This window comes from Chiloscyllium punctatum, chromosome 10, assembly GCF_047496795.1.
Source record: "Chiloscyllium punctatum isolate Juve2018m chromosome 10, sChiPun1.3, whole genome shotgun sequence".
NCBI classification, from domain to species: domain Eukaryota; kingdom Metazoa; phylum Chordata; class Chondrichthyes; order Orectolobiformes; family Hemiscylliidae; genus Chiloscyllium; species Chiloscyllium punctatum.
The window spans coordinates 49,802,721-50,091,078 of NC_092748.1; the positions used below are offsets into that span (position 1 = coordinate 49,802,721).

General features: G+C 40.5%; 1 protein-coding gene across 1 annotated transcript; it reads right to left on the reverse strand.

Moving 5' to 3' along the window:
* Positions 1-310: 310 nt before the first annotated feature.
* itga4 (integrin alpha 4) lies at positions 311-170,780 on the reverse strand. The gene is made up of 28 exons (XM_072579090.1): positions 170,468-170,780; positions 170,032-170,150; positions 132,391-132,497; positions 131,971-132,097; positions 120,584-120,648; positions 120,374-120,503; positions 118,377-118,462; positions 115,575-115,637; positions 115,361-115,498; positions 115,168-115,276; positions 114,384-114,478; positions 113,339-113,429; positions 111,340-111,385; positions 93,515-93,669; positions 86,041-86,195; positions 74,684-74,836; positions 73,962-74,038; positions 55,490-55,640; positions 48,929-49,024; positions 47,690-47,769; positions 47,289-47,378; positions 33,124-33,235; positions 29,981-30,088; positions 28,412-28,528; positions 21,828-21,947; positions 19,440-19,535; positions 6,410-6,529; positions 311-1,225 (listed from the first exon to the last, which is right to left on the reverse strand). Exons 1-28 carry the CDS (start codon positions 170,653-170,655, stop codon positions 1,070-1,072), a joined length of 3,150 nt encoding a protein of 1,049 aa, XP_072435191.1. The 5' UTR covers positions 170,656-170,780; the 3' UTR covers positions 311-1,069.
* Between the last annotated feature and the right edge of the window lie 117,578 nt (positions 170,781-288,358).

Genomic DNA, 288,358 nt, shown 5'->3' on the forward strand with positions numbered 1-288,358 from the left:
TTTGTACTCCATGCCATTGTTTATGAAGCTTAATATCTTACATATTAACTGCTTTGATACCGTTTTACCATTTTTAACACACAAACACCCCCAAATATTTCTGCTCTTTCATACCCTTTAAAGATACCATTCAGCACCTTCTTTATTCATTTTTCTTTGTTAAACAGACCACTTCACATTTTACTGCATTGTATTTCAACTTCCATTTGTCCATTCTAACACTGTCAATGTTCTCTTGAAGACTTCTACTGTCTTCCTCACTATTTATTACCTGAAGCAAGGTTTGTACAGAATAAATCAGGAACATTGGTAACCGTAGAAAACAGATTTATAGCACTTTTTAAAAGAATCACAGAGCTGAGGGATTATCTTCTTAAAAAGCAAGCAGTTATGATACAGACCTTTAAGTGCCATGGAAGCAGAATTGACAAAAACTTTTCAAAATTAACTAGGAATGTGCTTAAATAACCAAGTTTGCAGAACCCAGATAAAATAAAAGACCAGTAACTGGATAACTTTCAAAGAGCCAGCATTTCAAGTCTCATTCTGCACTGCATAATAAAGAAAAACATTTCAAGAACACCATCTCTCAGTTTGTTTCTTCATATATTAAAAACTAGTTCCATATTCAGAGTGAGGAGAAAATCTTCGTAGATGCAGCAATCTCAAATAATGAACATAATAATTTGTTCATTTTTATCAGTGGGAAGATGTAAAATTCTGCCTACTAGGAAATTTCACTTTTTTTGGTTTTTAGTTGGGACAACGTAGTTATCGATAAACTAGAGTTGTTTGTTTTAAATTCAAGGTTAGATTGAAATACACCTCATAGAAGTAATACTGTCTTGATCAATACAGTGGAAAATATCTGTTCAAAGAGAAGCAACTTAAAATTGTTGCATGCACAAAGTAGCACATGTTTAGACTCTACAAGTTATAATATAGAATACATCTTCATGAATTCCTGCACAATCATCAATGGTACAATTTTCAGATGTCTTCACTGAAATATACATAAGTACCCATTTCCAGTTTTTAAGTAATGTCTATGCTGTTTCATTTGCATTCCTCATGTTTTTCTTAATCTTGATTTACATGCAAGTGTTTCATCTATTAAATTGTCATCATTTTCCTCTTGACTTATTGGCATCCAAATTTCTTCCAGATTTGTTTTTCTCATTTCATTATTTAGTTTGGTTTTCAAAGATCTTTTAAAGAATCCACACTAAAGGGGGTGGGGAAGAGAAGGGAAAAAAATTACAAAACTATAAATGAAAGTCTTTCCTCTTGATATTTGTAACAGTGGTCACAAATTTCGCACATAACAATATGATCATTTATTGTCATTTGTACTCTGCAACAACACAGTCAAATGCAGTGAAATGAAATTGACACTGGCTGAAAAAGCAGTCGTGATCAAAGTAGAAAACGAAAAGCATTGTTATTAACCACAGAATTTTCTGGGCACAAATTGACCTTAGTAGTCATCTATGTAGCCACAGGACCACATAAGCACCCAGATGATCTTCATTTTAGATTCTTATATGGGACTTTGGCATCACTTGCAAAGCTAGCACTTTATCTCCATCCCTAATTGCACTGGAACCGATTGGGTCCCTTGGCCATTTCAAATGACTGCTATGAGCGAATCACATTGCTGAGAGTCTGGGGTCATGTGTAGGCCAGGCCAGTTAAGGACAGCTGCTTTCCTCACCTAAGGTGAGCCAAGTGGGTTTTTATGATCAGAATCTTTTTGAGTTAAAATTTCAATATCTGCCATGGTATGATTCAAACTCATCTCTAGAATGGATTCAAATCCAAAGAATGGATCTCTGGATTATGAGTGCAGTGACATTACCACTCTGCCATCATCTCTTCAAAGAATGAGCAGACAAGCAAGAATGGCATTGGCAAGACTAGTTTATACTAAAAATTAGTGACACTGGACAAAACATGATTTAGGTCTCCTACACCTCATGGATAAAGTAAAATAATTAAAACTATTTATGAAGTAATAACATAAAAAAAACCATATGCATGAATGTAAGTGCACGTATAAATACTGATTTGTTTTTCTGGAGTGGAGATCCACCTTTACCCAACTCAAATAAACAGGACAACTGAACAAGTGAAATCCACCGACTGACAAACCTATTCCAAATCCTGCTGTTCAGAAACTTTTTGAATTGGCATTCTGATCAGGCAGATTATTCACCATCCAAAAGCTGATGATGTCTTTTTGTAAATATTGAATGCAATTTGGCATCTGGTACCATCATCATTGGGTCCAGACTGCAGTTTTAACTGTGCCATAAGTGTAGAAATCTCTGTCTGGTTATGGCCCATCAGAGAATGACTGACACCAAAAGAGGTCATTGACAATAATTTTACAGAATAGGAATAAAACAGAAATTCAGAAAGAACAGATACCCAATGAACACAGTCCGCAGATTTCTCAGCATCAAACCCAGACAAGCAGACAAAACACGTCCAGAAACCCTAGCCACTCTCCCCTACATCAAAGGCATCTCGGAAATGACTGCCAGACTACTCAGATCCCTCGGTATCATGGTAGCCCACAAACTCACCAACACACTAAAACAGCAGCTAATGAACTTGAAAGACCCTATGCAGACAACAAGCAAAATTAATGTTATATACTACATATCATGCAAGGACTGTAACAGAAACTACAATGGACAAACAGGCAGAAAACTAGCCACTAGTATACATGAACATCAACTAGGCTCAAAACGAGATGAACCTCTTTCACTAGTATCCTTTCATAGAAATGAGGAAGGACACCAATATAGAGTCACAGAGATGTACAGCATGGAAACAGATCCTTTGGACCAACCCTTCCATCCCGACCCAATCAAGTCCCACCTGCCCGCACCCGGACCATTTCCCTCCAAACCCTTCCTATTCATATACCCATCCAAGTGCCTCTTAAATGTTGCCCCACCAGCCTCCACCACTTCCTCTGGCAGCTCATTCCATACACGCACCACCCTCTGCGTGAAAAAGTTGCCCCTAGGTCTCTTTTTTATATGTTTCCCCTTTCACCCTAAACCTATGCCCTCTAGTTCTGGACTCCCCAACCCTAGGGAAAAGACTTTGCCTATTTATCCTATCTATGCCCCTCATAATATTGTAGACCTCAATAAGGTCACCCCTCAGCCTCCGATGCTCCAGGGAAAACAGCCCCAGCCTGTTCAGCTTCTCTCGATAGCTCAAATCCTCCAACCCTGGCAACATCCTTGTAAATCTGTTCTGAACCCTTTCAAGTTTCACAGCATCTTTCCAATAGGAAAGAGACCAGAATTGCATGCAATATTCCAACAGTGGTCTAACCAATGTCCTGTACAGCCACAACACGACCTCCCATCTCCTGTACTCAGTACACTGACCAATAAAGGAAAGCATACCAAACGCCCTCTTCACTGTCCTATCTACCTGCAACTCCACTTTCAAGGAGCTATGAACCTGCACTCTAAGGTCTCTTTGTTCAGCAACGCTCCCTAGAGCCTTACCATTAAGTGTATAAGTCCTGCTAAAATGCACCACCTCACATTTATCTGAATTAAACTTCATTTGCCACTTCTCAGCCCATTGGCCCATCTGGTCAAGATCCTTTGCTGTCCACTACACCTCCAATTTTGGTGTCATCTGCAAATGTACTAACTGTAGTAGTGGACCTAGCACCGATCCTTGTGGCACTCCACTGGTCACAGGCCTCCAGTCTGAAAAACAACCCTCCACCACCACCCTCTGTCTTCTGCCTTTGAGACAGTTCTGTATCCAAATGGCTAGTTCTCCCTGTATTCCGTGAGATCTAACCTTGCCAATCAGTCTCCCACGGGGAACCTTGTTGAATGCCTTACTGTGAAGTCCATATAGATCACATCCACCGCTCTGCCCTCACCAATCCTTTTTGTTACTTCTTCAAAAAACTCAATCAAATTTGTGAAACATGATTTCCCACGCACAAAGCCATGTTGACTATCCCTAATCAGTCCTTGCCTTTCCAAATACATATACATTCTGTCCCTCAGGATTCCCTCCAACAACTTGCCCACCACCGACGTCAGGCTCACTGGTCTATAGTTCCCTGGCTTGTCCTTACCACCCTTCTTAAACAGTGACACTATGTTAGCCAACCTCCAGTCTTCCGGCACCTCAGCTGTGACTATCGATGATACAAATATCTCAGCAAGAGGCCCAGCAATTACTTCTCTAGCTTCCATAGAGTTCTAGGGTAAATCTGATCAGGTCCTGGGGATTTATCCACCTTTACCCGTTTCAAGACATCCAGCAATTCCTCCTCTGTAATCTAGACATTTTGCAAGATGTCACCATCTATTTCCCTATAGTCTATATCTTCCATATCTTTGTCCACAGTAAATATTGATGCAAAGTACTCATTTAGTATCTCCCCCATTTTCTGCAGCTCCACACAAAGGCCGCCTTGCTGATCTTTGAGGGGCCCTATTCTCTCCCTAGTTACCCTTTTGTCCTTAGTGTATTTGTAAAAACTCTTTGGATTCTCCTTAATTCTATTTGCCAAAGCTATCTCATGTCCCCTTTTTGCCCTCCTGATTTCCCTCTTAAGTATACTTCTACTTCCTTTATACTCTTGTAAGGATTCACTGGATCTATCCTGTCTATAACTTACATATGCTTCCTTCTTTTTCTTAACCAAACCCTCAATATCTTTAGTCATCCAGCATTCCCTATACCTACCAGCCTTTCCTTTCACCCTGACAGGAATATACTTTCTCTGGATTCTCGTTATCTCATGTCTGAAGACTCCCCATTTTCCAGCCGTCCTTTTACCTGCGAACATCTGCCCCAATCAGCTTTCGAAAATTTTTGCCTAATACTGTCAAAATTGGCCTTTCTCCAATTTAGAACTTCAACTTTTAGATCTGGTCTATCCTTTTCCATCATTATTTTAAAACGAATAGAATTATGGTTGCTGGCCCCAAAGTGCTCCCCCACTGACACCTCAGTCACCTCCCCTGCCTTATTTCCCAAGAGTAGGTTAAGTTTTGCACTTTCTCTAGTAGGAACATCAACTTACTGAATCAGAAAATTGCTTTGTACACACTTAACAAATTCCTCTCCATCTAAACCTTTAACACTATGGCAGTCCCAGTCTATGTTTGGAAAGTTAAAATCCCCTACCATAACCACCCTATTATTCTTACAGATAGCTGAGATCTCCTTACAAGTTTGTTTCTCAATTTTCCTCTGACTATTAGGGGGTCTATAATACAATCCTAATAAGGTGATCATCCCTTTCTTATTTTTCAGTTCCCATCCAAATAACTTCCCTGGACATATTTACAGGAATATCCTCCCCCAGCAGAGCTGTAATGCTATCATTTGATTGGGACAACACATCCATCCTAGGGTAAGCCAAATAGAGACACGCATGAGAATTCCTAGAAGCATGGCATTCTAACCGGAATTCTATCAATAAACACATCGAGTTAGACCCCATCTACCACCCCTGAGAGAAAGAATAGGAAATGACATCACTACAGGAAATGATATCACCACAGGAAATTATGTCAGAAACCCAAACGTCTCAATAGAAAGCAGGAATTATCACCAACAGTGCTTCGTCCACAGGCCGACTGAAGATGTCACCTAGTAGGGTGACGAAAAGTCTGGAAATGAACCTTCCAGCTCAGTGAGCAAAACCTCCATCCAGACATGCAAATTATTGATATTCTTTGTTTCATAATTTGACAAATTGACAATATGAAGGAATCAAAATATACAACTGCATTTCACCAATATTCCTTAAACAATATATTTCTACTGCTTAGTGTGTACTTTGACATGGGAAATACCTGTGCATTTCATATCAGAAAAATAGGATATGCAGTTTTAAATCTTTAAACAGAAAGTTTCAGCATTTCAGGCAGCATCCATGAAGAGATAAACAGTTAATGTTTCAGGTCACTGACGTTTTATGAGAAATTGGTATAAATAGAGCAGGTTTTAAGCAAATATAGAAGCTGGGAAAGGTGGAAGGAGAATTTAAAAGGTCTGTGATCCCTTCCATTATGAACAGAAGGTAGGAGAGGTTAAATGACAGAACAGATGATGATGCAAGGCAAAAGAAGGATAAGTAATAAGGCATGTGAGGAAATAAAAGAGGAGAATAGGAAGAGCAGAGTAATTACAACAGCTGATGTTCGAATAGAATGTGAGGAGTGGTTATTAACTGAAGTTGGTGAACTCGATAGAGTCCAAAATATTATGAATTACATAAATTAGATGTAAATTATTTTTCCTTGAGTTTGCATTCTAGAATGTTGGAAAAGTGGAGGCAGCCAAAGACAAAGAATACAATCAATTGTATTTGATTGGAGAACTGAATTAATATAAGTCTTACCTTACAAAACATAAAAATACATGTAGCCAATATCAAAATCCCCAATAACAAACTCAGTCCAAAAGTCAATACTGCTACTTTAAATTTTGGTTTAGTATTATAAATTGCTTCCATTATAACCTAGAAAAAAGATGAGAGGTGAGTTAGTGAGTAGAAAGAGAGTCATTAAAGCTGCAAAATTAACCAGAAAGTGGAAATAGAATAATAAATCACAAGTACTTGTATTTATGTAGACACTTTAAAATAGTAAAACATTTCAAGGTATTTCCCAGGAACAGGCTCACAAGACATTCTTATTTGTATTTTATCTTTATTGAACTCCTGTAAGATGCATGCCTGCAATGAGTGCTCAGTGGAAGAGGTCACATGAGTACAGTTTTTTGCACCGATAATGTATTTTCCGGTATTCTATAATCTCACTACTAGTCACTGAAGTCAGCTGATCCACCATCCTGCACACTTGGACTGTTACAGCATTTCAAATATTGCGATGAGTGACAGTTCATGAATCAAGAATTCAGCAATTTAATAAAAGATTGTGAAATTCAGCACTACACATCACCATTACATTTTTCCCTAGTAAAATGGAAAGGCGGATGTAGCCATGAAAATTGCCAACGGAATCATGAAAAAAATGTGCAAATCCTAAATAGACTTGCACAAGGCAATCTGTATTATCAAGACAATCAGTTCCTGTGGAGAGTGAAGAGGTCTTCTCCCAGTTTCTTCCATCTTTGATACTGTGTGTCATCAGTGCCTCTCTAATTTGCTTAACTTGGTATTCATTACAGGTACAGCATTGGTTGATGCGGTCCTTGATTTCTTTCCTAATGTTTGGCCACTAGAGTATTGCTCATCTTCAGACTTGACTCAATTTATTAGTGGCCCATCTTTTCTCACAATTGCTTAAGGATAATGACTCTTTCTTCTCTACAACATGCCATCTTGGACCATCAATCCAACTCTGTACCCAATATGCTTGTGACATCACATGAACTTCCTTGATACTTTCAGGTCATTTTTTCATCAGAAATTCTTGCAACACTTGGTTGCATCTTGCTGGATAGATCACTTGTAGGCACTTGTCTGTTAGATTCAATCTTTCTACTTGTTGATGACTTCCAGATATTGAACTGTTGCTTCTTTTTAGTTCTGGAAGATTCCTCACGGTCATAGTATCCTCTTCTTTCATCACAGAGAGTCTTGTTCTCAACAGGATGTTGGTGACATACATCTGTTTCATGTGCTTACATGCCATATCCAGATGGTAAATCTTTGTAACCAAAGATAAGATTTATTTCAAGCACTTTGGAACAGATAGTAATGCATGTGAAAAATGTTTTGAAATTGCTTATAGTCACATCTGACTGCCATTTTGACCTTTTCAAGTAAGTACTTTTGAAAATGTTTATAAGCAAATTCAAAGGCGAGACATTCTTTCTTCATCTGAGTATGGTGTCATTTCTGTTTGCATCAACACACTAGAAATAATTACAACTGGTCTTCTTGCTGCAGTTGGTTTGTTACTCAATGCAGGACGACTGAAATCATTATATTTCAACACTAATGTTGTCATCATAAGTTGATCAATTTTAGCAGAACTGCTTCTTGTTCTGTGCTCCAATACCACTGGGACGACCTCAGCAGTAGCTCAACATAATGGTTCACACTCTGGCAAGAAACTGAGCAAGAATATTGCTAAATAGTTGATGCATCCAACAAACTGTAACACTGCAATGGATAGCTGTATCATTGCTACAACTCACGCTTTTTGAGGTCCAAGCAAAGACGATTTGTTGTCAGCATGTGACATATGTACTTGAATTCAGTCATCTTTTATGCCGATTTTTTAATTCGGTCTTAGGTTCACTGGCAATCGCTCTCTAGCAATCACACTAGGTTCTGATCATAGTCTGTTATGGCTTCTTCCCTGTGTCTCCAAATCCAAACAGCTTTTTGAACCATCTGTATCTCCCAAATAACATCCAAAATGTAGTTTAAAAGCTTCTGCTTTCATCATGTTCACTTGCCAGTAACCATCTTTCAAATTTTGTGCAGTCAAATCTCTGCAGAGAGTTATCTTGACTTTTTGGGTCTATGCAGACGCTCAGCTTTGTAGGTTGCTACACTGTTACCATGCTATTATGAAGATGTGGGTGTACCTTTAAAAAAGTTAAAACCTACTAGACATAGCACCAAGTGTTCTCGATAAAGCAACAATGTATGTAATACTGGGTCGAACAACTTGATTAGTTCATTGCCTGGAGACAAAAACAAATTCGAATTCAGCCAATCCATTTAAATTATACCATGAAAAATTACCAATTTCCAAATAAGTTTGAATTGTGTATATTGACAATCTTAAAAGCCAATGACACAATACGATGCTCTGGGATATAAGACCAAGGGGAAAATCGAGCAGTTGAGAGGAGAACTGCCAAGTCCTTGCATGTAGCAGACTGCTTAAAAAAAAATCTCTCTTAAAATTACCTTTTTGATCAGTAACCTGTAATGCAGAAATTCCTAACAAGGAGAAAAGACGACACAGGAAGATCCGAAGATGAGAACCTAAAGCTGCCTAGTTTTGACAAGTGTTGTTTTGTAAATCTTAACTGGGAGTTTTTTCAGACTAATATTTTGAAGGGAAGGTAAAACACAGGTTAGAGAAAAAAATTATAAATAGTGGTAAGTTAATTATTCTCGGTTATACTTTTTTTTTTTACTTTACATAGTTCTTGGCCATTCGAATTTTTACAGATTACTGCACGGGACAAATCTTTTCGGGTGTGTTGCTGGCTTTAAATTAAGCCGTAGAGTTTACCCCGTGTCGTAATGGTGCTGCTAATCCATTCTGCAGGTGTTGTCACTTTGCAATTTACCCACTTCTTTTCTAGCTCTTCCATCTTGTCTTTCAGGCTAGCCTTGAGGCCAGCTGGAATTTCCCTCAGCAGTTGATCAACTGTTCTTACGCTTTCACCTACATTGAGATGATTTTCTCTAGGAAGACATCCTAAACCTGAAAACACTATAGGATCTGTTCTGCAGTCAATGGCATTGAGTGTTGTGACACATTGCCCACTGCAACTGTTAGCCTTGTTCCAGCTGAGATAAGTGACTTTCTCTTGCTTTCCTCTTAACACAATATTGTGCTGTCATTTAGCCCTAACCTTACTTTCCAGAGCTCCATTTTTGAATCATTATGCCACATCAAGCCACATGCACAGGTCTGTGAAGTCCTGATGTACCAGTCTCTATCTGAAACTTAATATTGACTTGATGTTCTCCTTCTGAAGTCATTAGTCCACGGTCACAAACCAGTTATCACCTATCAACCTGACCGAGTTAAATTGATCTACGGTGTAGAGTGATTCACCAGACTCTTTAATTTTTGACAGAATCTTAGAATCACACAGTGGGCATAAGTAACTTCTCAGAAATGTTAGGGAAACAAGTGTCTAGTGAGAGGGAGCAATTGAAGGAAATCACTATTAGTAATAAAATTATGCTGAGGAAATGAATGGGGTTAAAGGTTAACAAATGAAGAGGCACCGATAATCTATGTCCCAGAGTGCTAAAGAAAGTGATCCTGAAAATATTGGAGATTTAAGTGGACTGCTTCTAAAATTCTGCGGAATTGTAAGCAGTACTTACAGATTGGAGGATGGCAACTGAAACCCCACGATTTAAAAAGGAAGGGATTGGAAAAAGCACAGAATTACAGACAAAATCTAACATCAGTAGTGGGGAAAAGCTAGACTCTAATCCCCACAAGGTGTGATAACAGATATCTGAAAAGCATTAACAGCACTGGACTAAATCTGCAAGGGTTTATGAAGGGATTCTGGGTAATCCAAGATGGAGGACAGGAAAAATTTCTGGCTGTAACAGCTGCTCCATTTTTGAGGTATTGTAAGTGTTGGAGGTGATTTCCTCAAATCCCAAGTGCAACAATTGCTGTTTTATATGCTGTTGCATTGTTTTGGAACACTGAAGAGAAAAAAGTCAAAATAACAGCAATTTTAAAAGGGAGAGGTACAGACAAAGGAAGCACATGGTGAGGTCATGCTGGAGAAGGGGAGATAGAGAGAGAAAGAAAGAAATTGACACCACAATGAACCTGCACAGTTACTGCCTTTGCTGTTTGAATTCATGTATTACTGGACATCGGAGAGTGTCTGGGAAAATTAGCAAACAGTGAAATTTAGAACTAATTGTGGAGGAACCTGTTTGGGCGAGGTCACAGCAGAGAAGCAGATAAGTAAATAGTTTTAAGTGTGGCCTACAGAAAGTCTGCAGTAGTGAATAGAGTGGGTTCTTCCTTGATTTTTTTTTTGAGATATGTCTCTTGATTAAACTTAAAAAATAAGCTATAACTATTAACTTAACCTGGAGCAGTGTTTTGTAGAGGAATAAGACGGTGTTATTTTCTGGGTCTGTAGATTGTGAAGGAGCAAAAATGGCCTTCAGTAGAGTGATATGCTCTTCTTGTCGGATGTAGGAGTTTAAGGAGAGTTTATGGATTACTGCGGATTATATCTGCAATAAATGCCATTGGATGTGAATCCTACCAGATTGAATGGATCAATTGGAGAAACAGTTAGAGGCAATGAGGAATTTGCAACAGTAAGGGGATGTGATGGATGGCAGTTATAGGAAGGGGGAAAAAATCACAGATACAGTCACATAGATGGGTTAACTCCAGGAAAGGTAAGAGAGGTAGGCAGGTAGTGCAGGAGTCTTCTGTGGCTATCCCTATTTCAAACAAGTATGCTGTTTTGGAAAATGTAGGGGGTGATGGATTCTCAGGGGAATGTAGCACGAACAGCCAAGTTTCTGGTATTGACATTGGCTCTAATGCAATGAGGGGTACATCGGGTTCCAAAAGATCGATTGTGTTAGGGGACTCTCCAGTCTGAGGTACAGACAGACACTTCTGTGGCCAGCAGCGAAAAATCAGAATGCTGTGTTGCTTCCCTGGCGCCAGGATCAAGGATGTCTCAGAGAGGGTGCAGAATGTTCTCAAGGGGGAGAGGGGCCAGCAAGAGGTCATTGACCATATTGGAACCAATGACATAGGAAGGGAAAAGGTTGAGATTCTGAAGGGAGATTACAGAGAGTTAGGCAGAAATTTAAAAAGGACGCTCTCGAGAGTAGTGATATCTGGATTACTCCCAGTGCTACAAGCTAGTGAGGGCAGGAATAGGAGGAAAGATCAGATGAATGCATGGCTGAGCAGCTGGTGTTTGAAAGAAGAGTTCACGTTTTTGTGTCATTTGGGGTAGAAGTGACATGTACAAGAAGAATAGATTGTATCTAAATTGGAAGGGGATTCATATACTAGCAGGGAGATTTGCTCAGGAGGATTTAAATTATTAAGGGGGGGGCATGGGACCCAGTGAGCTATTGAGGAAAGAGATCAATCTGAGACTGGTACAGTTGAGAAAAGAAGATAGTCAAACAGTCAACAGCAGGAACAAGGCAGTCAACTGGTAAATTAAACTGCATTTATTTCAATGCAAGAGGACTAACAGGGAGGGCAGATGAACTCAGGGCACGGTTAGGAACATGGGACTGGGATATCATAGCAATTACAGAAACATGGCTCAGGGATGGGCAGGACTGGCAGCTTAATGTTCCAGGATACAAATGCTACAGGAAAGATAGAAAGGGAGGCAAGAGAGGAGGGGGAGTGGCATTTTTGACAAGGGACAGCATTATCTCTGTACCGAGGGAGGATATTCCTGGAAATACATCCAGGGAAGGTATTTGGATAGAACTGAGAAATAAGAAAGGGATGATCGTCTTACTGGGATTGTATTATCGACCCCCTAATAGTCAGAGGGAAATTGAGAAACAAATTTATAAGGAGATTTCAGCTATCTGTAAGAATAATAGGGTGGTTATGGTAGGGGATTTTAACTTTCCAAACATAGGCTGGGACTGCCGTAGTGTTAAGGGTTTAAATGGAGAGGAATTTGTTAAGTATGTACGAGAAAATTGTCTGATTCAGTAGTGGATGTACCAACTAGAGAAGGTGCAAAACTTGACCTACTCTTGGGAAATAAGGCAGAGCAGGTGACTGAGGTATCAGTGGGGGAGCACTTTGGGGCCATAATTCTATTAGATTTAAAATAGTGATCGAAAAGGATAAACCAGATCTAAATGTTGAAGTTCTAAATTGGAGAAAGGCCAATTTTGACAGTATTAGTCAAGAACTTTCAAAAGCTGATTGGGGCAGATGTTCGCAGGTAAAGGGACAACTAGAAAATGAGAACCCTTCAGAAATGAGATAACGAGAATCCAGAGAAAGTATATTCCTGTTAGGGTGAAAGGAAAGGCTGGGAGGTGTAAGGAATGCTGGATGACGAAAGAAATTGAGGGTTTGGTTAAGAAAAAGAAGGAAGCATATGTCAGGTATAGACAGGATAGGTTGAGTGAATCCTTAGAAGAGTATAAAGGAAGTAGGAGTACACTTAAGAGGGAAATCAGGAGGGCAAAAACAGGACATGAGATAGCTTTGGCAAATAGAATTAAGGAGAATCCAAAGGGTTTTTACAAATATTTAAAGACAAAAGGGTAACTATTGAGAAAATAGGGCCCCTCAAAGATCAGCAAGGCGGCCTTTGTGTGGAGCTACAGAAAATGGGGGAGATACTAAACGAGTATTTTGTATCAGCATTTACTGTAGAAAAGGACATGGAAGATATAGAATGTAGGGAAATAGATGGTGACATCTTGAAAAATGTCCATATATCAGAGGAGGAAGTGTTGGATATCTTGGAACACAGGATCTGATCAAGTGTACCTTAGAACGCTGTGGGAAGATAGAGAAGTGATTGCTGGGTCTCTTGCTGAGATACTTGTATCATCGATAGTCACAGGTGAGATGCTGGAAGACTGGAGGTTGCCTAACATGGTGCCACAGTTGAAGAAAGATGGTAAGGACAAGCCAGGGAACTATAGACCAATGAGCCTGACTTCGGTGGTGAGCAAGTTGTAGGACGGAATCCTGAGGGACAGGATGTACATGTATTTGCAAAGGCAAGGACTGATTAGGAAGAGTCAACATGGTTTTATACGTGGGAAAGCATGTCTTACAAACTTGATTGAATTTTTTGAAGAAGTAACAAAGAGGATTGATGAGGGCAGAGCGGTAGATGTGATCTATATGGACTTCAGTAAGGCATTTGACAAGGTTCCCCATGGGAGACTAATTAGCAAGGTTAGATCTCACGGAATACAGGGAGAACTAGCCATTTGGATACAGAACTGGCTCAAAGGTAGAAGATAGAGGGTGGTAGTGGAGGGTTGTTTTTCAGTCTGGCGGCCTGTGACCAGTGGAGTGCCACAAGGATCGGTGCTGGGTCCACTACTTTTCATCATTTTTATAAATGATTTGGATGCGAGCATAAGAGGTATACTTAGTAATTTGCAGATGACACCAAAATTGGAGGTGTAGTGGACAGCAAAGAAGGTTACCTCAGATTATAACAGGACCTTGACCAGATGGGTCAATGGGCTGAGACATGGCAGATGGAATTTAATTCAGATAAATGCGAGGTGCTGCTTTTTGGGAAAGCAACCATCAGCAGCACTTATATACTTAATGCTAAAGTCCTAAGGATTGTTGCTAAACAAAGAGACCTTGGGGTGTAGGTTCATAGGTCCTTGAAAGTGGAGTTGCAAGTCGATAGGATAGGGAAGGTTGCATTTGGTATGCTTTCCTTTATCAGTCAGAGTATTGAGTACAGGATTTGGGGGGTCATGTTGCGGCTGTAAAGGACATTGGTTAGGCCACTGTTGCAATTCTGGTCTCCTTCCTATTGGAAAGATGTTGTGAAACTATGGAAGCAACTAAGCACTGAGGGAGTAGAAGCTCTTCCTGTTGATGTATCTCATTAGTTGCTCACCTACTACTACAACAGAGCCATGGGTGCAAGCAATGATGCTCGACACTTGTGGGAATCCAATGATGGAGATGAATCCCACAGTCCTTTGAGCTGGTGAGGCTTTAGCTATATCAAATTGAAGGAATGGAGTAAACCTCACAAACAGCACATCAGTGATGTTTGAATGTAATGACGCACTGCTGCTTGTGGGGCACACAGAGACACAATGCTAATCCCTGGAATGAGCCAGAGATTAAGTAACAGCGAATATTACAGTTACATGCAGGGCATGGTGCACAGTGCTGAGAGGGATGAGATCTTCTGCTATGACAGCAAAAAACACCTGCCTAGATAGATGCAGTATCCTGCAATTCTCCAATATATCCAGGTATCAGTATCACTAGCATAAAGGCAATGCCATAGGTGTATCCTCTAGTGCTTTCTTACCCTTCATTCCTTTCTTTGCCCTCTGCATGCAAATATCTGCCTCTGCTGCTTAGGATGTTGATCAAGTTCGCCACTTGACCCAAGATTTTATAACAATAGTTCCATTACCACCTATCTCTATACATCTGAAGACTGATGTGTGGCAATGGCTGAGTGCCCTTCTTAAACAAAATTTCTTTTATGGGTCCATTTAACTTCTTGATGCAGCCATGACTGTCATCCACTGTATTGTCAGCTCCTTGACCCTGGACAGTACCACATCCAGCGTGTAACCAGTGCCACTGCTGAAATTCCAAACTGGCTCTTAATAAACAAATTAACTCATTAATAGGATTCATCAGAATAATTTTCAAACCTGGAAGACTTCAAGGTGCCACCCTCCACAGCTGTCAGCAAATTTGTCAGAGACAGAAATGGGAAAACAAAACTCCCCACCTAAGCCCAACCCATCAGGATCTAAAAATTCTGCCCACAATCACTGTTTTAATATAGGCATTCATACGGGCCAGTTTGCATCCAGTAAAAGGCAAAATATTTTGTGCAACTCAAGGCTTTTAAGCAAGAAGCTCTGAAATGATTTAAGGTAACCTTTCCAGTTATGTGGCCCAAAAGAAATAGCTGTCAAAAATTAGTGGGCAAACAGAAAAGTGTAGTGCAATAACTAGCAAGTAACAAACCAGTAAGGTGCATAAAACCATCTACCTCATTTAGACAATGAATATGTTGCTGTGTGAAGTGGGTACAATATTGTCTGTTTTCTATTCTAGAATATCCTCCTTAGAGGACACTTGTATAGCATATTTGACAGTAACTACTATCCAGGGCTAATACTACATCTGTGGCATCTAAGAAGAGAGACAGATTAAATTGAAGACCTGCAGAAAGCTGACAATATACAGCTACAGAAGAATTCCACCAATAGGTAAACAGCTCACATATACATTCCAAAACAGTTCTTCATCAACATGCTACATTTTTACTACTGGTCTTTGCAGAGTCATAGAGTCACAGAGATGTACAGCATGGAAACAGATCCTTCGGTCCAACGCATCCATGCCGACCAGATATCCCAACCCAATCTAGTCCCACCTGCCAGCACCTGGCCCATATTCCTCCAAACCCTTCCTATTCATATACCCATCCAAATGCCTCTTAAATGTTGCAATTGTACCAGCCTCCACCACTTCCTCTGGCAGCTCATTCCATACATGTACCACCCTCTGCGTGAAAAAGTTGCTCCTTAGGTCTCTTTTATATCTTTCCCCTCTCACCCTAAACCTATGCCCTCTAGTTCTGGAAAAGACTTTATCTATTTATCCTATCCATGGCCCCTCATAATTTTGTAAACCTCTATAAGGTCACCCCTCAGCCTCCGACGCTCCAGGGAAAACAGCCCCAGCCTGTTCAGCCTCTCCCTGTAGCTCAGATCCTCCAACCCTGGCAACATCCTTGTAAATCTTTTCTGAATCCTTTCAAGTTTCATTGCATGTACTCATATCTGGATGAAAACATCAGTTTACAGCATACAGCTGAACATTTGAAACAGAAAGGCTTGAAACAGAAAATCATATTTAATGATATGTTCAGTCACTGCCTGCAGTATGAGCTGAAATAGAAGTACACTGCTATTGCTCCTTAAACAAATGTCTCAAAATGATAAAACCGTAAGATGTAGGAGCAGAAATAGGCCATTGAGCCCATCAGGGTCTGCTCCATCATTCAATGAGATCACAGCTGATCAGATAGCCCTCATGTCCTGTCTTGCTTTTTCCGCCATAACCCCTGATTCACTTACTGATTACAAAGCTACCACAGCCTAAATAGAGACCCTGCGTCTACAGCAGTCTGCTGTACAGATGCATTGGACAGGGTTGCAGGAGAGGGAGAGAAGAAATTCCTCATCTCTCACTGAAAGGAATGACCCATCATTCGGACATTACATCCTCAGGGCCCGGACTCTCCCAAATGGGAAACAAATCTTTCCACATCTGTGCTGTCATGTTGCCCCAAGAATCTGGTGACCTTATTGAAATGTGCATCTCATTCTGCTATATTTCAACGAATACAGATTCAATCTACTCAACCTCTCCTCAAAGCTGATAATCACCTTAGTGAACCTTCTCTGAATGTCCTCCAATGCCAATATATCTTTCCTTAAATAAGAGGTCCAAAATGGTTCACAGTATTTCAGGTGTGGCCTGACTAGTGCCTTCTATAGTTTCAGAAAAATTTTCCTACTTTTATATTTCATTTCCTTTGAAATAAAGGCCAACATTCCTTTTGCCTTTCCTATTGCCTACTGAATTTGGATACTGGCTTTTTGTGATTCATGGACAAGGACTCCTAAGTCTCTCTGTTCTGTAGCTTTCTGCAGTTGTTCTCCTTTTAAATAAAATTCAGCTCCTGCCAAATTGCATTATCTCACAATATATTACATTATAATCCATCTGTCAATTTTTTTTGCTTATTTGGTTGACCTGGAGAAAATGAGGACTGCAGATTATGGAGAGTCAGAGTCAAAAGAGATAGAGTCAGAGGCACTGGAAAAAGCACAGCAGGTCAGCAGCATCTGAGGAGCAGGAGAGTTGACATTTCAGGCATAAGCCCTTCATCAGGAATGTGGACGGGGAAGGGGGCTGGGAGATAAATAGGAGGGTGAGGCTGGGGCTTTTGGGGGGTGGGTGGGGTGGGTGGGCGGGGGGGGGGACAAGAAAGCTGATAAGTATTTCAAGGTAGGAGGTAATTGTGATAGGTCGGTGGAGATAGATGGGGACGAACATGGACAGGTACGACAGGTCAAGAGGATAGTGCCGAGTCAGAGGGTTGGATCTGGGATGAGGTGGGGGGTGGTGAGGTTTGGAAACTGGTGAAGTCAACATTGATGCCACGTGGTTGTAGGGTCCCGAGGCAGAAGATGAGGTATTCTTCCTCCAGTCGGAGAGTGGCTTTGATTTGGCGGTGGAGGCGGCCCAGGATTTGCATATCCTTGGCTGGGGTGTTAAAGAGGTTGGCTACAGGGTGGGGTTGTCTGGTGTGTGGGGTTCTGGGATGTTAACCTGCATATCTCCCTCTCCACTTTGTCTCATCCTCATCACTTGCCTTCCCACCTATTTTTGCATCATCCACAAACTTGGCAATAGTACATTCATTTTCCTCATCCAAGTCATTAATTTATGTTAATTCCTGTGGCATATCACAATGCTTTGTGTGTATATTAATATGGCATTTAACAGAAGGGAACAATGTATATCAACTCAGGATATTGACATCAACTCGGAGCAGGCATGAAACAAGACTTTTATGGCACTCAAAAACACTTGCTTAAGGGATGTGTACACTATTAGCAAGTCAGCATTTGTCATCTATTTCTAACTGCCTTGGACTGCAGTACCCCTTATGGTATCGGCACAGTGCTGTTATGGATGAAATGCCAGGATTCTGACCCAGTGACAGTTAAGTAGCTGCAAGTCAGGACGATATATGTTTTAGGAAAACCTGCAGTTTGTGTTCCCATGGTCTGCTGTTTATTTCTCTAGGTAGTAGATGTTGCAGGTTTGAATGTAATTTGTGAATTATACACATTGCACCACTGTGTGCTGGCAGTGGAGAGGGTACCACTAAGGGCTGGGGTGGCAGTCATGTGGGCTGCTTTTCCTGGACGATGTCAAGTTACTTGAGTGTTATTGGAACTGTATCCATCTCAGCAAATGGAGATTATTCTCAAACCCTTCAAATTTGTGCCTATAAATGATAGGCAGTCTTTGGGGAATAGGTTGTTGAGTTACCCACCAGAGAGCTCCCACCTCTGACTTGCTCTTGAAACCACAGAATGTGTGTTGCTGGTCCTGTTAGGTTTTCAGGGTGCCAATGGTGGGGGATCCAGCAATGGTAATGCCATTGAATATCAATGGAAAATGATTAGACTTTCCATTGTTGTAAATGGTCGTTGCCTAGCTCTTGTGTGGTGTGACTGTTCTCTGTTTATTAACCCAGATCTGTGAGAAGGAAAAAAATCAACTTGTTCGAACCTGTTTTGACACAGCTCTGTTGCAGACAGGATTAGACCCATACCTTCTGACACTACAACTGTGCCACAAGATCTCAAAAATAATTTTTTGACACTTTTCCAGGACAGATGAGACTTGAACCTGGAGTGTCTGGCCCAGGCATTGGGACACTACAAATCCAAAACACCACCCTTCAGCTGAAGCATGGGTGTTATCCAGTTTTGGTGCACAATTTACCACAGACTAATTCAGGAGAATGTTTTTACATTCTTAATATCAGTTATATATTTATTTCCAACTTTCAGACCCTCACCAAAATAAATTGATTCTACTCTTTCGTTACATTTCCAGAAACAGACTAATTTTATGTAGACGGTGATAATTGATGGATCTGATTGATCTGTCCTCAGACACAGTCTTTCCTGGTCCCAGTGAGTTAATGCATTAATTACACAGTTGAAAAAAATCAACCAATCTGCCGGTTCTTGATTGCCACACACTATCTGGGATAGATGGGATCAGCTGTGATAATCTTACATAGTTAAATACTATTCAAAGTCTGGACTTAAATATGCAAAATGGCCAGTTGGACATTATTCTGCAAAGTTGCTTTCATCTCTCATCACATTGTATTCAGGAAAGATGAGGCAAAGTCAAATTGTTTGGATTAAATAACTTAATACTTACAGTTATACTTGTGCCTCCTCCTTTTTCAATAACTTTGGGATTCTGCCCTGATGATGCCACAGCTTCTGTAGTAAAAATTGTTGAAGCAGCAGAATCCTGTTGAAATAAAAAGTGAAGGTTTGCCTTGTTTTAAATACAAAAATATTAAGTCAGCATGCTCTGATATACTTTGTGGTATAAAACAGCTTTCAAATGTAGAAATAACAAATCCACACATACCTGTAAATGATATGGATTTATGTATATTCATTGAAATTATAATTTTGTTCCTTATTCCATTCCCTTTTCACATGCACCCCTCTTCAACTAGGAACTTGGGGCAATTTCAACAGCAAACTTCAACATGGATAATATTTCCTTATTATCTGATGAGTGTTACGATTTAGAAAATGTGGGCTTGTTAATTTTATTGCAGAACTGTCAGATAATCTGACAAAAAGTGGTTAAAGTTAGGCAGGAAATTGCAGGGCCCCTAGCAGAAATATTTGTGTCATCTGTAAACACGAGTGAAGTACCAAAGGACTGGAGGTTGGTTAATTTTGTGCTATTGTTTGAGAAAGGCTGTAAAGAGAAGCCTGGAAACTATAGACTTGAGAATCTGACATCAGTGGTAGGTACGTTGTTGGAGGGGATTCTGAAAGATACGATTTACAATCATTTGGAGAGGCAAGGAATCAGTGGGGATAATCAGCATGGTTTTATGTGAGGAAAATAGTGTCTTACAAATCTGATTGCGCTTTTTAATGAAGTAACTAAAAGGATTGATGAGGGCAAAGCTGTGATGTTGTTTACTTGGACTTTTGTAAAGTTTTTAACAAGTTCTGCATAGTGGACTAATTAGTAAAGTTAGATCACATGGGATTCAAGGTGAGTTTGTCAATTGGATGCATAATTGGATTTATGGTAGAAGACAGAGGGTGATGGTGGTGGTGGGTTGTGTTTCAGACTAGCCGCTTGTGCAGCAGTGTTCCGGAAGGATTGGTACTGGGTCCACTTTTGTTTGTCACTTATATAAATGATTTGGATGAGAATATAGAAGGCATGGTTGGTAAGTTTTTAGATGACACCAAAATTGTGGTCTAGTGAACAGTGATGAGTTATCTAAGATTACAAAGAGATCTTAATCAATTGAGTCAATGGACTGAGGAGTGGCAGATGGAGTTTAATTTGGATAAATGCAAGGTATTGCATTTTGCTAATTCAACAAGGGCAGGACTTAATTAATGGTAGGGGCCTGGGTAGTGTTGTGGAACAGATAAAATTATGTACCTGAACCCCTAATTCTTTGAAATTTGAGACACAGGTAGATAGGGTGGTTGAGAAGGCATTTAGCATGGTTGCCTTCATTGCTGAGACTTTAGAGTATAGGAGTTGGGATGTCACATTGAGGTTGTATAGGATGTTGGTGAGGCCTCTTATGGAGTACTGTGTGCAGTTCTGGTTGCTCTGTTATAGGAAGGATATTATTAAGCTGGAGAGGGTTCAGAAAAGATTTATCAGGATGTTGCCAGGAATATAGGGTTTGAGATATAAAAGCAGACCTGAAAGACTGGGACTTTTTTCAATGAAGCATAGGAGGCTAAGAGGTAACTGTATAGGGGTTTATAATATCATGAGGGGGACAGATAAGGTGAGTGACAAGGGTCTTTTCCCTAGAGTGGGAGTGTTAAAAACTAGGGGACATAATTTTTAGGAAAGAAGAGAAAGGTTTAAAGGACACACAAGGCAACTTTTTTAAAAAACACAGTGGTTTGTGTGTGGAATTACCTGCCAGTGGAAGTGGTGGATGCAGGTATAGTTACAATGTTTAAAAAACATTTGGATGAGTTCATGAATAGGAAGGGTTTGGAGGGATATGGGCCAAGTGCAGGCAGAATAGGGCTAGTTTAGTCTGAGAATAGGTTCGGCATAGACTGGTTGGATCGAGGCTCTGTTTCCATGCTGTATGATTCTATGGCTGTAGACATATTTGAGAGAAACATCAGACCAGAGATTTTGTTTTAGATAAGGAATCACATTCAAGATGCTCTGGTAGTTTTGCTTACATTTCACAAGGGAAAAGAAAGCAAAGGCAAATGTCAACTCAAGCCCCATCAAGAACATCACCACATTGTGTTGCCAAAACACAGGTACATCCAACAGCAATTGGGAAAAATTGAGGATTACAAACACAAGATAAATATCCTAATCCAGTTTTCTTGAAATATTAAAAACAGAAAAATGGTGTTTGTTCTCCTCTCCCATAATCTTCAGAATTTGTTTGCACATTAGCTGAATAGATTATTAAAAGTAGCATAGAAATTTGGTATTCAGTTATTTTTTTAAACTAAAGACAATGCTTAGACAATCTCAGAAATCATACACGCAAATGAACAAAATAAAACTTACCGATGCCAAAAATGCATAATTGAGTCTCATTGCAACATGGATGGATACAGCTCTTCCATGTTCAATATCTCCTAACTGGCATGTGATACTTAAACAGGAAATTCCATGTCTGAAACAGGACTGTAAAAAAAAAAATCAAATAGAACACAGAACAGTACAGCACAGGAATGGGCCCTTCAGCCAATCATGTTGTGCTGAATGTGACACCAAGTTAAACTGATCCCTCCTGCCTGGTCTTGGTCAATATTCCTCCATTCCATACATATTCAGATGCTTATTTAAAAGTCCCTTAAAATGCCCCTATCCTACCTGCCTCCACCATTGCCCTGACAGCGTATTCAGCACTCCTACCACTCTATAAAAATCTTGCCCCCTCGCACTTTACATGCATGCCCCCTAGTTTTAGATATTTCAATTCTGGGAAAAAAAGATTCTGACCAGCAACTCTATCTGTGCATCTCATAATTTTATAGGCTTCTATCAAGTCTCCCCTCAGCTTCCGCCACTCCAGAGAAAACAACCTGAGTTTTTCTAGCCTCTCCTTATAGCTCACGCCCTCTAATCCAGTAAACAACCTGGTTAACCTCTTTTGCATCCTCTCCAAAGTCTCTATATCCTTCCTGGAATGTGGCAACCAGAACAGAATGCAATACTCTAAGTATGGCCTAACAAAATTTTTATAAAGCTGCATCATGACATCTTGGCTCTTGTATTCAGTTACCTGACCAATAAAGGTAAGTATGCCATCCACCTTCTTTACTACCCTATACACTTGCATGGCCACTTTCAGGGAGCTATGGACTTCAACCACATGGTCCTTCGGTACATCAATGCTGTTCAGGATCCTGCCATTAATTGTATACTTTTCCTTAACATTTCAGTCCCAAAGTACAGCACCTCACACTTACACAGATTAAACTCCATCTGCCATTTCTCTGCCCACATCTGCAGTTGATGTATATCCTGCTGTATCCTTTGACAATCTTCTACACTCCACAACTCCACCGATCTTTGTATTGTCTGCAAACTTACTAACTCACCTAACTACATTTTCATCCAAGTCATTTGCATATATCACAAATAATAGAAGTCCCAGTACAATCCCTGTGGAACATCACTAGTCATAGACCTCCAGACTGAAAAACAAATCTTCCACTACTACCCTCTGCCTTCGATGGGCAAGCCAACTCTGAATCCACATAGCCAAGCCACTGTAGATCCCATGCATCTTAATTTTTCAGATGAACCTACCATGAGGGACCTATTTGAAAGCCTTACAAAAAGGAGAAACCTCATCATTTATCATATCAGTACATCAACAGTCTGATGAGAGAAGGGGCCATATTGGACCTGATGTTGGGGAATGAGCCTGGTCAGGTGGTAGAAGTTGCGGTGGGGGATTTCTTTGGGAACAGTGACCACAATTCTGTAAGTTTTAGAATACTCGTAGACAAAGATGAGAGTGGTCCTGTGGAAAGAGTACGAGAGTGGGCCAAGGCCAATTATAACAAAATTAGGTTAGAGCTGGGAATGTGGATTGGACTCAGCTATTTGAAGGGAAGTCCATATTTGATATGTGGGAGGCTTTTAAAGATAGGTTAAAGATAGTGCAGGATAGGTTTGTCCCGTTGAAAGCAAAGGATAGGAAAAGCAAGATTCATGAACCGTGGGTAACAGGAGAAATCATACGTCTAGCCTAGAGGAAAAGGGAAGCATACATAAGGTCCAGACAGCGAAGAATAACAGAATGGGCCTGGAGGATTATCAAGAGAGTAGGACCAGTCTTAATCGAGGAATCAAGCGGGCTAAAAGGGATCATGAAATAGAGCAGAATTAAGGAGAATCCCAAAGCCTTTTATTCTTATATAAGAAGCAAAAGAGTAACTAGAAAAAGGGTTGGTCCACTAAAGGGTAAGGAAGGAAGGCTGTGTGTCGAACCTGAGAAAATGGGTGAGATTCTGAATGATTATTTTGCATCAGTGTTCACTGAGGAGAGGGACATGATGAATGTTGAGATTAGAGATAGGAGTTTGATTACTCTGGATCACGTTGGCATAAGTAGGCAAGATGTGTTCGGTAGGCTAGAGGTTACTAAGATGGACAAATCCCCAAGACTGGATGGGATCTATCCAGGGGTGCTGAAGGAGGCGAGAGAGGAGGTAGCTGGGGCCCTGACAGATATCGTTGTCGCATCCTTAAACACAGGTGGGGTGCCTGGAGGACTGGAGGGTTGCTTATGTTGATCCCCTGTAAAAGAAGGGTAGTAGGGATATTCTGGGTAACTACAGATCAGTGAGCCTGACGTCAATGGTGGGTAAGTTGCTGGAGAAGGAACTGAGGGATAAAATCTATTTATATTTGGAAAAGAATGGGCTTATCAGTGATAGGCAACGTGGTTTTGTGTGAGGGAGATTGTACCTTACCAACTTAATAGAGTTCTTTGAGGAAGTGACCAAGTTGGTAGATGAAGGAAGGGCTGTAGATGTCATATACATGGACTTTAGTAATGCACTTGATAAGGTTCCCCATGGTAGACCAGTGGAGAAAGTGAAGTCACATGGTGTGCAGGATTTTCTAGCTAGGTGGATTAAGAACTGGTTGAGCCACAGGAGACAGAGTAGTAGTAGTTGAAGGGAGCTTCTCAAAATGGAGAAAGGTGACCAGTGGTGTTCCATAGGAGTCAGTGTTGGAGCCACTGTTGTTTGTGATATACATAAATGATCTGGAAGAGGGCATTGTTGGTATGATCAGCAAGTTTGCAGATGACTCAAAGATTGGTGGAGTAGCAGAAAGCGTAGGGGACTGTCAGAGAATACAGGAGAATATAGATAGACTAGAGAGTTGGGTGAAGAATTGGCAGATGGAGTTCAATCCAGGCAAATGTGAGATGATGCATTTTGGGAAGTCTAATTCTAGAGCGAATTATAAATTAAATGGAAGAGCCTTGGAAAAAGTTGATGGTCAGAGAGATCAGGGCGTTCAAGTCCATTGTACCCTGAAGGTTGCTGCACAGGTGGATAGAGCGGTCAAGAAGACACATGGTATGCTTGCCTTCATTGGACGGGGTATTGGTTATAAGAGCTGGCAGGTAATGTTAAAATTGTACAAGACATTGGTTTGGCCGCATTTAGAATACCGTGTACAGTTCTGGTCGCCACATTACCAAAAGGATGTGGACACTTTCGGAGAGGATGCAGAGAAGATTTATGAGAATGTTGCCTGGTATGGAAGGTGCTAACTATGAAGGGAGGTTGAGTAGGTTAGGATTAGTTTCATTAGAAAAAAGGAGATTGAGCGAGGACCTAATTGAGGTCTACAAAATCATGAAGGATATAGACAGGGTAGATAGACATAAGCTTTTTCCCAGGGTGAAGGATTCACTAACGAGAGGTCACACTTTCCAGGTGAGAGGTGAAAATTTTAAGGGGGATACACATGGAAAGTACTTTACACAGAGGGTGGTAAGTGCCTGGAATGCATGGCCAGCAGAGGTAGTAGAGGCAGGCATGGTAGATTTATTTAAGATGCATCTGGACAGATGCATGAGTAGGTGGGGAGCAGAGGGATACAGATGTTTAGGAAGTGGGCAACAGGTTTAGACAGTGGATTTGGATCACCTCAGGCTCGGAGGGCCAAAGGGCCTGTTCCTGGGCTGTAAATTTTCTTTGTTCTTTGTTCTTGTCATGGAGTGTAGGACACACTCATTCAAAATACTAAGCTTATTATTAACCTCACCAACTGAAAAGTGCTTCCTTCTGATTGTTAAAGGTGAATAAAAGGGGATTGATGCTGTATGCTTCTGACTAGTTAGTTACAGGTATTTGCATAATTCTGAAAATACTGAAAAGTTACAGATTTTGTTATAACCACCACAAAATCAAAGGAAATCAAACATACTGTCAGCCTTGTTAAGTTAACAAATAAATAATTCAGAATTTTATGGCAAGTACATTCCACAGAGTGGTTCTAAGTAGTAATCTTAAAGAGCAAATTAATCAATACTTCTTCATTTAGCATATATCTTCACATCGTTAATTCCATGAAAGCAAATGATTTTACACCCTGGGTGAATACAACATTCTAACTCTACTTATTTACTAGGCACTAAACAGAAATGACCCAAATGGCCTCCTTCTGCACCATAACAATTCTGCGGCAGCTCTTGAAGCAACAGGGCTTTACATTCTTCAGATTTCTTTCGCAATTATTTGACAGGAAGGAGCCATTTAAAAGTCCAAATGAAAGGAGCTGATGAATTTTAACAGACTAAAAATGTCATGGATTATGACAAAAATGTGAAATAAGCAAACTGAATTTCTGAACAATTGTATACATGTTAAAATAATGTTACAGGTGTGGTTTTCAGAATTGCCACTTCTTTGCAGCTCCGAGGGGACAGTGGTGCAGTAAGCCTGGCAAGGACTCATGGCCAAGATCAATGAGTGTGCAGTATTCACTACAATTGAAAACAAACATTGATGATGGCTGTACAGTTAGCAAGTTAACTTCTCATTACTACCAGTAAGTTTTATTTCCCTTGATTTTGTTTCCATTAGAATGATAAAGCTATCAAAGCAAAGCTACCTAATGGCACCGTAGTGTGCGTAAATAACCCAAATATCGATGCTACTTAACTATTGATTATTAATCTGTTACACATCTACTGTGAACTACACGAAGTCATCAAGTAACTACCTGACAACTCAAATGACATAGAGACAACAAAAACAGACTGCAACACACATAACATTTCACACACAAATGTCTTTAAAAGATTTCAAATAGAAAATAATGATAGCCTAGATGCAACATTAACTACCAATGTACAGGTAGTCGACATGCTGAACACATGCCTGTTAATATATCGGTTTATCAAATTCAGAACATCTCAAACTCTGTCCTTGTTTGCTGGATAAAGTGGCAACAAGAAAAGGGTGTAGTGGACATTTTTGCTTGAAAAGCATCAAAGAAGTAGAGGGAAATGAAGTCTGAAGTCAGGCTCAAAGCTAGGGCCACTAGTTCTAGACAAGAAAGGCTCCCCTCCCCCCAACACAAAATAAGGACAAAGATAAGCACAAATCATCATTGTGCAAAGTCTATTTGAAGATATTGAAGACTTCAAATAGTCAATCATCTCTGGATATTGCAAAGCTCAACTAATGTTAGTCAAAGCAAATGTTGCATTCATAAAGGAAAAGAAAGTTTAAGAGCATGAACTGAGGTCAGGGCATAATGAAGCTAATGGGCAGCCTTTCCACAACCTACATCTACCACAAATATACTTTTGACGTGGATGGCCCACTTAAATGCCTCATTCCAACATCAGTGACTTTTCCTGACTCTCTTTCTCTTTCAAAACTTAGAACCCATCTCTCTGCCCTATTATTTCCTTATGTGACTCAATGAGCGAGTGGGCAAATGTATGATGTATGAAGTATAATGTTAATAAATGTGAACTTATTCATTTTAGTAGCAAAAACAGGAAGGCAGGTTATTATCTGAATTGCAGTAAATTGGGAAAGTGGGAGTTCCAACGAGATTTGAGTGTTCTTCTGCACCGTTCACAAACTAAGCATGCAGGAGCAGAAGGTGATGGAGAAGGTAAATGGCATAATAAATTAAAACAAAGAACTTGAGATTCTGGAGATCTGAAACAAAAACAGAAATTTCTAGAGAAACTCAGCAGGTTTGGCAGCTTCTGTGACAAGAAAACAGCTAATGTTTCAAGTATGGTGATTCTTCATCAGAACTAGCAAATTGTATGTTGGCCTACATTGTGAAAGGGTATGAGTGCAGGAGAAGGGACGTCACGCTACAGTTGTACAGGGCCTCGATGAGACCACACCTGGAGTTTGGCATGCAGTTTTGGTCTCATGTGAGAAAGGATGTCTTGGCTATGAAGCGAGTGCAACAAAGCCGTACGAGACTAATTTGTGGGATAGCAGGGCTTATAGAAGACAACAGACTGGATCAGTTAAAACTATATTCATTGCCGTTTAGTAGAATTTGAGGACCTCATAGAAACCTATAGAATTCCATAAGAACTACACAGGATAAGTGCAGAATGGATGTTCCCAATCAGAAGGGAGTCCAGAACTGGGGTCATAGTTTAAGGATACAGGGTAAGCCATTCAAAATGAAGCCAAGGAGAAATTTCTTCACCCAAGGTGTGGACAGCCTGCAGAATTCTCTGGCAGAGGAAGTGGTTAAAGCTACATTATTGAACCTTTTCAAAAAGATATTAGACATAGTTCTTAGGACTAAAGAGGGTCAAAGGGTATGCGGTGAAAGCAGGAACAGGGTACGGAGTTGGATGAACATGGATAAATGGGAAAGCAGGCTTGAAGGGCTGAATGGCCTACTCCTGCTCCTACTTTCTAACAGTGATATTTCTGATAACGTTCCTATAGTGTCTGAAGACCCAAGGCACTTTAAACTGCAAACTTTACTGCTGTGATTTTTACCTTCTGTCGAGATAAATGATGCCTTGCTGTACTACTTATATCTTTAATTGGAGTAACCGCTTACAAGTATTTATTATTCACTTTCTCATCATTTAGAACTTATTTTATGTTGCTTCTTACCAATACTTTTCTTCCAAGCTTCTTGAAAAAATTAAACGCTTGATGAAATATTGTTACATTTTGCATTTCAGCACAGTTTTCCACATAATGTTCAAATTGACATTCTCCTTGATCAGTCTGTAAAAATAATGCATTTTACTAAAAAAGTGGAACAGTGTAATAAACTTCAGAACTGTTATCTCCATATATCAGCCAAATTTCATGATAAAACAGTATTTAATGAATCTTTAAATTCAGGATGTGAGGCAGAAGCAACCAGTCATAGTTCTAGTGGGGACCAGAGCAACTGAAATCCAGATATAATGAAAAGCAGAGATTTGTACTTTTGAGCTGTACCATGATTTTACTTCAAAGCTTACATTACTCAAAGTGTTGTTTGAGACAGATGTTGAAATATTAAGCTAGGATCATACTTGCCTATGCTACAAAGATATGAAAAATGCTGTAGAATTGTGTGTCAAGTCTTGACACAGGATTTTGCCTCCAGGAGTGGGAAATAGATGTCAAAGCTGTTTTCGGGTCATTGACCCACCCCAAAGGGATACTGTCACTCACCGATGTTCACAGAGCAACAACTGCATTGCTCCATAGATGAGCGCTCAGTGCAATGAAGTGTAATAGGTGGGCTCTCAAAACTGGAGACCACATCGGAGACCTTCCAGCAAGGTTAGGAACAGCAGGCTGTGAGGGAAGCCAGATCAAGCCACCTTCATCATGGAGGTACCCGCTCTCCAACTCTGTTCAGTCCACAGGTGTAAAATAAAGCTCTGTTTGTTTATCATGTTAATTTTCCCTTCTACCCCCCACTCTGACCCCTGTCCTTGGCTTACTGCACTGTTCCAATGAAGTTCAATGGAAGCTAAAGTAACAGAAGCTCACCTTTCGATTTTGTACTTCAGAGCTTGTAGGACTCTGTATCAACAGTCTCAGTTTCAGATCATAACTTACAACAATCATGATAACTGTTCTGATTAGTGGCCTACGAAGACTGGGGGACTTCATGAGTGGGGTGGACAGAGTTCCCCTGGCTGAGGGATGGAGAGGTCAGAGGTCTCAATTAGGGGGAAACTGGAGACCAGGTTGCAAATCCAAGTCAGAGGTCTAGGAGACATTTGGTGGTGGGGGAAGGTATCTTAGTGCATGATTGCAGGAATCCATCAGGTAGGCACGTAGGATCCAAAGGCACTCACCTTCTGGATCTGCCAAGCCCTTGTCTATATGTAACCACTGAGTTTCTCCATGCTTGAGAAACCCAAATCACCAGAGTTAAAGCTGCCTGGTAACAAGGCTCACAATCTCATCATCCAAGATCCTTCTTGGAGCAGATTGGCTACCTGACCACATTTCCAAAGGGAATACTGGGTTTTGTGAGAAAGCCAATATTTTGGATTTGAACATTTTGCCATCCCCCTCCCCTCAACTCACTACTGCACACAACCTAAATACTCTAAGTTAAAAATTTCCCTTATTTGCTGTATTTCTTTATCTGCAGAAGGAGCTCTCAAAAGGTTAGACAATGTAATGTTATATATGTTAGTTGCAATACAAGCAGCATAACAATTATCCTACCTTTACATCAAGAATTTCAAATAACTTGAAGTCATTTGTTCGCAGTGTGTTGGGCTGTGTAATTTGTAGTTCAAGACCAGGAACAATGCTGTTCCCCATATTAGTAACCTTGAAAAAAGTTAATTGTGAATAGATAAATACAAATATTATATTAATGCCATAATATTTTATGCAACATTCACCCACAACTACGAGAAATGTTGGTCAACAGATTATAATAAATAGTAATCTGTGCTATCTTAGTCTTAAGAGTCATAGAGCATGGAAACAAATCCTTTGGTCCAACCAGTGCACGCCATGTTCCCAAACTAAACTAGTCCAACCTACCTGCATTTAGCTCATATCCCTTCAAACCTTTCCTATTCATGTACTTATCCAAATGTCTTTTAAAAGTTATAACTGTACCTGAATCCATCACTTCCTCTGGCAGTTCATTCTACACACGAACCACTCTTGGTGTAAAAAGGTTGCCCCTCATATCTTTTTTTAAATTTCTCCCCTCACCTTAAAAAAATGCCCCCTGGTTTGAATACTCCTCACCCTAGGGAGAAAAAAATCCTTGCTATTCACATTATCTATGCATCTCATGATTTTATAAACTTTTTTAAGGTAACCCCTCGACTTCCTATGCTTCAGTGAAAACCATCCTCGCCTATCCATCCTATCTTTATTCTTCAAACCTTCCATTCCTAGCAACATCCGAGTAAATATTTTCTGAACCCTCTCCAATTTAATAATATCCTTCTTATAGCAGAATGACTAGAACTGCACACAGTACTCCAGAAAAGGCCTCACCAAGGTCCTGTACAACCTCAACATGATACCCAACTCCTATACTCTAAGGTCTGAGCATTGAAGGCAAATGTGCTAAACGCCTTCTCAACCTCCCTGTCTACGTGACTCAAATTTCAAAGAATTCTCTACCTGAACCCCCAGCTCTCTCAGTAATACAACACTCTCCAGGGCCCTAACATTAATTGTATAAGCCCGCCCTTGTTCATTTTACCAAAATGCAATACCTCATATTTATCTTGGTACCTTTCATATTTACCTCTACTTTCTGAATTGCTAATCATTTTCTGAGAACAGTACTAATAAGGGTAATTGTTGATCTTTTAGAAACAGAGTGTAGAGTAGCACAACGAGAGCCAAGTCTGTGCTGAAACACCTATAATACTGTCTCTACAGCATGGACAAAGTTGGCATAAGAGGTTGCCTAGGTACTTTGGTGTCTGCCCAAAACAGACGTCAGGACCCCTGCATGATATTCGTGAGCAATGGGAGAGCAGCCTTTAGGTTTACTCTGCTCAAAATGTTTTCGTGGACACAGTAAGCAGCTATTATGTAAAATAGTCAATTTAAATTAATGTCCACCATACCATAATTAGTTATTCCATTTTCTATCATAACCACAATTTCTCTTTTATAGAAAGTTGCTTAAGAGCAGTCCCAGCATATATATATTATCAGCCAAGCACCCTCCAAGCCTAGCCCAATGGACAAACTGTTCTGTGCATTTAGATCATGTATTATGACATCTCCACGCACACTTCATGCTACTTCCACATCAACTCTAAACCCTCATCTCACCTCAACTGCCACTGAACCAGCATCTCATCATGGGCTGATCTTATTAGCCATATGCAGACAGAAGAAATTAAACAACCAACACCCTAAGAAACCTCTTACTCATATATGCTGGACAATAAAATATCATGATATCCATTAAATCTCGAGTGATCAATCTGTTATAGAAACAAATGTAATAAAAAGGATTGATGAGGGCAGAATGGTGTATGTGATCCACATGGACTTCAGTAAGGCTTTTGGCAAATTTCCACGTGGTGGACTTGTTAGCAAGGTTAGATCACACAGAATACAGGGAGAATGAGCTATTTGGATACAGAATGGTTCAAAAGGTAGAAGACAGAGGGTGGTGGTGGAGGGTTGCTTTTCAGACTGGAGACCAGTGATCAGCCATGTGCCACAAGGATCAGTGCTGAGTCCACTGCTTTTTGTCATTTATATAAATGATTTAGATGTGAACATAGGAAGTATGATTAGTAAGTTTGCAGATGACACCAAAATTAGAGATATAGTGGACAGTGAAGAAGGTCACCTCAGGGTATAATGGGATCTTGAACATTTGCGTCAATGGGCTGAGGAGTGGCAGATGAAGTTTAATTTAGATAAACGTGAGGAAAGGGAAAGGGAAATCAGGGCAGGATTTATACACTTAATGGTAAGGTCCTAGGGATTGTTGCTAAACAAAGAGACCTTGGAGTATAGGTTCATTGTTCCTTGAAAGTGGAGTCCCAGGTAGACAGGATAGTGAAGACGATGTTTAGTTTGCTTGCCTTTATTGGTCAGTGCATGGAGGATAGGATCAACTAGGTAAAAACAAGGACAGCAGATGCTGGAAACCAGAGTCAAGATGAGAGTGGTGCTGGAAAAGCACAACAGGTCAGGCAGCATCCTGCTCCTCGGATGCTGCCTGACCTGCTGTGCTTTTCCAGCACCACTCTAATCTAGGCATGCAGGTTAGGAGTTGGGAGGTCATGTTGCAGCTGTGCAGGATATGGGTTAGGCCGTTTCTGGAATGTTGCATGCAATTCTGGTCTCCCTGCTATAGGAGGGATGTTATGAAACTTGAAAAGGCTCAGAAAAGATTTGCACGGATGTTGCCAGGATTGGAGGGGTTAAGCTATTGGAAGTGGCTGAATAGTTCGAGGCTATTTTCCCTAGAGCTATGAAGGCTGAGAGGTGACCTTATAGAGGTTTATAAAATCATGAGGGGCATGGTTAGTGTAAATACACAAGGTCTTTTCCCCAGGGATAGGGGAGTCCAGAACTAGAGGGCATAGGCCTTGATGAAATCTATATAAACTACATTAACTGTCCTACCCTCATCCAAACATTTGGTTACCTCCTGACAAAATTGCAACTGATTTTTTTAGGCATCACCTCCTTCTGACTATCCCCAGTCAAACCTTACCCACCCCCTAAATAGAGATTAATTTTATCCACCACTATTTTCTCCAATACTTTCCCTACCACTGATGTTAGATTCACTGTCTATCATTCCCTGGCCTCTCTCTAATGCATACAAGCATCTATAATCTGAAAAAAAAATGATAATTTACCTGGAATGAATAACTGACATTCTGATATGTGCAAGGTGGATCATTGAAAGTAAATGTCATTGTGTCATCATCTGTTACCCCTTCATACAGGAATGAGGGAGGATATACGGATCTGTTTCAAGAAGAGTGCAATAACATTTTTAAAAGGTTGAGGAAAGTGTTGCTTAATATCAGTTTTATGCAGCCCTAACATAAAATGTTAATGCAATGTAAAATAATTGCTTGTAATAATATTCACTGTTTTTGTAAGATAAAGAATAGCCAGTTCACAAATAGCTGTGCCTTAAATTTCCCATTCAGCAAAAAACAAAATTGAAAATAACATGAAGATGCGTCCAGAAGATTTAAAGTGTCTTAAAGCTAAGACAGTAATTTTATGTATACATCATTCAATCTAACATGCTCTGTTCACCATCAACAAAACTGTCTTCTCTACAGTTGGAGGCTAAAAAAACAGTATAGGTGATTATTTTGTTAAACATCACCAGTGAATCTAAGTGTGATTCTGAACTTTTAGTCAGTTGTCATTTTAATTTTTCACTCCAGACTAACCACTCAATCTCTGCTTTCCACACTATTTCAATGGGGCTTTGAGAGATGACACCTTTACCTATCCCTTCTTTAAATACTTTCAGTTCTAGCTTCCACAACTCCCTGGGGTACAGAATTTCAGACATTCACTATCCTCAGAGAAAAAATTTCTTTGCATCTCATTTTTAAATGTTTGCCCATTTATTCTCTAATGATGCCTCCTAGTTCAAAATATCCCACTAGTGAATACATCGTCTTAACATGTATTCTGTCAAAGCCCCTCGGAATTTTGTGTTTCAAGAACATCCCTGGTTCTTCTCAACACTAATGAATAAAGACCTAACCTATTTAGCCATTCTCAAACAATCTCTTCAGCCCAAAAATTAGCCTCCAAAGCCAAAGTTTCCTTTCTTAAATACAGGGATCAAACTGTACACAGTACACCAGCTGTGACTACACTAACACTCCTCACAATTGTAACTAGACATTCCTGTTTTTCAACTGCAACACCCTAGCAATAAAAATTCCCATATTTAAAAAAGATTAAACAGGTTAGGCTTTTGTTCATTAGTATTTGGAAGGATGAGGGATTATCTTATTAAAACATTTAATATTCTGAGGGGGCTTGACAGAGTAAAAGTTATTTCCATAAGTGTGGGAGTCTTGATCTAAAGGAAACAGGAATGAAGGGACACTAATTTAAAGTCGAGATGCAAAGGAATTTCTTCACAGCGTAGTGAATATATGATTCAACGTTTTAATTCCTCATCACTGTCCCCATTTCTTTCAGTCAGCAATAACTGGTATTGTTACTACACTTGCCATCTTTGTTCTTGTCCATTTTCCTTCTTTCCCTGTAAATGTATTTAAGACCTATTACATCTCTCACTCTTTCCAGCTCTCTTTGAAGATCACCGAACTGGTTCTTTCACCACAGAAGCCACCTAACATGCTGAGTATTTCAGGTTTTCAACATCTGCACTATTTATCATTGTAATTACCATTTTTATTACTGGAAGAGAAATTAAAACAAAAATAAGTAGGTCTTCATTTTTGTTTCAGTATTATTTATGTTTTTTGATGATCGTTTCCATAAAAGGAAGAACAAATTGCATATTAGAATTATCGTAGCTGATATCCTCCATATTAAATTACGCTTACTATATTTCAAATGGTTGTGATGTGTGTGCACATTGGTTTCCATATTAAAAACAATACCTTCTCTTATTCAACTGGAGTATTTTATGCATTTGCATTAGTTCACTGTGAAGATATTAAAGAAGCTTCCACAGCAATCAACAACTTGTACACGGAATGTTAATATTTAATTAATGTTTAAATAAGTATATAAGGTCAAGTATAAGTGTTATGGTCATGTAGCAAAGATGTGTCCATGGGGATCCACACAGAATGCAAGTGCAGGTAGTGTGCAAGAGACCAGCAATTTATAACCATGAGCTCCATTATGGCCTTGCTATGTCATGGTGTGCCAGAGGCATGGGTACAATAGATGCTGATTAGGAGTTTTTTCCTTCATTTCAGGAATGTATATGGCCCTTTCTACAAGCTCAAAAGTGAGATGCAGGAATTTAAAAGTGCAAGAGATAATATGGGCAATATTTTTCAGGCAATAGATTGTCTTATTGCCAATGAATGGAGCATGTGACACCAATGGAATAGTTTGTTTTTGTGATCTTGATCAAGAGATAAATATGGCAAATATGGTCAGGATAAAAAGGATAACTTCACTGCTCATCTTTGAAGTAGCACCATAGGATCTTTTATATTCACTTAAGCAGACAGGCAAGCGTTTGGTTTGACATTTCATCTGAAAAGCTGCATCTTTGACAGCAAATACTCCATATGGACTGGAATGTCAGTCTTGATTTTTAATTCAGTTTTACAACCTTTCATCATAATTATAAATGGAGGTGCAACAGGTTTAAAGCAAACACATAAGTTGGGAAAGAACAAAAAGGTACGTCTTGATAGGGAAGAAGATGAAGAGATTAATGACCAAATGGATGCAAGGAAAGCTGTGGGATGGTAATGGAACAAATAAATAAACAATAGGTGGTATAGAGGTGTAAATGGCAACAGCCGAGTCAATACAAACAGTTGATGTCTGTAAAAACTGAAGTGATTATAATCTGAAATTGTCCAATTAAATATTGAGTCCAGAAGGCTATCCCACTGTCTAATTGAAATATGTGGCATTCCTTAAAGTTTCATTGGGTATTAGAACAGATAAAACATAGAAACAGCAGAGTCCAATAAAATGGAATTTTTTGGAGAAAATGGGCAGGTCTGGCAGCATCTGTGATGAACCCATTTCTGAAGAAATGTCACTGGATTCAAACCATTAACTCGGTTTCTTTCTCCACAGATGCTTCCAGACCTGATTAATTTCTCCAGTAATTTCTGTCTTTGTTTCAAATCTTCAGCATCTGCAGTTGTTTATTTTATTTGAAATATCAGGGTGGGGTTGGGATGCAGAATTAAAATAGCAAGCAACAAGAAGCTTTAGTTTATGTTTAATGACTGAACAGAAATGTTCAGCAGATGATTACCAAATCTGCCTATGATGGTAAGGAGGTGGCATTGAGAGCAGCAAATGCAATATACTGAATTCAAGTACAAGTAAATCACTGACTCTCTTGGAAGTAATGTTGGGGAGGTAAAAATCTAGTATATACTTGATGTTTTACGTATAGTACAGGTTTCTAAATTTTCACATAATACCTGTTAACTTCACCAATCAGCTATATGATTTGGGATATTACTTCTATTGCTTGGTTAAAGGAAGGTGCTAACAAGGGGCTATTGGTAACTTGAAAGTCATCAGTCCCTATCCTGTAAGAGCAATAAATAATCAAAGTCAGCATTACAGCTTTGTATGGTGATTTTTGCAATTAATACATGGTCACTAAATTGCTCCTTCATCTCTGTCACAAATGTTTCAAAACATACAAGAATCAGTGTTGTCCCAAAGTTCCAGAGGGTGAATAGAGTATAAACTGTCCTTCTGCTAAACAGAGCAGGGCAGAATCTAAACTGGATTCCAGCTTCACTAGGATTCAGCCCTATTTGAAGTAAAATATTGAATTTGGACTCTGGGTCTTTGAAGAGGGGACAGAATATCTTTTTCTCATTGAAATGCTTAGAATCAAAGCTAAAGAGGTTTTTAAAAAATAAATTTCTTTTGCCTCGGTTTGGTCTTTGGGCATTCTGTTCTGCCTGAGAAGCGCAGATCAGTTTGAGCCAAGACAAACAGCACTGATGTTCCCCTCCAGGATGTGCAGCTGACTGTGGCATTGACCACTCCTAAGAAAATGGAACAGGGTTTTTGGTCTTGGATAGGTGCATGGGAGCTTCACTCCATTGCATATCTTACGTACATTAAGTAACTTGCATATCTTTCATTTGCAATCTCAGGTGTGCCTCCCTAGTGTTTTGCAGTCAGTTAAGTCCTTTTAAAATGTAGACTCTGTTGTGGCGCAGGAAACAATCTATTTCGCACACAGCAATGTCTCAAACAGCAATTAATTTTTTTTTTGTAATTCTGCTTTGAGAATAATAACTGGCAAAGACGTTGGAGATAATTCCCATGCTACCTTTCTAATAGTCCCACAAGATCTTTAATGCTCATCTGCAAGATCATGTAGGGTACTAGTGTAGCTTTTCATTTGATGTACAGAATCTCCAAAAACGTGGTATTCTCTCAGTTCTGCACTGAGTTTGAGGTGTAAGTTTGGGAAAATGTGTCTCTGAAGTGGAACTTAAAGCACAATCCCTGATTCAAGGTCAAAACTTCTGTCAAAGGCTCAAGACTCACACTGAATGAAAATGAAGTGGGAGTTTAGACACATATGTTCCCTTATAAGCTTAGAATTTAAATGTCTTAGTAATGGAAATACATAAAATGCATATGTAGTTCAGTATTTATAATTAACAGTTTAAGATGATAAAATGTTAGAAAACTGCATGATCAAATATTAGCAGCAGAGGGCAAATTCTGTGGGAGACCCTAAAGAGCTTTCCAGGCTTGGGACAGTTTCTTCAGAATGGTTTTTAAATGTATGTTGGAAACACCATGAAAGGCACAGCAGAGTGTCCACAAGCTTCAAGTCACTGGAGAATTTGGAGAGTTCTGGGTCCAAGACAGGTATCAGATTCACTCTCAGAAAATCCAAAAGTCGTTTTAAAAATGCTCAAACTGTAAGTGTCCAGATGAAAAACAAGGCCTATGGCCCCAAGTGGGACCAGAAATTCCTGAAAAATCTCTGACAAAGTCAGATCTCCAACACAAATAGATTAATAACTATAACTTGAACTCTTTAAATCTGACTTTGAGGTGGAAATGCCAGCATTAAAGGAAAAGGATTTGGAAGAAGGAAATTATAAGTTAACAAAACAAGGCAGCATATTAGGGCAGCTATTTGAATAACGATACCCACAATGGGACAGGAAGGGACCAAGTGAACAAATACAGACAAACAGCAGTAACCTGGGAATAAAGTGGGAAAATGATGATATAAAGGCAAAATTAATGGCTCTTTACTTGAATACATGTAGTATTTGGAATCAAATAAATTAACTGATGGCAAAAATGGAGGTCAATTTGTATGATCTCAAACATTTCCAAGATATGGTTACAAGGAGATCAAATCTGGGAACTAAATATTCAGGCAATGTGAATTTTAAAAAGGACAGGCAGGAAGAAAAGGGTGGTGGGATAGCTGTTAGTACAGGATGGAGTAAGATCGACAGCAAGAAATGATCTTGAATCATATGATGCAGAACCCATATGAGTGGAGATAAAAAAAGGGGAAAATGATATTGAAAGTAATTGTCGACAGGCCCCTAATAGGAGCTATACAGTAGAACGGAGAATAAATCAGAAACTAATGAGGGTATGTCAAAAAAGCAGTATACTAGTGATGGCTGACTGTAAGCTTCATGTAGATTGGTAAAGTCAGATTGGCAGAGGAAGGCACGAGAAAGAATTCAAAGAGTGTATTTGGTACACTTTCCTAGAAGAGTGGGCTGTGGTTCCAACAAGGGATTAGGCTATTTTGGATCTGTTGATATGTAATTAGGCAGGTTTAATAAATGGTGTCAAAATATGGGCGGCACGGTGGCATATGGGCGGGCACAGTGGCACAGTGGTTAGCATGCTGCCTCACAGTGCCAGAGACCTGGGTTCAATTCCCGCCTCAGACGACTGACTGTGTGGAGTTTGCACATTCTCCCTGTATCTGCGTGGGTTTTCTCCAGGTGCTCCGGTTTCCTCCCACAGTCCAAAGATGTGCAGGTTAGGTGAATTGGCCATGCTAAATTGCCCGTAGTGTTAGGTGAAGGGGTAAATGGGTCTGGATGGGTTGCGCTTCGGCGGGTCAGTGTGGACTTGTTGGGCCAAAGGGCCTGTTTCCACACTGTATGTAATCTAAACAAAAAGTCCCCAGGGAAATAGTGACCTAAATTTAGTATTCAGTTTGAGCGAGAGAGAGAGAAAAACTTCAGTTGAAAACAACTGGGCTGAACTTAAATAAGGGTAATTACAAAGGAATGAGGGCAGAGCTGGCTAGAGTATACTAAAGTTATAAGATTTAAGCAATAGAAATGCACAGTGGCTCAGTGGTTAGCACTGCTGCCTCACAGCGCCAGAGACCTGGGTTCAATTCCTGCCTTGGGCAACTGTCTGTGTGGAGTTTGCACATTCTCCCAGTGTCTGCATGGGTTTCCTCTGGGTGTTCCAGTTTCCTCCCACAGTCCAAAGATGTGCAGGTTAGGTGAATTGGCCATGCTAAATTGTCCGTAGTGTTTGGGTAAATGTAGGGGAATGGGTCTGGGTGGGTTGCACTTTGGAGGGTCGATGTGGACTTGATGGGCCGAAGGTCCTGTTTCCACACTGTAAGTAATCTAATCTAGGGAAGGAGTTTGGCAGCAAAGACAGTTGAGGAGCAATGGCCAGCATTTATGAAAACAGTTCATACCTCACAATAAATGTATATTCTGGTGAGAAAGAAAGATTCTAAGAAGGAAATAAACTAACAATAGTTCCACAGAAAGTTAAGAATGGCAGCTATTTGAAAGGAAAAACATAAAATATGGCAAAGTTTAGTAGTAAACCAAAAGATTGAGAAAGATTTAAAAACCAACAAATGACAATCCATAAAAATTTTAAAGAGGGAGAAAATAAACTTTGATTTTAAATGAGAAAGTACTGTCAAGACAGAATGCAAGAGATTCTTTAAATATGTAAAAATATTACTTAAATATATAAAAAGGAAGAGAGTGGCCACCGTGAATTTGGATTGCTTACAAAATGCAATCTGAGAATAATAATGGAACCAGGAAATGGTAAAGGTGTTAAATTAATAATTTGCATTAATTTTCACAGAAGACAAATTTAATAGCATTCCAAAAATACTAAATAATCAAGGGGCAAAAAGAGAAGAGATAAATACAATAATTACCATTAGAGGAAAAGCGTTAATGAAATTAATAGTGCGTGAAGACTGAGAAGCCCTCTGAATCTAATGGCATGCATCCAAGGATATTAAAGGAAGTATCTACAGAGATAGTGGATACACTGGTATAACCCTTCTAGGAGTCCTTAGATTCTAGAAAAGTCCCAGAGGATTAGAAAACTGTAAATGTAACACCCTTATTTAAAATGGAAGGAGGCAAAAATCAGGTAACTATTGATCAGTTAGCTTAATGTATGGCATTGCGAAATTGTTAAAGTCTCTTATAAAAGATGTAGCAGAACATTTAGAAATACATAATACAATAAAACAGAGTCAATACCTTCATGAAAAAGAAATTATGTCTGACAGATTTATTACAATTATTTGAGGAGGTCACCAGCAGGATAGATAAAGGAGAAGTAGAAGATGTAATATATCTGGATTTTCAAGAAGGTGTTTGATAACTTACCAAGTGAGGTTACTTAGATAAGAGTCCATGTGTGCAGGTATATTAACATGGATACAGGATTCACAAAGTAATGGAAGACAGAGTTGGGATAAAGGGAGCATTTTTCAGCATGGTAAAGTCTAAAAATTGGAGTGCTACTGGACCATTGCTCAGGTCACAATTATTTACAATATATATTTAGGAGGCAATGACATAGTGATATTATTGCTGGACTTTTAACCCCAAACCCCAAGTAAACAAATGGGGGAATGTGAATTAAATTCAGATCTAGAATTAAGAGTCTAATAATGACCATGAAACCATTATTGATTGTGAGGAAAAACCCATCTGGTTTAATAATGTCCTTCAGGAAAGGAAACAGCCATTCTTATCTGGCTTGGACAACATTTGACTCCAGATTCTCAATGTGGTTGACTCTTAACTACCCTCTGGGATGGGCAATAAATACTGGCCTATCCAGCAATGCCCTCATCCCGTTAGTTGCAGAGGATAACTATTTGCAGAGGATAATTAAAAAGGAAATACGCAAAGAAAAAATAAGGTACGAAGGTAAACTGGCTAAAAGTATAAAGGAAGATGGTAAAGGCTTTTTTTAGGTATGTGAAAAGAAAAAAAATGGTTAAGACTAAAATTGGGCTCTTGAAGACAGAATTGGGTGAATTTATTACCGGGAACAAAGAAATGGCAGAAGAGCTGAATTGGTACTTTAGATCTGTCTTCACTGGGGAAGACACGAGCAATCTCCCAGATGTAATAGTGGCTGAAGGACCTGAATGAAGGAAATTTATATTAGGCAGGAAATTGTGTTGGAGAGACTGTTAGGTCTGAAGGTTGATAAGTCCCCAGGATCTGATGGTCTGCATCCCAGGGTACTGAAGGAGGTGGCTCTAGAAATCGTGGATGCATTGGTGATCATTTTCCAATGTTCAATAGATTCAGGATCAGTTCCTGTGGATTGGAGAGTGGCTAATGTTGTCCCACTTTTTAAGAAAGGAGAGAGAGAGAAAACAGAGAATTATCGACCAGTTAGTCTGACCTCAGTGGTGGGAAAAATGCTGAGTCAATTATAAAAGATGAAATTATGACACATCTGGATAGCAGTAACAGGATAGGTCAGAGTCAGCATGGATTTATGAAGAGGAAATCATGCTTGACTAATCTTTTGAGGATGTAACTCTGAAGATGGACAAGGGAGATCCAGTGGATGTAGTATACCTGGACTTTGAGAAAGCCTTTGATAAAGTCCCACATAGGAAGTTAGTGAACAAAATTAGGGCACATGGTATTAGGGGCAAAATACTGACAAGGTTTGAAAATTGGTTGGCTGACAGGAAACAAAGTAGTGATAAACGGCTCCCTTTCGGAATGGCAGGCGGTGACCAGTGGTGTGCCACAGGGATCAGTGCTGGGACCGCAGCTTTTTACAATGTACATTAATGATACAGATGAAGGTATTAAAAGTAATATTAGCAAATTTGCAGATGACACAAAACTGGGTGGTAGGGTGAAATGTGAGGAGGATGTTAGGAGAATACAGGGTGACCTGGACAGGCTAGGTGAGTAGACAGATGCATGGCAGATGTAGTTTACTGTGGGTACAAGTGTGGTTATCCACTTTGGTGGCAAGAACAGGAAGGCAGATTACTACCTAAGTGGAGTCAAGTTAGGTAAAGGGGCAGTACAATGAGATCTAGGTGTTCTTGTACAGCAGTCAATGAAAGCAAGCATGCAGGTACAGCAGGCAGTAGATAAAGCTAATAGCATGCTGGTCTTCATAACAAGAGCAATTGAGTATAGAAGCAGAGAGGTCCTTCTGCAGCTGTACAGGGCCCTGGTGAGAATGCACCTGGAATATTGTGTGCAGTTTTAGTCTCCAAATTTGAGGAAAGACATTCTGGCTATTGAGGGAGTGCAGCGTAGGTTCACGAGGTCAATTCCCGGAATGGCGGGACGATTTTACGCAGAAAAATTGGAGCGACTGGGCTTGCCTACGCTTGAGTTTAGAAGACTGAGAGAGGATCTGATTGAGACGTATAAGATTATTAAAGGATTGGACACTCTGGAAGCAGGAAACATGTTTCCGCTGATGGGTGAGTCCCGAACCAGAGGACAAGTTTAAAAATAAGGGGTAGGCCACTTAGAACAGAGTTCAGGAGAAACTTCTTCACCCAGAGAGTGGTGGGTGTATGAAATGCTCTGCCCCAGAAGGCTGTGGAGACCAAGTCTCTGGATACTTTCAAGAAAGAGTTGGATAGAGCTCTTAAGGATAGTGGAATCAAGGGTTATGGGGATAAGGCAGGAACAGGATACTGATTGAGGATGATCAGCCATGATCATAATAAATGGTGGTGCTGGCTTGAAGGGCAGAATGGCCTACTCTGCACCTATTGTCTATTGTCCATTGAATGAATGAATGAAAAAATGACTTGGATGAGGAAAGTAAATATATTTTAGCCAAGTTTGTGGATGATACAAAAATAGGTGGGAAGGCAAGTAGACATGGTTACACAGAGGGATATAGATAAGAGTAGCCAAGAAAATGGCATATGGAATATATTGTGGGAAAATTGTGGGATTATGCACTTTGGCAGTAAGACTAGTCAAGTTGGGTAAAGACTAGAGAAGATGAATATTGTTTGGGAGGCAAGTGCTTTTATCTCAAAGGGACTACAGCACAAAAATAGGAAAGTCTTCCTCAATCAACGAGGTACTGGTTAGGCTATAGCTGGAATATTGTGAATACTGTGAATAGTTTTGAATCCCTCCTGTAGAGAGAAGATAAAACAAAAGAACTGTGGATGCCGGAGATCTGAAAAAAAAAACAATAGAAATATCTGGAGAAACCCAGCAATTCTGGCAGTACCTGTGGTAAGGAAACAAGAGTTAACGTTATAAGTTCTTACTGAATAAGGGTTACTGGATTCCAAGTATCAATCAGTTTTCTCTCCACAGATATTGCAAAACATCTTTCCAGCAATTTCTCTTTTTGTTTGTTTCTAAAGGAAAGATATACTAGCAATGGAAGTAGTCTGTTCCATGGAAAGCAGAGTACGTAGCTTTTTTTAGAAATGTAAACAAAAAAAAATTGGTAGATAGAGTCAGGCTCACACAGACCCAGGGTTTTAGTTTTTGCTTTCCATTGGTGAAATTGGGGTTTTTGCGATTTGAAGCTGCTAGATATAACTCTTACTCTCTGCTGCTGCAAAAGGTTTGGACTCTCTCTCTGCTGCTAGGTTAATTCTGTCAGTGTTCCTTCTCCTGGACTAGGGGAGATAGCATGTGAGGAAAATCTGTTTTGCTGAATTTGCCTTTGCCAAGGGTGTGTTTATGGGATGTTACTATATTGCAACAATTGATGAGTAGTAATTCAGTAATATTTTAAGTATTTTGATGGAGTTACAGTCATGCCAGTTTTTTTGTTTGTATTTTAACTATGTCATACAGTCATAGAGTCATAGAGATGTACAGCACGGAAAAAGATCCTTCGGTCCAACCCATCCATGCCGACCAGATATCCCAACCCAATCTAATCCCACCTGCCAGCATCCGGCCCAGCCATCCAGATGCCTTTTAAATGTTGCAATTGTACTAGCCTCCACCATTTCCTCTGGCAGCTCATTCCATACACGTACCATCCTCCGAGTGAAACAAATTACCCCTTAGGTCTCTTTTATATCTTACCCCTCTCACCCTAAACCTGTGCCCTCTAGTGCTGGTCTTTCCACCCCAGGGAAAAGACTTTGTCTATTTATCCTATCCATGCCCCTCATGATTTTACAAATCTCTATAAGGTCACCCCTCAGCCTCCAACACTCCAGGGAAAACAGCCCTAGCCTATTCAACCTCTCCCTATAGCTCAAATCCTCCAACCCTGGCAACATCCTTGTAAGTCTTTTCTGAACCCTTTCAAGTTTCACAACATCTTTCCGATAGGAAGGAGACCAGAATTGCATGCAATATTCCAACAGTGGCCTAACCAATGTTCTGTGCAGCCAGAACATGACCTCCTAACTCCTGTACTCAATACTCTGACCAATAAAGGAAAGCATACCAAACGCCGCCTTCACTATCCTATCTAGCTGCGATTCCACTTTCAAGGACCTATGAACCTGCACTCCAAGGTCTCTTTGTTCAGCAACACTCCCTAGGACCTGAAGTGTGTTTTACTTAAAGCCCAGTAGTTAGACCAACTGAATTGCATCTGGAATGCAGCACCTCACACTTGCCTTTAAACAAGATAAAAGTTAGGGTCCAGGCTATCTCCTTGAGGTGTTTTGAAGGGGTTTGGTCTAGTCCATAACTCTGTAGTCTTAGAATTTGGAAGGAAGAAAGGAAACCACATTAAAGTATAAAAGATTCTTCGGGGACTTGACAGAATAGAGGTGGAAAAGTTGCTTTCTCTTGTGAAAGAATCTAGGTCCAAACAGCATAATCTCAGAGTAAGAAGTTGCTCATTTTAGAGATGAGAAGGAATTTCTTCTCGAGGATAATGAATCTGTGGAATTTGTGATTGCAGTGGACTATAGGAGGTTTGGTTATCAAGTATGTTCAAAGTTAAGGTACACAATTGTTTAATCATTAAAGAAATCAAGAATTATGGGGAAAGGTAAGAAAATGGAGTTCAGTGTCATCAAATCAGCAATAAGATTATTAGATGGCATGGTGAGCTCAATGGACTATATGGTTTATTTCTGCTACAACATTTTGTGGTCTAGGTTTTCACTGGCATTGCACCATCCAAAATAAAGGTTTGAGGATTGTTATTAGAATAATTTGTTTTGTTTTGTTAACTCATTTGATTTTTATAATTCAATTCACAAACCAGAGCTCTCTGAAAGAGTTAAGATGGCTCATGACCATGTCCAGAGTTTAATATTTAGATAAAAATAAGGTAGATATTATTTACAATAAGAAAATATAAGAATTTTTGAATATAGGAAATAAAGTAACCGTTTAAATTCAAAATAGCTAAAAGCAGTTTCACAAATGAGTTCACTTTTTTTTGTTATATGTTCCAAATATGTTTAATTTTAAGAAGTATTATGACAAAGATTATACTTCAACAACACTTATTTCTATAGCAGCTTTATTATATTGAAATGTGCAAAGGCATTTCACAAGAGGTCTATAAAACAATATATGACACTGAGCCACTCAAGATGATAATAGGTCATGTGACAGAAGCTTGGTTAAAGAGGTAAGTTTTAAAGAACGTCTTCAAGAAGGAATACAAGGTAGAGAGACAGCAAGTTATCATGAGGGAATTCAAGAGCTTGGGGCAGAAACAACTCAAGGAATGGCCACCAATTTGAGAGGAATTACACTCAAGAATGCACAAGACGGTGAATTAGAAGAGTGCATAAATCATAGAATCCTTACAGTTTGGAAGCAGGCTATTTGGTCCATTGAGTTTGCACTGACCCTCCAGAAAGCATCCCACACAGACCCATTCCCCTACCCTATCCCTGTAACCCTGCATTTCCTACAGCTAACCCACATAAATTGCATATCTGGGAGTAAACTGAAGCACCCAGAGGAAACCCTTGCAGACCCAGGGTGAACATGCAAATTCCTCACAGACAGTCAACTGGTCCCTGGCACTGTAAGGCAGCAGTGCTAACCATTGAGCCACCATGCTGCCCTATCTCAAGGTTTTAAAGCCTGGAAGAGATTATGGAAACAGGAAGGGTCTAGTCTGTGAATGGTTTTAAAACTATGGTTTTAAAGATAACATATCACTTGACTGGGGCCAATGTAGGGTGACAGTGGAATGGGAAATGCTGTGAGGTAAAACAAGGGCACATGAGGTTAAGATTACCTCAAGTTCATGAAGGATTGAATTGAGAAACAGGCTAGTCATGCATTAGAATGGTCAAGTTGAAAGTTAACAAAAGGTGGGAATCAGTAGTGATGGTGTAGATATCTGTGTTCAGCAGCTCAAGGTTACAAACTCCACCTCAAACTGTTCCCTATTGCCAGAGGGGTGGACACAGTAGCTAGTGAACATAGTTTGGAGATGGAACTGAAAACAATGCCTCCAGAATTTCTACTAAACGAAATTGGTGATTGTCCAGTACTGAATCTCAGATAAACAGCAGTTTATAATTCAATAACGATGGTGGAATCTAGGGAGACGAGGATGAGGTGCAGCCTCATGTGAACATGTGAAAACTAATAATACACCCTTAGCTCATGTCACGGAGGGGTAGCCTGTGGTTCAGAAATTAGATGGAGCCAAGTGTATTCTTGGGATCACCAAATGTAACAGTTCAGAAGCAGTAAGATAAGCCATTGCAAGTGGTTCTCTATGATTAGAAAGATAAGAGAAATATATGAGAGAAGTCTCACTTGGCTGGACAACAGTGAACAGACAAAGGAGGATGGCAGTATGGTTAACTATGTCCAAGGCTACCAACAGGTTGAGAAGAACAAGGAAGAAAAATCTGCTCCTGTCAAAGTGGCATTGTTGAAAATGGAACTTTTGGTAGGCTACTGGGGGGGTGGGCAAAGCCCTGATTGCAGAACGCCGGGAAGGATGGGAACAGATTTAGGAAGTGGTGGCACATGCAAAAACTTTGTGAAGGAAAGGAAGGCTGAAAGAACAATGCCATTTTGTGAGCTTCATGTAAAGCATATAAACCAATAACAGTTATGTCTATATTATTAACATTTGTATGGTATACACTGCTTACCCATGGAGAGCAACATTAACCTCATATTTTAAGGGCATGTTCAGAGTAATAAAGTTATCTTCAAGTAACTCCAGACTCTCTTCATTTTCACTGTAGGAGAAAGTACATAACTTCAGATGTAGGAATTTTATCTAGAAAGCAAGTAATAATTATCTTAAGACTCTAGGACTGATTAAAATAACATTCATATATAACATACAAGCAGTTAATAAAAATCAATCCTTGCACAAATTCATTGTCATGACTTCAACTGTTACCCTTTCATACAATTCCTCAATAAAGTATCCCTTCTCTGCACTGTTTATTATAAATGTGCACTCTTGAAAGGAAACAAAAGAATTCTTCGCTCTTAACGTTTCACTGAGCAATATGTCCATTTTCAAACTTTATAAAATGCCTACCAAGTCGCATTAACAGTGATGACGATGTCTTCCTCTGCTCTGGTGAAGCTACTGGCATCTAGAAAAAAATTTAATTCCACCTGAGTGATAAAAAGCAGAAAAATGCATGTTAATATGAACTACACAATTACAGCTGAATTAAAAAGTAAAAAGACCAAATTTCACCTTATACAATAAATAGTATAAAACATTGTAAATAGTTGTAAATAAACAATATAAGGATGTTCTTTTCAACATCAATTAATTCATATTATACAATGTGTTTCGTGACATTCTACAACAAAAGCTATAAACAAAGATTTTTATACATTTGTACACAACAGAAACCATTTAAAATCTATTCATACAGCAAGCAAGGTTAAATCCATATTAGTTATCATTATTTGCAGTCATTAAAATGCTGCTATAAAACTCATTGTGCATTGTTTTTACAGTGCATTGTTATGCAGAGATATTTGAATGTTTATTTCCTCTATTTCATTCTTTTTAACGTGAGGTGCTCATCACTTTGTTTTTGTCATCGATTTTAAGCATCAAATAATCTCAGGTCAGGGTGCTGAGGCAGAATGAAGCCTCTCTTTCTCCTCTCTTTAACGATGGAGCTGAAACCTAATCACAGTACGACATGTTTGCATCTTTGAGGATATTTTGTTTTCACTAATATTATTTGAATTTTCTGAATTAGCTTAGATTAGATTAGATTACTTGCAGTGTGGAAACAGGCCCTTCGGCCCAACAAGTCCACACCACCCCGCCGAAGCGCAACCCACCCATACCCCTACATCTACCCCTTACCTAACACTACGGGCAATTTAGCATGGCCAATTCACCTGATCTGTACATCTTTGGACTGTGGGAGGAAACCGGAGCACCCGGAGGAAACCCACGCAGACACGGGGAGAAGGTGCAAACTCCACACAGTCAGTCGCCTGAGGCGGGAATTGAACCCGGATCTCTGGCGCTGTGAGGCAGCAGTGCTAACCATTGTGCCACCGTGCCGCCCAAAACCAGCAACATTAAACTGTACACAATTTTGTATCACAATCCCTGTGAAATCACTTAAAACCTGTCAAACTTACTTCGTACAGTATAACAGATTAGACAAAAGTGATAGAAAAATGTTCAATCCCTTTCTTTGGCTTGAATTAGATTAAGGTACATGTGAAAGGGCACTAACCCACTGATCTAGATTGTTGTTATTTATGTTTCTCTTTAAATGATCAGATATTATTTCTGTACCTTTGATAAAAAATCGAGATACAAATGTCCGATGCTGCATTCCAGACTTGTTGAATGTTCATCACTGACAATATTACACATTACATGCTTTTCCACCTGGAACCAAAAAGCACCAATCCTCATTAAGCATCAAACTGTCAGATTATTTTCAAATGCTACCAATTAGTTCTTCTTACTCATACACGTCTGAGATCTTTAAAACAACTATTTTATGTAGATGGTCAGTAAAATGTTTTGATAATGAAGCCCAAGTGTCAGTAAAGCTCAATAACTTTACAGATTTTTAGCTTACTTTCAAAGTAGGGAATAGATAAAACTTATATCAAATCTTCCCAATAATATATTGGCCCAGAATTGCCAAGAGTAGTAGTGATAACCTCCAAAAGCGAGGGTTTAATCAGGGTGGTTAGTGGCACCTTCCTACTGGTAACTCAATTAAGTCCAGGAGGGAAAAAAACAGATGGACAGCATTCCCAGCCCATTGCAAACTGAAGTATTTTGCAGACAATTATTGTCCACCTAAGGGCCTACTCCTCCCACTACCATGCATAGCAAGCAGACTCTGAAACATTGGTTGCAAGCTCCTTGGGAAGTCTATTGTTCAACACAATGACATGTCCAGGGATTCAGCATCACTTCTGAAGAGTTAGCTGAGAGCCACCATTCCCTCCCACCCCAAATCCTGCCTTTACAGCAAACTCCTCAACATCTCTCTCTTTTGTAGTGCGCACTCTACAATCATTGTCTGCCACCATTCGTGTGTCTGGGTCTTGGGAAAGTCCCTTCACAGGAGCTGCAACCAGCTGATCACCAGTTCTCTGATTGTTTGGGAACACAGTGGGCGGGACCTCTGGCCCAGAGTCCTGGGCCTGGGACAGGCATACGGGTGGCCTGTCAGCTGCCTGATTGGCATATGCTAGCAGCTGGCAACCCCTGTTTCTTGTGCAAGACCCCACTTGACAACTTATCCTGTTCCTGTCACAACTCTGGCTATACCTCACGATTTGTAGCTTCATGAAAAAGAGCAATATTAAAGTATCGTATGGCCTCTACTGTAAGGCTAACCTTATTATGTTGAAGTGCTGCAAGTGCTGTATTTTCCAAGGAATTTTACATAAGGAATTCTTTTTAAAAACTTTTCAGGTTAATGCAATGCAATGCATTTCCCTGGCAGAAAATCCAGCATTTTGCTAATGGCATACATTAGTAAAGATGGAGATTTATTACAAGAAGCTAGCCCTTTTTCTGGGTTTGAATTATGCTTCAAGTTAACTTAATAGAAACTAATAGGAAAGCTTTGAACTGCAATTCGCTTCAAAATGAAATCATTGAAATCTGAAGTGAAAACAAATGTTTGTTCAAACTAATTTCAAGTTAGTAGGGAGAGTTCTTTTTAAACTCAAATTCTCTTTTTTTTAAAAATTTACAGAAAAAGTAGCATAAAAAGGCTTAAAGATTCCTTGTAGCAGAAGAGGCTTATAGAATATTCGATTGATGTGTACAAGACTGTGTGGAGGCGGGGGGCCTGGATATAGAGGATGGGAAAGACCTTAGCAGTAGGGTCAGTAACATGGAAACACAGATTTTAAAGTGATTGGCAAAAGGATTAGAAGAGATAAGAAAAAAAACTCTTTCATGCAGAATACTCACCAAACTCTCGATGAAAAGTATTTAAGATAGTATTGGCCATTCACAGCAATTCCTCTTGCCTAAACATGTCTACATGATTTTCCACGGGAAAATATTGTGATAAAAATTCATTATAGAATGGTGCCCTCTATAGGAGAACTGGAGCCTGTATTCCTTCAGGGGTCAGGAAATGGATGTCAGAATACTTGACCACAATATAATCAGTCCATAAATCCAACCAACTGATTATATTGTAAACAGGTGTGGCACTTTGCAAGTTGTAATTTACCAACTTTAAATGACCCAATTATTCTAAATCTCAGTTTTCTGTTAGCCAATTCTCTAGCTATGCTAATATATCATCCCCAAGACCACAAGTTCTTATTGTGCAACCTTTAGTAACTTTTCCTGTGGAATTGAGAAAAATCCCTTTTCTTGGGAAATCAATATACCTTATATCTACTGGCTCTCCATTTTCCATCCTGCTTGTTTCATCCTCTAAGGACTCCACTTGTTAAAGCCATGTTGACTCTGCCTCATCGTATTAAGATTATAAAAGGGACAACACCCCATCTTCCCCAGTTCTACTCCACTATATGTCTGGCTATCAGATTATTCTCATATTCTTCTTTTTGCTCTACCATTTTGTTTCAAACCCTACACGCATTCAGTTACATGGAAGACATTTTTGCAATATTTGACCTTAGCTGATTTGTAATCTCGAGCCTATGATTTATTATTTCCCATCATTCCTGATAACATCTTTCTCACTTGCCTTGTCTCTATTCTTTGATTGACCACATCTTCTCAAATTTATCCCTGGTTCCCAATATTTAATTTTGATTCCCTGTTTATGCAATTCACTAGGACACTGGCTGTAACATGATTCAGATGCAGACCTTTCCAACAGTACAGTCGCTGATACTACTGCCAATGTCCCACAGACCAAAATGTAATTCTCCCACACGACCATTTGAGCTACCATTTATTTCTGTAATCTGATACGATCCGTAACTGTTTGCACATAGTTCAGATAATAATTCAGAGACCATTACCTTTGAACTTCTGCTTCTCAATTATTATCTAACTATAGTGACAATGTAGAAGCTCTTTCCTACCTTTGTCATTAATCTGCAAAATTGACAATGACCAGATCCACCACCTCCCACTGTAAGTTCCTCTTCAACCCTGAGGAGATGTCATGAATCCTGGCATGGAACAGTTTTCACAGCTTCTGATGCTTGGTCTTTAGTACTGATAACAGGGTCAATCCCCATCCCTATGCTCTCCTATATTATGCCACATTCCTTTTCAGTCTCCAATATGAATAGCTTCCAGTCTCTTAGTGTCACAGTCAGTCGGCCCATTCACTCTGCTCTCCCCACTCTCATGAACAATCCCGTTTGGCAACTGCAAAGTCTGAGACCCCTGCATACTATTTTTTCTTACTTTCCCCACTCAGAGTGACACCTCAGTTTTGGATTTCCAAAGGTGTTCGATAAGGTACTACACGTTAGGCTATTAAATAAAAGCCCATTATGTTGGGTGTAGTGCATTAGCACTGATAGATGATTCACTAAGGACAGAAGGGCAACCTGTAACTGGTGTCACAGGGATCAGTGTTGAGGCCACAATTGCTTACAATATATATTAATGATTCAGGTGATAGGAGTGAGTGTACTATAGTCAAGTTTGTGGACCTCACAAAAATAGGTGGAAAGGCAAGTAATGAAGATTTCACAAAGTCTGCAGAGGGATATAAACAGGTTCAGAAAGTGACAAAAAGAAAACTTGGCAGGTGTAATAGAATGTGGGAAAATGTGAGATTATGCCCTTTAGTAGAAAGTTAGAAGATCTGAATATTGTTTAAAAGAGGAAAGATTGCAGAAAGTTACAGACAGAAGAATTTTGCAGTCTTTGTGTATGAATCATAAAGAAAGCTTGCATCCATGTTCAGCGGGTACTAGGGAATGCAAATGGAATTTTATCTCTTATTTCAAAGTGAATAGAGTATGAAAATAGGGAAGCTTTGCTAAACCTGTATAAGACACTAGTCAAACCACACCTGGAATACTGTGAATAGTTTTGGTTCCCAAGGATCAAAAAAGAAGGAAAGATAAAGATTTTGTTAGAGAGAAGGTTGAGAGGTGACTTAATTGAGACACATAAGATAATCAGAGATTTAGATAGGCTGGACAGTGAGAGCCTTTTTCCTCAGATGGTGGTGGCCAGCATGAGGGGACATAGCTTTAAATTGAGTAGTGATAGATATAGGACAGATGTCAGAGGTAGTTTCTTTACTCAGACAGTAGTAGTAAGGGCATGGAACACACTGCCTGCAACAGTAGAAGACTCACCAACCTTAAGGGTATTTAAATGGTTATTGAAACATATGGATGAAAATGGAATAGTGTAGGATAGATGGGCTTTGGATTGGTTTCACAGGTCGGTGCAACATTGAGGGTTGAACACTGCGCTGTAATGTTCTATGTTCTATATACTGGCATTGGAGGCAGTCCAAAGAAGATTCACTAGGTTAGTTCCAAGTATGGAGGGATTTGCTTATGAGGAGAGGTTGTCTCGGTTGGGCTCATGCTCACTGGAATTGAAAAGAATGAAATGAGATCCTGTTGAAACTGGTTAGTTTATTAGGGGCTTGACAGGGTGGAAGCAAAAAGGTTGTTACTCCTTGTGGAAGAGTCTAGGACCACAGCTCATAATCTCCGAATAAGGGATGACCTACTTAATACAGAGATGAGGAAGAATGACTTCTCTGAGAGTAGCTGGTTTGTGGAATTCTTTACCGAAGAGGGCTGTTCAGGTTGGCACAGTGTATATCCAAGGCTGAGGTAAGATAGATTTTTAATCATTCAGGGGATTGAGTATTATGGGGATATTGCAGCAAATTGAAGTTGAGAATTGTCAGATTTCAATTAATGGTGGCATGGACTTGATGGGCTGAATGGCTTACTTAGATTATAAATCCATAAGATTTAGGAGCCTAACTGCAGAATCAGGTTAATCATTGGACAATATGTTGAGAGTTTTGCAAGTGCAGACTGATTGATCCAATCAGGATTTGCTTGTTGCAAACAGCTGTTTGATATGATTCACCAGTCTTTGGCCCATATAATGCACATAAATAGGCATCACACTGGTGCTGAAATTCATCATATTACAGACCTCTTGTGTGATAGGCTATGAATTTATGACTGGTGTTTGATCAATGTACAAGAAGAATACCATATAAACTGGTTTCGCTGGCAGCTGCCAGGACAGGAATACCCAAGAAACATGGTTCTGGGGTGGAGTGCAAGTCCCCAGGTTTTGTGGACCTGGTTAAAACTTTGATTCAAACTATTTTTTTTAAAATATAAGCATCATCCTCATCTCACTATTTTAAAATCACATTGAGACCTCTGACTGCCAAGTAACCACACAGCTGAAACATTAGTTTCTCATTTTCTGCCCTCCAGTGAGAAGGCCCATTCTGGAATGTTTATGCATTATGTCTAACATTGGAGTAGAAAGGTGAGTGGAGATTAAATAATTTGTCCTTTTACATGCACTGATTTAAGTAGCTAGACTATATATTGCAATATGGATTCATTCTTAAATTAATTTTTAAATGTATTATCACATTATTGAACAGATTGTGGTCAAAATTTCCCAGTAATCATATTTCTTCTATTTAATATATTGCTTTTTGCACAATATTTGATGATAAAGCCAAGATTAATTCTGGAATTAAATGAGTAAAGCGACAACAACTGTATAGAAACATTTTGAAAAAAACAGGAGATTGGTAGGCCATTTCACCCTTCAAGCCTGCTCCACCATTCAATATGATCATGGCTGATCATCCAACATAGTGTCCTGTTCCTGCTTTCTCCCCAAACCCTTTGATCCCTTTAGCTCAAAGAGCTCAAGCTGTTTCTTGAAAACCTTCAATGTTTTGGCCTCAATTGCTTTCCGTGGCACAGAATTCCACAGCTTAACCGCTGCCTGGCTGAAGAAATTTCTCTTCATCTCAGCCCTAGATGGCTCACTGCAGACTGAGATCCCTGGTTCTGGTATATGGATCATGATAGTGACTTTCTGGGCTAGATTTTCATTTTGTGACAAAGCTCACTAGTGATCTTGAAGGAAGCTAGCAACGTTTGTAGTGTACATTCCCCTTTCCTGACATCAGTTTTAATCTGACACCATGTCAAGGGATCTGCACCACTGTAGCAGCAGTAATGCCAGAAAGTTGGATGTCAGATTGCAGCAATCATATTGGATTAGTCTCACAGACTGCAAATAAGCTTGAATATAAAAAAAACATTTTTTCCCCCAGAGAGTAAACCCAATTATTGTGCTTTGATTTACATAGAAACTAAAATGTTCATATAAACAAATTAATTTTTTTCATTGTTCAGAGAAAATTGGCAATCCACAATATAAAATATATAAATTTAACTTTTCAGGGCCAGTAAGGCTGATTAATAGGAATTTTGAAGTTGAAAACCGTTTAAAACATATTTATACCTGATTCAACATGGTGTCGACTTTTAAAATGTTTTTACTGTGAAGGTAATAGCATAAGAATGGAGCTTTTTATCACTTTAGAGATTTCCCACTGAATGTATTCAGGGTGATCTAAACCACGCATCCTCATGGAATGATGACAGTGAATGCCACCAGTTTCACCATCCTTATCACAGAAAAATCCAGATCACATTGTTAATTCCAAATTGTCTAACTGAAACAACAGTATAAAAATAGTGAAATCTCCAATGAGGTATGTAATATTTTGTTATACATTACTTGGACAATATTAGACATCCTTTGGTCAAAATAGAACATGTTAACTCTGATGCCCAGAGGCCAAGCTGGATTTGTTAAATGTCGTTTGCAAATTTACATTTTGACAACACACATTATACTTACCACTTCAAGTATTTTTATGAAATGTAAGTCTTTGGGAAATTTAACAATGAGAGTTGTTGAGTATGCATCATCCCCTGCATTGAATAGCAATACATTCAAAATAACCTTCTTTGCCTCTTGAACTGCCAGATAGGATTTGTTTACTTGGGACCTAGGAAACAATATTATCAAACCCAACTTACTATATAAACATCACAAAGATTTTCTTATCATTACAATATACATTGTTACCAAGTTCTTTGCTAAGTATATAAAATGTAAAAAAAAGATTTTTTTTCATTAATCATTATTACTGTAGGAGGTAAGTGATATAATAACAAAGTTTTGCAATAATTATTATCCCTATCACGTCTATCTTTCTGTGTGCAATCCCAAAAGTCTCTACAATAATCCAGATGCAGATCAACAAAAAGATTGCTGAATTTGAAAATGATCAAACAAAGATGATGTTTTAATATTCCTGTTTTCATTACAATGATTCTTATCTGGCATTTGCTATAAAAGTAAAATTAAGGATTTGAATATAGACACAAAGATTGTGATATTGTGGATGTTTTCCTGCCAGAAAAACAAGACGTTTGTAAGATATTCTGGCTTTTACCCAGCATATTAGTCACTGAACACCTTTGGGAAGAAATCTGGCAAGTAGACAAATAGTAAAAGGTGAAAAAATTGTGCATAACTTGGTTTCAGGGTGATTACAAATAATAAACACTATAAACGAGCAAAGTATATTCTTAACCAAAATGAGAAGATACATTTTCACTATCTGCAACATTTTTGCGTTCCTTTTCTTTTGGCAAGGAATAACATTTCAACTATTTCCCAGAGAGTGTATTATCTGGCTCCTGATGATGTTTCCATGGTACTGCCACTGAGATGCCCATCAGTCTGGTGCCAAGCATACAGCAAAGCACCAGGTGTGCATCTGGGAGCGTGACAAGGGTACGCTAAAGACTTCCACTGATGAATAATCTTTCTTCTGCCCTACACAAAAATTATTTGGCATAGCACAAAGTCAGACACTCATGCAAAATACTGGCACTGAAAATAATAAAAGTAAATGTGTTTTAATAATTTACTAAATTCAAAACTACATGGAACAGCAAAATCATTTAAAGCGCTATGATCATAGAGTTATTATTACATTATATATATCTTGTACATTTTTTAAACTATGACAACCAGCACTGTTTTCATCTATCTCAGCACTACCTGCTTGTCACTTCCTAAAAAAATCTAAATTCAAAGCATTAACTAGGCCTCTTTGTAACGTCTTCATGGATTAGGAATGTCCGACATAATGAGAGAGAAGAAAATATCAAATTCACATGCGTATGAAGCTAAGAAATAAATCAGAGCCTAAATTCTATGGGACATATTTCCCATTTATGAAGTAAATGTAGTGTAACCTGAACATGCCTGTTAAAAGACTGGGTGTCGAGTCATTCTGTACATTCCACATCAACTTGATCATACTGGGCGAATGACACTTTTGCTGAAGAATGAAGCTGGTGATATGGTTGGAATTTTCAGTCAGCAGTGACACGAGGTCCTCACTGCTGAAATTACAGAAAGCTGCCGACAAAAGATCCAGTGACCCCTACAGTGTGGATTCCTGTGTTTCTGACATTAATCTAATTCTGGCACCAACAAAATGGCATCTCTAGCACATGGTAAAGGTGATGCCATCAAGCAGGTTTTAAAAAAACCTGCTTGATGGATACATACAGTCAGCAAATCAGGCAATAAAATCCACTGATCATTTTTCACATTTAATCATTCCACAGAGAGTGAAATAAAGATTAGCACATGCACTCAGGTAGCTAAAGCATTTAATATTTTCAAAGTTGGAAAATTTTTTATCTTGAGGGAAATATTTATATTCTATAAGTATAAAATTCTTTTTCAAAGCTAGAGACTCTGTTCAACAATACTACTTAGAGTCATAGAGCAATGCAGCATAGAAACAGACCCTTTGTGTCCAACTCATCCATGCCAACCCTTATCCTAAATTAATCTAGTCCCATTTGTCAGCATTTGGCCCAAATCTCTCTAAACTCTTCCTATTCACATACCCATCCAGATGCTTTTTAAATGTTATAATTGTACCAGCCTCCACCACTTCCTCTGGCAGCTCATTCCATACACGCACCAGCTTTTTTTGAAAAAGTTGCCCCTTAGGTCTCTTTTAAATGTTTCCCCTCTCAGCCTAAACCTATGCCCACTAGTTCTGGACTTCCCCCACCCCAGAGAAAAGACCTTGCCTATTTACCGTATCCAGGCCCCTCATGATTATATAAACCTCTATAAGATACCCCTCAGCCTCTAATGCTCCAGGGAAAACAGTCCCAGCCTATTCAGCTTCCCCAACCCTCAAACTCTCCAACCCTGGCAAGATCCTTGTAAATCTTTTCTGAAACCTTTCAAGTTTCACAACATCCTTCCTATAGCAGGGAGACCAGAATTGCAGGCAGTATTCCAAAAATGGACTAACCAATGTCCTGTACAGCTGCAACATGACTTCTCAACTCCTATACTCAATGCGCTGTCCAATGAAGTATACCAAATGTCTTCTTCACCATCCTGTCTACCTGTGACTCTACTTTCAAGGAATTATGAACCTGTACTCTAAGGTCTCTTTACTCAGCAACACTCCCAAGGACCTTACCAATAAGCTCATCCCTGATTTGCCTTTCCAAAATGCAGCCCCTCATATTTATCCAAATTAAACTCCATCTGCCACTCCTCGACCATTGGCCCATCTGATCAAGATCCTGTACAACTCTAAGGTAACCTTCTTCACTGTCTACTACAGCTCTAACGTTGGTGTCATCTGCAAACTTCCGAACCATACCTCCTATGTTCACATCCAAATCATTTATATAAATGACAAAAAGCAGTGAACCCAGCATGATCTTTGTAGTACACCACTGGTCAGAGGCCTCCAGTCTGAAAAGCAACCCTCCTCCACCACCACCCTCTGTCTTCTACCCTCTTTAGTATGCCACTAAAAACTCAACAGACTCACTTAACAAGGTTCAACTTGTGTGATTTTTGTTTTAAAACTGATTGAAAATCTCATAGGCGCAAGTTAAGTTCAATTCAGCAATACCTAAAGATTCCCATCTGTGGGGATGTTCACAGCAAATAACAGCAAATCTCAGATGGAACCTCATTGATTTCTATGTTTAATGTGCATGTGTGAACACCAGAGATTGCTGTCAGTTTCATAGCTCTAATGATGAGCACCAACAGTTTTGCCCCACAACCTTAATATATGGCTATTTAGTAAGGTGTGAGTGATGGAAAGATACATTAACTCAGATAAGCAGAACAGAAAAGGAGCAATATTTAAACATTTTCTTAAATTTAAGGTGGTATAACTGCAGTAATTTTCCAGGTTGCTTGTGCAACATATAGGTTTGATACCCGTCCTCTTTATGTAATTAACCTGTCCCTAGGAAACAGATGAGATTAAGGTATACGTAAGAGGTGATCAGCAGTCCAGCCCTGTGGAGCTTCGATATTCTGCAAAATATTTTACATCCCATTGTTTTACTTAAGATATCTATTTATTGGCATATTTAAAAGACTGTAAATCACAAAAAAAACAAATGCATTATTGGTTTTGTAGGTCATATCCAACTGGAATTTGCCAAATTAATGACAAATGGAAACGAAAGGGAAACCAATGTTTTTTGATTTTCTTCCTATGTAAAATGTTTCAAGCGTTTTTCTTTACAAAAGCACTTTATGTATGTTAAGCTTCAAAACATCCATAGCTTATTTACAGCAAAATATAATGTGGCAGGCATGTAAAAATAATAGTTAGACTTAGAATTATTTTTCAGTTTTACTCAGTTTGATCGATAAACAGCTGTAAAATTTGAAAATATGTCAAATCACTTGTATTGTAGCTTCAGAAAATATTTTAAATTATCCTTTTAAAATATACTTTACTATGTTAATTTTTCATGGAATATACAGCACGGAATCAGGCTGTTCAGTCCAACTGATCTGCATTGGTATTTATGCTTTACACAAGTCTCCTTCCATGCAATACACTTTACTTTGCCCTTTGAATATATTGTTTTCTGGCCTAGTTCCTCTCGTGTACTCTCTAGTTTTATGCTGAAAGCATGCAAGATTGGGAACTCAACATTTTAGCCTCTCTCTGAATATTGAAGTGTAGGTATTTTCTGAAATAACCCATAGGCTGGTTTTCTGCCCCAATGCACCCTTTACTTACACATGCATAGTAATTGACACAGGTCTGACTTGCTCAGAACCAGCTATCAGAGTGAACAGAACTTCTGACACTTCTGTCAGCCAGGGCTCCCTGATTGGACCAGATTAACAGTCCCAATCAGGGATCTCATATTCTATGAGGGCCATCTGGCTGACCTCGTTATAATCACAATATCCCTCTCCCTCTGAGTCCCATGGGTCCAGTTCCTCCCATTCAGCCTCGGATATGGGCAACATGTACCAGACCGTAGCCTACCTCTTGTGTCCTCTTCTTCAGGTGGTAAAGATGTCAAGGCTGTGACATCCGCTGTCCATCTCAGACTTTGAGGTTTCTTTGATGCTAGATGGGAGGGGGAGAACCCACAGGTTTTAAAGCCTTTCCAGCTGTTCTGGCAGGCTAGGTATGTTTTACTCCTGCCTTAATTGTGAGTTTGCAACTTTCAAGTGATGCTTGTGCTTGTTCAGGACTGATTCTCCTACTCGAACTGTGTACATCACAGGACCTCACCTCACATCGACCATGCCTCTTACCCAAGCAGGGCCATTTCTGTGGTTTCAGCACCAAACTTCATCCCCTGAAGTAGACTGTCTCTCTCACTTACAGTAGTCTGTGTCTGGCATTGGAGTTCCTGATGGAAAAATCAGATTTAACCTGGTGCAGAGTCTTCTCTCCATTAGCAACTCTGCTGCAGCTTTCTCTGTAGTTGTATTAAAGTTGGACCAATAATCAAATGGGAACTGGGACAGTTTGGTATCAAGGTACTAGGCTGTTTCTTTAAAACTGCCTTCAAAGTTTGGACTGTTCTTTCCACCAGACCATTGGATGATGGTCGGTTTGGACTTGTCCTTATCTGCCAAATGCCATTCAACTTTCTGAAATCGTCAAACTCCCTGTCAGTACATGATGGTCCATTGTCTGTGACCAACACTTCTGGGAACCTATGCATTGCAAAAGATGCTTGCAGCCTTTCTATTGTCATGCCAGTGTTTGACGATACTGGCATATGCAAACACTGAGTGGGCATCCACAATGACTAAGGACGTCGAGTCCATTAAAAGGGCCAGCACAGTCGTAACCAAGTCCAAGATTTACCTGGCCATTCCGACGTATGTTGGGGTGCTGCTGGCGATGATTTTTATCTTTGTTGGCGCTCTGAACGCTGCCCCACCAACGCAGCTATGTCTGCATCCAATCCTGGCCACCAGACATAACATCTCACCAACATCTTCATTTTGGAAACCCCTAGATGACTCTGGTGGAGATCAGCCAGTCCCTGTTGGTGACCTTCACTCTTGCTCCTCATAGTAAAATGCTGACCTCTGGTGATCTGGTCTAGCCGGGTCCAGAAAGAGTTCAATTTTTGTGGTGTTGGAGCTTCTGTTTCTCCATCACTACAAGCTCTTTTAGTTTTGTTAATCCAGAAATCACGTATCCACAATCTGATAATGTCCAGATTACCTGGAAGAATGTCCAGAAAGTTTAAAACCAGAATGGACCCTTCCAGTGGTGGTACCATTGACAGTGCATCTGCCAGTGGCAGGTGGCTCAATGCATCCACATTTGCTACTTGGCCTCCTGTACTCATTCCTGATGAAGGGCTTATGCCCAAAACCCGAATCCCCTGCTCCCTGGATGCTGCCTGATCTGCTGTGCTTTTCCAGCACTACACTTTTTGACACCCAGACAATTTTCTAACTTGTAATTGTACACACTTCATCTTATAGCCCACAGGTGAATTTGACCTGAAGCTATAGGTGGCATGGTCTTGTCCTCTTTGAGTAGCTCAAGCTCAAATTGTGTGTTACTATTCCAAATTTACATCTGTAAAGATATTGATGGAACCTTCTCACACCAAAGATGATCAACAAACTTTCCGTCTCTATCTTATTAACATACATATAATCTTCTTATGAATATACAAATTAGGAGCAAAATTAGATTACTTGCCCCAAGAACCTGTTCTATCATTCAATAAAAGCATGGCTGGTCTGAAGAGTTTACCTGCCTGATAATCATTCACCACTTTACTTACCAAGAATCTAGCCACCTCAGCCTTAAAAATATTTTAAACGCTGATTCAACTGTCTTCCAAAAAGACAGTTCTATCCAATATTCTCTGAGAAAATGATCCTCACCTGAATTAAGCAGGCAAGTTCTTATTTTTTTTAAATTGCAACTTTTATTTCTAGATTTTTCCACAAGAAGAAACATTCTTTCCACCTTATCAAGACCCCTCAGGATTAGATTCGATTCCTTACAGTGTGGAAACAGGCACTTCGGCCCAACAAGTCCACACCAACCTGCTGAAGCGCAACCCTACATTTACCCCTTCACCTAACACTACGGGCGATTTAGCATGGCCAATTCACCTGACTGCACATCTTTGGACTGTGGGAGGAAACCGGAGCACCTGGAGGAAACCCACGCAGACACAGGGAAAACGTGCAAACTCCACACAGTCAGTCACCTGAGGTGGGAATTGAACCGGGGTCTCTGGTACTGTGAGGCAGCAGTGCTAACCACTGTGCCACCCACAAATCTTGTATGTTTCAATCAAGTCACCCTCTAAGCTCCAGCAGATACAGGCCTAGCCTGCCCAACTTTTCTTCATAAGGCAACACACCCATTCCAAACATTAGGCTAATAAACCATCTCTGAATTGCTTCCAAAACATTCACATAATATCTTTAATAGGGAGATCAAAACTGCATATACTACTCCAGACAAAGTTTCACCAGTGCCCTGTATAATTTATGCAGAACCACTCTACTTTTGTATTAAAATTCCCTTGCAATAAATAACAACAACCTACTAGCTATCCTAATTACTTGCTGTATCTGACTACTCATCTTTTGCGAATCATGCACTAAGATACTCAGATCTATGTACACCTCAGAGCTCTACAGTCTCTCACCATTTAGATAACATCTATACTCATACGGACAAAATGCATGGTTTCATACTTCCTCCAGTATCATTCATCCCTTTGCCAGATTTTCGATCACTTGTTTAAATATATCTCTTGGTAGCTTATTAATTTATTTATTTATTTACTTATTTCCTCCAGTGAACCTTCTTCAGAACAAGAGTCTGAAGCAAGGTCACTGGAATCCAAACATTTGCACAGTTGGCTGGACAGCTGGTTTCCAATGCAGGGTGCTGCTAACAGAGGAGAGAGTGAGGACTGCAGACGCTGGAGATCAGAGCTGAAAATGTGTTGCTGGAAAAGCGCAGCAGGTCAGGCAGCATCCAAGGAGCAGGAGAATCGACGTTTCGAGCATGAGCCCTTCTTCAGGAATGAGGAAAGTGTGTCCACCAGGCTAAGATAAAAGGTAGGGAGGAGGGACTTGGGGGACGGGCGTTGGAAATGCGATAGGTGGAAGGAGGTTAAGGTGAGGGTGATAGGCCGGAGTGGGGGTGGGGGCGGAGAGGTCAGGAAGACGACTGCAGTTTAGGAAGGCGGTGCTGAGTTCAAGGGATTTGACTGAGACAAGGTGGGGGGAGGGGAAATGAGGAAACTGGAGAAATCTGAGTTCATCCCTTGTGGTTGGAGGGTTCCTAGGCGGAAGATAAGCAACCGTCGTGTTGCTATTGTCTGGCGATGGAGGAATCCAAGGACCTGCATGTCCTTGGTGGAGTGGGAGGGGGAGTTAAAGTGTTGAGCCACGGGGTGGTTGGGTTGGTTAGTCCAGGTGTCCCAGAGGTGTTCTCTGAAACGTTCTGCAAGTAGGTGGCCTGTCTCCCCAATATAGAGGAGGCCACATCAGGTGCAGTGGATGCAATAAATGATGTGTGTGGAGGTGCAGGTGAATTTGTGGCGGATATGGAAGGATCCCTTGGGGCCTTGGAGGGAAGTAAGGGGGGAGGTGTGGGCGCAGGTTTTGCATTTCTTGCACTTGCAGGGGAAGGTGCTGGGAGTGGAGTTGGGTTGGTGGGGGGTGTGGACCTGACGAGGGAGTCACGGAGGGAGTGGTCTTTTTGGAATGCTGATAGGGGAGGGGAGGGAAATATATCCCTGGTGGTGTGTTACGTTTGGAGGTGGCGGAAATGACGGCGGATGATACGCTGTATATGGAGGTTGGTGGGGTGGTAGGTGAGGACCAGTGGGGTTCTGTCCTGGTGGTGGTTGGAGGGGCGGGGCTGAAGGGCAGAGGAGCGGGAAGTGGAGGAGATGCAGAGGAGGGCATCGTCAACCACGCCTGGGGGGAAATTGCGGTCTTTGAAGAAGGAGGCCATCTGGGTTGTACGGTATTGGAACTGGTCCTCCTGGGAGCAGATGCGGTGGAGACGAAGGAATTGGAAATATGGGATGGCGTTTTTACAGGGGACAGGGTGGGAGGAGGTGTAGTCTAGGTAGCTGTGGGAGTCGGTCGGTTTATAGTAAATGTCCGTGTTCATTCGGTCGCCTGAGATAGAAATGGAAAGGTCTAGGAAGGGGAGGGAGGAGTCTGAGACGGTCCAGGTAAATTTGAGGTTGGGGTGGAAGGTGTTGGTAAAGTGGATGAACTGTTCAAACTCCTTGTGGGAGCACGAGGCAGCGCCGATACAGTCATCGATGTAGCGGAGGAAAAGGTGGGGGCTGATGCCAGTGTAGCTGCGGAAGATACACTGTTCCACATATCCTACGAAGAGGCAGGCATAGCTGGGACCCATGTGGATGCCCATGGCTACTCCTTTGGTTTGGAGGAAGTGGGAGGATTGGAAAGAGAAGTTGTTCAGGGTGAGGACCAGTTCAGTCAGTCGAAGGAGGGTGTCAGTGGAAGGGTACTGGTTGGTACGGCAGGAAAGGAAGAAGCAGAGGGCTTTGAGTCCTTCGTGATGGGGGATGGAGGTGTACAGGGACTGGATGTCCATGGTGAAGATAAGGTGTTGGGGACCGGGGAAGCGAAAATCATGGAGGAGGTGGAGGGCGTGGGTGGTGTCCCGAACGTAGGTGGGGAGTCCTTGGACTAAGGGGGACAGGACCGTGTCGAGGTTTGCAGAGATGAGTTCAGTGGGGCAGGAGCAGGCTGAGACAATGGGTCAGCCGGGGCAGTCAGGTTTCTGGATTTTGGGCAGGAGGTAGAAACGGGCGGTGCAGGGTCATGGGACTATGAGGTTGGAGGCGGTGGATGGGAGATCCCCTGAGGTGATGAGGTTATGGACGGTCTGGGAGATGATGGTTTGGTGGTAGGAGGTGGGGTCATGATCAAGGGGGCAGTAGGAGGAGGTGTCTGCGAGCTGGCGTTTAGCCTCAGTGGTGTAAAGGTCGGTGCGCCAAACTACTACCGCGCCTCCCTTGTCTTCTGGTTTGATAGTGAGGTTGGGGTTGGAACGGAGGGAGTGGAGGGCTTCACGTTCCGAGGGTGAGAGGTTGGAGTGGGTGAGAGGGGTGGAGAAGTTGCGGTGGCAGTTGGCTATGAAGAGATCGAGGGTAGGTAAGAGGACAGCATGGGGTGTCCAGGTGGATGGGGTGTGTTGGAGGCGGGAGAAGGGGTCCTCAGAGGGTGGTCAGGAATCCTGGTTGAAGAAGAAAGCGGCGGAAGAATTGTTCAATGTCACGCCGCATGTTGAACTCGTTAATCCAGGAGCATAGTGGCATTAAGGTGAGGCCTCTGCTGAGGACTGATCTTTCATCCTCAGAGAGGGGTAGTTCTGGAGGGATGGTGAAAACACGGCAGGGCTGGGAGCCAGGACCAGGTGTGGGGCTGGAGCTGGGAATGGGGGCAGGGTTGGGCATGGGGGAGGGGACAAAGGTCGGCATGTGGGTGGGGTTGGGCGTTGGGGCAGGGACGGAGATCAGCGTGGGGGCGGGGTTAGGCGTGGTGACGGAGATCAGCGTGGGGACGGAGATGCATGCAGCGGGGTGGTCGTACAGGTTAATGATGTCACTGGGGGCGGAAGTGGCTGTGGCGACAAAAGAAACGGTGTTATTCTCAACAGCCGTGGAGGCTGCGAATCTGTCGGCGATGGTCTTCCTGGCGATCGTGGAGGCAGTTGTCTGGGCGGCGATCGCGGAAGCTGCGAGGTCGGTGGGGGCGGAAGTGACGTCATGGATCGCAGCGGCGGTCGCTGCCACGGGCGCTGTAGCGACCACGTGGTTAATGGCGCCGGACTGATTTCGGAGGCTGTTGGAAGATTCTGGAACAGTTGAGGAACCCAGAGTGTGGGAGTAAGTACATGAAAGTTTTTGGTACTTACTGTCTTTAATTTCCGATATGGCTAGGAAGAACTGTTTGTTTAGTGTATGGACTCTTCTGTGGATGAAGAACAGTAGAGGTCCTTTGCAGGTCTGTGAGAGTGTTGTCCTGAGCTGGGGCAGGTAATTGCTGCTAACAGAACTAGTTCAATTCCCGGAACAACTGAGGTTACCATGAAGGGTTCTCCTTGTAATCTCTTTTGAGGTATGGTGACCTTCAGGGTAAATCCTCCACCAGTTATCTCACACTCTAATGAAAGAGCAGCCCTATTGTCTGGTAAGACTTTAGCAACTCTCCCTTATATATCTAATTCAATTCAGTTTCTAGTCAATGGGAAACGCAAGGAGGTTAGTAGTGGGGGGATTCAGTGATGGTGGCATCAAAGAATAGCAGTTGGATTGTCCCTTATTGAAAACAGCCTTTCCCTAGCATTTGAGTTGTTATGAAGTTGAAGGCGTGTACTGTCCCTTTAAGAGAGTGTGAATGCTGTTCTGAACTGAGAGATTAAAAGCATCTGCATATATGACTAGATGGCAGTCCCAGAGTATACTGTAAAATTGAAAATACGTAACATTTGGCTGTGAAATGTTTTCCTGAGTTGGTTGCGGTTTTGACAACAATTCAAACTTAACCATTTTAAATTATGCTCCAGGATAGTAAAATCCAATCAAGTTTAAATTTATTATTTTGCCAACATCGAACCAATGAGACAATCTGATGTTGAGGGGGTTATAAAATGCGGACCTTTTGAAAACTGGTCAGAGAGAGAACTGCCATTGAGACAGAAATGCCTGAAGATCTAACATCTTGCTCTCCAAGAAGTTAGGAAACACTCTCTATCAAAAGAAACCTTTTCATGTGAAACATACTCACAGTAAAAAGAAAGACAACGTCCCAGAGAGATCCTCAGCAAGAAGAAGACTGACACAGAAGACGACAGTCACTGTGTTGCCTTGAAATTAAGTTGATGTCACTTTAATAAGTGTCTTATGGAACAGCATATTGTTATAGAGTTGGAGGCAGATAATAAGCAGTTAAGAGAAAGTGGGTCTTAGAATTGTGAACAATTGTTTAATGTTCATTGTTAGAGTTAAAAAATGTTATTTTCTTTAAATAATGGAATTTGTGAGTTCTCTGTCATATACTTTAACAGATTATGAGGTAAGGTGAGCTTTTTTGGGTGCTTGCGTTTAATTATCAGAGGGGTTCATCTTTGTGTTATAACAGTATGGTGTATATATTACTTATCACTTGTCAGCATAAGTCTAGAGATTGTCCAGGTCTTGTTGTATTTGAACATAGACTGCTTCAGTATCTGAAGAGTCACAAATGGTGCTGAATATTGTTCGCCAATGATTGCACATTTCCAATTCTGACCTTATGATGGAGGTAGATCATTGATGAAGCAGCTGAAGATAGTTGAACCTAGAACCCTATCCTGAGAATGGGTACAAAATCCCATGCAAGGACTGCACAAAACACTACATAGGACAAACAGGAAGACAGTTAACGATCTGTATACACGAACACCAACTAGCCACGAAACGACACGACCAGCTATCCTTAGTAGCCACACACAGACGACAAGCAACATGAATTCGACTGGGACAACACTACTATTATAGGGCAAGCCAAACAGAGAACAGCCAGGGAATTCCTAGAGGCATGGCACTCATCCACAGACTCTATCAAACAAACACATCGACCTGGACCCAATATACCGGCCACTACAGTGGACAGCTGGAACTGACAACCGGAAGCAGCAGAGACAGGCCACTATAAATGCTGGAGGAAACAGCACAGAAGCGCTTTACAGGAGGCTCCCAAGCACTGAGGATGTCACCTAGACAGGGGACGAAACGTTTGCAAGACAAATTCCCAGCTCGGCGAACAGAACCACAACAACTCTTACCATCTGATTTGTATTTTTGACTGAATGGGCCTTCACTCAAAAAAAGGAAAAGGAAAATGCCATTGAGTCCATCAAAAATGGTTCTAGCCTTGAAATTAGATTGTGCTGCATTCTGCCAAATCTTGTGTAATTGCATCTAGGGAGTGGTAGAACTAAATTGCCCATTATCAGCATTTGAGATGATTAGGGTCATCATGTTCCATAGCACCTGCAGCAGCTCCTGTTGAGGCATTTTCTTCTAATACAATTTTAGATGATATACTGTTTTAATTAGACAAAGCACTGGGAAATTAGCAAACGATGCCAACAAAGAATTACAAAGATGAACAAATAAATATTCAATGATATGAACAGTTGAACTAACTTCTATGTACTTGATCCTAGTTTGTTTTGCAAAATACAAATCATTTCAATTATTCTCAAAGTATTAGTCCGCGCAACAAAACGGATTTCTTTTTCAGACAAGTTGAACTAAGCCTCTTGTGTGTTTTTCACACTTACACTTTCCCTCACACTCTTGATTGCTTTATCCGGTTTCATTTATGAATTTTCTTGTTGCCCTCTTTTATATAACCAACCCAAAATGGTTTACTTATGTTGTATGAGTTATGCATAACAGATACTAGACTATGTCAGTTTCAAACTATTACTTTCACTTTATGTCAAATTGTCATAAAATAACTTCAAAAGTGACCATATCATGATAACCAATAATGGTGAGGATGGCAAGGTGGGGATAATGAACAGTGAGAGAGAAGCGGGAGTTCAGAAAGGAAAATAAGCTTTGTAAAATACAGCAGCTTGTGGGAAGATATTTAAAAGGCTGTAAAGAAATTGAACAGAACCAAAAAAAGTTAGGATATGGAAAGATAAAAAAGAGAAAATTGCTAAACCATGGGAATCCAAACTGAAATGGGTGTAAAATAAAGCACAAGCCATAAGAAACAAAAAAGCTTAGATACAAAATTAATTAAAATACCATATCATAACAGACCAACATGGGTAAAATATTGTTGTTGCTTGATTGGGATTCATAATGAAATATTCCTATGTTTAAATTTCAAGAACATAGTGGATGAGGGAAGAGGGATATTGATGATAGGTATTAGCTTTACATAAAAATAAAATATAGTGCCACTATATCAGGATTTTACTGGAGAGTTGGTGCAAACAGGATCCTATCAGATTCAAGTGAGGAACTAAAAGGTAGTGCTATCTTAGTGGGATACATTATTTACCACAGACCAATTAAAGGAGGAAAAAAATTGTAGTTAATTTTAAAAGGCATATTATATTTAGAAATTAGATTATAGCAAGTTTATTACAAAATGAAGTAAATAAGGGATAATGCAGTGAGAAAGCTTTGCATTCTCTGTTTGAAAACGTTTTCACAGTTAATACGTTAACATTCTAAAATGCTAGAAAGCTCTGCTTAATCTGGCTATGGAAATTAAACAGTGCAAGTTGACAATTTAAAAATCAGGGAACACTTAGAAACAAAGCCATATTATAATTAGGTACAGTGTAAGAGAAAATGAAAAAAGTAGAAGACAAGTACACATAACTGGAAAAAGATAAGTGAGATTGAAATAGAGAACTTTGACTAGATTAAACAATCATTTTCCTCAAGTGATAAAACCTTGGTCAGCAATTAGTAATATTCAATTATGAGATGAAAAGGGTGCAATTTATGAACAAAAATACTAGTTAGGAGCAGAAGGCAACTATTTGACTTCAAGTCTCCTTTCCTGCAAATCCTATATATCGTTTTATTCCTTTGTCAATCAAAATCTATCGAACTAAAGCCTTAAAAATTCTGAATGACACATCCTCTACTGCTCCCTGGAAGAGAATACCATGAACCACCAACTCTCAGAGAAGAAAATTTCTTACCTCCATCGATAAAGGAGATCACATTTTTAAACTGTGCTCCCTAATTTTCATCTCTCTTAAAATGAGTCATCTTTTCACCATCCACCTTTTAAGACCCTTCAGGATGTTGTCTGTTTCAAAATAGTCTCATTTCATTCTTCTAAACTCCAATGAATACAAACACAAGCTATACAATTTTTTTTTCTTCCCCTGCTAAGAAATCAGCTACTTCCTTCTGCTTTAGGCTCTGCCAGTGCCACAGATGAATATTTATCTGCACCAACATTTATGTAGATAGCACCAACTCACATCTACTGAGATGGTAGATGATGCAATGGTTAATATTTCACAAGGATCTGCATTAAGGGTGCACTTATAAATATTAACCTGGATTGAAAACTATGTGAGCAAAACACAAAACTGGTGTGCAAACGGAAAGTCAAGTGGCAAACTGGAACAAGGAAAGATACCAAAAGGAGCACTAAGTTAACAGATGGGCAGATCAGGTGATTCAAATGTTCAAGGTACAAAAATCTGAAGTAATACATTTTGCAAGATTAGGGAAAGAAATCCTACTGTAAAAGACTTATTTGTGGAATAGATGGATTTAGGTATATGGATACACAATTCATTAAAAGGTGGTAGTGCAGGAAATTACTTTTATATTACATGAAACTGCAGGCAAAGTACTTGGGTTGTTTGGAAGATGCCATAATTTGCATGCAGAAATTAAAACTAATCTGTTTAAATAGAAACATCCAAGGAATATGCTTTGCAAATTAGTAAACATGTTTTCCACTTTATTAAGCTGAGGCAAAACCATCCTTGTAATGAATCTCTATGCACACAATCTAATCCTGCCCAGTTATGTTGATACCATAGCATATAGAACAGAAAGATTTTTTATTTAAGAAATGCTGGTTAAAAACAAGGCAAATAGTGAAGGACACACCCAAGATTGAAAAGATTGAAGTAGCAAATTATGAATTTGTAATCAAATTCTGTGAAAAAGCTTATTTAAAAGCAACTCCATGCTTGGTTTCATTATGTATTTACTTGGGCCAATTTTAACTGTCTGATATCAACATTCATAGGATTGAAATGGGTTCAAAATGAGTCATTAGACATATTGCCAACTTAATGCCAACAGTCCAGTTTCAGGGAATAGGTCCCTTAATTATGCAATTTGGGTGTCTTTAGATGAAGTGCAGAGCCCAATTGCAATTTTAAGGAATCACAAGTAGAGTTTGCACCATGTGTGAAGTGCTTCAATTGGCTTCACAACATTCCTAACGGCACTTTGCCTTCATTCCTGCCTTAGAATTAAATATGGATATGTTTTGTGGAGGAAAAGTACAAAAATAATTTCCTGTATATTTTAATCCAGAAACTAGTCTTATACCTACAGTTTGCAGGTTCCATTTAAATGAAGCAAGGCCCTAAACAGGTTTTGGTTTCTTCACAAATGGGTATTTCACTGCAAAGGAGATGAAATCAACTCAATTTACTTCCGAGGATGTGAAAGATTTGTTTCTCACTCTACAGTTGGTACATATGCTTAAATATCAGCTGGCATTAAGGGAAATAGAAAATGTGATTTCACCATCTTTCAGTAGACGTTAATGAAGATTTTCTGGAGTTTTGTTATGCTAGTCTTTGCTGCAACAATTCTGGTGCACGATTCATTCTATCAGCTCCTTGCCAATGTTATGATTATCGTCACTTTGTCTAAGGTGATGTTCAATATTAATAGATCATCCAGACATTAGCAGATATGTTCAAAGTAGGTAATGGTAACAAGAGGATGATACTTATCATTATGACTATCGTCGCAACACTGATTGCAATTCATTGCTTTCAGCATCAGGAAACGTTAGCAGAAGATTGTTCAAAGTTTATACTTTCTGATGGCACCAATGTGGATACAGCATGCTGCAATTGATTCAGCCCTCTCTCACAGAAACTCATTATGATTTCACAGAAATCTGTCTTCATCAGTAAATGATTGACCTATTTCCACTGCTGGACAAATCTAAAGCCTACATGTGGCCTGATAGTTTTCTACTTCAAGTTGCCAAGCTTCTGCCTAACACCAACAAAACTTTTAATTGAGAGAACACCCCAAAATTTATAAATCAAATTCCATGGCACTTGAAACAAAACTTTTGTTTCCTTGAAACAAAACAAGAACTTCCAAAGAAGGATCACTGGACCCAAAACGTTAACTCTGATTTCTCTCCACAGATGTTGCCAGACCTGTTGAGTTTCCCCAGCATTTTACATTTTTGTTTCAGATTTCCAGCATCCACACTTGTTTCTTTTTTGTTCCATGGCATTTTTATATGGTATTAAATGGTAAAATTAAAAACAATTTTATGGAAAGGATGACCAAACGTTTGGAGAGTTGTATTTTAAAGGGCACTTTCAAGGAGGCAGGGAGGTAGAAAGGCAGAAGAGTCTATGAAATGGAATTCTAGTGCAGGGAATCTCAACGGCTATAAGACACAGCAGCCAACTGTTGGGTGAAAGGGAAAGGGATACAAAAGTCAGATGAACAAGACAAGACAAACCAGGGCAGCACTTACACTGTTAATGGTAGGGCTCGGGGAGTGTTGTCAAACAGAAAGATCCAGGGGTGTAGGTTCAAAATTCCTTGAAAGTGGCATCACAGGTAGACAAGGTTGGGGAAAAGGCGATTGGCATGTTTGCCTTCATTGGTCAGAGCACGGAGTTTAGGAATTGTGACGACATGTTGCTGCTGTACAAAACATTGGTGAGGCCACTTTTGGAGTACTACATACAATTCTGGTCAGCCTGCTATAGGAAGAATGTTATTACATTGGAAAGGATGCAGCAAATACTTACAAGGATGTCAGCTAGACTTGAAGGTTTGAGTTATAAGGAGATGCTAGATAGGCTGAGACCTTTTATCCTGGAACATAGGAGGCCAAGGGGTGACTTTACAGAGGTTTATAAAATCATGAGAGGCATAAATAAGGAGAATTGCCAAGATCTTTTCCCTAGGTTAGGAGCGTCCAACACTAGAGGGCATAGTTTTAAGGTGAGTGGGGAAAGATTTAAAAGGGATCCAAGAAGCGACCTTTTCACACAGAGAGTGGTGCATATATGGAATGAGCTGCCAGAAGAAGTGGTAGAGGTGAGTACAATTACAACATTTAAAAAAGACATTTGGACAGATACATGACTAGGATAGATTTAGAGGAATACAGGTTAAATGCAAACAAATGGGACTGGTTCAGTTTAGTGAACCTGGTCAGCTTGGAGGAGTTGAACCAAAGGGTCTGCTTCCAAACTGCATGACTGTCTGACTTTATTAACCATAGGGCGGGATGTAGATTGTAGGGCCGGAGCAGGCTTGACTGACAGCAAATCCATGAAGGCAATTAAATAAGGATGGAAATGGTACATTTGAGATGCTTGGGAGCAGGGAGCCAATGTAGGCAGTTGAGGTAGGTGTGGAATTTGAGTGGGAATTAATATTAAATGGCAGAGTTTGGGTGATACAAATTTTATTACAGTAGAAAATAGGAGCACAGAAATTCAAGTCTAAAGACAAAAAAATTTTAAAATGTTTGAGCAGATTTTGATACTGACAGAAGAAGGAACCACTCTGACGGTGAAAATAAATGACTTTTGTGGAAGAGCTATTGGGTTAATTGATTAGAACGTCAAGAATACAAACAGTCTGGTTTAGTCTAAGACAATGAGATAGAGAATAAATCAACTACAAGAATTGCGGGAGGAACTAAAAACAATAGCTTCAGTTTTCCCCCAGTGTTCATTAAAAAATTTCTGTGGGCTTTGGGTTAGTGGGCAAAGGCGAAAGGAAGGGGAAGAGGCAACTGAACTTACCGTCCAGACACATGACTGGATTTCTATTTCTTGAACACTTGACTAAAGCTGTTTCATTTGTGAAAGATGAAGACGAAATTAGATAGCAACGTGGTAGGGTAAAGATCTTTGGAGACTCAACTCGCCTTAGCTATTTCTCAAGCTTAGCTGGTTAGCAGGGTTGAAACAGGACAGACTGGAAATTGATAACCAACAGATGACCAGCTACAGCATCACTAATCAAACATCATGTCACAAAATGTAGGAAGGTCTAGCTGAGGCAGAATATCTGAAATAATTACTGAGAACATCATTTCTTTAACATGCTTTACCAAGTATGTACTTAAAACAGAAAATTCATACTAAAAAGAACTAACACACAACTGTATAATGTACATCACCCACCCTGTTAGCAGCAGTTTTCCAGAAACCTGGAGGTTAGCAGAACAATTTTCAAATGCACAATATCGCTCAAAATAGGTCTGTTCAAAAAAGAATGTAAGAGTAAATGTACAATATGTAAAATGAAACAATAAATAAAAACAAAGCTTATCATGATAATGTATAATTCAAAGCTCTGTGTAATTATATCTGAGACCATATAACACAGCTGAAATTTACAGAAAAGGTACAAATCCTCATTATCGCCACTTTATAGGTGATGGTTGTATTGTGGTCCTGATCTCAATTTCACAGATTTGGAGGTGAAAAAAGGAGAGTGAGCACAAGCCAGCAACACCTTACAATAGTGTTGGGGAGGCAAAAATAATAATCTGGCTCTATTGACAGCACATTCAGATAAATTAACTCTTCAGGGGCTACTGGATGTTTCTTTAAGCATCACCGGCTACCATAGTTCAAATGTTACATGCTCTGCACATCTGTTGTCAAATATAGCATGGATCCTGAAATGGACATTAAGAGTATTGTAACTTGGGAACTGTGGTCAAAAAACTGGTATCTAGTGTACTTTTGGAGGGAGAAGGTCAGATGGAAGATAACATGACTAACGATTAGTCCTGTTAACCCTGAACCACACTCAGCTATCAATGCAGCACACACCAATTTCTACCCCAAAGTCTTCAGTTGTATCACTGGATGGATAAAAAATATAATTAAATGCAAACCTTATTTTTGACTTCATTTGTTTGGTTTCCTGTTTTCTGCAAAACAGGTTGGAGTGGTCGGAAAGCATCTGTCGATTCATTCTTAGTAATATGTTTTTCCAGGGAATATGATACTTCAAAGTAAACTGGTGTCAAAATATCCCTGACATCCCTCTTTTAAAAGAAAAAGAAACATAATTCAGTGAATAACACATTATCAATGTGCACATATCTTTAAATATTTACCATTGCAATAGTGAGCTCAACCAACTAATCAAAATTCATAGAATCCATATGCATAATATAGATTTTGTGAATCTTGAATAGAATCCCTATAGTGTGGAAACAGGCCCTTCAGCCCAAAAAGTCCACACAAACCTTCCAAAGAGTATCCCAGCCAAACCCTTTTCCCTACATTTTACCCCGACTAATGCACCTAACCTACACATCCCTAAACACTTTGGGCGATTTAGCAAGGCCAATTCACCTGACCTGCACATCTTTAGACTGTGGGAGCAAACCTGAGTACCCGGAGGAAACCCACACAGACACAGGGAGAATGTACAAACTCCACACAGACAGTCCCCTGAGGCTGGAATTGAACCCAAGTCCAGAGCGCTGTGAGGCAGCAGTGCTAGCCACTGAGCCACTGCACCACCCCACCACCCCACGATAGTCGAGAGTAGATGCTGTAATATTGGTTTTAGCCTGCTTAAGAATGCAAGGCTAATAAAAAGATCACTAAAGGGGAAATAGGGTCACAAGATTTCTCAGGACTGGTTCAGATTGATTGCCAAAACATATCAGAGGTTTTCAATGGTCTCTTTGCATCAGCCTTTACTTCTCTGGACAGTTCAAACTTATAGTTGATATTGATAAGATGAAAGAAAACAAAAATCTATTTCTTCAGCAAGCCAAAATCAGAGGCATAAATTTACCACCAAAAATATTAGAAATGTTTAAGCTATTCTTTATTACGTACAAGTCATTGGTAGAATTGACTTATTAGAAATAAATGTCTAAAATTAACCTCAAAAAGATAGCTGCTGATGAAGGTGCATTTGGCTTTAAGTAATCAGAGAAGACTGACAGCCTGAAAATTACATCCATGGGGCAGATCCTTACTACCAGGGGAAATGTAGTAGTGGTGGTGGTGGTGATGGTGAGTGGGGTGGAGGATGGTGCATGGCATTAGTGAATAGTGAACCTGCAGCCTGAGATGATGAGGGGAGTTTTAATCCTAAGAATGAAAGTTGTTGATTATGTAGGTGATTAAAACAAGTAGATTTGAAATCACGGCTACAATCCAATTCCAACGTTGAGCCTTTAACAAAGGTATGTTTAAAATTCTGCAAATAACCAGTTCCTGAAGTTGATACCTTAATTAGTGTGAAAAGGTGGGTACTTGTGCTTCAAATAATATTCTCAGAAAGATATCTTTTCAAATGATATTTTTAAACCTGAAAGTCTCCAGTATAGACTTCCTGGGGATTAAGCAACTGGTTAGTAAAACAGAGTCAAGACTAAGCAGCAGTTCAGGGGATACATAAACTTATCATTACCCATCTGAGTAAAATCTCACTAACAGCAGCTTGTTTCATTAGTCTCTGACAAAGGATTGGCAAAGAGCTTTGAGAGAATGCAGATTTTTCTAAACTCTGCTGATTTTAAAATTGGTATGTTTAGAGTGAAAGGTCCATTGATCATGTATTGTAATACAACAGATACTTTACACAGCTTGTGTACAGGACTGAGATGCATAGACAGAGAACACGATGTAAAACCTTAGGAGAAGAACTCCGGGGTTGCAAAGGTTCAACTTCATTGGCCTCTTAGATAGCAGTGCTTCAGAGCAATCACTCGTTGACCTCATCCCTCACTGGCCTATGCGACTGCAGTGCTTCAGCACCTTGATAGCAGTTGATAACCTAGTGGTATATTTGCTAGACTATTAACCCAGAGATCCTAGTAATGTTCTGGGGACCTGCATTTGATTCATGCCATGGCAGATGGTAACATTTGCATTCAAGTGACACCCACGTGCCATGAATGAATTTTAAAATAAAAAAATTCCAGAGGCGGAGGTTGATATGTCAGATGTTAGCAGTTATCTATATTCTCCCACAGAAAGACCTATTCCTTTCACTGACCTGGAGGCCATGCATTAGCACTGGCTATAAAAATCACCATGGACCTCAATATTAGTTCTTTCTGGCTCACTATTTCGGATACATGAAGGGTCACAGATTCCTGCAAATAAATGCATATGCCAAATGGTAGATGGTTGGGGATAGGTCTGGGACATCCCCTATGGTCACAACAGGCAGAACCAGTGAACATTTGGATTTGGATTTTTGTTTGAGTTTCTACATCTACACAATGCCAGTCTGATGACAGTCTTAAGGTTTAGACACTGATGAAATAAGTAGGAGAAAGTGAGGATTGCAGATACTGGAGATCAGAGTCAAGAGTGTGGTGCTGGAAAAGCACAGCAGGTCAGGCAGCATCCGAGGAGCAGGAGAATTGACCTTTTGTTGCCTGAAACATTGATTCTCCTGTTCCTTGGATGCTGCCTGACCTGCTGTGCTTTTCTAGTACTACTCTCTCAACACTGCTGAAATGAAGTCGGCAAACATGTTTCAGAGATATTTGTAATTCAGTCACCAGCTATTGGTGAATGCCCTGTCTCTCCATCTCTGAAGGAGAACAATTCTGATTTCTCCATTTATTTCCATCACTATGTCAGTGATCTGCACAGTTTGTGACAGCCTACAACCAGACCACTTCCTCTTCCTTACATTTTGTATCTTCTTTCCTATAAAGCATTTGGTATACTTTCCATCATTGGTCAAAGCACTGAGTACAGGATTTGGCAGGTCATGCTGCAGCTGTACAGGACAGTGGTTAGGCAACTATTAGAGTATTGTGAGCAATTCTGGTCTTCTTCCTATCAAAAGGATGTTGTGAAACTTGAAAAGTTCAGAAAAGATATACAAGGATGTTGTCAGGGTTGGAAAGTTTGCTCTTTAGGGAGAGGGTGAATAAGCTGGGGCTGTTTTTCCTGGAGCGTCAGAGGCTGAGGAGTGACCTTATAGACATTTATAAAATGAGGGTGTGTTTACGATAAATAGACATGGTCTTTTCCCTGCGGTGGGAGTGTTCAGAACTAGAGGGCACAGGTTTGGGATGAGAGGGGAAAGATTTAAAAGGGCTCTAAGGTGTAACTTTTTCACGCAGAAGATGGTGTGTGTGTGGAATGAGCTGCCAGAGGAAGTGGTGGAGGCTGGTACAATTGTAACATTTAAAAGGCATCTGGACGGGTATCAAAATAGTAAGGACTTAGAGGGATATTGGCCAAGTGCAGGCAAATGGGACTAATTTAGGATATCCGGTCTGCATGAACCAGTTGGACCAAATGGTCAGTCTGTTTCTGTGCTCTTTGACTCTATGTGGTGAAAGAAACACATGTGTGAGCAAAGAACAGATATTCATCCGATAGGTGCAGTGCATTTGATGAGGGTAACGACGAGTCAAATGGAGAACACTGTGTAAGAGCTAGGGAAGGTGACAATGGTGAATTGATAATGAAGGAAATGTTGAATGTCAAAGAAAATTAAGACTGTGCTACTAGAAGTTTAGTGGATGGGAGGTCTGTTGTAATGGAGTGTGCTTGGTGAGCAAAAATAAATGGCTAGTGGACTTCAAGCACAGTTAAGAATCTTCTTTTTCACTACTATTCATCCATATGAGTGTCACTACCTAAGCCATCATTTACTACCTATCCATAATTGCCCAGAAGGCAGTTAAGAGTCGACCACATTGCTGTGGGTCTGGAGTCACACGTAGGCCAGACCAGGACATTAGTGAACCAGATGTGTTTTTGACAATCAACAGTAGTTTCACGGTCATCATTAGACTCATAACTCCAGATTTTTATTGAATTCAAATTCCACAATCCTCCAGGGTAGGAATTGAACCCAGTTCCCCAGGTTGTTATCAGAGTTTCTCAATTAAAAGTCTAGCCATAATACCACTAGGCCATCACCACCCCAAAACCCTCCACAAAACTGTGCTTGATTGTCCAGACTTCTTAGTCTTTAAAATTAGTTCTTGCATTGCATCCAGGATTGGAGGAGAGATTTCCTACTGTTCATTTCCAATTCACTTTCTTGATGAAAGCAGCTGGTTTTTGTCTCCAATGATATGGGTGAGTAAAGGCATTTTGCTCTTGCTCAAACTGTAGCCAGCCACAAATGCAAGGATGTGTTAGTAGTCATAGGTGCTCCTTTGCTCCATGTGCAGCATTCAGCATCAGCACATCCTGACTTCCCCAACTTCTATTTGCATAATGCACCTTTACAATGGAAACAGTGTCATGTTGGTGCACATCACGCTTGCTATGCATCTTGGAGATGTAAAACCCAGAATTCAAAATTGATTACTTTAACGCAGTTTCAATTGCAAATTCTGACCCACTGATGTGACTTCTGGGTTTTGCTCACACGTGTGCTGCCTTTCGATTAATATGAGGGCCACTAATTCTGATACTCCACCTGCTTAAATCAGCTCCATTATGATAGCTTAAGGAGGCAACCGAGAGACGAGAAATAGTTCTGCAGAGCCAGAACTGCAGTGTCACAGGCTGTCACGTTAATGGGAAAATCTGATTAAAAACATGACAAAAGAGATGTCTCCAGATGTTGACACAATTAACTTTGAAATCCTCAGAGGAACTGCTGACATAGAACTTCTGAATGGAAATATGACAGGATCTACAAATTTTAATAAGATGCAGTTTTAGAGCCAGAAAATGGGAGTCAATAAATTTTATTGGGAAAGTAGGTAAAAAGGTATCAGTCAGTAAGTAGAACGTGACATAGACACAGAGGTGGATTTGATTGAGAAAGGACTGCCATCACCTGTGATGTTCCCCCAGTTAAACAACAAATTAACATTTAATATCGAGATGAAGAATGGCCATGTTGGCAATGTATCAGAAGGCTACTATCGCCCATGGAATTGCACAACCTCATAAATCAAACAAAAATTAGGAATATGGTGAAACAATGTCACTATTCACATCTGTTCCAACACATCAGTTTCATTATGGAATTGGAAGAAACTACAATAATTAATGCAGAATGTTGTATTTTTTCATAGTCCAGTGGTACATGTAAAAAAAACTGTATATTCAGTGCTAAGTTGAGAGCCAAGTTCAAAGGGGAAAATAAAATACAGCCAAACAGCAGAAGCTGCATGCCCTAAGCATCATAACACATCCTGACTAGCCTATCATATATTTCCAAAACTTTTCTTCCAGGTTTGAAAAATCTGCGAGTTCACCCTTTAAGGTGTACTGCCATGAAGTTTGCAATTCCATTCCTGGTCTATGACAAATTATTTAGTGACAGCTAACACAGAGGCGACTAAATGCAAAAGGCCTCAATAGCCTCTGTTAGGAAGAATAATCTTAGCTGGAATCACTGTTCTCAGTTCCTGTCCTGCAAGGTGCATATCAGAGAAATACAGGTTCAGAAACAGGTTCAGAAACAGGTACAATGCCCCCCTCAGCTAACTAGCTCTTCAATATTGACTGTTCAGGCTCATATACATAGAATATCCATTTGAGTAAGGTTGTGATGAAAGTAGCTGGTAGCTCTGGAATTGAATCTCATGGAAAGTGCTTTATGTAGTTAACTCAAAAGGAACTTCTTGATTTCTAACCACCTACTGTGCAAAATATCCCAAGTTATTTGTGTAAGCATTGTAAACAGCTTCAAGCTGTGACTATTACAATGCTGGACTTGATTAAATTATTCCCAGGTGTAAGTAGTGACAGACAATGCTCGTCCTTCCAAAGGCTCACTGTTTCCATTCATACATATATGCTTGCTTGCTTTGACCTAAATTGAATGTCATTTAATCCGTATTAATTTTCCACAAGGTCTCTTATATATCTGCAGTATATTAACTAAATGTATCTAATTACCAATTGATTATTCTGTTCTCTGAATTAATAGAACTTAAGTGCATTCTAGTAAACACTTCATTTGAGAGATAATCAAACATTTACCCTTAACAGCTTCACCAGTATTACACTGTGCTTCAGGCAGTGCAGTGTAATACTTGTGAAGCTGTCATTTGAAACTAAAGGCACTGATATCTGGTTCATTTTCTCAGACTATGTAAGGCCTAAAAAAATCTAGTGATTTCTCAATCCCTAGTTTCCTGTAAAATAGGATAAATCAAATTCAAACTATTGATTTATCCAACATCTTTAATTATATTTGCAATTACTTAATATTACAAACCACTTTTCTCATATTTCATATATTTAATAAAACCCATTTGGTTTAATTTGGTTTCTTCTTCAGCAGAGAACATAGATGGGAGAAAGATAGACATTCAGATGGGAATACTGTCCTTGGGATCTAGAAAAACAATTTCTGAATTCATGCTCTTGGCACGATTTGAACCCAGTGGAAATGTATGTATTTGCTGACCAACTTTTTCCAAGCTTTAGAATTAGTTCACAGAAGACAATAAATAATGTTTCCCTTGGCTTTCCAATAGGTATTATACTGGACATTGCTCCCAACTGAGAGCACAAACATTTAAAACTACCGCTCAAAAAAAATGGTATCGGATCCAGGTCTGAGAGATTAGAAACTGACAATAGATGTAAAGAAGTACTAATTAATCGACCATTCACTAACTGTTGGGAAAACTCGGTTGCACTCTTTGTCAGACCATGAATTCAAATGCTGTTTGGGCAGCCTCCCAATTCTACCAGGGGAGATTTGAAAATTTAAATAAATATGGCACATTCCCTGCTTACTTTCTGTTGATGGTGGATGTGCAGAGCTAATTAGTAGCCAGGAAATCCCCAGCAGAGGAATTCTGAATGGCTTCTTTTCTTCAGTGGCTTAATGCATTTTTTTGGATCCCTACGTGTTCCATGTCTCAGTGCTGTCTGAACAGGAGGGTATCCACTGATAGACATGATCAAAGGAAAGGTACTGTACTGGGACATTCTTTTCATACTGAAGGGAGGAACTCAACTTGATAAACCAATTATGTAGTCAGCATGAGAAGCTAGGTAATGCAGATGGTGAAATATATCAATCCAGTGTATCATGTTTGTAGAGCAGAGAGTATTTGAGGAAAGGTTTGCTAGACTGAGAAAGGCTGACAAAGTAGCACCAGCTGAAGGGCATCAATTCAAAGGAAATAAATGCCTTTATGCAAAAGCCAAGCATTCCAGTTCACAGCATGGTGTCCCATCAGCCTGCAAAGCACGAACCAAAATCCTGTGTCTTACATCCCCCCAATAATCATCTTTTAAAAGGCAGAAGTGTCAAAAGGGAAATAATTATTTTCCCTGGTATCCCTGCCCCATATTCTTACATCAAGTCACTTGCAGGCAGTTATTTCAAAGTCAGAAGTATGCCACAGCCTTTCATAATTAATTTCAGTGTTCCCAGCTGTCTTCTGAGGTATTATTTTATGGGTCAATCCACTAGCTAGCGAGCCTTCAACTTTTATTTTATACCTTATGATTGTTGTTGCTTCAGTTCCATGTTTGATTGCTGGCAGGTGCGAATCTGCCAAACCTTTCCAAACTAATTCTGCTCCTTTCTGCCTCAAGGCTTTGTACGGACACTCATAGATTTTATCTTTTAGCTGGAAGCTAGAGCAAATCTTCCATTTGCTTTTCCTGCACAAAAACCTGGCTGAAATATAGCCCCAGCCAGTGAATGAAGAAGTTGAAAGGTTTGTTTCTGCTTGAAGTCCAGGCTTAACTTGGTTACATCTCCTCGTGGTTCTCCTAATTCTGTGAGATGCAGTCAATAAAGCAGAGTTGCAACTGCCTCTGTCTATTCCCAAACTAAACTGCTTGCTTCTATTCGTAAAAATACACAGGCAAAAGCCATCTAACCAAACTCCATCAATGGCAACATGACATGCTTTGGGATTATGATAAATGATTTTACCTTAAATGCTACTCTTTGATTTATTTTTGCCCATATGAATAATAAAAAAGGCCTTTCTCCAGACTTAGTAGGTCCACAAAAAATGTTTACAAAGCTGCTTCAATTTCTTTCTATCTGAAATTATGTTAATTTAAATGATTTATTGAAGAAAGAGTGATTTTTCTAGATCTATTAAACTGAGATTATCCCCATTCCTTATAGCTTATGTGACTCTACCCATGATCTTACAAAGTCACCAATGTTTATCTCAGCTGTGTAAAAAGCACGAGGTCCTACATTTACATCAGTTATCATCAGTTTTCCAATCAGATGTCCAATTATCTTGTATTTCACCTCCAACACAGAAATTATTCTTCAAAAACTAGAGGTTATATTCTAAAACCTACAAATTATGAATCAGATTTGAGTAACTGTACTTGTTTGCTGTCTGTGTAATATATTTGATACATTGGGCTGATGCTGACCTTAAATTGAACCACTTAGTGTCTGCTTGGAGCCAGATTGGGAATCTACGTGTACAGCCAAGTTTAAAGCCTGAAAAATCAGTTTTGTGACCCACAACCACCTTTACCTGCTTATTTCCCATTTTAACTGAAACTAAAAGATGAGTGAATAACCAACTACCTCCAAGAAGGTGGGCTATATTTTTTAAACATGATAATGAGGCTGCAAGTCACATAATCATTCAAAGCCTCCTAAACATTAGGAGGGTTGGGGAGTCCAGTAACTTCCTCGCAATGAGGACTTGGTGGATTCAGGGGGCAGGTACCTTCACACTTACCTCCTAGATCTAGATACCTAGCTGAAAACCCTTAAACCTCCATTCTGGGAATGGCATCCAATTAAAACACCCTCTTCCCCCTCCTTCCAACTCCAATTTAAATCAGCTCTGATCAAAACACTGACCCCCAACCCTCACCCCACTCCTCCACATCACTTGGGCACTCATTTCCATTCCCCCGATCAACACGTTCTTGGCCTGACCCAGTCTCTCTCTCTCTTACTTTGATCGTGTTCTGTCACCCCCTCTCAAACTGGTGGCAAATTCCCTGGTGAAATAGTGACACTTCCAGGTTGACAACCTGACCTTCAGCTCAAGGCATAAAAACACAAGGAGACAGTCACCTTCATCACCACAGGCATGGGGTGGCCACCGTTCGAAAGGTCTTTCTGCCAAAAGATGCAGAGGTCATTCAAACATCTGACATGACAGCCTGAGCTTCAGGCACACTGCTGCTGACCCTTGGCCTGTAGGTCTTATTTGGATGGCATTCCTTCTGCTCGGTCCAGGAGCCATTCGCTAGGTGGGATGCTGTAGGTCCTGTACAGTTGGGCTATCCTTTTATATCCACTTTCTATGGATCCTTTTCCCCCAATGAAAATCTTAGAATCTCCATGTCTCTCTTCTTTATGAGTCAACTAAGAACAACTTTTTTACCAAGTTTTTTACCTTCTTCTGTTAAAAAATCTCTTTGTAGAGTTTAGAAGCAGCTTACAATGCTTTCTACAAAAGCAGCCACCTCCAGTTCTCTCAATCTCCTTTCCACCAAAGTTTGGTTGCTCATGTAATCACCTAGATTAATCATTTAACTATTGTAATAACTTTCATTTTATTACTTCACTAAATATTTTCTTCAAGTAAAAACATCACATCAGCAACATTCCCCGTAATTATTCCTATTTCAATAATTGATTTTCCAGCAAAACACATACTTAGTTCCGATTGGAATGTTTTTCCAACTAATTCACAAAATAAATTAAGTGCTGGGATTTCATTTTGAGTTAAGACTTTGCAAATCAAATCCTGTATTCAGCAGATTTTTTTTAAAAACTTGTTAGGAAAGACACAGTTACATATGGAGAAAATGTGGAACAGAGTACACTTTCAGCCAGAAATTCACATCAGGAGTTCAAGACGGAGGTGAGGCAAATATTCAACAGCAGCATATTACATGCAAATGTTAATTATGAAAATTATGTTGCAAAGTATGCCAAAAGAACCTCATGTAAAATTGTATAATTTTCATTTATAGGAATGTTATTTACAAATCTGTTTTTAAAATGTGTACACTAATGGCACAGTACTTGTATCCATTGAGTAGAGATCAAGTTTATTAGTGCCCAGATTGCAGATACTTCAATAGGTTTCCTCATAGGTCAGTGGCAAAAGGAATTCAGAGACGGTTTGAGTTATAAAGAGACGCTGGATAGGCTGGCATGTTTTTCCCTGGAGCATAGGAGGTTGAGGAGTGACTTTATAGAGGTTTATAAAATTATGAGGGGCATCAATAAGGTGAATAGAGAAAGATCTTTTCCCTCAGGTAGGGGAATTTAAAACGAGAGGGCATAGGTTTTAGGTGAGAGGGGAAAGACTTAAAAGGAACCTGAGGGACAATGTTTGCACACAGAGGAAGTGGTAGATAAAAGTACAGTTACAACATTTATAAACATTTGGACAGGTACATGAACAAGAAAGGTTTAGAGAAATTCTCCTGAGATCGACAGCTACTGTTTTTCACAGGCATAACATTTCTTTCTAATTTAAATTTGTTCTATTCACAATGATGTCTCAGAATTTCAGCTTTTCAGTCAGTACTGCAGAAAAACTCCTGTGCTTAGGGCAGCACGATGGCTCAGTGGTTAGCACTGCTGCCTCACAGTACCAGGGACCTGGTTTTCATCCCATCCTCAGGTGGCTGTGGATGGAGTTTGATCATTCTCCCTGTGCCTGAGGGCTTCCTTTGGGTTGCTCCTGTTTCCTCCCACAGTCCAAAGCTGTGCAGGTTAGCTGGATTGGCCATGCTACATTGTCTCATAGTGTCCAGGGGTTTACAGGCCATGTGGATTAGCCATAGGAAATGCAGACATAGATGGGGTTGGAATGGGGGTGGGTGGGCCTTGGTGAGATGCTCTTCGGAGGGATTGTAGGGATTCTATAATTCTATGAATAAACTTCTGATTTCCAAATTGCTGTCAGTTTTATTATTTTAAATAACATCAAATTTATTTAACAATATATACAGACTAAATTTGTGTGTTTAAAATGGGTGCTGAACTGTGACTCTAGCCTGGTACATTATTCCCTTCTCTTGGACTCTGCTTCACCCTGATGACCACTTTGTTTAATCTCTCTACGTGCAATGCTACAGGGGAATTTCACAAACAAAAACATTAAAAACATACGTTGCTGGAAAAGCTCAGCAGATCTGGCAACACCTGTGAAGAGAAATCAGAGTTAACGTTTCAGGTCCAGTGACTCTTCCTCAGAACAGGAATTTCACAGCTATCTAAAATATATGAAGAATAATGCAGGAAAGAATTTCTCAACTGCAAACAGATTTACTTGGTTTATGTATAATCAACCTGGAAAATGATTCAACTTACCCTCATAAGTGCTTGATGAGTGTTACATTTAATGATATTGTGATAGAGTGCAATTTTTCCTGAACTAGTAGTCAAGTTGCCATCAGATATTAAGTTAAATCTCGAAGGAAAACCATTCCTCCTTTTGACATCGGTACTTATGTTGTAGAGCAACACTGAAAGACAAAAGATAGAAATGACTTTTGTGACTTTGAAGCAGGTTAGAACATTTCAAAGTAACATAACCAATACTTTCAGATATGAGCATTTAGAACAGTCAGAGCTACAACACCTCCACAAGATGGCACTTCATTAAGGAACTGGAATGCGAATTGTTCACTTTCATTCCCCCCAACGATTTGTATATACTCTAAGCATTTTGTTATGCTAACATTTGTAGAATCAGACTGCTGATTCTTAGAAACAAATCACTTATATGCATCATTTGTTACTATCAATATTTTATTCAGTCTCCATCATAAAAATGCACCTCATTAAGGTTTTTGATCTGTACAATTAAACAGGTTTAATAGTTTTTAAATATTTACAGTGCTATAAATTGTTGACAAAATTCTTGGTCTCTTGAAGTAAACTTTCAGCAGAATTAATTGCTGGGAAAAGGAAGACAGATTTCATCGACTATACCAACGTGTCTGCACATGCAGCATCACATTAACGAAGCACAATATTTTTAGAAAAAATATATATATTTGGATATGAATATTGAATGCAATTAAACTGTATTGATATGTACAATTAATGATATTTACCGGTATATTCCATTGACAATTTTACAGGAACAATTACAGCAAAAATCCTTCAGTCAAAATATATATTGCGAATTCATGTATGCAACTCAGGTCAGGGTACATGATTTACTATTTCCAATAGTTTCATAAGAATTTTGATCCATTCTGCTTATATTCTCAACATGTACAGCTGTTAGATAAATTTCCATGGTAGTAATAAAACTTTATACAGTTTCCTCAACAGTCTAAAGAATGTCTGATCTTACCCGAATAGAAACAGGAAACTCATCAAGTTAATGGCTTCAGTTTTTCTTATATTTACCACACCATTTAAAACTAAAGCAAGATACAGGTACTTGACTTCAGTGCCTAAACTCATTTTATACATTTAGTTCATGATACAAGCAAAGATGTCCAATTGCATTATTGTAACAGGATAACAAAAATAAACCACTCATTTTAGACAGGATAGATCAAAATGCTTATTCATTTTTTCCCCTTTCAACCAATACTCAAAATCCTGAAAAATGAAAGTTCAATTTGCATGAAAATTGTTTTTAAGAGGTGTAAAACTTCACTTCTTGTTTCAGAAAAATAAAGCTTAATTTTACTAGCTAACTGAAAACAGGAAATAGATGAATCAAAACATTTTCTCCCCAGAGTACAATGGCTTCCTCAACTTTAATCAAATCTCTTATCATCCTTCATTATCTTTTCATGCACCAGACTTAAACAGTTAGAATGAATCGAACAAGATGAAATGCAGTTGTGTTTTACTTTAAAGAGCAATTCCAAGTAACACCGATTTGTTTTGCACCTTTGCATCAGTCTTCCTAGTGGAAGACACCAGGTAGCATTCTAGACTTGAAAAAGAGTCAGGGATGTCACTCACTTTGATCTGGTTTATTACTGTCATGCGTATCAAGATACAATGAAAAATGTTATCTTTATGTGCTTGACAGGCACATAAATCTTTACGAGTGCCTCAGAGTAAGTTAAAAATCATACAAAACCAGGTTATAGTCCAACAGGTTTACTTAGAAGCACTAGCTTTTGAAGCACTGCTCCTTTGTCAAGTAGCTAGTGGCGCAGGTTCATAAGACACAGAATATATAGTGCAAGATCATAGTGTCATGCAACTGATACAATATAGTGAACACACCTAGATTGCTGTTAAGTCTTTCATCTTTTAGAATGGGTTGCAGGTTTCAGTTCATTAATATGTAAATCTCAGAACTTCTTTCAATTCACATTCCCAAGATAACTTAAGGTTTTATAAAAAAGATGACATTTTATAAAACCTTAAGTTATCTTGGGAATGTGGCATGAAAGAAGTTCTGGGATTTACATTTAATGAATCTAAACCTGCAACCCATTCTAAATGATGAAAGAATTAACAGCAATCTAGGTTTGTTCAATATATCATATCAGTTGCATAACACTATGATCTTGCACTATTGACTCTGTGTCTTATGATCCTGCCCCACTAGTTACCTGATGAAGGAACAGCACTCCGAAAGCTAGTGTTTCCAAATAAACCTGTTGCACTGTAACCTGGTGTTGCATGATTTTAACTTTGTCCACCCCAGTCCAACAATGTCACCTCCTCATCAGGGTAATAGAACAGTGTGCAGGATACAATTTGTGGCTGTTGACAAGGTGCAGCAAGCGCTTGGCCAGCATTGTTACCCTTGAGAAGGTGGTGATAAGCTGCCTTCCTGAACCATACCAGTCCATGTACTATAGATAGACTCACAGAGCCATTAGAACTTAGAACATAGAACATAGAACAATACAGCACAGAACAGGCCCTTCGGCCCACGATGTTGTGCCGAACTTCAAATCATACAACACCAGGTTATAGTCCAACATTAGGGATGGAATTCCAGGATTTTGACCTGATGACACTGAAAGAATGGTGATTACCTTTCCACATTCTACCTCATTATTGTACATTTACAAACCTGGATCTTTAGAGAGCATAACTTTATAATAATTGTCCTTTATTCAATAAAGTTAACACAAAGGAGTAGAATTATTCTTGTGTGATCTTGATATCATGTAATTTTGTGAATTTGTTGGGTACAATGATAATCTAGACAACATTCTAGAAGTTATGATCAGATAATGCAAAAATTTGATGATGTGGTAAATCACAAGGAGGAAAGCCATAGACCTCAGGACAATATAGAGGGATCGGTTAAGCGGGCAAATGAAATTTAATGCTAAAAGTCATTAGGTGATGCATTTTGGGAGGTCTAAGGCAAGGGAATAAATGTTGAATGGTAGGATTCTAGGAAGTAGAGGATCAGAGAAAACTTGGTATGTATATCCATAGATCTTGAAGACATCAGGACAAGTAAATAAGGTGGCTAAGATGGCATATGGGATACTTGCATTTAGTGGTCAAGGCACTGAATACAAGAGCCATGAAGTTATGTTGGAGCTGCATTTAACATTAATTAAACCACAACTGAAGAACTGTAGGTGGTTCTGGTCACTACATTACAGGTAGGATGTGACTGCACCAGAGAGGGTGCAGGAGAGATTCTCCCAGGATCTTTCTTGTGCTGGACTTATTCATCTATGAAGTGAGACTAGACAGGCTGGGACAAAAACAGAAGTTGCTGGAAAAGCTCAGCAGGTCTGGCAGCATCTGAGAAGGGAAATCAGTGTTAAAGTTTCAGGTCTGGTGACCCTTCTTCAGAACGTTACCTCTGTTTTACCTTCACAGATGCTGCCAGACCTTTTCCAACAACTTCTGCTTTTGTTTCTGTTACATCATCCACAGTTCTTTCAGTTCTTATCTCGACAGGCTGTGGTTGTTTTCCTTAGAGCAGAGAAGATGGAGAGGCACAGGGAGATCTGAAGTGGGTGGCACGGTGGCAGAGTGGTTAGCACTGCTGCCTCATAGCGCCAGAGACACGGGTTCAATTCCCACCTCAGGTGACTGGCTGTGTGGAGTTTGCACATTCTCCCCGTGTCTGTGTGGGTTTCCTCTGGGTGTTCCAGTTTCCTCCCACAGTCCAAAGATGTGCAGGTTAGGTGAATTGGCCATGCTAAATTGCCCGTAGTGTTAGGCGAAGGGGTAAATGTAGGGGAATGGGTGTGGGTGGGTTGCGCTTTGGCGGGGCGGTGTGGATTTGTTGGGCCGAAGGGCCTGTTTCCATACTGTAAGTGATGTAATCTAATCTAATCTTGATTGAGATGTACAGAGTTCTGCAGAATACAGATAGGGTAGATAGGAAGGAACACTCCCCTTAGTAGAGAGAGCTGTACATAAGTGATACAATCTTAAATTAAGGAGCTGGAGATTTAGAAGGGATTTCAGGAATATTTCTTTCACCCATAGAGTGGTGGGAATCTGGAACTCATTCCCTGTAAGGATGATAAAGGCAAGAACCTTCAAGATATTAGAAGTAATATTAGATGAATAGTTGAAAATTCATAGCATACAAGGCTACAGGCAAAGTGCTCGAAAATGTGATTAGAATCAATGGATGTTTGATGACCAGCATGCACACAATAAGCCAAAGGACCTCTTTCTGTAGAAGTTCTAAAAATAGAATGTTTAAGCTCTGTAGTACTGTTCTTCATTCAAACAGGAGTGTGATCTTACTTTAAACTTCAGATTTCATGGGTATAATTACCATCAACGTAGTGCACTTCAAACAACCCATCTCCCTTCCTGATGATGTAACTGCCCAGAATTCCTTTTCAACCCATCAACAGTATCTGAATCCATGGTTGGCCACTTCCAGGAAGTGTCTCAGACAGGTTTAAAAAGCTGTGACATTTTTAGCCAGCTCAGCCAGTACTTCCAAGAAATTTGGTCTCCTTCACAGCAAAATTGTTCAACTGACCTTCTCCTGAGTGACACTTAATCTTTCTCCTCAAGAATTCTGTGTTCTGCTTTACATCATGGCCTTCTCTCCCCATGCTATTTGCCAGCCACACTACTACCTTCTTTATTTCCTTTATGTTGGTATTGCTTCCAGATCTAGGTCTGCAGGTCACATGGATGAGGACTTATTGTTATCCAAGAAAATTTCCAATCAATCTTTTAACAATTAATGCAGACTCTTAAAAAGTTCCTTTCAAACACTAGTCACTTAGTAGTTCACAACTTGAGAATTTATAAGAAAATACGACATGTTATTGAAGGTTTTCATTTTGCATTTGTTGGGACGGAATCACAAGAACAGCAAAATTTCAATGGTACAATAATTTATACTGGTTGAGAAGAGTGGTGCTGATTCCTTTTTCAAGTGAATTCAAAATGGATGAGATCTTTCCAAGTAGAATGAACTAGGGAACCATTTTCCCAAAGCTTTTGTTTAACCGAAAAAGATTCAATGCTTGGGCGCATTGTTTCTGTTCACAGATAACAGGGCACTGCACATAAATGTATACAGTGTAAATGAGATGCATTGCTAGGTCCACATCATCTTAAGATCAATGTTAATGCAAATTTTAGCAAAAATCATTCAGTAAATAATATCTGATCAAAATCATATAAGATTGGATTGGACACTTTAAACTTTGCAAGTATGGGAACAAAGGAGCAATGGGAAACTATTTGATCCTTTGAGCACGCTACACTATTACACAAGATCATGATCACAACTCCATTTTCCTGTGTGTCTCCATAACCCTGATGATCCTGTTGAGGGCTAATTGAGTAGGCTCAATACTGTTGTAAACAGCTGAAAGGACATACATCAGTCATTAAAGCCTATGGCACTTCCACATATACACAAATATATATTTGTGTGGAAAAAGAGAAAATGAATTTAGAAGCTTAAGTTTAGATGATCAAGTAACTAAGAATGACAATCTTTATTTCATCTCCTTTAGATTTGACCTCATTGTGCCTCCTTTCAACTTTATTTATTTTCTAATGGTTAGGAGCATCACACTGAAGCTGCAGTAAACATGTAACCATAAGTGGCATTCCTAATTGTCCAACTGGACGATGGTGTTTCTTCACAAAACATTATAAATTTTATTCTAATACTCTGAAATTTGTCTCCTCACTTTTCTTCAAAAAGATTAAAAGCTTAAAAAAATGTTTATTGGTCATTGAGAAATTATACACAGTGCACATGCTCAGACTGCACAATCCAAATTCAATTCACAAAATTAAAGTTTTGAGCAAAACTAACCACTTCTAAACTCAAATTTTGATATACTCAGAGATAATCACTTTTTAAAAGAAATTAGTGCATTGTAGGTCACAAGGTAAGGATAAGCTAATCATGTTAGAAATCTGTTTTTAATTTTAAATTTCAACATTTTATTTAATTTCTTATTCTGAATGCTAGAAATCTGAGTTAATAAGATTAATAAGCAGAGATTAATGTCATAACAACCATTATCCCAGGTTCCGCTGTAGCCCTGCCATATTAATGCAATTCAAACTCAGTGCTGAGAGTTCAATCTTACAATCAAAGACCTGTGAACATGACAGAGCAAATTAATCAGGATAGCAGTGTGCAGCTTGGGTAATATTATCTTACTTCTATTGTTTGTTGCTGCAACTTGACTGTTCCCATACATTTAATTAATTTGACTGAGTCATCTTGTCACTTCAGTACACTGCCTTTCTAATCACCACTTCCAGGTGTTCCAAGCACAGAATGTGATATACACATGTTGAAACATCATATATACATCACCTTCGTTTTCTTGAGTGGGAACACAAAACAGAACACTAACTACCACTGCATGCTCCAATAAACTATGCAACTCTCAATTAAATAACTAATGTATCAGATCCATGTTCACCATAATTTGAATACAAAAGAAAATGAGATCCAAGTTCTCATTAATAGCGATTTACAGTTTTCTCTTTGTTTCTTGTTTTCACAATATTGTTAACTAAGAAAGGTATGAGAATTATGGCAGAGTCAAGCGTTTTGTATGCATCGCATTTGCAAAAGAAACTTTATGGACATGGCAACTGGAGAATGCATAAGTTCTGCAAATTGAAATCAGCTACAGTATTGATCATCATTTTATAACATTTGAATACACTATTCAATTTTTGTGAAGAGTGAAATATCATTCTTATGAGTGTCACTGCCTCACTCTTTTGTATTTCCACATCAAATAGTTGGACTGATGCAGTCTCTCAAACGTGGAGATAATATAACAATATAATTGCAAGTTAGCAATATGGCTTTCTGATTTTTGTTTTAAATCGTACAATAATTTCAGCAGTTGTTGCAGTAACTGAAGATTTATTCAATGTATTGCTTTCAAACGAAAAAGTTGCTAAGATGCATTATTCCATATGCTTTTCAGCATGGACTGCTTTCACATTAGGGTTGGTGGGTGGCAAGTCACATTTGCACCACAGAAGTGCCACTAACAAAATTTCCACCAAACAGAGCCTAACAAATCTCCTTTGAACATACAACTTCATGAGCACCACTGGAATCCCTCACAACCAACAAGCAATAAAGGGGTGGATCTTGACATTAACCAGAAGGGGAACTGGATCAGCCATGTAAACACCATAGCTACAAGAACTTAACTCACACAACTTAACTCACCCACAAAGCCTGTCCACCAGTCACAAGTCAGGAGTGCAAACGAGTACTCCCCACTTGCCTGGATGAGTGCAGCTCCCACAACACTCAAGGAAATCTAGAACAAAGCTTGGCACTATATTCACCGCCTTCAGCATTCATTCCTTCTGCCACCACCACCACACAAAGGCAGGAGAACAGTGTAATTATTACCTATGTGACCAGGAATCTTCTTTCCTTTGTTACTAAAGCACACAGAAACATTGATGCAGACAACAGGCTTCCCATTCTCAAAGCATTCCATTTTTGTACGATTGATTGAAGGAGGTAGCTGCAGGAAAGCATCAAGAACCACAACAGGCCTGCTCCTGCAATGCATGAAAAATAGAATTTAGCAGAGATAACATAAATCATTAATTTATTTACCCAGATTAAAACTTCAGCAATGATTTAACAAATTGTTATAAACAAACAGCAAAAAACTATGAAAACATAACATGGAGATTTGCATTAGATCATTAAAAACAAAAAAACAATTGCCACAAAAACATTTTGGGAAAGATCTGGATCCTACGTCAATTTACACATAATTTTGAGTCTGTTGACTAAGATTCAAGAAGTTTCACCTATGCAACAGACTGGACAGTGAATGCTGAACAGTACAAAATCTTCAAGCACTTGGAATAGCACTGTGAAAGCAAATGCTAATTGATCATTTACTCCATTTTCATGGAATTGGATGTGACTGACTGAAAGGCAGAGGACAGCAAGACTATACTTTAAAGAATATATGGTTAACTTCCCAGAACTGCCTTGCATAGTAGGCATAGAGAGGAATTAACTTAAAGCAACCAATGCAAGACAGACATCAGAGTCTCAGACATGGATGGTCTACATGCAGAGTCCCATCATTGTATAGCACTGCATCATTAGAATCCCTGTACTTTCTTTGTTAACCCTGCGACCCCAGGCAGCACACTATTTTCTTCTGTTATACAGTATAAGGCAAATGTTCAGAAATAATTAACATTCAACAGTATATTGGCTCCATCCATCCTACTGACATCTCTCAGACAGTCTATGGGTGAAGATGAGGAGTTTTTAAACAGAGATTAATCTGCACCACTCCCTAAAGTCCCAGAGATGATGCCCGATCAAATGTAGTTATACTTGTTGGTATCATGAAATAAATATTATCTAAGTACAGTGCCTCTTCTGTAGATGCTCTGCGGTGGTGTATCCTCTACCACTTATCACTAATTAGGCCCAAGGTAAAGACTTAGCAAAGAAAAAAGACGATTTTTGGCAAAAAACTACTTCAAACAATCTTCACTCATCATATACTGATGAATGTGGCAAACACCAGGAGGAACAGTCATCGATGAAAATACCACAACTCCTACAAGGGATTTACTCAGCAAGGATCGCAGGCTTGGTGTCACACATTCAAAACAGAAAACATGCATCAAGGGACAGCTTTATGCAACCCAATCTGTCAACATGCACAATTTACTTTTGCACTGTTCTGAGCAATTATTGTCTGAAACTTTTCTCACAATATAGCAACATAAGATGGCTACCAGTGACACTTGAAAAGCAGGGCATGAAAATGAAGGAAGTGTGTCTTCGGCACAATTACTCAGATGTGATTGGAGCCTTCACAAAATGATCCATCATTAGGACTCTAATTGCTCACTGGCATTGAGACCCTCTTATTTTAGTATTGCTTTGCCACCCTAATACATACACGAAGCTATGTATGCCAAAGCTTGTTTTCTAGGCAGAATGGAGAATGCAGCAGACAAATGCGCTGGAAGCCCAGGAAAAGAGCTGCCTAATACTTAATACCCATGAGCTGGTGCTTCAAGATACCAATAATACTGGTTGTGACATGCATTTTGTTTCAAAGCATTTTTTAAAAATTAGAATCCCTACAATGTGGAAACAGGATCTTCAGCCCAACAAGTCTACATCGACCCTCTGAAGACCTATTCCCCTACCCTATTACTCTAGATTTACCCCAACTATTGCACCTAACCTACACAGCCCTGAAAACTATGGACAATTTAGCAAGGCCAGTTCACCTAACCTGCATACCTTTGGATTGTGGGAGGAAACCAGAGCACCCGGAGGAAACCCGAGCAGACACGGGGAGAATGTGCAAACTCCACGCAGACAGTCACCCAAGGCTGGAATCGAACCTGGGACTCCAGTGCTGTGAGGCAGCAGTGCTAACCATGGAGTCACCGTGTCACCCCTATATGACATGAACCATGAGTACATCGGACAATATTGATCTTCCAAAATACCACAGCCAAAAGTGATGCAGTCTACAATAGATGTAGAACTTATTTGTAACATGTAGTAAATGTTCGTAACATGTTTAAAAATGTAAATATAGACAGTGATCAAACACCCCACACACTGCACCTCAGATAGCAAATTACTTCAGGACAGATACCATGGATTTCTCAGCACATCACTCCCGATCTTAATGATACATCATCATCAAATCTCATTGATCTTCACATGATTAAAATTCTTCATTATTATTTGATCAGATGGGCCAATGGGCTGAGAAGTGGCAGATGGAGCATAATTTAGATAAATGTGAGGTGCTGCATTTTGGGAAAGCAAATCTTAGCAGGACTTACACACTTAATAGTAAGGTCCTAGGGAGTGTTGCTGAACAAAGAGACGTTGGAGTGCAGGTTCATAGCTCCTTGAAAGTGGAGTTGCAGGTAGATGGGATAGTGAAGGAGGTGTTTGGTATGCTTTCCTTTATTGGTCAGAGTATTGAGTGCAGGAGTTGGAAGGTCATGTTGCAGCTGTACGTCGGTTCAGCCACTGTTGGAATATTGCGTGCAATTCTGGTCTCCTTCCTATCAGAAAGATGTTGTGAAACTTGAAAGGCTTCAGAAAAGATTTACAAGAATGTTGCCAGGTTGCAGGATTTAAGCTATAGGGAGAGGTTGAATAGGCTGGGGCTGTTTTCCCTGGAGCGTCGGAGGCTGAGGGGTGACCTCTTAGAAGTTTATAAAATTATGAGGGGCATGGATAGGATAAACAGACAAAGTCTCTTCCTTGGGGTGGGGGAGTCCAGAACTAGAGACCGTAGGTTTAAGGTGAGAGGGGAAAGATATAAAAGAGACCTAAGGGGCAACTTTTTCACGCAGAGTTGATACATGTATGGAATGAGTTGCCAGAGGAAGTGGTGGAGGCTAGTACAATTGCAACATTTAAAAGGCATCTGGATGGGCATTTGAATAGGGAGGGTTTGGAGGGATATGGGCCAGGTGCTGACAGGTGGGACTAGATTGGGTTGGGATATCTGGTCGGCATGGACGGGTTGGTCTGAAGGGTCTGTTTCCATGCTGTACATCTCCATGACTCTATGAGGTAAAAACAATGACTGCAGATGCTGGAAACCAGATTCTGGATTAGTGGTGCTGGAAGAGCACAGCAGTTCAGGCAGCATCCAAGTAGCTTCGAAATCGACGTTTTGGGCAAAAGCCCTTCATCAGGAATAAAGGCAGTGAGCCTGAAGCGTGGAGAGATAAGCTAGAGGAGGGTGGGGGTGGGGAGAAAGTAGCATGGAGTACAATGGGTGAGTGGGGGTGGGGATGAAGGTGATAGGTCAAGGAGGAGAGGGTGGAGTGGATAGGTGGAAAAGGAGATAGGCAGGTAGGACAAGTCCAGACAAGTCATGGGGACAGTTACTGAGCTGGAAGTTTAGAACTATGGTGAGGTGGGGGAAGGGGAAATGAGGAAACTGTTGAAGTCCACATTGATGCCCTGGGGTTGAAGTGTTCCGAGGTGAAAGATGAGGCTTTCTTCCTCCAGGCGTCTGGTGGTGAGGGAGCGGCGGTGAAGGAGGCCCAGGACCTCCATGTCCTCGGCAGAATGGGAGGGGGAGTTGAAATGTTGGGCCACGGGGCGGTGTGGTTGATTGGTGCGGGTGTCCCGGAGATGTTCCCTAAAGCGCTCTGCTAGGAGGCGCCCAGTCTCCCCAATGTAGAGGAGACCGCATCGGGAGCAACGGATACAATAAATGATATTAGTGGATGTGCAAGTAAAACGTTGATGGATGTGGAAGGCTCCTTTAGGGCCTTGGATAGAGATGAGGGAGTAGGTGTGGGCGCAGGTTTTACAGTTCCTGCGGTGGCAGGGGAAAGTGCCAGGATTGGAGGGTGGGTTGTTTGGGGGCGTGGACCTGACCAGGTAGTCGCGGAGGGAACGGTCTTTGCGGAAGGCGGAAAGGGGTGGGGAGGGAAATATACCCCTGGTAGTGGGGTCTGTTTGGTGGTGGCGGAAATGTCGGCGGATGATTTGGTTTATGCGAAGGTTGGTAGGGTGGAAGGTGAGCACCAGGGGCGTTCTGTCCTTGTTACGGTTGGAGGGGTGGGGTCTGAGGGCGGAGGTGCGGGATGTAGACGAGATGCGTTGGAGGGCATCTTTAACCACGTGGGAAGGGAAATTGCGGTCTCTAAAGAAGGAGGCCATCTGGTGTGTTCTGTGAACATCTCCGGGACACCCGCACCAATCAACCACACCGCCCCATGGCCCAACATTTCAACTCCCCCTCCCACTCTGCCGAGGACATGGAGGTCCTGGGCCTCCTTCACCGCCGCACCCTCACCACCAGACGCCTGGAGGAAGAACGCCTCATCTTCCGCCTCGGAACACTTCAGCCCCAGGGCAGCAATGCGGACTTCAACAGTTTCCTCATTTCCCCTTCCCCCACCTCACCCTAGTTCGAAACTTCCAGCTCAGTAACTGTCCCCATGACTTGTCTGGACTTGTCCTACCTGCCTATCTCCTTTTCCACCTATCCACTCCACCCTCCCCTCCCTGACCTATCACCTTCATCCCCTCCCCCACTCCCTATTGTACTCTATGCTACTTTCTCCCCACCCCCACCCTCCTCTAGCTTATCTCTCCATGCTTCAGGCTCACTACCTTTATTCCTGATGAAGGGCTTTTGCTCGAAACGTCGATTCCAAAGCTCCTTGGATGCTGCCTGAACTCTTCCAGCACCACTAATCCAGAATCTATGACTCTATGAGTCTATGCTGATCTGATCGCAAAACTCCATCAAGAACTACTTGATTATGGAACTGCCTCAACTGCTCCTGTTCTGGTCAACCATTCTCCTTTCCTGGCTCTAAGCACCCCTTCACAGTGAAATGACACTCCAATACTCAATTGCAAGCATAACTCCAGCTCTTCATGAAGCCAAACCTGCCCAGGATTCATTCCCTGGTCCCCCCACCCAGCTCCAATCTTGCCCAGTTGCAGTAGGCAACCATCATACTGAAGTGTTAACGTTTGCAGGCTTCTTCTGAGCTTTTCATGGCTTCCCCCATTACAGATCCAACCACCTGCTCACTTTCTCAGCTCTCTCGGACTTCTTCTTCTGCGCCCTGACTGCAACATTCAGCTGTCTACTTCCTAAACTTTTATGTTGAGATATAACAGCACAATGACATCAAGCAACTCTTGATTCTACACGGGAGCGCCAAACAAGGAACCGATGTAGTTTAGCTGCCTTCCCAGGAGTACAGTGAAGCTGTACTGCCTCACATTGAATCTACATCTCTCTCCTTCTCCAATTCTCCTCACTGACTGCAGAAACTTCACAAGTGACCTACTGAAAGCTTGCAATAAGCCCTTCCCTATAGCTGGTAAGAATTCCATAAAGGTTGCCAGTCAGATTATTGCCGTGTTTGGCACAAAAATGGATATAAATGAAAAAATTCATCATCAGTCATAAAACTGCAGGTGGATTGTGTAGTCTTCTGGACACATGCTGATCACAACTGGAGACTGGAGATACATTTTCCAGACTGGCCTAGGATCCTCATGAACAGCTTATGCTCGAAACGTCGACTCTCCTGCTCCTCAGATGCTGCCTGATCTACCGTGCTTTTCCAGTGCCACATTTTTTGACTTGGATTCTTTTTGTCTCTCTCAAGATTGATGGTGTGTGGTACTTTGGGCATTGTAGTTACATGAGACAAGATTGATGAATCAACTTTTGCTTTTGTCCACTGATTTTATACAATTGTATGTAAGATGAAGAATAAACACTGAACCTTACGTGGCAACATGAATACAAGTCTTGACAGTCTAGCTTCTGGAAAAAAATATTTCTGTCGCTTCATAAACAAATACATCCATGATTTCCTTGTGGTTAGCAAGATGAATGACACTAAATGCTCCTCTTCCAGTCTGGAAAGTAGCAATAAAATGGGATTGTGATTATCCGCATGCCTGGTAATAATTTCCTCTTCACATTACAACGGTGACTATACATCAAATGTGCTTAATTGCCTATAAAATGCTTTGTGTTATACTTATCATAGGAGAGGCACTATATAATTGCAAATCTTTGTTTTTAGATTTAAGGCTATCTGTCCACACATTTTCTTCAAGCGGATGCATAGCAGTCGAACGGCCTCCTTCATAAACCTGATCCTATAAAAACTGCACCTCTTCCCCAGGCAGATGTGCCTGAGAATGTAGATGCAATGAAATGAAAAGCACAGGTTCAGATAGAATGTCTCTTGTGCAATTTGGTATTCCTGGCAGCTTTCTCTGTTCTTGCTCATTCTCACTGACAGACAGACGCTGGCCTGATTATTTAGCAAATAGCAATTTTTATTCTTCAGTGGCAGGGAAGTTTGATTAACTTCCAATAGTTAAATTGAAAACTATTTCCTTTAACTAACGCAGCTTACTATAACAACATACTAAAGGTGGCAATGCACCACATTGAAACTCATTCTTACCATGGTGCAAAAGAGCATTTCAAAACTGTTTCATTCACATATTTGTCAGGCTAAATTAACTGCAGATAATGATACCTGCTGCATTCCTGATTTCTGATTCAATGTAGATAACATACTGGAGGCAACTGGCTTTTCAACAGCATCTCTGTTGTGCATTAAAACAGATAACATCTCTTACATTTCACCTTGTCCTACAGTGACACTTAAGAATAATTAATATGCCATGCACATTCAAAAAGGGGACAGCAGTTTTGACTCCTGACGTTTATTATAGTGGATTTGCTAGTAATCCCACCAGCTCCCATGGGCAATTTACACCTTAAACACTGAAAAGCTAGAGTACAACTTATTTGTCACGCAATTACAAGGTCTAAACATAAAAGTCATAGAATCATAGAATCCCTACAGTGTGGAAGCAGCCCATTGAGTCCACACCAACCCTCCAAAGAGCATCCGCTCAGAGCACCCTTATCCCCGTAACCCTGCATTTCCCATGGCTAATCCACCAAGAAATAGGAGCACAGGTTTGGGAGGCAATAGCAAGTTTAAGAATTGAGAGGTACGTGAGATTAAAGATGGGATCTTATTTTGCAAGGATAGAGTTTGAAGAGTGTTTTTTAAATTAGAGGAATATTAACTGCAGAGATGAAAATGAAGTTGGGGAACGATATCTGAAAAGAGATAACAACATCAGCTAACATGTGAAACAGATAGGCAAGTTGGATAGTCAACAAATAGGAATGAAAAGGATTAACAGGACAGAAAGTGGACATCATAGATAGGTAAGCTTGGAGAGGGTGCAACAAGAAAAGAATCTAGAGAAAGATGAGTTACGGTTAAAGAGTGTGTGTGTGCACGTGTGTGTGGGGGTGAGTGTCAGAAAGGAAGTATTAGGTATAATAATGAGAATGCTAAATCTACCACAGAGATGCCAATTACCTCCACCCTTTAAAGGGCAGAATCTAGAAGCTGAAGATGTAGATTGTATCAATTCTCGCCTTTAGAAATTTCTTGATGGAAATGAGAAATAAAGTGCAAGTCACAGAAGCTCAAACACAACTGCCATGATTGATTCTAGTTCATTGTTCTTCTGATCAACTAAGTATACAACACTAAAAATAATTTATACAATTGTAACAAAATCTGTTTCACACTTCACAAAAAAATATATTTTTAGCATTGTGGTAAGTATATTATTAGAATATGAAATTCAGAAATAATGTATTTCTTGAATGTAGCCCAGCTGTGAATGGGCAGAACCTTGCATGCAACTGTACTGCTGAAAGCATTTCATTAAAGCTGTGAAAGTGTCACAAACAAAAGTTGTCACAATACTCCTAGCCATGTTTCTTTGGATATTCAATAACAACAATCTAACTCGATAAAAGATTGAATTTGTTTGGTTTGAATGAACACAACTTTCTTTTTTCACATTTCTAATGGCAAGCTGATTTTGCAACTTAAATCACAACAATGCATATTTCATTATTAATATCACTGAAAATATTTTGTTTTATTTTAATCTTCTCCAGAGATTTCCAAATAACATTCACAAATATCCCAAATGCATAAATTCATTCAAAATAATCTCCTTGTTCACTTTGTAGCAAAAGTTAATTTCACCGAATAACAAACTTATAGCTTATCTCAATTCTAGACTTCATGTAAGTAGATATAAATAGCATTTATATTTTATCCACAAATGCCACTGAAATATAAATAAATTATAGAACTGTGGATGTTGGAAAGTTGAAACTTCTGAAGGATTACTGGACCAGAAATGTTATCTCTCCTTTATCTCAGATGCTATCAGAACTGCTGTGTTTCTCCAGCAAATTCTGTTTTTGTCACTGAAATATAAATGTCTATGTGCTGTCAGGAAATACCGTATTATGGTTCTTACTAATATAATTCTCATGTATAATCACTCATTCAGAAATGACCACCAAACTGGACACCATTCAGAAAAGAACATGTGTGAGAACTACCATAACCCAATTACATTATTTACATAGAGTGCAAGCTATTTACTGAACCCCAATATAAATTATAACAGCATTTATTTTGCATTCTTCCTGTCAATGTTGAACTTACATTCATTATTCCATATGCATTAACCTTTATTGCAAAACTCAGTATCCTGGTTCTCCTATAGAACATAGACCATTACAGCGTAGTGCAGGCCCTTTGGCCCTTGATGATATATCTATCACTCCTCAATTTAGAGTTGTGTCCCCTCACACTAGCCATCAACATCTATGGAAAAACGCTCTCACTGTCCATCCTACCTAATCCTCTGATCATCTTGTATGCCTCTATTAAGTCCCCTCTTAACCTTCCTCTCTCTAACGAAAATGTCTCAAGTCCTTCAGCCTTTCCTCATTAGACCTTCCCTCCATCCCAGGCAACATCCTAGTAACTCTCCTCTGAACCCTTTCCGATGCTCCGACATCCTTCCTATAATGTGGTGACTAAAATTGTACGCAATACTCCAAGTGTGGCCGCACCAGAGTTTTGTACAGCTGCAACATGACCTCATGACACTGAAACTCAATCACTCTCCAATAAAAGCTAACACACTGTATGCCTCTTAACAACCCTACTGAGCTGGGTGGCAACTTTCAGGGAGCTATGCACGTGAACACCGAGATCGCTCGGCTCATCTACACTACCAAGAATCTTACCATTAGCCCAGTACTCTGTATTCCTGCTACTCCTTACACCTCATACTTTCCCACACTAAACTTTGCCACCTCTTGGCCCAGCTCTGCAGCTTATCTATGTCCCTCTGTAATCTGCAACATCCTTCCACACTATCCACAACTCCACCGACTTTAGTGTCATCTGCAAAATTACTTACCCATCCTTCTACGCCCTCATCCAATTATAAAATTGACAAACAGCAGTGGCCCCAAAACAGATCTTTGCAGTACACCATTAGTAACTGAACATCAGGATAAACATTTCCCATCAACCACTACCCTCTGTCTTCTTTCAACTAGCCAATTTATGTTCCAAACAACTAAATCACCCTCAATCCCATGCCTCCATATTTTCTGCAATAGCCTATCATGGGGAACCTTATCAAACACTTTAGTGAAATCCATATACACTACATCAACAGCTTTACCCTCATCCACCTGTTTGGTCACAGGTCCCTTTTTAGATCTTTCCTGGTTAACTTGTAACTCTCAAGTGCCCTAACTGAGCCTTCACATCACATTTTTACATCAGCCTCCTTCTTCCTCTTGACAAGAGATTCAACTTCTTTAGTAAACCACAGTTCCCTCACTCGGCCACTTTCTCCCTGTCTGACATACGTATCAAGGACACGCCCTTGCTTTTCCTTGAACAAGCTCCACATCTCAATTGCACCTATCCCTTGAAGTTTCCTTCCCCATCTAATGCATCCTAAATCTTGCCTAATCGCATCATAATTGCCTTTCCCCCAGCTTTATCTCCTGCCCTGCAGTATATATCTATCCCTTTCCAGCACTAAAGTAAACATAACTGAATTGTGGTAACTATCTCCAAAATGCTCACCTACCTCCAAATCAACACCTGGCGTGGTTCATTATCCAGTACCAAATCTAATGTGGCCTAGCCTCTTGTTGGCCAATCTACATACTGTGTCAGGAAACCCTCCTCTACACATTGGATAAAAACTGATCCATCTAAAGTACTCGAACTGTAGCGTTTCAAGTCAATATTTGGAATGTTAAAGTCCCCATAACAAATACTCTGTTACTTTCGCTCCTATCCAGAATCATCTTTGCAATACTTTCCTCTACATCTTTGGGACTATTCAGATGCCTATAGAAAACTCCCAACACAGTGATCTCTCATTTCCTGTTTCTAACCTCAACCGATACTACCTCAGTAGATGTGTCCTCAAATGTCCTTTCTGCCACTGTAATACTGTCCTTGATTAACAATGCCACACCTCCTCCTCTTCACTACCTTCTCTGATCTTACTGAAACACCTGAACCCGGAAACTGCGACAACCATTCCTGTGAGTTCTCTTTCCATGTCTCCGAAATGGCCACAATATCAAAGTCCTCCTCACCAATTTCACCACTTGCATGTTTCTTTCGAGTTCTAAGTCAGGAAACGCCCAGCTAGTCATCAATTGTTGGTGAAAACAGCAGAAACATTAACCAGATAACCTGTTCCTCAAGCTTATGTTGAGTCAAGCAACATGACCTTTCTTCTGTATTATACAATGTGCATTCGTTAGACTGTAATATTATCTTTGCTGGATTCATTCTTAAGACTACAGCTCCCATCAATGTACCCTTTAAGCTGTATTTGCACAGCAATGCATGAGTCCCACAGGCTGGCTCCTTTAAACTAAACTTGTCAGTGTGGCTGCACATTTCAATAATTTGCACACACAATCCAAAAAAATGCAGGTTGGTTCCCACCTTCTGGCAGAATGGGGAGAACATGCCAGTGTTGCAAAGTAATTGGTGACTGGGAATGTGCTGCTGCCAGGAAGCCTGAACTCTGTCTGATCTGGTATTTCCTTCCCTCAGTATCCTGAGCCACTGGCACTGGCACCATGAACAGTTTTTGCCAAATCCAAACCTGCTTGACTTATACCACCAGTGTTCCACTTAGCTCTTCGCATTCTCTTTGTATCCTAGAATGGTCTTAACTCACGTTTTGCCCCCTAATATCTTAAAATTTCTTTAGCCATTTATCACCAACAAAATTTTAATTAAGCACTTCACAGATTACTCAATTTCTTCATCTTTGCATTTGCTTCCACTCCTTTTCCTTCTGTTCCTATTTAAATGCTGGTCATTGGTAACTTTTACCCACTTTTCAAAGGACGTGCATCTGAAATAGTGTTTATTCCCTCATGGCTGCTTATTTATCAGACAGCTTGTACAATTGGTGTCTGCGCAATTCCGACATCTGCAGTTGCTTGCTTAAGTTAACAGAATGCCTCATCTTCAAAATGTCAAGCACAAGGCTCTACAGACTGTGCACTTTTCGTTCAATTCCTATCTGCATAACTTAGGTCAGAAAATCACTTACAACACACTCTCTCCAAATGCTTATACAACCACCTCTGCTTTTCCCAACACAGTTATCCTTGACCGACTCCTGTTTCTCATCTACATGTTGCTCCTCAACAGCATGATAAAAACACAGCATTACACTTTTCATGTGTGCTCTCTACACCCAACTCCACATCATTTTTGGGAGCTTCAGATAGAGGAGGATGCCAAGCTAGTGCCAACTATTCATCATCTGTGATCCATTTAAACTAACTACAGAAGTATGATAGACCCTGACCTTTTTAGAACCTTGTCTCACCAGCTCCCAGTCCCATGTGATCAGAAATCATTGAGAATGTCGTCTAGCCACTAGCGTACAGCTATTTAAGGGCTTAGGTAAACTGCTCCACAAAAAGTTGCTCTAACCCCTAAGGTACTGAGATAATCCTATAAACCTCCTCCCTACAAGGCCATGGACACCACCCCTGACTCAGAGCTTGGCCTGATCATGCTCTTATCTCCTTTGGAGGAAGCAGAGAATCAACGTCTTCCTGAAGATTGACATGTGAACCATGTAGGATGGCAATCAGGTTGTCTTCCAGATAATCCAGGTTACTGGCCCACTTTTGCAGAAGCCTGGATCCCAGTCCAGATCCGTTTCTACCAAGAACACCCTGATCAGTGTGCACTGGATAAGACTGTGAATGAATTCACTGACTCAAAACATGGCCTCTGATTCTAGCTAGGGACTCACACTCACTCTCTGGCTAAAGTGATAGTAGGTCTTGTGCTTTATGGTAGCTTTCCACATTTCTCACTTACTCTTCTTGAGACGTGGTATATGAATAGCTGAATGCTGCATATATAGTTTCCTGCCTTTGTTCAGATGGAACAAGATCATAGAAGGATAGCTGGGCTAAACTAACATCACCATTCTTCTTTAGCAAAGACTTCAACATGCAGATCCCTATGTTGGCCAACCCATTGGTCTGGAGTCACCCAGGCAAACTAGTGATGTGGACAAAGCCAAAGGTCTTAGTGAAGCATCTGAAACAGATATTGGCATAATGCAGCCTGTCAAAGACACCTGAATCAGAGATGCTGAATCTGGCACAAATTTCCTGGAGCACTGCAATAACTACAACCAAGGAGGGACATGTTACTCCTTGACCTCAATCCATCAGGAGTCATTGTCCATGACAAACTGAAACAATTAGGTTCTGAACAGCATATGATTCATCCTAAGGCACAGCCACAGTCAAAATGGGAATAATGGATGGCCATCAGTGATCGTGTATGGTCTGGGTCTATGGATGGCAATAGGGACACAATGAGAAATCACATCCTCAATTGCCTTAGAGATTTCAGTCACAAGTCTGAATTGCAGGTTCCAGTCCAGCATTTAATGACATCCTGGAGAAGTCTCTCTAACCAGAGGGCTCTGGAGATGACCCTTTTATCAGAGCCCAACATGGCATCCAGTAGGCTGAGTTAGTCACGTTGTTTAAATAAGAGTTTCAGAATATAACTCCCAGAAGAAAATGCTGGTGATCAATGTGAATAGAATTCCTGTGTACACACTTGGCTTCAGCTCTTCAGCTGCTCAAAATTCTTCCAGTTTCTGGGTGGTTGCCAGCAGAAGTTTGGCAGTCGAGGAAGGGTAGGATTTCACGTCCTCAACAAAAAGTCATACAACATGGTAACAGACTCTTAGGTCTAACTTGTCTGTGCTAACCAAGTTTCCCAAGCTAAATTATTCCCACATGCCTGCGTTTTGCCTATTTCCCTCAACACTTTTCCTAATTTTGTGCAGATTTCATCTTGAGAATGTGAGACAGTGTATCTGCAGTGACATGCTGTGTAGCCTATAATGAGCAATAAGTGAAATCTCTGCATTCTGAATGGCACCTTTAACATTGCTCATCTATTCCTTAATGCTAAGCAGAGTGACCAATAGCTAATGGTCTGTGTGAAAAGCAAACTTGAGCCCCAGGAAATAGTTGGAAACTTTAATCACAAACACAGCTACTGAGTTTCAATAACAGCACACCACTGCTCTGTGTAAGTCAGCTCCCTAGCAGAGCACATCAGTCAGCAGAAAACACTGCACTGAACTTGGAGCAGAATATCCCCTAGCTTTTGGATGATGCATCAACTGTAACCACAGTGGGTGGGTGCAGTGTTGCTACTAAAGTGAGTATTTCCTTAATCCTGTTGAATACTCATTGTTGGTGTTGGCCCTGGTACAAGGTATGGTCTTACTTTAGCAGTTGGTTGTAAAGGTTTCTTAACCTGTGCTAAATAGGGCCAGGCACATCTCAAAATAATTGTCCATGCCCATGAAATGTTGGAAGGTTGTAATGTTAAGGGGTCTTGGGAAGTTCTGATTGCCCTGTCTTTAAAGATGAAAAACGCATGAACTATTTCACCAAAAAAAATTAAGACTGGGTTTACAGAGCTCACATTTACAAATAATTGCAAGGCCCTCGATTTCAAGTGTTGCCATCCTGTAATGAGCTTGACATTGTGCTTCAAGGTTTAGAGACAATAACTTCAGTCATGGCCTGTCCGACCGACAGCTTTACAAGCCACAACCAAAATGCTGGCCACAACACACTGCTCAACCTCAGGCACTGAGATGATTTCAAATTGTAGTCAATCGAGTTCCTCAACTTGTGGCTCAGCCTCAAATCCAAGCAGGCTATCTGGTTCAGTGCTCCTGATTGGGGGAAATCAAAAACTTCTGTATTTTGTCTTCCCTTACACGGAAATCCAGCTGTCACTTGTCCTTATTCTGAAGTCACAAAGCCGATGGCTGGCAAAACTGAGGCTTCAGCCATTGTACTGTGTCAGAAAGGACTGTCACTCCTAGAAGTGTCTAATTTGAAATGTTTTCACGACATTGACAAAGATATTATTGCTCCAGAAATCCACCATAATTTCTATCACATCTTCCAAAAGAGATACTTCCTATTCACATGTAATTAGAACTGGACGTTTGGCGTGGTGCCACAGTCAGTTTGGAATACTCCCTCTGCCTTGCCGAAACGACTGACTATAATGAGATGAGAGTCTGAAGCCGGTGAAGCTTTTTCTCAGTACAATGTGGACTTGGAGCAATGCTGGTGGCTGTGCCATCAGCCTTCCCATTCAGAAATGCTGGACACGCTCTGGGGGTTCTCCCAGGTGTACGCTTAGTTGATGTTTAATGAAGATTCTTAAAGGAATTGAAGGTCACTGCTAAGCCTCAAGGGCTGATTTCTTTCTGGTTTGTTGTCAAGTAGTCTCATAAACAAAAATAAACATGTTAACGATGCTGTTAGGTTTGATGGTTTCTTCCTTGATCCTATACAATCAGTACAATGAGAACGGTCAGATCTTTGGTGGAGGCTAATGATGGTGGTCTGGTACCTGTTACAGTAGTGATGCCAGTGAATACACTATACATGCCCCTCACTGTCAGGTTTTAGAAGGAGGCAAGGCATACTCTTCTATCATTCTGCATTGCTATTGTCCCATTGGCTGTCATCTGGCTCTGGTATCAGCACGTTGCTCCGATTACTATGAGGGTGCTTTCTTCAAGTGAATTCTGACTTCCAAAAGCTTTTCCCAGTCTTTTATTGCATCATTGGGAATCACCCATAGATGGCTCACAGATTGCACATCACCATTTGCATCATGTAGTAATGTCACAAGCAGGCACTTGGAGCCACAGGCAGACAAGGAGTGAGCATCAGGCTCTTGCAAACTGAACAACATTTCTTACTTATTTACACCATGCACACAGGCATTGTACTGCCTGAGCTTTCTAGAATATTTTCTAACCTGCTCCACTGTGATCTGATTTCTTCTGATATCACCGACGACTCAATCTGGGCCCACAGACTACATACCTCACCATCACCTCTCTAAATCCCCAAAATGATCAGATTGCTTACCTGACATATTGTATTGAATGAGCAGAAATTTCCTTCACCTGAACATTGCCTTAATTCCCAATCCCAGACTCCATTCTTGAGGCATCAACTCCACCCTCTTTCCGGCTGAGAGTGAATGACACTGTGCACATTACTGTCATATTTTAAAGGAAATTAACTTCACAACACGTCTGTACTGACACCACCTATTTTCACCTAACTTCGCTGGATTTCATCCCACTTAAATTTATTGGCTACTCAAATCCTTGTCTATGCATTAGTTGTCTCTCGACTTGATCAGCCCAAGACACTCCTAACTGGCTTCTCATCTTCTTGATTTTGAAAGGTTAGCCTTGTAAAATTTAATTGTTGAATCCTAATTAACAATAGGTCCTGTTTAGACACCATTCCTGTACTTGTTAAACCAAATTGACTCCTGATAAAGTACAAACTCAACTTTAAAATTATCGTATTTGCTTTAAAATTAAGCTATAGCTTTGCTCCTCTATACTTCTCTAATTTCTTCTGCCTCTACAGTCACCTGAGACATCGTGTTCATCCAATGTTGACCTCTCACACACCCTCTATTTTAAACTCTCCATCACAGGCAACTTTGCTTTCAATGGGTAAGACATTAAGCTTTAGAATCCGTCCTTATATCCTTCCGTCTTTCTTTAAGCCTTAAAATATATATAGTGACCTAACTCTGGGGCAGCTGCCTTGATATCTCCTTTATTGACTCAATGTGCAATCTTGTTTGATAACACTTACGAAACACTTTAAGAGCACCATATAAATATATTCAGTTGCTCTTTCTAACTGGTAAAGTAAGCCATTGTGTTCTCTTCGATGGCTGCTGTTGCAATAAATGGACACACTTAAAAAAGTAAAGTTTAGCATTACTATTCAACCTCTTGGAGAAAGTGAGGACTGCAGATGCTGGAGATCAGAGTCGAGAGTGGAGTGCTGGAAGAGCACAGCAGGTCAGGCAGCATCCGAGGAGCGGGAGAATCAACGTTTCGGGCACCTCTTCCCTAGCAAGCTCAACATCATTTTTTATATTTAACAAATGTTCCTGCATGATGTGTATTCAATTTCAGCCATTGTAATTCTGCTGACTTACAAATTTTGAATGGGTCCTTCTGGAAATCTTAGACTCTTATTAGACCCCAAAATCCCCCTCCTCCTTTGTGACTTTGACCAGCTGCTTTGTCTTTCTGAATCTGTGATCATTTAGATAGATCGGACATAGTTGTAGTTCAGCACCACTGGCACTTTATTCAGTGCAGTTTCTAAACTGTGTTTTATTTAAGTCAGTTGATTGGATGGCCAAAGGATGGAGCAGAAAGATGTTTCCACACTGATCGTGGCAGTCCTCCTTAGCTTGCCTCAACCTGATACAGAGCAGTGCCCCTCAAACAAATAACTCTATTGGAGAAAGATGCCGAGGTTGGATTACAGAAAATTACTCATGAAGCCTGATATTGCTCTCTTGATTGGTACTTACAGGGTCATAAAGTCAGAGTCATACAGTAATGAAACAGACCCTTCAGTCCAACTTGTCCGTGCCAACCAGACACTCCAATCTGATTTAGTCCCATCTGCCAGCATTTGGCCCTTTTCCCTCTAAAGCCCTTCCTATCCATGCATCCATCCAAATGTCTTTTAAACGGCAGCTTGTTCTATACATGCACCACCCTCTGCATGAAAAAGTTACTTCTCAGGTCCTTTTTAAATCTTTCTCCTCCCATCTTAAACCTATGCCCTTGAGTTTTGGGCTCCCCACCCTAGAAAGACGACCTCGGCTATTCATTCTATCTATGCACATGATTTTCGAAATATAATGTCACCTGCTGTCTCCTGCAACTAACCCACTTCCAAATGTTTTATTATGCCCACTGTCTTAATATTACCTGACTGCACTTTAAAGCTTTATTCAAGATTCTATGAAAGTGTACATGCACTGCATCATATAGTTCTTTGCTGTCACATTGAAATGTTGCATCCTTTGTACAGAATAAAAGCAGATCATTGTACATGAAAAGCATGTTACTAAATCCATTATATCCTGAAATAATAGCAATGTTGTAAGCGAATTGTATCACTAAATATTCTCACATAGCATTGCCGAATAAGCAATAAACTTACTGCTTGCTAAAAATTATCTGCATGTAACATTCAAATTGAACAATTGGCGGTTTCATTTCTCAAGTTACACCAATATATATTGTTCTGCTAGATCACAGCTTTATATTTTGTCATTTAGGGATTCATGTTTTACTCCGTCAAATCATCTTTCCCAATAATTACATCTCAATCTTACCTGAGCAACACAACAGTATCAGACATGAAGGCTCCAACAGCTACATCTGTGAAAAACAGATTGATAGTCATCATTAGGTCAAATAAATAAGATTCCAGGCAAATTTCCTTTCATTATTATTTGGCCATTATTAATCAGAAGGGAAGGAACAACAGGCTCTATACTCATCCATCATTAAAATATTCCATACAGTCTCAACAATCAGAAATCAAATTCTGCAAAACACTGTTTTTTCTTTACAAAAAAATGTAATTATTTCCATTGAACCATTTTTGATTCAGCCCAAAATTGGAGAATGATTTACTTGCATTTTGCTTTCTTTACAATTGTGCATATGGAAGCAAATTTAAGTTTGGAGATCAGTTTATGATCCTACGTAGACAGGTACTGGTCATATTGGAATACATGTACCTGTTAAACCTACATTGTCAAAAATCAGTAAAACTCTGGATTGAAGAGAAAGTTAGATGGAACCTAGTCCTGGTGGGGTTCTGCCTGAATTTTAGGTTCTGACAGTGAAGTTTTTTGTGCATTCACATCTATTGTAATGAATTGCTTTTGGGTGAGTTCCTGTACAACGCCAGCCTTAAGGTTTCCATTATAGACTTGACATCTAAAATCTATTAATCACTCTACTGAGGCTTCTGAAAGGGCCTTTAATGCTTGTACATAAAACAATCAATTTAGAGATCAACTACCTTTTCAGTGCCTATAAATGAATACTTATTGATATTGATCTTATGCCGCTAATGTTTTGATTGGAAAGGTCTTCAAGTAAGTAACAGTATTTTCAGGCAGTGTTTTCCATAACTGTTCAGCTTTTCAAAAGCAGATTGAGGTAGTTTTCCAAGACTCACCCTGACTATGCAAATAATGTCAGTTCTAATCCCACCATTGTGCACTGCAGCTAAAGTGGGTTCAACTTGCTCCTGATCAAACTTCAGGGAAGTGAAAACTCAGCCAACATCCCGAAATCTGACTGCATTGAGCAGGCAGGCCCAGTTTCTACTCTAACAGACCACTGAAATTTCAGTATAGTGCAATTTAAATATGACATAGTAACTGAATAGATTTAACAGCCAGATGCTTCCCAAATACAGCGACTACTTCTGCAAGGTAAATGGCCAAAACTGTAAACTGACTTTAAAGCTAAATTTTATTCAAAATATAGTAAATATAGAAAGTCACCACACCCTGCGAGTCAACAGTTGGTGTCACTTTGCATAGTCAACCAGCCATCCATCCAACTGAGCGAACGGACCTCCATCAGTTAACTGGATGGCTGGTTTGCGATGCAATGTGATATCAACAGCATGGATTCAATTCTTGCACAGGCTGAGATTACCAGGAAGATCCTGCCCTCTCAATCTCTTCCCTTTCCTGAGGCTTGGTGACCTTCAGGTTTAAATCACTATTGGTCATCTCTCTCCAATGTGAGACCAGCCCTATGGACCTCTGCGACTATGGTGACTTCATCTATCAAAATATACATGTTTGTAAAGAAAAAAAAAATTAGGTTTACCATTCTCCTTTTTGCAAGTACAAAAAGTTAGATATGAGTAAACCAGGTGCCAAGGCAAAAATACAGTAACAAACTATTCACTTGTACTTGACAATGATTGATCATCATAAGATTGTGGTCATTATAGGTGAAACATTTTAGAAATGCAAATAGTAGTCAACTCTTATCTGTTGCACAGAGGTCTATCAGCATTCTGTTCACTTAATTTTTTCCACCCATGGGGAACATGACAAAGGTGTTGCACTTTAAAAACAGGCATTTATGACTCTCATATATGTTTGCTATCAACTGTTGTTTCTGATGGTAACTTAACAAAATCCAGTATAACGTGTCACTTATTTGTTGCTCAGCTTCAACATTCAAAGAAATCTTCAAAAATACAAAAGAATTTAGTTTCTTCAAAAAGCACATTAGATTTTCGGAGAAAAACGAAATACTTTGATACACTAAATGTATTAATGAAAATTTGAAAATTACCTGAATAACCATTATTATCAATATCAATACCTCCAGAGATGGATTGGCCAAATGCACGCAAAGCATTATTAATCTGTAGTCCGTGGATTCGCTATAAGAGTTGAAAACAAAAACCTGTTTTAAATTTTTAATACCTCAAAACATCCAAAGTATCAATTACCTCTTTCTGTGCCATATCTTTTCTACGATTCCATAGTGATCAATTCAATTCCCAGCCGTAGCTTTTGAAATATTTCTTCCTCTTTTGTCCTACTGGCTGTCAACCACCCTTTGCTCCTTTATGCCCACCTCAGCTATCCTTCACCCAGCCCTTCCCAGGTGGATTTCCTGATAAAATCATTCAATCCTGGAATAGAACTAATAGGTGCACATGCTCGTGGCAAGCAGAAATCCCAAATCTAGGAGGATACACCAGTGCTCCAGAGCAGGGGACAATCCCAGAGGGTAATATTTTCCCACCTGACTGGAACGGACCTTAAACAGACAAGTGGCAAACTTGTTTATTGAGGGTCAATATCAGAAAACCAGAGATTGAAACTTTATTTTTACATTTCAGAAATGCATTTTTTCTACTATTTAAACAGGACACATCTTGGGTTCTGCTTTATTTGTGGAATGCTGTCACTTTGCAGCTGAAGTTTACGCCAAGATTTTGAAATGGTATGGTGACATAGTTTATTTGTTTAACACAGATATCTGACAGATATCACGGTGGCTCACAGTGCCAGAGACCTGGGTTCGATTCCAGCCTCAGGTGACTGTGTGGAGTTTGTGCATTCTCCCAGTGTCTGCGTGGGTTTCCTCCGGGTTCTCCAATTTCCTCCCCCACAATCCAAAGGTGTGCAGGTTAGGTGAATTGGCCATGTAAAATGGCCCATTGTGTTTAGGGATGTGTAGGTTAGGTGCACTAGTCAGGGATAATGTAGGGGAATAGGTCTGGGTGGGTTGCTTTGGAAAGTCGGTGTGGACTGAGCTGAAGGGCCTGTTTTCACACTGTAGGGATTCTAGGCCAAGTTTTAGATAAAATTACATTTCAGTCACTTACTTGAGAAAAGATGGACAATATCCCCTCCTCATTTCCATTGTAAATATAAATAGCTCCCTGCTGATCCTCTTCTTGGGGTGCTCCAATTGCTATATCTGTTGTGAAATTAATCAAAATGAATTAGAGTCACAAAAGAACGGTATGGCATAGAAACAAACCCTTGGGTCCAACTCAGCCATGCTGAACAAATAATCCAAAATTAATTTAGTCCCATTTGCCAGCATTTGGCCAATATCCTTATAAACCCTTCCTATTCATATACCCACCCAGATGCCTTTTAAATGTTGTAATTGTACCCACCTCCAGCGCTTCCTCTGGCAGCTCATTCCATACACGTACCACCCTCTGCATGAAAACGTTGCCCCTTAGGTTGCTTTTAAATCTTTCCCCTCTCACCTTAAATCTATGCCCTCTAATTTTGGACTTGCCCACCCTGGGGATAAGACCTTGGCCATTCATGCCCCTCATGATCTTCTAACCCTCTATAAGGTCACCCCTCAGCCTCCAACAGTACAGAGAAAACAGCCCCAGCCTAGTCAGCCTCTTCCTATAGCTCAAAACCTCCAACTTTGGCAACATCCTCATAAATCTTTTCTGAACCCTTTCAAGTTTTACAACATTTTCAGTGTATTCATGATTCAAATCCCTCATGCACAACAAATGCTTTAAAACAATAACCACAACTCTATTTACATAATGTATCCAACAAGGTTATATGCTCCAAAGATGTTTCCTGATGCAAAATGATGTAATTCCCCAAATGCATATTCTACATGTTCCAAACCTGCATGTCCATCATCATTAATATCTCCAAGGTCGACGATTGCCTCTCCAAATCTTGCTGCATAAGAATTTCTTCCAACTAACTCCATCGCCAGCTCCTTCATGACTCCCTTTTACAAAAACAGGAACTATCAAGATTACATCATTGGAGATTTAAATATTTATTAATGCAAGAGAAATTCTTCAAGTCTTACCAATCCTGTATTCAAGTAAACATACACCCTTCCTTCCTCTCTGATTATGCTGTACATAGGGGCTCCCACTAACAGATCCGAGAGGCCATCTGAATTCAGATCCACTGCACAAACCGATGAGCCAAAGTATGAACCAAGCTAAAAGCAAAAGTAACAAGTGAAACACTACAATCTTTACAGAACCACAGAATTGAATAACATTCGAATGCCATACCATTTTACCCTTTGCTGTGAAAATGATTTTCAAAGTCTGTTCATGCTGTTCAAAAATGTAGACCTACAAAAATAATCACAACCATCAGAGAAATTATGCATTTCATTTTTTGTTTCCTGCATAATATGAAGGAAGAAAACTTCCACATTTTCTACACTGTTTTACTGAGAATTATTGTACTGAGTTATCCAACTATATTATCCATTAGATATACCAAAAAACAAAACTATTTTGTCGCATTCCAAATTTCACTCACACCACCACAACAATGGAACAGCTCTCAAGACTACAAATAATATCCCTGATTACTGTTGTACATTATATTCCCTGAACAACTTGACATGGTTGACACAAACACAGTTGTCCAATATCTCTTCCATTTCCCAGCTTGGTGGGATTCCACTCATTTACCTTTACTTATCTAATCAAAATGAGAACATCTGAACACTAGTTTCTCGTTCAGTCCGTGGAACCCTATCATCAGAGTACTGTTATGGACCAGGCCAGACCCCTCAAAACATTTCAAGAAAGTAGCCCGGACTGTATTTTTGCTAGTTGTTTTAAGCAGGTGTAGAGTTGATATTCCAGGAGGGAAGCAGCTGGTTCAACCATTTTGTTTTAAACAAAATAGAGTTTATTTACAAGATTACCGAATGAAACACAAACAAAATAGAATAGAATATAGAATAACTTAACCAATGTGAAAACCCAACAGATTATCCCAACCTAATGATGCTGTACCAAATGCTGTACCAAATACTTGCAATAATCCCCATAAACACCCCTTGGCAGAAAAGGTAAAGTCAACCACAGGGTCTTACGGGAGAGGGAGAGAGAGAGAGAGAGAGAGAGAGAGAGAGAGAGAGAGAGAGAGAGAGAGAGAGAGATGGCGGAGATGTTTCATGTAGCTGTTTCTTGGACCAGCAGCCTCAAAACAGACTGACTGCTTTCAGTGAACAGCCAGACTGCTAAAAACCAAACCAAAGAAAATCGGAGCTGGAAGAACTGACCACTCCTCCTTCATTGTACAAGTGTTTTATTTAACTTGAAAGCCCTTTCTCTGAGGCAGTATCTGTTCGCTATAATCAAACTGGTCCTAACAAACCTGGACTTTTTGGAACCTGTGAGTTTACGACCTCACTGAAAAAAAAAAGCCAAGGAGAGCATAACCTTGTTCAAGGAGCAGCAACATCACAGTGCTAACTTCTGTCCTCTTCTCACCTGTAAATTTGCACCTTGGTAATGTCATTTGAAGCAAACAAATTTGCTTCTATCTGTATGACAATGATGTCTAAGACTACTTCTCCAGCAGCATTTTGATTACCCAATTGCCCCAGTACTGTCCTGCAGTTTTCTCACTTTTAGATATGTGGCGATTTCCTCCAGTTCAACATTGAGAAGACTGACATCGTTACCTGTAGCCTCCACCACCAGCTCAGTATCGCTGTGGTAAATCTCATCTCACTCCAGCCACTATCTCAATTTGAACCAGTATATTCAAAGTCTTGGCACCTTACTGAGCTCAAACCTATTCTTCTGACTTCATCTACTCTCAGTTATAAATATCATGTTACTTCTTCCATATCACCATTAATCTTTGTCTCAACCTATCTGCTGCTCAAAGCTTCATCTATGACATTACCATATCTAGATTTCAATGTTCCAAAAACTCTGCCAGTCTACCAATCCCATATCAACTCATCAAAAACTCTGAGTAGTGTATCAGATCCCACTCACTCATTTTACTGCTCCTGTTAAACTGCAGTTGATCTAGATGTCCTGACATTTCCAATCACAAATTTGCACATTTGCATTTAAATCTATCCATTCCAAGCATCTTCCCCCACTTAAAAGCACTTATCAACTTCAATTTGTTTGCCTCTCCTTCATTATTATTCATGCCACACCTTTCATTGGAATTTATTTGGCCTGCCTACTCAATCCTGCAACTATCGGATACTGCTGTATATGTTGTACATCAGATTCCTCTCAGCATTACTGCTGAACGACTGCAACCCAACCATATGCTTATTCTCTCTGGAGTCCTGCTGACTGAGGGCTCCATGAAGAAAGGGGCATGGTGGTCAGATCTGGAAGAAATGGGATTGGGACGGAGCTGGCAAGATCTCCAAGATATGAATGAGTGGGGGCATACAGGAAAAAGGGTTCAAAGCTGGATACTGAGTGTGTAAATGAGAAAAGTGTATGCCAGTAATACGTACACATTAGCAATTATGGAAAGCAAGCAGAGAAACAGTTGAGAGAAATCAATTTATTTTAACTTCTGTACACAACAACCACCAATACAGCCATGAATGTGCAATTCCAGTCAATCTCTGTGCACTTTCCTCATTTTCAAATGCTAGCTTATGTCTACTGGTCAAGCCCAAAGGTTGAACACCAAGTATTGATATGAAAATTATATCAAATCAGTTTAGAAGTTTCATGCCGAATGGTGTTGAAAAGTCAGAGTAAATAGAAAAGCAGAAAACTGGGTCTTGATGAGAAGCTGGATTTCTTACCATACTTTTGAGCAATCCAGGCTAAATGATTATTAATGTCTACTAGAATTTCCCCATTTTAGATGTTTCACTTCATTAGACTGAATTCAGGAGGAACAAAAAGGCCCAAGTTGGGACAGCAAAGTCATCATATTTCAAGCGGCTTCAAAGAATGAATTTTCAGTGTAATCTAACTTCGGTCATTCATGTCGTTTTTATAGTTGCAGAGCAGAATGCAGAAGATGTCTTCTTGAAGAGATTGCACTTAAGGAAATATTTTAAAATAAATTAAAATTCTTACTTGACCAGTTAATTCTTGCTGAGGTGCCCCTCCTACAATCTCTGTGCTGTTGGGAGAAGTAAAGTGTCCTGCACTAACAGCATAACCTGGGAAACAATAAAACGTGGTTGCACATCATGTCAAACTGCACAGTTTTACACTCATAACTTCTGCACAAAATCTCATTCATAAAATACTGATGGATCATGGCTGAACAGTTCTAGAAGATACAAGGGAAGCTTCAACCAAGGGAAGTCGGAAGATTAATTTCCAATTACAAATGATGAGCATATGAAAACAATCAAGGAAGCACAAGCAGTTACCACAAATTGGAACAGTAACTCTGAACTTTCCAGCAACTAAATATGTACTTTCAAAAGGAATGTTTATGACATTCAATGTTATTCAGCTATGTCATTGATCTCACCCGATATTACAAAATTGGTTTATTGATACAATTTGCTGGCAATCCCAAAAGTGATGTACAGCACGGAAACAGACCCTTCAGTCCAACTCGTCCATGCCTACCAGAAATCCTATTCTAATTTAGTCCCATTTGCCAGCACTTGGCTCATATCCCTCTAAACCCTTTTCATTCATATACCCATCTAGATGCCTTTTAAATGTTGCAATTGTACCAGCCTCCACCACTTCCTCTAGCAGCTCATTCCATACACACCATCCTCTGCATGAAAATGTTGCCCCTTAGGTCCTTTTTATATCTTTCCCCCCTCATCCTGAACCTGTACACATAAATCATGATAAGGAATCACGTCTTTACTCAGAGAGTTGTTAGGTTTGGAATGCATTGCCCAAGAAAGTGGTGGAGGTGGATTCCATACGGGGCTTCAAAGGTGACCTGGATATATATTTGCCAGTGATTAATTTAGAGGGCTACACAAATCAAGCTGGAGAATGGGACTAGCTTAGTAGTTCTTTCAGTAGCCAGTACAGATACAATAAATTGAATGGTCACCTGTACTGTAAAATTCTATGATTGCTTAATGCATTGCAACTGCATTTAATCTGGGTCAAGATATCTGTGCTAGCACACTGACTAACCTTAAACATATAAATCTACTTTAATACTGTAATCTTGTATCATATTCAACTATGTTTTCACATATTTCTTCTTCTAATCACTGTAACATATATTTCTGAGCATTTACATATACTATAACATGGACCTAATCTATAACTCTGGTTTTAACATCACATGTCAACAACCTGAACACTCACTCCTCCAATAAGGAGGTGCCCGGTGTTGGACTCGGGTGGGCCAAGTTAAAAATCACACAATACACATTGTTCAATATATCATATCACTATGACACTATGATCTTGTCCTATAAATTCTGTATCTTATGATTCTGCCCCACTAGATACATGATGAAGGAGCAGTGCTCCGAAAGCTAGTACTTCCAAATAAACCTGTTGGACTATAACCTGGTGTTGTATGATTTTTAACTTTGTCCTCCAATAAGGACAAATTCGCATTTGTAGTCTTCAGTCCTTGCATTCTCAGGAATCCCAGCATGTCTCACAATTAATGTATTATTTCTGAATTATCCTCACTTAAGCAAATGCCACAGCACAGTTCCATGCTCAGTGATTGAATCGTTGAACAGTCAGTTCACCGATTTTCATTTGGTGCTGCTGACAGTGGTATGTTCAGCAGGGCACTGGGAAATTCCCGATTCTTCAAATAGCATCATGGGATCACTTATATCCACCTGAGCAAACCTAGGTGTTATGCATCATCTGAAGCACAGCACCTCAGAGTTACACTGATATTCATAGTGGACTAAAGCAGCAAAAGCACAACAAACATGTTAAAATACATAAAATACATAATATTAAAGAACAAAGTTATAGACCTTTCATTAGGAATGGGAGAGTTCTCCTAAGATTTACTCAGCATTGAACCGGAGCTACATTTAGTTCTTAAACTGCTTATATTCAGCATGTGAATAAAACTGGTCTCTCAGTGGGTATATTGATGATCAGGAGTTGCATACCTAGGTAGCTTCCATATTGAACTATATTTTCATCATCTTTGTAAAAGAGCAAAGAATCTGTCTTTTCATTTTTGACAGCAACAGTTCCAGTCCAGAAACGAGATCCAGGAGCTCCCATTATGATTAACTCCTACAGCACAAAATGTGGGGTTAACATATTGCACATATTCATTAAGATTCATTATTATATAAGAAACAATTACCACTCACCTCAGTCAGAAAGCTAGCAATTCCTGCCTGACATCTTCCTTTTTCATTATCATTCCATCGCCATTCTAATGAAAGAAAATGAGTTTCACCATCATCAAAGAAGGCTTCCTTTTGCCTGTACCAATTCATCTCTCAATTAAGTATGTAGAAAAAATATCAAAAAGCACAAAGACCTCCCAAAACATAGTCCAACAGGTGGGCAATTCTCTGGAGTGGAATTTGTAATCCTAGTCAAAAACAGTTTTCTTTTCCAGAATTCACAGGCCTACAATTTCCAAGCTAACTGTTTTGGAGTGTTAGATCACAGGCTCACTCTCAATAATAATTGCAACATTAATTTCTCAAAGTACAGGCAGTATCCAGGTTATGAACGGACTCAGATCAGAACCCATTCGCAATTTATATGCAACTCACAGCACAGTGCAGGACAACATAAAGGAGCTGTTTGTAAGTACAGGAAATGTTCATATGTCGGGTCTTTAAACTTACACCCCTGTACAGCTCATGGTTGTAAATATGAATGTTCATAAGTCAGACACCATAAATCAGTGCACCTGTGTGCGCACAAAGTAAAACACAGTATAACAAATCGTCACACTCAAACAGTGATAAAGCAATTACTCTCAACAAGCACGCCAATGTTACCCAGTCACCTTATCGCTTTTTCCAAGATAAATGACACTTGAAAGAACTTGAATGCCACTAGGACCATTATTCATATAAAGTGGAGCCTCAGTTGAGCATTTCTTCCCAAGATTATGTGTTGCCAATACCTTGTATACATTAATAATTTTTTTAAATAGGATCAGCCCAAGGAGGCAGCTCTTCCAAATGTTGGAGTAAAAACAGTAAGAATTCAGGCCGAGAATAACTTTGTCTGTTGCCGAAAGCTCAGTGAGACAAGTTTCCTCATTAATTCCTCCTCCCTCCTCCTCCTCCTAATTTACACATTAAAGATTCAGCCACATATGCCCAGTAATTGACTGTCTTCTGCAAAGGCGATCTAACATCAGTTGGTGAAATGAACTAAACAGGAATAAACTTCTTGATACCAGATTTATTTACATGTTTCCTACCTCTGACCTCTTGTCCCCACTAAATAATGTCCTTCACCTGTGATTCTTAACAATATAAACATTCTGTTAAGAATTCAACACAGTAGGGTTGATGGAGCACCGTTAACTGCTTATGGCATTTTGATCACACTTTCTTTCACTCAGTGCAGGACTTCTCATGATAACTCACCCTCAGCCAAGCAGGCCACCTCTTCACCCCAACCAGACATCAATTCTAACACATCCACCTTTATGGTAAATCAGATAGGAGGAAAACACTTGGAGAAGTTAATAACTCAAATTAATAGCAGCAAATGGAAAACACTTGATCAAAGGCCTCTGTGCAAACTCTCCTGTGCAATGGGATTACTGCAGAGTGAGCTGTGACTAATGAGCACAGGCTTTTCATGCAATCCTTTTTAGATTCTTCAGATTTTCCTGCATGGCCTATCAAAAACTGTGTGGAGATAGTGCTCTGACACAAAAACAGAAATTGCTGGAAAAACTCAACAGGTCTGGCTGGCAGCACCTGTGAAGAGAAAGCAGAATTAACACTTTGGGGTCCAGTCATCCTTCAGAACTAATAGCTCTAACATCTATCCAAGAATGCAATAGTTTAAAGAGCCTGTCACATAACAGGCAATGACAACTCCGTCTGCATCAAGAGGTTGATAGGGGGTTACATCAGTAACTGTAAGGCTCTGTACTTTAGGAAAGTCTGACGCCTGTTAGTGCTCATTCCATACATGTACCAGTCTCTGCATGAAAACATTGTCCCTTAGGTATCTTTTATATCTTTTCCCCTCTCACCCTAAACCTATGCCCTCTAGTTTTGGACTTCTCCACCCCAGGGAAAAGACCTGGTCTATTAACCATGTCTATCCCCCTCGTGATTATATAAACCTCTATAAGGTCACCCCTCAGCCTCCGATACTCCACGGAAAACAGCCCCAACCTATACAGCCACTCCCTATAGCTCAAACTCTCCAACCCTGACAACAACGTCCTTGTAAATCTTTTCTGAACCCTTTCAAGTTTCACAACATCTTTCCGATAGGAGGGAGACCAGAATCACATACAATATTCCAAAAGCAGCCTAACCAATGTCTTGTACAGCCGCAACATGACCTCCCAACTCCTATACTCAATGCTTTGTCCAATAGTGCCTTCATAACTTTCACAAACAAGGATTTTGTCACTTACTATATGCATCAATGGATCATAAACACATTGTCATGGCATCAAGTGGTGACTTACAAGGTTCCAATTGCATATCAGGATAAGAACAAAAGACAGAAAAAGGAATAAGAGAAGTGATAGGCAGAGGAATTAAAGGCCAGAATCAAACAAGGCCACTATAAAAACAAGTTAAGGATGGGACAAGGAACATTAAAAAGACAAAGTCTTAAGACTTTGTGCCTGAATGCATAGAGCATTCAAAAAAAGTGGATGAATTATTAATGTTAATACATGTAAATAGGAAATAAGGCTGGAAGGTGACCAGGAATGGATACTGAACATCCAGGGACAGAGTATTTAGGAAGGGCAGGCAATAAAGAAAAAGTTGTTTTAGTGGATAAAGAAGATATAAACTCAATTTTGAAGATAGATATTAGCTCAGACAATGTAGAATATGTGTGGGTCGAATTGAGAAATACAAATGTGCAAAAATTATTAGTGAGGTGGTAAACAAACCACCAAATGGTGGTGGTGATGTTGGGAATGACACAAAATCAGGTGTGTGTGTGGGAAAGGAAAACCTGTAATTATGGGTGTCTTTAATCTGCATATAGTTTCAAACTATTCACAATACCTGCAGAAATAGAATTGCTGGAGTGTATCTGAGATAGTTTTCTGGACCAATACATTGAGGAGCCAAACTAAAGAACAGGCCATCTTAAACTACATATTATACAATGAAAAAGGAATAATTGGTAATGTAGTTTTGAGAGAGACCCCTCAGGGATAAGCGACCATAACATGACAGAACTCTTCATCAAGACGGAGAGTCTGTGACAGAACTGTGTTTTTAAGAGGGAGGTATTCTGTCCTATTTCTTTTCTAAATTCTCTAGATTAACTGAAAAAAAATGTTGACAATTTGGGCAAATCATTACAATTAAAAATCAAGGGAAGATTGACAGAGAGAAAAAAAATTATGAGACAAGGATGAGAAAGAGATCATAGCCCACAGTGGCCAGGCTTCAGTGATGTCCTCAGGCTTTGCAGTGTGCCACATGGGCAATCGAGGTGCCTGAACCCATCATCCTGATGGGACAAGTTATCCAACACACCCCTCCATAGTCTGGTATTCTTACTATGGGTGGGAAAATTAAAAGCAGTACTGGACAGCCACAGAGCTAAATGGCAGTGTGTGCTACTCCTAGCAGATAAACATACAGAAGTAGTGAAAGATAAAGTAGAAAACTTGGCAGGATTGATGGTAAAGAAGGGGAATAAGCACAACTGTGCAAGAGAGGTGCAAAGGAGAGTGGCAAGATTGCTGATGAATGATTAGACGGAGGAGATGGAGTGTTTTAAGTTATGGATCAAAAACAAAATACAAGGAAACATCCCACACTGACTGGGCGGTGACAGACGTCGAGGGAAATGTTATGGTGGGACAGCAGATTCCTGGGAGATACTCAGGCCAGTAGCAGAATTAAAAGCCCTAACAGCAATAGTGAAATTAGCCAGGGGTCAGAGGGTCAACATGTACACAAATAGTAGTTATGGCCTTGGGGTAGTGCATGACTATATGATGGCAAGGGTACATCACCTCATCTGGGGACCACAAACAACATGAAGAGCAGTTTAAAAGATTTGGTGGAAGCTAGTAAGTTGTCTAGTGAAGCAACAGTGATTAAGGTTAATGCTTACAGAAAGGTAGAAACCCCGCAACGACAGAGCAATGAGTATACCGATAAGGCAGCTAACATGCTTACTGAAACAGCACAGGCATTTGAGGAAGTGCCAGTAGCAGCAGTTATAGAAATGAAAGAGAAAAATTTAAAGATACTCCAAGAAACAGCCCAACAAGAAAAGAAGCAGGAATGGAAGAGGTAGGAGCAATGAGAAGACAAAGTGTGGAAGATAAAGGATCAGGCAGGGGACCTCACTGCATAAGACAAACCTCATTAAAAACATATCATAGTCTGGCGCACAGGGGGCAGGATAAACTGCAATATCAGATGACCTATTGCTGGTGGCGGCCTGGAATAGGGACAGATATAGCAAAATGCTGTCAAAGATATGAAGTTTGTGCATAGTGGGAGCCAGGGAAAGCAATCGAAATAAAATAGAGCCACCAGCAAGAACCAGGAGCCCATGGGAACAATTGTAAACAGATTTTATAGGAACTTTGCCCCAATCCCAGGGAAAGAAATACGGTTTGGTATAAATAGATAGACTTACTCAGTGGATGGAAGCATTCTCTTCGAGAGATTGTTTAGCAGGGGAGTCATGATCTGGGAGTCATGGTTTAAGGATAAGAGACAAATCTTTTAAGACTGAGATGAAGAGAAATTTCTTCACTTAGAGAGTGGTGAACCTGTGGAATTCACTGTGACCGAACATTGTCAAGACCAAGGTGGACAAAGAGCTTTGACAAAGGGTCAGTCAGACTCGGAATGTCAGCTCTTTTCTCTCCTTACAGATGCTGCCAGATTGCTGAGATTTCCCAGCATTTTCTCTTTTTCGGGTTGAGACCAAAACATTGTGTGTTTTCAAAAAGGTGGTAGTTATAATTCTTGTGGCTAAAGGGAAACATGGGGAGCACAGGATTAGGGTACTGAGCTTGATGATGAGCCACGATCATAATAAATGGTACAGCAGGCTCGAGGGGTTGAATGGCCTACTCTTACCTTTTATGTTTCTGTGCTATGATTCCCTTTACAGCCCCAAAAAATAGAGCTAATCTATAAACTCAAGTCAAGAAAAATACTTTATGTAATTTCCAACGACCTCCGACCAGCAATGCTATCCCTCTCCCAATTCATTTTTGCTATCCCTCCCAAACATTATACACTAAGGCAATGTTGAATTGGTACTTCTACACATCACACTTGTGTTAAATAAATATTATTGCCACAAAAGTAATGGCAAAAAACATTGCCAAATATTTTCCTGAAAAGCTATTTACCAAATGATAGTTTGAGCTATCTCAGCAGGGAGGATGGGAAACATTTCTGGTTGTAACAGGCTACTCCTTTTTCTTTGGGTATTTTAGGTTTTGGAGGTGATTTCCTCAAATTCCAGGAGCAGTAATTACTGTTTTATATGTTGTTGCATTGTTTTGGAACTTCGGCGAAAACAAAACTCAAAGCAACACACTTTAAAAAGGGAGAGGAATAGACAAAGGCAGCACATGGTGAGGTCAGTGCAGGAGAGAGAGAGAGCGGGAGAAAGACACCCACATTGCTAACGACACAGCAGTGAAACTGCACAGTTACTGCCTTTGCTGTTTGAATTCATGTATCACTGGACATCGGAGTGCATCTGGGAAAATGAACAAAGTGAGATTCACAACTGATCTTGAAGGAATCTGTTTGGGAGAGGTCACAGCACAGAAACAGATGAGTGAATATTTTTAAGTGTGGCCTTACAGAAGTCTGCAGTAAGGAGTAGAGTGTGTTCTTTCTTGATTATATGTTTTATTGAGATACATCCCTTGACTAAACTTAAAAACATAACCCATAAGTATTAAGTTAGCCCAGAGCAGTGTTTTGTAGAGAAATAAGACTGTGCTATTTTCTGGTTCTGTAGATTGAAAGAAGCAAAAGTAGTCTTTCGTAGAGTGATATGCTCCTGTCCAATGTGGGAGTTTAGGGAGAGTTTACATGTTACTGAGGATGCTATCTGCAATAAATGCCGTTGGTTGCAAATCCTATCAGACTGAATGGAAAGACAGTTAGAGGCAATGAGGCAAGGGAATGTGATGGATGGCAGTTATAGGAAGGGAGAAAAGCTGCATATACAGTTACATAGATGGGTTAACTTCAGGCAAGGTAAGAGAGGTAGGTAGGTAGTGCAGGAGTCTTCTGTGGCTATCCCCATTTCAAACAAGTATGCTGTTTTGGACAATGTAAGAGGTGATGGATTCTCAGGGAAATGTAGCACGAACAGCCAAGTCTCAGGTATTGAGACGGGCTCTAATGCAATGAGGGGTGCATCGGATTTCAAGAGGTCAACTGTGTAAGCGGACTCTCTAGTCCAAGGTACAGACAGATATTTCTGTGGCCAGCAGCGAAATATCAGAATGGTGTGTTACCTCCCTGGTGCCAGGATCAAAGATGTCTCAGAGAGAGTGCAGAATGTTTTCAAGGGGGAGAGGGACCAGCAGGAGGCATTGCAGACATTGGAACCAATGATATAGGAAGGGATAAGGATGAGATTTTGAAGGAGGAATATACAGGTAGGCAGGCATTTAAAAAGGAGATCCTCGAGGGTAGTAATATCTGGATTACTCCCGGTGCTGCGAGCTAGTAAGGGTAGGAATAGGAGGATAGAGCAAATGAATGCATGGCTGAGGAGCTGGTGTATGGGAGAAGGATTCACATTTTTGGATCATTGGACTCTCTTCTGGGGTAGAAGTGACCTGTACAAGAAGGACGGATTGCACCTGAATTGGAAGGGAACTAATATACTGGCAGGAAGATTTGCTCAGGAGGATTTAAACTATTAAGGTGGGGGCATGGGACCCAGTGAGCTAGTGAAGAAAGAGATCAATCTGAGTTGAGAAAAGAAGCAAGTCAAATAGTCAACAGCAGGAAGAAAGCAGAAAACAAGGTAGGACTGGTAAATTAAACTGCATTTATTTCAATGCAAGAGGACTAACATGGAAGGCAGATGAACTCAGGGCATGGTTAGAAACATGGGACTGGGATATCATAGCAATTACAGAAACATGGCTCAGGGATGGACAGGACTGCAGCTTAATGTTCCAGGAAACAAATGCTATCGGAAGGATAGAAAGGGAGGCAGGAGAGGAGGGGGAGTGGTGTTTTTGATAAGGGATAGCATTAAGCTGTAATGAGGGAGGATATTCCCGGAAATATTAGGATCGTATTATAGACCCCCTAATAGTCAGAGGGAAATTGAGAAACAAATTTGGAAGGAGATCTCAGTTACCTGTAAGAATAATAGGGTGGTTATGGTAGGGGATTTTAACTTTGCAACATAGACTGGGACTACCATAGTGTTAAGGATTTAGATGGAGAGGAATTCGTTAAGTGTGTACAAGAAAATGTTCTGATTCAGTACGTCTATGTACCTACTAGAGAAGGTGCAAAACTTGACCTATTCTTGAGAAATATGGCAGGGCAGGTGACCGAGGTATCAGTGGGGAGCACTTGGGGCCATCGACCATGATTCTATTAATTTTAAAACCGTGATGGAAAAGAATAGAGCAGATCAACAAGTTGAAGTTCTAAATTGATGGTAATAGGCAAGAACTTTCAAAAGCTGATTGGGGGCAGATGTTCGCAGGTAAAGGGACGGCTGGAAAATGGGAAGCCTTCAGAAATGAGCTAATGAGAGTCCAGAGACAATATATTCCTATTAGGGTGAAAAGAAAGGCGAGTAGGTGTAGGGAATGCGAGATGATGAAAGAAATTGAGGCATTGTTTAAGGAAATGAAGCAAGCATATGTCAGATATAGACAAGATAGATTGAATGAATCCTTAAATGAGTATAAAGGCAGTAGGGATATACTTAAGAGGGAAATCAGGAGGGCAAAAAGGGGATAGGAGATAGCTTTGGCAAATAGAGTTAAGGTGAATCCAATGGGGTTTTACAAATACAGTAAGGACAAAAGGGTAACTAGGGAGAGAATAGGGCCCCTCAAAGATCAGCAAGGTGGCCTTTGTGTGGGGCCACAGAAAATGGGGGAGATAATAAATGAATATTTTGCATCAGTATTTACTGTGGAAAAGGATATGGAAGACATAGACTGTAGGGAAATAGATGGTGACATCTTGCAAAATGTCCATATTACAGAGGAGGAAGTGCTGGATGTCTTGAAATGGTTAAAGGTGGATAAATCCCCAGGACCTGATCAGGTGTACCCAAGAACTCTGTGGGAAGCTAGAGAAGTGATTGCTGGGCCTCTTGCTGAGATATTTATATCATCGATAGTCACAGGTGAGGTGCCGGAAGACTGGAGGTTGGCAAACATGGTGCCACTGTTTAAGGCGGGCGGTAAAGACAAGCCAGGGAACTATAGACCGGCGAGCCTGACCTTGGTGGCGGGCAAGTTGTTGGAGGGAATCCTGAGGGACAGGATGCACATGTATTTGGAAAGGCAAAGACTGATTCGGGATAGTCAACATGGCTTTGTGTGTGGGAAATCATGTCTCACAAACTTGATTGAGTTTTTTGAAGAAGTAACAAAGAAGATTGATGAGGGCAGAGCAGTAGATGTGATCTATATGGACTTCAGTAAGGCGTTCGACAAGGTTCCCCATGGGAGACTGATTAACAAAGTTAGATCTCACAGAATACAGGGAGAACGAGCCATTTGGATACAGAACTGGCTCAAAAGGTAGAAGACAGAGGGTGGTGGTGGAGGGTTGTTTTTCAGACTGGAGGCCTGTGACCAGTGCAGTGCCACAAGGATCGGTGCTGGACCCTCTACTTTTTGTCATTTACATAAATGATTTGGATGCGAGCATAAGAGGTACAGTTAGTAAATTTGCAGATGACACCAAAAGTGGAGGTGTAGTGGACAGCGAAGAGGGTTACCTCAGATTACAACAGGATCTTGACCAGATAGACCAATGGGCTGAGAAGTGGCAGATGGAGTTTAATTCAGATAAATGCGAGGTGCTGTATTTTCAGAAAGCAAATCGTAGCAGGACTTATACACTTAATGGTAAGGTCCTAGGGAGTGTCGCTGAACAAAGAGACCTTGGAGTGCAGGTTCATAGCTCCTTGAAAGTGGAGTCACAGGTGGATAGGATAGTGAAGGCAGCGTTTGGTATGCTTTCCTTTATTGGTCAGAGTATTGAGTACAGGAGTTGGGAGGTCATGTTGCAGCTGTACAGGACATTGGTTAGACCACTGTTGGAATATTGCGTGCAGTTCTGGTCTCCTTCCTAGCAGAAAGATGTTGTGAAACTTGAAAGGGTTCAGAAAAGATTTACAAGGATGTTGTCAGGGTTGGAGGATCTGAGCTACAGGCTAGGGCTGTTTTCCCTGGAGCGTCGGAGGCTGCGGAGTGACCTTATAGAGGTTTACAAAATTATGAGGGGCATGGAGATGGTAAATAGGCAAAGTCTTTTCCCTGGGGTCAGGGTGTCCAGAACTAGAGGGCATAGGGTTAGGGTGAGAGAGGAAAGACATTAACAGACCTAAGGGGCAACTTTTTCACACAGAGGGTGGTATGTGTATGGAATGAACTGCAGAGGATGTGGTGGAGGCTGGTACAATTGCAACATTTAAGAGGCATTTGGATGGGTATATGAATAGGAAGGGTTTGGAGGGATATGGGCCGGGTGCTGGCAGGTGGGACTAGATTGGGTTGGGATATTTGGTCGGCATGGACGGGTTGGACCGAAGGGTCTATTTCCGTGCTGTACATCTCTATGACTCTATATAGAATGTAGGGAAATAGATGGTGACATCTTGAAAAATGTCCATATTACAGAGGAGGAAGTGCTGGATGTCTTGAAACACATAAAAGTGGACAAATCCCCAGGACCTGGTCAGGTGTACTCTAGTACTCTGTGGGAAGCCAGGAGAGTGATTACTGGGCCCCTTGCTGAGATATTTGTATCATCGATAGTCACAGGTGAGGTGCCAGAAGACTGGAGGTTGGCTAATGTGCTGAAATTGTTTGAGAAAGGTGGTAAGGACAAGCCAGGGACCTATAGGCCGGTGAGCCTCATGTCGGTGGTGGGCAAGTTGTTGGAGGGAATCCTGAGAGAGTGAATGTACACGTATTTGGAAAGCCAAGGACTGATTAGGGATAGTCAACATGGCTTGGTGTGTGGGAAATCATGTCTCACAGACTTGATTGAGTTTTTGAAGAAGTAACAAAGAGGATTGATGAGGGCAGAGCAGTGGACGTGATCAATATGGACTTCAGTAAGGCCTTCAACAAGGTTCCCCATGGGAGACTGGTTAGCAAGATTAGATCTCACAGAATACAGGGAGAACTAGCCATTTGGATACAGAACTGGCTCAAAGGTAGAAGACAGAGGGTGGTGGTGGAGAGTTGTTTTTCAGACTGGATGCCTGTGACCAGTGGAGTGCCACAAGGATCGGTGCTGGGTCTACTACTTTTCGTCACTTATATAAATGAGTTGGTTCTGAGCATAAAAGGTACAGTTAGTAAGTTTTCAGATGACACCAGAATTGGAGATGTAATGGACAGTGAAGAAGGTTATCTCAGATTACAATAGGATCTTGATCAGATGGGCCAATGGCTGAGACGTGGCAGATGGAGTTTAATTTAAATAAATGTGAGATGTTGCATTTTGGGAAAGCAAATCTCAGCAGGACTTATACACTTAATGACAAGGTCCTAGGGAGTGCTGCTGAACAAAGAGACTTTGGAGTGCATAGGTCCTTGAAAGTGGAATCGCAGGTAGATAGGATAGTGAAAGCGCATTTGGTATGCTTTCCTTTATTGGTCAGAGTATTGAGTACAGGAGTTGGGAGGTCATGTTGTGGCTGCACAGGACTTTGGTTAGGCCACTGTTGGAATATTGCATGCAATTCTGGTCTCCTTCCCATCAGAAAGATGTTGTGAAACTTGAAAGGGTTCAGAAAAGATTTACAAGGATGTTGTCAGGGTTAGAGGATTTGAGCTATACGAAGAGATTGAATAGGCTGGGGCTGTTTTCCCTGGAGTGTCAGAGGCTTTATAAACCTTATAGAGGTTTATAAAATCATGAGGGATATGGATAGGATAAATAGACAAAGTCTTTTTCCCTGGGGTGGGGAAGTCCAAAACTAGAGGGCATAGGTTTAGGTTGAGAGGGGAAAGATATAAAAGAAACCCAAGAGGCAACTTTTTCACGCAGAGGGTGGTACCTGTATGGAATGAGCTGCCAGAGGAAGTGATGGAGGCTGGTACAATTGCAACATTTAAAAGACATTTGGATGGGTATATGTATAGGAAGGGTTTGGAGGGATATGGGCCAGGTGCTGGCAGGTGGGACTAGATTGGGTTGGGATATCTGATTAGTATGGGTGAGTTGGACCAAAGGGTCTGTTTCCATTCTGTACGTCTCTATAACTCTATAGCTTTGACTACCATCAAAGGGCTTGATTTTCAGACACTTACTCCAGTCAAGCAACCTGCTGAAAATATATATTTTCATTTTCTTACCTCTAAAACATGGTATCAGTGGCAAATCTTGAGAAGGTTGCAAGTCAGTTGGAATTTTAAAACATAACCCAAGAGGCCGTTTATCTGACGCCTTGTCGTATACATTTTTCCAGCGATGCGCACAGGCCTTTAAGAAAAATATTTTGCATGTCAAACACAATATAAATAATTTAGTATTCTAATAAAAATAGAAAGAACTGTGGGTGCTATAAGTCAGAGACAAAAAGCAGAAATTGCTAGACAAGTTCAGTCGATCTGGCAGCATTGGCAGAATTGAGGAAGGGTCACTCGACCTGAAATGTTAACTCTGATTTCTCTCCACTGATGCTGCCAGACCTGCTGAGCTTATCTATTAATTTCTGCTTTTGTTAGTATTCTAGTCCATTTGTTAAAGAGACATTTTGAAAAATGTGCAGATACCAGTATGTAACCTTCTTTCTTTGGCTGTCTTGACAAACTAACACCAAGCCACTGATTATCTTTTTCTTCCTTACAATTAGGTCCACATGATTTTCCTTCAGGAATACCTGCACAAAAAACGAAGTCTTTACTTCTCTAGCAGCATGCAATACTGCATGAATATAAACAGGATACAAAAGCAACAATACCACTGAAATCAAAACTGAACATCAAATTTTTCCTTCATTATATAAACAGTATAAATTTAGTAATATACTTTCCAAATTAACATGTGCTTTATATACAGTATTACTCAATCTGTCTCATGCTAGGTTCATGACTAATTCAGGGAAAGGAAAGGCAGCATCTGAAACTGATTTTCTGCAGAAAAAGTAACACACTGCAACTGAAAGCCATTTAATGCAAAAAAAAAGTGTATTTTCCTCAAATGGCAGAATTGTCACGTGAACTGCATCAATGTAATTTTGTTTTGATGTTACAGTTTCCTGATCAACATAATTTTACTGCTGTAGGAGGAACACCATATGTATCCTTTTTTAGAAGTTCACCTTACAGGAGCTTACCATTGTTATTACAAGATCTGATCCCCAACTTTCTGTTGCCCTTTGGGCCTCCTCACCTGGGTCACATCACCTGGGTATCCCCTAATATCCAAGGATCAGTTATTTGCTTGGAAACATAGTTCTACTCCTGGATATCCAATTAGAATGGGTATGATTGTTATGACCATAAATTCAGTATTAGGTATTCTACAAATTATTCAGTGTGCATGAAGTTGCTGTGGAACAGTTTGATCTTTGTTTTAAACTGGTGTTCTTTAATTTCAGGATTTTGCTCCAAAAGGATGCCTTGATGGTCTGCAGCAGGAAAACAGTGAGGTTGGGAGAGAGACAGGTTTGGGGGGATGGAAGCATACTGGAAGGAGATCTCAGGAGAATTCTCATTTCAGCAGCTGTTCACAGATAGATCACCTGCAGCGAAGAGACTCTTACATCACCTTCCCCAGTTCAGCCTTTCAGGCCTGACAGCAATGTGGGCATCCTATATCCCACCCAGCAGCCAGTCTCAAAGTCCCTCAGGGACCAAATATGGGTATGGTGAACTGACACAGGGTGGAAATGGTGTAACCTCAAGTCACCATGAACTGCACCTTCTGGACAGGGTCACAGCTCGTAGAAGGTCACACAGAAGTGGCACATGAATGGAGTAATAACCCTGTTGTGCAGAACATGTAAAATTGAAATTTGTTTTCTTTTAATACATGGGACTTGTAGAACCACGTGCATGCACTTGATTGCATCCTGTGCCACTGGGAATCCCACTCACTCAGCAAAACTATGAGCTTTCACTCCTGCTTCTTTTCTCTGGTTAAGTAAAAAAACGATAAAATCCATCTCCTTGATGGCCACTTGCAGCTCCAACCTCACCCCGGGTTATAAAGGTGATTGAGTTCAGTGATTATGATGACCCCCTACATTGACAAAAGTCTGTTTCTTTTTCACTGCATTGCCCCTTTAAGAACAAAGTGGCCTGGGGATATTTTGAAATAGAGTTAGTTTCTTGATTCTGACGTCAAGATCCCAAGAAACACACATGTGACCTGGGGTTGCAATGGCGATGAACAGCCAAACTTCAAGAGGTCATTATAGTGGGTTGGGATTCAACATGTTGGAAGGCAAAGAGTTAACAGGTGAGACTTGCTCTGGACAAGAACAGTTTTCTGTTTTGTAATTTTCAAACAGATCCTGATATAGAAGCAGGGTTCTAAGAATAGAAAGAGACTATGTTACTTCGTGTGTTATACAGTTGCAAAGAACAATGAGAAATTTACGGTAATGGTATTGGTTAAATGATAGCTAGGGCATTGGGAAAACTCTTCTGTCTTTCTAATAATGCTTTGAGATCTGTTATGCTTGTCTGATCACAAAGATGGGATTTTGTTCTAACACCTCAAATGAAGACATTCATGGCAGGCTAAAGCATGTATTAGTTCAATGTACAGCATTTTTTTAAAAACCAAAGTAGTAAAGGTTTGCTCATGGGTGCAGTGGGGGAGGCTGAAAATAAACCAACCTTCCAAAAAATCAAACATTCAGAAGCTAAAGCTAGCAAAGTGCACTGCTACCCTCATGAGTAGAAACACAGCAAAAAATAATTTACTCTTGCAATATGATTCAAGTGGAACAAACCTAAATATAGTGCTATGCTTTCACGCAGGCAAAACTACTTGCATATTTGTTGAATTTGACTTATTTCACAGACAATTCAAAGGCATACTTCTGCTCATAGTGAATGCTGGAGCAGACAATGCTCAAGTGAAAAGACGGCAGCTAACATCTCATTTCAAATCAGTTTCAGTTTCTTTGCTTAGAAAGCAAGAGAGAACAGAATAATTTTTTGACTTGAGCAACCAGTTTATTTTTATTGACAAAGCGCCATTGCTTATGCCACATCACCTGAAACTGGGGTGAAGAGTCAGAACTTCAAGTGTAGAAGTAGCCTTGGGACACACTGGCACTTACTGGAAAGTGCCTGTTTGAAGCATTTTGCATTGAACAGCTGTACACTATCGGGCTAATTTTAGCTTTGAATGCACAACAGGAGACCTGAGCCATTTTCAGAGACAGCCTGTCTTTGCATGCTGCCAGCAAAGGGAGAGGGCAGGAAATCAGCCTAAATTGTTCAGCTGCTTTATTTGACAGACAGCAAGTGAGCACAAGGGCATCAGCTGCAATTGGATGTAATGAATTAAATCACTTACTACAAATGGGCCGGGTAATAAAGTCTGGATGGAGGAGTTTGTGGGGAAGCTGCAAGAGCTCAAGACAGGCAGGGCTGAGCAAGGGCAGAAGACGGAGGAGCTCTGCTCTGTCTGCAGCAATTAATAGGTACGTGAGTGGAAGAGAAGCAAGGATTACATTAGGAGCAGCTGTAAGAATTCAGGTGCAAATCAAGATTAGAACATGTACCGAAGATTGATATTCGACTTGAAATGTTAACACTGTTTCTCGCTGCACAGATGCTGTCAGATTTGCCTAGTTTCTCGAGCATTCTGTTCATCTTTCAGAGTTCCAACATTCTCAATACTTCACTTTGATTGAGAATGTAGCTGTCAGGATGAGCTTTAGTGGAAAGGTATTAGGAGAAAGGTCTACAACAGGCAGCCCATCAATGTTCCCAGTTTTACAACGGGACAAGAGTTCAAAGCTATCCCAACTCTCTAACTTTGCAGAAGTAATGCCTGCAACAGTAGTAGACTCGCCAACTTTAAGGGCATTTAAATGGTCATTGGATAATCATATGGATGAAAATGGAATTTTGTAGGTTAGATTGCCTTCAGATAGGTTTCAGAGGTCGGTGCAACATCGAGAGCCGAAGGGTCTGTACTGCGCTGTAATGTTCTATATTCTAAAGAAGAGCAGACATAACTGGATATAATATTTGGATCCAAGGAATATTCTTAAATGTGCTTATCATTGTTAGGATCATGGAAACACTGAATGATGCAAGTTGTTTGTGGGACATGGGCATTGCTGGCTGGGCAGCATTTATTGGCCTTCCATGGTTGCCCTTGAGAAGGTGGTTGTGAGCTGCCTCTTGAACCACTGCAGTCTGTACTCTGAAGATTGACTCAAAATGCCATTAGGGAGCAAATCCTAGGATTTTGAACCAGCAAGTGAAGGAACAGCAGTATATTTTCAAGCGAGGATGATGAATGGCTTGGAGGGAATTTACAGGTGGCAAGCATTCCCATAAATCTGTTGCCCTTGCCCTTCTAGATGGAAGTGGTTATGGGTTTGAAAAGTGCTGTCTAAGGATCTTTGGTGAATTTCTGTAGTGCAGATAGTACACACTGCTATCACTGAGCATTGGTGGTGGGCGGGGGGGGGGGGGGGGGGGGAGGGGGGAGTGGATGCCTGTGGATGTGGTGCTATTCAAGTGGACTGCTTTGTCCTGCATGGTGTCAAGCTTCTCAAGTGTTGTTGGAGGTGTACTCATCCAAATAAGTGGAGAATATTCCATCAAACTTCTAACTTTAGTCTTGTTGAAGGTGGATTAGCTTTGGGGAATCAGGAGGTGAGTTAGCTGCAGGATTTCTAGCTCTGACCTCCTCTTGCAAGTATTGTACTTATATGCTGAGTCTGGTTAGGTTTCTGGCCAATGGTAACCCCCAGGATGTTTATGATGGGGGATTCAGTTCACATCAGTGAATGTTAAGGGATAGTGGTTAGATTTTCTTTTATTTGTGATCATTATTGCCAGGCATTTGTGATAGAGAAAAGAACTAGGGTGCTCTTCAGACAGGTAAAAGTGAGGACTGCAGACGCTGGAAATCAGAGTCTAGACTGGAGTAGTGCTGGAAAAGCAGAGCAGGTCAGGCAGCATCCGAGGAGCAGGAAAAGCGACATTTCGGGCAAAAGCCCTTCATCAAGCCCTGCTCTTCAGACAGCCAGTATGGACATGATGGGCCAAATGGCCTCCTTCTGTGCAGTTATGATTCTATGTTTCCATTTATGTGGGACCAATGGCCTACTGTCACATGAATGGAACTAGTTTCTTTGAAGTTGGAACACAACTAGGTCAGCTGTCAAGGGAAATTTGCTTATAAACCATGCCATTGATTGTTCTCAAAAAGCACAAAATAAACAAAACAAAACACTGAAGAAGTTAACTTGTAAACCAAATGCATTTTGTTTTCTGATATATTTTTAAACAGTTATTATTCACTGTGTTAATCTGGCGAGAAGTCAAAACTTTGACCTGCTTTTAGGTCAAGAATCAGAGTGGATTGTCATTACCAAAAAATAACATTATCATTGAGAGTATGGGCTGTGCATGGAATGAAAGTGATGGAAGGAAACAGCTGGAATCACTTATTCGATGTCTGTCATTTTGCATGTTCTGTCTGAGTGCAGTGTATCGGACAAAGACATCGTTTCTTTGTGTATCAAAAGTGAAATCCCTCTTTTATTATAATAATATTGGTATTTTAATTCAAAATACAGGTTTGCAGCAATGAACCAAGAAAGAAAAACAGTTTTAAAAGGAATTAATGAACTTTCTTACACTTCAAAATGAAGGATCAGTGTCAAATAATATGCTTCATTTATCAGTTTAATTTGTGGCTTACATTGAAAGCAAATTCTACGTAATCAGTTTCAAAATGTGTTTAAGGGGAGAGACTGGTAATCCTATCAATCCACCAACTGCTGACATCACATCAGCAGGTCTACATTGGAGATGACTTGTAGGAAGTAAGTCATGGAGTTATACCTTATATTTCTGCCCTAACAACATCTAATCCTAGTATACAGTATTACTCATGTCAACAGAGATTAAAACAAATTTTAAAAGCTACTTTGGCTTCTGATGTTATGGAAGAAAAGAATATTAAATTAAAAAGTAAACGGGATCTGCAAATCCAGTGGTCTTGGGTCCCAGTATAAAGGTGACCTCTGATGCTCACACTGCTCATGTTTCTTGGACTTATTCATCAAACTCACATCTCCCAAACAGGAAGCTACAACAGGAACAGGCTTTAAATTCATTCAAAACCTTTCCACTTGCACAGAGTTAACACTGGACTCCAGGAAAGCATGTCAGGAGCCAGCCCAATGGTGAGAGACAGCACAATGTGGCAGAAAATGTCAGGTTGGGTGCAGAAGAGATTTCAAATTTCATAATATTCAAAGGGAGGCAGGGATCTGACCGCATAATTCTCCAATAATTAAACTGCTGGAGATATGTAGTGTCAGGAGAAAGCAGATTGGTAATTATCACTTACCCATTCCTCCTTTGCAGTATTAGTTGATTAATTCTATGGGTTTATTTACTTAAAACAATAAAAAGAAAAACATAAGTTAAGGGAAATTATAGCAAATCAATTGATTCGTTTGCAGGCGCAGTGCAGACCAACTGCCAGACAGGGTCACAACATTGTATACACACGGCAATGAAGTACTTAAAAGTGAGTTCTCAATGGAACGATACACATACAACAGGATCCAGGTAAAATCTCAAGGCTGTCACTTTCACTTCCCTTTTAGGATACCATTCCAGCCTTTCAGAAGCCAATGTGCCTGCTCTCACTTGACGATTTGACCTTCGAATGATCTAGCAATCTTGTAGCCCAACACAAGAACGGAAGAAATAGGAGGGGAAATAGGCTATTAATTGCTGAAACTCTTCAGAGACAGACCAAAACCCACATGCCACTAGCTCAAAAATAAATGATATTAAACATACATAAAAAAGACAACTTACATCACTACATATTTGGCAAGATCATCACAGATCAGCCACCCACACCTCTTACATGAAACCTGACAGAAGAAAACATTAAAATGTATCACATTATTCTGTAACAGTTCAAGGACTGCATTTTACTCCACTTAAGTGTCCTCATAGAGATACCAAAACTACGAACATATGAATTCAAAGTAAAAGTAGGTCACTCAACTTTACGAACTAGCTCCACAACTGAATAAGTTTACGGCTAATCTGATTACTCCATATTCTCATCCAAACCAACAATCATCCCTCTTGCTCATGGAGAATCTACCTACCTACACCTTAAGAATGTTCACAGATTCTGTTTCAACCATCTTTTGGAGGAAGAAAGTTCAAAGGATACTCAACACTTTCAGAAAGATTTCTCCCCCTCTTGGTCTTAAATGGGTAACCCCAGATTCTCAAACAGTGAACCGTAGTTTCTAGCTTCTCTCATGAAAGGAAACATCCTGTCTACATTTACCCAGTGAAGACACCAGAATTTTATATGTTTCAATCAAATTAATGCTTACCATTCTAAACTCCCAGCAGATGGGAGCGCAGTCTGCCAATCTTTCCTCATAAAATAATCCAGCCAGGCATTAATCTAGTCAACCTTCTTTGAATTACTTCAACCAAATTTACATCCTAAGGAGACCAACACTGTAGACGCTACTCCATGGGGTCTCTCTAATGCCTCATCCAACTGAAACACAACATGCATATTTTTGTATTTCAACTGATCTTGTAATAAAATAATAACATCCTGTTAGTTTCCTTAATTACTTGCTGTAGTTGTATATTAACGTTTTATGATTCTCAGATCCTACTGCAATTTCTCACAATTTAGATAACGTGGTTCTTTATTCCCCCTGCCGAAGTTAACAATTTTACAGTTTCCAAAAGTATATTGCTATATGCTTGATCTTTATCCATTCATTTAACCTACCTCAGACCAGAACATCATAAGAAACAGGAACAGGAGTAGGCCGTTCAGCCCCCCGAGCCTGCTCTGCTATTCAATAGTATCATGGCTGATCAGACATTTCTCATGTCCACTTTCCTGCCCTTTCCCTGGAGCCTTTGATTCCCCTACTGATCAATAATCTATCTTAGCCTTAAATGTACATAAAGACTCTGTGGACAAGACTTCCAAAAACTCAAAAGGAAAAAACTCCTCATCTCAGTCTTAGATTGATGCCATTTTATTCTAAGACTACAGACTCTGTTCCCAGACTTTCCTATGAGGGGAAATATCCTCTCAGCATTTGCCCTGTTAAACCCCTTAAAATCCTATGAATTTCAATAAGATCATTTCTCAATCTTTAACTTCCAATGAGTCCCAATCTGTTTGGCCTTTGCTTATAAGACAATCCCTCTATGTCAGGGATCATCATGGCAACAGCAGAATTGTACTCCAGCACAATCCGCAACCTCATGGCTCAGCTTATACCCCACTTTACCATCAAGCCAGGTTATTGATCTGGTTCAAAGGAGAGTGCAGGATGGCATGCCACAAGCAACATAAAGCATACCTGAAAATGAGGTGTCAACTATTAAAGCTACCAACCAGGACTACTTGCATGTCAAACAGCATGGGCAAGAAGAAGTGATAGACAGAGCTAAGCAATCCTGCCATGCTCAGTTGTGAATGATGGTGAACAATTGAACAATTCACTGAAGTGGGCAGCTCTACAAATATGATGGAAGAGCCCAGCACATCGGTGCAAAAGATACAGCTGAAGCATTCACAGCAATTTTCAGCCAGAAGTGGCGAGTGGATGATCCATCTCAGCTTCCTCCAGTGGTCCCCAGCAATTCTGATGCCAGTCGTCAGCCAATGGGATTCCCAGGGAAGATTTATGCTGCCCTCCACAATGTCTCCGCCATTGACCTCAACTGTAGTGATTCGAGCTAGATGCGCAACTCCTACCTTAATACCTAACCCAGGAAGTTTAATTTCTGGTATAACTTAGTGACGAATAGCATAACCTAATTTATTAAAACCGCCAACCCCTCACCTCCATCTCCACCTTCCACCCACTCAACCACCCTCCCAAACCACAATCACCTAGTGAACAGTACTAACCGCGATAGCCTCTGATCAGGTCATATACCACTTTAGCCAAAGTGCTACCCTCCAACTGACTACCTACCTTCTGAGCCACCTACCCTACTCTTGTGACTCCCATTATCCTCCCGTAGACACAATTCACATTCCCTGTGACCCAATTTCACATATCCCCATGCACCGAATGACTCTTACCCACTCCTTTGAAAGCCTCAAGACCGTTTAAAAATAGCAGCTGAAGCAAAAAGGGGCTGTGATTCCTCTGCCATTGTGGATAGCCATGATGAAGCATGGTTACTACAGCCAGGATAGGAAGACCCAGCTATGGCAACAAATAAATGACAGGGCTGCCAATATCTTTGAGGTCGATGGTAGTCCTCCTCGCATCACCACTGTCTTGACAATCTGCTGATCCTTCTTGTTTTTGTTTGTAGGCCATTACTGCTAAAAGAGAGAACAAGAAGAAAGTTCTCTGTATGCGAGTGAAAGAAATGGAAGCCAGGATTCAGAGCTGACATCCAATGTCAAGCCCACATCATGCTCTACGAAGGCTTCCTTCCAACCCGCTCCAAAAGCAGAGTCTTCCTTTTTCAGTGTGCTGATGTTAACACAACAAACAATGAATCTTACAAATTGTGAGCTCTCTGCAGAGGCACCAGTTATTGCAGAGCTATGTCGCCACAGATGCAAAAGGACCACTTTGATCTCTTTAGTTGATGCAGCAGCACTAGATTGATATGGAGTGTTTTAAGAGTAAATAACAACTTATAAACATATAGTACTTGTAATAACAAAATGTCCCAAAACACTTCACAGGCATATTGAACATTACAACGGGAGGCCCCCAAGGAGATTTTAACGAGCTGAATATTAAAGAGTACCTTAAAGAAGAAAAGCGAGGTAGAGAGGTGTAGGGAGGGAATTTCAGAGCCTGATGCGCAGGCAAACTGACAATATGGTAATTATTTAATTGAAGGAAATTTTGGCCAAAGAGTATTGGATGGCTGGGAAGCAGTCTGATAATTGAATAACAATGGAAGAGTCAGAAGTGGTGGTGAGGCAGGGCTTGCGAATGTATATGACAGAACTAACCCTGTGCTTTCAAGTATGTTGCCTGAGGGCAGCATATAAAGGAGAAATAAGAGGAGATCAGCAATAGATCCTGGGGCAATAAATAAACAGTGAAGGGGAAGAGACTCACTGACTGTTGGCAGGTGGATAAAAATGGAAAAAGGTGAGAGTGATCACACCCAGCTGGAAGATAATGGGAGAAAAATAAAATGTATCTAACTATATGCAAGATTATAAAAAAACTCCAATAGGAGAAAAAAAACGCTGGCCTTTATCACATGCACATCAGGTGGAGTTTGTGACTTTACCAAGACTGTTGCAGTACTGTGGCAGGGGCTAGATGGATGGCAATTTGAAAAGAAGAATGTTGACAAGGGTTAGTTAATTAACGGAGGAAGTCAGGAGGGGACATAACATAGTCACAGTGTTTTTGTGGAAATAGGAATAAACGAGCAGGTAGGTCTCATGGTCAAAATGAGCAAATCGATAGCATAATGGGAGAGATTGGAGACAAAAAGATGAGAGTTCAGGTCTAAAACAGGGAAAAACATTCAAGAAGCTTTGGTCAGCAGACTATAAGGAAGGAATACAGCAGAGGGAACTGACTGAACTGCTTCAATGTTAAATCCTTGCATTCAATTATGGAGATGGGAAAGAGACAACAGAGATGACGATGAGACAATAGAGATGACATTTCTCAGTAGAGAAAAGGAACTGTGAGAATTATCTTTATATTCCAGGACCTTGGAATTGTAAGTAGTTTACGAGATGAGAGAAAAAACCTACAGGCTTTTCAAAGATTTTTTCTGATCAGGTGGAAAAGGGTGGAAAGGTGCACAGCCTGGAGCCTTAATCCCCAGTAAAATAGAGTTTCATTGAAAAGTTTACATATCATATTGCATGCATGAATGCAGATTCACAATGACCAGCACAGATTGGTGACACGGGGTGGTGCTTAGTGTAACAGATTGCTAGTCCTTCACAGCTACTTCCTGCAGCTGCCTTTATCTACATACATGTTCAAATTTGTCTCTTTTCAGGGCACACCAACACTGAGCATCAATAGTCTCCAAGCTGATGCACCTGCTAAACATGGCGATGCCATCTGAGCCCCATGAGCTCAGACCTGCTTGACCTTCACACAGTTTGTTATTTGGGGAAGGAAATGTATGTGCAGCCCTGAAATACTAGACATAAGAAACACCAAAATCCTGGCAACGTAACTCAATTCAATTTAGAAAAGTAAAATGTATTAGTTTGTTGGACCTTTGCTAGTGTTTGTGACATATATCAGATTCCAAAGCCTTGACCTCAGTAAAACGTTTTGTTTTGTTCAAAATAAAACTACATTTTATGGGCCTCCCCAAAGACCTGAAATAGACACAGTTAATGAAAATTTTAAATCAATGATCAAATCTATCTGAGGGAAATGCTACCTCTGGGGTGGGAAGCAGGTTTCTAATATATGTTTGTGAATTTTCTTTAAACAAAATATAAAAGATAAAATTTCTGTAATGTGCTCTGGATGTAATTTGGACATCAAAACCTGTGAGGTTTTGTGCTGGTTTGTGGTTTGGTAAATTTGGGGCAAATGGTGCTAACAATCCAATTAATCCAATGGTAACTCCAGATGATTGTTTTTCACATTCACTTGGGGTCATTTGTTGCAAGTGTTTGTTCTCTGACTGACAATGTTTCTTTTTGTAGATTGGTAGGTCTGTAGCTCTTAGTGCTGAGGCCTGATTGAGCTGGCACTGTTATTTTCAATGGTTACTGTATAAGGTTTTTATATTAGTGTGTGTATCAACACCTGTGACACTCAGTTCTTTTGTTTTGTATCTGTATATAATTTTTGGTCAAATGTATACATGTTTTCTGTCATCCTTTGTTTCTCTCTGTATATGTTTTGGAGCACTTTGTGTTTACGGGAAAACTCTCAGTGGCATCTGCTATATTGGGCAAGTGGTAGTTAAGTTCAAAAATGCTGATCTATTAATCCGTAAGTGAATCAAGCAGATGGTTGGGAAGTTGTAGTTTCCTTCTGCTGTTTAAAACTTTTTGTTTCCATCTACATACTGTACAAGTGATCTGCAAAGTGACAGCATTGACATCCAGCGGTGTGGCTTGAAGCTGCCTTGGATGCTGTTTTGTAAAACTAATATTTTGGAATTTTGGCTCATTGTGTTTGGCATTGGGAAAATTCTGCCAGAACATTTCAACTCTTTCCTTCCATCTTCAGCCTCTGAGTGATATTTGGATAAAAGGGTTTACATCTGATTTGCCAAATAGTTTAACTGAAATGTAGCAAAAGTCGAAGGTGATTTAAGGGAGTGAAAACTTTCATGTATGAATAAAAAACTACTCTCCTTGACCTTTTTTTTACCAAGTAGTTTCTCAAATTTGAGTGTTTTTAAGTAAAATCATAAGCATGTCACATTTGGGTATTGTAAAATATAATTAAAACAATAGATTGTTTTAAACGTCCCAGAAATCCTTGCTATGATATGACTGCATATATCTTTAAGAGATGAAATATTTTCATGTCACATGCATTCCCTTTCTTGGAGATGGTGAAACTGGAGAAAAATCCAAAATGTGGGATGCTATAATAAGAAGGGATTTAACTGCAAGGGGAGTAAATAAACTTTTCTGAGGCCACAAACAAGAATGCCACGATGGTATGTTGTCTCCCTGGTGCTAGGGTCAAAGATGTCTGGAATAATGACAGGCCATTCTAAAGTGGGAGAACGAACAGCCAGTAGTCATAGAACATATCAGTACCATTGATATAGGTAAAAAAGGATGAGCTCCGAAATGTAGAATACACGGAGTTAGAAAAACAATTTAAAAAGTAGGACCTCAAGTGTAATAATCTCAGGGTTACAACCAGTGGCACATGCGAGTCAGAGTAGAAATAGAAGGAAATATCAGATGAATATGTGACTGGAGACGGGCTGCAAGAGGACACTTTCAGATTTCTGGGATATTGAGACTGATTCTGGAGGAGGGGAAACCAGTGCGAGTTTCAAAGGGTTGCATCTGGGTAAGGCTGGAACTGATGTCCTGGGGAGAAGTATTTGCCATTACAAATGGGGAGGGTTTAACCAAAAATGGCAGGAAGTTGGAAACCTACACAGGGAGAGGGAAGACGAGGGGGAAACAAGGACAACAAAGAAGATTGAGAAGGAAGAAGTGAGAGAATTCAGGGACCGAAGTCAAACAGGATCACAGCGCAAAATGTGAACAGTACAATGAGTGTTGTAAAGACAAGTCTTAAATGCCTAGCTTAATGTACATTAAGGGGATTCTCAATAAAGTGAATGAATTAGTCTTTCGAAAGATATGAACAGGTATAATATAGTTGGGATTACTAAGATGTGGCTACAAAGCGACCAGGGGGATGGCAGCTGAACATCCAAGAGTATTTAGATTTTAAGAATGTCAGGAAAAAGCAAGGAAAAAGAGATGGGGCAGCCCTGCTGATTGAAGAGGAAATTAACAAACATAGTGAGGAACAATATTAGCTCCAGTGAAGTGGAACCTGTACAATTACAGTTTAGAAACACCAAGAGGCAGAAAATGATAATGGATATTGTAATTAGACCCACAATGTGTAACGGTAATGTTGGAGAAAGTATTAATCAGGAAAATAGAGACAAAAGCAAAAAAGGTTACAGTTGCAACAATGGGTGACTTTAATCTGCATAACATTGGGAAAGTCAAATCAGTAACAATATCATAGAGGAGAAATTCCTGGCGTGTATACAGAATAGTTTCTCTAGATCAATATATTGAGGCGCAACTCGGGAACAGGCTATCATAGACCGAATATTGCACACAATCAAACAGCAATAATTGATAATCTAGATATGACAGGCTCCTGAGGAAGCTGGAATAGAATGTAATGAATTCCTTCATTAAGACAGTGACATAACTTATTCTGAGACTACGGCCCTGAAAGTCACCAATCTAAATCTGGAAACGATAACATGAGCTGTCTATAATGGACGGAGTTAAAAAAAAATCACAATACCAGGATATAGGCCAACAGGTTTATTTGGAAGCACTAACTTTCAGAGTGCTGTTGCTTCATCAGGTAGCTGTGGAGCAGGATTATAAGACACAGAACATATAGCAAAAGATTATAATGTCATACAGCTGAAATGATATATTGAACAAACCTTCATATAATGGATTGGGGAACATTACTTAAAGAGTTGGTGGACAGGCAATAACAAAAAATTAAAGAACATAGATTAACTACAGCAATTTTGTTTTTGTCCCTAACAGAAATGAAAATGGGAAAGATAGCCCAAGCATGGTTAAGAAGGGAAATCAAATGTAACATTACATGCAAGCATGGAGAATACAAAAGGAAAGCAGCAGACCTGAGGATTGGAAGGAGTTGAGATTTCAGCAAAAGGAGAAAAAAAGGATGATGAAGAGGATAAATAGAGAGTACAAGAGTATGCTTAAGGAAACATAGAAACTTTTTCAATTAATTTGTATCAGTATATGAAGAGAAAAAGATTGAAGACAAGTGTAGATCCTTTACACAGTCAGAAACAGGGGAAAGTTATAATGGGGAATAAAGATGACAGACCAATTATACACATACTTTCTTCACAAACTAAGACATAAATAAAGACCCAAAAACATTGGTAAACCGATGGGATAAGTTGGGATGGGGTTGGACAGAAGGAAAATCAGTATTTGTAGGAAAATGATATTGAGATATTGATTAAATTAAACAATAATAAATCTCCAGGGCTTGATAATCTACATTCCAGATTACTTAAAGAATTGGACTTAAAAATAGTGGAAGTATTGGTAGTTATTTTTCAAGATTCTATAGACTCTTAGAACAGTTCTGATGGATTGAAGAGGAGCTAACATAATCCCACGATTTAAAAAAGGACCAGGTAAAAACAGGTTATACCAGGCTACAGTAGAACAGCTAGTCTGACATCAGTCATGGGGAAATTACTAGAGTTCATTGTAAAAGGTTTAACAACACTTGCAAAACAGTAACAGAATCAGCATGGATTTACTAAAGGGAAATCATGTTCGACAAATCTACCGGAATTTTGCTAGAATGTCACTGGCAGAGTTGATAATGGGGAGCAATTAGATGTAGTTTACTTGGAGTTTCAAGAAGCATTCAATAAGATCCCATGAGAAATTAGCATGTAAAATTAAGTGCATGGAATTGGGGTAATATATTGACTTGAATAGAGAACTGGTTGACAGTGAGGAAACAAAGAATAGTAATAAATGGGTCTTTTTCTGCGTGGCAAGCAGTGACTAGTGAGATACCACAGGGATCAGTGCTTGGACTCCATCTATACACAACATATGTTAATAATTTAGGGGGAAAAGAACTAAATGTTATCTCTTCAAATTTTCAGACAACACAGAGCTGAGTGTGAGGGTGAGCTGTGAGAAGGATGGGCTTAGAAGAGGATGAAGAGATTTGGACAAGTTGACTGAGTGGGCAAATACACAACAGATTAAGTATAGCGTGGATAAATGTGACGTTATCCATTTTGATACTAAAATAGGAAAGCAGATTATTATTTTAATGGAAATAGATTGGAAAATGGGGAGGTGTAACAAGACCTGGGTGTCCATGTACCTCTTTCACTGCAAGTAAGCAAACAGGTGCAGCAGGTGGCTGAGAAGGCAAATGGTATGTTGGCCTTAACAGCAAAAAAGATTCAAGTACAGGATCAGGGATGTCTTGCTAGAATTATACAAGGACTTACTGAGATCACACCTGGAGTGGGGTGTCCAAGTTTTAATCTTATTTGAGGAAGGATGCTCTGGCTGTGGTGGGAGTGCCATGAAGATTTACCAGACTCACCCCTGACATGGCAGGAATCTATGACTCGATGACTAACTTATGAAGACAGACTGGATCAATTAGCACGATATTCAATGGAGTTTCAAAGAATGAGGCATTTGGAAATCTCAGAATCTTGTAAAATTCTAACAGGGCTAGATGTTCTTGATGACTAGGGGTCACAGTCAAAGGAAACCAATATTCCATTCAGAACTCAAATGACAAGAGACTTCTTCACCTCGGGACAGTGGCGAGCCTGTGGAATTCTCTACCACAGAAAGTAGTTGAGGCTAAAACATTCAATGTTTTCAAGAAGCAGTTGAACAGTTCTTAGGCCCAGAGGAATCAAAGGGTATAATGAGAAAGTGGGTACTGAGTTGGATGATCAGCCAGGTTTATACTCAATGACAGAGCAGGCTTGAAAGGCCAATGGCTTACTCATGCTCCTGTACCTCCAGAAACTGACATGTTTTCCTCAAAGATTACCAATGCCACAGTTTCTGTTTGTTGATTCAAAAGCAAAATATTCCACTGATAACAAATGAGTTTTAAAACTTAAACATGTTTGAATTACTCAGGCACATTCAGAAACAGAAAATAGTTAATACTGAAAGTTCTGTTGAAAACACCACTGACCCAAACTGTTGGCTTTACTTCCCTCCTCAGGTGGGTCTTCCTGTTTCATTGAGTTTTACAGCATTTTATATTAAACCATGCAGATGATGATTTGGAGATCAGTAGGGCTGTATGTCTGAGTCAGATTAGAATTATCTGTTTCTCTAGGTAAACCGCATTGGCATGATTATACTCAAAATTACTCAACCACAGGCAGCACCTTCTGACGTATTGCAATTCTGTACCTCCTCTGGAATATGGTCACAGAGAAGGTTTTTTTTTCTCTCTCTCTCTCCTCTTTCTTCACCCCCCCCCCCCCCCACCCCCACTCCCACCCCCACCTCCTGCTGCCATGTCCTGTGATCTAGGCTCTGGCCCTGCCATTTCCCATGTCATGCAGTGTGAATCGGTAATTATAGTCTTACAGTATTTGCCTATAGTAAAGTTTCACACACACCTTGATTTGCTATTCATCTCTTTAGCTTCTTCCCATTGTACTGCGCCCAGCATCATCTTCCTTCTCAGCCTATCCTTGCTCCTCAGTCCCAGGCTGACTTCAAGTCAATGGTGCCATAAGGTAAACAGACCCACTTCACCTGCTACTCACCTCTTGAAACCAAGATATCTTAAGCTCAACATTATTTTTCTAGTTCTCCATTGAACATTTCCAAGACCACCATATCGCACATTATTAAGAGACCAAAGCTGACTGCAGAATATTGGATGCAGTCTGACCAGTGATCTGTGCATAATAAAATAAAATTCCTTTGGTTTGTTCTGAACAGGAAGATTCCACAGACAGTCATGAAATGGTTTTGGCAAAAGTGCCAGTGTGAGTCTTGTACCTGTCCTCTGTATCTAGCCCGCAGCTCAAATAATGTTACATAATTAATGCTGTCAACTTGACAAGTTCAGCTTCAGAAATAATGGAGGCATCTTGAAGAATCTTGTAATGTCTATTCATTCTGTCTCATATTTGAAGGAACTTTTATGTCCATTAACATGTTTACTGAAATGTTGGAAGGATATTTAATTTGGAAGTTTCTCTTCATTTCAATGTTCTAACCATAGAATTGCTACAATGTGGAAGGAGACCATTTGGCCCAATGAATCCACAACAAACCTCCTAAGAGCATCCCATCCAAACCCAGTCCCCTGTAACCCTGCATTTCCCATGGCTCACCCATCCTGCACATACCTGGACACTATGATGCAACTTAGCATGGCCAATCCAACCAACCTGCACATCTTTGGACAGTGGAAGAAAACCAGAGCACCCAGAGGAAACCCACACAAAGATGAGGAGAACAAGCAAACTCCACGGACAGACAGTCATCCAAGGCTGGAACTGAACCCGAGTCCCTGCAATTGTGAGGCAGCAGTGCTAACCACTGAACTACTGTGCTGCCCTATTTGTATAAAATATTAGTATTTATTTTTTGTAAAATAAATGCCAACATTCAAGTTATCTTCTAAATTAGTTGAAGTTCCTGCGTGCTCACTTCAAATATCAGGACACAGATTCTCAACTGTAGAGTTTTGCAGTTTCTCTCCAGTTAATTAATGAACTGCTTTTCTGATATCAACAAATTCACATTTGCTAATATTATAATTCATATGCCAAACATTTGCCCACTCACTATCTAAATCCCTCTGTAGACCAAATGCCCTCTTGAAAATGACTTTCTTACCTATCTTTATGTTATTAATAAATTTAACTACTATACAGTTGGTCCCTTCATTCAAGGTATTGATATAAAATTTTAAACTAATTGAGACCTGGGTACTGGTCCAAGTTGTAACTTGCTAATACCAACATGACCCATTCATCCCTATTCTCTGCTTCCTGGTAATTGATCAGTTCTTTATTCAAACTAATATACTTGCCCTGACACCTTGGGCTCGTACTTTGAGGGGTAACATTTGATATTTGGCATTTTATCAAATAACTTTTGGAAATCCAAGAACATCACATATACAGGTTGCCCTTTACATTTTTCTGACATGGAATAAATTCTCACAAAGTGTTCTGAGATATCTGCTTCTCCACTATTGTGCTTTTTAGCTTATTTTCCCAGCTCAACTTAGCAGATTCTGCCTTCTAGGTTAATTGTCTTTACTTAATTGTCAAAACTGGTCTTAGACCCTTGTCCAAGTGAAAATAGAATGTGAAATTCAATCATGATTTTAAAATGAGTTGCCTTGAGGTTCCTCCACAATAAACTCATTCATTATTCCCATTTCATCGTACACTACCAGGTCTAAATAATCTGCTCCCTGATTGGCACTAGGATGCACTGGTTTAAGATTTATCCTGAAGACACCATAAACTTACCTTCTTGGCTCCCTTTGACAAGCTAATTTATCTGATCTTAATGAAAATTAAGATCATCCACAATTATTGCCATACCTTTGTTCTAACATGCCCATCTGCATTAATTCTTCCTGTTTAATGTTACGCTCAAGGGACCAATGACCTACTCTCATGTATGTTCTGCCTAATTGTCTACATTTTCCAGAATTTTGGGAGATTTGAGAGGGGAAAGGGAGGGAGGGATTGGTGTTTTGCTGTGGGAGCTTTCTTGGAAAAGGACCTTTGTTTTCCTTTTTTTTAAATTCACATGTGGGAAGTTGGCTGGCCAGCATTTATTGCCTGTCCCTCGTTGCCCTTGAGAAGGTGGTAGTGAGTTCCCTTTTTGAACCACTGCAGTCCACATGCTGTGGGTTGACCCACAATGCCACTAAGGAGGGAATTCCTCATGAAGGGGTGCACTCAGTGGAAAGCCTGTTTCTTGTTTTTCTGTTTACTTATTCATGGGAGTTGGGCATCATTGGTTCGGCCAGCACTTATTACCCATCCCTGAAGAAAATGATGTGCCATCTTCTTGATGCACAGCAATCTGGTGTGTCGGGACATGCACTGTACTATTAGGAAGGGATTTCCAGGAATTTGCTCCAGCAACAGTGAAGGAACAGCAATATAACAAGTCAGAATGATGTATGACTAAGGTAGAACTTGCAAGTGATGGTGTCCCAATGGTATGTACGGCCCTTGTCCATTTAGTTGGTAGAAGTTCCAATTCAGAAGATGGTGTCAAAGAAATTTCAGTGACTTGCTTCGGTGATTTTTTTTAGATGGCATACACTGGTGGTGAAGGGTGAGAATATACAAGTTGGTGGATGAGATGCCAATCACATGGGCAGCTTTATACTGGATGGTGTCTGGAATGTTGTTGGAATTGTAGCCATCCAGTTAAGTGGAAAGTATTCCGTCACACTCTTGACTGTGCCTTGTAGCTGGTGGCTAGGCTTTCAGGAGTCCGGAAGCACACTAACTGCCACAGAATTCCAAGCCTCGGATCAGCATTAATCACAACAGCATTCATATGGCCAGTCCACTTCAGTTTCTGGTCAGTGGTATGAGTGTGAAAGATTCAATAACTAATGCCAATAAATGTTAAGAAGCAATGGTTAGATTCTCACATGTAGGAGATGGATTGCCCGACATTTGGATGGTGAAGGTCTTGCTGTATATGGGCATAGACTGCTGCACCATCGGAGGAATTGCAAATGGTGCTGAACATTGTGCAGTCATTAGCAAACACCTCCACTTCTGACCTGATAGAGCTCTTACAGCAACAACTATTTACCTTTTGCTGGCATGAGTCCAACCAGAAGGAGGCTTTCCTCAAGTCCCACTGATACCAGTTTTGCTCAGGCTTCTTAATGTCATAGGCAAAAGTGAGGACTGCTTCACCAGTTTCCTCATTTTCCCTCCCCCCACCTTATCCCAGCTCCAACCTTCCAGCTCAGCACTGTCCTCATGATGTGTCCTACTTGCCGATCTCCCTTCCCATCTATCCGCTCCATCCTCCCCTCTGACCTACCAACTCCATCCCCACCCTCATTCACCTAGTGTACTCTTTACTACCTTCTCCCCAGCTCCCACCCCACCCCACCCCCATTTACCTCTCCACCCTGGAGGCTCCCTGCCTCTATTCCTGATGAAGGGCTTTTGCTTGAAACGTCGATTTTCCTGCTCCTCAGATGCTGCCTGACCTGCTGTGCTTTTCCAGCACCACTCTGATCTAAACTTCTTAATGCCGCAGTCAATCAAACACTATCACCTAAATTTACATTTTGTCAATTAATTTATATTTGGAACAAGGTTGAAATGAGGTCAGAAACCAAGTGATCCTAGCAGAAGCCATACAGAGCATGAGTGAGCACATAACTGCTTTGCAAGTGTTGCTTGCTAGCACTGTTGACAATGCTTTCCATTCCTCTACTCATGTTTAAGAAGAGATCAATTGGTAACTGTTCGAGTTGGAGATTTCTTGCTTTTTTGTGTACAACTTAGCTGGGCAATTTTCTGCATTGTCTACACTAGTGGTCACAGCACCTGGAACTGCTTAACTAGAGGCGTAGCTAGTTCTAGAACATTTGTTTTCAGTTCTATTGTCCGAAATATTGTGAAGATCCACAACTTCTGCAGTATCCAGTGTTTTGAACCATGTTTTGACATCATGTGGGCGAACTGATTTGCTCAAAGATTGGTATCTGTGATGCTGGGGACCTCTGCAGAAGGCCAAGATGAATGATCATCTGGCTAATCTGGATACAAATACTTCACTTTTTTTTTGCTCTATTCTGCTGGGCTCCTCCACTGATGGTGATATTAGTAAAGTCTCCACCTCCAGTGATTTGCTTACGTGTGAGATGGGAATGACAGCCCTTGACATCAAGGCTCCATTTGACAGTGTGGCATCAAGGAATCCTAGAAAAACTGGAATCAATGGGAATCAGGAAAACTCAGCACCAATTGGGAATCACACCTGGCACAAAGGAAGATGATTGTGGTTGTTGGAGATCAGTCATTTCAGCTCCAGGATATCTCTGCATGAATTCCTCAGGGGAGGGACCTAGGCCCAAACATTTTAGAACACAGAACATAGAACATGACAGCGCAGTCCAAGCCCTTCAGCCCTCGCTGTTGCACCAACCTGTGGAACCAATCCAAAGCACATCTAACCTACATTATTCCATTCTTGTCCATATGCCTATCCAATGACCATTAAAATGCCCTTCACGTTGGCAAGTCTACTAATGCTGCAGGCAGTGCGTTCCACACACCTACTACTCTGAGTAAAGAAATTACCTCTGACATCTGACCTATATCTATCACCTCTCAATTTAAAGTTATGTCCCCTCGTGCTTGCAATTGCCATCCAAGGAAAAAGGCAATGTGTCCACCCTATCCAAACCTCTGAATATCTTATATGTCACAGTTAAGTTTACTGTGACCTCTCAATCATCTTCTCTCTAATGAAAACAGCTTCTCAAGTCCCTCAGCCTTTCCTCCTAAGATCTTCCCTCCGTACCAGGCAACATCCTAGTAAATCTCCTCTGAACCCTTTCCTAAGCTTCCACATCCATCCTATAATGCAGTGACCAGAACTGTACACAATACTCCAGATGTGGCCGCACCAGTGTTTTGTACAGCTGCTGCAGCATGATCCCATGGTTCTGAAACCCAATCCCTCTACCAATAAAAGCTAACACACGGTATGTCTTCTTAACAACCCTATCAACCTGGGTGGCAACTTTCAAGGATCTATGTACCTGGACACTGAGATCTCTCTGCTCGTCTACACTACCAAGAATCTTACCATTAGCCCAGTATTCTGCATTCCTGTTACTCCTTTCTCTTACTCCTTCAATTATTCCTTCTTTAGCTACTTCAATCACATTCCCTCCATCATAATGTCAAAAGTGAGAGATGTTTGCCGATGATTGTAAAATGTTCAGCACCATTTGCAACTACTCAGATATTGAAGTAGTCCATCTCCATATGCAACAATTATGGGTGGCACGGTGGCACAGTGGTTAGCACTGCTGCCTCACATCGCCACAGATCTGGGTTCAATTCCCGTCTCAGGTGACTAACTATGTGGAGTTTGCACATTCTCCCCATGTCTGCGTGAGTTTCCTCCAGGTGCTCTGGTTTCCTCCCACACTCCAAAAATGTGCAGGTCAGGTGAATTGGTCATGCTAAATTGCCCGTAGTGTTAGGTGAAGAGGTAAGTGTAGGGGAATGGATCTGGGTGGGTTGCGCTTCGGAGGGTCGGTGTGGACTTGTTGGGCCAAAGGGCCTGTTTCCACACTGTCAGTAATCTAAATCTAAATCTAAGTAAAATCTGGGCAATATCCAGGCTTTGGGCTAACAAGTAATATTTACACCACAGAAATATCAAACAATCTAACCACTGCCCTTGACATTAAATGAATGATACCATCATGGAATCCCCCACTGTCAACATAATTGGGGATGGGACTTGCCATTTAAATACAGTGGCTATAAGACAGCAGGTCAGAGGCTAGGAATACTGTCGCGAATTACTCACCTCATGAATCTCCAAAACCTGTCCACCATCTACAGGCACAAGTCAGGACTGCCAGATGAAATATTCCCCACTTGCCTGGTCTAGTGAAGCTCCAACAACACTCAAGAAGCTTGACACTATCCAGGACAAAGAAGCCCACTTTAATGGCACTACATCCACAAGCATCCACTCCCTCCACCACTGATGCTCAGTAACAGCAATGTGTACTGTCTACAAGATGCAATACGTAAATTCACTCAGGACCCTCAGATTCATTTCCATCAGATAGGCAAGAGCAGCAAATACATGGGAACATCATTACCTGCAAGTTGCTTCCAAGCCACTCCTGACTTGGAAATATATCATTGTTCCTTCACTGATGCTGGGTCAAAAATATGAAATTTTCCATTGTGAGTCAACCCACAGCAGGTGGACTGCAGCAGTTCAAGACGGCAGCTCACCATCACCTTCTCAAGGGCAAATAGGGAAGGCAATAAATGCTGGCCAGCCAGTCCCAATGATGGCCATGTCCCACAAGTAAATGAAAAAAAAAGCCAACCATTATTAACAAATGAATATGCCAAGGCTGTAGGCAGGTCTGATTCGGGGTGGTGGTGGGGTCACTTAGCCTGTCTATAGTGCACTGCTTTCGCTATTTGTCCTACAACTTGTCCAATGTTATAGCTTCACCAAGTTAACATTTCCATTTTACATATGTTACACTTGGCATGCTCTCCTGCATTCATCATTGAACCAGGGTCGAACTCCTTGCCTGATGAAAATGGTTGACTGGGATCAAACAATTCACCTATACTTCATTGCAACTGTGTCCGTCATAATATACATTCCTACAAGTTCGTATCATCACTCAATGAACAGCAGAACACTAGGAAGCTGAGAGGAACAGAGTACAGGCTCACAGATCCCCGAAGGCAGCAGGTCAGATTATTAGTGTAGTTAAGAAGGCACATGGGACATTTGCCTTCACCAGTCATGGCATAGAGAACAGAGAAGTTATGTTGGGGCCATACAGGCCATAGCTAGAATACCGTGTGCAGTTGTGGTCAGCACATTATGGGAAGGATGCAATTGCATTGGAGGGGGTGCAGAGGAGATTCGCCAGGATGTTGCCTGAGATGCAGAAGGTTAGCTATGAATGAAGCTGGATAGGCTCAGGGTATTTTCTTTAAAGCAGAGAAGGCTGAGAGGGAACCTTATTAAGGTGTATAAGATTATGAATTGCATGGACACAGTGGACAGAAAGCAGTTGTTTCCCTTAGTTAAGCATCTATTACAAGGAGGCATAACTTGAAGGTGAAAGGCAGAAGATTCAGAGGAGAATTGAGGAAAAAGATGTCTTTTCACCAGAGGGAATCTGGGATACACTGCCTGGGAAGGAGGCTGAGGCAGGTCTCCTTACAACCTTTAAGAACTGGATGAACACTTGAAATTTCACAACATTCAAGGCTATGGACCAAGTGCTGCTAAGTGGGATGAGTGTAGATTCAGAGTAGCTTTTTGTCAGTGCTGACTCGATGGGCTGAAGAGCCTCTTCTGTGTTGAATGATTCTATGATTTTATCAACCACCTTAGACTTGGTCCCTTCATCTAAATGATTGGTATAGTTTGTAACAAGTTTCAATATCATTTCAAACTCCTTTTCACAGACCCTCAAGGGCTCTATTTGAGATTTATTCGACATTACGTTTTGATTTAAGACCATAAGACCATAAGACATAGGAGTGGAAATAAGGCCATTCAGCCCATCGAGTCCACTCCGCCATTCAATCATGGCTGATGGGCATTTCAACTCCACTTACCAGCATTCTCCCCGTAGCCCTTAATTCCTTGTGACATCAAGAATTTATCAATCTCTGCCTTGAAGACATTTAGCGTCCCGGTCTCCACTGCACTCTGCGGCAATGAATTCCACAGGCTCACCACTCTCTGGCTGAAGAAATGTCTCCGCATTTCTGTTCTGAATTTACCCCCTCTATTTCTAAGGCTGTGTCCACAGGTCCTAGTATCCTCGCCTAACAGAAACAATCTCCTAGCGTCCACCCTTTCCAAGCCAAGTATTATTTTGTAAGTTCCTATTGGATCTCCCCTTAATCTTCTAAACTCCAATGAATACAATCCCAGGATCCTCAGCTATTCCTCATACGTTAGACCTACCATTCCAGGGATCATCCGTGTGAATCTCCGATGGACACGCTCCAGTGCCAGTATGTCCTTCCTGAGGTGTGGGGACCAAAACTGGACACAGTACTCCAAATGGGGCCTAACCAGAGCTTTATAAAGTCTCAGTAGCACAACGGTGCTTTTATATTCCAACCCTCTTGAGAGAAATGACAACACTCCATTCGCTTTTCAGGAGTTGCTGTCTCATTAGCTCCTTTATTAGTTGACGCAGTTTGATTATCTAACGTAACTTGTGCTTTTCTTTTCAGAACTTGTCACTTCAGATAGGAAATCATAGCAAAAAAACCAAACAAAAAATACTCCATAATAAATACAGCAGCTTAGTTACCTCATCTAATCTCAAATCATGATTAACCACATTAAAATTGTATGATAGCCATGTGTTGTGTGTCAAAATAATGTTACATTAAAAACTTAAATGCAGCAGCTCTTCACAGAATGTCTCAAGGTTGGTTCCTTCACACACAACCTCTCCATTAAACAGGAAATGCTTTTTTTTAAGCTCTCAGTTCATGTACCTTGATTGTGTTGTGGAGTCAAAATGTGAAAGAGAACTGTGTTATAGAGACATGTAGAACTGCAATTCTACTTTTAAACCACACATTGTTTTTCTATACTAGCTCTGGTTTCATTTATTCAATTGAGGAGTTCAGTGCAGAGGGCAGAAGGAGAAAAACAGTCACATCTTCACAATGGGGTTGACAAACTTATGAAAGGTCGCATGTGTCTCAGGAATTGAAACCTGATTGGTAGAATTCAACCATGGAGTTCCTAGAAACATAGGCATGAACTCGGGAGCTTACACCAGATTTAAAGACTTTGAAGGAGGAGAATCAAGTGGAGGGACTTTAGAAATGGAGTAGTAGTTGCAATATTACTTGCATCAAGGATAGTGTTTCTTCGAGGAAATAGGTGATGATGCTTGTAGATTTTAAGAGGAGAGACAGACTGTACTGGGAGAAAGAACTAGTAACAATATCAGCTTAAGTTAAAATGTGTACAAAACCATGCATTTGTCATTCAAATTAGAAGGGACAATAAGAGATAAAAACAAAGTTGTAAAGAATGACTAACATTAAATTTGGAAGTTTTAGCTAGACTGAAGATTTAATAAACTATAAGTACATTGCAAAGCACATTAAAAACTATAAATTAATAACAACGGCCAAAGTAACAGTATATTATAGATAAACAACATACATGTAAATGGTTAAACTAAAATGAAAAACATTAATAGAATTTATAAAATTGTGAATTCAGAATCCCAGAGGAAAGTAGATACAACCCATGCTATAACGGATAATCTCGGAGAAGAATACATTCATGCGTATGTTCATATCCTGGAAGATTACACAAATATTCAAAATGCTGGATACCAGTGAAACATGGAGTACAACATGTAAAATTAACCTTGTGAAGCAAAGTGTAATTGCACATCATTGGAAATAAAATTAATCAAAATCCAACTAATACTCAAGTTACCGATTGTCTGTAAGGATTTAGATTAATTACTACTGTATATATTCGAATTATGCATTCACTTCTCAATGCTTAACCTTCTGGTGGGATTGATTGTTACCATGGATGTTGTTGAATCAAAGTGTTAGTTAATGCACGTCTATGTTTGACCTCATTTTCGATGACTTTGCCGAGGAGAAATTAATTACAATTCAGTCTGTGCTGTACTGCATCCCACCACAGATTATTTACTATGTGTAATTTAATATAAATCCCAACTATTCAATTTAAAACAGTTCAAAGTTAAGATAATTTAGGCATTTAGAGCCAGACAACACGGAAACAGTCCAACCAGTCCATGCCAACCATAGTCCCAAACTACACTAGTCCCACCTGCATAACCCTTCAATATGAATGGACAATTAAATTAAAAGATAGAAAAATAGTTAAACACTTCGTATAATTCTTTCCCTGATACCAATGAGCTATTTTGCTCTTCAATTTTGAATTCATGTTGCCTGTCAATCTCTCTCTCACCAATACATTGTTGCCTTCCAAATTCAGCTGTCATCTTTCCCAAGATTCCGTGTTTAAACTTCTCCAGTTGGGTTTCAATTCTTCCCCTCCATTCTTCAAAGTTTTCTTTCTGTCTTTCTTATCAATGTCACAGCACATTTTGAAATGGCTCTTCTTCCTGCTTTCACAATGTTATACCTAGTGGGATAATCCCAAGAATGCTTAAACCCCAGTAGTACCAGGACTTTCAGCCCCTTAAGCTTGTTCTGCCATTCAATTAGATCATGAATGATTGGACTGAGGCCACAACTCCAAATTCCACCCTATTCTGGACAGGCCCATACATCCCAAAGCCCAATAACCCACAACTGGGGTTTAAAGCGGGCATTGGGTCTGCTGTCGGGTTGGGGGCTTAAGCCAGGAGTAGCACCAGGATCCATATGTTCTGTCCCTGCACTTCATTCCAAACAGCTTTGGACTCCCATTATTAATCAAGAATCTGACTATCTCAATCACAAAAAATATATAACAAACTCGCTTGTCACTTTCTAGACTTTCTGGAAGTAAGTTCCAAAAACTCAAACCTCAGAAAAACATTTCTCATTGCCCCTTAACCTTAAATGGGTGACATCCTGTTTTCAAACTGGCTCTCCTAGTTCTATCTCACAAGAGGAAACATTCATTCAGCATCCACTAGGTCATCAACTTCCCTCAGGATCTTATATGTTTCAATAAGACCACATCTCATCTTTCTAAACTCAAATGGATATAAGTTCAACTTATCCAACCTTTCCACATAAGATAACTAGCTTCACATAACTCAGAACTGTTTCTCATGTACTTACATCCTTTCTTAAAAAAGGCTAAAGCTTTGCTCACGACTCCAAATACAGACTCTGGGATGAGCAGAAACATCAGGGAGGATTTATTCGAAACACAAAGATGCTGAGGGGTCATCACCGGATGAATGTTGAAGGATGCTTTCTCTTCTGGAAGAGTCTAAAACTAGGGGGTCATTGTTTAAAAATAAGAGGCCACCCACTTCAGTCAGTGATGAGGAAACATTATGAGTCATAGCGTCATAAAGATGTGCAGCACAGAAACAGACCCTTTGGTCCAATTCAGCTATCCCAACAAGATATCCTAAATAAATCTGGTCCCATTTGCCAGCACCTAGCCCATATCCCTCTAAATCCTTCCTATTCATATAGCCATTCAACTGTTTTTTTCAATGTCATTGTATCAGCTTCCACCACTTCCCCTGGCAGCTCATTCTATACATGCACCACCCTCTGTGTGACAACGTGGCCCTTTAGGTCACTTTTAAATCTTTCCCCTCTCACATTAAATCTATACCCTCTAGTTTGTATTCCCCCACCCCAGGGAAAAGTCCTTGGCAACTCACTCTATTCATGCCCCTCATAATTTTATAAACCTTTAAAAAGGTCACCCCCAACTTCCGAGGCTCCAAGGAAAATAGCCCCAATCTATTCAGCCTCTCCCTACAGCTCAAACCATAGCAGCATCCTTGTGAATATTTTCTGAACCCTCTCAAGTTACACAATATCTTTTCTATTGCAGGAGAGCAGAATTGCATGCAGTATTCCAATAGTGACCTTACCACAGTCCTGTAAGTCACAACATGATTTCCCAACTCCTATACTCAATGCACTGACAAGCATACAAAATGCCTTCTTCACTACCCTGTCTACCTGAGACTACACTTTCAAGGAATAAGAACCTGAACTCCAAAGTCTCTTTGTTCAGCAACACTCCCCAGGACCTTACCATTAAGTGCATAAGTCCTGCTCTGATTTGCCTTTCCAAAACATAGCACCTCACATTTATCTAAACTAAACTCCATCTGCTACTTCTGATCCCATTTATCTTTGAAATTCCCTTCCTCAAAAGGCAGTGGAAACAGAATCTTTAAAATATGTTTAAGGTAGTTGATACAGCTCAGCAGAGGTTATTAAAGTTAGCAGGACAAGTAATAGACAGAGAGTATGGGAAAACTCAGGAATCTGACTTTAGGCACAACAGATAAGGGAGACAATCATAAGAATTGGGGGGCAATCAGCACAGGATTGAGGGTACTGGATTAGTGGTGCTGGAAGAGCACAGCAGTTCAGGCAGCATCCAACGAGCAGCGAAATCGACGTTTCGGGCAAAAGCCTGAGGGTGTTGTATCTAAATGCACGCAGTAGATGAAACAAGGTAAATGAGCTTTCGTACAGATTGAATTTGGCAGGTACAATATTGTGGGTACAACAGAGACATGATTGCAAGAGAGTCAAGGCTGGGAACTAAACACCCAAGAATACCTGTCCTATCGAAAGGACAAGAAAATGAGAAGAGGGAGCAGTTGCCTTGTTAGTAAGAATGAAATTAAATCAACAGTAAGAAGCAATATAGGGTCAGAAGGCATAGAATCTGTGTGGATAGAGTTGAGAAATTACAAAGATTAAAAGACCCTTATACATGTCCCCCTAACAGGGGTCAGGATCTGGGCAAGAATGTCAAATCAGGAATTAGGAAAGGCATGTAGAAATGTACTATTATAATAATGATGGGAGACTTCAATGTGCAGATTGACTGGGAAAATCAGGTTCGTAGCAGACCTCAAGGAAAGGAATTTGTGGAATGTCCACAAGATGGGGAAACTTGTGGTACAGACCACTAAAGAACAGGCAATTCAGCAGTTGGTGATGTGTTATGAGGCAGACTTGATTAGGGAGCTTACGGTGAAGGAACCCTTCGGGACAGTGGCCATAATATGATAAAATTCGCCCTGCTGTTTGAGAAGGAGGAGCTGAAATCAGATGCAATCATATTACAATTGAGCAAAGAGAACTACAAAGACATGAGGGAGGAACTGGCCAGAATCAATTGGAAGGGGAGCCCAGCAGGAACCCTGTTCCCTCCGTTCATCCGTCTGTCCTTTCAATCAGTCATGCAGCAATGGCAGGAGTTTCTGCAGGGAATTTGGGAAGCACAGCAGAAATTCATCCCAACGATGAAGCAACATATTACAGGAAGACAAGACAACCATGGCTGACAAAGGAAGCCCTGAATGGTCTGGCCCTACTTCTCAGACTATATCCCCTTGTTCTAAAATCCTCACCCATTGAAAATAGTTTTCCTTTAGCTACCCTGTCTTTTCCTGTTAATAATTTGAAGACTTGATCAAATCATCCCTTAACCACCAACAAAATGCTGGAGCAGCTTGATGAGAGGATTTCAAAATGCAATTTCAAAATAATTAAAGGCCAAAGTATGAATTTTCCAAGGAATCTCTTCACTTCTTGGAATAAGTCTTCAACAGCGATGGATTAATGGCAGATACAGAAAAGAAAAATCGCTACAGGTTTCCTACTTAGAAATCAGTTTCTGGCCTGCAAAAACTTGAAGAGATGATAGGCAAAATGTTTGCTTCATTTGGTGATACAATAGAACTACTGAGACAACTCCTGAGGAAATACAAGGAATGGTTGAGGAACCCACAATGGAATGGAGAAGACTACTTCTTAAAAGAAAAAGCATATAGTAAGGTTAGTGGAAAGCCTTTAAAAACCAGAACACAACAAGTAGAAAAAAGCAATACAAGGGGTAAAGTTGAGGTATGAGGGTAAGCTAGTTTGTAGTAAAAATGATTGCTGTGGATTTTTTTCAGATATACAGATGGTAAGAAAGAGACAAGAGTAGACATTGGTCCACTGGAAAATGAGGCTGGAGAAGTTGCAATGGGGAATAAGGAAATGGCAGACAAGCTGAATAGGTACTTTGTATCAGTCTTCACAATAGTAGACACTAGTAGCATAACAGAACTTCAAGAGACACAAAGGGCAGAGGTGACTGTGTTGGCCATCATTAAGGAGAAGGTGCCGGATAAGCTGAAAGATCTAGATATGGAGAGATCATCCAGACCAGATGGACAATACGCCAGGGTTCTGAAGGAGATAGCTAAGGAGATTGTATAGACATTAGTGGTGATTTTTCAGAAATCAGTGGAGGGAGGGAGGGTCCCAGAGGACTGGAAAATGGCTAATGTATCACTCCTGTATAAGAAGGGAGGCAGACAAAAGACAGGAAACTATAGGGCAGTTAGCATGACTTGGTCATTGCTAAGATTGTGGAGTCGATTATTAAGGAGGAGATTAAGGTGTACTTGGAAGACATGGTAAAATAAGGCTGAGCTAGCATGGCTTCGTCAAGGCAAGGACACTCCTAACATATCTATTAGAATTCTTTGAGGAGGTAACAAGCAGGTTAGACAAAGGAGAGCTAGTAGACATGCTCTATTTGGCTTTCCGGAAGGCTTTTGACAAGGTGCTCCACAAGTGGCTGTGAAATAAGCTAAGAGCAAGGTATTGGCATGGATAGAGGATTGGCTAACTGGCAGAAGGTAGAAAGTAGGGATAGAGGAATCTTTTTCAGAATGGTAGCCCATGACAAGTTGACAAGGGTCAGTGTTGGGACCACAATTATTCATGTTATACATTAATGAATTGGATGAAAGAACTGAGGGCATTGTTGCTAAGTTTGCAGATGATATAAAGATAGGTGGAAGGACAGGCAGTGTTGAGGAAGTGGGAGACTGCAGAGTGATTTGGACAGGCTGGGAGAGTGCGCAAAGAAGTGGTAGATGGAATTTCTTGCGGGAAAGTGTAAGCTTATGCACTTTGGTAAGAAGAAGTGGCTTCAACTCTATTCTAAATGGGGAAAGGCTTTGGAAATCTGGAGCACAAAGAGACTTACGAGTCCTAGTTTGGGATCATCTTAAGGATAACATGGAACTTCAATTGGCAATTAGGAAGGCAATACAACTTTAGCATTCATTTCATAAGTGGTAGAATACAAGAGCACAGACATGCTGTTGAGGCTGTATAAGGCTCTGGTCAGACCACATTTAGAATATTGAGAATGATTTTAGGCCCAGTATCAAAAGAAGAATGTGCTGGTCTTGGGGGGGATCCAGAAGGAGTTTACAAGAATGATGCTGGTGATGACAGACTTGTCATATGAGCAGCAGTTTAGGGTTCTGGGTCTGTACCCAATAGAGTTTAGAAGGATGGGGTAGGGTGCTTCTCACTGAAACTTACAGAATAGTGAGAGGCCTGGATAGAGTAAACATGGTCCATCCACAATTGAATGGTGGAGCAAACTTAATGGGCCGAATGGCTTAATTCTGCACATACATTTCTTATAGTTATGGACATTATTGAAAGGAAGAGTCAAGTCAAAGGGCTGAGTGGCTTAGTCTTGTTCCTTGATCCCCTTGGAATAAATGATAATCCATTTGCCTTGTTAATCACTTCCTGTACCAGCATACTAACGTTTTGGTGATTCATGTACCAGGACATCAAAATCCCTTAGAGTTCTGCAATCTTGCTCCTTTGAAATAATGCACTGCATTTCTATTCCCTCTGCCGAAGTGGACAAGTTCACATTTTCCTCTAGTGCACTCTAGACACTTATAAGGACTTATAACCTGTCACTTGTCACACTGCTTTTACCTAGTCCACAATTTAATGCAATAATAAAAGTATCAGGCAGTCTGACTTGTTAAGAGTGGAGCATTCAGACCGGTGGTAATAGGGTAGAGCCAACTGTTGTTGTTGTTTCTCAGATTTAATTTTTACGCACAAAGAAGTGATTGCAGACTGCTTTTATCCTCTGCACAACTTATTTTCATACCTAATTTTGCATATCACACATTTAGCAACTGGACATTCAGCCTCTTCATCCATCTTTCCTTTGTATGTGAAAGTTAAATCTGAAATGCAGCTCTGTACTAACAATAGCCAGCCCTACCTCATTACCACCTCTGTGAACTCTCTCAATGTTACCAGATCAGTCTGCTTAACAAATATTCAGTCGCTGCTCCAATCTTTGTTTCCAAGGTACCATCTCTATCCCACTCCATGGTAACAGAGTAAGATAAAGCTAGTCTGTTCTGATCTTGATGTTACATATGACCCCACGATATGCTTCCAGCCATGTGTGACCTTGACATCAAGAACATCCATTTCCACCTTCATAACATTGTCTTTCATGCTGTCTCAGCTCATCTGCTTCATACCTACATTGCCTTAGACTCAATTATTACAGTTGACTTCTGACTAGTCTCCCTCATTTTATCCTCCATAAACTTGAGGGCATCAGAACATTGCTGACACACTTCTTTTTTAAACTAGCGCCAAATCTCTTTCGCCTAGTACCCATGTGCTCACTGACTGAACTTAACATCTGTTCAAGCAATATCTTGATTTTAAAATTCTCAACCATACTTACAAACTCTTCCATGGCCTCATCCTCACCATCCTCTGCATGAAAAAGTTGCCCCATAGATCCCTTACAAAATCCTTCTCCTCACATGTTAAACCTGTGCCCTCTAGTTTTGGACCCACATACCCTGGGAAAAAAGACCTTGGCTATTCACCCTATCTATGCCCTTCATGATTTTATAAACCTCCATAAGGTCACCCCTCAATCTCCAACACTCCAGGGAAAATAGCCCCAGTCTATTCAGCCTCTCCTTATATCTCATACCCTCCAACCCTGGCAATATTCTTGCAAATCTTTATTGCACTCTTTCAAGTTTCACAACATTGTTCCTTTAGCAGGAAGACCAGAACTGAGCCCTGTATTCTCAAGGTGTCTTCACCAATGGCCACTTCGGTGGACATCCAGAACATGACATCCCAACTCCTATACTCAATGCACAGACCAATAAAGGCAAGTGTACCAATCCCCTACTTCACTACCCTGTTTACTCATGGCTTGGCTTTCAAGGAACTGTGAATCTGCACTCCAAGGTCTCTTTGCTCAGCAACACTCCCCAGAACCCTGCCCTGATTTGCCTTACCAAAATGCAAAGCCTTACATTTATCTAAATTAAACTCCATCGACCACTCCTCATCTATTGACCTGTCTGATCAACTATTGATCATATATTATAAACCTGACCATGTAGGAGGCATTGGTGTGACCACACCTGGGGCATTGGGTCCCTCTAGATTAGAGTGGTGCTGGAAAAGCACAGCAGTCCACTCTAATTTAGAATCTGGTTTCCAGCATCTGCAGTACTTGTTTTTACCTCATCCTCTCTCTTTCTATTCCTCAATAATTCTGTCACCTTCTGAAGCATTTGCATTCATCCAATCCCGACACTGAGCGGACCCAATTTTAATTATTCTTTTCACCATCAGTTTCTAGTCAGTCGGTTGCTTAGGCCCTAAGTTCAGGAATTCTTACTACACCTTGTTTTCCTCCTTAAAGATGCTTCTTAAATCCAACCATTTCTTCAAGTCTTTGGCCAACTGACTTGTTATCCCTTTTAAAGGCTTGATGTTGTATTTTGTTTTAAACTCTTCCTGTGAAGTACCTTGGAATAGGTCATGATGTTAAATACTCTGATTAAATAAACTTGTTACCTCCTGAAACTATAAAAGACACATGGAACTAACTCACTCTTTCTGCATATGTGAAACTAGCCCCTTTACTGCAAACGTAGAATGGCTGGTGCAGATTTACTGAGTCTGCAATGGCAATGCATTTTGGATCAAAGCCTTTATCACACTATAAGATATAACTAACAATCATATGCAAGCACTTAAGGCAAGCAAGTCTTCAATTAATTACTTTCTTTTATTCAAGGTGTTCTCTACTTAATTGGGCATTTTTAATTTCCAGCATAGAATAGAAAACCTTTTTCTCAGACCTTTGGAGGGATTTCCCTTTCTATTCTAAGGTTCCTCATATTAAACCAGTTTAAAAATACTATTTTAGTTTAAGTTTTACCATCCCCAATTTTGTAATGCAAATTTTAACACATAGGTCACTGAAAATAAAAAGTCTGCACACGAAGATTAGTTTGCTATACTTAGGAATTACAATTTATAAATTCCTCACTTCACCACAGCTATTTACTCCAGAATTGTCTTTCTTGAATCCAAATGGAATTTTCACACTTCTTGACATCAAGGTGCAACTGGAATAATTTTGCCCATTCATACTTTTTTTTCTAATAAATTCTTTCAGAGAATGTGGGGATTTCTGGTGTGGCCAGTGTTGATTACCCATGTGAAGGCAGTGGTGTATTGCCTTCTTGAACTACTAGCACTCCCTCCGGTGCATGCCCATAGTACTGTGAAGAAAGCAGTTCCAGGATTCTGACTCAGCAATAGAGAAGGAATGCCAATATAGTTCCAATACAGGTTGGCAGTGGTGTTGACATGCATCTCCTGCTCTTGTTCTTCAAATCTGAAAAGGTCATGGGTTTAGATGGTACTGTCAAAGGAGCCTTAATGGGTTACTGATGTGTATCTCTGATAGACAAGGGACACCACTATCATCCTGTATTGGAACTATATTGGCATTCCTTCTCTATTGCTGAGTCAGAATCCTGGAACTGCTTTCTTCACAGTACTATGGGCAAGCACCGGAGGGAGTGCCAGTAGTTCAAGATGGCAATACAGATTCGGTAGTCAAGAAGGCATATAACATACTTGCCTTTCTTGGTCAGAGCATAAAGTATATAAAAAAAAATCACAAGTTGCATGACTACAGAACTTTAGTTAGGACACATTTGGAATATTGTATACAGTTCTGGTCTCCACAGTACCAGAATATAGAACATAGAACAATACAGCACAGAACAGGCCCTTCGGCCCTCGATGTTGCACCGACTTGTGAACTAATCTAAGCCCAGCACCCTACACTATCCCATCATCATCCATATGCTTATCCAAGGACTATTTAAAGCCCCTAATGTGGCTGAGTTAGAAGATGTGGAGGCTTTGTGAAGGGTACACAAAAGGTTTACCTGGACGATGGTGTTAGCTACGAGGGGGAACTGGACACACTAGGTTTATTTTCACTTGAACATCAAAGGATGAGAGGTGACCTGATGGAAGCTTACAAAATTATGAGAAGCATGGATAAAATGGATAGACAAGATAGAAACGTTGATTACTAGGGGACATAGGTTTAAAGGTAAAAGGAGGAAAGTTTAAAGGAGATGTGAGAGGTTAGTCATTTTGTTTTACACAGAGGTTAGTATGTGCCTAGAATGCACTACCAGAGAAGGTGGTAGAAACAGATACAGTAGCAATGTTTAAGAGGCATTTGATAGATACATGTATAATCAGGGAATAGAAGGATATGGACTGTGTAGAGACAAAAGCTTTTTAGTGTAGAAAGGAGTCACGTATTGGTGCAGGCTTAATGGGCCGAAGAGCCTGTTCCTGTGCTGTGCTTCTTTTTGTTCTTCGGTACGCATTTTTGGAGCTGCACATATTCAAGCAGGGAGAGAGAATGTGATCACACTTTGGGATCTGTAGCCCACAGACAAACAACTTGGGGAGTCAGGAAGTGAGCAACACATCAAAGAATTCCCAGCCTCAAAAATTCTATCGTAACTAGAGTTGATATGGTTGGTCTATTTGAACAGTAACCTGCATGATCCTAACATGAGTAATTTGGTGATAATAATGGCATTGAATATTAAGAGGGGATGGTGGGATTATCCATACTTGGAGATTAGTCATTCCCTGGTGTGCACATTCCTTGCCATTTATCAATGGATGCTGCCCAATGTTTACTGCATTAGACACAGACTGCCTCAGTATCTAGCGGGTTTACTCAATTATGTCCTATTTTCCCTCCAATTATAAAGTTAAGCCACAAAATATTCTCTCATGAGCTCTTATTTAAACAAATAATTTCACATGGAACTGCATTAAATTCTTTCTGGAAGTCCATTATGTTAACATCCATGGACTTTCCTCCTGTCCACTTTGCTAATAACATTTTTCAGAAATTCAGAGTGGATTGATCAACAAGTCCAATCTTTCATAAATCCATAGTGATTCTCCATGACCAGATTCTACTTGTCCAAGTACTCAGTCAGTATCTTTGTTTATGGAGATCCAGTTATTCACAAAAACAGATGTTAAAATGGAAATTTGGTTCACTGTTTAAAATTTTTAAATCCAAAGGCCAATTGCATCTATCTGGTTTGGAAAATGTATAATGAGCACATCTGCCATTTGCACAACAGTTTAATACCCTGAGGTGGAAACCATCATCATTAGAAACGTTTTGTTCACTCTCAAGTTATCGCAGTTACCTTTTCTTTTAGTACATGTGAATTGAATCCAAATTCCTCACTTCAAACCAACTTTAGGTTCCCAGACTATGGTCTTCAACCTCCACTACACAAAGTACTTAATATTGGTGCACCTTTACCTAGCTAAAAGAGATAGCCATAATATTACAGGGTCATTGGAGGGAATCAGTACATTTAAAAAAAAGTTCTATTCAAATTAGGTAAATCATTCAGAATCTCAGAAAGAATGCTCATTCTCGCTACTCTGAAACGTACCCTGTCAGAGCCAACATAAACCACAAATTGTGGAAATAAATATTAATTTAGTGGAGGTGGGGGTGGGGGTAGAGACAACAAGCTGGTGCTCTCCACAATACTGCTGTGATCAGTGAGAAACTACACAGCTTGAAGGTGCAAAGTGATCTGCAGGTTCTAGTGTGTGAATTGAAAAAGGTTACTATGCAAGTATAGCATAACTTGGAAAGTAACTGTGTTCTCATCCCTGGTGAGAGGAATGGATTACACGTTAGTTATGCAGGAGCAATCATGAGATTGCATCTGGATACCATGTACAGTATTAGTCTTTTTAGTTAAGGAAGAATGTAAATAAGTGGAAGCAGTTCAGAGAAGGTTTACTAGACTGTGGACAGAAACGGTTGGACAGGCTAGTGTAAAGATCATTGAGGGTTGAGAATATGATACAGGCTATGGCGAATGAAGGAAGTTAAGCAGAAATGGATTGCTGGATGAAAAAAGCTGAGATTGTTCAGGTGAATTGGGAGCATTGGGTGAATGACATGGATCAATGTGGGGAGATTGAGATGGATAAGGTCAGATTTGGCAGGGGTTAGTTGTAGATATTTTCAAATCCACCTGTTCAGAGACATGGCTCAGAAGTAAGGACACTATCACTGCACCACAAGCCTCCAAGTTACCCAGAAATTCAATTGGTTTATTGCTACAGAATTCTGGGGCTTTTGAGGAGCGATAACTTCTTCTTCATCATGTCCAGCCTCTGACTATATACAGTAGAGATTGCAGGGTTTTCCTGTATTTTTGCAGTTCATACAGATAACTGAACCATGCTGTCATTGCAACTAACCTAAATGTAGTTCTTCGCAAGTTTGATTAGCATTGTGGTCGATTCGGCATTTGTAAATAATTCCAGGGCTTACTGTATCACTGAAGGATGTATTTGCTTTTGGAGCACCAACAACACACCTGTGGTAGCAAAAGGAATAATAAGTTATAACCAGATTAAAACAGAACACCGGCTAGGACAGTCTCTGCTTGGAGACACTGGCAAAAATCAGTGTGGTTTCAAACTTCTGTCTGGAATATACCTGAAAGACATTACGCCCATTTTAAACATTCTAAACACGGAATTTTTTTTTAACAAAATCTTATTGACTTAGATAATTTCCAATGCCGTCTGGCGCTATTTTAAAGAAGTTTATAGCGTTACGCTTGTTTAAGCTTGTCACGTGCAAATTGAAGTAGAAAAATGCGATATGAACTGTTTCAAAACCAAAACTCACCACTTTTCGTCTCTGTAACTGTGTAACAGTACCGAATAACCAAACAATGTCCTGGCAGGTCCTTTCACCAGGACAGGATTTTCCGAATCCAGATTGTACAGCGTCCCCGTCCTGAATAAACAGCACAGAAGCAAGTGCACCCAAATATCACCCCAGTCAAAACTCCCCACAAACCTTTCCCGTCTCATTTTCGTTTCAGTTTGAGTCGCACTACGAGACAAAAGTGTGCAAGACTTCTATTCCCTAACTTGAATCTTATTTCGAACCCTGACCGCAACATCTGCAAGAAACCAGTGAGCAACTCCCATCCGTTCTTTGCCGGGACTCGAATTAAATCCCCAGCGGTCACTGTGCAATCTCTGCACGTGTGGGGGCGCTGTTGACCTCCTGGGCTAGAGTCAAGAGCTGAGCGACCAGGTCGCCCACACTATCCAATCCATACTCTACATACCCGTCTGCTTCAGGCAGATGACAATATTCTCCAATATGACATTTACCCTTTCACGTTAGTTACTTGCGTTTTAATTTCAAAACTTTCAATGTTGGAGTACCTTGAGAATGTGGTGCAAAGACTGACAATTATCGTGAGGAAGTTTCTGAGAAAAATAATCTCACATTTGAGAAGCCACAAGCGAATCTAGCGTTGCCAACTGTGATTAACTATACTCCTGGGGACTTCCTCATATGCTTTATGCCCAAACTCCTCATCAATGTCAATATCAAAGCCTTCCACAGTGAGTTCATTGTCTCTCCCTGAGGTGGCACCAAGCTAACTTCCAAGCTAACACGTCATTACTTCCCTAACCCTCAAAATGAACTGTCAAACTACAGAAAAGTTACAGCACATTCGGGCCCATCATTTCTGCACCAACCGAATAAACTAGCTGCCTCTTCCTATACCACTGTCCAGCTTCCACTCTGTCGCCTTGTAGGCTGCAGGATCTCAGGCACAGATTGGAGTTCCTTTCAAAGATTTGAGGGGATCTGCATCAACCACCAAACTAGGCTATGAAATCCACATTATCCACAAATCCAGCTACCACCCTCTGGGTGAAAACATTTCTCACTATTGTCCTCTGATTCTTCTACTAATCCCCTTAAATCTATGCCTCCTTGCAATTGGCATCTCGATCTTCCCTGCCCAATCTGTCCTCATCCCTCAAATTTTTCTTACTGCGGTAGTGCTTATTTTTCCCAGCACCCATGTTGTGTGTGTGCAGGTGTGAGACACAGTGAAAGACACAAGGTGTACAAATCTTTATTCAATTTCTACCACCAGGAAGAAAAGAAACACCCAAGTGGCCAGTGACAAGCAATGCTCTTCACTTCAAAGGGCAATGCTGTGTGATCAAACAGTGAAGGAGAGGGCAGGGATTAAATCAAAATAGAAATGGATGGGGAAATAATACACTTCACTCCCTGTGACGCCCACTCTCCCTGAACAGCTCAAGGGTGATCCTTCTCCAGAGACACCCGGGCTCTAACATAACCACGGAAGAGGGGCAGGCAGTTGGCCCTAACAACCCCCTCCATGACCTGCTTCCTGGACCTGTTTATGGCCAGTTTGGTCAGGCCCAGGAACAGACCCATGAGGAGGTCTTCAGACCTGCCCTCCTCCATCTGTACCGGGTGCCCGAAGATCAGGAGCGTGGGACAGAAATGCAACCAAAAGCAGAAGAGGAGCTTTTTTAGAAAGTCAAAAATGGGGTGCAAACGCTTACACCGCATATATACATGGTCCACGGACTCCACAGCGCCACAGAACAAGCAGTTGGGCTGGGAGTCCGTGAACCACCGCAATCTGCGGTTGCAGGGGACTTCTGCGGGAAGCACCCTCCACCCCAGATCCCCGAGAGAAAGGGAGAGGACTCCCACATAGAGAGCCCTCCACTGGGGATCCCCACCGCCCAGTGGCTAATGGGCACGCCAAGGCGTGTCCAGGCAGTGAATGAGGGAGAAGAGGGGGATAATGTGCAGCAGCAGTCTATACGGGGCCCGCCATGATACATCCCTGAAAGGGGTAAAACTAAAACTCTGGAGGCAGTCTGTGGGGCACAGGTTCCCGGGGGAACTACAGGTCCTTGGGGCCAACGTGAAATTCCGTCCGGGCAGGGGTGAGCACAGATGGGATTCCACTGCACATCTGAGCATCCTCCAACTGGTGTACTATGTCGGGTCCGAACACTGCTGTTTTAAGGCTTCGAATGGCAGTGGCCACGAACCGGACGTCTTCCTCATCCCTCAATATTTTGTACACATCAATTAAGTCAACATTTTCCATTCTGAGGAAAACAACTCCAGCCTAGAACATCGAACATTTTTTATAGCACAATACAGACCCTTCGGCCCTCGATGATGCGCTGACCTGTCATACCAATCTGAAGCCCATCTAACCTACACTATTCCATGTACGTCCATATACTTGTCCAATGACAACTTAAATGTACTTAAAGGTGGCGAATCTACTACCGTTGCAGGTAAAGTATTCCATACCCTTACTACTCTCTGAGTAAAGAAACTACCTCTGACATCTGTCCTCTATCTATCACCTCTCAATTTAAGCTATGCCCCCTCGTGCTCACCGTCACCATACTTGGAAAAAGGCCCTCCCTGTCCACCCTATCTAACCCTCTGCTTAACTTATATGTCTCTATTATGTCACCTCTCAACCTTCTTCTCTCTAACGAAAACAGCCTCAAGGCCCTCAGCCTTTCCTTGTAAGACCTTCCCTCCATACCAGGCAACATCCTAGTAAATCTCCCCTGCACCCTTTCCAAAGCTTCCACATCCTTCTTATAAGTCGGTGACCAGAACTGTATACAATACTCCAAGTGCGACTACACCAGAATTTTGTACAGCTGCAGCATAACCTCATGGTTCCAGAACTCAATCCCTCTATTCATAAAAGCTAAAACACTGTATGCCTTCTTAACAACCCTGTCAACCTGGCTGGCAACTTTCAAGGATCTGTGAACATGGACACTGAGATCTCTCTGTTCATCCCCACTACCAAGAATCTTACCATTAGCCCAGTACTTTGCATTCCGGTTACTCCAACCAAAGTGAATCACCTCACACTTGTCCGCATTAAACTCCATTTGCCACCTCTCAGCCCAGCTCTGCAGCTTATCTATGTCTCTCTGTAACCTACAACATCTTTCGTCACTATCCACAACTCCACCGACCTTAGTGTCATCTGCAAATTTACTAACCCACCTTTCTACGCCCTCATCCAGGTTGTTTATAAAAATGACGAACAGCAGTAGACCCAACACCGACCCTTGCGATACACCACAAGTAACTGCACTCCAGGATGAACATTTCCCATCAAACACCACCCTCTGTCTTCTTTCAGCAAGCCAATTACTGATCTAAACTGCTATATCTCCCACAATCCCATTCCTCCGCATTTTGTACAATAGCTTACTGTGGGGGACCTTATCGAATGCCTTGCTGAAATCCATATACACCACATCAACCGGTTTACTGTCATCTACCTGTTTGGTCATCTTCTCAAAGAACTCAATAAGTTTTATGAGGTACGACCTACCCTTCACAAAACCATGCTGACTATCCCTAATCAAATTATTCTTTTCTAGATGATTATAAATCCTATCTCTTATAACCTTTTCCAATACTTAACCAACAACTGAAGTAAGGCTCACTGGTCTATAATTACCAGGGTTGTCTCTACTCCCCTTCTTCAACAGGGGAACCACATTTGCTATCCTCCAGTCTTCTGACGCTATTCCTGTAGACAACGACAATTTAAAGATCAATGCCAAAGGCTTGGCAATCTCGTCTCTAGCTTTCCAGAGGATCCTAGGATAAATCTCATCCAGCCCAGGGGACTTATCTATTTTCACACTCTGCAGGATTTCTAATACCTCTTTCTTGTGAACCTCAATCTCACCTAGTTTAGTAGCCTGTATCTCAGTAATCTCCTCACCAACATTGTCATTTTCTAGAGTGAATACTGTTGAAAAATATTCATTTAGTGCTTCCCCTTTCTCCTCTGACTCCACACACAACTTCCCACTACTATCCTTGATTGGCCCTAATCTTACTCTCGTCATTCTTTTATTCCTTAAATACCTACAGAAAGCCTTAGGGTTTACCCTGATCCTATCCGCCAACAACCTCTCATGTCTCCTCCTGACTCTTCTGAGCTCTCTCTTTAGGTCTTTCCTGGCTAAGTTGTAACCCTCAAGTGCCTGAACTGAGCCTTCACATCTCATCCTAACATAAGCCTTCTTCTTCCTCTTGACCAGAGATTCCATTTCCTTTGTAAACCACTGCTCCCACGCTCTACAGCTTCCTCCCTGTCTGACAAGTACATACTTATCTAGGACACACAGGAGGCTTTCCTTGAATAAGCTCCACATTTCTAATGTGCCCATCCCCTGCAGTTTCCTTCCCCATTCTGTGCTTCCTAAATCTTGCCTAATCACATTGTAATTGCCTTTCCCCCAACTGTAACTCTTGCCCAGTTGTTCACTCAAGTAAACATAACAGAATTGCGATCGCTATCACCAAAGTGCTCACCTATTTCCAAGTCTAACACCTGGCCGGGCTCATTACCTAGTACCAAATCTAACGTGGCTTAGCCCCTTGTTGGCCTGTCTACATACTGTGTCAGGAAGCCCTCCTGCACACACTGGACAAAAACTGACCCATCTATAGTACTCGTACTATATGTTCCCAGTCAATATTTGGAAAGTTAAACTCCCCCATGACAAATACCCTGTCTCTGTCACTCCTCTCGAGAATCATCTTTGCTTTCCTTTCCTCTATATCTCTGGAACTATTTGGAGGCCAATAAAAAACTCCCAACAGGGTGACCTCTCCTTTCCTATTTCTAATCTCAGCCCATACTATCTCAGTTGACAAGTCCCCAAACATCCTTTCTGCAACTGTAATACTGTCCTTAATCAACAATGCCACACCTCCCCCTCTTTTACCATCTTCTCTGTTCTTACTGAAGCATCTAAATCCTGGAACCTGCAACAACCATTCCTGTCCCTGCTCTAACCATGTCTCCGAAATGGCCACAACATCGAAGTCCCAGGTACCAACCCACGCTGCAAGTTCACCCACCTTATTCCGGATGCTCCTGGCGTTGAAGTAGACACACTTCAAACCAACGTATTTCTTGCTGGTACCATCTTGCATCCCTGAAACTTGATTTTGGACCTCCCTATTCGCAATCTTTTCTATACTCGAACTACAATTTTGGTTCCCATCCCCCTGCTGGATTAGTTTAAACCCACCCCAATAGCCTTAGCGAATTTCCCCCCAGGATATTGGTACCCCTCTGGTTCAGATGAAGACCATCCTGCTTGTAGAGGTCCCACCTACCCCAAAAAGAGCCCCAATTATCCAAGAATCCAAAACCCTCGCTCCTGCACCATCCCTGTAGCCACATGTTCAACTCCTCTCTCTCCGTATTCCTCACCTCACTAGCATGTGGCACTGGCAACAAACCAGAGACAACAACTCTGTTCGTCCTATCTCTAAGCTTCCATCCTAGCTCCCTGAATTTCTGCCTTAAATCCTCATTTCTCTTCCTACTTATGTCGTTGGTGCCTATATAGACCAGGACTTGGGGCTGCTCCCCCTCCCCCTTAAGGATCCCAAAAACACAATCAGAGACAACACGAACCCTGGCATCTGGGAGGCAATACACCAACCGTGAGTCTCTCTTGTCCCCACAGAACCTCCTATCTGTCCCCCTAACTATGGAGTCCCCAATGACTACTGCTCTGCTCCTCTTCCCCCTTCCCTTCTGAGCAGCAGGGACAGACTCTGTGCCAGAGCCCTGTGCCCCACTGCTTTCCCCTGGTAAGTCGTCCCCCCAACCGTATCCAAAACAGTATACTTATTGTTGAGGGGGATGGCCACAGGGAATCCCTGCACTGCCTGCCGGTTCCCTTTCTGTCCCCTGACTGTAACCCATCTGCCTTCTTCTTGTACCTGAGGAGTGACTACGTCCCTGTAAATCCTCTCAATAACGCCCTCTGCCTCCCAATTGATCCATAGTTCATCCACCTCTAGCTCCAGTTCCCTAACGCGGTTTTCGAGGAGCTGGAGTTGGGTGCACTTCCCGCAGATGTAGACAGCAGGGACACTAGTGGTGACCCTTACCTCCCACATTCTGCAGGAGGAACATTCAACTGCCCTAACCTCCATTCCCACTATTCTAAATTCCCAAAGAGACTGTTGAAAAATAAGGAATAAAAAATAAACTCGTTACCTTACCGATCTGGTGCACAGATTTTTTTATTTTGGTTAGAGGAGGAGGATGGGTGGGAGACACTACCTGAGTAGTGTTTCAGGTAACGCCCCCACACAAATATATGACTTCCCAGAAGTCCTTCGCTCCTCCCTCGCACCTCTCGGCAAAATCCAATCTTTCCTCATACCTTCAATTTTCCTGGCCTGGGACCATCCTGTAAATCTCCTCTGTTCTCCCTTTCCTGTAATGTTGTGCCAGAATTGTATACAAAACTATAGCTGTGGCCTAATCAGAGTCTTATCCTAGCATCCCAAATGTCTTCTTTATCACGTGACCTATCTGATTTGTCAGCTTCAGGGACCTATGAAAATGCACACCTAAGTCTCTCACTTCCTCTACTCCTCGCAATCCCCTCTCAATAATTGTGTATTCCTTTTTATTTGCCCTCTCCAAATATAAAGTATGCAAGGAATGGGTTGTGAGGTGGAAGTAATATTGTTCAAGGGGGGAATGGTGGGTACACTTCATGGTGGCTTACTGATAGAAGTCTCCTCCCACTGGAGCAGAGACACTCTTTAGTTGCCTACCATCCCAGTTGATCAAGGTCACATACCCTGGAGCACCTTACTGAGGCAATACAATACACTCTTTTGGAAGCTTCCATGCCATCCTATGTGAGGGCATAGCATTCAGCTTGTTTCTCAGGATGAGTGCTCACGTGTTCCTTCATTAGCACTGCATCATCCCTCTGTCTTTTCCCACAGCTTATCTGCTGATAGAACTAAAATATCCAAGACCTTGCCTGTCTTCCTGGTGACCTTGCTGTTACTCAGAAGAAACTGGAGAAGGTCTTGCAAGGACTGAATGGCTGGATATCACTGAAATCACAGCTGCCCTTAATTTGTTTGTTAGCAATTCGTTCATGAAGCAACAGGAGTCCTGTGTGGTAATTCCCAATTCTCCAGTCATAACAGCATTCAAATCTCATTGAGTCATAGAGTTATTTAGCACAGAAACAGACCCTTTCGTCCAATGTATTCGCACTGACAGGATATCCTAAACTGATCTAGTCCCATTTGCGAGCAATTAGCCCATATCCTTCTAAACCATTCCTATTCATGAGCCCATCCATATGCTTTTTACATGCTGTAACTGCACCTGTCTCCATCACTTCACCTGGCAGCTCATTCTACTCAAACACCATCCCCTGCCTAAAAAAGTTGATCCGCACGTCTCCTTTAAATCTTTTCCCTCTCACCTTAAACCTATACTCTCTAGTTTTCAACTCCCCTACCCTGGGGAAAATACATTGGATATTCACCCTTTCCATGTCCCTCATGATTTTATAAATCCCTATAAAGTCTCCCCTCAGCCTCCAATGCTCCAAAGAAAAAAGCTCCAACCTATTCAGCCTCTCCCTATAGTTCAAACTATCCAATCCTAGCAACATCCCTGGAAATCTGTTCTGAACACCTTCAGGTTTAACGACATCTTTCCTACAGCAGGGAGATCAGAATAGAATGCAGTGTTCTAAAAGGGGCCACATCAAGCTGCAACATACCTTCCCAACTCCTAAACTCAATGCACTGACCAATGAAGGCAAGCATGCCAAGCCCCTTCTTCATCACCCAGTCTACCTGCCACATCACTTACAAGGAAATTTGCACCTGTACACCTAGGTCTCTTTGTTCCCCAGGACATTACCATTAAGTGTATAAGTCCTGCCCTGATTAGCCTTACCAAAATGCAACACCTCACATTTATCTAGATTCAACTCTGTCTGTCCCTCCTCAACCCAGTGATCCATCTGATCAAGGACCCGTTGTACTCTAAGGTAACCTTCTTCACTGTCCACTACCCCACCAATTTTGGTGTCACCTGCAAACTCACTAACCGTACCTTCTATATTCACATCCAAAGCATTTGTATAAATGTTGAAAAGCAGAGGATCCAGCACTGAACCTTGAGGCACTCCATTGGTCACAGGCCTCCAGTCTGAAAAACAACCCTCCACCACCACCCTCTGTCTTCTACCTTTGGCTAGATTAGTGTGGTGCTGGCGAAGCACAGCAGATCAGGCAGCATCCAAGGAGGAGGAAAATCGACGTTTCAGGCAAAAGCCCTTCATCAGGAATGCAGCCTGTATTTTCCTGCTCCTCGGAAGCTGCCTGACCCACTGTGCTTTTCCAGCACCACAGTAATCTAGACTCTGGTTTCCAGCATCTGCAGTCCTTGTTTTTACCACTGGCTTCTATCTTTGAGCCAGTTCTGTATCCAAATGGCTACTTCTCCCTGTATTCCATAAAATATATCCTTACTAACCAGTCTACCATGCAGAACATTGCCGTACGCCTTGCTGAAGTCCATACAGACAACACTTACCACTTTGCTATCATCAATCATCTTTGCCACTTTTCAAAAAATCTCAATCAAGTTAGTGAGACACGATTTTAGACTCACAAAGCCATGTTGACTATCCCTAATCAGCCCTTCCATTTCCAAATCCTGTCACTGATGCCAGTTTCACAAGAACCTACCTTTTCCCTTTGATGATGATAGAGAAACAGCTATAACATTGGGATGCTCATACATTACTGGCTTCCCCTAGTAAAAGTTGTCATCAACTGCAGCCAGGTCATTTTGAGTGTCCTATCACCAATTTGGGGTGTTTGTGAACAAGGAACAATTCTGTTCTCTTAATGTTCAAGGAATTGTGACCATCTAAGCCACTTTTTGGAGGTCTACACCAGATATCCTGGGAACTGCCATGATGCTAACATAAGGGAGAACTCACAGGTTCCTTCCTCTTCCATGGGATTGGCAGGAGTATGCTGACATGGATAGAGAAATGGTACAGAATAGGAATAAGCTATATAACCCATCATATCTGCATCAATTGAACAAAGTAGCCACCCATTCAAATCCCTCAGATGACACAGAGTTCATTAGGAGGGTGATCTATAGGGAGGTTGCAGAGATGTTTCACTGTGATTTGGACAAGTTGAGTAAGTGGGCAAATGTATGGCAGATGAAGCGTGGATAAATGTGAGGTTGTCCGCTTTAGGAATGAAAACAGGCAGACAGATTATTATCTGAATGGCAATATGTTGGGAAAGGGTGTGTTGCAACAAGACCTTGTACGTTGAAAGTAAGCATGCAGGTACAGCCATCAGCGAAAAAGGTAAATGGAATATTTTATTTCATAGCAAGAGGATTTGGTTTCAGGAGCAGGAATATCACTGTGTGTGGCTTTGGTCTCCCTATCTGAGGATGGATGTCCTGGCTATGGAGGAAATGCAACTAAGGTTTACCAGACTAACTCCTGAGATGGTAGGACTGACATACAAAGAGAAACTAAATTGGTTAGGATTATATTATTTGGATTTTAGAAGAATGAGGAGGGATCTCATAGTAATCTATAAGATCCAAGCAATTGTAGACATGGTGAACGCAGGAAGGATTTTCCCAAAGACTAGGGAGTCTGGAATCAAGGGTCACAGTTTAGGGATATGGAGTAGGCTATTTGGGATTGAGATGAGGAGAAATTTATTCACCCACAGAATGGTGAACCTATGGAATTCTCTGCTACCAAAATTGTTGAGTCCAAAATAATGAGTCTTTTCAAGAAGCAGTTAGATGTAGTTTTTAGTGCAAAAGGGATCAAAGGATATGGAGAGAAAGTAGGACTAAGGATCTGAGATGGATGGTCATCGATGACCATATTGAAGAGTTGATGGGCAGAACAGCCTACTATTATTCCTATTTTCTAAGTTTCTATGTTTCTTTCCAAGCTGTTTGGCCCTTCGGAATGGATACTGGTAGACCATGGGTATTCCCTGTAAACATTGCTCATGATTCCATGAAGAAACCCAAAGATGGACATAGAATGAAGCTACAAACTCTTTGTGAGCTGTTTTCATCTAGAACTCATCAGTGCACAGACTTTCAAGTCACCTTGATGGACTTGCAAGCATTTAACCTGTGAGAAGCAATGTATTTTTAGCTTTTCTTTAAATAAACCACTGCTCTATTAGGGTCAATAGACAGATGAGCTACCCATTCAACATTTCCCAGACTTACCGTGGGCGGCATGGTGGCACACTGGTTAGCACTGCTGCCTCACAGTGCCAGAGACCCGGGTTCAATTCCCACCTCAGGCGACTCTCTGTGTGGAGTTTGCACATTCTCCCCGTGTCTGTGTGGGTTTCCTCCGGGTGCCCTGGTTTCCTCCCACAATGCAAAAATGTGCAGGTTAGGTGAATTGGCCATGCTAAATTGCCGGTAGTGTTAGGTGAAGGGGTAAATGTAGGGGAATGGGTCTGGGTGGGTTGCGCTTCGGCGGGTCAGTGTGGACGTGTTGGGCCGAAGGGCCTATTTCTATGCTGTAAGTAATCTAATCTAATCAAATGTTAAAGTGTTCCCTTGAAAAGTTCATATGTAGGAACCTCCTTTCCCTGTAGAGATGTCACTCTCACTTGTAAACTGGAATGATGCCTTGGCACTTTCCCTGATTGCACTTAATCTCATTGTTGTCCCACAATAAATTGCAATGCCCTGGCTACAGTCCTCAGAGTTAAAGTTCAAGGATCCTTGATGTATGAGACTAGCTGTAGTCAAAGAGTTCGTTCCTTGTGAAAGATGAGCAGGTCAGGCAGCATCCTTCTCAGGAATTCCTGAAGAAGGGCTCATGCCCGAAACGTCGATTCTCCTGCTCCTTGGATGCTGCCTGACCTGCTGCGCTTTTCCAGCAACACATTTTCAGCTCTGATCTCCAGCATCTGCAGTCCTCACTTTCTCCTTGTGAAAGATGAGCCAATGTTTGGTGGTTCATAACTTTTTAAAACCTTGGTACATATGAAGAAACTGTACTTCTTTCATATCATTGTGACAAACCAGGTCCTATAGCAAAAGTTATATTACAGCAGACATTTTAACAGTGTAAGTGAAAATCTATTAATAAAAGTGATTTGTCATTGACAATAATGCACCACCCATGTCCTCTATGTGCCTTTTGTATATTTTAGGCTTCCTCTCCCTCCCACGCCATCTGAGTCCACACCTAATGTCCATAACCAGGATGGAGGCATCTTGCTCTTTAGTTGATCATGTTGACTTGGGAGAATTGGATGGTCATACTCTGGTGTCTTTGGCTCTGGAAAGTCCAGATCTACTGAGAGGCAGTTTCTCAGATCAAGGTTCACCCTCCTCAGCTTGTACTGCCACAGGCTTTGACATCACAAGCAGGGGAAATGGAGGGGCTGGGTATCTCGAGAGTGTCCTAAGAAGAAGCTTCATGAGTTCTTGCTTGTGGCTCCTCCTACTTGTGGGTTCCTGCTGGCACCACCCTGAGAGGAAAGAGCACCTGGTATGAGGTCAATGCCCTCATTGTTTAGCCATTGACCCACGACTAAAGCAATAGGATGTAGGTATGAGCATATTTCTCACAGACACTAAATGTTCTGCTGCATTATCTTCTGACCTTGTTTTTTTTTGTTTAATGAATACCATTTCATCTGAAGCATTTGTAAGTGTCACATCTGTTGACCAGTGTCACTGTTTCATTTCTTAAGCTTTTTGCAGCAATGTATAAAATCATGCTTGTTACTTTATATTCAATGGAGCAGGAATCGAAGCTGTAACAGACCCTCAATGTCTTTGATATGCAATTGAATGACTGCAAGTGCAGTAAAAGAAATGGGTCAAAAACTGATTCATGTGGTTTCTCAAAATGTTATCTCAGTTTCATGTGCATACATCTGTGCTTTGGTTTCATCAAATGCGACGCAATGTTAATGCAAAACTTCACTGCAACATACAGGTAAGATGTGCAGCAAAGATCAGTTCGAACTACACCACACCCTTTTACAGTACAACAGTTCAATAGTTTGATTTCATATCACATATGAACTTTCTAAATGAGGTCATCAAGGTTATTGCAAATGTTTTGCCAAGCTATTTGCAACAGTTGATTCACACTCCCCAAGAACTTGTGTTTATCAAAAATATGTCAGTTAGGTCATTTATAGAAGTCAGAAAGAAGATTTAATTTAAAACTGGAGTTTATTGTCACAGAATCCAGAAGGGAAAGAGCAATAAGTTGCATTTAAGCATCAGCTTTAATACAAAAACTACAATCTTTCAGACCTCTCAACTCAGCCCTGAAGCCCCCATCTTTCTTTGTGCTAGTGGGAGTATTATGTGACCACTGACTATAATGATACAGGAAGTCACATCATTTGGCTAAGTTCATGTGGACAACATTTAAAGACAAGAATAATTTAAATAAATTTGGGTGATGTGTTGATTTTCAATTTTTGCTAATCTGAATTTGGTGAAACTAAATAGTATTGAAGAGAGAAGGTGCAACATATATCATAAACTAAATTTATTAAGTGAGAGACTAGTAGTGAAACAAATTGTTCTGACTAGATGAGGAATTCATGAGCTCCCTTTTTGCAACCTCTTCGTTGGCCACAACAATGATGCGCATTCCTTTTAGTATTCATTTGATTAGATTTTGATTTGATTTATTTATTGTCACATGTATTTCGCATTTAAGCTGCAATGACACTCTGGAATATATCCAAAATTACACTCCAGGATCTAGACTATGAAAAATGTCATGGGAGAAGAATCAATCTCAATGAAATAATGAGATATGGAAGATTCAAGAGGGCTGAAGTTTTCTGAGCTCTCTTCTCTTGGAAAATGGTAGAGTTTACTTCTGAGTCAGAATTTGCAGTTTTGAATTACAGATTAGAGACTGGAGTGCAAAATCCAGGTTAACACTTAAATGCAGTACAGATGCAAAAAATTAAGCTGATATTTTGGATGACCATTTCAAAGCAAGGTACTGTCTGCTTTCTAACATGGACCTGAATGATCCCAGGGTACAATTTTGAAAAGGAGAAGTAGAATTGTCTCCAGAGTTTTACTTCCTCAACCAACCTCACTAAAAAAGGTGGACTGCAAAATTTGTTTTCTTCATCTTCATTTTCAGTGACACAAATGATGTTATAGCACAAAAATAGTGTCGACAGTACCTCGAGCCACTTCTACTCTGGGAGATGCCATTTTCTGAAGGCTATTTGCATAGCTGCTGAGAACACAGACCATAGACAGAAAGTGATGCCAATTAGCATGTAATGCTGGTTTGTGACCAGCAGTGTCATTTTGAAGATTAACATTCCAACTAATGCCCTTTCTTCCGATTGCACTGCTGAATGTGCATGAGATGCCCCACCAGCGCTTTTTAAATGACTCATCAACAACTTTTAGATTATTTCCTGGTTGATTTCCACTAGACTTTAATGTATTTATTGATTTGATTTAAAATTGCTTAGGTCTCCAAGGAAAGATGTGGCTGGTGATGACTTACTTACTTAAAGGCTTCTATTCAAACCAGAGGTTACCAACACTTCAGCATGACAGGAAGAAAAAGCTAAGATGTCTCAGAGGGGCAAAAGCTGATTGAAGGTGGAGAAAGAGGGAAGGGAAAAAGTATTCTTGGTGGCAGTCCATATCACCCAGTGTCTTCAAAGAACTATTCTTCCACCCCCAATCTCAGTGAGGAAGAGAATATGCAACATCCCCACTTATTTAAGGGTATGCTCACTAAAATCTGCGATCAGGTGAAATTGCACTCTGTAAACAACATAAGGATGGCATTCCTATTCTTGTGGCTAAAAGATACTCTGCATTAGGCTCCTGCTAAGCTCGGATACTTCTAATATTTCCCAATTCACTGTTAGCTGTTGTTTAGAAGAGGTCAATGAAACTTTGCATGCAATAGCAGCTGAATATATTTCATTCACTTCAGTTAGCAAGAAGCAACCAGAGCAACTATGGTTCACTAGGTTAGCTGGCTTCTCCATTGTGCTGGGTACCGCTGACTATATGCAGGTAACTTGGTGGGAAATGCCATGCCAATCTGGGGGACATACCACAATCTGCAAGGAGTCTATTCCTTCAACTTCCATTTGGTTTGTGACCATATTCAGTCTATTACACACATCAGTCTCTGGTATCACGGCAGCAATCGTGTGGATTCATTTTGTGTCAGCTCACTAATGATTTTTGTGCCCCACAACAAATTCCAGGGTGATGCTGAGCAACAAGGTTATCCACTGGTAACATGGTTCACGATTCTGGTATACAATCCTGGCTCGTATGGAAAGAATGGATTTAACAAAAGCCATTCAACCATTTTACATCTGGCTAGATACATAATATAGAGTGCCTTATCAGTACTTATTCTGCTTGCATAATGCTGGAGGAGCCCTGCAATATTCAGCAGTGGTGAAAGTGAAGACTGCAGATGCTGGAGATCAGAGTCGAATGTGTCGTGCTGGAAATGCACAGCAGGTCAGGCAGCATTCAAGGAGCAGGAGAATCAATGTTTCGAGCAAAAGCTCTTCGTCAGGAATGAATGCAGCAGTTGCCATCTCCAGCCTTTTCACGCTGTTTTCTGTCTGCACTTTCTTGGCTAGTCCTACTAAACTGCATTGCTTCAGTAACAGGAATGTGGTTAGTGGAACCATGAGGATTTTCCCCGTCAACCACCTTGTAGGATGACATCAAGCAGCTCTTGCAGATCTCAGAGCTGTGATTGGCCTGTGTTAGTTAAGTGGGCACACTTGTGGTGTGGGTTCGTGGGTGACAGGCAGATGGGAGGACAAATGCTGTTATTGTGACAGAGGTTATCTGTTTAGTGTTGAATGGAACCACTGTCACTCCCCTAGAGCCAGAAAATCTAATAAAGCACTGGAGGATAGAATGCTGCCACACTGTGAAATGTGCCAGGCTTTTGAACACAGGTATTCACAGCTAGAATTGTAACATACTGCACGGACATGGCAACAAGTTGGGCTGAAATGATCCCAATTCCAAATTTGCTGACAATGCAACATTAGGTGGAATGTTATGTTGTGATACATCACGGGGACATAAGAAATCTGCTAGAGTGTACAGATAGGTTGGGCAACCAGATAGAATGGGCAAAAACTTGACAAGATGGAGTTTAACATAGGAAAGTGTAAGATTATGCAATTTGGTAGAAAAAAAAGACAGATCATTATTCAAATGGAGACAGAGACTCTATAAAATGTGCAGCAGAGAGGGATGTGGGTGTTTTTGTGCTTGACACATAAAAAGTTATCATGTTGGCGTAGCAATTAATAAGGAAGACAAATGACATTTTGGTCTTCATTGCTCGACAATTGGAGCTTAAAAGTAAGGAAGGTTGTTACAGCTGTACGGTGTGTTGGTGAGGCTGAACCTGGAGTATTTTGTACAGTTCTGATCCACATAAAAAGGGATGTACTGACATTGGAGGCTTTTCAAAAAACATTAATTTGCTAGGCTGAATCCTGGGATGAAAGGGTTGACTTATCAAGAATAGTTAAACAAGTTAGGCCTTTATCCATTAGAGTTTAGAAGAATGAGTGTGATCTTAGCAAGATATACAAAATTCTGAGGGGGCTTGAGAGGATAAATATTGAGAAAATGTTTCCACTAGTGATGGAATCTTGAATGAGGGGAACACAGTTGCAGAATAAGAGGCCACTCATTTAAAACTGAGATGTGAAGGAATTTGTCCTGTGAGAGGATAGTGAATGTCTGGAATTCTCACCTCAAAAGAAGTTGTGGAGGTCAAACCACTGAGAAAGAAGAAATAGATGGACTTTTGAAATTTCAGGAAGTTGACAGAAGTGCTGAGCTGGGCCAAAATAGGAGTTGAGTTTTTGGGGAAATCAGGCACAATCTTGTTGATTGATGGAGCAGGCTTGATGGGACAAATAGCATATTCCTGCTCCTACAAAACAAAACCAAAGAAATCATATGTTTTTGTGAACTCCTGATCCTAATTTGTACATATATGTGTTTAGCATGAGCTTCCATATTATACTCAGAATGCCTTCAGCTTGTGCTACAATGGAAGCTGAGCAATCAGACGTCAGATGTTGCATCATGTTTGGATTCATTCATTCTTAATAATTGTTCACTTCTTCCCTTGTCACGTCTAGCTCCTGTAACACTGCCTGACACAATAAGGTTCAAGAGCAGATAGATACAAAAGGGATGAGGGAAAAGCCAGAGCTGCACACTTACAGAATTTGCAGCTTGTAAGATGTGGGTGTGACACTAGCAGCAGTGTTCACTGGTTGAAGGTGAGGTAAATCTATGAATGTGAGGTCTGTGTTGTGATTAACAGAAATTGCTAAGGGGTGAATAAACAGGGAAGTGGTATATTGAACAAATGGCAAACTGAAGATGCTTGTGAGATATAGACATTAGTGGTAGACCAGCGTTTATTGACCATCTTTAATTGCTCTTGAGAAAGTTGCGGTGAGGCACCATCTTGGACTTAGAGTTCATCGGTGTAGATACACCCACAGTTCCCAGTATTTTCAGAATTCCAAGCATTTTATCCAGTGACAGTAAAGAAATGAAAGTATAGTTACAAATCATGATAGTTTATTTCTTGCAGGAGAACTTGCAGGTGGTGATTGTCCCAAGAGTCTGCTGCCCTTGTCCTTCCAGGTTATGGACATCATGGGTTAGAAGATGCAGTTAAAGGAGCCTGAATGAGTTAATGCAGTGCATCTTTTACATTGTACACACTGCTGGCACAGTACATGGACAGTTAGTAAAGTGAAGTGGTGGATGTGGTACCAATTAAATGGGCTGTTGTGTTGGGTTTTTTAAAATGTTTTTGGAGCTGTACTCATCTTGGTTAGTGAAGATTGTCCCATCACACTCCTGACTTGTGCATTGTAAATTGTGGAGGTGGAAGGGGTGGGGATGTAGGTGTCATTTTAGCTTGTGATCTACTCTTGTAGCTGAAGTATTTATATGGCTGGTCCAGTTCAATTTCTGATCAATGGTAACCCCCAAAAACAACAGTCAAGGATTCAGTGATGGTAACATCACTGAGTGTCAAGGGGAGATAGGTTCTGCTTTTCTTGGGGATGGTCATTGTCTGGCAGTTACATGACATGAATGTTACTTCCACTTGTCAGCCCAAGCCTGGATAGTATCTAGGTCTTGCTGTGTTTGGACACTGGCTGCTTCAGGATCTGAGGAGTTGCAAATGGTGCTGAACATTGTGCAATCGCCAGCGAACATCTCCATTTCTGAACTTATGATGAAGTAGATGAAGATGGTTGGGCCAAGGACATAAGTCGGAAGAATGGGTGACACAGTTATAGAACCCCTACCCCTGAACGGAGAAGCCTGGATTCAAGTCCCATCTGCTCCAGAGGCATATAATAACAAATCTCTGAACAGGTTGATTAGAAAAAAGGTGAAATAAAAATACATTTATAAAAGAATCTAAGGAGCTCCTGCAATGATGTCTTGGAATTGAGATGACTGACTTCAAACAACTGTGACTATCTTCCTTTCTGCTAGATAGGACCCCAACAATGGAATCATAGAGATGTACAGCACAGGAACAGACCCCTCGGTCCAACGCATCCATGCCAACCAGATATCAGAAATAAATCTGGTCCCATTTTCCAGCATTTGGCCTATACCTCTCTAAACCTTTCTTATTCATATACCCATCCAGATGCCTTCTAAATGTTGTAATTGTACCAACCTCCACTACTTCCCCTAGCAGCTCATTCCCTACATTCACCACTCTTTGCATGAAAAAGTTGCCCATTAGATCCCTTTTAAATCTTTCCCTTCTCAACTTAAACCTATCGCCTCTAGTTCTGGACTCCCCCACCCCAGGGAAAAGACCCTTTCTATTCATCCTATCCGTACCCCTCATGATTTTATAAACCACTATAAGGCCACCCCCTCAGCCTCTGACACTCCAGGGAAAACAGCCCTAGCCTATTCAATCTCTCCCTATAGCTCAAACCCTCCAACCCTGGCAACATCCTTATTAATCTTTTCTAAACTGTTTCAAGTTTTACAAAATCCTTAGAATAGAAGGGAGACCAGACTTACACATAATATTCCAAAAGTGGCCTAACTAATCTCCTGTACAGCTGCAACACAACCTCCCAACTCCTATGCTCAATATATTGATCAATAAAGGCAAGTATACCAAATGCCTTCTTCACTACCCTGTCTATCTGCAACTCCACTTTCAAGGAACTATGAACCAGCTGAGGGTTTTCCACCAATTACAGTTACTTCAGTTTTACTCGAGATTCTTGATGCCATATTCAGTCAAATGCTGCCTTGATGTCAAGGACTGTCATTCTCCCTTCACCTCTGGAATCCAGCTCTTTTATCCATGTCTGAATCAAGGCTGTAATGAGGTCACGAGCTGGTGGAACACAAACTGGGTGTTATTGCGCAGGTTATTGCTGAGCGGGTGCTGCTTGGTAGCACTGCTGGTGACACCTTCCATCACTTTACTGATGATCGAGAGTGGACTGATGAGACAGTAATTGGCTGGGCTGGATTTGTTCTGCTGTTTTGTGCACAGGACATCTCTAGGCAATTCTCCACATTGTGAAATAGTCTTTCCTCCAAACTGTCTGATAGTATGGCAGTGCAGCTACTGAGAGGTTCTGTGTAAGTGGACCAGCATGGCAACTCACTTTGTTCTGCTCCGGGAAGCTGTTGCTGTGTATGAACCTTGGGTGTCTGCATAGCGGGAAAAATCCAAAGGGAACATTGTTGTCAGTTAAATGCCAGTGTTGTGACTGTAGTGGAACAATGTGGCTAGGATGCAGGAATTCTGGAGTCTTCAGGACTGTTGCTAGAATGTTGTTCAGACCCCTTGGCCTTTACAATCTCCGGTGCCTTTAACTGTTTCTTAAAACAAAGTGGAGGAATCAAATTGGCTGGAATTCTGATAACCTCACAAGGAGGTAGCAAAGGATTTTGGGCTGAAGATTCACTTGAAGATACATTAACTGGCTTTGGCCATTTTTGTGAACTTTTTGTAACATGTTAGATCCATCAGTCTTGACTCTTGGTTTTGGTAGCTATCAATTCTCACCGTCCTTGCAAAGTTGTCTGGAGGGCCACCTGGCCTCCCTGTGGCTAGATCATATGTTTCCTACTTTCTATTTCCTGCACCAAAGCACCGAGAGAACTTGGAGAATGTTCTCTTCCTTATTACACCATAAATCAATTTTCTTCCTGTTCAAACTTCCATCAACTGACAGTTCTTGCAACTGCTCCAGCTAGAATGCACATTATTTTAAAATATACAGATTGGCTGTAAGTAGCATCAAGTGGTGTAAACTTTGTGGAAACATTGATCGCTACTGAGATGTACAGCTATTCAACAGCACATTTAACAACAGTTACAAACTGCAAAAATGTACAATTAGCAATTAGCATGATATTTACATGTTGTTGCATTGGAAGTAACAAACTTGGATCAATCGTGTATAATCAATCATGCATCTTGAACACGGCATCCATTTCTATCCTCGCAGTTGCCACATATTTCTGTATGCTTTGTCTTAATTTATATTTTAATAAAACTCAATTAATAAAACTCAATTAATGGCTCACTCTCATGGGTCATAATCACAACTGAATTATCTGCAATCTGCCATATAAACTCGCCAGAACCCATTTACACCTCATTTAGATGCAATGGTTGTGTCATTGCCTATGAAAATGGCTCAATGCTCAAAGAATTTATTATGAAATGAAGAACCCTAAATTCTTGAGAGAGGTCTCAACTCTCGGCTTTGTTTGTTTTGCTCTTAGTTTCAATCCTACCCTCCATTTTATTCTGCGACCCCTTTTAATAACAAGGCTTGCAATTTTGACATCATAAAATGTGTTTTTTCATCAATAATGTTAGTAAGCCTTGTAGTTTTTACAGCAGGTGGAAGCAACTGTACATTTGTCAGAAGTACTTTGTTAAATTTTGTAGTTTAGTGTCTCATTGAACTATAATGGGCAGGCTGGTTGATTAAACAGAATTTAAATCAATGAATTTCTCCATACAGATCCTGGAATTGATCTGGAAACTGGCTGACTGGAAAGAAAGCAAAGTTGCATGGCCAAAAGCTTATCGAACACTGGACAGAAATAGAATAGAAAACTCCTCGTAATTTTTCCAACTTAAGTCACAACTGACAACTCTTCCCTGATATAAAATATAAAATATCGATCACCTGCTTATTTTTCACAAAAGGCCGAATGAAAAAGGCATTTTTAACCAAAAATCAGCTCGTATAATTTAAAGCGGTGTCATGGACAGTTTCTCTCTGTGAGTTCAAATGAATTTTCTCATGTAATTTTCTGCAGCTTGCCTCATTATCTCTGCACCATGCTCCTACAAATCTGCTCACACTGTTGTTCCCTCAGAAGTGCTTGCTATTGACGGGACCAATTGGGAGTCCCAAAGCCATATTTAAAACACAGCCTTGCCCTCACCCTAAACCCTGTTGCAGGTCAAGCACTGTCAGTCAGGAGGTACCCTTCATAGTTGCAAGGTTGGAAGAAGGTGCATTGGCACCCTGCTTCACTGATAGGAACCTGGAGCGCCTGGTGAATGGAGGTGGTACAGAAGAGGGTAAAATCAGAAGAGGGCCATCCTCTTTCTTCAGATACCACCTGACACGACAACATTACCAGGCTCTGCCAACCTGAACTCAAACTGCCATGCGGGTTAGCCTGGTGTCCCCAGCGGACAGAATAATGCCCAGCAACACTACAAGAAGGGGAAAGACATTCTGCACTTTGGGAGGTTAAGTGTTACATTCACTCTATTTCTGCAACCACACCCACCTCCCACCAAGTCTCATGGTCTACTGCTCTCACTATTGCATGCAGCATCTTCCCAGACTTGCTGTCACCCACCCCAATCACCTCCCAGAAAAATAATACTGCAAACTCTCTACACTCCTTACTCACTCGCGATACCTTACTACATTGCCCCCAGCAGCTCCAGTATTAACAACTGGATCTTAATGTCACTCAATCCCTCCCTTCGTCTCATTCCAGGAAAAAATAGGCAACGTCTTACACTTACCTTTAAAATAAGAAACATTTAGGGTCTAGACTATCTTCTTGATAAATTTGGGGTGGGGGGATGGTGGGCATTGCGTGGTGTTGATCTGGTCCATAACAATGTGAAGACATCAGTCTGGCCATTGGTGTTCAGCACCAACAGCAAGACAGCAGGGCAACAAGGGACTGTGAGCTAATTCCACGTGTCTCATCCTCACAAGGAACCCATATTAACAGAAAACTTTGAGAAGATTGGATAACAGAGCCTCAGGAGTTGTGAACGCTTCCATCAGTTTGCAACCTTAACTCTTATCAAGCAGCATAAACCATATAGAAAGGGCAAGCTGTTAAGATGCACTTGCAGTTGGGATTCTACAGGAAATGCTGATCACAGCATCATCAAAACTTTTGTAATTAGTGAAAGATAATTTCATGCAGCTCAGTTTTATTTGCGTGAGGTTCACAAAGAAGCCCTGCCTGTGTTGCTGAGTTGTGCTGTTCCTGTGAAGAATGTTTTCATGTTCCCACTCAGCACATTACTGTTACTCTCATGGATCTCTTCTCCATCTTATGGCTTCAGTTCTTTCTCCTATTTACTCTAGCAGAGAGATTCCAAACCACAAGCAGCATTCTCCAGCTTGACAGGACCAAAATGAAGGCCCCATTTTGACCTGCATGGAAATACGATGCGGAGGGGATAGTGAGGACGCTGTGCTTGTTCCAGCACCACACTTTATCGAACTTGATGTGGAGGAGCCATTCCACAGCTCTCAGTGACCTCAGTGAAATTAGTTGTTACATTTCAGATATAGTGGACACCATAGCATGGTGTTCAGGCCTCCAACTCCAGGCAGAAGAGAGCACCACTGCCCCATTCAAGTCTACACTACACTTCATGGAAGATGAACAACTCTGGCTCTGTTGTACCTTTGCTGGATAATGAGGACATGTAAGGCTGAAAGCTTCACAGTAGGGACTGTCCACATCAGCTGGAGGTTTTTGAGATAGATGTATCCTCATCTATTTGTGCAGCAGCCCTTAGTGCAGTGGACACTGGGACAATCTCATCTCCTGTGCTTGGAGCCAATGGGGACAGCTCCAAAGAGTCAATGTGGGCAATATCAGAAACAAAGCAGCTCCTCAGTCATTGATCATTGAACAGCTGCAGCACCCACACCAATAATATTTGGACAGAGTCCTCCAAACTTTGGGCCATGGAGGTCTCTGACAAGGAGGTCAGTGGAGGCCTCGACATGAGCATTGCACATTATGGCCCTGATTTGGAACATAGGTGCTCAAGCCTTTTGGTGCACGTACGGGAACAGATTGTATGTGTGGCATCACTAATGGGGACCTCCATCCCCCCTACCCCATCTCCAGCTCTCTCTCCCCACCCCCACCAATGCCTAAGAAAGACAGCATTGCATGTACACGAGGGATGGGGATGTTTAATGGTCAATGGTGGGAGGCGAGCAGCTCCTTTAGCTTATGCAGGTGACTGGATCATGGAAAGTGATTCTACTTTGGCAACTAAGGTGAATCCTTTCAGTCAAAAGGACATTACTTGTGCCTCACAGCCATTAATAGGATTGATTCATTCTGTTGAACAATGTGGTCAAGAGCACTCGGAGCCAGGACCTTTTCATTGCACAGTAGCCCATGTGTGAGGTTAGCATGCTGTAATCACACATGTCCATGTGGTACACATAAGTGCATCCCCTCCTTCAGGAAATGAAACATTTCATCGACCCAACCTGTGGTAGCTGCCATTTTCATTTCCATTGTGTATTTGCATTTTGGATGAAGATGGAGGTAAACAGTGGTTGTGCCACATTGAGCGAATCACACACTCAGCCTCTCAGTCTAGGTGAAACCTAAATCTTCATATTTCCTTTTCATTTGCCTCCTAGTCAATTACATAAGTTTTGGTCTTCCCAATGCTCCCACTCAATCCATTTATCTAAGTGCTCTACTCCCGACTATTCCCTGATTCCCAGCGTCAATATAGTCATGCCAAACGTGCCCCCATAAAAGCCAGGGTGGTAGTGACCATTGATGGTGACCACAGTACCTCTTTCCCTCCCACATTCTATTGTCTCCCACACTTATACAGTGAGATTCCCTCTGCATTCTTATTTCCTTCAGCATCCCAGCATGCTGCCTCCAATCACCACAACTGACTCCGCCATTTCTCCCACCTCAGCACTGGCCCCTGACAAATGCCCTTGATTTTCAGTGGACAGACTCTCTGCACTGATCATGGCCCACCCCCAGACTGACATTGAGAGACAATTCTAACTGACTAGCGCCCAACCCCAAGCAATCTCAATGTATCTCTCCAATTGACTTTCCACAACTCCCAGGACAGATTAAACTGAGCCTACCGGACTGGCCTTGGCCTACTCCACAAACATTAGGCCTATGGACCCCTGAACCTGGATACCCAAGTAGCTGACGGACCATGACTAAGCCCTAGGACTGGTATCTTAACTTACTATGTTAGGACCTCTCAACTGAAGGTTGTCTCCCTTGATAAGACTGAAGACTGCTCTCCTTAGACTTTGAGATGTAGTCATTTGGTTGAAACACATGCAATTATTTCCTGAATAAGCTGCTGGCATGTGGTGCCATTGAGTAACATGTCCACTGATTAGTGCTGACAACTATGACAAGCTGCCTGGCTTTCTGTCAGCACCAAACAGAAAGGCAAGAAGTATAGTGAGAATTTAAGCTCTGAGTGAGGAGGCAAAGCAATAAAAGTGAGAGCAAGATGTTGTAAGCATCTGAATAGACTCAAAGTTAGTGAGTGCTGAGACAACAAGGTAGAGAGTAGATCCTGATATGCAGCCTAGTCCAAACCATAAGATGGACTGTGTGCAAAGTGACTTGGCAACATCGTTACAATGAAAGGTTTCAGTGCACTCCAAAGTGCAGCATTGACGTGCAGAACTATATTGTAATTGTGTCGAAGAATTGCTTCAATGATGAGACAAGGCTAGTCCCTGTCTGATGCCAGGCTTTGTGGGCAGGATGGGTGAGGGTGATCGCTGCCAATGAACCGAGCCCTGAGATGTTGCTGTCTGCTGCTTGAAGAAGCAAACGGTGAGCTGGACTGTCACTGTCTAGCTTCTATCCGGTGTCTGCGAGATTCTCATCTTGTTATACTTTCCCAACTGACTTGCCAATGCCCACATCGATCAGGAGCTGGGAAGATTACACCCAATATTCCTTGTGTTGTCAACCTCCTGAATTAGGACATAAAATCAGTTCAACTTAAATGAAGGTAAATTCTGATTACTACAAGCCTTTGTACCTTTTAGACCTGGAAAATCTATGAAGAACTTTGTACCAAAGTGTGAAATTCAATGGAGTTCTGCCGTGATATTGAAAGGATATTTGTATGCAAGGAGACAAAACAATACCTTCAGCTTTATGGGAACCATTCGAGCTGGTTTTGTATAGTGCTCTGGTGTGGGCTATGCTGGAAATTATTTTGGATTGGTCATTAGTGAAGGTGCTGGGATTTTATGCTGGAATTATACAGAGCAGGCATACTTTACCTGTGGTCACTTAATATTGCTGGTTGACTATGCGCCAGCTAATTCTCTCTCCTAATCTCACACAAGGATAGAGAGTATAAAGAGTGTGTTGGCATTCCTAGGAAATCCAGAAGGCAAAGAGGAGATATAAGATAGCCTTGGCAGATAAGGTTAAAGATAATCAAAAAGATTCCACAAAAATTGGATGATAATGGGATAGCGTAGGGGGTTGGGCTTAGATTAGTTCACAGATTGGTGCAACATCGAGGGCCAAAGGGCTTGTTCTGTGCTGTATTGTTCTATGTTCTATGTTCTAAATACATTAAGAGCAAGAGAGCAGTTAGACAGGGAATAGGACCCCTTAAAGATAAATGAGGTTGCTTTTTTGTGTTGAACCTCAGGACCTGGGAGAGATATTAAATGAATATTTTACATCAGTATTTACTGTGGAAAAAGAAATAGAGGCTAGAACTCAGAGAAATAAATATTGACATTTTAAAAGCAGTTCACATTACAGAAGAGGAAGTTCTGGAGATTGTAGAAAACGTAAAGGTAGACAAACCTCCAAGACCTGATCTAATGTATCCCAGGACTTTGTGGGAAGTTAGGATGGAAATCGCGGGACCTCTAGAAGAAATATTTAGATCATCTATAACTCTGGGTTAGGTGATGGATGTCTGGAGGGTGATTAATGCCATTCCGTTGTTTAGCAAAGGCTGTAAGGAGAAACCTGGAATGTATAGACCTGTGAGTCTGACATCGGTGTTGGGTAAGTTGGTAGTAATTCTTAAAGATAGGCTTTATATTGCATTTGGAGACAAGGACGGATTAGGGATAGTCAGCATAGTTTTGTGTGAGGAAAATTATGTCTCACAAACTTGATTGAATTTTTTAATGAAGTAAGTAAAAACATTGATGAGGGCAGAGCAGTAGATGTTCTTTACTTGGACTTTAATAAAGCCTTTGACTAGTTCCCACCCCACACCCCCAAACCTGCCACTGGTGTCATCTAAAGATCTCATCAATTATTTTTCAAACAGTTGTGAATTGATTTTTATTGACTTTTGGTGAGTATGTCGAATGTTTTTCACTGTAATTCAAAGATAATGAAGTTAACAGGGAGTGGTCTGCTTGTGCTGAAGGCGGAGTTCACACATCAAGGGTTCTGGTTAGATTACTCACACCAGTCATGATTGCTGTAGTTTCTACACTCTTTAAGTAAACATTATGTTGTGATATGAGACCCTGTTGTGATGTAGCTTGTTATGCTGCGATACCTATGTTTCCTCCCATAACATAAGGTTGATGTAATACTGAAGAATGCAACAAGCCTTTAATATAATATCTGATGTTTATGTGTGCAGGATATAGCTCCTGCAATACCTCAGTTGCCTGATATTCCATTGGCTTTTTGACCACAGTAGGCATCACTCCCACCTGTGATCCAGCTATACCATTACAAAGAGCAAATTGGGTTCCTGGAGCCGAGAGTTTCTTCAATACGCCTACCAGCACTTCTCCACTTTTCACCAGACACTTCAACCTCACTTTACATAATGGCCACTTCTGTTCTTACCATGAATTTTACATATTACCACCTTTTCTGGCATTACTCCTTACATATTACATATGAATTACATATCTCCTCATCACTGACCATCAAAGATTAACATCCTCTGTATCTTTTAAAATTGTGCTTTCTTTACCTGATCCTCCTGGCATCACAAGTAAATCATTTATGGAGATCTGGCACTTTTCTTCTCAACCAACCTCACTGTTTGTATATTCTGGTGCAACGTTTTAGCTTCCAATGTGCCTTCCCACTTCAACAAAACTCACTGACTTATTCTGTATTCCCATATCTGTCTTCCCAGTGCTTTTTGTAGACCACCAACACTGCAACTTCATGTAATCTACTTTAATGTAATGAAAGCATCTGAGATTTTTATTTCTCTTTCCCCCATCACAGGTTTCCTTTGCTCTCTGTGGTAAACTATCTTTACTGTCCTCAATGGGATCTCCTTTTCCCTCACCATCTGAGGATATCGCTTTTCCCCATTTTCTATCCTTCACACATTGAAATTGATATCAGAGGCCAAACTTTGATTTATGAACCAACTCATAATCATCTGTCATTTCTACTGCTAATCTTATTCTCTGCCCTTCCACATGAGTTCTCACTACTTCAGCAAGTGACTTTTGAACTGTTCCAAAATAATCGTCTCTTTAAGAGCGTCATATCTTTGATCTATTTTCAATGTCCTTATCCACCTATCAAAATTACTTTGTTTGATCCTTTCAAATTCTATGTAGTTTGACGAGGTTCCTACCTTAGATTCCTGAAACATTGTCCATTGGCTTCTCGCACTAGCTCATATATGATTCAGATTCTATTTTTCACCGCATTATACTCACCAGATACCTCCTCTGATCATGATGAAAATGCCTCACTAGCTCTACCTATTAACTTTGTTTGAATCAACAATAACCACATGGTCACCAGCCACTTCATTTGTTTAGCCACTTCCTCAAATTATATGAAAAAGACTTCTACATCCTTCTTGTCAAAGTCAGGCAATACTTGAATATATTTAAATAGATCCCCATTGGCTACAATGGAGTTGCTTGTCATCACAATCCTCCTCATTAAGCCTAACTTCTACCTTCACCTCTGCCCTTTCAAGTTGACTTTTCTCTCTAACGGCCAACTTCTGAAGTTCAAATCCTCTTTCTTTCTGCTTTTCTTCTCTGTCTTTCTCTCTTTCTTCTGCTAAGGCCTTCCAATCCTTTTCTTCTTCCTCTGCTAGGGCTATTCTTTCCTTTTCTTTTTCCTCTTGTAATCATAATTCAAACTGTTTTATTTCTTTTTCATGTTCAAACTGCTCCATTTGCAATTGAATCTTAGCCTTTTCTAATTATTCCAGTGGAATTCCAGGCGATTGTAAATGCTGTGTGATGCCTTAATTAGTTCCCTTTCTCTTGCAACCACAGGCAACCCCAACTCCACCTTGTTCACCAATTCTGAAAGCTTTGCTTTGCTCACGTTTAGTAAAACTCCCAAAGGAACTTCTTCCACCCCAGGAAAATCTTCGTGACTGAAAGGGCCATCACTAAACTAGGCATATCTTGTTTCAACCAACCAAATTTAACATCAGAAACAAAAGTCAATAACACATTCCATTTGCCATCATTGAGCTCAATAATCCTAAACCCAACCTGGAGTTAGAGATTTTGATCTCAACAGTTTGAGCCCACAATTTGTTATGGATCAGACTAGACTCTCCTCAAAATATTTTAAGATGGCAGCTTAAACTCTAACTTTTTCTTATTTTAAAGGCAAATATAAACTGTTGTGTCCCAGATGCAACGCCACTCGTCAAATTACTCAGCGCTAAGCAAAACACCATTTATTTAAACACTATAGTTAAAATACAAACAACAGATAGAGAAATTTAGAATAACTACTCTACTGGAAAACTTAATAGACACAGTTACCATTACTAATTAAATGTTCCACGATAATAATATCCATAAACACGCTTCATAGCAAAAAGGAAAATTCAGACACAGAATCTTAAATGCATTATTTCAACCCAGGAAGAGAAAGCATCAAGAGAAAATGCAGAGAGAGTAACAGCCAAGAGACACTTCCTGAAGCTTCTAACAGTATTGAGAACCCAACAGCTTCTGATGCTACTGAAAAACCAAAACCCAGACATCCTGATCTGTGAGTGCTAGCTGCACCCATTCAGACTGTTTAAATAAAACCCAAGGCCTCCCAATTTGTTTACTCGTGTGGTCTTCACTATCCAGTTCTGCATCTCTCATCCTATCTTGTCTTAAAAGAAATCAGGAGGAGGTGATCAAGATCACCTTTTTCAGGCAGCCTGACCATAATCAGCTCACTTAACAGTGGTGCCAGTGAGGACAAATGCAATTCCACATTCAACATTGTCCCCACTGGAATTCTAGTGTGCATACTGATCATCCTACTCTGTGAGCTTCCCCCTTCAAAGTCTTAAACTAAATTGTATGCAGTGCAACTCACGTGACCCCACCTTCCTAAAACAATGTTACCCTCTCTCCTATCCAGTCTACAGGCCAGGCATACTCTTGTCTACAAATGTTCTGCCATTAAAACATCTCTGAGTGTCTAAGTTGGTGGATGTGAATCTTACTTGTTCACATAAGTCTCTTCTTCCTCGACCAGTTCTTCCTCATGCATTATTTCCTGGACAGGGTTGCAGTCCTCGAATACATGAAGATCAAAAATGTATGAGGTTTGAGAAAACCAGGAGACTGCAAGAAATACACTCTTAAACTACCCATTGCTGCTAAATCAGAAGGAATTAAGGGAAAGTGAGATTTGAGGATGAATTCACTAACCTTGACCATTTATGTGAAATCATTGAACTTCTTCCTGCATTGTATTGGGTTTTCAGATCTATGCTTGTTGGATTGTTAGTGATGACAATCTACTTGCAATGCTTTTGCAGTTTTTCTGGGTGACTTCCTTATCCCCAATAGATAGGGACTTCTTACCTCTTTGCATGCAGCAATTTCTCTAACATTGTGTCTGAGAACTTGAAGGCATACTGTCTGCACTCTTCCCCTTATGTTATAGGTTATTCTATTCCAGTACCTTCTGCAGAACATGCTGTAAGGTGGCTTTAAGAAGTGCAAAGTAGCTTTAGGTACGAGTTACCTTGCTCTAGCTTGGTCTACCTGTTGAAGCATGCGGCTACTCAGCAATGCATTTATCTTTAACCCTTTGAATAGCAAGCAGGCAACATGAACTTTGCACACGTCAAGAAAAGAAGAGGCAGAAGGAGAAGAAGACAACAGGGAAAGACGAGGAGGGTAATAGAGACAAACCTCAAATTAGAAGAGATCCGCATAATAAAAACATGCATAAAAGAATGATCTAGGATAGACATGATGGTCTTCAGAGGAACTGCAGGACTATGGATACTTTCTAATTGACCTTTTCATAGATGTTACACAACTCTAAAGCAGGTGGGACTTGAACCTAGGTTCCTTGGGTCAGAGGTACCAGTGTACCAAAAGAGCCATTGTAGGACTAGTTATGGATTATAAGAGATTGTATGAACTGGAAGGTGTTTAAGTGCTTTGGTACTTGTGTGATGAACTGAATATCCTCCCCGGTGCTGCATAATTCTCTTATTTTATAACTCTAAGCTTTCCAAAAATAGTGTCAGCGCCAAAAGCATTTTGAAATACAACATATTTACGTATTATTTTTCTGCATGGGTCTTGGAGAGGTATTGGGTTAAAATGTACATCTATGTTATAACTGGTCTGAACGCAAAAGGATGTCTGGCTTTTTTACATAGTAAGTAACAAAGGCAAGAATTAGCCGTTTATTTTTCCCTGTTCACCCAGGCAATGTCTGTTAGTGATAGGAAATGGAATATTTCCACTCCGAGCCCCCAGTGCCAGCATCAATCACTTACAGGTCAAGCAGTGCAAATTTTGCTGCAGAATAAAGTTCTTCTAATCTGCTTCAATAATATACACAAGGCCCAACCTCTGGAGAACACAGAGTGTGACATTTTGCATTTCAGATTTCCCATACCAGCTGTGCAATAGTTTCTTTGTATGAAATTGCCACATTTGTACAGAACTGGGGATGGGTTTTTTTCATGCATAAGCCCATTTAGAACCGGATTGAGACTACTAGAATTAATTTCACATTGTGTGATAATGACAGCAGATCTTATCAGCCTGGGCTTAATTCGAATGTGGGATTCAAAAGTGAACAGTCAAATTTTAACCTGGATATCAGCATGACCGAAATAAAAATGAATATATAATTATGTTTTAAGCAGCTTTTGACATTAACACTGATCATAGGATCCCTACAGTGTGGAAGCTGGCCATTCAACCCATCGAGTCTATACTAACCCTGAAAGAGGATGGAAGAGAGTATAACTACAGTGAGAGGGGTCTTTGATTACATTGGCTGCTTTCCAAGGCAGTAGGAAGTATGGACAGAATCAATGGGAGGAGGGCTAGATTTCTTGATGGACTGGGCTACTTTCACAACTCTTTGTCATTTCTTCTTGTCTTCGGCATAGCAGTTTAAATTAGATTCACTACAGTGTGGAAACAGGCCCTTCGGCCCAACAAGTCCACACCGATCCTCCAAACAGTCAGTCACCCAGACCCATTCCCCTACATTTACTCCTGACTAATGCACCTAACACTACAGGCAATTTAGCATGGCCAATTCACCTAGCCTGCACATTTTTGGACTGTGGGAGGAAACCGGAGCACCAGGAGGAAACCCACGCAGACACGGGGAGAATGTGTAAACTCCACACAGACAGTTGCCCAAGGTAGGAATTGAACCCGGTCCCTGGCGCTGCATGATAGCAGTGAAAACCACTGAGCCACCATGCCACCCAGTTGCCATACTAAGTTGTGATGCATCCAGATAGGATGCTTTCTATGTGCATCTATAAAAATTGGCAAGAGTCATTGTGGACATGCCAAATTGCCTTAGCATTTTAAAGAAGTAGAGGCATCGATGGACTTTCTGGACTGTGGCATTGACTTGGATGGATCAGGACAGATTGCAGGTGATATTTACTCTGTTATGAAGATGTGGGTGTACTGTACCTTTAAGAAAGTTAAAAGCTAGCAGAACTACCTGACAGCACCAAGTGTTCTGAACAAGATATAATGTAACATTTTGGTCCAGCAGTTAGTGTAGCTGGTTGCCTGCAGACAAAAACAAATTCAAAGTCAGCCAATCAATTTAAATGATACCCCAAAGTACCAACCTCCAATCAAATTTGAATTTTGTGTTTTGACAATATTTAAAACCAATGAAGCAATCTAATGCTTTGGGGTATAAGACCAGGGAAAATTGAACAGTTGGGAGAAAACTGCCAAAAGACCAACAGATGTAGACTGCTAGTCAGAACTGTCTGAAAGGTATCTGTCAGAGAAGGAGTTTGCACAGAGAAACACATCGACACCGACCTAGAGAGCAAATCTGCGAAGAGAAGATTCAACAGCTGGCTGGTTTTGAAATTTGAATTTTTTAGTAAATCTTAATCAGGGTTTTTAATCAGACTATTATTATAGAAAGGAATGTAAAAGATAGGTATGGGGAAGGAGTTGTAAATAGTTAAACGCAAATTATTGCAGATGCTGGAATCTGAAATCAAAAGAGAAAATACTGGAAAATCTCAGCAGGTCTGGCAGCATCTGTAAGGAGAGAAAAGAGCTGACATTTCAAGTCTAACTGACCCTTTGTCAAAGCTGACAAAGGGTCAGTTAGACTCGAAACGTCAGCTCTTTTCTCTCCTTACAGATGCTGCCAGACCTGCTGAGATTTTCTAGCATTTTCTCTTTTGAGTTGTAAATGGTTGTTAGTTAACTATTCTCTGCTATACTTTAAGAAATAAAGTTGTTAATTATTACTTTATATAGTTCTTGGCCTATCAAATTTTCACAGTTAACTGCACATGATAAAGCCTTTCTGTGATGCTGGTTTAAATTAAGCAGGAGGGTTTACCCATGACATAACAGTTTGGAGGTTCGTCTGGGATCAAATAGGAGCTTGAAGCCCAACTCCACCTCGGCACCATTGATACATACAGAGGCGTGTCCTTCCCTGTTTCCTGAAGTTAATGACCAGTTCCTTCGTTTGGCTGACATTGAGGCAGAGATTGGTGTCTTTACACCACTCAGCTGTCTATCTCTTTCCTGTACTCTCACTCCTTAGCTATTTCTACTTTGTTGTACATTTATTTTCTTTCTTATGCAGTTGCCTTTTGAAAGTTACTATTGGCCTACCTTCACCACCCTGTCCGGCAATGCATTCCTGTGGATTTAAAAAGTAGCACAAATTTTATGCTCATACCAATGAATGTTTTGATATTGAATCATGGATAATGATAACAGATTTAGTTCAGTTTTCATAAGTTTCTGTGAATGACCTCCCTATGTGAGAATAGGCATCACTTTGTAGGTATTAAATAGAATTGAATTCCCATTTGTGAAACTAGGAATTTTCTCTAGTTCTGACCTGAGACTGAAAGCCCTAAAGGTTCTAAATAGTAGGAAGACCTTTATGGCCCAACATGTTTTCGAAACCTAAAAGATTAAAATCTGGTGATAATTCAGTGATAGATTATCCATTTGTTTCTCAATTCACAGTACCGTTAGTGTGATATACTTTCCAATTTAAATTCATATTTGTTCCAGTAGAAGCAGTAAGAAACTGGTTTGTCTCCACCACCTTTGAAGTTCAGTTCAGGCAGAGGAAGAAGCCAAAGGAAAGCAAGTGAGTAAATGTCTTTTCATTTACTGCCTTGGGTCAATTGCAGCAACTGTTAAAATAAGGGCTTCAATCAGGGATGTGAATGACACATCATAACCCAATAGCAGTGGGTGGACTTGTGCTGCAAATGATAACTCATGAATGTTATAACTGAATTTAAATATCTTTTCTATTTATGAGGATATCAGTGACAACTACAGACTGATGGGAATAATAGAAATTCATATTTGGAGGTACGTATCCTACAGAACTGGAGGAATGGTTCGAGCTGCACTACTGTAAATGTTAATGGTATTAACATTGCCATATTGACTATGCTGATGAAAAGATGGTGAGCTCCAGTCAAATTCTCTTCTCTGCTTCAGAGAGATGACAGGAATGGTTCAGCTGGGGCACACAGAGGCAGCAGTGAGGCAGTGAATCCAGCAAACAAAATGCTGCAGTCTCGAATCATCCTGATGAAATTACACTGATTTAATTTCCACGCTGTGAAGGCATTTGGCACCATTTGGACTTGTGCCCTGACATCTTCATTTCAGATAAATTGAATGAAAAAAAATCTTACTAAAGCCTCCAATGGCATTTACTGGTATTACTGATTTTTGCTCAGTTTCTTGTGACTTTTGAGATCAGCTCTCTCAAGTTTTACACTGAGACCATTTGTACTGACAGTAAATCTTTTTTTGTAAGCCTCAGCTATCACCTTCAAAAATGTGCAAAATGTTTTGTGCCAGAATGCCTCAGCTGTAATAAAGTTTGGCACCAACAGCTCACCATATACCTGCACCATCCTGTGCAATTTAATTGGCATTCAGTGGGTTGATAAATGGATTGGCTTAATGGGACAATATACTTGACATATGCAGGACTCTCCTGAGAAATAGGATTCATTTTTGCTCTTCACACTTCAACATGCCGGAGATACCAACACAGCCTTTTCCAACAGCTGTGCCACTGTGAATGACATTTCTGCCAGCACCACAACGCACCACTTTGTATCCCGTGAACACCCACTAAGTCCAGAGGTTGATATTACTTTATTTACCATCTCAGTTCACCTTGCTTTCCTTTCCTTGAATCAAAGTCAGAAATTTACAGCATGAAATATTATTTATTTCTTCACAATGAGCAGGCTACAATAAAGAAATACACATTCATTGCATTAACTTTCAGACAAATATCAAAGAACACTGTGCTGCATTTTCCCATTTTGTAGTCAAAGTCTTTTGTTGAGTAAGATTCGTGGTGTCTGGTCGACTGTGGTTCAAAGTGAGTTTTCTCACACAACCTCCCATTCTTTACCTCATTAAATATGCAACCTGACTCTCCAACTCCCTTCTTGTGCATTCATGCAGGCAAGGCAGAAATGCTTGCTACAACCGGAACTTTCAGGTGTTCACACCACAGGCACCATATTTAATGTTCAGCTTCACACTACTCCAAACACTATGAGCCAGTAACTGTCGTCCATATTGTGGTGTGGGACTGTTATCGCTAACAGCCCAGCAAAGAAAGCAAAGCTCCCTCTGCAGTTCGTCAACAGCGACCTGGAGGTGTTAGCAGGATGGACAGCAGTCCAAATTCTTGCAATCTACCAATGGAGATAACTTCAATCCAACCAGCTGAGACCCACATAGCAAACCAGGTATTAACATAGCCCGCTGCCAGGCAACAACATGTCCACCCCCCCTTAACCACTCAGTGCTTCCTTACTGCCCCATGCATTATGCAAGGCACAGAGACTGACACCCTTCAAGTAAGCACAAAGGGAATGTGCGTTAAGAAAGCAAGTTCACAGATGCATCCTGTGCAGATGCATGATATGCATGTGTCCTGTGCACAAGCATACGCACGCGAGTTCCAAGTATCTCTGAGCTCTGAAACCAAGTCCTGAAGGGCTGAAGTGGTGTGAGGCTTAGACTGAGAACAGGCATGATGCTGTAGTGGGGCTAGTGGTTTGTTAATGTGGACAAAGATTCAAGGAAAATGGTGGCCTGACTCATGCAGGTATGTTGTAGTGAAGCCACATCTGGGTAAAGGCAAAGACAAACAAGTGATGAGCTGCTGCAGCCAGGGACCCACTCTGATTGTCATGTTTGGTAATGACGTAGTCTAGTTTCTTGGGAAAAAATAGGAGAATTGCACGAGACATGACAGGGTTGTAGATTAGTCTAATAATTAAACGTAAATGCATGGAAATAAGTTAGACATCATTAAGTAGTGAGACTGTGAAGTCACCATGTAAAGCTTAAGGAGAAAATCAAGGGTTTTCTTTCTAGATGTCAAGATTCTAATTTTCTATTGTCACATTTTTTTCCCAAATTTCATGCCGCTGCCCAAACCACTTAAGGGATTGGGACATTCCAATCTTAATATCAATTTAGGCATTAGCTGTGTACCAATCAGTTGGAGGGTAAACTCAGACTTAATAGGGTGTGGTTGCTGTTAAGTAAGAATAATTCCAGTGTCCTCTGTGTCTTATTTTAAGACAGGAAATCAAAGTTTAATCTGACGGACAGCTTTGGTGGTTTGTTTGTTGCTCGGGCTGTGACAGTGCCTGCTGTTGGCGACTTGTCCATGAGGTGGAAGGAGTGCGTGTGTCACCATCTCAGATCCCAGCTGGGTGCCAGTTTGCAGCAGAATTTCACTTTGAGGAAGCCTTGTACATGCAAATAAGCTCAAGGAAACTGAGGAATGAAACGGTGTGTGACAGTTTCTAATTACTGCGTAAAAACAACATATGGAAACTTCATTGTCCATTTCATCCCTCAACATGTACTATCAAGTCAGATTTCTTTTGCTCAATCATTCTCTCTAGAGCATTTAGAACTGTTTCATTTGTTTGAATGGGGCAAAAGCATCACTTGACACGGCTGCATGATGATTTCATTTGCCAGATCCAGCTTTAAAGATCATTAATTCCTTAAACCTTTAATAATTTTCTGTTCTCACTTAACTCTTGAAATCCCAGATTCGTTTTTAAGCACCAATTTGATGCAGTGAAATATCTTCAGCAGCTGAACATATTTTAATTGTTGGAATATTGGAAAATAAGTATAAACTATATGAAGGATATGTTAGCTATGTAATTGTTTCACATCTGCACCTCAATTCTAAAATACTGACAGTAGCAAAACCTTTTCAATGCTACACTTAATATTTCCATAGAAGCAATGTTAACAATAATCATTAGCACAGATTTATAAAGTTCAGTCAGGTCAAAAGACTGAGGCAATCATCAGGGTCCATCTCAAGGCGGCAAAAGCCCTTCGGGGTTTACTATGATCCCCTCTGGCCACAGCAGCAATGTCAGTTAATGAATCAGAAAAAAACCTGGTAACCAGATGTCCCAGCTTATTAACACGCACATCATTTCCAAAGCAGCCTGTAATGGCATTCAATGAGCAATCTGTGTGGAGCAGACACCGACAAACTTACAGATCTAATTTAAATGCACGTTTCACTGCGCAACTTTCCAAGTGTAAGTTTCATTGCCATCAAAGATAATTTATTAACTGATATGCTAATTTCCAGGCAAATGATAATCATAATCAAGAATTTAAAATGATTTCCCAAGCAATGCAAGCTTTTTTAAGGCTTCTTATGTTTTTTTGCCATCCACAGACTCTCCTACCTTGTTGTTGAACGTTTCCCTCTCAAACCCATGAGACATTTCTATTCGTTTTGATCAGCTGCAGTTAATTTTAATGCCACCCATTGCTCAACACTGCAGTCTAATTTTATGTTAATATCCTGAAAGTTGTCAAATCTTGGCAAAATTCATGCATAAATTACACAGGAAGTGGCTCACAGGAGGGAGACATAATGGCAGTCACGGTTAGCCAAGCCTGTTAATACATTGGAAAGAACCAATTCTCCAGCACTGGTCAACTACTGAAAGAAATCTTTAAAACTTTTAATAATTATAGCTTGACATATAAATTAATGATCAATGTTATCTTTAGAGAAGAATTTTGAAAATAAATGGAATTCTATGTCAAAATTTTACAACATATAACAGTTTGGCATGATTTTAACTTTGAAATATTTGACTATTATTTACACTATTATTTACATTCACCCTTCTGCCAATATCCATTTTTTTTTGATATCTAGCTTTCTGTCGGTTTAGTTTTGTAATTTCTCTACTGCACATTTCAGATTATTATCTCTGCTATAATTTGTTTTCTGTACTTTTGATTGTTCTTCTATATTCAAGGCACTATCTTACTTTCACTATGATTTTATGGAAGACAAAGAGTGGCAATATCACTGGGCTAATAAGGGAGAAGTTCTGCCTAATGTTCTGGGAACAGGGGTCTGAATCTCATCATGGCAGTTGGTAAAATTTGAAATCAATAAAACCTGGAATTAATAGTGAGCATGTTAATATTATTAGTTGTCAAAACTCATTTGGTTTAATAATGTCAGTTGGGAAAAATTATTTGTTGTCCTGACCTGGCCTGGCCAACATGCAAATCCAGACCCACAGCCAATGAGTTGACTCTAATTATGCTCTCAAATGCCTTAGAAAGCCAATCAGTTCAAGAGCAACTAGGGATGGGCAAGAAATGTTGCACTTGCCAATAACACCCATTTCCTGTGCAAAAATTAAACAATTTCAAATCAGGGAATTATAGTTCAATAAACTGATTGTGAGATTGCCACTATTGTGCAAAACCATATGTTCAATCAGCAAATTTTCCAAGAAAGATTAAGTTTGTTAATTGTAAACATAACAGCATTATTATAGATAACAACAAACATATATACAATCTAGCTCTGCAGGAATCATAACTTTATAACTTACAGTGGGAAGAAGTGTGATTGCAGCACTCCAGAAAGCTACAATTGAACCATTAACCACTAGCATTTTTTTTGTTCGTGAGATATGAGTACTGCTGGCAAGTCAGCATTTATTGCCCCTTAAGAAGTCATGAGCCACTTTCTTAATCACTACAGTCCACGTCGTGTATGTATGCCTGCAGTGAAGTTAGGTAGGATTTTCTAGAGTGTTGAACATGGATACTCTGGAAGAAAGGTGAGTGTGGCATGCTTTCTGAGGCCAATATGGTGGGCCCAGTGACTATTTGGAAAGGTCATCAATATAGAGGGCAATAGGGGAGTCATCTTTGTCATTTAAAGGCCAGTTAAGTTTCGCATTAGAGGTCAAAGCATATGGGTTATCAGACATGCAGACAATATGACATCCATAGCCAGAGCAAAGGAAGACCTAGATACTATTGGCTGTCCTAGTCAAAAGACACAATGCATTTTTATGGATTGAGCATAAATGAGGCACAGAAAAATGTTAGAATTCTAAGTGACAGTGGAAGTTCAAATTTTGAAGCAAAAAGATAGAAACAGTGGACAAATTAAAATACCTTGGCACAAAAGAAATCATCAAAGCTGTTTTTAATCTTTCAGTCTGCTAATTTTTTTTGAAGTGTAATTAAAAAATAAGGCATGGATAACTTGTCCAGAAAAAAAAACATTTTTCAGTCACGAGAAAGGAAAGGGCATCAACATGAAAAAGGGAGAAACCTTTCTAGAGCAGAAGGAGTTTCAGCTAGTGAGTAAGAGAAGAAAGTCCGGGCACTGAATCAAGGAAGAAATCAAATCAAAAGTAAAGAAATGAAAGGGGACAAGTCAAGTAAATATAAATAGTAAAGTAACCTGAATAGAAGAAAAAATTGGAAAAGACCTTTGCCAAAGTGCATAATCTCAGAGTAGGTGGTTATCCACTTGTGATAGAGATGAGGAGGAGTTTTATCACTCAGGCAGTAATGCATCTGTGGAATTCTTTACCACTGAAGACTGTAGAGGCTGCGTAATTAAATATATTCAAGTCTGACGTAGGCAGATTTTTAACCTGTAAGAGAATCAAGAGTTATGGGGATAATGTAAGTAAGTGGAATTGAGGATTATCAGATCAGCCATGGTCGCACTGAATAGCAGACTCAATGAACTGAATTACCTACTTCTGCTCATTTGTCATAATGGTCTCATCCTTAAATGAGCATGGATGCCCGATAAGTTAGCAGAAGGGGTCCGAAAACTGATGTAGCAAGTGAAAAAAAGAGATGGGACACTAAACAACGTAAGCTACAATTATGTGCTCCCCGGACCAAATGTCTGCTCAAGATGCTAATAGTAAAACACTACAGTAAACAATTTAAGTTACACCCAGCAAATATCATACTGCTAGAAAAGTCATCGTTGTAAATACTCTGGTTTTTAAAAAAATCTAGTTTTACCAAACTCATACTCATTTATTATTTTTTCCTCCATTCCAATTTCACAAAACACACACAATTAGCAAGTGGTGATGTCTGATTAGCTGTCTTTTTAAAAAAAAATTAGATTAGCCACATAGTACATTCTGAAACTTTAATCAGATCATAAAGAGTACAGAAGATGATCAAGTACTCAAAGCTAAACAAAAAGGAAGCACATTTACTGATGGCAGAATTTAATTGATGACAAATGGAAAATAGCAAGAAAATTGCCCTGGAAGGCTTTTAGAAAAAGGGCATATTTAGCAAAAAGGCATATTTAGTAACCGGATGAAATAGAACATATGGTAAAATCAGGACAACGTAATACATTGTCACAATGTGTTAATGTAGCTTCCTGTTATGTGCCTATATTTCCAATGTGTAATACTCTTATGCTCCACCAACTGCTGTCGTGATAAATGAAACAAAATAAAAGAGTGTGAATAAAGTTTAAACTTCTTATACTCTCATCTCAACATGTTCTGCAGAAAGTCTAGTCTAATTACGAACACATCCATCATTTTGGAGTTGGCTGCAAAATATAGCAGATCAAAATGATCTATCAATCATAACTCTAACTTGACAAAATCTCCATTGATTCATAAATTCTTAAACTCAATTGAGATTTTTATTAATATGTGTTTGATTGGCATTATTAATACAACCATGAACACCCCAGAAGAGTGGCCAACATAATATTTGACGCTCCTTTGACAATCCAATTTCTTAAATCATTTTCCTAGCAGCTTAATCTCATTGGCATCAAAGAGCAAGCAAATTTTTAGGGATTAACTCATTTCATTCCCTGTCCTGGCCACCTCGGATGAAACTTCCAGAGATAATTAGACTAGCACTAAAGTTGCAAAAACAGAGATTGCCACTGAAATTTAGGATAAAAAATTTAGAAATTCCATCTTACACCTTCAGAAACCGAAAACAATGGCACCAATGCTCCTTGCCCCTTATTACTATCTTCACCCTGTCCAATACCCATTCTGGGTAGACAGCAGGCAGGCAGCCATTTATTTCTGGCAGCTTGTGCCTCATAAAAACAGTGATTACTCAGAATAAATTACACAAACACATTTATCCCTCATGACTCAGCCAGGCCACAAGGCTATTTTATAGCCAATAGCATTACGTAGAGCTAATTATATTCCGACAGGTCTCATCCTCACTGTTGCTCACCCAGAGTTATAGATTGCATGGAATATATTATGAAGAAATAAACTTGAAAGAAACTTGTAAATCAAACGATGAAAATTTTTGAACGGTTCCCAAAAAATAAAGCACTGTGGAATTCAATTGATCCAACTGAACTCCGAAGGGAGATGTATGAAACTCAATGGGAAATTCTGGAATGAATTGCAGTAAATCTTGGAATTCTGTTAGTCTTTCATGGTGTTACAATCTGAGATCAGTTGAATCTTCATTAATTTAAGCCCTACCTGTCTTTATCCACTTCACACCAAGCCTGGTCAAGAGAGAAGCCATCAAATGTGAGGGGCTTTGGAAAGGTCTATCTTTGCCACAACAGGGGTTTGGTCCACACTGAGCTTTTTCAATTATTGCTGTGCAGACCAGATACTCAGTAAGTTTTTTGGCAAAACCTACAACTTGCATGCATGCTAAATTTCTGCTGCGCACTCCCAGCAAGTGCAGGTATAGAGCTGTGGGCAGAGGGGAACAATTTGACAAAGTTTACGTACATTCAGTGATAAACTCTGAAAGATTTGTTAGAGTTTCTATGCTAGCTATTCAACTTCCTATCATTTGTTCTTGTCAGGATTTATTGGATATTCAATCCAATTCACTGTCCAGTGGTATTTATTTATTTTTCGGGTTTTAATCCAGTTGTGTTTTTCCATAAAGATAAATCTGAGATTTGTAGTCTTACTATCTGAAAAGTACAAAACAAACAATTCTCTGATTTGACGTAAAAGTGGGCAGAGTTGGGACTGTGTGTGAAAATCTTGTGTATTAAAATCTATTTTATTTACTTATTCCTTACATATCAGTAGCCTTGATAATGAATTGCACAGATCAGTGGTTGTGGATTTCCTCAGACCTAGTCCCACATCAGAATGGAAAGGAAAACAGGGGAATTAAATGTGAAAACATCTTGAATCAGGTGCAAGCCTTGCAATGTGAAACCAATTGTCCTTGTTACACCAATTCCATGATGTCAGCTCCAATAAATGACTTCAGCATTTGATCAGTGTTAACCAAGCTGTTGTTTGGCCTGAGTGTGGATCAATATTATAACTGATTAGGAACAAGTTTACTGCAATGCTTAAAGCAAGGGTTCCTGATCTTTTTTACCCACTGGGACCCCAGGGACTGAAACAATGCCGTTCATGTGCATATGAACACAGGAAAGAGTAGTGACACAAGCACAGTGCCATCATCTAATGTCTCACTCGCTGCCATCAGCTCAAACTCTTTGTGTAATTCACAAGAAAGCACTGAGGTGGGATCCGTTCATAATGAGTTACTGGACAGGAGGTATCTGTTTCAGGTGGGGGAGAGATGCTAGTTCATCATTTGAGCAGTTTGATAAAGTAGATTACAGATTGCAGATGGAAACGCATTGAAATGCTTGTTGCATTTAGAAGCCTTCAAGAAAACCAGAGGTCAATGAACACCAACATGACATGAGGCATTTCACAGAGCAGAAGGACATTCTTTCCAGTCTGGAAATGGTGGCTAGCTTCATCAGCATGCCAAGGTCCCAGTCACAGTGCAATATCTCAGCTGCCACTGCAACAACACAAGCAGCGAGCACCATGTTGTATCTCCATGTTACAATGGAAACTCAAAGTCATACAAACTCAATTTGTTTCAGATACACTGCCATCATGGCTATGGATTACAGTTCAAAAGGGCTTATAGGGTTTCTCAGTCACAATGGGAGGGTCGTAGGTTGGAAAAGAACACGCTAGAGTTGGTCTTAAAGCTGTAAATGGATCTGTCCCTTATAATCGAGTTGATTTACAGTTGAGAGACTGTGTTCAAGGAAACAAGAAAAGACCCTAGTAGTCCCAGGATCCCTGGGAAACACAGAATGACACTGTTGAACATGTGTATTTGCCATGCCTTGATTAGTGAAATGTTTTGTATCAATCTTTGTTATCCAATAAGCCTTATTTGTGACCTATTGTGCTCCTTCCATTTAGTCCCTGTTGGCCCCTTTCTAACTTCCTCACCACTCATGGAACTCCCTCCTCACATTCTCTTGGTGTCAGCATTTCATCTTTCAAGTCACAATATGAGACATTGGTGACTGTTTATTTTAACATTTAGAATCACACTTCTATTACCACCACACCAGACATGACTTCAGTGTTATCTGTGAACAAGAATTTGTATACTGTCAGGTAGCTCCCTTTTAATTTGGCTATTTCAGTTTAAAAATAACAAGCAGCAGAGGTTTCATCTTAGACTAGAGAAGAAGTACTTCATTATCAACCCGAGCAGTTGTTACTCAAATGACAGTGATAAGGTTATTAGCAAGAATAGAGACAGAGATTTAATGTCGCTAAGGATAAGCGTTGTACATGATGGTGAAAATGAGATCAGACTTGGCTTGTTTGACGATTCTCTTTTTGAATGAAGGGATTGAAAAAATTTAATCAGATCAGTGATGACTTCAGTAATCACGTAGTTGGAGGATGCTCCCACATGTGGGCTGAACTGAACAGGCCCTGGTTATGAGTGAAGGCTCCTTTGTTCATTTTATGGCAACGCTGTTTGATGCTCTTGGTCAGCTTTGTTCAATGCAATAGTCCGGGATACCTTCCCCTATCTTTCTGCTGTGAACAAGTGACTGCTTCAAGGTGTTCCTGTCATGATCTCTGCACAAAGTGGCTCACGCAGCCTGCGTTTAATCATTTAAACAAAGCAAAATGCCGAATAAGTTAATTTCAAATGAGCCATTACTCCACCATACAAATGTGACAATTACTTTTAGGTCTTTATCTGTCTCCTATTCTCTCAGTAGCTTTGCACTCTCACACCATTTGAAGAACTTGCTTGGGGTTAATCATATCCTGAATGCCATCCTTTGTGACTGATGTGAAGATAACACAATTTAATCAGCCTAATGTAACAGACGGTTTTGTGCTGTGACTTCAACTCGAAAGGAGGTTTAAAAATAACTTACATTTATTCTTCAAGTTACAGATTGTAAAGTAAGGATGTTCTTTTAACAGCTTTTTTCTAAAAACATCTGTGACTTTAGTATTATGACACGATTGCATTTTTCTCCATCCATAATTTGCTTTTCCTCGATAGTCTGTCATTTTAATTTCTTTGCTTCTTTTCCTACAAATAGCTTTCATCATTATTCCTGTTTTCTGCTGCATTTAAATCACTGCATTCAAGTTGACGAGGATGAGTTCTTTTGAGGGTCTCTTGAGCCCTACATGGTTCAAAAGATGAAGACAGGTTCATCAGGAAACAGTTCAGTACAGATGCCATGGCACCTGAGGTGTTTTGACTCCATCCACCATTAACCTGTGACCTAGTTTTATTGCCCTCTCTGTATGGATCTGAATGTGGCAGAGGGGACCTGTCGTTGTTGCATCCACTTCAGAAGATAGGCTGTCACAAAGTGTTATCATCTGCTGCACATTGGCCTGCAGAATAGCATCTGGTGCAGAGGAAGCTCCCTTCATGGATCTACAAAGGTTAAGAGAGCCACCTTGGGAATTTGGTCACATCAGGCAGCCTGCAATGCACATATGGATCAAACAAATTGATATGTATGGTACTGACTTATGGTTAACTGAACACTAGTTCACCCCCAAATTGGTGTTTGCACATTGCAGTAATTACACTTCAAGGGACTGAATCTTACACTTTTTGGCTAAGTGAGAAGTGCATTGATTTTTTTAAAAAGATTCTCATCATGAAACCTAGCAGGAATTCTCACCATATATTACTAAATGTGCTTCACTAACTGCGACCTTGTGGTATCCCTCAGATCAAATTCTAGCCCTACCTTACCTGGACCAACTCACCTCATATTTACAAAAAGACTAGCATTCCTTGTGCCCATGTCATCTTTAAAAGCCTGTGGTGCAGTGAGATGAGCAATGTCAGTCTGGAGCTGCCCTGCACAGTCCCTGACATTTTCTGCAGACATGGCAGACTGGAGGAAATTAATGCTCATATTGTGGGCAGTTCTGGAGCTTCTGCTGCTTGGGGTGGTACAGATAAAGGATGTCCTCTGCCCTCATGAACAGCAGTGCAGGCAATGCCAGCCTGGTTAGTGTTTACCACTCAGCCATCTAAAGGAATGCACAATATGTAGGAAGAACGTCAATGGCCACGTCAACTACTCTTCAATACCTCGCATTTTCTTTATTTCTGCCACTATACCCACATCTCATCAAGGCCCATGCTCTAAATTCTTGTTATTACCTCAAACATCTTCACTCACTCATTCTCACCCACTCCAATCTCCAATATCACTAATGCCTTCTGTGTTGCCAAATTCACTTGCGAGAGTCACCTCCCCACCAACTGAGCCACCTTATCTCCTGTCTCCTTCATTTGACTGTTTCATTTCAAATGTGAATTTCAGTACAGGATGGAAACCATTAAGACATGTAAGATAATTGTTACATACAATTTACAATTCAAGTATAGCAAAAGCAGCATTAACAATAACAAAGACATGCAAGGTCTGGGAGGTTAAGAATCATTGCGTTGAGATATATTTCCTTTGGAATGCAAAGATTTTTTTCAAATATTGGGCCTAACAAGGAGTCTTTGGTAGTCATATTTATTTAGGCATATACATGGCATCATTAAAACTGAACTCGATTGTGCGAGTTGCTGACAAATTCAATTCAATTCATACGGATTCATACAATGGTGGCATGTCTACATTACCATTAGTCCTGCAGTGCAGATGTCATTGACTTTTTTGAATGATATGTTGGCTGTATAGCATAGCAATGTTAAATAAGCACATGGGCATTGCATTGTTCATCGTGTAAAGTCTTTACAAATGTAAAGGTATCCTTCACCGTGTTCGTAAAAAAGATACCCAAATCAAATCATAGAAATTCACCCAAACATTTGGAAATTTGGCCAATTCATGTTGTGCAGAACTGGTCATTGATAAGGTAGGGCATAAAGGGACAAGGCTTTTGTGTCATGTTTACTGTATAGATACATGGATTCAACAAGCTGTGATGATGAACCCAATCATATGTCACCTGGTAGTGCATTGCTCTAACGTGAGTTCAGCAAGTGCTTTTTTAGCTTGTTTTCAAATTACTGTCTGGCATGCTGAACAGTGATTCCAATGGATATGGATGTAGGTCTATCATTAAGAACATAATACAGTTTGTTGATAGACCATGCTCGTTAAGGATGACTATACCAGTGCCATTTTTGAGTTTGCTGATATGTATGCCCAGGTTGGTCCTGAAGCCTCAAACTGTTCCCAATAATTATATTATTGTGATAATTAGACAATTCATTTAGAATACCAGAAGATGTGTGCACTAAATCAGCCGAATGTACCTTCAAGAACTCAATTTCTTTAGAGAATGCAGGTTTATTGTAGGATTAGCGAGTCTTGAGAAGATTTGTAGCTCAGGTTGGGGTTGTGGATGTAGGTTTGCTGGCTGAGCTGGAAGGTTTGTTGTTGTGGGATAGTGGGATGTTGTAGGAGTAGAAGAGTTCAAACTTAATAGATGCCTTTTTCCATTTTATGCACAAAGGCAGTATACCAAAATGGGAACCATGATAAAAGACAACTCTTTGTTTTTAAACAGGTCACAGTAAGGAAGATCTATTTAGCATTTAGTATGTGGCACTGGGTGTGTAGGGTATCTCAATGACTAGATGATTGTATCAAACAGTGTATCCTTTCATCTGTCCACAATGAACAAGATACTAACTGTACCCAACCAGCCTGCACTCGCAAAACACACTGTGATTCTGCAATTGGACACCATTTGCTGGATAATCCTAAATGTGCAAAGAATTATACCAACAACGAATGTAAGTGAAAATTTGTACCTTTTTCAGCAATACTCAAGTTCTGTACAACCTAACAGCTATATGCTTTTATTAAAGAGAAAGCTGCTTGGTCAAGGCAAAAAGAGCTTGCAAATTGACAGGATACTTATGAGAGGTGTGTAAGACGGAGGTGAAAAAGAGAAAATTTCAACTTACAAAGCAGAAAAGTTGAACAATACTAATCAAATTATAATTAAAACAAAACGATACATATATGTTGGAGAAAGTGAGGACTGCAGATGCTGGAATTCAGAGTTGAAGAGTGTGGCACTGGAAAAGCACAGCCAGTCAGGCAGCATCTAAGGAGCATCGAAATCGACGTTTCGGGCAAAAGCCCTTCATCAGGAATAAAGGCAGTGAGCCTGAAGAGTGGAGAGATAAGCTAGAGGAGGGTGGGGGTGGGGAGAGAGTAGCATAGAGTACAATGGGTGAGTGGGGGAGGAGATGAGGGTGATAGGTCAGGGAGGGGAGGGTGAAGTGGATAGGTGGAAAAGGAGCGAGGCAGGTCGGACAAGTCCGGACAAGTCAAGGGGACAGTGCCGAACTGGAAGTTTGAAACTAGGATGAGGTGGGGGAAGGGGAAATGGGGAAGCTGTTGAAGTCCACATTGATGTCCTGGGGTTGAAGTCTTCCGAGGCGGAAGATGAGGCGTTCTTCCTCCAGGCGTCTGGTGGTGAGGGAGCGGCGGTGAAGGAGGCCCAGGATCTCCATGTCCTCGGCAGAGTGGGAGGGGGAGTTGAAATGTTGGGCCACGGGGCGGTTTGGTTGATTGGTGTGGGTGTCTCGGAGATGCTCCCTAAAGCGCTCTGCTAGGAGGCGCCCAGTCTCCCCAATGTAGAGGAGACCACATCGGGAGCAACGGATACAATAAATGATCAAAGTTTGGGAGAAGATTTGTAGCTCGGGTGCTCGTTGTTGTGGTTCTGTTCGCCGAGCTGGAAATTTGTCTTGCAAACGTTTCATCCCCTGTCTAGGTGACATCCTCAGTGCTTGGGAGCCTCCTGTGAAGTGCTTCTGTGCTGTTTCCTCCGGCATTTATAGTGGCCTGTCTCTGCCGCTTCCGGTTGTCAGTTCGAGCTGTCCGCTGTAGTGGCCGGTATATTGGGTCCAGGTCGATGTGTTTGTTGATAGAGTCTGTGGATGAGTGCCACAGACCCTATCAACAAACACATCGACCTGGACCCAATATACCGGCCACTACAGCGGACAGCTCGAACTGACAACCGGAAGCGGCAGAGACAGGCCACTATAAATGCCGGAGGAAACAGCACAGAAGCACTTCACAGGAGGCTCCCAAGCACTGAGGATGTCACCTAGACAGGGGACGAAACGTTTGCAAGACAAATTCCCAGTTCGGCGAACAGAACCACAACAACAATAAATGATATTAGTGGATGTGCAGGTAAAACTTTGATGGATGTGGAAGGCTCCTTTACGGCCTTGGATAGAGGTGAGGGAGGAGGTGTGGGCACAGGTTTTACAGTTCCTGCAGTGGCAGGGGAAAGTGCCAGAATGGGAGGGTGGGTCGTAGGGGGGTGTGGACCTGACCAGGTAGTCACGGAGGGAACGGTCTTTGCGGAAAGCGGAAAGGGGTGGGGAGGGAAATATATCCCTGGTGGTGGGGTCTTTTTGGAGATGGCAGAAATGTCGGCGGATGATTTGGTTTATGCGAAGGTTGGTAGGGTGGAAGGTGAGCACCAGGGACGTTCTGTCCTTGTTACGGTTGGAGGGGTGGGGTCTGAGGGCAGAGGTGCGGGATGTGGACGAGATGTGTTGGAGGGCATCTTTAACCACGTGGGAAGGGAAATTGCGGTCTCTAAAGAAGGAGGCCATCTGGTGTGTTCTGTGGTGGAACTGGTCCTCCTGGGAGCAGATAAGGCGGAGGCAGAGAAATTAGGAATACGGGATGGCATTTTTGCACCCTTCCCCCACCTCATCCTCATTTCAAACTTCCAGCTCAGCGCTGTCCCTTTGACTTATCCGGACTTGTCCGACTTGCCTAGCTCCTTTTCCACCTATCCACTTCACCCTCCCCTCCCTGACCTATCACCTTCATCTCCTCCCCCACTCACCCATTGTACTCTATGCTACTCTCTCCCCACCCCCACCCTCCTCTATGCTTATCTCTCCACGCTTCAGGCTCACTGCATTTATTCCTGATGAACGGCTTTTGCCCAAAACGTCGATTTCACTGCTCGTTGGATGCTGCCTGAACTGCTGTGCTCTTCCAGCACCACTAATCCAGAATTTGGTTTCCAGCATCTGCAGTTATTGTTTTTACCTAGTATCTAAGGACCAGGAGAGTCAACGTTTCGGGAATAAGCCCTTCATCAAGAATGGGGATCAGGAATCCCAATGAAGAGCTTATCCCCGAAATATCAATTCTCCTGCTCCTCGGATGTTGCCTGATGTTCCAGCACCACACTCTTGGACACTGATAAACATATGTTCAATTGTATAACTAAGTTTTAAATAGAAAAATACATGTTTTATTCCAAGTTGATTGCGAAATATTTAGAACATGGGAGAGAAATCTGAGAAGCAGAAATGGTGAAAACTGCTATATTACATAACAAATAATATAGTGAAGGCCATTTACCTTATTCATCAATATTGCAATAGTATGAATAAGGAAAAATCAATCCCAATTATTATGCAGTCAGTAGAGGAATCTGTCTTGAATTAATGCCCTTAATGTTATATCCATTCTTGAAAAATATTCATTGAGATACTAATCCACTAGATATCAATGGCAAGATGAAGACAAACAATGGTCCAAATCAGTACCAGTATTACCTTATTCACCACTGATCAGACAGAGAACTACCCATTTGCCTGGATGAGACTTCTGGCCAGAATTCTGATATAGGATCCTGAGGAACTCCTTCAGTGCAATAATCCCTAGATTGAGCAGCACAAATATCAGTGCGGAAATTATTTCCCCTTACCCCTCAAAAATATAGCTGGCAATGAAAGTGGTGAGGGTGATACAAAGAGTCTGCAGAGGGATATAGGCAATTTAAGCAAATGAGTGAAAACTTGGCACATGGTATATAATGTGAGAAAATGTAAGATTATAAATCTTGGCTTGAAGAATACAGACGTTAAACATGTTTCAAATGGAAAAAGACTACAGGAGGGTGTGGAACAGAGGGATTTAGGAGTACCTAGCAATAAATCACAAAAAGCTAGCATATACATTCAGCAGGTAATGGGGAAGACAAATAGAGTGGTAGCATTTATTTCAAAGGGAATAGAATGTAAAAATCAGGTTTTGCTAAAACTACTCAATGCACTAGTCAGATCACAGCTGAAACACTGTGGACAGTTTTGGACCCCTTATCAAAGGAAAGATATACTAGAATTGGAGGCAAAAGTGAGGACTGCATATGCTGGAAATCAGAATCTAGATTAAAGCGGTGCTGGAAAAGCGCAGCAGGTCAGGCAGCATCCGAGGAGCAGGAAAATCGCATTTCGGGCAAAAGCCCTTCATGAAGGTCAATTTTCCTGCTCCTCGGAAGCTGCCTGACCTGCTGTGCTTTTCCAGCATCGCTCTAATCTAACATTGGAGGCAGTCTACAGAAAGTTTGCTAGGCTGATACCAGGTATGGAGGAAGTGTCTTATAAGAAACAATTAGGTAGATGGCCACTACTCATTAGAATTTAGAAGAATGATAGGTGACCGTATTGAAACATACAAGATTCTTGGAGATTTGACAGGGTTCATACAGAAAGATTATTTCCTCTTGTGTGTGAATCTGGGATGAAAGATCACAAGGGATCACATATTTAAGAAAGCGGTGAGGAGAAACATTTTCAGAAGAAGTAGACTTATGGAATTCTTTACCATAGAGGGCGAAAAAGGCACAATCATCATTGAAAGCTGAGATGAACAGATTTTTAATCAGTAAGGAAATCAAGAGTTATGGGGAAAAGGCAAGAAAGTGGAGTTGAGGATTATCAGATCAGCCATGAACTCATTGGATGGCATTGCAGACTTGGTGGGCTGAATGGCCTACTTTTGCTCCAATGCCAGCTGAATCTCACTTTGTGCACATCCTCCAATGCTAGCCTGTCCACAAAGAGCCTGCTTGAACAAAGCAGCGTTATAAACACGACTTAGACTGGGTTTTAGTAACTTGTTTCTAAATAGTGCTGCAATTCCGCCTACAATCCATGGTTTTAAAAACATTCTGTTTCAGTCCACATCAAAAATATTTTTAAAACCAAAGAAATAGGACACTGAGCTTACACAAGGAGATGTTAGGGCAGCTCCCGAAAGGTGGTCAAAGGCAGAATTTATGGATTTTCCTAAAGGACAAGAATGGGGAAGACAGGCAGAGAGGATTGGGAAAGGAATTTTCAGAGCCTAGAGTCCAGGCAGCCTACAGGTACAGCCATTCAATGTTCTTCCTTTAAGGATTATCAATAGATTAGAATTACAGGAGCCCAGAAAGGTATGATTCTGAACAGATTAATGAGTTACGAAGGGCTTTGAGTTGAAGAATGAGCTTTAAAATTCATTATGTCTTAACTAAGGAATTACTAAATTATGAGCCAAAAGAAAAGCATTGCTTTCACTGCCCACAATTAAGCCAATTAAGTGTTCACTGACAAACTTAAACCACATTATTAAACTTTTGTGACATTGTGAGGAATCAGATAACAGTAAAATCACTAAAGAAATTTACTAAAACTTTACACATTACACAATCATTATACAAATGTTTAATTGTACGTATACACTTGTAGATTATATATAAAATATGAAGTAAGCTATCAAGTAGAAATCAACCCACATTTGAGTGGACAACTCACAGTCCTGATAATAATACTGATAATAAGACGTACAGCCCAAAGCCATCAACAACCCCAATTGCAAAACAGCAGCAATTTTCAATAATTATACCCATTTAGAAATTCAATTTTAATTAAAACTAATTGAAGAAACTTTAATGCAACAATTATTTGGTTCTGTTAAATGTTTCTTTAAAAATTTCATTTGTGGTAACTTAAAACCTGGGTGTTAATATTCAGGACTCTGACTTACCTGTTTTGGACAGCAGAAATAGTTGCCCATTTCAAACCCTTTGGAATCACGTGGCCTCAGATAGCCATCTGACATAATACATTCTAAAATAGTTTCCACTTTCCAGTCGCGCATTGTTTCAGCATGATAAGCTAAAGGGAAGGCAAGAGTACTAGGCATGTGAGATTTTTCCTATTAAATTTATTCACAATCTGGATTTTGGCATGAATTCTATTCTCGTCGCTGGTTCAGGATTTTTATTGGCTTTTTTGGAATCATTGTGTGATATCAGAACTAACATGATAAAATAATTCATATCAGTCAAAGGGGCATACCACAATCACGAGATATCCATGTAGTGACCCATGTAGTAAACAATATGGCACAATTTTTGCATGGTTTTTTTGGCAGCATTTCTCTGTTTGGCAAAAGGACCAAGGGCATTTTGGTTATAAAACCAGGAAGTATACATGATCTCAGGCTATTTCAACATAACTTAGACTATCAATTGCACCTCCAAAGAAAAATATCTTGCACAAAAAGATAGTTCCCCTTTAAATCTTCATTTTCAATTTCTAATTTAACCTGTTTAAAATATTTGTCAGGTCATTTGCACTAAATTGTGCATTTTCAAAATTAATTCATCTATATTTTCAAGACCAGATGTTACAAAATTCTACAATTAGTCTATATCCTGAGATTTGTTGACAGATGTTAACAAACCTATTGACTACATGTAGTCATTCCTGCATAATTATTCTTTTCTCCATTTACTGACTAGATTTACTCTAGTTGACACAGAAACTGACATCTTCAATTTCATTTAATTAGGAGCATTGTAAATTTATGAAGAGTGCAGACTGGGACCTTGTAATTAAAATACCTGCCTTAAGGTTCATAAATATGTAATCTATCAAAGTTACAGTAAAGGATGGCACCAATTATTAACCATATACTCATCTAACACATCTTCATTGCATGGTTCCCAAAACGTATTGTTGCAATAGTCATTTTTTTAAATTGATGTGTTGGGTAATTCTATCTTTTCAAAATGAGCATGTTTTCGCTACAGATAGCCTCTGATTGTTTTATTACCTCACTTGCATCATTCACACTGCCAGCAAAAGTAACTCACAGTTTGGCAAATAAAGATAGTGCAATTTACTTGACTTTGTAGCCCTGTGTTCATAGCTCTGATTCATAGCATCTAACATTTTCAGGTCACTCAAATTGTTTCAATGCCACCCAAAGACTGCTGTATAAAATGCTGGTCTTGTTTTAACAGTAGACCTCATTTTCTTTCGATATGTGAGGTTTACCTGTTAACAAACAGTTGATATTTTCAAAAATGAAAGCAGATCCATTCTGCATCCTTGGAGAACACCACTTATTTGGGGCAATATTGACAGTGTTTACAGCACACTATAGGCTTGCTTTCCTTGAAATCTTAACTAACAGGAAAATACCACATAGCAATGGGAGAAGGAAACTGAGAAACTGTACAGAAAATTAAATGTAAAACTGCTGTCACTAGCTTCATTTCAGATATAGTGGCCAAATCTTTAATAATTGCACTGATATAAGACATGTTCTGTACCTCTAATATGAAATTAGATCATTTTAGGACATCTTCGCTTCCAAAGGTCATCTGTGTATCACTTTATCAAATTCCTGAACATCCAAAAGCCAACTTATTCCTGATCTCCTACCCACTCTTTTTCCAATCCTTTATATTTGTGAAATCCCTTCACATTTCTGTCCTACTTTTTTCAAGCTCATCTCTTACTTACTCCCTCAATCCCATGCTGACTAATGCTATGAATCAACCTATTTAAATTCCATGCTAGACAACATTATCATTGGCTCCTTCTGCTCAGACACTGGCCTGTTCTTCAAACCTGCTGCTATTACATTCCACCTCTTCATCCATCTTCTCAAACTACACAACATATCTAACCTTCTGCTATTTAGGATATTCAAATATCTTGTTTCCACTTTGTCAATCTTCCTCAAAGCACCATATGAATTCTTCCATATCAATCTACTCACAACATCAAGCGCCTTGCCAAAGTTACAAATAACATCCTGTGTTTCCTTGTCTCTCTCAACATTTCCATAATATTTGACATTCTCAATCTTCCCACTTAACACCACTTCTCATCTATTTTCCACAATTGGACCACCCCTGTATATTACATCACCTTTCACAACAATAGCCAGCATGTCAGAAATCATTTTTTTTCCCTTTCACTAGATAGCTTCATACTTCAGATATCAATCCTTCACTCCTTTCTCTACTTCATCCAGATAGAAATTTAATGACAATCTGCAGGAATAGGATCAACCTCAATACTTTCACTGACAGGACATCTGAAGTAAAACAGACAATGCTAGGAAAACATAACATGTTAAACAGCATTTGCAGAGAGAAACATGAGCTAACATTTTATCTGAATTGCTCCATAATCTGTACTACTCCAACTGACTCACATTAGGTCATTCCTACAGCCACGTCTATAGTCTCAGACTCCATGTTGGACATCAACTCAGTGTTAAGTGAAAACTCCTTCAACTCAGCATTGTTATTGTTTTCTGTCCCCAGTTGCCTGTTCAGACTGAACCAGACCATGCAAAATCACAATATCTTTGTTTAATATAGAACTAGATTTCAAAACCACATAAATTGCTTCATTAGTACGTCTACTAAATCATTCACAATATTCCCTTTCTCTGATCCTTTTCATTCTGTACAATTTTATCATTTTTGGTAAGTCCATTTGAAATATTTCCCCCAACCCCCCACTTTGTCTCTTCCTGCTGAATCTAACACTAACTGGGACTTTCTTTAAATGCACAATGTTAATTTTGTTCTTTTTCTTTGTTTTCTCATGAACAGTTAAGTAGGTATAATAAGTTGACAGGAGTCAAAAAAGCCTCCCCATTCTGACTGAATAAATGTGTAAAACAATTAACAAGCTGAAAAGATACCTTAAATCATATTGCGATAACAACTAGAGGTGTGACATTGAATGGAGTTTAGAGAAAGGTCAGGTGAGCATCGAGAAAAACTAAGTGGAAATTCATATGGCTATATTCACTATTTTCACATGGATGACATCAAATGCTACTGATATTTAAAGATTTGACTCAAAAACATTAAATTAATTTCAATTGACTATTAAGCAACCTTTACACTATAGCAAATTAGTTTCAATACTATTACCATGATAACTGTGCAATAATCTATTTCTAAATGTAGATTAAACATTTATCAATGTACATCATGTCGTAATACCATGGAGGTTTATGTAATGATAGTAATTTTTCCATTTTGCATCATTTTTGTCACAAAGGAAATACTGACCTCATTGATTGATAGTGCAATGACAAGTATGTATTAGTGTTTTTCAACAATATTGCAGAAATTTGCAAAGGCATTATTCATTTGAAAGTTCATTAATTATGCAAATGTATTGCATTTAACTAATCTGTTCAGAAGATGCAATTTACATAATAATGCACTTCACATTGGTGGCATTAGTGGCATTATTTAACAATAAACACTTTTGTGCAATTTGAACTAATTATTTCCAAGAATTTTAAAAATCGTGCAGGAGTATCCTTAAGGAGTGGTTACTACAATCAAAACTTGTGGACAAATATAGCTATTGTGAATGACCCAGAGGATTATGCAGATGATAACTGTAATGGATTGACACAAAGCAGTTTTGGTGGCATTTGAAGGTGCATGCCAAAACTACTTACATAAATTTGCACAATATCCACAAATGTTGGAGTCAATGAAAAATATCAGCAGGGCAAAATCAGCAAAAGACAACTTAGCAAGACCAAAATGGCATTGCAATCTTACAGTCTGTTCAAATGAATTTATTGTATTTTCTGTATTCAATTTTTTAACAAATTAGTATCTTCCAATTAATGAAATGTTGGGTAGTATTGCCAATAAAAATGGAGTTGAAAGCTGCATAATCGCTAATGCTTTGTGAAAGCTGCTTTCCGTGGGCGTAACATGAAAAATCCAGTTATTTACAGAATGCGAGCACGGAACAAGCAATGTAAAATTTCTGATTGCTTTTGTACACAGAACGTTTTTATCAACAATGTCCTACAGCCACATTTAGGGCTCATCCTCTTGGATCCTCTTTGCACTTACAGTTGGTTTTTCCACATAATAATAAAAATCTTGAATTTTAAGTTTCAACTCCCTTCATGAATTTAGTTATGTTTTACCCCATTCGCAGTCTATAATCATCCCAATTTGAATAATGCTCTGTTAAACACTTGCATGTTGCTGCCTTTCTACACATGCAGGCAATGCACAACTGTGTTTAATTTTACCCCAAAAGGAAATACAGCCACGTTCGCTACAACATTTGTTTATATATTATAGAAACTTATAGTTCAGGTCTCAGCTGCACTCCCTGAAACTTGCTGATGATTTATAAACTCTAACTGGCAGCATTGAAGTTAGTCTGACTTCTTGGTGAATTGGTACAACAACCATTCAGGGAGGAGCTGTTGACAAAGGTGTTAAACCAATGTTTACTTAACAGGAAGAGACTGCAGGTTCTAAACTGTACAACTGCATTTTGACTCCAAAGAAAGTGAAAAGGTGCAACTCGTCTTCATTGAATAATGACCAGTTGAGGCCCTGAGTAAGCTTGTTGTCAGTTTATAAAATGGATAATTTGGAACTTTCCTTATAAAACACAGATTCAATGAAACTTCTCAGCCATAACAGGGAGAAAACGCTTCTAACACAATGGGACTGTCTCGTAATAGCAGTACTGTAGCTACAAGAACAGGCCAGGGGCTGGGAGTACTGCAGTGAGTAATTTACCTCCTGACTCTCCAAAAGTCTGTCCACCATCTATAAGGCACGAGTCAGGATTATGATAGAATACTGGATTAGTGGTGCTGGAAAAGCACAGCAGTTCAGGCAGCATCCAAGGAGCTTCATAATCGACGTTTTGGGCAAAAGCCCTTCATCAGTGTGATAGAATACTCCCCACTTGCCTGATTGAGTGTGGCTCTAACAAAAATCACTCAAGAAGCTTGACACCATCCAGGACAAAGCAGACTGCTTGATTGTTACCACATCTACAAACATATACTTCCTCACCGCCGATGCTCAGTAGCAGCAGTGTATCTACACTGCAGGCCGCATCCAGTAAGGAAGGCAGTTTCCTTTCCTAAAGTACATTAGTGAACCAGATGGGTTTTTTTCTAACAATTGACAATGGATTCAAGATCATCATTAAACTCTTAATTTCAGATTTATTTTAATTACATTCAAATCCCACCATCTGCCATGGCAGGATTTGAGCCCAGAGCACCAGAACAATAACTAGGTCTCTGGATTAACAGCCCAGTGATAATACACTAGGCCCAATCCTCCCCTTATGAAGCTATTATGTTGCACAGACCATGATATTTTGAGTAGTGATCCTGAAGTAAGATCGACCTTAAAACTTCAGGTCACATGTACAGTAGTGATGCCCTGGCTGAGTCTCTTAAAAGTATATTGACTGTGAGACATAGCAACAATAGTAGGAACTATCCTGTGTCATTCCTTGGGCTTCTAAATACACAAAAAGTGGCCTTGCACTTGTTTGTAAGTAGCTCCACCCAAGGAGGAGCAGCAGATATTGCTGGAATCTCACAGGCAGCAGCATATCATTGCATCATTGAGTGACAAATGACCTGTTCAAGAGGGTAAGGGATTATATTGAATCCTAGATGAAAGCAACATTTTATTTCAAAGGATCGTGGGATCATCTTCATTGACTGGATCCTCTCAGAGGTGGGAGATCATTGATTGCATCCATGTAGTCATCAAGGTACTAATTGAGCAGACAGGGAGATTCCATAATAATACGAAGAGACTTCTTCCCAAAGTGCAAAACTGGAGGCAACAACACTAACACTTTATATGGGTGTGAACACAATATCCTGGAAATTGCTAGGATACCTACATTGTCAAATTTTACATGTTGCCATTCTGCATATCATTAGAAATGCTTGGATAGTTATTCTCGGTTAAAACCTGTCTCATGAAAAGAGATATGGATGACTTTAGTGAATAACCTGTTCAGAGCCTGTGAGACAGTACAATAAATGCTACCTGAATACAATGTCATCACTGACATGCCACCAGGCCCCTGGAGAAAAGCTTCAGAGGCTTTGATGAGCTGCAAGACACCATCCAGTACAATGGTTCAAAGGTCTCATACATTGTGGTGAACTGCTGCACTCTCTGTAAGGTGTCGTTCCAGAGACGGATGGACCTTGAAAAGGGAGGAAAAATATTTGTGAAAGGAAAAGGGAAATGCCAGGAGGTAGATCAACAGTTTTGTTGCAGAGATGGGTTTTTCATGAAGACCTTAAAAGAGGACATGTTTAGGCAGAGTTAGAGAGTGCAAGAACTAGTTCAGCTTAAGATACAGCCACTGATGGAGAAAGGTACAAAATATCAGTGTAGAGAAGCAGGGAATTTAAAGAAAGTTGCAGGGATGAAAGTTACAGGAAGGGGAAGCTATAAAAGGACTTAAACAATCAGAGGAAAAGCTTTAACTTGAGTTGTTAAGGACAATAACAACATGCATAATGGGCACATTAGTGCAAGATAGGACACAAGAAGCAGTGTTTGCATTATGGGAGATAACATGAGCCTGGACAAAATACAATTAAAGCCTGTCATTCACATGAACAGCATTCCTGAAGTATTTCACAGTCATTGGTTTGCATGAAGCGCAAAATGGCTTACATGTGCAGTAGGTGACTTCAGACATGCAGTACACAACCAAATGTACACATTTACTTCATGGATAAGCAAACATTGGAATCATGCATGTTTACTTTCCTGTTGATTGTATCTTTACAATCACTTTATCATGTCTTTCAAAAGATGTGATATTCAAATATGAATCAAAATTAATTTATATGATGGCTGCTTTGAATTATATTCATAGTCTAAATCTTGCGAAGGGCATCCTGCATTGGTTCATCGTTAGAAGGAATTTTAAAACACACTATTTTATATAAAAATATTTATTAAAAATGTTAAAATTGCAGGCAGAAAACATTAACTTTGTCACATAAGTGAGTGTGTAATATTGTCATTATTTTAGGTTTTTCTAAAATAATAAATGTTGATTGTGAACTGCTTATCACCTATCTGATTATCTGATTATATCTGTACTGTCTGGAACATTCACTCTATCTGGTACATTGAAAGATAACCAGTAAAGGGCATGAAGAGTTCATTTTTCAGAAGTTACCTTTTCTCACAAGAACGAACTCTGACTCATCCATGCACCTAATCCACACAGTTTTGCTTTCATATCTTCATCTAAGATGGCATTATTATTCTTTAAACCAAGTTTTGCTTGCAAAACCGTAACACCACACATTATATTTGCAGAGGCAGTTTATGATTTGACTGACACAAAGTATTTCAGATCATACTGAAAGCTACAAACCTTATAAATGTTATTGCTGCATTTTTGGTTATTGACTCTAGACATTATCAACATAATAATATCTAGATATTATTTTAAGCTAGTCAAGAGTGTAGTGCTGGAAAAGCACTGCAGGTCAGGTGGCATCCAAGGAGCAGGAGAATCAATATTTCAGGCATAAACTCTTCATCAGGAATTTCTGCTCTTCATCAGGAATTTCCTGATGAAGAGCTTATGCCTGAAATGTCGATTCTTCTGCACCTTGACTCTGATCTCCAGCATCTGCAGTCCTCACTTCAAGCTATACAATTTCCTAGACTATTTATCGGCACAGATAAAATCAGATAGCTGTTAAACAGATTGCAATCAACATTTACCATTTTTGAAAAATGTAAAGTAATGACTCAATATTACACACTAATGCGGCAAAGTTATTGATTTTTTTCTGCCTATGCATGCAATTTTAAAATTTTAATAAATATTTTTGTATAAATTAGTGTGCTTTTTAGAATTCCTTCTCATAAAGCAGTGAAAGACAAAGAAGGAAGCAGGGATCAAGTGAATCCCTAGAGGAGTATAAGGGCAGTAGGAGTATACTTAATCAGGAGAACAAAAAGCCAACATTTAGCAAATAGGGTTGAGGACAATCCAAAACATTTCTACAAACATATTAAAGACAAAAGAGTAACTAAGGAGGGAATACGACCCCTTAAAGTTCACAAAGACACCTATGTGTGGAGCCACAGGATATAGGTGAAATACTAAACAAGTATTTTACATCAGTGTTTACTGTGGAGAAGAATATGGAAGCAAGTGAACTTGGAGAAATAAAGACTGATAACTTGAAAAGTGCCCATTTACAGAGGAAAAAATGCTGGATGTCTTAAAACACATAATGGTGAATAAATCCCAGGACCAGAACAGATGTACCATAGAAGTTTGTGGGAAGCTAAGAAAGTGATTGCTGGGCCCTTTGCTGAGATAGTTGTATTATTGATAGCCGCAGGTGACATGCCGGAAGACTAGAGGTTGGCTAATTTGGCGTCATTACTTAGATAAGGAAAAGCCAGGGAACGATAGACCAGTGAGCCTGACATCAGTGGTGGACATGTTGTGTGGGGCGAATTGTGAGGGACAGGATTTACATGCATTTGGTAAGGCAAGGACTGATTAAGGATAGTCAACATGACTTTCTACGTGGGAAATCATGTCTCATTACAGAGGATTGATGAAGGCCGAGCAGTGGATGTTGTCTATATGGACATCAGTAAGGCCTTTGATAAGGTTCCACATTGTAGGCTGCTTAACAAGGTTGGATCAGATGGAATACAGGGAGAACTAGCCATCTGGATGGTAGGAATTGGCTGGAAGGTAGGAGACAGAGGGTGGTGGTAGAGGGACGTTTTTCAGCCTGTGACCAACGGTGTGCCACAGGATCAGTAATAGGTCCACCGGTTTTTGTCATTTATTTAAATGATTTGGATGTGAACTTAGGATATATGGTTAACAAATTTGCAAATGACACCAAACTTGGTAGTACAGTGGACAGCCAAGAAGGTTACCTCAGAGGACAATGGGATCTCAATCAGGTGAGCCAATGGGCCGAGGAGTGGCAAATAAAGTTTAATTTAGATAAATATGACGTGCTACAATTTGAAAAGGCAAATCAGAACATGACTTATACACTTAATTGTAAGGTCCTGGGGAGTGACACTGAACAAAGAAACTTGGAGTGCAGGTTCATTTTTTCTCAAAAGTAGAGTTTCAGGCAGACAAGGTTGTGAAGAAAACATTTGGTACGCTTGCCTCTATTAGTGAGTGCATTGAGTGTGGGAGTTGGGAGGTCATGTTGGGGTCGTACAGGTTAGGCCACTTTTGGAATACTGCATTCAATTCTAGTCTCCTTGCTATAAGATGTTGTGAAACTTGAAAGTGTTTCAAAAAGATTTACAAGGATGTTGGCAGGGTTTGGAGGGTTGACTTATAAGGAGAGACAGAATAGGTTAGGGTTTTTTTTCTCTGGAGCATCGGAGCCTGATCGATAACCTTATAGAGATATGAGTTGATTTGGAAGGTCAAATGATGATATTTCTTCATTAGAGAACTTCTTCTGCTCTCACGCTTATTACCAGCCAGTGGGTTTTGCAAAGCTAGCTGTCGTTGGCAGCCTGCATTGCTGCAATATCTCATTTATAGAGACTGATCTTTTAAACAGGAAGGGCTACATGGATCACAATTGTATCTTTAGAACACTACTCGTCTCCCAGGGGCGTGCTGAGGCTGCTGGCAATGCACTTGGGAGCTGCTTAAGACCTCATGACACAGAAATGATGTGAGGACACACTTTCTGTGTAGCCACCACTTTTCCACTTCACAACACCTTTCAGGATGGGGGTGAGATGAAAACAGAAGAAGGTACAAAAATCATCAAATTACCATCATCGATGATGGCTTTGGCATGATCAGGTGTCACTGGCTCATGGCATTATTATGTCGAGCTCCCCATTACCAACTATCAGGTCAACTAATTTTGAGCCCATTGTTGTTTCAGTACCTAATGTAAATTTCCTGCACCTCACCCAGGTGAAACTTTCAAATTTGATCCCAAGTTCCAGAGAGAAAAGAGAGACTAGCTGGGAAAATTCCAAACTTGTGATTTGTTCTCTAGATTTCTGCAAATGTTTAATATGTTTATAACTACTGGAACTCTACCCTGAAATGAGAAAAAAGGAATTTCATTAATATTTAGCAGTTACTTTATTGGACTTGGTGGGGGGTGCGCAGTGAAGGGGTGGAATTAGTACTGCCATCACCGAAGGTCATTTGCTTCTCTTGCATTTCATCCATTAGTGTGAGCACAGTTGCTGTAATGAACAACTGTACATTTAAACAGTGATAACAAAATTGTGCAGCATCATACCAAGGTTCCCAATCCATTGTTGCCTCCAGCTAACTATATAGGTCAAAGCCCAAAACCAGTAAATGACAGACTCAGAGGTAAACAAAAAAGAAGCCCTGTATGGTTTTATCTTTGTGAAGTATCAATTCTTTAGATTACCTACAGTGTGGAAACAGGCCCTTCAGCCCAACACGTCCACACTGACCCACCCATACCCCTTCACCTAACACTACAGGCAATTTAGCATAGCCAATTCACCTGACCTGTACATCTTTGGACTGTGGGAGGAAACCAGAGCAAACCCACACAGACACAGGGAGAATGTGTAAACTCCACACAGTCAGTCACCTGAGGCAGGAATTGAACCCAGGTCTCTGGCGCTGTGAGGCAGCAGTGCTAACCACTGTGCCACCATGCTGTTCCTTACCAAGCCTGATCCAGGTGTACTTTGCTACAAATGTCTGAACACAATTCTCATCGAATCAAGGGTTAAATTGAAAAAGAAAATTCAAGCCAGCAAACTAATTTCTCCACTAGAAAGTGGAACTTACCAGCTGTTGCATAAAAACACTACAAATTATATTACATTGATCAAAGTGTAAAGCTAGTTTAAATTTCTATTTTCAAACCATCCTTGCTTCCACTGATATGTGCCTCAAATTTTGTAAAGATAAAAGCTGGGTTTTACAGTTGGTAAAATTAAAATACTGCACTTTCTGAATTAAAACCAGAAAATGCTGGAAATCTTCAGGAAGTCTGAATGAAATGACACAGACCTGAAATGACAGTTCATGCTCTTGCTATAGATGAAGCTTTGCTGTTTGGTTCCAGGAGGGAAGGCATTCTTTCAATGGCATTGATCTGGCTTTGAGGAGGGAGATAAATTTGGTACCTGTCATTTGGTTAACAGTAGAGCCTTTTTCCTGTAAAGTGACACAATTTCCCTTCTCCTATGAGTAATACTGATCTACAATCCTCTGGTACCTCATTTATATGACCCTGAAAATAGAGCATTATAGCAAGTTGTTTTATCACTTGGGTAGTCACAGCAATATATTGTCTTTACATACAGCTTTGTGCCCTATTTCTTGCTTCAGTACGAACTGAAAGAGGCTGATTTTATGGCCCTTGTCTACGTTACCCTGAGGATAAGGGACACTGTGGACCTATCCCTGACAATATCATTCAGTACTTCCTTCACTTGGAGAGGGATTCGTGGAAAGATTGACCTCTTTCCCGAACAAAACTAATAACGTTCCATGGTATGCTGCCTATACTCCAGCCCGAAGTGCTTCATTCCCAGGAGGTACTGTTTCCAACCTCATTCCCAAACTTCTATGCCCATTGTTTAAACACCATTGGACTAAGTATAGAGTCGCCTTTACATTTCTGTCAATGGAAGCCTTCATTAACCATTTTCTGGGTTTAAACTCATCAATAGGATGTGGATGTCGCTGATGAAACTGGCAGTTAATGTCTATCCTGCACTGCCACAGAGAAGGTGGTGATCAGTACTCCAAATATCGATCATAGATTTCTCCACTCCTAGTACTATCGGTTGTATGCTGTCAGACATGATTCCAATCAGTAAATATTTGATGATCTGGTGTGAAAAGCAACATCTTTGAGATTTTACATGGAAGCATGATGGCTGGTAACCTTTCAATTTGTACCTGCACTTCACTGTGAAATCCAATGACAACAAAACATGAGAATAAGGATAAGCTGATCTCTGCCTTGCCCTGAGAGATCGTTCAGTTTCCCACGAACAGCCAGTAATTTCAGTCTAAAAAAAAATGAGTCTTGTTTTGGATACATATTCCACCTCCCCCTATGATGCTTCTGTTTTATTTTAGGGTGTACACCCTTGCCTCAGCCTATGCTGCTTCTGCTTTTACAGGGTGTATCTGACAAAATGTCTTGTAGGCGTATTTTGAACCATTTTTATTACCTCACCATTGGTGGTTTTTCTCTCAAAGCCTGGGTTCAGCAATCATCCTCTCAGCTCAGACTCAGAGATTTGGGGGTTGATTTTTTCTGTTGGTTATAGGTTCGAATCTGGATTGCAAATCTGCTTCCATAGCTGTACTAGATGTGATTTAGCAGGGGCAGGGGCTGGGGCTGTAATAGGCTGAGGGATCGCACTTCTGCACCAAGAGACAGACACGTGGCAGACCAGCCTCAAAGCCCACAGGTAGAAAGGCCATCTCAGAATCACAAAGAAGGATGGCCATTCAGCCCATCTTGGCTGCATAAGATTCAACAATCAATGTTGTGGCTGTCGGTTAGAATTCTGCTTAAAAGAACTGGCAAGTGTGTTAAAAGGCAGTTTAAAAATTGTTCCGCTGTATCTTCTTTTGTAACGTGCTCAGGGAAATCCTACCTCTTAAGTGGGATATGAATTCAAAGCCAAAATGTTTGCAACTTGCGTTAGTTTGAATTTTCAGTCTCCCTTGCATACAGTTTGCTTCTAAATCCTGGGTATGAATGATGGAGGTAAGAGACAAGCTTTCACCATCCTGTCTAGCATTTTGTACACATAATACAAGTGACAGCAAAGTAGGAAATCTTACAAGGATCTTAGTGGCATGGGTGATAGCAGGGTTTGAGGCAGAATCGAATGATAAGTCCATCTCATCTTGATGCTGAGTGACAAGGTGAGTTTTTCACAAGGCAGTGGGGTGTGTTGCCAATTAAGGGTGAGTATGGCCTGTTAATCACCTTGTTAATGGTCTAAATTGTCTTATTGATATTCAGCTTCCTCCCTTATCAAACACACTAAACAAGATATCCATTGAGAACTCAATATAGAGGGGTAGAGCAGATAACTGGCAATTTCAGTTTGGTCTGAAGGACTTCCAATTTTTTAGGTTAAAACAACATCTCAGGGCAAAATTCACTTGCACCAGCTGTATATACTGTTCATTTATGCACATTGGCATCTGATTTTTGCAAACCCCTTACAAATATCATGATATCTATCCAATATTCTTGCAGCCAGTCAGGAAGCACAGACTTATATTGAGGGGTGTGCTGGCAATGAACCTCGAAGGGCTGCAGCAGATACATTTTAGGTGAATGGAAAGGGGCCCATCTCCATCTCAGGGCTGCTCGCTTGCTGGCCTAGCCTTTGATAACTTAGCGCTGTTAAGACTATGTTTTTGGTGTAAGAGTCTGGAAGGAACTGCTGCACATTTTAAAAATAAAATACTGAAACTCAGTCTAAGTCATGTTTATAATGATGCTTTTTCAACCAGTGAGGGAGGCTGTTTGTAGACAGGCCAGTACCAGAGGATATGCACAATGTGAGATTCAGCTGGTAACCAGTAGATGATGGTCCACAAGACATCGCAGTAGAAAATGGCCATTCAGCCCATCAAGTCTGCAATGCCATTCATGGCTGATCTGATAATCGTCAACTCCACTTTCCTGCCTTTTCCCCTAATCTTTCATTCACTTTCAGATTAAAAGTTTGTTCATCTCAACCTTGAATATATTTAATGATTCTGCCTTGATAGCCTTTTGTGGTAAAGAATTCCACAGATTCATTATCCCCTGATTGGTTTGTAGAGTTGTGACCAGTTATGGAGAGCCAGTAAGTATCAGATAAGCTCCTGGATAGCTGAACTGTTTGTGGGTATGACCTGAACCCTGGAGAAGGCCAGCATATTTTCTCTCAGCAATATATGCTGAGGTGCTATGGTTTTTAACTCGTCACAAAGAGGCTTTGCAGTTATTGTACTAGTCGCTTGTGCCTCCTGTGAAGAGCTGAAAAAGAATCTAGCGAAGTGATATTAAAGAACAGCAAGCACTGGCAAGTAAAAGGATCATCTCAGTGAACGCTGTGGACTGCGGTCATTGAACCTCTTTCCTATTCCGTTACCTCCAACCAAAAACAAACAATCTTTTTTTTTGTTTGTATATCTGTATGCCTGTGCAGGGCAAGTTTTAAAAGGGGGTTAGAATTTTAACTAATAGAGTTTACTGACAGCTAGAATCTATTCATTTGTAATAAATATTATTCTTGCTAAGTACAGAAATCTGGTCAATGTTCTATGTGTGCCTGGGTCTAAAGGTCAGGAGAATTGGGGAATGTTTGCATATATCGATAACATCTTTAACTTTAGTGACAACTCTTGGAATAACAGGTCTTGATTTCTAGTGCACTATCCCAGTAACATTTAACTAAGCCTACCTGCATGCTCACAGCATCCATAGCATGTCATGGCATGCGATGCCAGTTGGTACTCTACTCAGAACCAATATCTATTAATCCTGTTGTTTTCTTCATTCACTCATGAGATGCGGACTTCGCTGGCTGGCCAGCATTTTGTTGCTTGCCTCGAGTTGCTCTTGAGAAGATGGTGGTGAGCTGCCTTCTTGTATCGCTGCAGTCCATGTGCTGTAGATTGATCCACAATGGTCTTAGGGAGGGAATTCCAGGGTTTCGACTCAGCAACAGTGAAGGAGCGGCACTATATTTCGAAGTCAGAATGGTGACTGGCTTGGAGGGGAACTTGCAAGTGGTGGTGTTCTCATGTATCTGTTACTCTTGCCCGTCTAGATGGAAGTGGGTCGTAGGTTTGGAATGTACTGTCTGAGGATCTTTGGTGAATTTTGTAGTGCATCTTGTAGATGGTACATACTGCTGCTAATGAGCATCAGTGGTGGAGGGAGTGGATGCTTGTGGATGTGGTGACAATCAAGCAGGCTGCTTTGTCCTGGATGGTGTCAAGCTTCTTGAGTGTCGTTGGAGCTGCACCCATCCAGGCAAGTGGGGAATATTCCATCACTTGTGCTTTGTGGATAGGCTTTGGGGAGTCAGGACGTGAGTTACACACCACAGTGTTCTGAGCCTCTCAGATGCTCTTTTAGCACTATGTTTACGTGATGAACCGATTTGAGTTTCTGGTCAAGGGCAATCCCAAGGATGTTGTTACTGGCGGATTCAGTGATGGTAATACCATTGAATGTCAAGGGGCAGTGGTTAGATTGTCTCTTATTGAAGATGGTCATTACCTGGCATTTATGTGGCATGCATGTTACTTGTCACCAGTCAGTCCAAGCCTGCATATTGACCAGACTTTGTTGAATTTGAACATAAAGTACTTTGGTAGCTGAGGAGTCGCGAATGGTGCTGAGCATTTTGTAATCATCAGCAAACATTCCCGCTCATGATCTTATGTCGGAGGGAAGGTCATTGACAAAACAGCTGAAGATGGTTGGGCCCTCCCTACTCCGAGGAAGTCCTACAGAGATGTCCTGGAGCTGAGATGACTAACCATCCTCCTATCTGGCAGGTATGACTCCAATCAGGGGAATGTTGGCTGCCTGATACCCATTGCTCCCAGTTTTGCAATGGGCTTTTGTATTGGCATGCGCTTTTGCACAGATAATCAGGCAGGCAGCTTGACAGTCAGAACCTGTCTCGTGGTGGGTTTGGGGAAACATCTTGATGCACAACACATCGAGATGTCTTTTTAGGTCCTAGAGGATATGTTAGTTGCCTGTGTGGCAAACACACTACATGTGTAGTATCGAAGAGTATGGTGTTGGAAAAGCACAGCTGGTCAGGCAGTATCCGAGGAGCAGGAGAATCAATGTTTCAAGCATAAGCCCATCATCAGGAAAGGGAGTGGAGGGGTGGAAGTGGCCCAAGGGGGCTGAGAGAGAAATGGGAGAGGGGTGGGGGGTTGGGGCTGGGGGAGGGTAGCTGAGAATGCGATAAGTAGGTAAAGGTGGGGGTGAAGCTGATAGGTCAGAGAGGAGGGTGGAGCGGATAAGTGGGAAGAAAGATGGACATGGAGGACAGGCCAAGAAGGTGGTATCAAGTTGGAAGGTTGGATCTGGGATAAAGAGGCGGGGAGGGGAAATGAGGAAACTGGTAAAATCCACTTTGATCTTGTGTGGTTGGAGGGTTGAAAGATGAGGCATTCTTCCTCTTGGCATCGGTTGGTAAGGGTTTGGTGATGGAGGACGGCCAGGACCTGTGTGTCCTTGGCGGAGTGGGAGGGGGAGTAAGAGTGTTCAGCCACGGAGTGGTGAGGTTGTTTCATGCATGTGTCCTGGAGATATTCTTAAACATGACAGCCCCAGTCAACCCATCGTCTTTGCCTGCTCCTGCCCCACTGAAGTCATCTCTACATACCTTGACACCATCCTGTCCCCGTTAGTCCAGGAACTCCCCACATACGTTCGGGACACCACCCATGCCCTCCACCTCCTCTATGACTTTTGTTTCCCCAGCCCCCAATGCCTCATCTTCACCATGGACATCCAGTCCCTATACACATCTGTCTGCCATTTCTTCTCTCCAAGCACCCCATTTCTTCTTCTCAGGCCAACCCAGCCAGTACCCTTCCACTGACACTCTCATTCGGTTGGTTGAACTGGTCCTCACCCTTAATGGTTTCTCCTTTGAATCCTCCCACTTCCTCCAGACTAAAGAGATAGCCATGGGTACCTGCATGGGCCTCAGCTCTGCCTGTCTCTTTGACAGATACGTGGAACATTCCATCTTCCACAGCTATCTACTGGCACCATTCTCTACCTTTTCCTCCGCTACTTCAATGACTGTATTGGCGCCACCTCGTGCTCCCACTAGGATGTTGAACAGTCCATCGACTTCATCAACACATTCCACCCCGACTTTAAGTTCAACTGGACCATCTCAGACACCTCCCTCTCCTTCCTGGACCTCTCCATCTTCATTAACAGTGACCAATTCAACACGGACATCTACTACAAACCCACCAACTCCCACAGCTACCTGGATTACACCTTCTCTGACTCTGCATCCTGTAAAAATATTATCCCTTACTCCCACTTTCTACATCTCTGCCCAATATGCTCCCCCCAGGACCAATTCCACTACTGAACATACCAAAGACTGCTATTTCCCCGCCCATGTGGTTTAGATTCGATTAGATTCCCTACAGTGTGGAAACAGGCCCTTCAGCCCAACAACTCCACACGGACCCTCTGAAGAGTAACCCACCCTCCTCTGTCTAATGCACCTAACACCATGGACAATTTAGCATGGCCAATTCACCTGACCTGCACATCTTTGGATTGTGGGAGGAAACCAGAGCACCCGGAGGAAACCCACACAGCCACGGGGAGAACGTGTGAACTCCACACAGGCTGGAATCGAACCTGGGACTCTGGCACTATGAGGCAACAGTGCGAACCACTGAGCCGCTGTGCTGTGCATCCCTGTTGATGATGCCCTCCAGCACATCACATCCATTTCCCGCGTCTCTGCCCTCGAACCCCACCCCTCCAACTGTAACAAGGACAGAACCCCCCCCCCCCACTCCTCACCTACAACCCCATCAACCTCTGGATACATTGTATTATCCTCCACCATTTCTGCTACCTCCAAACAGACCCTACCACCAGGGATATATTTCCCTCCCCATCCCTACCTACATTCCATTCCCTTCATGACTGCCTTGTTAGGTCCACATCTCCCCACGAATCCATCCTCCCCTCCCAGTACCTCCCCCTGCCACTGCTAGAAGTGCAAAACCTGCGGCCACATCTCCCACTTTACCTCCATCCAAGGCCCCAAAGGTACCTTACACATCCGTTGGAGATTTATCTGCATCTCCAAACATGTCATTTACTGTGTCTGTTTCTCCCGATGTGGTCTCCTCTACACTGGGGAGAAACAACGCCAACTTGCAGAACGCTTCAGAGAACATCTCCAGGATACATGCACGAACCAACCGTGGCTGAACACTTTAACTCCCCCTCCCACTCCGCCAAGGACATGCAGGTCCTGGGCCTCCTCCACTGCCAAATCCTTACCACCTGATGCTTGGAGAAAGTACGCTTCATCTTGCACCTTGGGACCATCCAATCATATGGGATCAATTTGGATTTCACCAGTTTCCTCATTTCCCCTCCCTCCACCTTATCCCAGATCCAACCTTCCAATTTGGCACCGCCCTCTCGACCTGTCCTACCTGTCCATCTTCCTTCCCACCCTCCTCTCTGACCTATCACCTTCACCCTCACTTCAATCCACCTATTGCACTCTCAGCTATCTTTCCCCCAGCCCGACCTCCTCCCATTTATCTCTAAGCCACCTTGCCCCACCCCTCCCCGCTCCCTCTCCTGATGAAGAGCCTATGTTCAAAACATGGATTCTCCTGCTCCTTGGATGCTGCCTGACCGGCTGTGCTTTTCCAGCAGCACACTCTTCAACTCTGATCTCCAACATCTGCACTGGTCACTGTCACCACATGTATATTCAACCAAGTGGCCATATCAGAAACTGGGGGGCTGGTCCTCAGTCAAGTAAAGTGGAGTCACAGGTAGATAGGATAGTGGAGAAAGGGTTTGGCATGCTCGCCTTCATCGGTCAGTGCACTGAGTATAGGAGTTGGGAAGTCATTATATAAGGGTACAGAGACATTGGTGAGGCCAGTTTTAGAGTACACTGTATCCGATTCTTGGCCTTCTATCAGAAGGATGTTATTAATATAGAAAGTGTGCAGAAAAGCTTTAGAATGATATTACGGGGAATTTAATGCTTGAATTAAAGGGAGATGCTGAATAGGCTCGGACATTTTGCCCTGGTGTGTCAGGAGCTGAGGAATGACCTTATAAAATCATGAGGGGCATGGATAGAGTGAACAGACAAGGTCTTTTTCCTAGGGTGGGGGAGTCCAAAACTAGAGGGCATAAGTTTAAAGGTGAGAGGGGAAAAATTTGAAGGGACCTGAAGAGCAATGGTTTCATACAGAGGGTTGTTTGTACATGGAAGAGCTGCCAGAGGACGTGGTAGACGTGGGTACAATTACAGCATTTAAAAGGCATTTGAACAAGTACATGAATAGGAAAGGTTTAGAGGAATATGGGTCTAACACCAGCAACTAGAACTAGTTCAGTTGAGGAGACCTGGTATCATGATCGAGTTGCTCTGAAGGGTCTGTTGCCATGCTGCATGACTCAGTGAGTAAAGGGATGTGCCACTGTCAATCAAGGGGGAGAGTCTGTATACGCTCCAGGGGCTTTGTCATGGTCTGTCATCAGTTTGAGATGCTCACCATAAAGGGATCTGTCCAAGGAGTGGGCAACGGTCACCTGAGGTGACAGCACCAGCAGTTGGGGGAGTTGTATATCATTAGCTGCAAAGAGAGTTATCAGGGTTCGAGTTCATCAATGTATAAGGACTCTTGAAGCCAGTCAAAGTTCTGGGGTGAATACAGTCCTGGGAGTTTGTTCATTGGTTATTAAGGAGGTGTGTAACAGGAAGATCACTGCCAAAAGGGATGGGTAAGTCAAGAATGTTGGGGGAGGATGCTGGAAGCTGAGACATTTGTGGAGGTGGGAAAAAGGACAGTGATGGAGGGTGGCAAGGAAGTCGGTACTCAAGGTGTACGATGGGTATATGCAACAACATTGGAGGCTGTGGTAGGCTGTGGGAGGCCAAGTTAATGGCAGTGACCACTACCATGCCCTCCACAGGGGAAGCGTAAAATTGCAGAGAGGACATCAGTGAGGTGGAGTTTCAGACTTCAGGGGCCAGGGAGGACACTTAGAAACAAAGTTCAATGTAGTTGGTCTCCACCTGGTGGGAATGGGTGGAAATGGGTTATTGGGGTAGTCCAAGGTAAAAGGAAAGGGGACATGAATGCTATGGGTGGGACCTGGTGCTTCCTTACCATCACTTGCCATTCTGTAAATGTGTAATACAGATTACAATTGATTCAGGCAACACTAAGGATAGGCAGAGTCAGTGTCATTTTGATGGGCAAAAGCACAGAATCCACATCTGTTGAATGTTCGGACATCGAAGGGGCAAATACATGAAGCATGTGTTTGCAAACTCCTGCGAAATTTCACTTTCAAACATTTGAAGGTCACCACTCCTCAGGCAAGAGGAGAAGCCAAGAGGGAGAGTCCTTCATGGTGATCTCAGTCAGTGTAGGAATTGCATCCATGCTGTTGGCACTGGCATCACTCTGTTTCACAAGCCAGCTGTCCAGCCAACTGACCCCCATTTCTTTGCATACATACATTGCATGTAGGGTGAATATACTTAACTGTCAAATATTGGTTAGAGGCCAATGTCGTTGGTACTAGCCAAACTAACAAGTTCAGCTCAGTGATGCAAGGGTTAGCGAAGAAAAGTGAATAATGGCCAAAAGCACCCCATCATTTATCAGCCATGCCATGGCATGTGTGGCTTTGTGGTTGCTGTGACATTATACTACCAGAGGCAGCAATGCCAGATTTCCTTGAACCAGTTCTGGTGCAAGGCAGTTCATCAAGGATGGCAGAGATGCAAGGGATGTCAGTCTTTCAGTGGCAAGTTGTTTTGGGAATGGTGTGTGATAACATGGGCCTAGAGTCAGATGTGAGGTTTGGCATATGGATAGGGTAAGTAGTTCATAAGGCACAATCATTAGTATATGGTGAGAAATCTCACTGGGCTTTGGGGAAGAAACCCTCCAAAACCTCAATGCAATTGGCTCTTAACCAAAAAAAAAAAATTTGGTCCATTGTGAAATTGAAGAGACCAGTCATTTTGAGATTTCTGAACCAAATGGCTTTTCTCAACAATTTCAGATGAAGTTTTAAAGATGTGAAACTCTCAAAGGAACTCGGGCTTAGCACAAATAACTATGCAGTAAATAGCTCAATGAGCTCCAACACTTTATAAACTTTGCCACACAGGAGGAAGGCACTCCATGATGACCTACACATATTAACAATGACAGAACCACTCTTGCAAATGAAACACCATTACTTACCAGTTATGTATAACATATTAACTGCTCACGCTCTTGTTATGCATTGTTACTGATGCTGTGCTTAGAACAAAAGACAAACTCTTCCACTTCTGTAACTGTTTCACGGCCAGGAACTGAGGCTGGGCCAACCGAGTTCCTGTATTCAACTTCCAAGCATTCATGGACACTGAGTGTCATTTTCTTCCAAAGGAGAAAAATTTCCGAAAACACAAGCAAAAGAGCTTGGTTAGAAATCACCATGCTGCTCATTGCCACTCAGACTGTAATGAAGCAGGAAATGGCTCTGCAAATTTGTTAATGACTTTATTTGCCTGGAAAGATGGGTATGAAATGGGACAGAACCCTGGGGGAATTGATGCCTCACCACTCCCCAGTGACTGAGGAGACACAGGATGTGTGCTGCTCCTCACCCTGAAGAGTATGCACCAAGGAACTCACTCTGCCCTCAGGGAAGCCTTTGGGGTCATGCAACTACAACATGTTGCTGTTTTTTACAATCTGGAGGAAATACCCCAGGACTTGCAGAACTCTCATGGAAATGGTTGTGGGTTTGGAAGGCCACTATCTAAGAACCCTTGGTAAATTTCTGTGATACATCTTGTAGACAGTACACACTGGTGCTACTGAGCATCATTGGCCAAGGGAGTGGATGCTTGTGGATCTGGTGCCGATCAAGTGGACTGCTTTGTCCTGGATGGTGTCAAGCTTCTTGAGTGTTGTTGGGGCTGCATTCATCCAGGCAGGTGGGGAGTATTCTATCACACTTCTGACTTGTGCCTTGTAGATGGTGGACAGACTTTGGGGAGTCAGGAGATGTCCATGATGAATTGGTCACTGTATTCCTAGGTTCTTGTAGTCACTGTGTTTATGTGGTCTTCAGTTTCTGGTAAATGGCAATGCCCAGGATGTTCATAGTGGGGGATTCAATGATGGTAACAGCATTGAATATCAAGGGGCGGTGGTTAGATTGTTGTTATTAGAGTTGATCATTTCCTGGCATTTGTGTAGTGTGAAAGTTACTTGCCACTTTCCAGCCCATATCCTCCACATCCTCCTCCTTTCCATGAGAAAAGGTCATTGGCTATGCACCTTAAAGGGTGACTTTCCTCTTAGTAGTCCCATTTAATAAAGGATATAACAGACTCCTGACAGACTCAGCAGCCCAGTGGACTAGATCATGGGAATTCTAGAACACAGATGGCTCTTGTAATATGTCCATATCTCTGTTTGTGTCCCTTGTAGGGAGGTGATGAAACCATTGTCTCAAAGTCCCTTGCTCACTAAAAATCAATCCAAAGACTTTGTTGTGAAAAAGCCAGTAAAGGCTTGACTAGCAGATGATGAAAGCATGTCAGCAGTTAAACGAACATGTATAAGCAAATTGAGGAAACTGTTCTTGTGGTTGCAATCCGGGAGTAATGGACCTTCCTCAATTTGTTAAAAGGAGGTACAGAGGGTGAAGCCACGTGGTGACAGGCATTTATAATCTGTTGAAACAAAACTTGCTGCCAATTTTATGTGGTGCCTACATTTTGATTTGATTTGATTTGATAAGTTCAGTGAGAAACTTTGTTTGTGAACAGTACAGGCAGATCATTGTAAGCAAGGACATATAGGCCATAGGATGCTTAAACAGAGTGAGGCAAACAGATTACAATGCACAGGAGCTGTAAGAAGCAAGATCAAAATTAACAAGATCACCATTATTTGAAATTAGCCTAGTCAGTAGTCTAATAACAGCAGGGAAGAAGCTGCTCTTGAACCTGCTCATGCATGTGTTCAAGCTTCAGTATCTTCTGCCTGATGGAAGAGGTTGTAGTAGAGCATTACTGAGGTGGGAGGGGTCTTTGATGATATTGGAAGCCTTTCTGCAGCAACAAGAATTGTAAATGGAGTCCATGGGTGGGAGGTTAGTTTCCATGATGGTCTGGGCTGTGCACACAACTTTCTATAGTTTCTTATGGTTCTGGGCAGAATAGTTGCTCTACCAAGACCATTATGCACCCAGATAGTATGTTTTTTATGATGCAGTTGTAAAAGTTGGTGAGGGTCACTATGGACATGCTGAATTTCCTGAGCCACCTGAGGGAGAAGAGACATTGTTGTGCCTTCTTGACCATTGGATCTACATGAGAAGTCCAGGTCAGGTTGTTGGTTATTCTCAGTCCTAGGAACTTGACATTCTCGACTCTCACAACCAAGGCTTTCAAAGTTGCACTGGTGCTCAAAGATCTTGCAATTCAATCTTCCTGACGTGGTGGACCTCTCAGTCAGTAGTTCATAACTCTACAAGGCAAGTGACCAATTAATCATCTGCCAATTAAATGTACAACTTGTATGTGGTACACACTGATACAACTGTGCATCAGTGTGGAGAAAATAATAAGATACAGGATGCCCATTGAGTGTCTATTTTGTCCTGGCTATTCTCGAAATTCTGTTAAAGCATAATTGTGAAGAATGCATGATAATCAAATCCCACTTTTCCACAGGCCTCCACTAAAGTGAAAATAATATGAACTTTGCTAGCAATGGCACCAGTCAAAATGAGCAGAGTTGTGTGTTTGCAAATCTGACAGGCTTCGCACTGTACAGGGTGTTATTGACTGCATATTCACAGCACCTAAATCCTCCATCAATTACTGATAAATGTCAACAACTACAAGGGTTACCTTTCCATCAACATGCAACTAGTGTGCAATTACGAAAAGATCTGTATGTAGGCACGCACGAGATTCCTCGCGAAACCCCAAGGTGATTTTGTCCTGAGGTAGTGCACCCTTCCAGATGTCTTTGTGGTTGGAGGCAATTACCGCCTGCTATGAAGAGACAAAGCTACATTCACTTAAATTATGGCCATATCACAATAACTTATGTTGACAATGTACAACATCTTTCACCCAGTCATAGTTTGTCTCTCAACATCCCACACTTCAGTGAAAAAAAACCCAGCCTATCTAGCCTTTCTTTATTACTGAAGCCTTCCAAACCCAGCAACATCCTGGTAATCTTTTCTGAACCTTCTCCAGTTTGATAATATCCTTCCTATAACTGGGTGACCAGAACTGGACACAGTATTCCAGAAGAGGCTTCACCATAATATGTAAAACCCACTTTTAAAAATATTATTTTAATATTGCTGATATGACTTGTACTTTTTGCCTAAGCCAAACTGAGAACATGGTGAAAAGCTACCTTCTTGCACAGTTCTTTAGAGCAGTAATGACACCAAAATGCTGTTAGCAAGGAATTGCAGGATTCTGACTCAGTGATAATAACCAATAATTTGGTTCCAAGTCAGAATGGTGTCTGCCTTGGAGGGAAAATATGCAGGTGGTAGTGTTTATTGTGCCTACCACCAGTGTCCTGCTAAGTGGTAGGGGTTGGAAAATGCTTTCAAAGGGGTCTTAGTGAAATGCTGCATTTCAAATTGTACACGTACGTCCTGCTGTCACTGTCTGATAGTATGGAGGGAGTAATAACACGCTAGATGTCCAAAAAGTGGGCTGCTTTTGTCTTGAATAATGTTGAAATTCGAATATAGAGTCATAGAGATGTACAGCATGGAAACAGACCTTTCAGTCCAACTCGTCCATGCCGACCAGATATCCCAACCCAATCTAGTCCCACCTGCGAGCACCCAGCCCTTATCCCTCCAAACCCTTCCCATCCAAATGCCTTTTAAATGTTACAATTGTACCAGCCTCCACCACTTCCTCTGGCAGCTCGTTTCATACACGTACCACTCTCTGCGTGAAAAAGTTGCCCCTTAGGTCTCTTTTATATCTTTCCCCTCTCACCCTAAACGTATGCCCTCTAGTTCTGAACTCCCCCACCCCAGGGAAAAGACTTTGTCAATTTTAGGAATATTATGCTGATAATCAAACCTCACTAATCCACAAGTCATTACAATTATGTAAATATCTGATTAAAGTAGCAAGATGATCAATTTGCTTGACTGGCTGCTATTCAGGACAAAAAGCAACTCACACCAGCTTTCATCATAACAGGGAAATAACTATTTATTCAATAAATTTATTCATTACCAAACGTTAGAGAGAAAAGGTTCACTAATTTACTACTTATGTGACTTAAACCATGCCCCTTTAAAATCCCAAGCATGCACACTATCATGGAATCTTGTAGTCATACAACACGGAAACAGACCCTTTGTTCCAACCAGTCCATGCTGAACATAATCCCAAATTAAACTAGTTTCACCTACCTGTATCTGGCCCATATCCCTGCAAACCTTTCTTATTCATGAATTTATCCAAGTCATTCATGAATAAAATAAATAAAAAAACAATTATGGGTGCAAAACTATAAACAGAGAAAGCAAATAATTTTGATCGAAAGTCAACACACAAGGTGGGAAGTTACTTCTCATAGTTCTTTTGATTTTGCAATGATGACATGCTGTTGTCTACTGGGCAAAGACTATTCTTTAACTTGATCAGGTGGACCTCGGTCTTTTCTTGTATTACATTTATTTTTTTAATTCTCTGGGTGTTTTTGAAAGAGAGAGCACATGTGCTTGTGAGGAGGAGTAATAGAGTCAGATTGTGATAGGGTGTATGTGTGAGAGAGAGACAGAGAGAGAGAGAGAGAGAGGGAGAGAACAATAGATTCCTGGCTACATTGATTCCTGATGAAGGGCTTTTGCCCGAAACGTCGATTTCGCTGCTCATTGGATGCTGCCTGAACTGCTGTGCTCTTCCAGCACCACTAATCCAGTATCCTGGCTACATTGGCCTGACAGGTCTGTAGCAATCTGCAGCTGGATCAGTTGGGAGTGTCCATACAGAAGTCATTCCTTAACTCAAACCCCTGGTGCAGCTGTGTCTTAATATCATAATGACCTTTCTGCTCCAAAAGCAACAGCCTTGTACTGGTGAAAATATAACATGTAAATCCACTTGAGTTTTTCAAGTTGCAAAGCTCTCCTGATATATTAGCCATAAAACACTGTCCAACTTCCATTCCAGTTCAGAGGCTAAAAGAAAAAATAAATGGTCCCTTGTACATCTTTCATCATCCATCAAGTGCAACATAGTCTGTCACATTTCTAACTTACGCTTTGTAGATGGTGGGCAGACTTTGGTGGGCCAGGTAGTGAATAACTCTCTACAGTATTCCTGGCTTCTGACCTGTTCTTGCAGCCACTGTATTTGTGTGGTTGACTCAGTTCAGTTTCTGGTCAGAGATTCAATGTCTCCCTGCTACTTTGTGCTCTCTTCTTCTGCAAGGAGGAACATGTTTGAATAAGAATTATAGCATATGTTCCCCTAATGGATGTAAAGTATTTACTGGTGATGGACGGGTTAGAGTGAAATGCACAGCAAAATGTAGAGTAATTTGCCACTGCTGTCAACTTTCCTGCCCTGCTTAGGACACTGAAGTGCTTCCTATTTTGAATTTAGGGGCACAGTGTCACACATCCTGCTGCTGACTTCCCAGGCAATCTTTAACCAGACCCTTTTTTGCAATAGCCAGGCTGGTCCCTCCCCTACCCAACCCCCATTGCAAGGGAACAGTATCCAGTCAGTCATTATAGTTCAAAGGACCATATTGAGGGAGGCATTTGTGAAGTGGGTTGCAGCCTTACTTATTTCAATGCTGCATTTAGGTATCTGTCCCTCTCAACTGCAACTGCTTTAACCTGCATAGTTCAGATTGTACTGGAGTTTAGATTATACCTTACAGGTTGTCATCATTCTCGCTGATATTAATTGGATTCAAAGCCAGAAGCAAAAATAAATTTTAAAAATGCATAGGGATGCTTTTTGGGAATTTAATATATGTGATATTCTTTGAACACTGTTATAACATTACTGAACCAATTATTATATTAAATTACACCTGTAACTAAGTAAATATCAGAAAATTTCAAGATATAAATGATGGCCTTGACTGAAAGACTGAGAAATTTTACATTTCTGTATTATCTATGAAATCATATTCTTTGACTTTTGCTTTAATCAAGGCTCACACAAACATTATATTCATAAAGTCAGCTAATACAAAAGGAGAGGAAATCAGATGTGTGTGTCAGTATTTGCAGTCCACAGGTTAAACAAGGAAAAGTGCATGAAAGCTAGTATGATTAAGTCATGGGAATGAGAAATTATTATCTAAAAGATACTGGTTGTGCAAACAACTGGAAAAATGTACCTTTGAAGTTCAACATGGTCACATCAGTGCAGGCTGGTTGTCACCGCATTCACCAGAAGCATCTGCTAATGAACATATTCTGATCAGTGAGCCTCAATCACCCCAAATGTAACACCTTATAATTAGCACTCCAAATCATGAATACCACCATAATCATTTAATAATGCAAAATAAATATGAATCTCTATAATGAAATATAATTGATGAAGTTAGGGTGAATGGTTATTTGTGATTATCCTACAGTAATGTACGACATGGAGGTGAGACATAGATAGCAGTTAATCTTACACTAGCTCTTTTGAGTTAATGAATTTGACTTCCAACTGATGATTATTCATTAACAATTATTTCTTCCCTCAGTGATCTACTTCATTTTCAGCTCTCACAGTAAACATGCAATAGAATAATTACGACAGGAAATGAAAATGCAATTAGTGGCAGCAAATGCCAACGCCTGATTAAAAAAAACACAATCTCAGCACGGGCTTAGTAAAGCTGCCCATTTCTATCTGTACAACTATAACGTTGAAATCATCTTTGGGATTTTCCTCCTGCTGTGATTTTATAGTGTAACCGTTTTGGTTATGTTGAAATATTAATAATTGACTTCATGAATGAATACTTATCTCCACAATACTTTAAGAAATAATGAATAACATGATGCTGTTTAAGATTTCCCTTTACATCAGAGCTTGAGCATATCATAGAAAAAGGTTTAATTCATTCATACACTCCTTTTCCAATCTTTAAGCCCCCTCAATTTAGTCATAACCAATGACTTATGAGAATTCCCACGAAACCTTCAGAGGTTTGATTGTCTCAGAAGAGATCAGAAACATAACATGCATCACCAATCATCATGTCTTCTCCTATATACACTGTCCTTTGTAAGCAGGAACACGAGTTAATATTATACTTGTAAGAGCACAAAAGCCTAAAGGTCTTGATTTCAAACATCTAAAGGCACCACTGATCTCCAGACATTAGATTATTCTACACAAGAAGAGAATATTATTTCAGCAGTTTCTTGTGTATGTGTGTATGTGTGTCTGCGTGTTCAGATTTATTTTTGATTGGTACAGCAGTTTGATTATTAAGCCAACCATTGGATCAAATGAAAACACTTTACAAGGGAGAAAAAGCGAATGCTAAGCAGGGATGAACAAAGGGACTGTCCAATTTTTTTTAAGGATGCATTAAAGAGGAAGGAAAAATGACAAGGAAAGTAGTTTTAAGGAAGGATTTCAGAAGTCTAGGCATATCACTGCAGGTTGCTTCTGATGGTGGAAAAACACAACAAAATCAAGCAAGGATGTTTGCAAAAAAGTTCACATTTAAACATCAAGTTGTCTATTCAATTCTCAGATGTCACACCTGCTGCTATATTATTTTGTATAACTTTGAAATTGTGGAAGACTGAAAAAAACAGTTACTGTTGACAATCACTCGCTAACTAGTCTGAATGTCCACCTAGGAAATTCCATGTCACTAGTCATGTGTTCTATGGGTGTTTGCATGGTTGATGATCCCACTCCTGGATCTCAAAGTCCAACCACACATTCAGCAGGTATTTCTGAGAGGGGCAAGTATTTCTTGGCCTTGAAACCATTGGCATTTCTTTCTCTGCTTCATTTTCTGCACCTTGTATTGCTCACCATTTTAAAAATATATATTCCCTGAGATAGGCTTTGTGTTTTATTGTTTACTCCTGTAGACCTTCCTGCAGAGTATTGCTCTCAGAATCATCAAGACTGCCAAAAAAAAGATCATTTACCAACTTCAAAATGAATCACTAGTTATTTCACAGTAAAACTGTGAAGATTGATAGTGAATAGAAAGGACAACATTGATAAACAGATGCAGTGGAAAAGAAAGCATGCAAAATGAAAAAAGGGCAATAAGAAAAGTGTGCTTTGCTCCAAATGTACCACCTTTCCTTGTCTGGCACACACAATTTGGATATTAAAATCTCACCCCTCACCTGATACCCATTTCTATTTGAACATTTGTGCTGGTGCTGAAATATATGCATACATTTCTAGCCTGTGGGCTTTCTGCTGCTGACATCAAACACAAAGGAACGAAAGGAATTCCTTTCCTAGCATTAGAAATTTCCACAGAAATATGACACAAGGGAATGTAACATCCATTTAGAAATACGCAGACAGGAAAATGCGATGCGCATTTTGCACTGCTTTCTTTTGATTCATCAACTTTTATATTTTTTTGAGCTTTGATTTAAATAAAGAAATACAACATTTTTTAATCCTTTGGGTATTTTAAAATAAATGCATTTTTTTTTCTTGTTTTCATCAGGGAATACAGAGATTTGTTCCATTGAGAGTAAAAGCACTGGAACAGAGATCAGATATTGGAAACTGGGCATCGACACTTGTTACCCTGTGCCGCAAATTCTTTGGATACTGTACCAGGAAACCCTTATCAGACCCACCTAGTGCAGCAGTATATTCACTTTACCATCTATCAGGCAAGGTTCCTTGAGTGCCAGAATACATTTATCACTTTTCTACAGATACTGCTTCCTGCTTTTACATATCTTGTTAACCACAATTTTACTGCAGCCCAATTTTATTTCCCCTTAATGCATTATTTGAAAAGAAAATATGAATAATTTTTTTTCCTATATGCAGATATTTGCTTTTAGCTAGCTGTGTTTTCTTAATTCTGTCCTGACAGTTTCTAAGAGTTGGAAGCAGGCACTATTTTCCATCACTTCCTGTTTAGGATTTAGTCTGTAGACTCATTCAGGCTTTTTCGAACCATAATAGCAGAGAAAGAGGCCATTTAGCCTGTCATACCTATTTGAGAGAGCTGTCCAATTAATCCTACTGGCTGTTTATTTCCCTGAGCCCTGAATATTTTTCTTCGGGTATTTAGCCAACTTGCTTTAAAAGATTAATGTTGATTCTGGAATCTGGTAATCTCAGAATGAGGCTAGGCCTGTATCCTCTTGGGTTTAGCAGAGTCAGAGGAAACTTAATGGAAACATATAAGATCTTGACTGGAAGGGTATTGAAAGGATGATTCCTCCGATGGGAGAATCGAGAGTGAGGGGTCATAGTTTAGAAGTAGGAGGATGTCCACCTATAACAGAGATGAGGAAACTTCTTTTAATGCCAGACAGTTCTGAGTTTTTCGAATTCTCAAAAGACAGTGGATACAGAATCTGTAAATATGTTTAAGGCAGACGTAGGTACATTTTCGATCACCAAGAGGATGAAAGATTTTTGGGGGACAGTGGACTGTAGGGTTGAGGTTAAAAGCAGATCAGCCATGATCTTAACGAATGGTGAAGCAGGCTCAAAAGGCTAACTGGCCTACTCTTGTGCTTCCTTCATATGTTTGTATGTTCATAATCTGTTTCCACTGCCCTTTCAGATAATGCATTCTCGATCCATCTCACTGCTGAAAAGGAGTCTCTCCTCATCTCTTGTCCTTTTCATAATCATTATAAATGTGTCCTCTGGTTACTGGCCCTGCTGCCAGAATAATAATCTTTATTCACTGTATCAAAACCCTTCATTATTTTGAACATGTCAATGAAATGTCTCCCTGAGCCTTCTCTGCTCTAGGGAAGAGAGTCTGAACTTCTCCACCACGCTACACATCACTTATTCCCAATCACCTCCTCTGCACTCTGCCAATGACCTTGACTACCTTCCAAAATAGTCATACCCACACACTATTCAAGCTGAAGCCCAACTCAAGACTTAAGAAGATTTCACTAAATTTTCTTAAATTCTTGCATTCTATGCTTTCATTAACCCCAGGATCTGAAATGTGGTTTCAACAACCACATTAACCTGTCCCTTACCTTCAAAGGTTTGTGTCTGTGAGATCCTATGTTCACTGTTTCAACACCCCATTTACAGTTTTGCCATTTAGAGTTATACTTCAGACTCTTGTAACCTCTGCACACTTTGAAATTATACTGTCATTTCCTAATGTTGTCAATTCCCATGTCCAGGAGGTACATTTAATATGATTCTGATAGGGCTGGTTTATCACAACTCACAGGAACACAAAGCTCACATTACTTCAGCCTGGCACTGTCATATTCTTACGTCTGTGGCAGACACAGAGCAGCAGCTGGGAATTTCAGTCACAATGTTATGATTGCAGTTAAATAACAGTAAACAGACAGCACTGCAGGTCACACACACTCGGGGGTTTGAAATGTCAAATCACAGAGTAACTGTGAGCTCCTTTTCACTGCCGGTTTTAGTTTCTCTGCTTGTTTTCTCCAGCTTTTCTTAAGTGGTTCATATTCCACCCGTACATTTTTTATCTAGGGACATAATTGACTTATATTTTGTAAATGATCATGCAAAGCCTCTTTGACCAGCTTCCTATCTTTAAAAGACACTACGTAAATGCAATTTAATTATTTTCTGCTGCTTATCTTTCCTTCTACAATTTATCTTCTATTTTTAGGGATGGTCTTCAGCCTTATCTTTCCTGGTAGAAACTGGCAGGAGGGCAGTCAGTATTGGTCAGGAGCCACAAGGAAGGACCAGCTTCTCTTGTCCCAAAGATGAGACCCTCCAGAAACCCCTTCTCCACCAGCTTCTTCCTGACAATCCTTCCTTTGCATGCAAACAGAAAAGTGCTAGAAACATCCAGCAAATGTGGCAGTATCCACTGAGGAAGAGAAACAGACCACAGACTGAATTTCACCATGGGCTTTGACACCCTGAAGTTAGAGCTGATTTGACAATCTTCCTGGAGGCAGCCATTTTAATTCCAGGTTCACTCTCTAATGAAGCATAGTGGACGTATGCCCAGAGCCAGCAACTTTGAAGTCTTGGTAGGAACGCCCATACCCCCCTCCCCCACCCCCTTTGGGTCTTTCTTCTCCCTTTTGACTGTCCAGAGCAAGAAGTTTTCCTGAAGCTGCAGGCCTTCCAATAGACAATATTCTGATACCACACAGAAGGAGAAGAAAACAGAAAATCTGATGGATAACACATATTGGTCTGACCTGACTTGTACACTTCAAAATGAAGTACCAGTATATTCATTTCTTTTACTGGATTCTCCCTTTGAGCAGCTAAATGCTGGTGGCCTTGAAATGGGAAGAAATGACATCTCTCAATAGTTTGCCTTAATTATTTAAGCTAGCTGTCCACCAAAAAGAGGTGCATAACCAGCCTTCTTACGCATCAGTGGGAAACTTCCACACCTGCAGAATTGTATTGGGAACAATCCCAATCCCTGTCATTACCTCAGCCTTCCCACTTCTCAGTCCATACCCTAACTAATGTTTCAGGTTTGTGACCTTTCAATAGAACTGGAAATCATTGTAGATCTATAACAGGTTTTCAACAATTTACAGTGGCAATGGAAGGAGGGATGGGAGAAAAATGGAACAAAAGAGAAGATCAAAAATAGGGTGGATGGCAGGGTATTTAATGTATTTAATGACAAAATTATGTCGATATTTGGCAAATGGATGTGTAACAGGCAAAGTGAAGAAACAATGAATAATCTAGGGGTGGTGAAAATTGTTTGGGATAAAATGCATCACATATGTACCTGCTGGCTTGCCATAGTCATGTAACTTTTACCATAAAGCACTGACTGGGGAGAATCCATCTTGCAGTCAGTTTAAATATATTTACAGTACAGGCCATACTATTGTCTTGAGAGCTCGTAACACAACTGGGAGGATTGTGAACTTTCACCATTTGAAAACCAAAAAAAACTGGCCTTTCTTGTAGTCGGCCAGGAGCCTTTTGCTGTGGGGAAATGCTAATGTAGTTGGAGTAAGGCAATTTAGTGCTCCATCTAATGTGCTGGGGTCAGGGGTTCAAATCCCACTAAAGAAATTTGAATTCAATGAAAATGAAATTCAGTAAGGTCTGGAATTAAAATAAAACTATTCTAATGGTGGCCTTGTAACCACTGTCATAAAAATTCATCTGATTCATTAAGGTCCTTTGGGGAAGGAAATCTATTACCCTCAGCAAACTGCCCCATGCAATGACCCAGATTGTCAAATAATTCAAGAACATCTAGGGGTAAGCAACAAATGCCAGCCGTGCCAATGACACCCAAATCCCATGTATGAATTTTTAAAAACACTTGTGCCTCCAGCTTGCATACTCTGCACATTACAGGTAAAGAGCTAACAAGCCAATGGGACCTGAATATTAAGGTCATCCATATCTCATCCTAATATACTTTGGTATTTGCAAAGCCCAGCTAAAGCCCATCATAGGCTTAAAAAACAAAGCTTTTATAATTTCTGTAGATGTTTATTATATTCTCTTTTCCTCCTATCAGTTCTCTGTGTTGTGTTTCTCCTCCTGTAGCCTAGATTGGCAATATTTTAATACTGGTACTAGTCTGTTTAAAATGTCAGTCAGAAAACAAGGATTGTTTGCCATCTCGGCAACTGGTCACCCCACATCAGCTATCACGTCCTCTGGATATCTAAAAAGCCCACCTCAGCCAATGAAATTTCTTCTTTAACTTTCTTTCTCCATTATTACAATTCAGACAAACATGGTGACCATTTGTGCACAATACTGTTCCAAAATCTGTAACGAGCTGGTAATCTATTTCTGATGCTAGATGAGAACAAACATTATCAAGGACAAAACTCCCTTTGCCATATATGTTTATCAGGTGAACCTCAGTTTAATAAATCAAATCTGAGAACAGTATTTTATCAGTGCACTACTCCCTTATTGCTGTCCTCCTGAATTAAGTAGTGCTAACAGTGCACAAAGGCTGTTATGCAGTACCAACAGACATTGCACTGTGCTGCTATCTCCACAGACATATCACAGACACATGCTGCATTCAATGTTCTAACAGTGAGTAAGCCTTCTATTCACACAGCAGATTTTCAACAACTCAAGAGTTCCAGCAAAAGGAGAGATTTCAACTGTGCTGCCAGTACTGCAGATACTGGAAATTTGAAATTAAAAAAAAAACGAATGGCACAAAATTCAATAAGACCATAAACTGATGCAGAAATCACAATTCTCCCTTAAATGGTCCAGGTTGCTTCCAACAGCAGTTCTACATCTATTCTTTAAATGATTGCAGAATGTAGCCAGAGCTAAGTGTTCTCTTGACTGGCCACATGCCGAAGTAAAAAGTGGGAAAATAATGAGAGGCTAGCACCATTTAAAGTCAGCCTGCATCTCTTGAAGGAGAGAGCTTTCAAAAAGGTGTGAGATCTGTGAAAGGCACAAGAATGCCACAACTTAATAAATGAGTACTCCAAGGAGCTTAATGCTGCTTTGAAAGCCTTGGTTGAGGATGCAAGTCATCATTTGTTCCAAACAAATCAGGAAACCCTCCTCAGACCAGGTACTATGGCAGTCAATGAGAGGAGTATAGCCCTGGGGATCTGGATACAGAATTCCACGGTGCTCAATAATCTCACAGAAACAATCACAGTCAATGCAATAAGATATTCCAGTCTGAGTGATCAAGGTCTGTCACCATTCAATTCATCAAGTCTCTATCTTTCACTTTCTAATCATCTCTAGATTCACAACTTGGATCTAACATCCATCGCAGCCCAGTTGCTATGTGATCGAAACTGTTTCAATGATGACACCATCATTATTACCTCAAGACGCATGAGGCCATCATTTCCTCCTCAGTGTGAGAGCCAGAGACTGAAACAAACTGTTGCTTATTAAACAATCAAAGTATTTACTTAAAAGAAACCAAAAAACTGCAAATACTGGAAATCAGAAACAAAAATAGAAATTGCTAAAAAAAAGCCCAACAGTTCAGGCAACATGGTGGAGAGAAATCAGGGTGAATGTTTCAGGTCTAGTGACCCTTCTTTAGAACAGGATCATTAGACTCGAAATGTTAACTCTGATTTCTCTCCACAGATGCTGCCAGACCTGCTGAACTTTTCCAGCTATTTCTATTTTTGTTAAAGCATTTACTTAAGTCAGTTTCAGTTTTATAGTTCAGCTGAGAACCAATCTTTTAGGTATTCGATTACAAAAAACCTCCGAAGCTGCTGTGAACCCATCATTTTGCAAGACCCTCACTTTAAAAATAAATAATCAAACTCATTCGAGAAACAATGGAGGGATCTTAAATTTTAAAGTATGACATGAATTAACTTCAGTTTAGAAAAGTGCCTTTATGTGTATCCAATCTTGGTGTGTGACTTTGCATTGATTTAGGGTGAGTGTGTAAGAATAATAACTTCCTATATGTACACATGACACTCTCAAAAGCTTGCTGTAGAATTATTTAATGGAATACACACTCTAGAGTTAGTAAAAGACACACATCTTTCCATACAAAGCTCAATGACTATGGGCAGTAAATGACTACATACATTCCATCTGTGACATGAGATTGATCAGGGAATCTGTTGAATGCATTGGCAATGACCAGGTTTGGAGGCTGGATGTCATAGCAGTCAGTAGGGCTGAGCAATGCAAGGTTTGGATGAGTTCAGTTGCTTGCAGTTTCTGGAGCCAACACTTGTGTTAATGCCCTTCAAGATGGTTTTCCAGTGCAGGTGGTGGTGGCCTTGGAGGCCAACTGGCTTTTATAGCCGCAGTCTCAGCTTTAAGGATTCAGCTCCAAGCAAAAAAAAACTCTTTTACCAATGACTATTCTAATTTATACATTGATACCTACTGTAATCTATTAGTTTTTAAATATGAGTTGATCTTAGTTTGAAGAAAATTACAAACCACTATAGGCACACAGACTATTGTGCATATGGTTGGTATTAATATTGAAAATAATTTCCACAATTGCAGTTTTCAAATAAGGCTGTCATTCTGTGAACACAGTGTTCAATTACTTTAAGACTTCCCAAATGTGGCAACATATGGTACGAAGGCAACTTCTTCCTGAGAGGTTGCAAGTTTAAAGAATATGGGCAATAAAAATGTCACACTAGAACAGCAGGAGTCATCTGCTGGAAAATGAATTGAGAGACAGTGAAGTTTCCACACTCTATCTATCTGTAACACATACTGTTTAAGAACTGGATGTTTGCAATATTTAATTCTGTTTCAGATCGAAGCATCGAGACCCAAATAAATGTGCATCTGAAATTTATTTTGAATAAATACATTGAAGAGGGATAAGTGGGGCAGATTCACAGGGGCCTTTTAGATAGATATGAGAGGGATCCAGATGCTCACAATTGAAATGGCGTCAAATTCTTTATTTCTCCACCAAATTCAAATTAAACTGGCCATAGAAAGTGAGGCCATTCAGTATAAGTATCCATTAACAAAACAGTAAAAGTTAATTGGAAGTAGGGAGCTTGCTGACAAAGAGACATTTCTTCTCTCATTCTTTTCAGAACAATTGGCAACAATAACAATTCATGAGGAAAATCAACATTCATACTGTTCGAGAGGGCAGTGCTATAGGTAGAGGCATTGAAATGGAGTATGTACTAATTAATGATTGTTGACAGTTAATCACCATACTTTGTTAATTTTGAAACCAGGCAGGTTAACTCTTGATTGGCCAAGGCAAATGAATAAGTGAATGTCTCTCAACTATTTTATTGAGATGGAACAGGAAAACAGCATGGATATTGATACATGTAGCTTCCAGAACACATAAATGCACCACACTGAGAACCTGACTGCCAATTATAGTTTAATTGTCACCTTAATTCCGCATACATTCAGGATTATTCAGCAAATGCTGTCCAATTGCAGGATAACACCTAAATGGTAGACATTGTGTTCCAAATTGTCAGTTAGGCTTGTAGTATGGTGCACTCGCATTCACTGGAAGTGACATATATATTAATACACAAGGCCCCATTTATTGCAAATAGAAAGAATATGTTTAAAAAACATTGCATCTATTTCAACTCAAAAAAATAAGTGACAGCCATTTGCTGGTTACTTTCTCAGGGTAATAGTTTTATAAATTAACATTAACTTGCCTGGTTTAACACTTAAACAAAATTGGGCAGTCAACTGTCAGTCATTATTGGTGGTACAATTGTAAAAAATTCCATTATTTCCCTTTCTTACTCCAATCTCTCTCTATTCTATTCAGTGTACCGTTGAAATTGTACATTTAAATTTACACTTTCTTTTAGACCTTGAGCTACCATAATTTCAATACAATTTGTTAAGGAAATATATAACAATTGATCTAGCCTGGTTTTTGCAGCATAAGGACGTGATCATGTCAGTTCGCTGGAGTAGCCAGCAGGTAAATTTGGTGCAGTCACCTTAGCACATTGACTGTCATGCAGGGCTAATTGGTCTCTGTACTGCTGGCTGCCTTTCCACACAACAGGAGCCAAACAGGGTTGAAAAGCAGAGGAAAGGGAAGCAGCTAAATTAATTTTTGGAGAAAGCATTTCCCTCTTGAAGGGAAGCCATAAAGAATAAATCAATTGCAATTTAAAGGACTGCAAAGTAGAACTCCACAGCAGAGAGGGGATTCAAGGGTGGCAAACCCAGTTCTGGAGGCATTGGTAAGTGAAGTGTATCAGCATTAGGAGGCAGGCAGTTACCAGCTTTGGGTATGGGATCTGGCAGCCGTGTCCATGAAGTCGAATGATAGCAAAGAGAAAAGGGATCTTGCTTCCCAGCCCATCTCCCTTGAGCTGCACCAAACTTGCTCTTTTGATTGTTCAGATTCTCAGAAATGACTGCCTATCCAACCACAGCATCCTGTGGAGAAGAGAAAGTGAAAGAAAGGGAGGGTGTGATAGAACAACATGGATGAAAAGAATCTCTAACTTGCTTGGATACTTACAACCAGCAGTGCCCACACATACCTTGTAGACAACAAAGGAGTTAGAAATTGTTCACAATGAGGCAGAAATGAATGGGTAGCTACCAGGCTACAGGATAGGGGTTGTTTGTTTACTAAATAAGATTGAAATGGGATGCTTAAATTAGAGTTACTTTTCTGATATGAGTTGATACTTGCCCCCATATAAATGGGAATGAAATTCTCTCATTGAAGGAAATCTGGGTGGAATCTTCCCAGACCTAAATGACATGCGCATTGTCAAGTCGGGAAAATAGGGCGAGATTAGCAGAAATTAAATTCTTGACATTGACACCAAAATGTTGAATTGACCAACCGAGCTTGGAATGATGACATGAATATCTCATTAGAGAGTGCCAAGATTTATTTGCATTCATTTGCATGTATTACCATATCTTGCCTCATTCATATGCAGCGTCCCATACTCCCACATTCCAGAAACTTGATGGTCATTATCCTGACAATCCAAAAAGTGGAAATCCTGATATGACACTCCCAGATCCAACCCAGCCTGACTCAAATGCAAGTTAAAAGGGTATTTGCTGACTTGTGAAAGAGGAACAAGCTAAGGGATTGATATATGTGACAAATTTGTCCTCATGATTAACTGCATTAACATATGCAAGTGACCATCTGCAGGAACTGCAAACAGGAGGGTCACTTGACTAAGGACTGTCAGGAAGAAAAGAGCTGCAACCTGTGCGGAGAGGCGGGCCACATGTATAAGACCTGCCCAAGACGGGGGGGGCCCTCTTACGCACAGATGGCTAGAGGTGGCAATGTGAGCCGTGGACCCCCAAAGACCAGTAAGGTCCACCCGGACAGCAGGGAAACGGAGTCTGGTGGCACCCAGAAAGAAGAACAGGCTGGAGTGGAGGAGGCGGCAGCCAGCGGAGATACACAGCAGCTGATCCTAGCTCTGGCCGAGCAGATGGAAAAAATGGAGGAGGAGGTAATCAAGCAGGCAGAGGAGTGGATACCTGTTAAAAACAGGAAGAGGAAATCTTGCCAGGCCCCCAAAGCCTCCCAGCAAAAGGGGAAAAGACAGCTGCACGAGGGAGGGACGGCCAGATCTTCGGAGGGGGAAGATAGACGCAAAGAAGGCCATCACCACCAGAAGAAGAGACAGAGCGCCGTCGGTAAAGAGGAGGGCATTTCCTCCCAACCAGGAAACAATGGACCCCCCGAAGTCCACCCTCCACCCAGTGAGAACCAGGGGGTACCCACTGCCCCACAACTACAGGCAACCGAGAGCTGTGATCCTCTGACAGTCCCATTGTCAGACACAGAACTGGACAGTGAGGACCCTTGCCTTGGCTCAGTGACACCAGAGCAGGTAAATGACCCCAGTGAGGAGCTGGATAGCTACCTCAGCCCAGCGAAGGTCCAGCAGTTCGTGCTTACCATGGGGATGTAGACAAGCTACCCCAGAGACAGGACAGTCAAATGGACAATGGTAACCCCATAAACTGGGGGTTAAAGAAGTTTCATTTGCTTTCAAAAAACAGGGCACCCACTCAGTAGGTGGGTTCCGCTGAAGCCACAGCCAAATACCAAGTGACTGGATAGTTAATAAAGGTAACTGTTAATAGGATAACTATAAATTCAATTAATTCAATCTGTTCTTTGTAATGGTAAGACATGCAATGTATATAACTATGAACGACATGGAAAATTGTACAAGTACCAAAGATTTATTTATATGAATAAAGTATATTTTGAAATAAAAAAAAACATATGCATTTGCAGCCCAAAACACAAAGAAGTGATGCCACATTTTGTCTTTGATCGGTTTTCCACTTACATGATGAAGGAATTCTTCACTTTTTCACAGATCTTACAAGACTTACAGAATGATGGGAATGTAGTATCCATGCACTCATTTGATGGTAATAGCCTATACAATGCCTTGGGATCGATAATGTTTGGCCTTGGGAAAAGCACAGCAAGTCAGGAAAATTTTGAGGAGTAAGACAGCCGACATTTCAGGCTTAACCCTTCATCAGGACTTCATTATATATGATACCTTGACCAATCAGAGTCAACACACTTGGTTTGAATCTAAACAAAACCTGGGGGTCAACTGTCAATTAACTGGTGCATTCACCATCATAGTGCCTCTTACCAATCAAAGTCTACTTGCTAATCAATCAGTACACTCCTCTCATGCAATTAAAATGTTGTTTTCTACCCCCTATTGGTATTCTTGCAAATTGTCCTGATCAGTGCAAAATGAAACACTTCAATAAAATGTGCATTTTCTTTGTAAGACGGAGCAGTTAAAAAGATACATGAATCAATACATGGGTTCTGTGATGAATAAGTGGTGGACAAATGTAGCCATTGAGTCAAATGATATCACTAAAGCGTGTTAGTAGTGAAACAATGCATTTCACAATTCTCGGCTCTGCTAGGTTAGTTGCCAGGCTTTTGTCCTATTTCCTGTTGATGGTGAGTTCACCGGCAGCCTTGGTTCCAGGCACTCACATTGAGAGACAGTCTTCTTTGCCTGCAATGCAGGAGTATCTATAGCTGTCCTCAAGCTATGACCTTCACAGCACATTAGTCCACAGTAGCACATCAGACTAGAGCTGCAGCGAGTTTCAATCACTGTTCTTGTGAATTCCTAAGGAGGTAAAACACAAACATAGTATTTGACACAAGTCCACAGTTTAGATATAACCCACAGGAGATGATGTTTCCTGCTAAGGGAAGTAATCACTTTTTGCCTTGCAATCATCCGTTTAACTCACTTGGCTTAAACTTTCCCTGACACTCTATAAGTGTGATCTTCCATCAGTTCACACGGGGATTTTATACAGTCAATGAATTCATTCTCAGAATTTACATTGTCAGCTATTCTTGTCTTGTAGATCATTTTTTAAGTAAAACATATGTCTTGCTTAATAGCTCAAAATGTCTGTAAATAATTTGGAGTTATGATTGGTTGTCGTGATAACCTTAATCAGCAACTCTATTCCTATCCCTTGAACTCAGGTTTACTATCCTTTCTGTTCACCTTATAACCTGTGTTCCCAAGAGAAAATGAGGACTGCAGATGCTGGAGATCAGAGTTGAGAGTGTGGTGCTAGAAAAGCACAGCAGGTCAGGCAGCCCCTGAGGAGCAGGAGAATCAGCATTTCGGGCATAAGCCCTTCAGCAGGAATGCCCAAAACGTCAATTCTCCTGCTCCTCGGATGCTGCCTGACCTGCTGTGCTTTTCCAGCACCACACTCTTGATACTGTGTTCCCAACCATGTCTATTTTGCATTAATGTCCCAGTAATGGTTACCATTTCTTGCCCTCCAATTGGAATTTGTAGCAGAAAAGAATTCAATTTGTTCTTTTTGCTCTGTGACAGAAGAAGAGAAAATACGTGATAATCCTCTGATATCCCAAGAATCACAGTTACTGACATTCGAATATTCCATCCATTCCACACACTGTCCTGCCAAAATGAGAAGAACAAGCAGAAGTATGGAAACACTACCACCTTGAAGTCCCACATTATCCTGACTTGGAAATGCTTAACTCCTGACTTAATTTGATTTGATTTGATGCATTATTGTCACATGCTTTGAGTTACAGTGAAGGGTGTTTTGCCTGCAATACAGGCAGATCATACCATACAAAGTGCAACAGGTTAATAGAATAGAGTGCAGAATACAGTGTTACAGCTGTAGAGAAGAATTTCCTCAGCCACCTGAGGATGTAAAGATGCTTTTTGTGCTTTTTTGACTGTAGTGTCAATGTGGATAGACCAGAACAGATTGTTGGTGACTGTCACTCCCAGGAACTTGACACTGTCAAACATCTCCACCTCAGCAGCATTGATGTAGATAGGGGCATGCCTTCCACTCCACCTCCTGAAGTCAATGACCAGCTCTTTTGTTTTGCTGACATTTATGGGGAGATTGCTGTCTTTCCACCATGCCATTAAGCACTTTATCTCTTTCCTGTACTCTGTCTCACATTGAGACTGACCTACAATGGTGGTCATAGAGTCATAGGGTGCTGTGGCACAAAGACAGGCCCTTCAGCCCAAACTGGTCCATGCTGACCAAAATGCCCATTGCCCTGCACATGGCCCATATCCTACTAAACCTTTCCTATCCATTTATTTGTTCAAATGCCTTTTAAATGTTGTTAGTGTACTCGCCTCAATGTATCTTTCTACTGGCAGCTCATTCCATTTACGTCCCACCCTCTGTGTAAAAATGTTGACCCTCAGGTTCCAATTTATTCTTTCTCCTCTTCCCTTAAGCTGATGCCCTCTAGTCCTTGATTTCCCAACTCTGGGAAAAAGACTGAGTGTATTCACCCTATCCATGCCTCCCATGATCTTATACACTTCTATAAGATTGCCCCCCAAGTTTCCTACGCTCGAAATAAAAAAGACCTACCTTGTTCAACCTCTCCCTATACCTCAGACTCTTGAGCTCTGACAACATCCGTGTAAATTTCTTCTGCACTCTTTACAGTTTAATAACATCCTTCGTATAACAAGGTGACCAAAACTGAACACAGTACTCCAAGTTTGGCTTCACTGATGTCCTGTACAACTGCAACGTAACATCCCAACTACTATATTTAATGCCCCGACTGATGAAGGCTAGTGTACTAAGAGCCATCTTTACTGCCCTGTCTACCTGCGACTCCACTTTCAGAGAACCGTGCACCTGAATACCAAGGTGCTGCAATGTGGTGTTGTCAGCAAACCTTTAAATGGAGTTGGTGCGGAGTTTGTGGACTGCAGCAGTTCAAAAAGGCAGTTCGCCACCATCCTCAATAATTAGGGTTGAGCAATTTGTGCAGGCTTCACTGGAGAGATGCCACATTAAATTGAAAGCATTTAATAGAGAAAAATGTAGATTATTTAAGAAAAGTCACTGGACCTGAAATATTAGCATTGCTTTCTCTCCACAAAAACTGCCAGACCTGCTGAGTTTCTCCCATAGTTCCTGGTTTTGTTTCAGATTATCAACAGGGACAGGTTTTACATCATTCCATACACTGGGATTAAAGTAGAACCTTGGTAAAAACAATGACTGCAGATGCTGAAAACCAAATACTGGATTAGTGGTGCTGGAAGAGCACAGCAGTTCAGGCAGCATCCAACGAGCAGCGAAATCGACGTTTCGGGCAAAAGCCCTTCCTGATGAAGGGCTTTTGTCCGAAACATTGATTTCGCTGCTCGTTGGATGCTGCCTGAACTGCTGTGCTCTTCCAGCACCACTAATCCAGAATTCAAGTAGAACCTTGTTCACTTTTTAGATACGTGTATCCACATCTTCCCTTGCACTGTGGGCAGACATGGGGTGCATGACTTTTTAAATGGTGCCTTGCTAATGTTTAAAAATTCTCTTGTGTTCTGCAAAATTTGAATACGATTTTTAGATTGGGAAAATGTAACTGAAAGACTAAATTTGATTTTACAAATGATAAGGGGATTTCCAAAAGAGGAAGTTGAGGTTACTTTGACCGTTTTGGATCACATAAATCATGCTTAGGCATTGAAGGCTTAGCTTACATTCCACTCAACTGTCTTTTCTTCCCAGAAATCGTATTACATTTTTTCAGCATTTTCATAAGAACACTGGTAGGTCTTAACCTCTCTTACATCTTCCACCATTTAATTCGACCATGTTGCTTTGTGATCTATCTCTATATACTCACCAGTATGTCACATTCTTTATTCCACTTTGTTAACACTGATATCATAATTAATATTAAACTCAGCATCAACTGTCATTTGCATATGACAGCTCGATAGCTCCATTATTGTTTATGTGTCAAAGTGTTCCAAAGTCACTCCTGAAAGGCGTGACTACTTTATAACAATACCTCCCCCATGTCCTAGTTTCCCTATTTCAAGAAGCTGTATGAAATATTGGACTGCACACTGCAGTGATTGTCATAAGGTCAGCCAAGTAGATAACCTAGAATATGAGTTCCCTGATTGTGGCTGTTAATCAGGTCCAATCGGGGAGCCATGGCTGACACATAAACGGGAGTGTGAGAGGTTCTGTTCACTCTGTGAGATGGCTCTGAAGAAGCTGCAATCGTGCTAAGGACTCACCATATGTAAGTAAATGGTGACTTAGTGACAGGGATACAGGCCTCTATGGAGTTATTTCACATACCATTCACTGCAAAACTAGTACAGTGAGTACAGCCCATTAAAGACTTCATGAAATTTTTAGCACAGACTCAATGGGCTAAAAAGCCTGACTCTGTGCTGCAACCTTCAATACATAACTTTAAAGATGCAAGGACTTCTTTTTAACTGGAAGAATTGTACAAGGTAACGTGAGTGAACAATCTTTCCAGGAACATGAGCAACAAATTGTAATTATAGAGCACGGTTTACATAATAAAACATTCCGGGTCTTTCACAGGAGCATTATAAAACAAAATATGACTCATTGGAAGCTTTCATTGAGATGACCAAACATTTTATCAAAGAGGAATGCTTAAATAAAGAGTACCTGAAAGGAAGGGAGTGAGTTAAAGATGGAGAAATAGAGATGGGAATTCCAGAGCCATGGACCTGAAGGCTGGTCAGTGTTACTGATCTTAAACAGTAGGGTCTCACTGACATGCTACTTACAACCGGAACAATGAAATGAAGCTGCTACCCTGCAAATAAAACCACCTGTAGGACAAAACACCATTGAGCCTGGAGGAGTCCACATATGCTCAACATATAAGTAGCCCCCAGGCAGAGAATTCTATTCAGTGGATAGAGACCATGGGAGGAGGAGGCCTCAGCTTTCCTTGAGGAACACAAAAGACCATTCAATTTCCTCCCAACAGACAAAGAAAATGTTTAAAGTTTATATTGCAGGGTCTCTTCTGGCCCCAGGCAGCTGTTCCCATTGTAGCAAGAAACCAGCACTCCTCTGACCTCAGGTTAAATTGGCAGATCTGACGTCAATGCCATCACTGCAGTGTGGTTTGCACAGTTAAAGAAGTCCCCACTGATTGGAGGGAGGTCTACCTGGCACCAACACTTACAAAATGCAATTCAAAAATTTCATTCATTTCATTTCAGCTGCCTAACTGTGATGTTAAATTAACTTTTTTGTGCATGTGCTTCTACTTTTATAGAAACAAATACATGCAGAATATGATTCAATTTATTTTTCTGATGATTTGAATTCAAAGACGATTCCAAAAATTTATCAAAAAAAGATTTTTTGTTGAATAGACTAATATACTACTGATGCCAACTAAGGGGTGTGAAGTTGCCACTTATGGATTGGAATTACACTTCTCCCAAGTCAAAATCACAACCTTGAGCTTTGGCTCAATTCTGGCATCATTTGCCCTATTTATTTGCTTATTGTTCAAACATTCATTGTGAACTGTAGTAGCGTGAATAACAAGTTACATGGCAAACAGAATTGTTCATGACACAGCAAAAATATATTTTATAATGGCAGATGTGTTGCACCATATAGTGAGTGAGACATAGTGATAACAGGGAAATATTGACATCTTCAGTCCCCTTTTCTGAAACGTGTAAAGGGACTGCCAGGAGGAAAACTGCCTGTACTCAGATGTGTTTCACCTTGCCTGTCCCTTTAAGGTCACAAAGTGTACTCTCCATGGAGAAGTGTTACAAATAAGCACATCATTAGATCAACCAGAAGAGAATTTATGTCTCTAAATTGGCAGCTGTTTGTAAATCCCTGGTACACTCTGAGGTCAATTAGAGGCTAATTGCTTTTGCTGAAGGAAGAAAATCTTGTTCCATTTTATTTGGTTACTCTTATATGGATATGATAATTGAACAAATCAGATGAAATGTGACATATATTTTCAAGTGCAACATTGTGAAGTAGAAGGGACATTCTGGATGAAAATCTCTCATGCTGACGACTCCCATAGCATTGCAGATAGACCTGCAAAGGGATGGCTGGTAGATGCTTCATTACCTGCAGCGTGTTATCAGGACCACTCATTTATTTTGATTGAATAGTTAAAATGTGTACTTTTACTACAAATTATTATGGGATAAAATGATAATTTATGTACATACATAAGTTGTACATATATGTGAATTAATATCTGTGGTGCTGATTTTGACTTTTGTAACTAACTGGAAGATGGAGGATGTCAATGGAGAAGACAATCAGGAAAGGTGTCAAGCAGGTTCATACAGTCACTATAACACCTGATAGTAAACAAAAAGTTTTAATAATAAAAACCAAGTTATTCCCTGTGATTATTCTTAAATATGTGTAACTATGCTTCTAAGATTCTAAGATTTCCAAGTCCAAAATTCACAGGAAGATGCTCCACTGTTCAGAAAGATAGAAGTTTTGTAGGAGGACTAAATAGAGTAGAGTATGTGGTTTTTGTAACATTAGAAAAGTAATTTAGGTTTATGGGAGCAATATAGGGAGCAATGAGGTAGGAGCAGAGAAGTGCTCAATGCTGTGAATATTAGCGAGTTGGAAGGGAAGGAGCCACAAGTGGGGAAGAATTTCCAAAACATGACACCCAGATAACAACAACTGAATTAGTTTTACATGACTAAGAAACAAAGTTGAAAATGTCCTGCATTATTGTAATTTTAGTGTTGGAGAAGAATGTGATTTCAGAATGGTGAACTTGTGACTTGAAATTATAGGACTTACATATTGCTGAAAATAGAGACATGCTTTTGTGGTTAAGGTTCATGATAGGTTATTACTATTTGGACACTTGGATTATACAGTAAGTGAACCATTTATAGCTTTAAGTTTGATTTGTAGTTTCACATTATGCTATGAAGGATAGGACAGAATTTCAGTTCCAGTTTAGATTTGAGAGTGTTTGCAGGGTGTCCGAACTTTATTAATACGTGCATTTAGTAAAAGTTTACAGTCCTGGAACAGTGCTTGAGATGAACTATTTTTACTGCACTAAAAACAAGGCTAGGAGCTTATTAAAAACTGTAGTTGCCTAGTGACAAGACTTCTATCACAGGGAGACAGAAAGATGGACCCATCCAGGAGGTCAGACTGAGTGTGTAGGTTTCTTCTGAAGAGAAGCAGGGCATTCAGAAAAATAAAATCTCTACCAGTATCTTTTCGCTGTCTGCCCAAAAGTAAGTAATTATTGAGTGGCTTAGTGTAAGTAAGCGAAAATCACTGAAAAGAGAAGGCAATAGAAGAGAGTTTAAGGAACTAATGTTAAGAAATAAACAAACTTTGTAAGCAGTCGAAGGGTTTCAGGAAGAGAAAATCACGAAAGACAAATGATTGCAGAAATTTACTGAAACAAAACCAATAGACATGTCAACTGAATAGGGAACATCAAAGAGGGAGAGTGTTACTGAACGTTGCATATCAGTAAGGTTGTTGTTAAGGGTAAAAGGGTTGAATTTTTATTTACAGATATTTGTAATAAGACAGCTTCAAATAATTCTTAAGTGCACTATTACAGTTACTGATAAGGTAAGTTTCCCTACAGTGTGGAAGCTGGCCCTTCAGCCCAGCAAGTCCACACCGACCCTTCAAGGAGTAACCCACCCAGACCCATTTCCCTCTGACCAATGCACCTAACACAATGGGGAATTTAGCATGACCAATTCACCTGACCTGCACATCTTTGGACTGTGGGAGAAAACCAGAGCATCCAGAGGAAACCCACACAGACATAGGGAAAATGTGCAAACTCCCCACAGACAGTCACCCAAGACAGGAATTGAACTCAGGTCCCTATTGTTGTGAGGCAACAGTGCACCCACTGTATTTTTCATTTTGTGTTTGTTCCTTTTTAATAGTATACTGACAGCCTCTTGTAAACTTATACAGTTTACAATACCACAATGGTAAACAAATAACAAAATGAAAACATATAGTCTATCAAGCCAGGTTTTATCTTAGGACAGGTTAGAACACTGTCAAAAACTTTTCATTTTGCAATCACCAGGATAAATTTCAAAGGAAACAACAATTTATAGTACGTAAGAAAAAGGGGGCTGATTCATTGCAAGCAATATTTTAATATTTTAATGATTAATTCATATTTTAATTTTCTTGCGGGATGTGGGGGTCTCTGGCTGGCCAGCATTTCATGCTAATTAATATTTGTGCTTGAGATGGTGGTCGTGAGCTGCCTTCTTTTACCACTGCCGTTCATGCTGTAGGTAGACCCATAACAATATTAGAGAGGGAATTCCAGAATTTTGACCCAGTAACAGTGAAGGAATAGCAATATGTTTCCAAGTCAGGATGGTGAATGGTTTGCAGGTGAACTTGCAAGTGGTTCTTATACACGTGCTGCCCTTCTCCTTGTAGATAGAAGTGGTTATGGGTTTGGAAGATGCTGTCTTCTATGGTGAATTTCTGCAGTGCTTTTTGTAGGTGGTACATACTGCTGTTACTGAGCATGGAGAGAGTCGATGGCTCATGGATGAGGTGCCTCATTCACCTGGATGGTGTTGAGTTTCCTGAGTGTTGTTGGAACTGGGAAAGTGAGATGTATTCCATTACATGCTTGACTTATGCCTTATAGATGGCGGATAGGCTTTGGGAATCAGGAGGTGAGTTACTTGCTGCAGCCTCTGACCTGCTCTTGTAACCGTTGTATTTACATGGTGAGTCCAGTCAACCTTCTGGTCCATGGTAACCTCCAAGATATTGATACCGGGGGATTCAATGATAGTAACGCCATTGAATGTCAAGGAGCAGTAGTTAGCTTGTCTCTTATTGGAGATGGTCATTGGCTGGCATTTGTGTGCCACGAATATTTGGGGCATTGGCTTGGGGAATGCACTGGGGAACAATTGTCCCAGATCCTTTTTTTGAATTGGGAAAGTGCAATATCTGGACATGTTCTTTTTGTTTGGGGAGGACAAGATCTGTGTATGAGTACTTGTAGTTGGCATCATCTGAAAATTAACATGAGATCATTAAGGAGTGATGTCAGGAAGGTCTTCTTTCTAAAAAAAATGGAAATGTCTCTGCCAGAAAGCTATAGCTAGATCAACAGTAAATGTAAAAAAAATTGATTGATTTTTGCAAGTTAAGAGTATTTAAAGATACAAAGCAAAGGCAGATGAATAGACGAAGGATTACAAAGCTGTAGTAATAAGTCTCTGACCTACATTCTTTTAATCACTATTTGTTGATGGCAGCATTGAGATCAGTGGATTACATTGAATGAAAATAAGTGGAATTAGGCTTGTGCATAATTACAAGTAAAATTAGCTGCAAAAAATTAATAGCATTTATGTATTGCCATTACTAACCTTAGGATATCCAAAAGTGAGACAGCCAATGAAGTGCATTTTTGAAGTATAGTTACTGTTGTCAACTATCAGTTAAGAACAAAAAGACATAAATATAAGCTGATAAAAGATAAATTTAGGATTAATTTCAGTAATCATAGTTTACCACAAGTATAAGTAATATCTCAACTGACTTCACACAGCATCATGGAGGGAGAAAGAAAGACTTGCACTCATACTCTTACACAAGATCAGGACATCCTGAAGGATTGTACGGTTAATGATTTACTTTTGTGTGTAGTCACTGCTTAACATAAAAAATAACATTAGCAGCCAAACTGTACATAGCAAACTTTTGCTAATACCCAAAAGACAGGACAAATCAAATCTAGTCAATTACTGCTATATGTGTCTATTCGCAATCATTTGTATCTAGAGTGAAATTTGAACCCACAACGTTCGCAACTCATAGTCAGAAATCACATGACACCAGGTTATAGTCCAACAGGTTTATTTGAAATCACAAGCATTGGAGTGTAGCCCCTTCATCAGGTCACTTCATTTGATGAAGGGGCTGCACTCCGAAAGCTTGTTATTTCAAAAATAACTTGATGTCTTGTGATTTCTGACTTTGTCCACCCTAGCCCAACACCGGCACCTTCACATCATGTTTCCCAACTCATAAGTAAGAATACTACCCACTGAGCTACAGCAGACACTGGTCAATGTACTTATATATGACAGATGTTTTGTGGAAGGATAAACAAAGATTCTCTCTAGAGAGTGTAATGATCTTTAAGTTCAAAGCACTCCTCTTAACATTTATGAAGTGCATAATAAAACAAATTTAGTGAAATGGATTTGTATTATTCTCGTCTTTCTAGTCCATTGTTTATGTCTTGAATCTCAATGGAAAATGATTTTCAAACACTTATTTATTAGTATAAACCACATATTACTACTTACTTTTATCCAGCCACTGAATTCAATACTATCAATAAATCTCTCAATAAGTGTAGGACCTTATCTGTGGCACCTAGTCAAGCTTTGGTGGCAATGGTAGACAGTTAGAACTCATTTTTGTGTCTTAATATGAAAAGTTAGTACATTATCCATTTGCCATACATTTCATTATATTTTCTGTACATATTTTAAATTGCTAAAAGTAGCAAAGAACTTTAAAAATTGCACTGTAGAAAAACATGAGATTTCTAACAAGTGAAAATGTTCCAGAATGTAGGAGCCATGGTAGCTAGCAGACTAGTGAATGCACAACTCCAGGCACACATCTCCAACTGTTACCTCGCGGTGAATTCTGCAGCATTACAGCCCTTTCAGCACCGTGTACGTACAGAATCCCAAATGAAGAATCATATCACACTCAAATCGTTAACTCTGTTCCTCCTTCCACAGATGCAGCCAGACCTGCAGAGTTCGTCCAGCACTTTCTGTTTTCCCTTCAGCTTTCCAGCTTCTATAAGATTTTGCTTTTTTTTTTAATATTCTGGAATCCTATTGTCTGGGTTGCAGTACTAACTTCATCTTGGGTGTGTTAAAATGAACCAGTGTAACCTTGCAGAGATGGCATTTATCACTGATGCATTTTGGTTGCATGACTAACAGATCCCACCCAGGTCACCCCAGGAAGGAACAAGTTGCAAAGAACTTCAGAGTGACTGTCACCTACACAGTGACTAGGGGAGGATGGTCTCCTTTTCCTGCAGCCTTCAGGTTGCACTGTAGCATCCAGGAAAGAAAATCACCCTCATTCTGCTATTTGGAATGAAGTTCAAGCTGCACATGATATGACTATGAACTTCTTACATGTACTTGCCCTCTCCAGTTAAAATGCCCTCTGGACATGAAACACACTGGCCAGGACAAACTTGCGAATGGCACAGATGTGTCCAACAAAGATATAGTTGTTTGAATCCTTACTGACACCTTTAAGGGCTGTTGATTTATAGGTAGCCCACTCTTATCTCCAGTGTATTAATAAGGAAAAGTTGACTTGTTATATGCCCCAAAGAGAGTTATACTGTGGGTAAATATAAAAGATCAGAAAGAAATAGCAATGTTATTTTGTCACAAAGTCTTTTAACAAATTGCTAGAGCTTCTGAATAACAATGCCATAGGGGACTGTTAACAATGGGTGGGGTTTACATTGCACTATGCCTAACGCAACGTGCATTGTAATTTGCAATCATTCTCCAAAAACCTACAGTATGATGAGTGAGTCAAACAAATGCTGCAATGCTCCACCACTGAAAAACAGAGTGCGAGAACAAAGGAGCAAAAAGTGTATACTTCAATAACACTCTTTGGGGATTTAACCTCCTGTCCGTGTATGATCTGACCAAGAGATGACTCCATTCCATACCAATGTAGCAGATTCTTAATTGCGCTCTGACATATTAAGCGTGCCAATTGGTTGTTAGGAAGGTCAATAGTGTTTCCGTTGTCAACAATTCCCATGACTCAAAATGAAAAAGAAGACTTAGCAGAAGTTATGCATTCAAAACTGTAAAGGGATTTGAATTTGTAAACTTCTTTCTAGTCCAGAGCAAAATTGTTTCAAGTCAGATAAACTTACATATTTAAAGTGTATAGGTGAAGAATAAATATCTGATCTATATGAAAACTATCTTTCCGCAATATTATTGACTAGTTTTGTCCTAATTTGAAACTACTTAATTTAAAAGATATGAGATTTTACTTTTTAGAACTACTAGATTGCTACTACGTTGTAGTATTATTTAGATTAGACTACAGTGTGGAAACAGGCCCTTCGGCCCAACAAGTCCACACCGACCCTCCGAAGAGAAACCCACCCAGACCCATCTCCCTCTGACTAATGCAGCTAACACTATGGGCAATTTAGATTAGATTAGATTCCCTACAGTGTGGAAACAGGTCCTCCGACCCAACAAGACCCTCCGAAGAGGTAAAAACAATGACTGCAGATGCTGGAAAGCAAATACTGGATTAGTGGTGCTGGAAGAGCACAGCAGTTCAGGCAGCATCCAACGAGCAGCGAAATCGACGTTTCGGGCAAAAAAGTATAAGACCCTCCGAAGAGCAATCCACCCATTCCCCTACATTTACCCATGACTAATCCACCTAACACTATGGACAATTTAGCAATGCCAATTCACCTAACCTGCACATCTTTGGACTGTGGAAGGAAACCGGAGCACCTGGAGGAAACCCACACAGACATGGGAAGAATGTGCAAACTCCACACAGACAGTTGCCTGAGCCAGGAATCAAACCCAGATCCCTGGCGCTGTGAGGCAGCAGTGCTAACCACCAAGCCATTGTGCCGCCCAAATTTAGCATGGCCAATTCACCTGACCTGCACATCTTTGGACTGTGGGAGGAAACCAGAGCACCCAGAGGAAACCCATGCAGATATGGCCTGGAATCGAACCTGAGACCCTGGTGCTGTGAGGCAGCAGTGCTAACCACTGAGCCACCGTGTGTTTATATTGCATAAACCTCATAACTTTAAAAAAAGACTTGAATCACGAATCTTTGTAATTGTGCAACTTAGAAATATTTTCTCATATTGACTGCCCATAATTGAAAGAATCTGAAATAGTTAATGTTATAAACTATATTATTGCAAAGCTACCAGTCATCTTTTTGTCACACTTAGAAACAGTACTGATTCTGCCAATAATTAGTATCTTTGGAAACCTTTTAATAGAAAAACATTTCTTATACTAGCATTTTTTCCTCAGTTGAACAAAGTGAGAATGTGCTGTCATAGTTGAAATATATATACATAGAAAATATGAGAAACTAACACCTCGCCCAGAACTGAAATGTCACTATTCTATTTTATACACCCTTTTAAGTAACACTGTCAACAAAAGTCAACTTTACAATGGGTGTTGTTTGACAGATGGTCATTTTAATTCCAAGATAGAGGTTTCTCAGATGTGACTCAATATATAAGACATAGCTAGTGCTTGAAGAATAAAGAATGAGAGGGTGTAAATTTAAAGTGACGTGCAAAAGAAGCATGGGTTAGATGTGAGAAAGGATTTTCACGTAGTTAGTAGTTAGGGTATGGAATGCACTGTTTGAAATGTTATAGAGTCATAGAGATGTACAGCACAGAAACAGACCCTTTGGTCCAACCCGTCCATGCTGACCAGATATCCCACCCAATCTACTCCCACCTGCCAGAACCCAGTTCATATCCCTTCAAACCCTTCGGATTCATATACCCAACCAGATGCTTTTTAAATTTTGTAATTGTACCAGCCTCTACCACTTCCTCTAACAGATCATTCCATACACGCACCATCCTCTGCATGAGAAAGTTGCCCCTTAGGTTTCTTTTATATCTTTCCCCTCTCACCCTAAAACTATGCCCTTTGTTCTGGACTCTCCCACCCTGGGGAAAAGACATTGTCTACTTACCCTAACTATGCTCCTCGTGATTTTATAAACCTCTGTAAGGTCACCCATCAGCCTCCAACACTACAGGGAAAACAGCCCAGCGTATTCAGTCGCTCCCTACAGCTCAAATCCTCCGACCCTGGCAACATCCTCGTTAATGTTTTCTGAACCCTTTCAAGATTCACAACATCCTTACTGTAGGAGGGATACCAGAAATGCGCACAATATTCCAAAAGTGGACTAACCAATGTCCTGCACAGTCACAATGGACAGGTTCAATTGAGGCATTCAAAAGGGCATCAGATGATTTTTTTGGATTGATATAATCTGCAGGAACATGAGGAATAGCCAGGATATTGGTATCAAGGTGTAAAACCAGGGCAGGCATCATGCGCCAAATTGCTTCCTTCTGTACCTTAATAATTCTGTGATTCTTGCTAACCTGAACAAGTACCAAAACATCAGTGCATCAAAAATATGTTCACAAGTGAAAAACAGTGTACTTTATGCAAGTTTAACAACTGGCAAACAAGTTATTATTTTATAAACCCTTATATCATAAGCTTTAACTCCATTGTGGCATGGGGTGAAATGTAATTTAACATATCTTCTAATATATGGTGCAGCATAGTCATTAGTAGAACTTGCATTGACCAATTAAAACATCCTAAGGTGCTTCATTAGAGTGTTAACAAAACCAATTTAACAGTGAACTATGTAATGACATATTAGAGTAAGCAACTTAAAACTGGGGTAAAGTTTTAAGGAACATCTTAAAAAAGGATGGAGAGGTTTATGGAGGTAATTCTAATCTTAAAGCTTAGACAGCAGAAGACATAGCTGTCAATGGTGGGTTGAAAGAAATTGTATTTGTTCTAGAGCTGCAACCATAATCAGCTGAAATGGAAGCTTCCCTCAAAGTCTTCCTGGACTGCTGCTCTTATCCAGGTTTGCTGCCAAGAGAGATTCACAATCTGCCTCCAATCCAGCCTGCAGGAAAATGATTTGATGGATGGGAGTTGAAGAGTAGACACAGCGACGATGGTGTCAGCATGCCTCAGTATTTCATTTCAGCCCATCGATGGTCTCTCTGGCACACTTATCTGATGTTTGAGCTGCAGAGAGAGAGGCTAGAGAACAAGTCACAAGACATTACAGGGGCATGTCTTCTGCATGGGACTGTGTCGCTGTGTGGTGTCCAGTTGTCCTCTGTCAGAGACTTGGGGCATTTTATTGTTCAGCAGCTGTAGATAGGTTCAGTGCTATGCTCACCACATTATGCTCCTGAGTTTAATCTTGTGAAGGTTCTCTCCAAGATGAACATCTTTGTGCTGGTGGAGGGTTAAGGTGAATGACTGTATCCTGTCAGGGTTCACAGGCTTTCTTCTCTGAGGGACTCGGCTGCAGTCTCTTGCACTTGACCTAGTGTTGGCTGCTGTTGGTGATTGCAGAGAAGTTGTTAAAGGTAGAGAACATATAATGCAGACCAAAGTGTTCATCATCGTACAATCCTGAGAAGAAGAGAGTGCAACATTGTTTACTGGGTTGCTGCTGGCCTTTCCATGTTTCCTGTCACCACCAGAATGGTCTCTCATTTCTCCTTCTGGCTTGACAGCCCTCTCCTCACAGGGAGTGTGAATCATTAGGTCCAGCACACCCTCAGCTTCAATCATATCACATGCAATACTCTTCCTTCTCTTACTGCAGGTGTAACTGGCACAGTAGTGGGATGTGATTGAGTGCAGAAGTGCATTGTGGTCAGGGATAACCATGCAAGCTATTGAGCTATCCCAGTATGTGAGCAGGTAGCACAGTAGTCAGGAAGGGTTATTCATCTGAGAGTAATGTGGGGGATGTGTACACCCTTAAGTGTACATCATACACATGACGCTGAGGATTGCAGGATATGATTGTTTGTGAGATGTCTGTACAGTGACAGAGTGAGACTGAGGGATGCCCCTGTGAGTGTGAGGTAGTAGAGAGAAGATGGGGCCATTTACATTTGTGAACTGCAGGACATTGTTCATTTTCTTGTGGTGCTGTGTCCTGTCCTGTTTGTGAGGGCCAGTGGTCTGCTGTGGTCTGTTCCCAGGGTAGAGGAGATGCGATGGGATGGCATCCTGGAATCACCCCTGGGAACCAGATGAACTTTCTGTCAGTGATTCTCTCCAGCAGCACCTGCAAGGCAGCATTAGTAAATCAATGATCCAGATTTGGCCTCTTGGGACATTTCTGGGATGAGATAACTTGTCATACGCATTGACAAATATGATGCTATCAGAAATGTTTGTCCCCACTGTCAGCCTTTGTTGCTGCCTTGTGTATTACGTCACTCTGGCTGTGGGCTGTATAAAGTGGTGGCTAGCTGAGCAGGGCTGAAGCACCTCAGCCTCACTCCAGTTGTCCTCGCTCCTCCTGGGGTCATGGAGTTGCTATAACATACCAACGGGAACACCGGGTGTCTATCACAGGGTACTCCAAAGATGAATTGCTGATCCTCCTTTCCGGTGATCCCAGTGCCTTGAAGAGGTAATGCTAATGGGGGCAGAGGACACATCTTGCATGAGACCCTCCCTAAGCTGAAGGCATCAAGATCTGGGACCACCATTGGTCAGGCATAACCATGCAAGGCCACCACGGATGGCCACCGAGATCATCTTGGGCACTCAGTAGGTGCCTATGCTTCAGTTACCATGTCTAGGTTGCACCATCACATAGTGATGGTAAAGTTAGGTGGCAGACCTATCAATGGCACAAATAATATTAAAAGTCCTCATCGAAATCTTATATGAAAATCTTTTGGATTTCTGAATGCCTTCCTCATCTTGAAAGTAGTCTATGCCTCTATTTTTCCCACCATAGCGCATAATCTCAGACTTTCACTCACTGTATTCTATCTGCCATGTCTTTGCCCACTCTCCTGGCCTGTCCAGGTGCTTCTGCCACCTCCCTGCTTCTTTGTGTCATCTGCAAACTTAGTAAGAATGCCTTTAGTTCCTTTGTCCAGATTGTTAACATATAATGTGAATAATTGTAGTCCCAACACAGTCTCCTGTCACTCGTCACTGGCTATTGTTCTGAAAAAGATTCCTTTATTCCATCTCTATGGTTTCTGCCAGCCAGCCAAACCTCTATTCATGCTGATACCTTGCCCCTAACTCCATGGGCTCTTAACTTATTTAGCAGCCTCCTGTGGGGTACCTTGTCAAATAGATCACATCCACTGGCTCTCCTTTGTCATTACCTCCTCTAAAGAATTCTAACAGATTTGTCAGGGATGATCTCTCCTTGACACAACTATGCTAAATAAGTTCTATTTTACCATGCACTTTCAAGTACACTGCAATCTCATCCTCAATAAAAATTTTACCAGTGAGCAAGATCAGTTTAACCTGCCTATTGTTGTTTGACGTAGAAAGGTAACAGCAAAGATGGAGGTCACCCAACCTGTCAAGTTCATGCTGGCTCTCTCAACAGCAAATAAGCCAAGTCCAAATCCCTGCTTTACTAGTCCAGCAATGTTTTCCTTTTACTTGTTTATGCCATTCCTTTTTGAAAGCAACAACCACAGCTGCTTTTACAACGCTCATTCCAAATTGCCCTTCAATTGATAACCTGCTTGATGTATTTCCCTCATGTCACCTTTGGTTCTTTTGCCAATCTCTCTAAATCAATGTACTTTAGTTCCCAACACTTCTGCCAAGAGGAACTGTTTCTCCATATCCTCTTAGCTTAAATTCATCATATTTTTCAACATCTCTAAGAAATATCCTCTCAAACATCTCCTATTAACTTTCTCTTAATGAAGGAGAACTGCTCCAACTTCGAAACTCTATTCACATAACTGAAGTCACACATTTTCATAAAATATTTTTGTACATCGTTCCTGCACAGTCTCTCAAAAAGATCTGAGGTTTTGGAATTATGGCACCTGGAAATGGGCACAACCCTCTAGGTGAAGTTAAATTAGTATTTTATAAATATTGATCTTAACATCCTTGTTTTGATGCTATATTAATAAAGGCCATTGAAAAACTGTACTGAACTGGATGGAAACTTCAAATGTATGGAAGATATTGTGTGCTTGATCTACTCCATACTAAACACAATTCTGTACTGTTGAAGTAAACATATTTATGTGTCTGTGCAAAAAAAATGCAAACAAAAATTTTAAATTGCAATGCACATGGAATTATGCAAGTAAAAATGTTTTTTGTTTATTTCTTCTGCTCAAATTAAATCTAAAAGTTCATTTACAACAAATGAGAAAAATTAGTTAATGAAGTTTGAGAATTTGTACTTTTATTGTCTTTACACATCCCACCCATGATGTACATACAGCATTAAAATAGATATAAGTAAATTTAAATATGTGTTTATATCTGAGTGTGAAATCTTCATGTGTTAGATTAACAGATGTATTTGTCGTGAACATTGCATGCATAATGTTTGTTTGAAGAATCACTATCAATTAATCTTGAAGCTTTGTTCTTAACAGTTTAACCATTAATGTGAGTATTTGTATTTGGGTGTTGACCTGTCATTTCTAAGTGCACAAACATCCTGAATGCTTCTGGTATGTGTTTTCTTTGCAGATCACTTGTTTCTCATATTTTTATTCTTTTCATTGTGTCAGTACATTTATCTCCACTAATTTTCTGGTATGTTTAATACTTAAAAATTCTGAAGGGTGGTCACCCATAAGATAAACAAGTCTTTATAATATTATATGATACTGCAGGGGTTAGTTGTCATTGCCTTTTGCAAGTGTCCCCATACTCAGGGTTATAAGTCAAAGCTAATAATGGAACCAATAGATTTTCAGTGGCGTTGGCAAAAGAGTTTGAATTTTAATGGCATTTCTGATTCAGCAGAGGGTTCTTTGAGAATGATTTTCCTTTAGCATTTTTTTTGGTTAGTGGACTACAATGAAAACACATTTCAGAGGCATCCAGGATGTTTTTTTGCACCTTACAAATGGCACTCACTTTAATGGTTAAACTGTTAAGATTCAACCTTCAAATTAATTGATAGTGACTTTTCAAACAAACATCATGCATTCTATGTTCACAAAATAAATGCATCTGTTAATCTAGCACATGAAGATTTCACACTCATATACAAATACCTACTTAAATCTAGTTATATGGATTTTAATGCTGTAAGTTTGTATGTCATCAAAGCAATGTAACCTGATACACCTTTCCCTTGTCATCGCTGATCGAAATTGAAAATGGGAGATTCTTTCGAGCAATTGAAGACTAAAAGCACAAGACTGCATGGCATGGAGAAATGAGCAGAGGACCTGTCTTTAGTAGACTAATTACACATAAGTATTGCTGGACTGTTCTGTATTTATACTGTTTTCTGTTCCTGTATCGGATGTCTAGCATTACTTGCAGCTTTTCTTTATTCTTTCAAGTCCCCTCCCAAGTCCTTTACAACTGCACTTTCAAATTCTGACTTTCTTGTGTTAGGTGATCCATTTGTACAACATTTCTGTTGCTACTGATTCATTCAATCAAGCTTTCCAACTCATCTCTCCTACATTGCAATAGTAGCTAATTTTCAAAATGTTCATAGATAGACAGAATCAATAGAGTAGATCAAGGTCCGACAGTCTCGCCATTTTTAATCACAAATGATGGTGGACAATTAACTAACTAACAGACTAGGCTTTGGAAAAAAGTCCAGTTCTCAATGATGATGGAACCTAAAGTCCAGGTACAAAGTGCCAGGCTCAAATTTTCAGCTAGAAGTCCAAGTGGATGATTCATCTTGGCCTCCTCCTGAAAGCTTTATTGGTGTAAATGCCTTGTTTCACCCAATTCAATTTACACCAGAAGGTATGGGGAAATATTTGAAGACATTGGATAGTATGTGCCTTGACAACATCCTGGCTATAGTACTGAAACATGCGGACCAGAACTATTTGTGCCCTTCACCAGGTTGTCTAGTAGGACTACAGCACTGGCATCTACCCAACAATGTGGAACATTAGTCAAATATGCCCTTGGTTTCAGATTTCTTTACAGCCTTAGTCCAACTATTGACAAAGAATTGCACGCCAGAAGTGTTGTAAACATGTTTTCCCTTGACACCAAGGCAGTGTAGGTAGCATAATGGCTAAGTTCTATTGTGTTAATGAGTAGCATACACCATCAGTAACATGAAACACACTTGGACTGGGAGTGAGCCTGCAGTGTTCAAGGAATTCTCTCTACTACCCACCTATACATTTGCTGTAAATAATTAATAAACAAAATTGTTGGTCACTATTATAAAGACAGATTTTTCTCTTTTTACGTCCCCAGTGTGCTCTCACAACCAAGCAGAGCAGCAACTGTACAATGCAATTGCCATAAATGAAAATCTGGGGAGAGTCTCCTATGGCTGGATCTATTCCTGACACAAAGCAGAAAAGGAAGATAGTTGGATTATTGAAGGCCAATTGCCTTAGCCCCAGGAAATCATTGTAGGAGCTTCTTTAACTTGTGTCCGAGGCTCAACCATCTTTGGCTTCTTCACCGATGAGTTTTCATTCCTAACATCTCAAGAAAGGATGTTCACTGATGATTGAATAGAATGTAGTTCCATTCACAACTTATTGGATAATGAAATAACCTTTTCCCATGTACAGCAGGGGCAGAATGGTAATTGATAAGTGACCTGTAAATTCCTTGTTCCAAAAGTACCGGGTAATGACATTCCCTAATAAGAGTCTAAACATCTCAACTAAACATTCAAAAACAGTACCAATGACTAAAAGTCCCACTATCAATATCTCAGCGATTGATCAGACACTTAACTGGACCAATAGCTAAAAGATAAATACCATGGCTCCAAAGAAATTGGGTATGCTGTGGCAAATGATTCAACTCTGGACACCTCAAAACCTTTCCAACATGTACAAACCATGATTCAGGCGCTTAAGGAAATGCTGTCCACAAGAAGCTCAATGCCATCTATGATAAAGAAGGCGACTTGATTCGCACCCCATTTGCTTCCTTAAATATGCATTCTTGCTATTACCGAGATACAGTGGTAGGAGTCTGTATTATCTACAAAGGTCACTGCAGCAATTAGTCAAGACTCCTGCATCACCTTACAAACCTCTGATCTTCTGTATTGAGATGTATAAGGAAATCTAGTACATGGGAAGACAACAATCTCTGAGTCACAGGCTATGCTGAATAGAATATTTTGCCATTCCTTCATGCTGGGTCAAAATCTCAGGACTCTTTCCATAACAAAACTGTGGATGTACCTTTACAATTTGACCAATAGCAACTTACCCTCACTTTCTAAGGCAATTGATGATGTGCAATATGCATTGGCCTCACTTGAATCCCAGGAAAAATAAAATAAGTAAGGAATTGGAATTTTCCCACTACAAATAAAAGTAGAAAATATTGCTCCCTAAAATACATGCAAATTGTCTATGAGAAAGAAATAGTCAATGCGATATTTATTACTCATGCAATGTGTACATGACACTAAAACCATGTTTTCTTGGTTGTCAGATGTATATCATAAATACACATTTTTCCTACTTTGCTGTGTGCATTATCTAAATGTTACAGCTTGTTTTCTGTTTGGTTGCTATAGTGATTGCTATTTTGAAATACAAGCAGTAATCCTTGGCAACAGCATAATTTCAACTCATTCACAGTCATTTGGGAAAAATACAGAAAATGCAAGATTTTCAGAAAAAAAGTACCTCCAAATTATTTATTATAGTTTTTAAAAAAGTAATTTTCAGACGAAGTGGTGGAGGCTGGTACAGTTACAACATTTGAAGACATCTGGATGGGTACATGAACAGGAAAGGTTAATGGGATATGAGCCAAACACTGGAAAATGTGACTGGATTAAATTAGGATATCTGGTCAGCATGGACGAGTTGGACCAAAGGGTCTGTCACCATGCTGAACAATCTATAACTCTATTTCAGTAGAGTGCAACATGGAAAGTTTCTTAATGTTCTTTGAAGCTCATTAACCTCTGTCTCATTATGTTCAAATAATAGTTAAGATAAATAACCTGAAATATCTCTGTGAAGTTTCATCTAATTACCAGATTGAGAATGAACTCTCCATAGCCATGGGATCACTTGCACTCTACTGGAAAGAGGGCGAGCCCATTGGAGCTGGATGTTGGCTTTTGCCATCTCTGCATATAAATTTTCATGTTAAAGTCATAGAACCTTCAATACAGTAAATGCTTTAATTTCTGTTAAGGTGAAAGATGATCTTATATATGATATAACAGAAAACCGCACATGAAAAGCTCATGCCAATATTGGTGTATTCAAAAATCCACAAAGTAATGGCAAAGAAGATATTCCCCATGAGTCTCAAATCATGACGAATGATTGGAAGACTTTTCATAAATAACACTCCTCCACTCGCTGCACAAAGAGGGATCTTGCTGTCAATTGTCACATGTACCCAATATTTACAAGGCAGGGAGGGGCTGAGGAAACTCTAAACAACTAAAGGAACCGGCAAAACCAAAGACAAATTTAATTATCAGGCCTCAATTTAATTTCTTACATCTGTTTTCTGTTATGCAAACAATTAAATAATTTTCCTCATTGGCTGCTGGGTAGGAGGGTCTACATGGGATCATACAGGATGATCTTCAGCAACTTTGGCCATGGATTTACCTGCAATTGACTGGAAAGAGGGAGAGTCTATTGGAGCTAAAGTAGAGTAGGAGAATGATCATAGAAGGATTTGAAAGAGATAAACCTTATTGGGAAAGACGAGGCAAAAGCATTCTTTGAGGGCCTGAAGTTAGCGCGCTCGCTTCTCCTGGGCAACCTGAGTGCTGTAAAAGGTACCTATCATGTGGAGCTCACACTTCCTGTCTAACTTTTACAATTTGCTCATCCATGGGAAACCCGCGCAATAACTCCAAATTTTAAAGTAGGTTCTCAACTGCACTTGGAACCTACTCGTGTGATAACTTGTTCCAGTTGAATTGCTGCTGCTTGAATTGTCACCACTCCCAATATTTGACCAACTACCAAATCAAAGTCATTTTGGTATTATTTATTTATAGGATACATACAATATATTCACAATATAAACAACATTTAATGCAATAAATACAAATTTACTATTTTCATATGTATTTCAATATATATTGCTTTGCATTTACCCATATTTCATTTATTTTGAAGTTTTAAGTAGCCTGATCACATCTTTAATCTTTTCACAGGTAGAAATCTAACTTTCATTTACATTGAGCCTTTCATAGCTTGGGGACACCTTGAAATGCTTCAAAGTTAATTTATTATTTTTACCATTCAAGCATTTGCCATATTGGCAAACTTAGAAATAGAAACGGAAAGTGCTGGAGAAATTCAGCTGGTCTGACAGCATCTGTGGAGAGAAATAGTGTCAATGTTCTGAGTCAATATGATTTTTCTTCAAAACTGAAAGGAGGTAGAACAATGATATAGTGGAGAAAAAGATGGGAGGAAAAGCAAGCATTGTGAAAACATAGTTAAACATGATTAAAGACCCCTCCCACCCTGGTTAAATCCTCTTACACCTCTTCCGTCAGGTCGAAGATATAAAAACATGAATACAAGCACCAACAGATTCAAAAACAGCTTCTTCTCTGCTGTTATCAGACTTTTGAATGGACATCTCAAACTCTGATCTGTCTGCAGCTGCACTCTGTTCTATTCCTCTTGTGCACTTTGTATGGCTTGATCTGCCTGTATAGCACATAAAACAATACTTTAAATATAGCTCCGTACACGTGACAAGAATAATTAAATTAAATCAAATGAAACAGATAGTAAAGGTACCAAGAGTAAAAAGCAAAGGAAATGCTAATGGTATTTGGGGTCACATATAGAAAGGAAACGTAGATGCCAATGGTAGGTGTTAATAGTATGTCATCTCTAAAGGAAGCAAACTGATCCAAACAAGACATTGGCTGCTGGGGGACATTGTGTGTAAAGTAGGATTTTAATCAAAATATTGAAATGGAGGTCGTAGGTTCATCGTTTAAAGTTGTTGAACTAAATGATAAGTTCCTAAGTGAATAATGAAGAGCTGTTCCTGCAGCTTGGTTTGGACTTCGCTGGAGTCCTACAGCAGGCCTGGGACAGAAATATTGATATGAGAGCAAGATGGTGTGTTGAAGTGGCCAATGACTGGAAGCTCAGGGTCATTCTTATGGACAGATTCAAGGTTTCCCACAAAGTGGTCACCTGGCCTGGGTTTGGTGCTGTCAATGTAAAGGAGACCATATTGTGAGCATCAATGCCTCATCTGCAAGGTGTGTTTGGATAGTGAGAAAGGAGGAGGCAAAGGGGCAAGTGTATTATCTTCTATGATTGCATAGGAAAGGTATCATGGTGGTGGGTGATGGTGAAGAGATTTTGGGGTGATGGAAGAGTGGACCAGCATACTGTGGAAAGAATGATACCTGTGGAATTCTGATAGTGGAGGGAAGGGGCTGCTGTATTTGGTGATGGCATCCTGATAGAAGTGATAGCTATCATAGTGGATCATTATTGAATGCAGAGGCTAATGGTGTAGAAATTGAGGACTAGTTGAACTCTATCATTCTTGGAAGGAAGTGCAGGAAATGGTTGGACACAGCAGAGGGTCCTGGTCAACCATGCTGGTGCAAGGATTCATTGGTTGAGCAAAAAGGAAGACATGTCAAATTTACCATTTGGGAAGGTGGAATGATTAGAACAGATGCAGTGGAGACAGGGCAACTGGGAGAATGAAATGGATGCCTTACAGGAAGCAGGGTGTGAGGAAATGTAGTCAAAGTCACTGTGAAAGTTGGTATGCTTGCAATAGATATTACTGGTCATTCGATTGGCCCAGAAATGGAAATGGGGAAGTTAAGGAAGGGAAAGGAAAAGTTTGTAGGGAAGCAGGTGAAATTGAGAGAAGGATGGAAATTGGAAACAAAATAGATGCAGCACTGATGCAATCAGCAATGTACCACAGAGAAAGAGTTGTGGAAAGGTACATAAGCCACAAAGGGACAGACATAACAGGGACCCATAACCATATCTATCACTTGGAGAAAGTGAGATGAATGAAAGGAGAAATTATTCAAAATGAGAAGGATAATAATGTATGAGGACTGTCCAGGCCTTCTTTCATGAAAGAAATGGAGAGGCTTCAGACCATCCTGATGGGGAATGGAAGTGTTGAGAGTTTGGACATCCATGGTAAAGGCACTTCTATCCCTGTGCCTTGTTTGCATGGGTTGCTGTCAGTAACAATGACCTTTTTTTGCCATTACTACTTACTCTTCATTTATATCTATTCGCCACTGGCATTAACACTCCCTTTGCCTTTTGCTGTCAGGAACCTTTATCATTGACTTCCCTTGTTCCTTCGCACCCTACTCCCTTTTTTCTCATCAGAACAATCCCATCTCTCCTCTCGACCTCTTTGATTCTAATGAATAATCATATTAGACACAAAATAATTAACTCTGTTTTTCTCTCTCCACAGATCCTGCCAGACCTGCTGAGCTTCTCCAGCATGTTTTTCTGTCAGAATCTCCAATACTACAGTACTTTGCAGTTACCTGAAAGTCAGATGGCTCACAACATAAAGAGGTTTTACATTGGTTTCCAAGGTAACCAACTTTTTCCCCGGGTACAACAGAGTGTTACAAGGGGACATAAATTTAAGGTGAAGGGTGGAAGGTATAGGGGAGATGTCAAGGGTGGGTTCTTTACCCAGAGAGTGTAGGGGCATGGAATGCGCTGCCCGTGGGAGTGGTAAAGTCAGAATCATTGGCGATCTTTAAGCGGCATTTGGATAGGTACATGGATGGGTGCTTAATCTAGGTTAGAAGTTCGGCACAACATCGTGGGCCGAAGGGCCTGTTCTGTGCTGTATTGTTCTATGTTCTATGTTCTAAGGTAAAGAGAAAATAACAGTGTGGGTTTAAGTCTTGTATTGGCTGAGGTTAGCAAAAGTGTCCCATCTTCTCAACCTCACCCCTTCCTGTGGTGATCTTTACATTAAACCATCACTACTTGCCTCCCTCTAAAGAGAGTGTGAGATGATGGTGGCTTTATCTTTTATATCTTAGACAATTATAGAAGTTAGCTTGTGAACAGTGATGAAATTAATGATCAGCTAATCAATTTTGACAGTTTCAGAGTTAAAATAAGAGTTTCCTTCTTTTAAACATTTCATGAAACACTCAGAATTTCCAAAAGTTCAATTTTTAATTAGAAACGCACCAAAGTTTTAACTTTAGCATTGTGCTGAAGCCCTGGAATAGGACTTAAATGTCTAACATTTTAACAAAAAAATGCACAGCCAGCTACACAATTAGATGGGGAATAGACAATAGACAATAGGTGCAGGAGTAGGCCATTCTGCCCTTCGAGCCTGTACCACTATTCATTATGATCATGGCTGATCATCCTCAATCAGTATCCTGTTCCTGCCTTATCTCCATAACCCTTGATTCCACTATCCTTGTGAGCTCTATCCAACTCTTTCTTAAACGAGTCCAGAGACTGGGCCTCCACTGCCCTCTGGGGCAGAGCATTCCACACAGCCACCACTCTCTGGGTGAAGAAGTTTCTCCTCTCTCTGTCCTAAATGGTCTACCCCTTATTTTTAAGCTGTGTCCTCCATTCGGGACTCACCCATCAGCGGAAACATGTTTCCTGCTTCCAGAGTGTCCAATCCTTTAATAATCTTATACGTCTCAATCAGATCCCCTCTCAGTCTTCTAAACTCAAGGGTATACAAGCCCAGTTGCTCCAATC

Bases quoted from the DNA above. Each gene is read 5' to 3' on its own strand.
- itga4 (XM_072579090.1), bottom strand. From the start codon at position 170,655: ATGAGACGGGAAAGGTTTGTGGGGAGTTTTGACTGGGGTGATATTTGG. The intron at 132,498-170,031 runs GTTAGTTGCAAT...TTTTTTGTGCAG, and splicing joins TTGCGAAGAACTACATTTAG to GTATTCCTGAAGGAAAATCA. The intron at 115,499-115,574 runs GTATGGCATTCG...TTTTGCTTTTAG, and splicing joins TCACAGCAAAGGGTAAAATG to CTTGGTTCATACTTTGGCTC.